The sequence below is a fragment of the Schistocerca gregaria genome, chromosome 1, assembly GCF_023897955.1.
Source record: "Schistocerca gregaria isolate iqSchGreg1 chromosome 1, iqSchGreg1.2, whole genome shotgun sequence".
NCBI classification, from domain to species: domain Eukaryota; kingdom Metazoa; phylum Arthropoda; class Insecta; order Orthoptera; family Acrididae; genus Schistocerca; species Schistocerca gregaria.
The window spans coordinates 702,965,442-703,214,299 of NC_064920.1; the positions used below are offsets into that span (position 1 = coordinate 702,965,442).

The 248,858-nt window shown below is 39.6% G+C and overlaps 2 protein-coding genes across 3 annotated transcripts; one reads left to right on the top strand and one right to left on the bottom strand.

Annotated features, from left to right (window-relative positions):
• Positions 1-51,170: 51,170 nt before the first annotated feature.
• Positions 51,171-156,950, bottom strand: LOC126365706 (nonsense-mediated mRNA decay factor SMG9). Its single transcript, XM_050008168.1, has 9 exons — positions 156,301-156,950; positions 143,344-143,528; positions 126,822-126,880; positions 125,880-126,075; positions 102,301-102,594; positions 87,555-87,702; positions 80,746-80,893; positions 63,316-63,436; positions 51,171-51,570 (listed from the first exon to the last, which is right to left on the bottom strand). The coding sequence occupies exons 1-9, from the start codon at positions 156,358-156,360 to the stop codon at positions 51,492-51,494; spliced, it is 1,290 nt and encodes a 429-aa protein (XP_049864125.1). The 5' UTR covers positions 156,361-156,950; the 3' UTR covers positions 51,171-51,491.
• Positions 156,951-156,954: 4 nt separating this feature from the next.
• Positions 156,955-243,344, top strand: LOC126365722 (33 kDa inner dynein arm light chain, axonemal). Of its 2 annotated transcripts, none has more exons than XM_050008177.1 (6): positions 156,955-157,009; positions 213,803-213,973; positions 221,012-221,144; positions 221,255-221,400; positions 241,121-241,318; positions 242,911-243,344. In XM_050008177.1, the coding sequence occupies exons 1-6, from the start codon at positions 156,995-156,997 to the stop codon at positions 242,950-242,952; spliced, it is 705 nt and encodes a 234-aa protein (XP_049864134.1). In that variant the 5' UTR covers positions 156,955-156,994; the 3' UTR covers positions 242,953-243,344. The 2 variants fall into 2 exon arrangements, with proteins under 2 accessions (XP_049864134.1, XP_049864126.1); XM_050008169.1 differs by lacking the exon at positions 156,955-157,009 and adding an exon at positions 185,756-185,981.
• Positions 243,345-248,858: the final 5,514 nt, after the last annotated feature.

Below are 248,858 nucleotides of genomic sequence, written 5' to 3' on the forward strand. Positions count from 1 at the left end.
CAACTTAAACAAATTAGTAATGGAGCAGGAACAAGACAGACAATTACTGTTGCTCTTAGAATATACTACCAAGGCTCTGCAGTTGTAACACATTCAGATTTGTAACTAGTGCACATCTGTGGTGCTTCTGGTGAAATTCTGCAAATGCATCTGTGGTAGCTTGCATAATCTATCGCACCCAGCAGCTTGTCCGCCACACTTGTAATGGAGCATTTTGTCTGGTTACGGGTAAAAGCCAACTGCAGAAAGTGGACAAGTGCCTTTCTTCCCTGCCAATTCAGTGAGACAGAATGTCACCCCTTTCCAACACAGGGCATTTTCAGCACATGCCCATGGACTTGATTGGGCCACTGTTCAATTCAAATGGATTTGTATCCAACCATATTTCTTTTTCATTCTTTTCTTTGCTTACATATAAGCTACATGTAAACTGAATGAGTTATAGGCACCGCGAAAGATAAACTAAAAGATGTTTTGTGGCAAGGATAATGTTTTGATACATTGTTAAATATCTGTATGAAACAAAATAAGAAATACACTGTTCAATTTATTATTAATTCATGTATCTTAACCCTTTTGTTTCGTTAAGTGGTAGTGTACAGATGTATGCTCGGATCTGTCGTACCAGCATTGTTAAATACGTGTATTTCAACCGTACACTAAAAGTATTATAAAAAGTTATTAGAAAAACTAAATTTATTCACACATTTAAGATGTCAGCTCCTATCTGCTCATCATTTAACTTGCTGCTGAGATCCTGCTTCAGGAGATTTAGAGCTTACAAAAAGAACTTATGCGATATCTGGAGCAATGATCCTGCATCGACATTGTCACAATCTAGACTAAGCACAATGGAATTAATGTGAAGCAGCGTGTAATGCAAATTACGAATATTGACCTTGAATGTATTGATCTTGGAGGCCTGTTGATATTGGTATCAAATGAAGTTCACCCAGGATTGTGCACAGATTCATAAATTACCTTCAAATTTCTTTCAAATGATCTTTCCAATCAGTTTTTCCAGTTATTCAAGCAATTATTAATCAATTTACATCATCACACCACATATCTATTCAATGGCGACCATGACAGTATGGCGCCAAGTGAAATATGAACAGATCTTCCAATTGTTGAAATAAAATTTTTTGAAATAATGGTTCATATTATTGTTACATGAAACTACTGAAACTTTCATTGTATTTGTTACATGTCCACGATTGGGAATCATAAAAACATTGAAGGAGCACACATTAAAATTAAATTCTGCCTACAAACGAGACAAGCCAGGAATGCTGATTTCAGCAGTAAAGGTAGGAAGCTGCTACGCTGTATGCTTATTTGGCTGCACTTGGCTCCGTCTCTCTGGCAGTAGATAATCTCTCTTCCTTCCAATTAATACCCTTTATGGAAATTGCATTTCTTCAGAAAAGATGATAATTTGTACAAAGTCATCATTAGAGGGTAATATAAGTCATTCCGATTCTATAATACTGTATCAGATAATAATCAAGTTCATTAGTGAATATGCAGCTAAAGCTACTTTAATTCGGAACTACCAATACAATCAACATTTCATTTTTGAAAAAAAAAAATCATAATTTTGTTAAAAACTATTTACAATGGAGTCAAAGGAAATGGCCACTTCTAAATGCAATATGCCAAGATGAAACTTCCTGGCAGATTAAAACTGTGTGCTGGACTGAGTCTCGAACTTGGGGCCTTTGCCTTTCACGAGCAAGTGCTCTACCATCTGAGCTATCCAAGCACAACTCACACCTCGTCCTCACAGCTTTACTTCTGCCAGTACCTCGTCTCCTACCTTCCAAACTTTACAGAAGCTCTCCTGTGAACCTTGAAGAACTAGCACTCCTGAAAGAAAGGATATTGTGGAGACATGGCTTAGCCACAGCCTAGGGGATGTTTCCAGAATGAGATTTTCACTCTGCAGCAGAGTGTGCACTGATATGAAACTGTGTGTGGGACTGAGACTCGAACTCAGGACCCTCGCCTTTCACGGGCAAGTGCTCTACCATCTTAGAGTAATGCAGCACATGCGCATTTGGGAGCAAGCTAATCAACAAAACACTTGTACGTGCTCATCAGAGAGGCACAACTGCAAGTGTTGGAGAGTCCAAAACAAACCATCCTGATGAGCTACAGCCCACTTTAGCATTTATAAAGCCTACTGAATAAACAAGGACATAGAAAATTAAGAGATCAGCTATTCTACAATTAGGACTATCTACACAATACACACACACAAAGATAAGCTATGGGATTATATACAGAGGAAAGGGATGCTAAACTATGGGATATTTACTTAAGCTACTCTACTATACACATTATATCTATATATGTAAAATATTTACAAATTTATGTATTGAAAGTGCACACAATAATTATACTTGATGGAAGAGAAAAGTCTCGGTGCAGGTAAACTAGCGAGTAAGGCCGCTGGTCCTGATGGAATACCAGTTCGATTTTACACAGAGTACGCGAAGGAACTTGCCCCCCTTCTTGCAGCGGTGTACCGTAGGTCTCTAGAAGAGCGAAGCGTTCCAAAGGATTGGAAAAGGGCACAGGTCATCCCCGTTTTCAAGAAGGGACGTCAAACAGATGTGCAGAACTATAGACCTATATCTCTAACGTCGATCAGTTGTAGAATTTTGGAACACGTATTATGTTCGAGTATAATGTCTTTTCTGGAGACTAGAAATCTACTCTGTAGGAATCAGCATGGGTTTCGAAAAAGACGGTCGTGTGAAACCCAGCTCTCGCTATTCGTCCACGAGACTCAGAGGGCCTTAGACACGGGTTCACAGGTAGATGCCGTGTTTCTTGACTTCCGCAAGGCGTTTGACACAGTTCCCCACAGTCGTTTAATGAACAAAGTAAGAGCATACGGACTATCAGATCAGTTGTGTGATTGGATTGAGGAGTTCCTAGATAACAGAACGCAGCATGTCATTCTCAATGGAGAGAAGTCTTCCGAAGTAAGAGTGATTTCAGGTGTGCCCCAGGGGAGTGTCATAGGACCGTTGCTATTCACAATATACATAAATGACCTGGTGGATGACATCGGAAGTTCACTGAGGCTTTTTGCAGATGATGCTGTGGTGTATCGAGAGGTTGCAACAATGGAAAATTGTACTGAAATGCAGGAGGATCTGCAGCGAATTGACGCATGGTGCACGGAATGGCAATTGAATCTCAATGTAGACAAGTGTAATGTGATGCGAATACATAGAAAGATAGGTCCCTTATCATTTAGCTACAAAATAGCAGGTCAGCAACTGGAAGTAGTTAATTCCATAAATTATCTGGGAGTACTCATTAGGAGTGATTTAAAATGGAATGATCATATAAAGTTGATCGTCGGTAAAGCAGATGCCAGACTGAGATTCATTGGAAGAATCTTAAGGAAATGCAATCCGACAACAAAGGAAGTAGGTTACAGTACGCTTGTTCGCCCAATGCTTGAATACTGCTCAGCAGTGTGGGATCCGCACCAGGTAGGGTTGATAGAAGAGATAGAGAAGATCCAACGGAGAGCAGCGCGCTTCGTTACAGGATCATTTAGTAATTGCGAAAGCGTTACGGAGATGATAGATAAACTCCAGTGGAAGACTCTGCAGGAGAGACGCTCAGTAGCTCGGTACGGGCTTTTGTTAAAGTTTCGAGAACATACCTTCACCGAAGAGTCAAGCAGTATATTGCTCCCTCCTACGTATATCTCGCGAAGAGACCATGAGGATAAAATCAGAGAGATTAGAGCCCACACAGAAGCATACCGACAATCCTTCTTTCCACGTACAATACGAGACTGGAATAGAAGGGAGAACCGATAGAGGTACTCAGGGTACCCTCCGACACACACCGTCAGGTGGCTTGCGGAGTATGGATGTAGATGTAGATGTACAGTACAAGTGGCAAACTGAATAAGAGGTCACACCACATCTCTAATACACTTTATCGTTCAGATTTATAAAGTGAGTAGAGATGCAAACATGACATTAAATAAGTTTTGTGGTAGCCCAACGGCACACTGAAGTGAATGAATTCACGGTTGAATATATGAAAAAGGTATTAGTAGCCATCAAGCTGCTGTACACTTATCTATGAAGATTTAGTTTTAAGTTAGTATTAAGTTTTTTCTTCCCAAAGTGAAGAAAGATAAATGCTTTAGAATGTTAGGTACCATGTAAGCATAAGGAAGGACAGCACTGCAAGTAAATATTGTTGTAAGTTTATGATAAATATAAATATGGAAGCACGTGAAGAAGAAAACAGTTGCAGTACATCATGTATCACGATACTGAACTAGGGTTGGATTCTACCAAATAATCAAGGGCTCAAAACCTAACTACTGTGAGCATCAGCTACCCATGAAAGCTTCAAACGCATGAATTACATGGAAATTTTTATGCACGTTTGTTACTTATGTAAACATTGTTTTACAATCATTGTATGTAACATATCATATTGATGATACAACTCTTTAAACTTCAGCACATGAAATGGTTACCCTTTATGTAATGAACATAACCAGTAAATATTGAGCTGCAATTTTGAACACTGAATAAGTATTTGATATGATTGGTAGTGTCAGATTTGAGTTGTGTTTATAAACAATAAACTATTTTGTTCTTGGGATCACAGTTAAGTCTATTAATGAGACATAAATGAGCACATAAATGCCTTTCCATGGAATTTTCTCGACCCTGTAGTGTGTAGATCCTTCCTGGAGAATGCTAGAGAGGTGAGGCCATGTGTAGTTACCTGAGTGGCATGGTGTATCTATTGTAGTGACTATTGTTTACTTCTTTGATTCTTTTGAATTGATAAATATGCTCTGACAAGAAGTCATTGTAAATTGAAATGAAATGTACGTCAATTTATGCTATAGACCAAAAGAGACTCTATTAGCCTATTAATGTTATACGAAGCATGTATAGCCAAACGAGAGTAAAATGTGTACTCATATAACTGGAATCAAATAATGTAACAAAAATGAAAACAAAATGACAGGCAATGGCCCTATATATAAAAAGGGGAGAGAATATGTTACACACTATAATGTACATAAGCAACAATAGTGGCGTCAGCAAATGAATAGGACAAGTGTATTTTGTTATTGTATTTGTATTTTATTATGTGTTCAGTATGTGGAAAGGACACTTCATAAACTTTATGTAACGCAATTGTACGAAAGATGCTCAGAAACAAACTGCAAAAACATATGAAACCTGGCTGCAAAGTGTTAAGTGTGTGTGTGTGTGTGTGTGTGTGTGTGTGTGTGTGTGTGTGTGTGTGTTAAAACAATATGTGGGTGTGTGCATAGTAAGCCAAAACTGGCAACACTTCGTGTAACAGGAATTTTCTTTGCTTGACAATGTCGTAAAAGCACCAAGAAACTTACCTTGTTGATTGATGTTGGCTGTACAATTGGTCTTCCCACTAAATATGTGAGAGCAACGAGGTGAAATAAATTCATTGGGCCACTGATATGGAAACCAGATGTCACTGCATCAAAGGTTTCACAAAGAATCATGCTGCTGAACATGAGCTTCAGAAATTTGTGTCAGTGAAAACTACTATAAATGCACAACGGCCTCACACTGAACATGTGAGCACAAACAGTGGTGTTAATAGATCTTGTGCTGCGCTTGCACACTTCACAAGCTAAACACTGTGCAGATGCTGACTGACAACAATGTGACTATGTGGTTACAGCAAGCAGAGAAAACTTGTATATGTATGTGTTAAAAAGGAGCTGACATGCTCATATAAATTGATAACCATTGAGAATAGCCCCAATGACCAAAAATAAAGGCTATGTCCATCTTGGCCAGGATTGTCAACCCCAAAAAAGGAAATAAGTTCAGACACATGACATATGACATCAGTGGACAGTAAGGGGCAATTTTATTGAATCATATTGTTTTTTTTGTTCTTTTCTTTTCTTATATATAAGCTATATGCAAACTTAATGAGTTATAGGCACTGAAAAAGATAAATTAACAAGTTGTTTTGCGGCAATGATAATGTTTTGATACATTGTTAAATGTATGTATGAAACAAAATAAGAAATATGTTCGTTCAGTTTATTAATTCATATATCTTAACCCTTCTGTTTGGATAAGTGGTAGCGTACACTACTAGTGGAATAGATCTACCAATGATCTTCCTGGACATTGAAAAATAGAGTGATAGTGTACGTAGGAGCAAAGTGTGAAAGCCCTGGAGAACAGAGGAGAAGCAAAACTGATTATTTGGAGGATAAGGGAAATGTACCATGGAAGTGTGAGCTGTGTGAAAGTGGGAGGAGAGAGATCAGCTTGGACTGAACAGAAGAGTGGCTTGAGGCAGGGAAGTGCACTTTCACCATTACTCTTCATTGTAGTGATGGAAGATATAATGAGTACAGTATCACAAGTAATTGGTGAAGGAAAGATGAAACCTATGGTGTTTGCAGATGACCTGATGATTTGGGGGAATAAGGAGGATGAAGTACAAGAGCAGCTGGACGTAGGGGAACGAACAGTGCAAGAATATGGGATGAAATTTAGTATAAGTAAGAGTGAGATGATTATCAACAAGAATGAAGAAGAGAGGAACAACTGGAATAACAGTTGGTGGGGAATGATTGAGGAGAGAGGAGAGTTTCAAGTACCTAGGAAGCCTGATACAATAAAATGGAAAAAAATGACAGAGAAATAAATGAGCAGGAGAGAAAAGCAGAAGCATTTCGGAAGAGTGTCGGGAGCCTGATATGAAGCAAGGATGTACCCTAAATCAGTAAAAAGGTTATATACTGGTCATACTATGTACCAATCCTGACATATGCATCTGAAACCTGGGTAATAAAAGGAAGAGAGAAAAGCAAAGTACAAGCCAGTGAGATGAAATTTTTGAGGAACAGTATTGGAGTGACAAAGATAGACAGGTTAATAAATGAGAGGATCAGAGAGTTAATGAACGTGGAATCATTACTGGAGGAGATAGAGAAATCAAGGCTGAGATGGTATGGACATATTAAGCAAATGGAGGAGAAGAGGATACCCAGGAGGATACATGCGATGAAATTGGAAGGTAAGAGACCAAGAGGAAGACCAAGAGACAGATGGCTGAAAGAAGTGAAGAAATGCAATCAGAAGAAAGGAGAAGACTGGACCAAGGTGAAGACAGAGAGATGGTGGCAAGACAGAAGACAATGGAGAGGCTTATGTTCCTAACAGACCCAGCCAGAGGCTGGAAACTATCCAAGATGATGATGAAGTGGTAGTGTACAGACGTACGCTTGGATCGGTCATACCAGCATTGTTAAATAAGTGTATTTCAAGTGTACATTAAAAGTGTTATAAAATGTTATTAAAAAAGCAAAATTTATTCACACATCTAAGATGTCCACTCCTATCTCTTCATCATTTCACTCGCTTCCAAGATCCTGCATCACAAGATTCGGACAGACGAGAAGAACTTAAGTGATATCCGAAGTAGTGATCCTGCATCAACATTGTCACTATCAAGACTAAGCACAATGGAATTAATATGAAGCAGTACGTAATGCAAATTATAAATATTGGCCTTGAATGTATTGAAATTGAAGGCCTGTTGATACTGGCATAAGTTAAAATTCGCCCAGGATTGTGCATAGATTCATAAATTACCTCAAATTTCTTTTAACTATTCTTTCCAATCAATTTTTCTCATTATTCAAGTCATTATTAATCAAGTTACATCATCATGCCATACACCTAGTCAGTTTCCAATATATTTTGTAAACCATCAATGGGATGATGAGGTGGGTGGAACTTGTTCCTTTGAAAGACATGGCAGTGCAGTCTACAGTACTGCCTTTCATCAATATGTGGATTGCTCATTTTGAATGCCAGTTGTCAATAATGACTGACCAGGGGAGGTAGTTTGAATTGCAACTCTTTGCAGCACTGTGTGTCTTGTGCGGAGTGTAACACATCCACTTAACTGCATACCACCCTCAAAGCAATGGGTTGATCAAACAGTGACACTGTATCATGAAGACTGTGTTGATGTTTCACGATTTTCAATGAACTGAAGCACTGGTGTGGGGTCTACTGGGAATCAGGACAGCTTACAAAGATGATATGAAATCTTCTCTCATTGAAATACTGTATGGCAAATGTTTGATGCTGTCTGCAAACTTCCTATTGCCCTCTGTGCTGGTGGCAACCTCAGTGTTACCTTTGGTAAATAAGATCAGAGGCCACATAGCTCACATCCATACATTAACTCCTCAAGCTCACTGTGTACAGCGAGCATGAGGTACTAAGTGGCAGCACTATGATGCTCCAGGATAACCTCATCCTTGCTGCATTCCAACAACATTATTGCAACCTCCTAAAGTACTCCGATGTGGAGAACAAATATTTTCTACCCTGATTCATAGTAAACCATCAATTATATCTGTCCAGCACCTCAAGCCAGCTTGTGTGTTGGGGACTAGGAGCTGACAACCTTTCACCACTACCAGGAGATCCTTCCTCCTCTTCTACAACAATCAATATGGATCTCTGACTGACCATCCTAGCTTCACGGAAGAACTGAATGACCAGCCATCACCTTCTAGTATCACCAACAGAGATTAATCCTGCTCTCTCAACGGCAGATCCCTCTACCCTCGCACCTTTCTGTAAGATTATGTTCAGAGTAGCATTCTCCTTGTGGGGCAGCAGCGCTATCTTTTCCTTGCTCTTGAAAACTGTATTTGTGGTCACCCAGAAAGTGATGGAGAACATACTGACCACAGTTTCCAGTCTACAAGTCCACATTCTTCTTTTGTTCACTGAAAGAAATGTTTCTACTCTCTGTTTACTCAGCACGATCAGGAACTATAATTATAAATACTCGTTTGAGCTCTAACTGATCCAATTATATTCAAGAAAATTTCACATGCACAGTGCAGTAATATTCCTGATAATGATGATGACAGTAATAATAATAATAATAATAATAATAATAATAATAATAATAAACAGCACTATGAGCAGTTCAGAGGCAATCTCTATGATAAGTTCCCGATAAATGGTCTTTTGCCCTGACTTCTAATAATTTAAGTTAATTGCTTGCCACAAAAGTGGAAAGTAATGTCACTACTTGCTTCACACCACACAAACAGTTACTTCTGTGAAATCTAAGCTCCAGGGTGGTGTACAGTACTCTGGAATTCACTTCCTATTTGTGCCAAAAACATGTATTTAGCTGCAGCATAGCTGTGATGCAATCTGAGGCAGCGCATAAGCCAGTGTTTAACTGACATGGGCCGTTTGATGGCTGGGTGCAAAGTAAAGTGAGGTCACACTGCCTGTCAGGCCATATTTATATAGGGGTGCAGCAGGCAACCGAGGAGAACACTTGCCATTATCTGCTCTATGCCCCGGTAGCAACCTCTAAATGGCCGCTTTCTTGGACACACATTATTTTACAACACTGTCATGAATCAATTTAGAATCTTCATAATTTTTTATGAGTGGAGTTAAGCTGGCTTTAATCAAAGACAAAGTTTTAGCCCACCTGCATTTAAACTTTGCCATCTGGAAGTATTAGAACGGAACTGACAATAGAACATGACCTCTGAACTATAACTTTAAGAGACCATGTATTGATGGTTTCAAAGTTTTGAAATTTGTTATATATTTATTATTTAATGGGTTTAATCACATTCTGTAAGCAGAACTTTCTAGCATTGACATAATTGATACTTAATCTACTACAAATAAGGACCATTTTGTTCCAAATTTAGTTTTCAATAAATTACTCAAAAACTGTTAGATGTAGCTTAATGGGGTCACATAGTTAAGGTTTTTATGTTGAACTGCTGCTACGTACCAATTTTTGACTGTCTGGCTTCATTATTTAGCGCCACTTGTTTTTTATTTAAAACAATGTATCTTAACATTTTGAACATTAATATACTGAAGCATATGTTCACAAAGTTTGGAAAAGCTTCTTTAATTTTTAATTTCATCCTTAGAATGTGGTGCAATACTATTATGCTATGCACAGATGTTTTACGGTGACATGGCACTGGTAGTAGTGAACTGGGTTAAGTCCCAGCACACTCTCCCACCTCTGTCTCTCTCAAATGAAATTTTACAGATCATGTACATAAATTACACAGAAACATGAAATAAAAGTGTTGATTATTACAAAATTACTTTTTTATATTCATTTTTAAGACTTTACCTGGAAGAGAAGCACACAAAATTTTCACTTTTGGTATTCACTTATTTAATCACAATCATAGGCACCACTGTGAGCTTCCATACGATACTTTCACTAAATAAATAGAGGTAGGTGTTGGGAAGTCACTTCTCCACTATATTTTATTACAAAAAGGAAAATGAAAGGGGAGGATTCACTGTAGATCATGTTGTTCTCCCTTTCTTTTCCACTATAGCTTGTAGACTGTCTTTCATGAAGCCTCCATGTCCCCGAGAAACAGGTAATGTAGCCTAAGTTTTTGTTCTTACTTACATCTGAGGGAGGACAAAACACATTTTATAATATATTTTCCTTCAGTAATTTAAATAAACAGTTAAGTAGTTACCAGAAAGAATTTCTTAATTCTCTTTTTTGTATTTGGAAAATTGCTATCAACTTTTTTTTCAAAATGATTGTCGACAGTATGTTACTTCATAAAATAATGACATTTTACTTTGTCATTAAGCCTGAATCACAAACTTCGCCATTCTCTTTTTTATGCATAAACCACAGCTATTATTCACTGAAGGTAAATTTATATTCTCAAATAGTCACATTTTGGGCTAGTTTGCAATTGACTTTATTACTTTAGATGTTGCTTTAACTTAGAAAACTGATTAACCTTTGTAAGTTTCAGCTTCATTTGGCTCAGTTATCATATGGATTAGTATGCTAAAAGAAGTCATTTGTTCGACAGCACTTACTTTTCTTTGTTACACCTATAATTAGAAAGCTGTATTTACTATAAAACATCAATACTTTACAATCTTCATTTCTTAACATGTTTGCTTATTTGTATTTTGTTGTCTGTATTTAATTGTTAATTGCCATCTGCCTTAAGCAAGATTACACATTTCTCAAATGTTTTTACAAGATGGGAGGGAATTACTCATCAATTTTTGAACATTTAACCATATATGTTCACCCACTGACTTCATTTCTCCTGTTTCTCCTCCTTTTCATTTATACATATATTTCAATGTTTCTTTTTCCATTTTTGCTTCATCAGCCTACTGACCTCATTATTTCGTATATTTTTGGCGTGATACACCACTTCCATACATCTTCTTTAACTGATACCAATATGCATTTGCTTGCCTCTACAGGCACCATTTTGTTACACTCTTGTACCTTCAGACAACCTTACTGCCAACCAAAAATTATTAATTTATGCAGAATTTATTGTTTCAGATTTTAGGAATTTCCAGTTTCAACAACTTCTCATAATGCCAAGTGGTTTGTGTTTCGTAGTTACTAACCTTTTTTATGGATTTTACTTATTATTTATTTACTTTAGCCATTATTTTTATGATTGGTGTTCAAAAGTTACCCAGTGTTATTTTAACATTTAGAATTTACTATTGCAAACTGCCTCTCACGTTCTTGTGTAAGTCATCATTTAGGTATAGTCATATTTGGCAATCATTCTTATTCACTAAGAAGAGATTACAAACTAAGAGCATACATACAACATAAAGACATATATTTCTTACTTACTATGATAGGACAAAAGAAGGGAATGAAACTTGAAAAGGAAATAAAGCTCCATCCAGCTGGGACCGCACAGTACACAAACTGTGCATCCACGAAAGAATGACAGACTCCCTACAGAAATAGTATAGATAGGACAGAAGAAGGGGATAAAACTCGAAAGGGAAATAAAGTTTCATCAAGCTGGGACTGCACGGTACACCAAATTGTGTATCCGCCAAAGAGTGGCAGACTGCCTACAGAAAGTAGTTACTGTTGCTTTTGAATTTCTTCAGATCTATAATGTTTCGGGTATTCCAAGCAGTATGCTTTTGCATAAGGCTTACTTATTATTCTGAATGGTCCTTGATAAACATGCATAAAATTCTTTCTTAAATGTTCTTAGATTTTTCTTTATTTTTGATTAAGACAAGTTCACCAATGCTAAAACTAGTGGGGGAAGCTTTTCTTTTTCTGTCCAAGGCTCTTTTACATATGTTTGCCCTAGCATGTGCCTTCTTCTCACCTAAAGAGCTCTACGTTAGCGCTGGAAAATCAACCATGCTTAAAAGTATGTTATGGGGTTCCCGATTAAGCATTAGTTCACAAGGAGCAAAGCATGTGGCATCATGTTTAAGATTGTTGATCATTTCTTCAAAGTTTTTGATATGATTGGCCCAAGTTGAAGGCTTCCTGGCACAGTAACTTCTACACAATCTAACTCATGCATAACTCTCTCGCTGATATTCCTCTGCAGAAAATACTCTGAGATCCTTATATGGCGAGTTCCGGCCTTTTCACAACATACCTTAAATTTTTCAGATACAAACTGAGCACCATTATCTGATAGGAGACTCTTAGGGTTGCAAATCTTAACGAAACAGTCCTTTTATAGCTTGTCCCCAGCGTTTGGCATTAGCTCTCTTTATTGGATATAATTTGACATGTTTGCTGAAACTGTCAATCACCACAAAAACATAGGTACATCCTCCTTTAGATGTTGGGAGGAAGCTAAAAAGGATGGCTGCACATAATTTCAGGGGTGCACGTGATTCTACATTGTGCAAATCTCCCTGCACATACCTTCTGACATTCTTACTACTCTATGGTGCATGTTATCGAAAATGACTTTCTCACTTAATCTGGCAATGTATTTCTTGGCCCCATAATGGCCATATCATAGATGCATGAAATCTATCAGCAGATCTGCATGTTGTGAAGGAAAACATATTTTCCATTCTTTTCAATGTAACTTTCTTGTATGGAGTAAAATTGCTTTATGTAAACAACTTTTCTATAATTAATGACTCCTAAATGGCTTTTAACTAACCTCAACTGATCATCATTTTGCTCTCTTCTTTAGATTTTAAATATTTTCTTTGAGGCTCTTTTCTCCTTGAGCTCATGTATGGCCAACATTCTCACTTCGTTGCTATCTGTTAATGGAATTTCTGATTCCCTGCACAGCTCAGCACTTCTTGACAGCCCATCTGCTACCAGAGTGTTCTCCTCTTGAATGTATTTAATTTCAATGTCGTTCTGCTGAAGATATATAGTCCACCTTATTAGTCTTGGATGTCTCAGTTTACAGGTTTTTAAAAATGTAAGTGCCTTGTGATCACTATAGATTATCACTTTGTGCCCTAACAAATAATGCTCAAACTTCTGCATATCAAACATGATGGCCAGTGACTCTAATTCTGAAATTCCATAATTTCGCCCAGCAGGTTGCACTGAACAATTATGCACCTCTTGATTGCCTTCTGTTTCTATCTGAACTACTGCAATCCCAAAACCACTTGCATAAACTGACTTGCAAAAGGGTTTTGAAAAATCTGGATGGTGTAAAAGAAGACTATTCATCAAACAGTTTCTTAATTCTTCAAAAGTGGAATGGAACTCTTTAGTCCAAACCCATGAGGTATTCTTCTTCAACAAGTTGAGTAAACAAGGTGCATTAAACAAGTGATCTTTAACAAAACAGTGATAGAATGCAAATAAACTGAACACTGGCCTGAGTTGCTTTTTATTTCTGAGTGCTTCAAATTTTTCAATGACTGATAATATGGAAGGATCAGATAATATACCTTCTATGCTAATTTGATGGCCCAGGAATTTTATTTTGTTTCTTACACACTCAGCCTTTTCTAATTTTAATTTCATTTTCCACAGCTTCTAGCACCCTGTCTACTAATGAAATGTTCTTCCCTTGTGGGAGTTGCCAATAGTACATCACCTACACAAATAGTTACCTGATTAACAATTCCTGCCCCAATACACAAGCCATTACACACAGGTGCACACAGAAATACTTAATCCAAATGGGATTACTTTATCCAGAATCCACAAGTTATGTCCATAGATGTAAGATACCGAACTCCTCAGAACTTTTATATTAGGTTGCCCATATTCTGGGGACGGTCACTCTTTCTTATTACAATTTCGTTTAACCAGCACACATCCAATACTAATCTAATGTTTCTGTCACACTTGGGCACAACTACAAGAGGATTATTATATTCACTAATAGCTTTCTCAATGACACCCCATGCCAACATACATTGAATTTCTTTCTTAATCACTGGCTTTCTTGAAATATGTACCTGATAATGTTTCTTGAAAAGTACCTGCCCAGCTTTACATTCAAATGGCATTCATACCCTTTAACTTCACCAGGTGTATTCAAGAATATATTATAATGAACGGTTAATACTTCCTTCTTTCTGCTATTTGTTTATCAGAAATTGGACTTGTTGACTGTTCACAGGACTAACCATGAACAATACACGATTAAAAATTCAGTTCACAATTATGTTTATTGGAGTAAACCTGACCTTCTTCCCCCAACCTTTGTCTCTATCTCTTCTAGTTCCCTTGCAGATTAACACCTTGCTCATTATTAGAAAATTCAGTATCTTCCTACAATAATCCTTTATTCCTCATTACCATAATAGGCAGTTCCCAAGCTTCATTATTACTGTATATATAACTTCCTATGAAAGGCTCTTTTCTGATGACCATAGATGTTAAGTCCCATAGTGATCAGAGCCAAAGGCTGTTTTACTATCTGAGAAGCAAGTAAGATTAAAACTAATGTGTTCTGAACAAAGTCAATCCTCCCCTGATATTTTGTCAAGAAATATGTGCCTATTAATATTTCAACACTTTAACTGAGCACAATTAAACAAGGGTGATCTATTATTATGCCATATATACCAATTGGTATCAATGCTTCATGCTGTACTGGTCTAGAAACTTTTCCAGTAGCACTTATTATTCGTAAAACATTTACTTTCATGACAGTCTGTTCACTCTTGTTAGGAACAGAATCAAAAAATGCTTAGGACAAAGCAATTGCTTCACTGTCACTGTCAAGAAGACAATGCACTGCTACACATGATATGTTCGTTTTTATCATAGGGTGAGTTATTCTAGTCTGAACACATTCCTCATAAACATTTTCTAATAAATTCTTTTCAATCTGTTTCCAGCTAAAGTAGTATTATTCAGTTGCAAGTACATTCACACTTAGATTCACAGGGTTATCAATCTCTACATTCTCAGCTGCATTTTCTAGTCTGTCCACCAATTCTAAAGCAAAGTACTTAATGACTTTCTCTACTTCTGTTTGCTGCACATCAGCTAAACTATCATCTACCTCTGAGCAACTGCACCCCTGCCCAACATTGCTACACATAACACTTTTGTCGGCTTTCACAGTTTGTGGTAAGTCAATACAGCTAACAAGTTCCTTGACCTCATTATTATTGCTACCCCCTTCATCCATCAATTCCTCCTCTTCAAAACCTTGCAAAACTGACTTAATTTCCTCTGCCTCAACATTACCCTTCAGATTACCATTATCGTCGAAGATGTAAGTCTTTATTTCATCTTCATCCCTATCAGATTCACACCCTTTAATTTCTTCCTCCCTATTATCATAGCATTTTCTTTCTCTTCCTTGACCCATTTTTCTAAAGCATCCAAAATGCTGTCAGCTATATTATGAGAGAGATTAAACACGTCACTGGTACTGTCTGTTCCTATTTCATCATCCCTGTTATCTGTTTGCATGTACTGACTAACTGTGATTTGTGTTCCTGTTACTGGCAATGTTACTCTTTCTGCCTTGTGAGCACCACTTTCCTCATAGACTGGACTTACTTTCCCCACACATGACCTGTTATATTCATTTGATACAGAATCAGATAGGGTGGTATTTTGCTCTCCATCTTGTCACAACGGCACATATTTACATTTCTGCTTTTATCATAATAATTGTTGTGAAAGCTTGATTGCTGTCTACCCCCTCTTTCTCTACCATGGCCTTGACTATGATAGTTACATCTTGTATTCTGAACCTCCGTACATCTAACATTCATGTTCCCATTATCATTATCTCTGTTGTTTATGTGATGGTTGGAAGACCTGTTACTATTTTGCACCTGCTCCTCAGCAGCAGCAACTCTTTCTGATCACTCTAAGTATTCAATGAATCGATCCACATTCTCTCTAGGTGCATAAATGATTCTCTTCTGCCATTACCAAGGCAGTTTACATTCTAGTCCCGTGATAACCATTTCCAGTTTCATCTTTTCTGTCAAATGTGACAGCTGTGAAACCTGCAGTTTTAAATTCAGACAGAGTCTTGCATCTTATTACATGAGCTGACCACTGTAAAGCATCTCCTGACAAATGACTTCTTATGAAAAAAATTCTCTCTTGTCTGATCATGCATTAGGCAAAATAACCTCAAAATCATCCCAGAACTCTAAAGGGTGAATTTGTTTGCCTGGATCAAAACGTAAAAATTTACAACATCTGATAAAAGCAGCATCAACTGATGCAACATGCTGAACAGCAATATCACAGGAACTATCTGAGATTATTCTATTTTCTGTGTTAGTAATACTAGTATATAGTTCTCCAGCTTGTAATTCTACTGCTTCCACAGTGTTAAAAAATCTTTTATCAACACCTTCACAAAATTTCACACAGTGAGATTTTATTTTCTTAATATCTTTCTGAGAAGCATTTACTTTAGTAGTTACTTCTTCAAATTACTTAGAGCAGAGTTTGGATTCCTTTCCTGTTCTTTCTGACAACCTCCCTTCCAAAAGTTCATCTGCATCTTTGAATTCTTTGTGAACTTTTCCAGTTTTCGTTTTGAAAGTATTACGCAATTTACTTAGTTGTTGTACTACTTTAACTTGCAGATCATGGTGGTTAGCATCAATTTTTTACTTTAAACTAATCAGTTTTGAGGTCATTTCATCCTTTAATGCATTATTATTACACTCAATCTTACTTTTCATTTCTTAATTACTATCCTTCAGTTTTTTATGATGTGGTTCAAGTTTAGCAAATAGTAACTGCATCCATTTTGTGCCTCTACATTACCACTTGGCATCTGCACTGATTTTAAAGGAGTTTCAGACATATTGAGCTCAGTTTCACAATCTGATAACTTTATTAATTCTATCTTTTCCTTCTTGACCTCACTTTCAATTACCTCGTCATCAGAAAATGGTTCTAATTTTGCAGTACCAGTCAAATTGAATTCAATTCAGATTCTACTTTTGACAAATCACACTCCAATTTTCAATTTATTACTTCGACGGGACCATCCTCATTAATTTCAGTTTCTGATTCTGATGATTCATCATCAGAGACTGGTTACATCTTAACTTTCACATTATTCTCATCAATATTTTCCATTTTTAGTAGCCTATTAGCAGCAACTAACAAATACTTTAAATATTCTTGACTTAACTGCTGGACCTTGACGAATAATTCTGGCACTGTGTACCAGCAAATGTGATACAACATGTCACAACATAATGCAGGGAACAGCAGCAACTGGGGCAGTGAGGATAGTGGCGAGTATCGCCTTCTACAGTAGCTTCGGGAGGGAGGGGGGGGGGGGGGGGAGGAGGAGCAGGGAGAGAGAGGCTGCCAGGCACCAGTGAGTGCTGTGAAGGGACAGCCTCTTCTATCACTACTTTTCCTCAGCAGAAGTAGTCAACACCAGAATTTTTTTTTTTTGAATTTTGTACAGGTCAGTATTATGTCAGCTGTTGTTGTTCTTTTTAAATTTTTTATAATTTTGTACACTCTGTGTTATATTTCAAGCTAAAACCTATGAAAAAATTACTTTACTTTTGTTGTTACAATTAGTGTGTACTAGATCTGAATGTACAGTTAAAATATATATATATATTTTTTTAGAGACATTTGAAATTACGAAATATTTGGTACACTTAAAATTCTTAATATTAATTACACAGTTTAGTACTGCTCATTATATTTATTTTTGGATTCATTTATAAAATAATAATAATAATAATAATAATAATAATAATAATAATACACTAATCGAAATTCATTTGTCAAGAAAGATTGTCAACCCTTTGGAATATTGTTATTACCCCAGAGTGAAGTAGTAGTGGGCATGCCTCTGATGTGACTGGACGTTTTAGAGTTTTAGACAAACAATGTAATTTCGGCTTTGTTAATGTGAAAATTCAAAATACAGTGTGATATAGTGAAATGTGAAGCAAATAAACATAAAAAAATTCTGTTAAGATATTCCTCAAATTTATTCAGATCTATTGGACCATGAGAAGCTAAAATATGAAAATTTCAGCTTCAAGAATCAGACCCCTAGACATGAAGAACTGGAGCGAACTACATGAGAAAAGAAGTAAAAAGTTTATCATAAATCTTACTCTTCTAGAATCTCATGAAGAGACTTAACCATAAAGAGAGTTGTGACATAAAAGGGGTTTGGGCATCGTTTGGGATCAATTGACTAATAATGAAGTTTTGTCTGTTGCAGAACGGATGGTGATTCGGTTATTTGCAGTTTATGTATGATTGGGTTTCCAATCATATGAAGCAAGGTGACCAAGGGCTGTCCAATAAAGCAAATCATAGCAACAGTGATGATGTACTACCAATAATGATGGACTGGATTGAATGAAAAATAACTTCACAACTGCAACCAGGGACATCAAAAAGGAAAGATAAGTACAAGCTATTTGTGAAGTTAATTTGTTTGTGGACTTGTGTGCTTGTTAACAAAATGAATAGAGATGAGGGTAGGAGTGGGGTAGAAATGAAAGTTGTAGGACCCAGCCAGGACATGTCCGAGCCGAGTGAAATTGTAGTCAGTAAAGAAAAAGTCAGTGGGAAACATATCACAGATTTGAGAAAAGTTTTTTTTAAATAAAGCAGAACATGGCAGAATCAAAAGTAAATTTTTGAGTGGTCCTAATTATAGGAATAGAGGTGGCAGTTTAAAAGAGTTTTGTAAGAATCAGCTTAAAAAAATTAGCGCAGCTTGACAAACAACCTGGTGAAATGACCTTGATTGATGCACTTAAAAGAATATTACCAGAATATTTCCATTGAGATTTAGTACACGGACCTGATGATTGTCTTGAACAATTTTTTGATATGTTGACAGGCTGGATAGGGCAATAGATAGAAGTATGTACCATAATAATCGGAATGATAGAAATCACAATGGGAGTAATTACAGAAACAGAGATAATGGTAACTTCTATCAGGATCAAAGAGGCAATAGAGAGAGAGATAAATTTTGAACATCAGCAGGATAGGAATAATGGGGATAACCACGGGCATTTTAATAGCAAAAATCATAGAAGTAACTACTCGGGAAATGGCAGTTCCCCTCAATGAAGATCCACAGTTTCGGGGTGAGGAAACAACAAGCACAGGATCCCCAAGTAACACTTACAATTAAACAATAATAACAATGTTAATGATATGGCACATGTATCTGAAACCAATCAGAAGGAATATCAAATTTCTCATTTATGTTTTAATCACAAGTTTTGGAATACTATGTTTAATTATGGTGCTTTAGGTGCTAATTACAAACTATAACATGTGTGTAGTGAGAACTTTGGTGTAGTATGTACTAATTATTTCTTCTCTTGGTCAGAAAACAGTATTATTGATGTGTGTAAATCAAGTGATGACTATATTGGATCTGAACTAGGTGATATATTTGATGTAGACGTAAATGAGATCAGTGAAACAACGAAGTTTGGTAAGTCTGAGGTTGGTGGCTTATTGCAAATGAATGTAGGTGAGGTAAGTGATTTTGATGTTGATGAGATTTATATTGTTAGTGATGTTATTGTTGAAGTAATTTTGGAGGAATATGATGATGATGATGATAATGACAACGATGATGATGAGTATCAGGTATTTCTGGAGTTTAAGAATAAATTAAGTTTCAGAGTTATTTGTGAATGATGTTGACAATACAGGTAAGATAAGTGATATGTGTGATGATGTAAGTGAGAGTCATGGAATATCAGTCCAGTTAAAACAGTTGTTCATTAATGTCATGCAGAGTGGGGATCCAAACAGTAAAGTTGAGTTACCTGTGAGCCTAGAGAATAAAAGTAAAAGCTTTTTGGAGTTTGTTTGGGACCAGATTGATCATAACATAGATAAATGTGCAGTCTGGAATAAGGTAGCTGTGGTTAGTCAGAATTTGTATCCAAATTGGTGGAATGAAGTAATACAGGATCTAAGAAGCAAGTGTAATTTTGACAGTAATGTGTTTGTGTTCCTTCTGTAACAAGTGATGTTAGTTGTGCCATGGAATCTATTCATTGTGTTCAATATTTACTTGACAACATGAGTAACCAAAGTAATGTTATGATACCAGTAAAGCTGATAAAACCCTGTAAAGACAGTGTGGATGTAGCATTTGATGAAACTGAAAGCAATCTTTTGCATGGAGTCTCTGACAACAGAGAAGATGATTCAGATTTTAGATGTCCTTACATTAAAATTAAGACTGATCAGTGGGAAGGTAACTGTCTGATTGATACAGGTAGCCTGATTTGTGGTATATCTGAACAATTTAGAGACAAGATCAAGTGTATAAGAATTTTGTGGAAATGTCCATTGTATGTGTAAAGATAAGAGGAGCTACTGGTAAGCAAAGAAAATTGGGAAAATCTCATATTCTGTTAACCTTTAGTATAGAGGACAAGACCTTTGAACATGGATGCATAATGATTCCTAGTCTGGAAGAAAATATACACTATGCTTGCAGATTCATACAACTATATAATTGTGTTTTGCTTGTCAGGAATGTAGTATTTAAGATGGTGTGATTTCTAAAGTTCTGTCTTATCTATTGACTGAGTTTAAATCTGTGCTTCATTATATTTATAGATTCCTGCAACTATATAATTATGTTTTTTAGTACATTTGTGCTTTAGAATATGATACATATAAGCCATGATACTCAATGAGTAGATCTTTTTACAATTTTGAATGCCATTAAATAGCTAGGAATAAATTTTCATATCTTGTACTTCAAAAATTAGGAAAAAGCATACTAGTATATCTGTTTTAAATCACGTTACTGGTTCATTTTTTCATTGCCTTTAGCTCTGTTTATTAAAGTTTCATATTTGAACACTTTTTAATCCTTTCTGATGTAAATCCTGTATACTTGTTCTCTCCATATAAATAGGCAGAGCACATGCTGTGTGATTGTGAGGGAGGTATTGAACAGCATACTTAGCACACAAAACAATGTTTCGGGATTTGATGTGAAAGCTAGACAGGAAGTTACCTATCCATTGGAGCATGTGATGTGAAATCTACGGAGGAAACTGAAAGATGTGGGTGGATTCACTCCCACACTCCTGTATTGCTGCACCTTTGCTGGTCCAGTCGATGTGCAAGAGATCATAGACGCTAGGTAACATACTCAATCATCTGCCAACTACATCAGTGTGGCAACAGAGATTTACAGATCTTTTGTTAGTCAATAAATTATCCCACATGAAGAATTCATTTAACTATTTGTTTAAAAATGTCTTCACTGCCATGGTCGGTGTTATTCCACACAAATGTATGTTTTTTTCAAGTAGGGGATTAACTTCCCAATACATTATGTATTTTTTTACCACTTTGAAATGAATCTTCTAGGCCTCTATGTAATAATTAGTTTGTATGAACAATGAGCAAATCCATGCGACTGCTACGGTCGCAGGTTCGAATCCTGCCTCGGGCATGGATGTGTGTGATGTCCTTAGGTTAGTTAGGTATAAGTAGTTCTAAGTTCTAGGGGACTAATGACCACAGCAGTTGAGTCCCATAGTGCTCAGAGCCATTTGAACCAATTAGCAAATAGCGTGGAAGACATTTACTAGTGTAGACAGTATAACAAGATGTATACATTTCTGATTTCACACACTGATTTTGGTCCTCAAGCTACTATGTCATCTTTCAAAGCTATTTATGAGTCTGATAACCTATATTTATCCTGAGTACTGCAATATTGTATCTCATCGGAACTTGACTTGTGGGTAAACTCATGCCTAACTCCGTTTTGGGTACTCCTCATCAGCGCAACTGAGTATGTGAACTTAAGGAGAGTGTGCAACTATTGATTAACGCTAAATGCTGCCTGTAATTACTCTTTCCATGTGATTGAATTTGTGGCACCGATGAGGTCAACACCAGCATTGATCTGAGTATCATCTTTGGATGCTAAGCTAATATTATCTTTGCTCTCTTCTGCCATGGCCAGTTCTTTGTAAGTCTTTGATGTGTTTAGGTGAATAAATGTACTACTGCAAAATGGGAGTGTTGTTTGGTGTAACCGACCTGAACATCCTCCTCACTGGTGACCCTGAGTTGCAACGTCTTCCGTTTTCGCTGTTTTACTGTGTCCGCGACCTCTGCGTTGGTTATTTTTGCGTGTATTACATTGATACAGCATTCAAACAATGACTTCAGCCCAGCACCTAACGCTGGATTTTGTGATCGATATGCATCATGTTGCGGGTGATGTACACCTGCCAGGACTGCAACACAATGTCTCTCATTTGACGATTACACCGATTTTGCTGGACGTTTTCGAGCCTGCAACAAAAAGTGAGGTTAGGTGTGTGAATGACTCCGACTATCAAACACCTTTGTTCCCACCACATGTGCCCTCCCTCATCGACTGTGGAGTTACCTCTTATGGATCTCCACGCTGTATGGGACCAATGCCGATTTCTGCAAATGCTTCATTGGACAACCTACCACCATCAGGACAACAGTTTGCCATGCCGCAATCCGTGCAGTACCACGTGGATACCTGCCAAGTGGCTGGAACTGCTTCGTTCACAGGTCAAGCTCCTCAGCATCCGACCATGCCCACACCTGCCTCGATTCAGCATCAGCACATGCCTTGCTACTTCGATACCTCGGCCTGCAACAGGAACAATAACTTGTTATCTGTGCCTGACCTCCACAGTGAACTTTCACACATTCCATCCCACGTTCGACATCATTTTCCACACTGTGCACTGGACAGCCCGCACCTCCGCAGCCTTCCTGCAGCACAGGTGGCCCCAGCTCTGATCATATGTTGAGCTTTCCGCGGACTAACATGCGTTTTCAAACTTTGAACTTTTTCTCACCTGTCGCCCACATGCCGGCTCCAGTTGAGCTTCCGCTACCGTTCTCAGCACATCTCGGTGCCTCATCCACTATGGTCTTCTGCGATGCGTCAATCTGAACACACCCTCAATGTGTTGAGCATCCGCAACCGCAATCAACTCATTATGGTGTCTCACCCGTGTCGGCCTTTTGCGTTGTGACAAATCGCGCTCAACCACAACATGTCACATTCACACTGCTTCCCGAACAGCCGTTATTGCCACATCCCCTGGAGGCACACTCTCCTGGAATACTACAGCAACAACAGCTCGATTCAGGCAGTGCCCCGACGAACTCAACTCAACCCATTCTTCTGACCATTCTACAATGCTTACTGACGCTGCCGCCATTTAATCCCGACAGAACTACAACCTGGTTCAAAATTGTGGACAAGTGTTTGACCATTACAAACTCGATGACTCAACCAGTTTTCTGTGCCTCATCACCCACCTGCATGACCAGGTCCTGACCTGGTCGATACCCCGGACTCATCTACCTGATACACTCTAGCCAGAGAGACAGTTCTACGTCGGTTTGCACGCTCAACTGAGGCAGCAATATGGCACATGCTCCACGTCGAGCAACTAGGTAACGACAAACCTTCCCAGTGCTGGATACAGCTACATGCCCTGGTCAGTGTCAATCTATTCTCTGACACAGCTCTCCTCGCCATCTGGTCAGATAAACTATCTCCTCACATCCGCTTTGCTCTGGCTCAAAGGTCTCCTGAACCTGTCGAGCAAAGTATGATGATTGCTGACAAGCTACACAATGCATTACTGCTCCACTTCGCCAGCCACTGCCTACCTGACAAGTCTCAGGTTTGGACTCATCGCCCTGCATCTGGACGCAGCCGGGGCCGTACTGTGCCGACTGTTCTGCTCGCTCCGGGAAGCCGTAAACAAGCAACTGGGACGTCACCTGCTCCGCCCATGGACACGCCCTCTCCTGCAACCGAACCTGCTTTGGCCACCGAATCTCAGCCACCGCCACTGGCAACGATCTTTCCACAAGAAATGCAATGCTCTACCTGAACTGTTACTTCCACACATGGTTTGATGAGGCGGCATGCAACTGCAGACCACCCTGGTACTTCCCAAACGCCAATTGCAGGGAGGTTCAGGTGCCACCTCCTGTGCACAACATGACACACACCCCCCAGTGCTCCATTCTGTCCAGGAACGACCGGATAATTGTGGATGACTTTACATTAAAGACACATTGTTGGGATACCTTTTTCTAGTGGACACAGGTGGCAATGTTTCACTGCTGCCCACGTCCTTAGTGTCGTCGAACATCCGCCCTCATCATACTTCACTGCAAGGTGTGAATTCAACTAAACTACAATGCTCAGGTTCAACTGCCCATATCGTCTCACTCCCGCAAACTGCAAAATCGAGTGGACTTTTTTAGTGTGTGAAATTGACGAACCTATACTAGGCATTGACTTCTTGCGACACCACAAGCTTTCACCGGACAAGTGCGCGAAACACTGTGTTTCACCATCCGTCCAAGACTCACTTCCCCTGTATTCTGTCAAGCAGCCCCCCCCCCCCCCCCCCCCCCCAACGCCCACCTCATAGCGGAGCGCTTTGTGTGGAGAAATGTCAACAAGGATTGCCAGCAATGGGCACGCTCCTGCATCGCATACCAACGCTGCAAAGTACACAAGCACACTTCACCGCCCGTCGGTGCCTTTCCACTCCCTCCTGGGCATTTCCAGCATATTCATGTTGACATTGTCGGCCCTCTCCCCACCTCTAACAGGTTTCGTTATGTTCTCTCGTCTATCAACCAAACAACTCGCTTGGTCGAGGCTGTCCCCCTCCCCAATATTATGGCAGAAACTGTTGCTCGAGCTTTCGTCGAGTCATGGGTATCGGATTTCGGATGTCCAGCTCTCATCACGACTGACCAGGGCGCTGTTCAACGAGATTTGTAACATAAGCGGCATCTACCTCATCCATACCACAGCATATCACCTGCAAAGTAACGGGCTAGTTGAGTGCTGACACTGCACTTTCAAGGCGTCTCTTCGATATCACGACTCTCTATGGACGGAGGCCGTTCCCCTTGTGCTACTCGGCATTCGTGCAATCTATAAGGAAGACCTCAAAGGCACAATAGCCGAGTTCATATACGGCCAGAACATTGTTCTGCCTGGCGAACTTATGAGCCCTTCCACTTCTCTCCCTCAGTCTGACTTACCTTCCTTCATGGACCGCGCCAGATGCCCCTTCATCAACCTCCATATCCCTCCGCCCACCAGCCATTCCCACCCTAAGGTTCACGTCCCGAAATCTCTGGACAATTACGAATACGTCAGGATCCGAGATGACACTGTCCGTGCTCCCCTCCAATCTCCATATACTGGCCCGTACCAAGTTATGCGGTGCTCAGCCAACACCTATGACATCCAGATAAAAGATTCAGCTGTTACAGTCTCTCTCAACAGACTGAAGCCAGCTCATGTCGAACCTGCTTCTACCCCCCTTCAGGCCATGACCACGCCACTAACTGTCGTGGCTCACGACGCTCCTAGCGCTCCCTCCACATCAGACTTACACAATTGGTTGAGTGACTTCCAGTTCCAATTGTCGAGCTCTTCTCTGGCCTCGCCATCTACTCCAGTCTCATGCACTCCGTCAAGTGATCACATGCTCCCCACGTCGAACTTACCTATGATCACGCCCTCGCCGCCGTGCCCTTCACCGGTCCCTTCGACCTCTCTCCCGTCACCCGCCTCGCCCTGTCGAGGTTTCTCACGCCCCCCCCCCCCCCCCCACCCATATCGAATGTGTCCTCGCTAGAAGTGTTTTTGCCTGTCCCCCGGACATAATCCACAACATTTCAGTAATACTGCATGATGATACACTGTTCGTCGTGTGTTTCCGTTCATCTAGTGCTCATGACACGACCTCCGCCATTCCCTGCCACCTGGTGAAGTGTGTTCCCCTCTTGCCTGATGTCGACCTGGACATGCTTCGTGAGTTCACCACGCCCATAGGAGACATCGTCGTCGTCAATCCATTCCACCCGCAAACCGCCGGCTTATCTGTCGCCGCACAACCAGCACGCCCAGTACGACGCCCAGATCACTTCAACGACTTCCAGGTTTGGTGGCCGAAACTTCCTTCATGACATCTACCAACACAGCTCCCCAACGATGCTGTTGAGCTGACTGTGGTCCAGATGCCGCGGACCACCCCTGCCGACGTTATAGTCACCCCCTCGCCCCCTGTCCTCTGAAGAGTATTCCGTACTGCGGGGGGGAAGGGGGTCTACGTGGCGCCGATGAGGTTGACACCAGCATTGATCAAAGTATCGTCTTTGGACGTTAAGCTAAAATTATCTTTGCTCTTTTCCGCCATGGCCAGTTCTTTGTAAGCCTTTGACGTGTTTAGGTGAATAAATGAACTACTTCAAAATGGGAGTGTTGTTTGGTGTAACCGACCCAAACATCCTCCTCAAATTTATTGATATATGATTATGAACTTTGTTCGTTTTACTGTGTCGAAACATTTCTGCTGGAGGATACCCACTGTGGTTTGTATTCAAGGGTCGGTCCCCACATCCTAAGCTTAGGCTCTAATATGTTTTCATTATTTTCTCCTTTCATGATTCAACATATCCTTAAATACTCTGGTTTATGTAGCTACATTCCTACTCATGATTGAGTATATTCTTCTGACATTGAGAGTATTGCGAGTCGGCTCACTCGTCGTACACTTAGGCTCTGAATTTTTTTCTTCTTTTTTGATGATTTTGAAGGTGTGATGTCATAGATGTAAACTTGCAATTTGTAATAATAGTAATTCACATTGTCTCTACATTTATTTCCATGATTTAGTGTTGTAATGTTGTAGTTTTGACTTTGTATCATTTGTCTTGTGACAGAATATTCCACAGATCTAAAAATCTGAATGCGACCTCCTGACATACTTATAAATTATGGCTTGTATAGTAGACATTTTTCTTATGTTTTCTCCAACATGTTATATATCAGATACTTCTGTACATCTGTTTCTATCTTTTGGCATCATTCTTTTACACCCTTCAGCAAACCTTATAGTATGTCACAAAATATTGTAAACACATTGTCCCCAAATTTTGTGAGGGGGATATTATCGTAAAGGGTTATCTTCCTCTAGCATTACTTTTCGTCAACAGAAGTAGCCAATACCAGAATTTTTTTCAAATGTTGAACAGGTCAGTATTATCGCAGCTGTTTTTTTTTCTAAAAAAAATTCATATGACTTTGTACACGATGTGTTATATTTTAAGCTAAAATCTATGAAAAGAAATTACCTTATTGTCATTGCTACAATTGATATGTACTAGCTCTGAACGTAGAGATAAAATCTTTTTTTTTTTTTAACATTTGAAATTATGAAATATTTGGCAGACTTAAAATTTCTATTATTACGAGTAATTACGCAATTAAGTACTGTTTATTATGTTTATTTTTGGATTCATTTATAAAATAATAATAATAATAATAATAATAATAATAATAATAATAATAAAGTAAAATGAATTCATTTGTCAAGAAAGATTGTCAACCCTTTGGAATATTGTTATTACCACAGAGTGAAGTTGTAGTGGGCATGCCTGTGATGCGATCGGATGTGTTTTTGTATTTTCCACGAACAATGTAATTTCGGCTTTGTTAAGATGAAAATTCAAAAGACAGTGTGACACAGTGAAATGTGATGCAAATAACAAAAAAAAAAAAAAAAAAAAAAAAAAAAAAAAAAAAAAAAAAAAAAAAATCTGTGCAGATATTCCTCAAATTTATTTAGATCAGTTGGACCATGAGAAGCTAAAATGTGAAAATTTCAGCTTCAAGAACCAGACCCTTAGACATGAAGAACTGGAGCCAACTGCATGAGAAAAGAAGATAAGTAAAATTTTTATTGTAAATCTTATCCTCTCAAATCTTATGAAAAGACTTAACCTTAAAGACAGTTGTGACAACAAAGGAGGGAGGGGTAGATTTTAGTGCGCATGGTAGCTTGCAGGTGGCTCGCTGGTCCATCCAACTCTGTGATGACACAACGTCTTCTTCAAACCTCAGCTCCAGTGGCAGCCATGATCAAGTGTCATCATCTTCACTCCTCCAGTCACAATCAAGGTCACTGTGGCTAACACTCACAGCTTAGTTTCCACACTCACACTGGTTTCCGCCTATTTCACTTCTGTATCCTGTTAGTACCTACCAAGTTCCTTGTTTTCTGCTGATCACTTTCACTGCTCAATTCCCCGGCCGATGCACCATATGTGGGGCAGTAATGCCATCTTTTACTTGCTTCTGAAAACTATTTTGTGGTAAGCCAAAAAGCAATGGAGAACATACTGACCATAGCTTCCTGTCTGCAAGTCCACATTCTTCTTTTGTTCACTGAAAGAAATGTTTCTACTCTCTGTTTACTCAGCAGGATCGGGAACTATAATTACAAATACAAGTTTTGAATTCTAACTGATCCAATTATATTGAAGAAAATTTCACATGCACAACACAGTAATATTCCTGATAATAATGATAATGATAATGATAATAATAATAATAATAATAATAATAATAATAATAATAATAACAATAATAATGTCTCTATCATAAACAGCACTATGAGCAGTTCAGGGGTGACCTCTAAAGTTCCCAATGAATGGTCTTTTGCCCTGACTTCTAATAATCTACGTTAATTGCTCGCCACAAAACTGGAAAATAATGTAACTGCTTACCACGCGGTTTTAGTATCATTACAGGCAGCACACAAACAGTTACTTCCACGTAATCTATTTTGTGCCAAAAACACACATTTATCTGCAGCATAACTGTCATTTCATCTGAGGCTGTGTGTAAGGCATTTGACTGATGTGGACTGATCAATAGATGGGTGCGAAGTGAAGTGAAATCACTGCCTCTCAGGTTGTATTTATATAGGAGTGCCATGGATGGCTGAAGAGAACACCAGTCGTCATTCGCTCTATGCTTCAATAGCAACCTCTAAATGGCCACATTCTTGGACACAAATTATTTTATAACACTGTCATGAATAAATTTAGAATATCCATAATTTTTGTATGAATGGAGTTAAGCTGGTTTTAATCAAAGAAAAGTTTTGGCTCGCCTGCATTTAAACTTTGCCATCTAGAATTTTTAGAGTGGACGTGACAGTAGAACATGACCTCTGAACTACAACTTTAAGAGACCTCTTACTGATGGTTATTTACATCATAGTTTTGAAACTTGTATAGCTTTATTATTTAATGGGTTTAATTGCACGCTGTAAGCAGAACTTTCTGGCATTAACATAATTGATACTTAATCTACTACAAATAAGGACATTTTTGCTCCGAATTTAATTTTCATTAAATTACTCAAAAACTGTTAGAGGTAGCTTCATAGAGTCATTTAGTTTTATATCAAACTGATTCTTCATACTAATTTTTAGCTTTCTAGAATTATTATTTAGCACCACTTGATTTTTTTTATTTAAAATGATGTATTTAGGGAAACATATTCATCTGATCACTATGAGATTTAACAATTTGCAGATTAATATATTGAAGCAAATGTTGACAAAGTTTGGAAGGGCTACTTTAATTTTTAATTTTATCCTTAGATTAAGCTGCAATACCGGGAGGCTATGTGCAGACACATTATAGTGATGTGACACTAGTAACAGTGAACTGGGTTAAGTCCCTGCACACTTGCTCACCTCTGTATCTCTCAAATGGTACAGCACTTGGTTCGCCACACCCCCCTATCGTATCCCCTGTGCTCCTCACTGGAAAGAGGGGGTAGTTGTGGGGTTCAGAACTGTGGTGACATAAACCACCGAGATTGCAATGGACATATAAAATTGATACCAAGAACATTTTGTGAGGTTACATCTCTGTCTTTGTTGTATTCTCTCTTTATTGCCTTGCTGTGAACTTGTGTTATTGAAGTGTGTGTCTCTTACTGGATATCAATTCATGTCAATAAAGTGGTGCAATTCATTGCAAGAATAGCTGCTTATTATTCTGCATACTCGCCATATATTTATCAAGTAAATTACTTCTTTATTACTACCAACACAATATAAATACATATAAACATAATATGCAACATGTATATTGCTTACACTGAAAATTTTTCAAAATGCAATAGTTACGAACAGTTTATCATCACTTTCACAACATATGTCGTAACAGCACCTCGAAATAATCATAGTAAATGACCAACTAACATTAACTTCAGTCCCGTTTTACTAATCTGAATCAGATTCAGATTCTTGTGATGCATACACATGGCAAGTAAGAACAGTAGTTGCTACATGTTATTTGCAAATAGCACTGGAACAAAAATGGCAGCAATGCTGTGTGTATCTGGTTTTCCTCTGAGGGCAGTAGTAACATAGTTTTTCTCTTGGTTCACTTGCTCCTTCTGCAGAGGCAGGTTGCGGATATATACAAAACCTTATACCTTCTCCTTCAAGTGGTGTGGTATGCTAGGAATTTATGTACGCTTGGCCATATGTGCTTTTGTAAGCACCATACTCATTTCTGCCTGTGTTGTCAATAGGCCGCATTAGTAGCAACAACACATTCCATGCACCATTGGGTACTTGAATTAGACCAGCATGCTGTTTGCCTACATATACTTCCATTTTTAGTGTGTAAAAACTTCTACCATCACAGAATGCATATACTTTTACATCATATTTTGCTGGCTTATTTGTAGTGTATTGCCTGAATCAGGAACTCCACCGAATTCTTACAGCCTCTTGTCTATTGTTGTAAATGCTCTTACACATCCACAAACTAATCAAATTGTAGTGGGACAAAACTACAGGAGAACATGGAGCAGAAGTCAGAGTCCAGAAATACAATGAGCCTGCAGCCTGATAGCAAATGCCTGTCACTGAACTACATGAACAGCTCCCATGCCGTCAGATCACAAGCACTGAAATCAGGCCACAACACAAAGACATTGGCCACAGCTGGCCATCACTCCTGCTTAATCAGCATCCCTCAGCAGCAGCAAGGCTTCTGTGAAACTGTCCTGGGTGTCAATGCCAGCCTTCAAGTAGCCACTCTGGCTTGGTTGACTTCCGTGTCATTGATGATTACTCCAGACCCCAGTCATTGCCCTGTTCCAAATGGTTCACAGTGGCCCACAAATGCAGCCCTTCTGTGAATTCAGTGCCAGGAGTCAGAATTTAAATGCTGGCCAGCCGGTTACATCACATTCTCTTCTGGCATGGCCACACCTGGCACCTGGAATGTGTCAGGCGGGAACCCTCACTGTGATCTCTGGCACCACCAGACCATGAAGGAGGGACTTCTGTCTGTCTGTCTGTCTGTCTGTCTGTCCGTCCATCCGTCCAGCCTGGGCAGGCAACACAGCACCATCCGCCCGCCGCTGCTTCTCACTGTTGGTCCAGACTTCGACTAAGTGCAGTGCCACTGCAGTGCCACTAAAACAATGCGACCTTCCGTATTAGAGTAGACCTGGTGACTGCACATAACTGTAGCACAGCTGCATCCTGCCATCTCAGCTCACCACACATACCAGAAATGCCAGCTTAGTGCTTTGTCTCCTGAGCAGTGCATTCACAACACCCATCCTACGTCATTCATCTGCAGCTACAACATCAGAACATTATGAGGGAAATCTGAATCACGCCAGAGAATGGAGCACAATCAGAAAAACTTCCAAACTGTATGAATTAGTAAAGAACTAATAAAGAGTTTTTGTATCTTCACCAGGACCTGCCTCTGCTGCTGTTCACATCCCCCATCTTCAACAGTGAACCTAGCCCACATCCAGACAGTTTACAGCTGTCTCACCTTTACATTGGTGTCAGACAAACTGTTGAAGATGGACATGAAGGTGGACAACCTGGAAGACAGCAGTCAGTGCCATGGATCCATAGAAACAGTTCTCTGAAGTGGAAAGGGAAGTCGATAGATGGAAGACAGAGATCTCAAGAACGTGGGACAGCAAGATATGTAAGTATCAACACAAAACTCCCTACATCCTTTTGTGTCATTTTCCCCTACTTTTCTCCATAATGTCAGAGTTAGATACTGCTGTGGTATTCAGTAAGGGATCGAAGGCTGAAACATTAACTCCAGTAATATGCATCCAGCGCAATTTACCTGAGCACTCCACCCTGTGCACTGAGACTCATCCCTTAGTATATTGAGTTTGCCACAAAAAAGGGCATTACACAAGCCAGTGCAAAGAATGTGCCTGGCTGAGATGTGGAAGATCTTCCGTGCCCCGTACCTTTGATGATTTCTTCAGGTTAAGCCAGAAGAGATATACAGCTTGTTGCTGTAAATAAGAAATTGTATAGCGTAAATGTTTTACGATGAGAAAGGATGACAGGAGTAACACTTATACAAGTAATTAGAGATAGGCGTCATGCAAGAGCCAAGATCATGGCTAAGCCAGGAATATTAGGAGATGTAATCTGGAAAATATGATGCCCAAAGAAAACAGTTAGCAGGTACTACTTAGTTCATTGACATAGGTTGAAACTGTTGTACAGTGCCAATCAATTAGAAACAGATTAAAGAGTCGCATAGGTATTGTTTGACTAGGTTTCACTGTCTTCACATCACATTGCATTGTCTCAAAACAGCCAAAGTGCTGAAATACTATTTGGTTGCAAGACACGTCATTGGCCATGGGATCATCAGTTAAACCACTCCTGGTCCTTCAAAAGCAATCTTTGTGATAGCTGTAGAACCAACAGGAATAGCCAACCAAGCAAAAGAAGTGACATAGTGGGACAATCTATCAGATGTTGGAAGAGATGTGCATGTAAAGAAATTAAAAGGATTGTTTATTGTACAACACAGGTGGGGTTGGTATAGAGCCTGTAGCTGGGAAGTTGAGAATTAAGGGCAACACAAGTGAGGCTGATATAGCACCTGTGGATGGGAAAATGTTAGGTTTTTGTACAGCACAGGCAAATCTGTTACGATGCCTGTAGTTTGATCAGTGGTATCAGAGAGCTCTAGAAGCGAGGCCACCGGATTAGCTGTTTTCTCTCAGAATGAGAGGTATTTGTTTGTTGAGCTACTGAGTTTTATTGTGAAGTATTGGAGATTTATTGAAAAAATGAGAAGTTAAAATTTTAAGAATCATTGAGTATTACATACATTTATTGATGTATTGTGTGGAACCCATTTGGATAGATTCCAAAGTCATGATGTCTTGAGACTGCAACTAAAGCAACGTTACCATGAATCCCGTACTGTTGTAAATGAACTTTTCTGAATTGCTGAGTTGTAAGAAATTTGGAGCAAAAGGACCGTGTGCAATAGGTCCAAATCCCTCTGTTTGCGTAGGTCACTTCTCTTCCACCTAGGTTAGATTTCATTATTTGCTAGGTCACAGTGATAAAGAGACAGTATAGCTTAACTGAAAGAGAAGTGTACAGATCATGATGAGTGTGATTTTTTCAATGTTAGCACTGAATAGTGGGTCATATTGTTTGTGTATATTGTGTTATAGTTGAATGTGACATAACTAATAGGCGAATGTGCATATCAGTGGGTGTCACTGCCCTGGGGCTAGCCTTCGGAAAGCCACTCACTCAGTTGACTTGCGCGTCAGATTAGATTAGATTAGATTAGATTAATACTTGTTCCATAGATCATGAATACGACACTTCGTAATGATGTGGAACGTGTCAGGTTAATGAAAGATGTCTGTACAAAATATTAAATTACACAAAATATTGCATGACACTAATGCTTAAGTTGGTTTTTTTTTCCCCTCCCTTCAGCCAATGAGTAGAAAGAGTTGTCATCTAGAAATTCTTTTAATTTATTTTTAAATGTTGGTTGACTATCTGTCAGGCTTTTGATGCTGTTTGGTAGGTGACCAAAGACTTTTGTGGCAGAAAAATTTACCCCCTTCTGTGCCAAAGTCAGATTTAACCCTGCATAGTGAAGATCACCCTTTCTCCTGGTGTTATAGCTATGCACACAGCTATTACTCTTGAACTGGGCTGGATTATTAACAACAAATTTCATAAGTGAATATATATACTGTGAGGTTACTGTGAGGATCCCTAGATCCTTAAATAGATGTCTGCAGGATAACCATGGGTGGACTCCAGCAATTATTCCGATTACACGTTTTTGAGCAATGAATACTTTTCTACTCAACGATGAATTACCCCAGAATATGATACAATACGAAAGCAGTGAATGAAAGTAGGCATAGTAAGCTAATTTACTGAGATTCTTATCACCAAAATTTGCAATAACCCTAATAGCATAAATAGCCGAACTCAGACATTTCAGCAGACCATCAATGTGTTGCTTCCAGTTTAACCTCTCATCAATGGACACACCTAAAAATTTTGAAAATTCTACCTTAGCTACAGACTTCTGTTCAAAGTCTATATTTATTACTGGAGTTGTGCCATTTACTGTACGGAACTGTATATACTGTGTTTTATCAAAATTTAAAGAGAGCCCATTTGCTGAGAACTACTTAATAATTTTGTGAAAAACATCATTTACAATTACATCACTTAGTTCTTGGTTTTTGGATGTTATTACTATACTTGTATCGTCAGCAAAAAGAACTAACTTTGCATCTTCATCAATATGGAATGGTAAGTCATTAATGTACACTCCTGGAAATTGAAATAAGAACACCGTGAATTCATTGTCCCAGGAAGGGGAAACTTTATTGATACATTCCTGGGGTCAGATACATCACATGATCACACTGACAGAACCACAGGCACATAGACACAGGCAACAGAGCATGCACAATGTCAGCACTAGTACAGTGTATATCCACCTTTCGCAGCAATGCAGGCTGCTATTCTCCCATGGAGACGATCGTAGAGATGCTGGATGTAGTCCTGTGGAACGGCTTGCCATGCCATTTCCACCTGGCGCCTCAGTTGGACCAGCGTTCGTGCTGGACGTGCAGACCGCGTGAGATGACGCTTCATCCAGTCCCAAACATACTCAATGGGGGACAGATGCGGAGATCTTGCTGGCCAGGGTAGTTGACTTACACCTTCTAGAGCATGTTGGGTGGCATGAGATACATGCGGACGTGCATTGTCCTGTTGGAACAGCAAGTTCCCTTGCCGGTCTAGGAATGGTAGAACGATGGGTTCGATGACGGTTTGGATGTACCGTGCACTATTCAGTGTCCCCTCGACGATCACCAGAGGTGTACGGCCAGTGTAGGAGATCGCTTCCCACACCATGATGCCGGGTGTTGGCCCTGTGTGCCTCGGTCGTATGCAGTCCTGATTGTGGCGCTCACCTGCACGGCGCCAAACACGCATACGACCATCATTGGCACCAAGGCAGAAGCGACTCTCATCGCTGAAGACAACACGTCTCCATTCGTCCCTCCATTCACGCCTGTTGCGACACCACTGGAGGCGGGCTGCACGATGTTGGGGCGTGAGTGGAAGACGGCCTAACGGTGTGCGGGACCGTAGCCCAGCTTCATGGAGACGGTTGCGAATGGTCCTCGCCGATACCCCAGGAGCAACAGTGTCCCTAATTTGCTGGGAAGAGGCGATGCGGTCCCCTACGGCACTGCGTAGGATCCTACGGTCTTGGCGTGCTTCCTTGTGTCGCTGTGGTCCGGTTCCAGGTCGACGGGCATGTGCACCTTTCGCCGACCACTGGTGACAACATCGATGTACTGTGGAGACCTCGCGCCCCACGTGTTGAGCAATTCAGCGGTACGTCCACCTGGCCTCAATCTTGCCCACTATACGCCCTCGCTCAAAGTCCGTCAACTGCACATACGGTTCACATCCACGCTATCGCAGCATGCTACCAGTGTTAAAGACTGTGATGGAGCTCCATATGCCACGGCAAACTGGCTGACATTGATGGCTGTGTTGCACAAATGCTGCGCAACTAGCGCCATTCGACGGCCAACACCGCGGTTCCTGGTGTGTCCGCTGTGCCGTGCGTGTGATCATTGCTTGTAGAGCCTTCTTGCAGTGTCCGGATCAAGTATGGTGGGTCTGACACACCGGTGTCAATGTGTTCTTTTTTCCATTTCCAGGAGTGTATATCAAGAACAGTAAAGGACCTAAGACCGAACCCTGTGGGACTCCGTACTTGATAGCCCCCCCAGTTTGAGGAATCAGTTGTTGTATTAACATTACATGAACCACTTATTTCAACTTTCTGCATTCTTCCAGTTAAGTATGAATTAAACCATTTGTGCACTGCCCCCCCCCCCCCCCCAAACCATAATGATTTAGCTTATCTAAAAGAATTCCATGATTTACACAGTCAAAGGCCTTTGAGAGATCACAAAAAATACGTCATGAATGGTTACATCAGACCCAGATCATTGCTCTGTTTCAGATGGTTTGCAGTGGCCCACAAATGCAGCCCTCCCACTAATTCAGCAGTGGAAACTACCATTTTAACACTAGCCCAGCCAGGTATTTAACTTTTGGGCATGGCAGAGCCACATCTGGCACTTGCCGTATGTCAGTCAGCTGTGAACACTGCTGCCATTGGACCACGAAAGAGGGACCTCTGCCTATCTGCCCAGCCCAGGTAGGCAACACCACGCAATCTGGCCATCCCTGCTCCTCATTTGTCAGTCGAGACTCAGTTCTGGGCAATGCCATTGCAATGTCTTTGGCACAATGTGACCTTCTGCATTGGAAAACTGGTGGCCACAGATGACCACAGTGCAGCACACCCTGCCACCTCAGCTTGCCTCACATACTAACAGCAGTGCAGTGCTCTGTCCCCCAAGCAGCATGTGCACACTGCCAGCACTTACATCAACATCTGCAGCTACGATACCCGAATATTATGAGGGACCTCTGGGCCCTGCCAGAGAATGGAGCACAATCAGAGGAATGTCTGAACTGTATGAATTAGTAAATAACTAATAAAGAGTTGTTGCATCTTCACCAGGTCCCACCTCTACTGTGTCCACAGCCTCCATCTTCAACAGAGAAACCAGCCCAGACCCAAAGAGCCTACCTCTCTTACCATTACAGAATATTTAATTGGTGCCATATTAACTGTTTCCTTCTTCTGCACCCTTGTAGACTTGTCATCAAATCAAACAGCTTGGAGAAGAGTATCAAACATCTGTTTGCTTGTTGACAGAATAGAGAAGTCAGGTGGAGTCTCATCAGTGGCCCCTGGTTCATCAGTACTGAGACTTTTTTATACTGGCAAGTTATAAAATGCCAGGGAAAGCAGATAATTCTTGAAAAACTCAATGTGGCCAATCTCAAGCAATTCATTAATAAGCTGCTACCATTCTGTCTATTCAGTCAAGTACACTGTCTGTAAAAAAGTAGTTTGCAGCAATCCAAAACTGTTTTAGAACTTTTGTCTTCTCCCTTTGTTCTTGGATCCTGTGTCACAATATTCTGAAAAGTGGTTTTTGCTGGAGAGGCTGAATGCTTGAAGTATGTTGCTTTCCTGTCCCAACTTTGGTGCTTATCACAATTTGCAGAAGCTGGAGCAACTACAGGTGCTGTTTCAGTATCACTTTCAGACTGCTCCGTTGCTGTGTTGATCCCTTCAGGCTGACTGTGCATCAGTTTCTGAAGACATGTCCTCTATGTGGATATTCTAATCTAGCCATATCAAAAGCAGTTCATCTGACATGTCTCCTGTCTCGTAAAATTTTACATATTTTCACATCTAACAGAGCACATCATGTACTCAGTGCATGTAGCTGCTTCATTCAATAGCTAAAACCCAAAAACAACACTTTGTTTAAAAAAAAGCTGTAATATACTTGTAAAATGTAAACTTTCACTGCCAGAAATGTCACACTTAATAAAATGTTCCATGCTATTATGCTGTGGTCAAATGGATTTTGCATTTAAACCCAATGTTTTGTCCCCACCTGTGTGACACATGCTCAAGGGGGATCTTAGCATCTCTGAATGTTCAATTCACATCCTGTCTCATTACCAATAGCAGCTTTTACATAGTGGCATGACATCACATTTTGGATACCCAAGTGCAAATGGCTGTTGTCAGTTGCTGTTGTCCACTGATGCTATCATCCCAGGGTGGAAGACTGGTACATATCTTTTTCAGCACCAGGATCCAAATGTCATTCAGTTTCACGACCCCTTCCTCCCAACTGAAATTCCCGGAGTGTTTCACAGTCTCTGTGGCCTCTCCGTATAGCCTTCATGGTATCTGCTTGTGGCTGCCAGTATTTGAATCCTATCAAAATGAATGTGGTGGTCTCCTGGTTGCAAAGCACATTTCACGACAGCTGATTTGTCAACCTACCCCCTAATGCAATGCCCTTGTGCTCTACTAGTTGCTTTTGTCTCTTCTTTTTGTAGTACCCATATACATCTCCCTGCCACCACATGGAATCCTATAAATCCCTGCTTTTTCCAGCAGTTTGCATGCATCTTTGGCCAATTTTAGGTGATCTTGTATCTTCCGCGTGGGTTTGTAGATTACAGCAGTGTTTGGATTTTTTCTACGCATTCGGTAACATCCTTAACTGAAAGGCAGGAGAAATTTGGATTTCATAGGTGCTTGTGCATCACTACGATTTTTGTGCAGAGACCTTAACACTCTATTTACCTCAGTGGATGAATAACCATTCTTGAGCAATGCATTGGTGAGAATTTCAATTCTGCAGCAGCTCTGGTTCAAAGATGTTCCTTGCTTTATTGCCAATGTGTTTATGATGCCTTGCTTTTGTTGTGGGCAGTGGTTCAAATCCTAGTGCAGGTAATTGTGTACATCGGTTTTCAGTAATCTGTGTTGTCTATTCTACCATCTTCTTTCTTTTAACTGAAATGGAACATACACAGAATACATCCAGGAGAAAAAATAATCCAGTCACACATTACTATCATAAAGGAACAAACTAGAAGAGGAGCATGGCAATGTTTCAGGAAAGCACATGAAATTTCATACATAACAACTCCTGTATCACACTGCTTCAAAGCCAATAGGAGCACATTTTACTTGTGTTTGACTGACAAAAGACCCACAGAGTGCAGTTAGAGATATCAAAGAAAGCTCTGCCATATGAATGCTTCAGCATCTTTAAAATATGTTGAAATGTTTCAATACAATCATGAACATCAAATTTTTTTCTCAGGCATGAGTGATCAGGAGTAAATTTATATTTACTTTTTGTGCATCGGAAATGGACATCTGTTTGCAATTGACATCTGATGCAGTGATGCATCATTCTTAAATTTTTTTTAATAGAAGCTGTGAAATAAATGCTGTAGAGGTATAAAAAAAACTTTCCTGGTCTGGTACAATAAGCTCTTCTGCAAGCAGAATTTTGTGTACTGGAGAACTCTTTGGAAGGTCTCTCTAGCATTTCAAGAACATGAATGCAATAAAATTTCTCTAGGCAACCTCCAAAACCAGGTAATTAAAGTTTCCGAATAGCTTTCTTTGGTGCCTCGATAATAGTTGCATTCTGGGAATAGGTGATTAAATATAATTTTCTTTCATCCATGGAATAAATGACCTTCTTTTAATTTTTCTACTTCTCATACTAAATAGATATTATACCACCTGAAATCAGTGAGTGCAGCAATTCATCTGGAGAGAAGTTTCGGAGTCAGGATCTCTAAGTGTTTGAGTACCTTTCACACCTTCTGTCTATATTTTTCATTCATCATTCAAATCCAGCTTTTGACTGGCACAGATGAAGTTAAAAACAAATTTTTGTTTATTTCTTTTTCTTTTTCATATAGTTTTAGAGACCTATCACTGTACTATAATGGGATAATGCCTCAAAGTAAAGCCCTCATCCTCAAAGCACATTCCTCTGCCAACTTTTTACTATTCTGTGGCATAAGCTTCAAGAATTTCTCTATCAGAGACAGACGAAACTCCACTTTGTTGTCTTGTTACTACTCGGTGGAGAGCATGAGCATTTAAAATGCACATGCTGAGTAAGTGAAAAAGAAAACTTTTTACATAGCTTCACAGTCATCCAAACTGATTTGACTGAACTCAGTAGCACGTCAGCACGGTCAACTGTCCCATACTTGAGTTATAATGACAATACGTTGAGGTTTCTTAATTCTTTCACCAGTACTTCTATCAGTCTTTGCAGTCTAAAACATTTCTGCAGTGTTACAAGTGTCAACGTCCACCCTTCCCTCCTATCACAACACTTTACAGCAAGCATTATATCAGCAGACACAAACTGGGTTTCTCCTTCTTTCAGGTCATCTTGTTGTTTTGGCATGTTGTGCTTGTCCCTGAAAACAGTTATGAAACCAGAGGAACAGGTCTGGGCTTGAATACCAATTGTCAACATAAACAGTGTGTCCTCATTTCAATTACGGGTTCATGGGTGTTGCCACTTTTCCTCAAATTGTGGAAGCCAAATGCAGTGTTTTTCATATGGATGAAATGCACTCTGGAATGCTGTGAAAACTTCACCCACAAAGTTTCTAATTTTGAATAATCTGTCTCCTTCATTGCTGGCAGGGATCTCACTAAAATGAAGTACTCTCAAAATTAAAAGAAAACAGTCTTTGGACATAACTTTACTGAAAACTGGTGTGTTCAAGGCAGTGACCATGGGCCAATAGTACCTAATTTTCAGCTTTCTCACATGAGTCATGAGCAGACTAATAGCAAGGAGCGGAAAGAGTTCCTCTGATCCCATTTCTTTCTAACTTGACACATGAGAATGCTCTGATTCTGGCATATTTGCCACAGTGTATAAATAAAATCTGTTTGTTTCACCTGCAATAGAGTTCATCAGGTTTTTTGTTAAAAATATTAACAAAAGTGGCAGAATACTGGAATTCTGACCTAATCCACGCTTGTGTCCTGGAGCTGAGTCAAGATGCATGCACAAATGGATGAAAATAACTTTTCTTCCGGTCAAATGTGTCACTAAAGCATGGTCTTTCACCAAACAATTAATTCATTCTCACCCTTACAGACTGCAAATTCTGAAGAATTTTCATCTCTTGTACAGACAGAGGGAGGTGTTGCACCTGATGTACTTGGCTGAGGACTGTTTCTTCGAGATTCTGTTGAAGAGTCATCACTATCATACAGTTCATTGTCATTGTCACTTCTTGTTAGAATATGTGTGATTTCCCCCTCTGTACAGCCATGAAAAAGTGTCATTTTCTCAGTCAAAACTGAAGATGAAAAATGACATGCCATAAAATCACAGCAGCACATGCACAAAGGCTAAATGTTGGAAAGTTACCAAGCACTCGAGGTGGCTGCTCTTCCTGGCCATATGTGACTCATGCATTAACGCGTCCAGAGCACACACAGACCCAAGCATTAACCCATCTTCAGACTTCAGGAGCACAAAAGCACCAGCAAGAGGGCGCACACAAACATGATTAGAGCATGCATAATCACATCCAGAGCAGCTGGGACAGGAGCAGTAGTGCATGTTAACATGTCTAGGGAGTCAAAGGGTTAATGGAGAACAAGGAATCAGTAATTGTAGGGCTGTTATAGCATCACTGAATATTACTGTAAATAGAAATGTGAAGATAGGTAAGAAGATATTTCTGCTTACCAGGCTTGAGAAGAAACTGATTTCAGATTATCTAAGCAGGCAAAATGAGATTTTTATCTTCAAGACTGAAAATTATGAGCATAAATGGATGCAATTGAGGAGCCATAGTTTAACAGCCATAACATAAATCTGCTGCAATATCAAAGAGAGCTTCATTGCAAATCCAAACATAGTCAGTGCATCATAGGCAAACAAAAGCAGAAAGAAGTCAATAATAGCATAACAAGAGCTCAAAAAATTTGAAAGTAAAATTCTGTCTACAAACTACAAATCTCTCAGATATTTTGGTCATGTTAAATCAGTAAATAGATAAAAACAGTTAGTGAAGGATTGACAGGTGGCTCTCAACATAAACAACTTCTAAAAAAATTAGAAGCAGTCACATCTATTAAATACCTGTGAGTCTGCAACAGGAACTATTTAAAGTGGAATGACCACATAAAACTAACTGCAGTTAACATAGACTCCAAACTGAGATTCCCTAGAAGAACCCTCAGGAAGTGTAGTACAACCAATCTCATTCAACCAATATCAATATTTAAGTACTGCTTGTCAGTCTGGGATCTTTACCGTATAGGATTAATAGAAGAAATAGAAAACATCTTAAGAAGAACAGCCTGTTTCATTACCAGTTAATCAAAAGCACTATGGAGGAGCTCAGCCAACTCCAGTGGCAGATGCTCAAAAAACTTCATTCTGTAGCATGGCATGGTTTACTGTTAAAATGCAGAGACCATACATATCTTGAAGCCTCAACTGATATATTGTTTCTTCCTACATATATTTTGTGGAAAAACCATTAAGGTAGAATTAGAGAGATTCAGGATCACATGAGGGCTTGCAAACAATCATTCTTTCTGCAGACCACTCAAGACTGAAACAGGGAAAAATTGGAGGGGGGGGGGGGGGGGGATGTGTACTGATGGTGATACACAAAGAACCCTCCACCACACATGATAAGATGGCTTTTGGAATATAAATGTAGATGTAAAATGAGCCGAAAGAAACAGTTATATTCCAGTGTCTCCTCCAAAGGAAAATATTTTGCACTACATATCACCTGAAAAACACACAGTGGACATTGCAACAAATGTGAAGAATGTAAAAGAATTGTTTGGAAAACCAGATTGTTATAATTGCCATTCTCCAAATTAAGCAAACCTACATATCACAGTCATTTTATATGAAAGACCAATGGGACTGTCCTCATCAGAGTGCCAACAAAACAAGACACCCAAATTTTTGCTCTACACCATAGTCTGTGCTGATTTGAAACTTTCCAAAACCGCGTACCAGAGCAGGACTCCAAGCTCGGACCTTTATCTTTCACAGACAAGTGCACTACTGACTGAGGTATCCAGGCAAGACTCACGACCCATCCTAACAGCACACTTGTACCATTACCTCATCTCACACCATCCAAACTTCACAGAAGTTCTACATATCATGCAGGACTAGCACTCCTGGCAGAAAGGATATTGCGCAGATCTGGCTTAGCCACAGCCTATAGGACTGCTCCCAGAATGAATTACACCTCTGTAGTGGAGTGTGTACTGGCAAATTAAAACTGTTTGCCAGACTTGGATCTGGATCTTTTGCCTTTTGTGGAAAAGTGCTCTACTCTTACTTCACTTGCAAATAGAAAATTCATTCTGGAAACAGTCTGCTAGACAGTGGCTAAGCTGTGTTTCTGTAATATCCTTTCTACAGCTCAGTCAACAGAGCACTTGTCTGCGAAAGGCAAAGGTCCCAGGTTGGAGTCCCGGTCTGGCACACAGCTTTAATCTCCAAGGAAGTTCCAAAACCAGCACTGTCACAAACACAGTTTCAGGATGAAAAGTGATAAAAATGGAAGTTCACATGTTCTGCAATATTAAATACTTTTGCCATATATGAGAAGGAAAAGGAGATAACTCATCAAATAGCAGACATGTTGAATAGTCAACAGGCACGCAAAAAATTGAAAGAAAATTTTGCTAGCTTTTGGAATAAATCATTTGTCAAGCTAGAGTACAAATTTGTACTCTAGGTCGAAAAAGGATCTATTCCAAAAGCTAGCAAATTTCCTTTTTCTTTTGTGTGTGCACCTGTCAATGACTCAACTCTTCTGATATTTGGTGAGCTATCTCCTTTCCTCCTAAATCATTTACATTCCAACAGAACTTTCCTACTATACAGTATTATTTTAGCATTGAATAAAAATGGATAATTTGTCACTGAACAGTCAAATTTTAAGGATGTTCACACAACCTACACTATGTATTCATGACTCTTGTCTCCCACTAATGTTGGGCCCTGTTCTTCAGCTGTTCTTTGGCTATGCAGACCAGGCAAATGCTTCCTTAATTTTCACTTCAAATTTGTTGCATCTCTTGAGCTTTCCTTCATTATTCTCAAACAACTGTTGTGCTGTACTGTCCAAGTAAAAGTAGACTATGATGAGATGCATCATGAAATCCCAAAGGTTGTGTTTAGCGACATGGTCAAATTGCTTTAGGCTCTAAACACTGTTAAGTGTCTGATGAGCATCTGACTCGCTGATCTTTTTGTATCCAGTGGTATATTCACAATTCTGGTTGTAGGACGAATGTATTGTTTGCATTAAGATTCTTGCCCATGAAGGTGACTGCTTTCTCTCAGCCCTATTGGAGCCAATGCAGGTTTGCCATCAAGCTCTAACACTTTTCTTTTACAGGATGTTCATAAAGCATGTATCTACTAAGTACATATATTATTGAACTGCTTACTGCAGCAGAGTGCTCCTATTTATATGTATAGAATGATGATAAGTCTCAGAACCCTCTACAAATTACAAATCTTAAATGATAAATAATTGCAAGAGGCAGCAACAGAACTGGTGATCTGCACATGACCAGCCAGTGACTATAATCACTAAACCACCTGAATGCACTCAACATGTGGCAATATTAAAACAGTACAATGTCATTGTATGGAACAAATCCACAATGGACCATAGAAAATCCTTTGAAGTGTCAAATAAAATGCTCCAATACTTACAAGTGCATTTGAGTCTAACATGAGGCTCCTTACTAATATAACTGGGCAACTTTCATCAAATACTGGCTGCTTTTCTGGGATAATGAGCAACTAATCACAACCCTTAACTATCTGATAGCATTTGATGCAATCAAACCAACTACAAATATGACAGCACAAATCTTAGGAGTCAAAACAACACTATTATTTGCCAAAAATTTCTCCACCAACTCAGTAGATAAAATATGTGGCCGAATTGAACTGACGAATTGTTGAAACACCCAAAACACCAAAAATTACACCAACTCAGAATGGTTATGTGAAGGCTTTTCTAGTGACTAAAAATAAAATGGTCAATGACATTAATGAGACAGTCTCAAGGCCATGCTGATGAATTGATTGACACCCTGACTGGGGAAAACCAAAGTGGAACTTTATCTACTAAATCTTTGAATTCTTTGAGTTTGTGCAGCTTAAAATGTCACTGCACTGACTTAAACTGAAGACTGGCTTGCTGGACATTTCATTGAAGAATTTGAACTCACCAAATTTGTGCAAAGAATTAGACTCTGCAACAAAAATCTACAGAATAACATCATTGAGCCCAATATAATGAACAGTAAAGAAAAATAGAAGACAGTATTTATACTGTGAATACCTTTAACCTTTATTGACTTGCCCTTGAGTTTTAAATGACTGTAATTTCCAGTGAAGTTGGTCTACAGTATGACAATCAACACACCACAGGGCTAAACATTCTGATATAGCGGCATCAACTTGAAGGCATCATGCTTTTCACATGGTCAAAATTATGTCAGGTGCTCATGAGTTGGATCTCCTGAAAATTTATTCATTTCCATTCCCAACAACAACACTGTTTTGACTGTGCAGAATGCCGTGGCCTGTAGACACACATACAGCAGAGCACACGTGAGCAGAGCAGTAGTGGTGGGTGTTATGGGCAGGCATTGTAGGGGAAATACCGAGTGCTGGAGGGGAAGCGCTATTCTAAACTGAAGCCCGCACTCACATTTTTTGTAAAAATTAAGTGAGGACCCTTCACCCCCACACTTGCATGGTGACCACTTAAAAAAATCTACTGCCACCTCCCCTTTCATTAATATCTAAAAGGGTTCTACTAAAAAAGTAGTGATTTTTTTTTCCTGGCTTGTTGTTGTTGTTGTAGTTGTTGTGGTCTTCAGTCCTGAGACTGGTTTGATGCAGCTCTCCATGCTACCCTATCCTGTGCAAGCTTCTTCATCTCCCAGTACCTACTACAACCTACATCCTTCTCAATCTGCTTAGTGTATTCATCTCTTGGTCTCCCTCTACAATTTTTACCCTCCACACTGCCCTCCAATACTAAATTGGTGATCCCTTGATGCCTCAGAACATGTCCTACCAAAGGATCCCTTCTTCTGGTCAAGTTGTGCCACAAACTTCTCTTCTCCCCAATCCTATTCAATACTTCATTAGTTATGTGATCTACCCATCTAATCTTCAGCATTCTTCTGTAGCACCACATTCCGAAAGCTTCTATTCTCTTCTTGTCCTAACTATTTATCGTCCATGTTTCACTTCCATACATGGCTACACTCCATACAAATACTTTCAGAAAATACTTCCTGACACTCAAATCTATACTCGATGTCAACAAATTTCTCTTCTTCAGAAACGCTTTCCTTGCCATTGCCAGTCTACATTTTATATCCTCTCTACTTAGACCATCATCAGTTATTTTGCTCCCCAAATAGCAAAACTCATTTACTACTTTAAGTGTCTCATTTCCTAATCTAATTCCCACAGCATCACCCGACTTAATTCGACTACATTCCATTATCCTCGTTTTGCTTTTGTTGATGTTCATCTTATATACTCCTCTCAAGACACTTTCCATTCCATTCAACTGCTCTTCCAAGTCCTTTGCTCTCTCTGACAGAATTACAATGTCATCGGCGAACCTCAAAGTTTTTATTTCTTCTCCATGGATTTTAATACCTACTCTGAACTTTTGTTTCCTTTACTGCTTGCTCAATATACAGATTGAATAACATCGGGTAGAGGCTACAACCCTGTCTCACTCTCTTCCCAACCATTGCTTCCCTTTCATGTCCCTCGACTCTTATAACTGCCATCTGGTTTCTGTACAAATTGTAAATAGCCTTTCGCTCCCTGTATTTTACCCCTGCCACCTTTAGAATTTGAAAGAGAGTATTCCAGTCAACATTGTCAAAAGCTTTCTCTAAGTCTATGAATGCTAGAAATGTAGGTTTGCCTTTCCTTAATCTTTCTTCTAAGATAAGTCGTAAGGTCAGTATTGCCTCACGTGTTCCAGTGTTTCTACGGAATCCAAACTGATATTCCCCGAGGTCGGCTTCTACTAGTTTTTCCATTCGTCTGTAAAGAATTCGTGTTAGTTTTTGCAGCTGTGGCTTATTAAACTGATTGTTCGGTATTTTCACATCTGTCAACACCTGCTTTCTTTGGGATTGGAATTATTATATTCTCCTTGAAGTCTGCGGGTATTTCGCCTGTTTCATACATCTTGTTCACCAGATGGTAGAGTTTTGTCAGGACTGGCTCTCCCAAGGCTCTCAGTAGTTCCAATGGTATGTTGTCTACTCCGGGGGCCTTGTTTCGACTCAGGTCTTTCAGTGCTCTGTCAAACTCTTCACGCAGTATCATATCTCCCATTTCATCTTCATCCACATCCTCTTCCATTTCCATAATATTGTCCTCAAGTACATCGCCCTTGTATAGACCCTCTATATACTCCTTCCACCTTTCTGCTTTCCCTTCTTTGCTTAGAACTGGGTTTCCATTTGAGCTCTTGATGTTCATACAATTGGTTCTCTTATCTCCAAAGGTCTCTTTAATTTTCCTGTAGGCAGTATCTATCTTACCCCTAGTGAGATAAGCCTCTACATCCTTACATTTGTCCTCTAGCCATCCCTGCTTAGCCATTTTGCACTTCCTATCGATCTCATTTTTGAGACGTTTGTATTCCTTTTTGCCTGCTTCATTTACTGCATTTTTATATTTTCTCCTTTCATCAATTAAATTCAATATTTCTTCTGTTATCCAAGGATTTCTACTAGTCTTCATCTTTTTACCTACTTCATCCTCTGCTGCCTTCACTACTTCATCCCTCAAAGCTATCCATTCTTCTTCTACTGTATTTCTCTCCCCCATTCCTGTCAATTTTTCCCTTATGCTCTCCCTGAAACTCTGTACAACCTCTGGTTCTTTCATTTTATCCAGGTGCCATCTCCTTAAATTTCCACCTTTTTGCAGTTTCTTCAGTTTTAATCTACAGGTCATAACCAATAGATTGTGATCAGAGTCCACATCTGCCCCTGGGAATGTCTTAAAATTTAAAACCTGGTTCCTAAATCTCTGTCTTACCATTATATAATCTATGATACCTTTTAGTATCTCCAGGGTTCTTCCATGTATACAACCTTCTTTCATGATTCTTAAACCAAGTATTAGCTATGATTAAGTTGTGCTCTGTGCAAAATTCTACCAGGCGGGTTTCTCTTTCATTTCTTAGCCCCAATCCATATTCACCTATTACGTTTCCTTCTCTCCCTTTTCCTACACTCGAATTCCAGTCACCCATGACTATTAAATTTTCGTCACCCTTCACTATCTGAATAATTTCTTTTATTTCATCATACATTTCTTCAATATCTTCTTCATCTGCAGAGCTAGTTGGCATATAAACTTGTACTACTGTAGTAGGTGTGGGCTTCATATCTATGTTGGCCACAATAATACGTTCACTATGCTGTTTGTAGTAGCTTACCCGCATTCCTATTTTCCTATTCATTATTAAACCTACTCCTGCATTACCCCTATTTAATTTTGTGTTTATAACCCTGTAGTCACCTGACCTGAAGTCTTGTTCCTCCTGCCACCGAACTTCACTAATTCCCACTATATCTAACTTTAACCTATCCATTTCCCTTTTTAAATTTCCTAACCTACATGCCCAATTAAGGGATCTGACCTGAAGTCTTGTTCCTCCTGCCACCGAACTTCACTAATTCCCACTATATCTAACTTTAACCTATCCATTTCCCTTTTTAAATTTTCTAACCTACATGCCCAATTAAGGGATCTGACATTCCACGCTCCGATCCGTAGAACGTCAGTTTTCTTTCTGCTGATCACGACATCCTCTTGAGTAGTCCCCGCCCGGAGATCCGAATGGGAGACTATTTTACCTCTGGAACATTTTACCCAAGAGGACACCATCATCATTTAATCATACAGTAAAGCTGCATGCCCTCGGGAAAAATTACGGCTGTAGTTTCCCCTTGCTTTCAACCGTTCGCAGTACCAGCACAGCAAGGCATTTTGGTTATTGCTACAAGGCCAGATCAGTCAATCATCCAGACTGTTGCCCTTGCAACTACTGAAAGGGTTGCTGCCCCTCTTCAGGAACCACACGTTTGTCTGGCCTCTCAACAGATACCCCTCCGTTGTGGTTGCACCTACGGTACAGCTATCTGTATCGCTGAGGCACGCAAGCCTCCCCACCAACAGCAAGGTCCATGGTTCATGGGGGGAGGCCTGGCTTGTTAACCATTTGTAACTTTCAGAGAAGCATCAGGAATGGCGTATTTTGAGTAAAACTTACAAATTTCTCTGGTTGCCATGTTAAAATTTGCTTCTTTTGCCGAAACACACCAGAGGTTATACAGTCTCACCTCACTAACATGTTCAGCAGACACAATTGAGAGAGAATTCCAAAACAGTGATTTACTAAGTGAGGAACTGAGGAAAAGTAGGGTCATTAGCTTGTGAAAAACCATATCCTTGGTATAAAAGCAAATGTGTAATGTCTTCACTTATGTTTTTCCGAAACCCAGAGCATTTCTCGTTTCACCAGCTACTGACGACCCTTAAAAATTACATTCTTTCGTCAAAAAATTCTGTAGTTATTGGAATAACATGGTAATAATGAAGTTTTACATAATAATGATATGGTAAAATACTCTCCTCTTTGTATGCTATCATTTGCCAAAATCTAATTTTGATATCTGAAGCAGTTTATGAACTATGAGGACTGTTGTGGATTTTCGCTCTGCATGACGTAATAATAAATAGTTGTTCTACATGAAATCAGTTTTCTCAAGATTGGCAAGACAGATAACTCACAGTGGTCTAAAGAAAAATTCAATATGTTAGCTACATTTCATACACAACATATTACGTAACAAGCACCAAACACAAAATTGTAGTGACCTCTATTTTTCACTGTGCGCTTTTCCGAATATCACGTGGTGTCTTACTTCCTGTAAGATATTTCCACCCAGCATACGCATGGAGTATGAAGAAGAGCAGATAGAAGAGGTTGGCAGTCTTAAATTCCTGGGATTACAACTTGATAATAAATTCAGTTGGGAGGAGCACACACTAGAACTGCAAAAATGCCTTAACAAATCTGTATTTGCAATTCGAGTGTTAGCAGACATAGGCGACATAAAAATGAAAAAGCTTGCATACTTTGCCTACTTTCATTCCATAATGTCATATGGTATAATATTTTGGGGTAACTCTTCAAGTCTAACAAAAGTTTTCACAGTCCAAAAGCGTGGAGTAAATTCACGGACGTCCTGTAGAAACCTCTTCAAAGAACTGGGTATACTAACTACTGCCTCTCTGTATATTTACTCCTTGATTAAATTTGTCCTAAATAACATATCTCTTTTTCCAACAAACAGCTCAGATCATACATACAACACCAGGAACAAAAATGATCTGCACAAGGACTTAAAAGCACTTACTTTAGTTCAAAAAGGGATCCACTACTCAGGAACACACATCTTCAATAATTTGCCAGCAAACATAAAAAAATTTAGTTACAAATAAAGATCAATTTAAAAGGAGCCTGAAAGACTTACTAGTGGCCTACTCCTTCTACTCCATTGGCGAATTTTTTAATAGAAACAAATGATGTATTGTATGTATTCATATTATTAGTATTGTAATTGCAGCTTTGGAAAAAAAATGACATGTTCCACATCCACGAGGATCTCCTCAGCACAGATCAATGGAAAAAAAACTAATCTAATCTAATCTTCCATGTAAGTATCACAATAACTATGATCATTAACAAAATGATGGGCACATCATCATGAAACTGACATATAAAGCTATTAGTAAAGCAAAAATTGATTTTTTTTATCCAATAGTTGCTGTAAAATTGTTTGAGAAAAATTTCAGGGAATGTGCCTTGATTCTGTCATCACTAAATGGGCGAAAGTTGGAAAACACTTGTCAGCCTCCCCTTCTGAATAAATGAACGAACTTGGGCAGTGCTTTGGACAAAAAATGGTCACTGTGTATCGGCCGCTGTATCCTGCACAGGCTATAATAGAGTGTAAAAGCAACTGTTGTAGCGAAAATGTAAAGGAGTGACTGTGATGAAGCAAAAATAACTCTTTTATTTAATAACAACCAAAAATACTCTTCTTTACCAGTAACCCTTAACTCTACTCACACAAAACCAGGTACATGCTCCTAGTTAGGTTAATAATAGCTATTTACGTACTACAAAACTGAAAACAAATAGCATAAATAGTGTTGTCATATTGGTAAAAAAATTATTTAATGATCTGTTAACATGACCTGCTGTTAACACAATTACAGCAAGTAACATAAATCACATAAATTCTTCCCGAAATACAGATACTGCCAAGTATATACATGTCCAAACTTCAATAAAATTATATCAAGAATGTCATGGCAAGAGCCTGTAATATTCCAGAAAGAATGAATTCTTTTTTATTACATCCCACATCCTTGATGCATACTGGAACCTACAACAGAAAGAAAAGGAAATTTCAGCATGACAGTTGCTTTTAAAGTAAGTTGCAACATAGATTTTTAACAAAATTTTGCAATGACACATCTAAACAAAGGTGGCAAAAAAAATGTTGTGTGTTGAATATCTTACTGATAGCATCTCACTATGATAAAGCATGCAAGCAGTCATTGAGACACTGGACATGTATCCAGGAGCAGCAAAATTTAAACAACTGTCCATCAACATACTGTAAGTTTTCTGCAGTTTCTCCAAATTAAATCATATTGCAAGAGAACATGTTATCCTTACTGATACTCTTTTAAAACATTTAAGTGTAAATCTGTGCTCTAAGAAAATATTAGGATATTTGAGTTCTTATTTACTTGAGACAAGGATCATACACATAGGATTCTGTAAATTTACAATTTTGGGTAAGGAGAAAGAAAGAATTTATACATATGCACACATACAAAACTGAGATCTAAAAGTCTTTATACCGAGAAATGAGCAACTGGTACAGCATTTTCTTGTGCCTTGAACAACTTCTCCTCAGTGCAAAAATAAAGGCAACATAAACACTGATGTTTCATTGTCTCTGCTTTTCCAAACTTCCACACAGTGGCTCTCACAAGTGTCCTGTTTCACTGGGTTGTCCTTAGATTTGCCAACAACTGCTCATAACCTGTCCAGTGATCTCCGTGTGGTCCAGTGCAAGTTGCGTCTAGCTGGGAATCATTCTGCTGGATTTACTACTGGTTGGAGATGACTTACTTTGGCTGCCAATAGTTTTTCTCGGACTTTCTTGGATGATGTATTTAGTGCAGATACTGTCTGCAAAAATCTCTTCTTAGGCTTCAACCTAGATCTTGATTGAGTATGTCCATGCAATGGTTGAAACTAACATTCTTTGGCTTTTGTCCTTTTGGCATTTGGGGCTACGTCTCAGGGTATGTTAGGAGGAGCAATGCCTGCCATACTGTACAATTTGTCAAAAAGAATTGGTTTCAAGCATCTAGTAATTAGCTTTGCAACTTCATTAAGAGCTATGTCTACTTCTTTCATGTAGGTGGATTAAAACCATAATGGACAGGCAAATTCACCAGCCAAGAAGCAGTGCCACAGCGGAAATGCAGACTGTCTGGCACTGAACATTCCAATTACTACCAACAGGTTTCCAGACGAAGATGTTTCAGGCTATCACCTTATGTTTGGTATTCCGATAGTACTTCCACTAAGTGCGTTATTTGTCTAAGTGCCTTCAGTTGGTTCTTATTATAGGAACCAAAAAAGATTTTCAGAGCTCTTTCTGCCTTCTATTCTGCTTCTTCAAAATCATATGTCAATGCATATATGAAACTCTTGCATGTATTGGATCTTGGATGATCATCTGTGTAAATGCTGAAGACCATGACAGATAACAGAATTCCTTGAGGTACAATTTCTTTGATTCCTCCAAGAGTAGTGTCTCAACACAGAATGTTCAATTGTGCAGTAAAGTACCATTTATTCTACTGAAACTGTAGTTCTAGATCAGACTGTAGATCTTTGAGTAAGGGTGCAGTATTGTCGAAATACTGGACGACAGTGAATGCGTGCATGAAGTGTGGATGGAGCACTGAAACACACACTCTGTTGGTGGATTCAGGGGCTGCTAAGATGCATGCTAGTGCAGTGAGAACTTAGGTTCATTTCCTGAAAATGATAGTTTTGAACTTTTTGACAGATAGACAATTACACCAAAAACATTGAATTTTTCGGTAAAGTTTGTGTTAATTAAACTCAGATTAACAAGCTGCAAACAAAATAACTTTAACCACCAGTAGTTACACAGTGCATAGATACATTAACCAGGCATTATTCTTACCACAATACACTGAAGAACCAAAGAAACTGGTACACTTGCCTAATATCATGTAGGGCCCCCACAAGTATGCAGAAGTGCCGCAACACAACATGGTATGGACTCGACTAATGTCTGAAGTAGTGGAGGAGGGAACTGACACCATGAATCCTGCAGGGCTGTCCATAAATCTGTGAGAGTACAAGGAGGTGGAGATCTCTTCTGAATGGCACATTGCAAGGCATCCCAGATAGCTCAATAATGTTCATGTCTGAGGAGTTCAGTGGCCAGTGGAAGTGTTTAAACTCAGGGGAGCATTCCTGGAGCCACTCTGTAGCAATTCTGGATGTGTGGGGTGACACATTGTCATGCCGGAATTGCCCAAGTCTGTCAGAATGCACAATGGACACGAATGGATGCTGGTGACCCGACAGAATGCTTACTTACATGTCGCCTGTCAGAGTCATATCTAGACGTGTGAGGGGTCCCATGTGCTTCAACAGTACACACCCCACACCATTACAGAGCCTCCACCAGCTACCAGCTTAAACATTTCCCTGCTGATACACAAGGTCCATGGATTCATGAGGTTGTCTCTATTCTCATACACATTTGTCTGCTTCATACAATTTGAATTGAGACTTGTCTGACCAGACAACATGTTTAGAGTCATCAACAGTTCAATGTCGGTGTTGACGAGCGCAGGCAAGGCATAAAGCTTTGTGTCATGCAGTCATCAAGGGTACATGAGTGGGCCTTCAGCTCCAAAAGCCCATACTGATGATGTTTCACTGAATGGTTCACAAATTGACACTTGTTGACTGATGGCCCAGCATTGAAATCTGCAGCAATTTGTGGAAGAGTCACACTGAATGATTCTCTTCAGTCGTCATTGGTCCCTTTCTTGCAGGACCTTTCTCTGGCCACAGCGATGTCAGAGATGTGATGCTTTACTGGATCCCTGATATTCACAGTACACTAATGAAATGGTTGAATGGTTGTATGGGAAAATCCTCACTTGATCACAACCTCGGAGATGCTGTGTCCCGTCGCTCGTGCACCAACTATGCACCACATTCAAATTCACTTAAATCTTGATACCTTACAATTGTATCATCAGTAACTGATCTAACAATTGCGCCAGACATTTGTTGTCTTATATAAGCGTTCCTGACTGCAGCACCGTATTCTGCCTGTTTACATATCTCTGTATTTGAATATGCATACCTGTACCAGTTCTTTTGGTGCTTAATTGTATAACGTAGGTGTCAGATTTTCTTTACAATGTCAAATTTCATGAGTTGTGATCATTGAAATAACATCTACAGCTAATATTTTTGCATTTTTCAATTTATAATCTTGTAACTGTTTTACATGAGTAATTGTCAAATGTGATTGTTTTCAATAGAGGGACTTCATATTTTGAACTAAAATAAAAACTAATATTAGAGGTACTTTGATTTGTGGAGCTAATTTCTGTAGTGTACACCTATTAATAGTATTTAAGCTGAGCAACATTACACACAAAAGCAATAGAGTCGCACTACCTGTTGTTAATTAGAGTTGGACATGAAGTGTCGCCCCCAAAGTTAGTTTTATGCACCTTAGAAAGAAACTTGCACACAAAAGCTAAAGAAAAACAACAATAAGAAGAAATTTTACCATAGGAGGAGAGAGCTTACAAAGTGATGCTAGGCTAGTTCCTTCAGCCGGATGTGGAATGGTTATAAATGACAAGTCACAGGTAGAAAATGTATTTAATAATCATTTCTTAAACATAGTAGAAAGCATAGGGACCAACAGTACAAGAGAAAGATCACAGCTATATATTAAAGAAGTAACGCTCAGAAAATTACATCATACGTATGTCCCACCAACATCTACTTCTGAAATTAAGAGGGTCATACAGTCTCTCAATAATAAAAGCTCTTCTGGTTTTGATGGTGTTTCCAATAGAGTACTAAAGATTTGTTCCCATATAATAAGTCTGGTATTGTATGTAATGCTTCGCTAATGCAAGGCATTTTTCCAGAGAGACTAAAATATACCATTGTTAAACCCCTCTTTAAGAAAGGTGACAAGAGAGACATCAGTAACAACTGACCTATTTCACTGCTGACATTTTCCCAAATTTTTGAGAAGGTGATGTATTCTAGAATAGTATCTTACCTTGGCAACAATAATATCCTCAGCAAATCACAGTTTGGGTTTCAGAAAGGTTGTTCTACTGAGAATGCCATTTACATGTTCACACGCCAGATACTAAAAGCATTAAATAACAAAATAGCACTGGCGGGTATTTTCTGTGACCTATCCAAGGCATTTGATTGTGTGAAATGTAGTATAATCCTAGATAAATTGAAGTTTTATGGGATTGATGGTATAGCCAACCAATGGATCATACCATATCTAACCAAAAGAACGCAGAAAGTTATACTTAGTAGTAATTCAACCAACAGAATCCAGGGACATAATTCTGACTAGGGAGAAATCGCGTATGAGGCTCCCCGAGGCTCAATCTTAGGTCTACTACTGTTTCTCATACAGTATATGTAAATGATCTACCATCAAATGTACAACAAGCAGAATTAGTTCTTTTTGCAGATGACACCAGTATTGTAATCACTCCCAGTATAGAAAGAAACATTCCACATGGGAAAAATATATTAAAAACAAAGATTAAATAACTTACCAAACGGGAAAGCGCTGGTAGATAGACACAAAGAAACAACACAAACACACACACAAAATTTCAAGCTTTCGCAACCAATGGTTGCTTCGTCAGGAAAGAGGGAAGGAGAGGGAAAGGCGAAAGGATGTGGGTTTTAAGGGAGAGGGTAAGGAGTCATTCCAATCCCGAGAGTGGAAAGACTTACCTTATGGGGAAAAATGGACGGGTATACACTCGCACATACACACATATCCATCCACACATATAGAGACACAAGCAGACATATGTGTCTGCACGTCATATATATGGGAATGGAAGAAATGGTGAACAAAGTTCTCAAAAGTATATTGACTGGTTTTCTGCCAATGGTCTCACCCTGAATTTCACACACAGACACATCATATTCAGTTCTGCACCTGTTGGGGTACTGAACCAGTGATAAGTGTAACACATGGTGATGAAATAATACCTAGGGTGGAAATGTCAAAATTCTTAGATGTCCATATTGATGAGAAATTAAATTGGAGAAAACACATTTTGGAACTCCTAAAACAACTTAGTTCAGCCACATTTGCACTTAGAATCATAGCAAATTTTGGGGAGAGAGAAATCAGCTGCTTATCTTCATTCAGTAATGTCATATGGGATAATGTTCTGGGGTGACTCATCTTTAAGAAAGAAGGTGTTCATTGCCAAAAAAAACGTGCTGTGAGAACAATATGTTGTCTTCTCCTGCAATCATTTTGTAGACATCAGTTTAAGGAGTTTAGCATTCTGACTACTGCTTCACAGTATATTTACTCCCTCATGAAGTTTGTTGTAAATAATCCACTACAGTTCAACAGGAACAATAAGGCACATAATTACAACACTAGAAGAAAAAATGGCATTCATTACTCAACATTAAGGTTGTCTTTAGCACGGAAAGTGGTGCACAACACAGCAACAAAAATTTTTGACCCCTCACCCAGTGATATAAAATGTCTAACAGACAGCAACATAAAATTTTAAAATAAATTGAAACAGTTTCTCCTCGACAACTCCTTCTATTCTGCAGAAGAATTTCTGTTTTGCAATGTGTAAAAGTAATGGGTAGGAACTGCTAACTCAATCTGTATATCCTGTTTTCATTTGGGGGATAGGGGGGGGGGGGGGGGGGATAATTATATATTGATGTTTAGAGCACAAATAGATGTACAAATTAATTTGCAATATGAATGTAAAATGACTCGTTCCACATCATGATGATTTATTGTGCAAAATGATCCATGGAACATGACAGTAACTAACTAATTAGTCCTTGCATGGCCATGCAAATGACCTGGGGCCTATAAGGTGCTGAAGTTTGACCAGTTACCACTACCAGCTAATTGACAGTGCAGACAAGCCTGGGTTTGCAAAGGGCATGAAGTGTGACATCACTGGTTTTATGAAACTTTACAATTGCTTGACTCTGAACAGGAGTAAATGACATCAAACTTGAGGCCCACAAAACTGTGCATGCATGAATTGCACATGGAACAAAGAAACATTATGAATCACTAACAAGACAGTGAAAGTCAGTAGCACCATGTTCAACATCTGAGAGAGGAGACCTCTTTGATACTAAGCAGTTCTCTGAGCGAGTTGTGGTTTGGTAATTATTGGCATCAGAAGGCTATCATTTGACTGCACCAGAGTAGTGTTACCAAATGACAGTTTCAAACACTGTCCCATAACTAATTAGCTAGTTACAACTTCCATATGGACTAACCATAAAAGATTGTACCATGTGAAAGATATTACTATTTCACATCATTTAATAACAGGCATCACTGAGTAACAATTGTTTAGTTAGGAGTAAATCAAATTTCAATTAATGAATCAATTAATTACCAGTTGTATACCAAATCCTATACCCAATCAAAAGTCCAAGAACACAATGTAAAAGCTGGTGAGAAAACTGTCAAAATTCAGCTATAACACTTTTTGTAGCAATGATATTTATATTAATTTTATTCAATACTAACCTTTTCCTTACGGCTTAACTTGCTTCGTGTTTGACACATGTATTACATACTTCTCCTTCACCCCCTCTATGTCCGCCTCTTCCTGTCCTTGTCTCTTTTACAGCTTAAATGTATGTTTGTACGGGCCCAAAGTTGTTCAAAAATATGAAACCGTAGGATATAACAGAGTGGAAGAAGGAAAGCAGAGAATCTTTACTGTTCAGGAGTAACAGCATAGGAAGTTAATGTTGTATTAAACACAACGGCACACACGGAACAATATCCTGAATCTGATATGCCCAAGAAAGCTTTTTTATCTACCTAAGAATTAAAGAGCAATTATACAATTTTTACGTGATTCTATAGAAAAAGTAAAGGCATCATCAACACAAGGATTTCACAAAAAAATTCCCAGTTCACTTGCCGCATGAGAATCGGATATAATTCCAAGCTTTCAATGATATCCCCATCATCTTCATCAGGGACTAAAACTGATGGTGGATATCACCAAAAGCTTGTAGTTTTATCTGAATTTGATATGGCAAGTGAACTAGGAAATTTTTATGCAAGGACTCCATCACAAAAAGCTTTCTGGCAACACCAACATCAGACTGAACACCACAGTGCATGATCCTACTGGAGGCAGTACGATGTCGTCTTCCTCCCCTTATCTTGCTAGTTATGTAGGGTTGAACATGGACTCAGTAGCACAACTTAGCATTTTTCAAGTTACCAACTACTGTTAGAAGTGATAAGTGACTGATAGGAATCCTAAGAATGACTGGGGAAGTAATTTTTATGAGCATTAGAAACTGCATTCATTAGGGTTTGCTACAGTCAAGCAGCAATCTGTTTTCAGTAAGGCACAGGATATTACTCATTGAGCAATTAGCTCTATTGTTTACAAATTTGGGTCATCAGCAAATGCATTTTGAGAATCAGCTGGGCTTTTTTGTGGTAGCCCACTGATATCAGAGCAGGCAGTGAACAAACACCAGAACGCCACAGATTTTCAATCAGATTCAACATTGGGTCTTGCATGTAGGCACAGTGTGATAAGCTTCTGCTTCTCATTTTATAGAAATATGTGGATTCATTAGTGACCTATTTCTCAAGCTGTATAATACTCTGACATAACACGGTCCACACTATCAAAGGGTTCTGTCAATCCAAAGAATATATTTATTGTTCTCTACAAGTTATAGTTTAGCTTTTGAAGAGCCTCACATGCCAAAGAATAAACTTCACTTCCAGATGCTCTTTCCCTAATAGCAAACTGTGAGTCTACATGGCAGACTAGTAACACATTGCAGTTTGCCTAAATAAACCTTTGAAAACACAGACTGCAAGGAAAAATGTTTGTAATTGTTTCCACTATCTCTTTCTCTCTTTTTGTAAAGTCGTGCCTGTAATGCAAATAACTCAGGTGCAGAGTAAAGCATCAGTATATGGTTTACTGACCTTCAGTAACCTGTGTGATATTCCATCATACCCATGTGCATCTACTCTTTAATGACTTAATATTTAATCCAGACTACTACTCACCTGTTTACTGTCATGCAACAACAGCTTGTAAATGTTCAGAATACTTGGCTGCACCAATAAATGGAACACACAAGCTGGCAGTGTACTAAGATTACTGAACTGTGTAATTGCATTTCACTTTTGATAACGGTGGTACAGAGTGCCTTTTTATAATTTTTTTACTAACACTACCATAAGTTTGATGATGGCCATGTAAGCTGAAAGCTGGATTAACTAAATAAATTAATCATGTAGAATACAGATAATATCATGCTTTTCATTTACAGAAATGAAGAGACAGGCACTGTGGACAACTTTCAGTTCTTAGGTACAATCCTCTCTTCATATATCATCATATGCCAAGATATAGACAACAGAATACGAAAAGCTTCCAAATTATGTTATGTATTAGGACAGGTGAAATAAAGTCCCTCCATTCTTACATACAAATACAGATTAAATATATCATAGAGCAGATAGGACTGGAATGAAAATGTGCAGAAGGTCCTTCAAGCAAAATTATTACAGTAGTATGTTCACATGAAGAGAATGGCTCTCCACTTGCAATAAAATATTTTTAAAAAGAGATCTAGACAAAGACCCCATAAGGGCTAGATGAAGGAGACTGGCAAGAACGTCAAAACTAAAAATGGCAAAGGGCCTCAAATACATGATCAAGAACCACACTCCTCCCTCCCTCCTGTTAAGGACTGATTACTGTGCCACCTATCTTGATCTGCGTGTAAATTAGGACTTTCTACCAGAATAATTTCAGGCTTATCAGCAGCATTTTATCATTATCTTCATCAAGTATTAGTCTTGTTAAGTCAAAATTGGTCTCTATATCTTTTCTGTAGTTTTCCTCTACTAATATTTTCAAGGGCTTTGTATTTACAACCATACAGTATTTTTCTATGTATATTATTGGTTATCCTTTTAAGATAATTTAACAATTTTATCTGAACGTACTTCAGTTTATTCTAATATGCTCTTTACATCTAACGAGAATTTTATATCTGCATTTCATTTTATTCCAAAGTGGAGTATAGAAAGAAGGTTTCTGATGGATGAAGTCTTTATTATTGTTTTTCTGTCAGGTTCGAATACCCTGCTTTTTAAAGTATTGTAGAGACTACTATGGTTCAATAAAATTTTATCACTGACTCAACAATATAGCCTGATTAAAATTACTTGATAGCTGACATCTGTCACTTGATGCAACAGTGTTGCCACATCGACTGCTGGCTACTGCTCAGTCACGAAAGTCACACACGGCAGGTCACTTCACAAATGCTGTTCATGTGTAACACAGAGCAACGTTGGAAGCAGCCATCATGAGGTAATACAGAAATGAGAGAAGCTTTGATGAAAGCAGATTTTAAGTGACCGATGACTGAACTGCGGCAAACAAACCATATTGTAGCCCTGAATTTAAACTCATGTCCTAACCTAACCACAACCTCGTGATTTGCAATGTATCTGAGAAAGCAGTGGTTAACAATCTGTGGCAGAACTACAATCATGATCTCTTTGTTCACAGTGATTAAAGCTAACCTCTACAAGCAAACTCAAGACAGAAAATTTTCAGTTTTAGCACTGAAAAAGAAACTGTAATTTCTCATTATCATTCACTGGCTACCTGAAACTATCCTTACACTGGCTAAATGAACTGTTGCTCTACCTGATGATGAGCAGTTCTATTTGGTACTTGGTTGTAGATTGTACATGATACTGGCAGATTCCAAACAAAACAATAATGATAGGAACACACAAAGATGGTAAACAAAAAATTAGCATAATCAAAATGGTGCAGCGAAGTAGTAGAAATTAAAAACTTATATTCAAATGGATTAACTGAATAATGTAATAATGAAAGCCTTTTGATTAGATTCAGAAATAAAAAAAATTCGCCAGCTTTCACGAGTTTCAAACCTACGACCTTGTGCACGACAAGTTCATACATTGGAAACGTTATGTTACAATACCACCATGCATCCCTTTGTTACATTATGACACATATTAAGGCAGCAATGATGAATCGTAGCATTCAAAAACTTGCCTTGACATAATGTTGTGTGAAACTCTTCTAATGTAAGCCAATCTCTGTGATTACAATAACTGTATATGTGATGCTGAATCGTGTCTTGTGCGAAAGGATCCAGTAGGATTTGCGTTGTTCTGTGTGTGAAATATGTTAGGACTGTTGATATTTTTATAAACATTGGGAATACAATATATCAATATTTTATAATATATATATATATATATATATATATATATATAAAAACATCGATATATCGATGGAAAAAATATCAACGTACCAGCAAAAAAATGTTGGCTGCACAGTGTACATATACTGCCAGTTTTAGAGTTGTATATTTAATTCTGCTTATCCCTCTTAGAGCAAGAACTGAAAGGAAAACGATTCATGTTCATAACTGATGATAATCACTAAGCTAACAATGGTCTCAACTTCCCTGTTTTATCATTTCTGCAAACGCCACCAAACTAGCAGTTGTGTCAGAACTGCATGCTGAATTTAAATGTTGCAGTTTCTGTTGGTGGCACTCAGTGTCGATAACGTCAGCATTTCCCCTTACATGTCTCTGCCCACCAAAGACCAATCTAGTGATTTAGATTTTTGTTCATCAGTTTCAGCACCTGTTTTTGCAGAATGCTGATGTGAAGAAATACCACAGCAGTTGCATTAAAAAACATGCACTAATTGCTGTGCTACAACACTACCATACTTCATACTAGTTGTGTTAAAATTTTTTTTTAAAGCAAGTGGTGTGCTATTTCTTCACATCGGAAATTTTGTTATTCCATTCACACCGCCACCCCGCAGTTCAATTGGACTACTTCTCTGTGCCATCTATACTTGTTTCACACAGTCAAATAGGGAGACTGGATGTAATGGAAACTCAAAGAGTAATAAGACTCTATCATATACTGAAAGTAAAATTATGTTCTATTAAAATTTCAGAAGAACAATTTCAAATGTTTACTGAAAATTGTGAAAAAAGTATAATATAAAATAAAAATATAGGCACTCAATGTTGCTCTTTCGATACTGATGTGTGTGTGTGTGTGTGTGTGTGTGTGTGTGTGTGTGTGTGTTTTGCTTTTTGGTTATCACATAAGGTGAAATACAAAATTCAAGGGCCAGATCCATGATTTGGAATCCAAACACAACAAGAAAGAAAGCCAGATATGGTGATCAGACCTAGTGTTGTGACAGTTTGGCCATGATGTTGAGCACTCTGATTGGAGGAAACCCGCTCCAACCCATGAAGTGTTGACTATCAAGTGATTTTAATCAGATTATCTCATCATCATCAGAAATTCTTTTAACTGCACTGCGTAAACTAAGGAAAAATTTAGTTGTGGTGCCAATGTCACTGGAACTGTCTAAATCAGTGTCATTTTACCTAGAATTCTTTATTTTGTAAGCAATCATTTGGTACTTGTTGTCTTCTGGGTTGGTGTAACATTAAGGTTCATTCTATAAAATAAGACCAATAAGAGTCTTTATTGTGCTGGCACAATGATCTCATTCAAGCACAGATTCACACTGTAGCTGCAGCTATGAAAGGTTCTTCTTTTGATCACTTAAGCCATAAGCAGTGTATTGAAAATCTACGAAACAATATCTGACGGATGCTCTGGATGTTACAAATCCTACCCTTCACCTATATCCAGTTTATCAACAGATTTATTTTTCTTAAATCTTACCAGTTTTTTTCTGTCAGCGGTGAGTGGGTAAGTGCATTGCGCTCCACGCTCAGTAGTTGACTACGTAGATTATCAATCAAGGTAGTGAGGCCAGGGTGTCCATGATACAGCAAACTTGATTCTGTAGAATTATGCAAAATCAGTTACCAATTATCAACATAGTTCAATGTGTCCTCATAAAAGCAATACAGGCTCAACATTCCACCTAATTCTCACAGTACGACATACCATACAAAACAAAGGTGAAAAATGATTTTCATTTAACTTTTTATGAACAAAGTTAATTAAAATCAATGACTTTTTTTTTATATTAAGTAGATTCTGAACTGTGTAAGGTTTTAGTGAACAGAAGTGAATTTCAGATAACCTGAAGACACATTGTCTCATTTGTTATATCAAAAGGTAGTAATAGATGCATCATGGGTGATTTACGTAGGAAATAGTGATGAGAAAAAGTTACTAAAATTAGATAGTTATTATAATTTAAAATTAGCCTTTAATTAATTAAAAACATTCATTTGATTCTATTTTCAGTCTAAGTCTTCAAAAAGTTTGTGAAGCATTACTCTTTTTAGCACTTTGCATCTAGTATTTTCTATTACTTTTACTATCTTTAGTCTACCCACTTCTGCTACTATCTAAAGTTCTCCGTCTCCAGAACTCTGTGACTTATGTGTTTTCTAATGGAGCTGTCTCTACTCCCTCTCAACTTTCAAAAGACTGTAAATAGTGATATGCAATTTAGTCCTCATCCCCATCCCAATTCCAATTCCTCTTTTTCGGAAAATTATTTATGTATATTAGTGGAAAATGAAAAACGAATACCCTGAAGCGGCAGCTCCACACAAGCAAACTCTTATTCACACATTATACACATAGTACATCATAATCACACTTTTGGCAGATTGCCTATGACCACAATTTCAATCTAAAAAATGCAGTCCAGTAACTGGTCTCAAAAGATACGTCCTAAACTATTATGTCCAGAGTATTTCAGTGTAACTATCCAGCATCAATGGAATGGAAAACTTCCCAGTGACATTTATGTGGCAATGTAATTCTGATCAGGCTTAATCTCTGCAACTCAATCTTGCTGACAGAGGTGCTTACTGTGAGACGTCTGTAATACTCCATCACCTCTGTGTGCATTGTCTTCCAGAGAAACAGCTCCACTGGATCCATGGATGCCCATGTCAACATTCCCCAGAGTATAATAGAGACACTGCCAGCTTGTCTCCATCCCACAGTACAGGGATCACAGAGCTGTTTCCCTGGAAGACAATGGATTTGCGCCTTACCATCTGTATGATAAAGAAAGTATCAGAATTCATCAGACTATGCAACACTCTGCCACTGTGCCAATATCCAGTGCTGGTGGTCACATGTCCATTTCACTCATAGTTTCTTTTGTCGTGGTGTTCACACTGGCACATGCATGGGTCATCGGAAGCAGAGGCCCATCGTTATGAATGTTCTGTACATTGTGTGTTTAGGCACACTTGTATCTTCCGAGCATTGATGTCAGATGCTAGTGCCACCATAGTTTGCTGCCTGTCCTGTTTTACCAGTCTACCTAGCCTATGATGTCAGACATTTGTAATGAGGGGTGTCGGCCCAGTCCCACAACATCTAAATGTGGTTTCAGCTTGGTTTTTGTGACATTTTGAAGATGGTCACCACAGTACTCCTCCAACAACCAACAAGTTGTGCAATTTCCGAAATGCTTGTGACAAGCCTCCAGGCCATCCCAATCTGACCTCAGTCAAACTCAGATAGCTCGCTAAACTGCCCATTCTACATGCGGACAGCACATTCACTGATACGACATGCACTGTGTGTGCGTCTGACTTGCAATCATTCCTTGCAGATGACGCTGCTATCACCTGGGTGGGTTTACCTTGATAGCAGGTTGGCAGTCATAATGTTCTGGCTGATTAGTGTATAAAACTCCAGTCTAAAATATAAAGAGGTATGCACAACCTATATGGAAATCACTTTTATGTCATATTGTGATTGTGAACTGATGAGTCCATTTATAAATTCTTTTTTGTTATTAACCACAAGTATCTTTAGAGAATATATGTATTGGCACTTAAGTATAATAATCTGCAGGTTTCTGCGAGATGTTTGGTTATCAACACTAAAAACAATATCCACATAGCACACTTCTGTAGAAGAAATACTTTTTTGATCTTCGCTAAATTGCCCCAGAAGAATATGACATAGGAAAGTATTCAGTAAATATATACAAAGTATGCTAGCAATTCTGTCTGCAGCTCAACATATTGAGTTCAAAGCAGGCAGACCTGAACTTTTCAGTTAATTTATCCATGTGTGGTGCCATTTCAACTTATTATCCATCTGGATGTCTACAGATGTGTGCCCATTGATTCCTATTTCTGGTATCTGTGAATAATTTTGATTTGTTTAGAAGTGTAATGTAGGTCTTAAGTGTGATAATGAATTGCTGGTAGTCCTTGCCTTCAGGAGGCTGTTGAAACACATATATAAAAAACATACACCAGCCTAGCATTCGGAACTAAGATTTTGTTCCTCAGGGTGGTGGTGGTGGTGGTGGTGGTGGTGGTGGTGTGTGTGTGTGTGTGTGTGTGTGTGTTATGGGCATTCAACAATGAAGTTATTAGCACCCTTACAAACATTAATTGGAACAAATGTCATAATACTAAGCAGAGTAAGTCTTGCGCAAATATACACCCATTCAGGATCATCCATACCTGCACACTAGCTCACATCTATTAAGACAGTGTAAAAGTTGGCAGATATTCAAAAATTGGCAATTGAAGATGAAAGAAGATAAAAGGACAGTTAAATAATTACACAGGGAACATGATCACTTACAAAAGAGCCTGAATGGGACAGCCACCCCAATACCACATTGAAAACCTCTTCCTAAAATTTTAGGAAGCAATTCGAACATTTCACATAACTTCAAAATTCATACCATATTCATTTGTTCATCAGTTAAAACAGGTGACAAATCTGTTGGTAGATGAGCTACTGTTTTCTTACCTGAAAATAAAACACAGTCTACTAGATAATGTAATTGGAGAGATGATAAATCTTCTCACCAAGCGGCGGCAGAACAATACACATATAGAGGTAACGCAGTTTGCAAGCTTTTGAAGCCAGTGCCTCCTTCTTCTAGCAGAAGGGTTGAAGGGAAAAAAGAATGATGAAGAAAAAGGACTGGTGGGATTTAGGAAAATAGGGAGAGTGTGGAAAAGTCACCCTGAACCCTAGGTCGTGGGAGACCTACTGGATGGGATGAAATGGAAAGACTGATTGTTGGGGACAGCACAGGACAAGGCTTGAAAACCTGAGAGCTTAAAGGTGGAAGATAGGGCAATACAGAATACAGAGATTACTTTCAGAACACCGTGCATGAGTTAATAAGAGCTCAAAAGCATTGTATGTGACAGAGGTCGGAAGAGGATGGCAAAAAATAGGCAGGTCAGCAAATGAAAGCTATGGAAGTGAAGAATTGCTGAGACCAAAGAAACTAATGTAATAAGAATTAGGTTAATTAAGAAATTAACATAAATTAAGACCAGGTGCGTGGCAAGAAAATATGACATGTTTTGTTAGTTCATACATGTGGAGTTCTGAGAAACTGGTGTCTTAGAGGGAAGAATCCCAATGGCATGTGTGGTGAAACTGGCACCAAGGTCTCAACTGTCGTGTTGTGGAGCATGCTCTGCAACAGGATAATGTATGTTGCTAGCAAACATGCTCTACCTATGCTCACTCATCCTAAATGATAACCTGATGCTAGTAATGCTGATGTAAAAGGCCAAACAGTGTTTACACAACAGCTGTTATATGGCATGTCATTTCACAGGTGACTCTCCCTTTGATAGTATATGTTTTGCCAATACAGGACTGGTGTAGTTGGTAATAGGAGGGTGCATAGAGCAAGTCTTACAGTGGGGGGCAATCACTAGGTAGGAAGATAGGTGCAGAAGGAGCACAGGGTCTCACAATAATATTGTGGAGACTGGGAGGGCAACAAGAAAATACTCTCCACAACTGGAATGGCCTCAGTTTGTCATGAAAGACTAGACCTGAATTCAGAACGATGAGGCTCTCGTGCACTTGACACAAAATTGAGGAGTTGAATGGTGAGCGGTGGTTCTCCAGCCTCATCACAGAGACTGGGTGTGGAGCTGCTCCTGTAAGCACCTGTGGTCAGTATTATCCCCTATTGGTAGGTATCATCAATGATATTCAGGTACGATGGTCTCTCTGATTGGTATACAATGCACCCATAGTCCAGCCGCAATTGCACGAAAGCCTTATAAAACTGGAGCAGATGCTGTATGCTCCCCAAATCTGTGGCTAAAGCACTTTACTATGTTTAGTGCTTTCTGTACCCTTGTCTTCATGTCCTTTAGGTGTGGTAACCACAACAGTTTGGAATAAAAAAGACGAGTCCAAGAAACTTCACCAAGTCTTTAAAAAGGTAGAATGATGTTCTTCATATGGAAGTCAGATAAATTAAAAATATGATGAGAATAAATAAAATTATAACACACTCATGCGCGCGCGCTCCCTCGCTCACCCCCAAGCATGTGCGCACTCCCACGGTTGCCCTCAAGCGCGCGCGTTCACATGCACGCATGAACACACTCATGCACTTGCGCTCATCACACACGTGGGCACTCGCACGCACGCACGAACCTATGCACACACACAAACACACACACACCTGTGGAAAATGTTGCTGCCAAATCCTCCACTCTCCTCATGTAAGTTGCAACTGACGAGTCACCATTCCAGTGTTGGTGAAGGAACACAACACTGCAAAATAATCCACAAATAAGGATCACTCCACAGTGCTTCTTACCATAGATTTTACTCTGTTTATGGCTATGGCAAGGGGGTTAAACTTAAAACACTTCCTAGTGAACACCATTCTCCTGCTCAAAACTATTCAACGGCATGTTAATAACTTGGTGCCTAAAAATGTGCTTAGATAAGAAGGACTGAATGAATATGGGGAAGTGGGCACAAAAGCCCCATCGATGGAGCTGTATCTCCAAGTAGTGTCATATACCTCACTAATGTGAAATTAATATACCTACAGAATGAGGTTTGTATGGGAAGCTTGCTGGATAGACGTGCCCCTAGCAAGGTTAGGTTGTCAATAGTGGTTTGAGGTCTCCTGAAATCAAACTGAGAGCAGCTATGGAACTGTCTAGTCTCTTAACATCCAGAACAGTTGATGGTTAATCTTTCATTCCAAGGGCTTCCCTACACAGCTTGTGAAGGCAACACTTCAATAACTACAGGACAAGTTCAGTCTTTTCCTGGTTTATGGAGAGGTATCAAAATTGCTCCCCTCAAGAATTGGGACATTGGCCTGTCTCCCACATTGAATTAACCCACTGTAAGAGGATTTCCTGTGACACAGATTTCAAGTTTCACAGCACGTTGTACCATATTTGGTCATCAGCAGGCATATCAGGAGCCTCAGACAGTCCTGATTCCAGCTCCCACATGGAGAATGGGCAGTTATAGGACTCAGTATTGTTAAACCTGAAGTCCAACTCACCCGTCTCCATGGTGGCAAGGAAATGACAGAACTCTGGATCTTGGGTGGCAGTGGCAGTAGTCATCACAAAATGGTTAGCCATTGTCTGGATTATGTCTCCGGATGTTGTTCAGGGTGTGTACACAGGCAAAATAAATAAATAAATTAATAAATCAGTTCCCAGATTTTACCCGGACTTTATGTTTTTTTACACGGAAATGCCCTTTTCCCATGTTAAGTGGTAATATACTTTCGCTCTGATCTGTAAAAAACACAAATCCTTTTAATGGTAAAACTATTATACACCAGCAGAGAACCTTAGGAAATGAAACCCACCAAAGAACAAAACGTTTTGGAAAGATCTTTGATGTGTGGCAAAATGTACACTGCAAATTTTTGTTTTACAGAAGTATAAATACAAATTCCACCAATCACAGCATGGTAATTTCTAAAGTACTGAAATCGAGACTGTGATGCACTTATCGTCAGTCAATCATAGCTCATGTTATGTTATTCATCAGCCAATGTCAGCAGATATTCAGAGCAGAGGACTTGTGATGTAGTCAGCCAATGGTAACATCACGGTCAAGTAGTGGAACAGACAAACAGGAAAAATTAATGGTTTAAATTCATATACATTCAATACAGCTACATGGCAAGCTAACTTTCACCTATAATTCTGGTCATCAAAACTTCTTTGCTGTTTCCTCCAAGGGTGTGGTTAGGCTTGATCCTATGAGGACAGCTCAAATTACAGCAGCTGAATTTTCTGACAAGCCTGATTATAAATTTCACTGCTGTGCATCGAACATTTAGTGGGTTATACGGCTGAAGTAAGTTCTGATGAGCACAGAAAGTCAGTTCCATGTCAAATTTCTGAAGAATTCACCTTGCACTTTTTGTCAAGGATAATTATAGTTTTCATCTTTGTTATTTCATAATTTTCAATTTTTGAAAGAACTAAAATAAATATGAAAAGCTTATCTTGAAGCTTGGTTTTTCAACATGTTAACCTAATGGCATAAATGGCTGGTCTTCTGGGCCCAAATTTTTTCTAAGCAGCTGGTCCGCAAAGTGTTAAATTTTGAATGATGTTACATCACAGTCGTTTACTTTTATAACAGGTCTTGGGAAAATAATGTAATTGATAATTTGAGGAGCATTACTTTTAGAGTAAATTTCCTTTTACACAAGTTGTTTTACGTTACGTGGGAGAATGTGCAATTAATTTCTTATGTCATGGAGCATTTGACCCTCATTCAAAATTTAACACTTTGAGGACCAGCTCCTTAGAAAAAATTTGGGCCCAGAAGACCAGCCATTTATGCCATTAGGTTAACATGTTGAAAACAGGTCAGTATGTTGTTATGAAGTGTTGCATAATCTTCATCCTACAGCCTTTGCCCCATCTTGCTGTCAGCAGACACTTGGATGTGCAGTTTGTTTTGTTGTAAATGGTGTATTTTCTTGCAACTGAAATTTTATTTTGGTGTTATTCTCTCATTTACGTTTCCTTGCTGCAGTGGCAAAGTAAAATCCTTTGTCAAAGTACCAGTTATTACCAGCCAAAATTAGAAAAATTGGATGAAAAAATTCCAAGGTTTTTCCCTGATTTCCTGGAGTTTATAACCCTGACTATTTGAAGGCACCCCTGTTTCAACACTGCTGCAATATGACTGCTTCTGCCAGAAATTTTCCTGATGGCTTCCCATACTTCCATAGAGCAAGTGGAGTGGTTGAGAGTCCACAAATACTTGCCATGACCTTTTACTGCTCACCTTGGTGCAATGAGCTTTGACTCTTGTTAATCAAAAGACTGCAAGGTTTCCTGCCATTGGGCAGCAGAGCTGCATGTTTGACCTGGATTGCTGAGTGGCACTCATTGGTCCACCGTGATACACATTGCCTCCTAAGGTGAGCTGAGGACTCAGTAATTTTCCACTGAGGCAAGTCTGCAAGGGACGGGAACAGAAGAAGAGCCCTATGGCTGAAGATGACCCAGTAGGAATTTTGAAATGAGTAGGATTCTCTGCCTAGAGGATGCACAGCTCCTGAGACACCATGAAGCACTCTAAAACTTGACTCCTGGCACAAGTAAAGTGTGGGCCCCATAATACATTACAAGCACTGGAGTCTTCCAGTTGGAGAAAAGGGCAGGTAAGTTGCTCTATAAGTCTCAGAATATGTAACTATCTGTGGTGGTAAACAGAGAGCAGATTGTAATCCACTGACCCACATGAACTCCACTCCAATGCAGGTCAGTAACCAGGGATGCATGGTTCCTGTAAACCTACACGACAGGTGATGTTCCTGAGCTAGGAGTTTCAGTTCCTCCACATTTATTGGCATGTGTGTATTGGGGGGGGGGGACTTTACCCTGTCTCTCCTGTGAGATGAGGAGTCTGCTACAGTTGGAGCCTCAGTCGTGTGACAAAATGGTTGCCTCAAACAGAATTCATACTCCATTGGCTCTAAAGCCCAATCATAAAAACCATCAAATAAAGTAGGTTCTACATGGTCTGACAGTTTATGACCTGTCTTCTTCTGAAGCTGATGCTTCTTGTTTGGTCCGTTCACCACAGAAGGTGTTATAGCAACAAACATGAGAGGGGTAGTGTCAGTGTTTGTCTGTTTACTGGAGTCTGTCATTTTGAGATGCTGAAAGACCCTCAATGTCGGCAATCATGGCCTTTTCTGATGTTCTGGGATGGAGCCATGGGTTCCAAAATAAGAGCTCTTTTAAAGCAGCACTAACAAACGCATGTAGTAGTACCGACATTAGCAACCTCCTTTTATGTAGAGGCATTGTGTTTATAACATTATTGCATGGAATGATATACAATGTGCTACTTGATGTATATATTCATTCTTGGAATGACATGATATTGATTTAATTGTACAAAAAATGACGATGTCCAAGACTGTAAAGTTAACATGGACAAATAAACATTATTATTACTATTATTTGTATATGCTGATAACAGTCCTCTTTCTCAAGGACATGGTGCACAATGGTGAATCAGGCTCTCAGTTTTATATGAAACTGATTATTTCAAATGTATTCGCTACTTAGTAAGAGGTGTCCTGGCAATCTTTCATGCACATTTAACACAAAGGAACCAGTGTAAACTGTTATGAAGTTTGTTAATATAATGTTTCTGGTAAAGTTTTACACATGACACAGCATTGTTTGGCTGTTTTTGTATGTTGTATTTCCATCTTAGAACTGCTGAAGACAGAATTGTGTTTGTAAATCATATGAAAATAGCTGTGTTTGTAATTGCATCAGTCAAGGGACCTGATGTGTTAGTAAAAAGGCTCTTCCCATGTGTTTGTTCAGAATCTAGAAACTAACTTACGACCTGAAGGTCTTAATGTTCATGTACTTGTTTCCATTTACCTCACCAGAACCATTTGAGTGTGTAAAAACATTAAAATCTGAAGGTGTCGCCCTAGCTTCACCATAAATAGTTACGAACTGTACTCAAAGACTGTAACACAGACAGTTACATTAAGACAAAGACTGAAAACAAAAATTCCCACTGTAGCATTCCACATCAGTTTTATTTATCTGTGGTCATGTAATTTTTAAGCTTTCACTGTTAAATGAGTTAAGTAATCCTATAAAATAAATGAATATGATTGTGAGCTGTTCTGTTTAGTTGACGCAAAAATCTGTCCACTTCTTAATAAATACCAGTAGTTACTTCTAGTTGGGCCTGCTGATGCCTGCCCCATTCTAATCACAAAATACCTCGCTGACCACACAGATGTAATCATATGACTGAGGATTCCACAGCCATATTTCTCTAAATTTGCAAGATTTCATTACTGCCAGGAGCATGTCAAATGTGTACCAAAGTTTCCTACTCTCTATAAGTATTCATGAATGATAATATGACACAGCACAGTTAAGTTGGCAGATATTTTTCTCACTGAGTGCAGACAGTATGTTGTTTGGTGTTAGGAATGAGACAGTTATTTATTTTCTTAGGGCATTCATTTTGATTTAAAGATGAATACTTGTTAGCACTGTAATAAAATGGAATCATAGATCAGGCTTCCAAGGTATTACTTTCCAATGTATTTGACAACCTCTTGAACAACATTAAGTGATAAGTTCAGCTGGTTTAATTGTCATGACATTGCAGATAAATGATAATTTGACAATGCTGCTACTGAGTATATTCAGTGGCTTTGCTTCATGAAGGCTTTTTCAATTACAGTCACTCCATAGTATTGTGACTGCATGTACTAAGCAACCACTAACTAATAGGTCATGTTTAACTGAAACCATACCACACTGTCAACACACTCTCTTCGAATCTTCTGTCACAATTACTGTGACATCTTAGAGAATTACATATTAAAAGTAAATCAAACAATGTAAAATCCAGGATGGAATGTAACAATATTGCGAAAAGAAAAGTTGCACCGTACAGTGGAGATGCTGAGTCACAGATAGGCACCACAAAAAGACTGTCACAAATATTGCTTTCGGCCAGTAAGGCCTTCATCAAAATTAGATGACAAACACACACATACACACTCATGCAAATGCAACTCACACGCACGGCTGCAGTCTCAGGCAACTGAGGTTACACTCCGAGGAGGAACACTAGTGCATGATGGGAGTGGCGACTGGGAGGGGGTGAGGAGGAGGTTGGGTCAGGAGGGAGGGGGGGGGGGATAGTAGGATAGGGGTGTCAAACAGTGACGTGCTATTGGGGACCACTTAGGTACAAGGTGGAAAGAGGGTAGGGCAGCTATGTGCAGTCAGAAGGTTAGATGGAAGGGAGCAGAGAGGGGAGGGGGGGGGGGGGGGGGGATAGCAGAAAAGGAGAGAAGTACAAAGACTGGGTGTGATGGAGGAATGAGGGCTGTGTAGTGCTGGAATGGGAACACAGAAGGGGCTGGATGGTCGTGATCAGGAGGGTTACAGGAACATAGGATATATTGCAAGGAAAGTTCCCACCTGCGCAATTCAGAAAAGCTGGTGTTGGTGGGAAGGATCCATATGGCACAGGCTGTGAAGCAGTCATTGAAATGAAGGATGTATGTTTGGTAGTGTGCTTGTTTCTTGGCCACAGTTTGCGGCCATTCATGCAGACAGATAACTTGTTGGTTGTCTTGCCCACATAGAATGCAGTTTAGCTTGTAGATCACGACTGGTTCCATGTGTAGCCTTGCCATTAATGAGATAGGTAATGTTTGAGACTGTACTGGAGTAGGTAGTGGTAGTGGTAGTGGTAGTGGTGGTGGTGGTGGTGGTGGTGGTGTTGGTGGTGGTGATGGGAGGATGTATGGGACAGGTCTTGCACCTAGGTCTACTACAGGGGTAGGAGCCATGAGGTAAGGGGTTGCGAGCAGGGTTGTGTAAGGATGAGCGTGTAGGTTCAGTGTATGGCGGTGAGAGGGATGAGAAGGACAGTGAGCAGGGCATTTCTCATTTCAGGGCATGACAGGAAGTAGTCGAAATCCTGGTAGAGAATTTAATTCATTTGCTCTAGTCCTGGGTGGTACTGAGTTATGAGGGGAATGCTCTCCTGTGGCTGGACTATGGAACATTGTGAGGTGGTGGGAAACTGGAAAGATTGGAAAGATAAGGCACAGGAGATTTGTTTTTGTACAAGTTTGGGAGCATAATTACGGTCTGTAAAGGCTTCAGTGAGACCCTCGGTATATTTCGAGAAGGATCACTCATCACTGCAGATGTAATGACGATGAGTGGCTAGGCTGTATGAAAGGACTTCTTGGTATGGAATGGGTGGCAGCTGTCAAAGTGGAGGTATTGCTGGTGGTTAGTAGGTCTGATACAGACGGACTTACTGATGTAACCGTCTTTGAGGTGGAGGTCAACATCTAGGAAGGTGGATTGTTGGGTTGAGTAAGACCAGATGGGGCACATGAGGGAGAAGTTGAGGTTCTGGAGGAATCTGGTTAAGGTGTCCTCGCCCTCGATACAAGTTACACAGATGTTATAAATGAATCTGAACCAGGTGAGGGGTTTAGGATTCTGGGTGTTTAGGAAGGGTTCCTCTAGATGGCCCATGAATAGGTTAGCATAGGATGGTGCAATGTGAGTGCCTACAGTCATACCCCAGATTTGTTTGTAGGTAATGCATTCAAAGGATGCGTAATTGTGGGTGAGTATATAGTTGGTAATGACGACTATGAAGGAGGTGATTGGTTTGAAATCTGTCAGGCATTGGGAAAGGTAGTGTTTAATGGTGGTAAAGCCATGGGCATTAGGGATGTTAACACTTTGTCATCCACGTATCTCGTACAAACTGATTCACCTGGTGGCGGCAGCACTAATTCAGATTACTTGGCTTGTCGCCAGCCGTTCTTGATGTTATCAGGAGATTATAAATTGTTAAGTGATACTAATCTCATCGTTAGTTCTCATAAGTTGTCAACCCTCTTCCCCTACTTTTGTGGAATTTCAAAGATATTCATAAGTAAATAAATACAAAAATTCTTTGGTCAAATATCTGTTTATTTCAACTTTTTTGAAAAATAATCAATTACAAATTGCACTTTGAAAAGCCAGTCGGGATTATCCAGTTTATTGTTGTTGTCGGAAAAATGTAAAAATGATAATATTTGACTGAATCGGATGCGGGACATAGTTTTGCGAAATATCGGTGTGTCTATCAACTGATTCATTGACCAATAATCATTGATCCTTGCCTTTTTTACAATTCCCATACGGATAGCATGCCCAAACCATTTTCTAAGTTCGGGTGCCATAACGTCGACAAATTTGGCAATTTATTATTCATTTTCTTCTATTGCAATTTTGACTGTAGTACTTGTTGGTTTCATTGCTAATATATTCAAATAGATTGTTCCTAATATATAGTTCGATGATATCCTCGACGCTCTCTGTATCTTTGGGAAACTTGTTTGGACCTGAAGATCCTTCAGATTTATTATTGGTCCTCAGTAAATCAAAGTCTGACCACTGTGCACTGTCTTCTTTGTCTGATTCAACTGAATTAGTCGGCAACCGAAGAGTTTGCTGAATTCTTCTTGGATATATTTCACTATCTTCCAATGCTTCTGCTTCACTTTCATTTATCAACATCCAATGTCTTGTTCCCAATTGGCCAAGTCGTTCAGAAAGTCAGACAAGACATTCGCGGCTGTGTTTCAGATCTGTTTAGGTTCTGGATTCTGTGTGATGGTGGGAGGAAGTTTTGGAGGGTGAGGTAAATATAGTAGGTCTGTGAGATAGGGTTTGTCAGCTATGGGGGGGGGGGGGGGGGGGCAGGGAGGTGGTTTGGAGGTTGTTGTAGAGCGGATGGATAGTGGTACTCCAAGACGGGAATAGGAAGTGAGAAGGGTGGAGAGATTTTTGAGTTGGCCTTGTAAGTAGAAGTAAAAGTATCTTGACCCTCTCATGGCTCCCAGTACAGTGAGATGAAGTATTTTACTCTATCCTTTCTTGCATTATTTTACAAGGGTCACTCCAAAAGAAATTGACACTATTTTTTAAAAAAAAAATCCGTCTTTTATTCTACATGTATGAAAGTTTTACAGTGTGTAGATACATTCTTTAGGAACAATATGTTCATTTCTCCACATAATTTCCATCCCTCTCAACTGCCTTATGCCATCTTGGAACCAGCGCCTGTATACTTGCGTGGTAAAATTCTGGACCAACCTGTTGGAGCCACTGTTTCACAAGGGAGTCATCATCTTGAAACCTCACAAGGGAGTCATCATCTTGAAACCTTGTTCCATGAAGAGAGTCTTTCAGTTTCCCAAAGAGATGATAATCACATGGAGCAGGGTGAGGACTGTAAGGCGGGTGTTTCAGTGTTGTCCATCCAAGTTTTGTGATCGCTTCCATGGCTTTTTGACTGACATGTAGCCGTGCATTATCATGCAACAGCAAAACATCCTGCTTTTTCCGATGTGGTTGAACACGACTCAGTCAAGCTTGAAGTTTCTTCAGTGTCGTCACATATGCATCAGAATTTATGGTGGTTCCACTTGGCATCATGTCCACAAGCAAGAGTCCTTCGGAATCGAAAAACACCGTAGCCATAACTTTTCCAGTAGAAGGTGTGATTTGAATTTTTTTTCCTTAGGTGAATTTGCATGATGCCACTCCACTGATTGCCTCTTCGTCTCTGGTGAAAGATGATGGAGCCATGTTTCATCACCTGTCACAATTCTTCCAAGAAATTATTCTCCTCCATTCTCGTACTGTTCCAAAAGTTCGCTGCATACCGTTTTTCTCATTTCTTTGTGAACCACTGTCTACATCCTGGGAATCCACCTGGTACAAACCTTTTTTAACACCAACACTTTCAGTATTCTGCAAACACTTCCTTCCCCTATCCCAACATAGCATGACAATTCATTCACTGTCATGCGTCTGTCAGCAGTCACCAATCCATTAACTCTCTGCACATTGTCTGGAGTGTGTGCAGTATGGGGCCTGCCACTGTGAGAACAATCCTCAATATTGCCATGCCCGCTTTCATCGAGCAACCTGCTTGCACACCGACTAACTGTACTGTGATCGACAGCAGCATCTCCATACCCCTTTTTCAACCTCTTGTGGATGTTTTCCACTGTCTCGTTTTCACAGCACAGGATTTCTATGACAGCACATTGCTTCTGACAAACGTCAAGTGTAACAGCCATCTCGAAGACATGCTGTGACGGCACCACTCAAGGGAGCAGGTTGAGCTAAGTTTGAAAACAAGCACGAAGGATGTATCTAAACACTGTAAAACTTTCACACATGCAAAGAATGAAAACTGTATTTTTACAAAAATAGTGTGCATTTCTTTTGGAGTGACCCGACCCTTGTAGCTTAGTTTATTCATGATCCACCAATATGTCATCACCCTTCAGAGCACTGATTGAGTGCCCCAAAATGCATGTGGCTTGAATCTTTCAGGCAGTCAGAACAGTAACAATCTCCCTCTCTCTCTCTCTCTCTCCTCTCTCCTCTCTCTCTCTCTCTCTCTCTCTCCTCTCTCTCTCTCCCTCCCTCTCCCTCTCCCCCCCCCCCCCCCTCTCTCTCTCTCTCTCTTGTAATGAATGTCTACACTATTGTTTATTTCATAGATTTACTTGCACATGGATTATATTTTTCATCAATGGGTAATTCTGCGACAGGATACAGAACTACATTTTATTTCAGCTATTATCTTAAGGTTATGTCCAAATACAGTATAGCGTTTATCACTGTCCTCATCCCACAACATGTTACAATGAATTTTTATTGTTCACTCCATATCTTATTTGGCATAATTCATCTGAGACAGCAGAGACAAATTGTATTATAACATAATATATTTGCAATTTTTGAGGATTAATTTACTTAAATTATTTTACAAATTTTATTCACAAGTTCAATAGTTTTGTGACACGAAAGTGAAAATTTTTCTCCAATGTGAACAACCTAATTTACTAAAGACATTGCATTCTCTATGTGTGGTTTCAATGCTTAAGTACTGAAAAAGGGTCTAGTCCACAGTAAACAAGGCCCCCTTGTGTGACACGGCTCCATGACATTACCTAATACCTGTTACACAAATGTCCTAAACCCTTGCCAGTGGCTGCCACTTGAGCGATTTGGTCTTCACAGGCCATACCGCAATCACTCTGCAATCCTGTCACCTCATCACCGTGACTCATCAAATCACACTACCATTACATGGGGCCTCAAACCTTTGCACATGCAAGAGATAACCAGCATCTTTTAACTCGTTACCAGTTACACCCTCTTTTTGACTAAATTACGGGATTGTTGAATACACTTAATATCCCCAGCAGTAAGCCTCCCTACCTCCTGGTTCTTTTGAATTGTAACTTCATCCTGCCCCAGCCATTCTGTGATCTTTAGATCCCCAATTTGGACAACACATCTCTCCATGAATGAGTCATAATCTTTCGTCAATGTAGTCAGCAGTTCCATGGAATGGGGAAGCTTTATACAAGCTACCATGCAATTGTGGATTACCAGGACTAGTGTATACATAATTTTGAAAAAAATCTCACTGCTGGTTTTGCAGTCTATACCTGGCACACTTTCCCATGGCCTAAATGCCAAAGTCAGCCTGTGTTTAAGGCTAGAAGCAGTTAGTTCTAGTTGGGGCTGCTGACAGGCAACGCTTTTCCAAGATATCTGTAGGTGTGGGAAGTGACTCATGTGCTGTCTGCAGTGACATGGTCATAGCAGGCAGTGAGAGGAGCTTGGTCCTTCTGAACTTGGTTTCCAGGCTGGCAGGATGTGCTTCTTCCTCTTGCTTCTTTCCTACTTTTTAGACTTCAGTCCATCTCAGTACAGCTGCAATGGCTCTTCCAGGTGGTTTGTGGCTTACGTACCTTCCCTAGGATGTGCCCCTTGCATTCTATTTGCTGAATATATAAGTTTTTAACCTGCCAAAATCCATGTTTAATTTTAATAGAATTTGGATGCCTACATCCTTCAGTATGCTATCAACTATTATTACTCAGCTCCCCATGCACTGGTACACTAGCGACAAAAACCGGAGTGTAAAATCTGACTCACAAACAAGGAAACAGCTGTATACATGGCTGTTTCTGGTTATGCTTATTCAATACAGAAGCAGATACCAATGAGTAGAACAATGGTATTTTGATGGGCATCATCATAATAAATATGAAACAGCAACTACTGATTGCTAAACTGGAATATATACTCAACAGCTTTTTGAAAGAACTTAAGAGAAGTGGCCTAGTACAGTGCTGTATGGAACTCTTTACACTACATTCATGTTCCTGATCACAAAAGAGCTTAAGCATGAAAAACAGCGACCTGTGATTTCTCTTTCTTAGAGAAAGGAAATGATTGTGTGGCACTGTCGACTGGGAGGCTCTATCCACAGAAGTTTGGTCGCTGGGTTGCAAGTCTTATTTCAGATGATGCCACATTGGATGACTTGCATGTCAGTGATGATGAGACGATGAGGAGGACAGCATAACACCCAGTCCATAAGCAGAGAAAAATCTCCAACCTGGCCAAGAATCAAATCCGGGCCCACTGCATGATAGCCAAACATGTTACCACCCAGCTAAGCAGACAGACACTTTCTTAGGGGAAAAAACAGTTCATAGATGGGAGCCATTTGGAGTACTTGGAATAAGCTATGAAGGGCAAAATCATTACATCGGGTGTATCAGGACGGACTTCAAAGCTTTGAAAATTCATACAAACTTATTCATATGACTTATAGCCTTAGTCTTGGTGTCATCCTGAAGGAAGATACATCAAGTTTTGATTTATGTGGTACCCTAGTACATAATTTTGTGCCTCAAGTGGTAGCGGCAGTTGCAGCAAAGACGACTGCCTCTAACATGCCCAAGCATGCTCACTGTGTGTTTTGGATTAGTGTGCTCAGGTATGCTGGAAAACCTAATGTTGATGATCAAGAATTGAGAACACAGATCATGCAAGATGTAGAACTCCACACTACCTCTCTGAAGTCCGGGATTTCCTAAATGTTCACTTTCCAGGCCAATAGGGCACCAATTGCAGCCCCCCCCCCCCCCCCCACAGCTACTGGACCAAAACATTTGACTTTTTCTTTTGAGGATTCGTCAATGATACCATGTTTGTTACCACCCTTATCGGCTTCTCTACCAGAGATCAGAGTTAGAATCTGTCTCGCAATTGAACAAGTCATGCCTGACATGCTGCACCGAGTTTGGCAATAGCTCCACTTCAGATGGTAAGTGCACCACATGACTAATGGAAGTCACACTGAAACTTGATATATTCATTATAAAATGACACTAAAACTATTTCTGCAAGTTAAATGACTAAATCAATATGAATTTTCAAAGTTGTAAAGTCTTTTTTGACACAACCTTCATAATTAATGTATTACCTTCTTCATCAAGATCTGGCAGAAGAAACATGTTGATTGGTTCCCCACAGACCTCAGGAGACAGTATATTGATGACACTTCCATTAGCAATACCCAGGCCACTCTGCAATTGTAAATTGGACCTGGCAAAGGTTTGGCTGTATACATCCTGAAACAAAAAACCATGTATATGTAGGTCTTTTATTTTCAATATTCTTTTCTGTTCAGTAGCTCAGTGCTAGAAAACAGAACCAAGATTAGGGGTTCAATCTGAGTCACTCCAGAATTTTCCTATGTCATTTATCACTTCTGTCACCTCTGGTAATGTTTATTAATGTGAAAAATTCCCAGTTGCACAATAGTTTGGAGTTCACATTATATCATATGTCCCTCTACCAATGGCAAAATAAGTCAGTTCAAATGTCAGGTGGAGGCAATGGTATACCATTAGCTAAAGAGCTACACCTAGTAAAGCACTGTGGTGTTCATGCCAACCTTCAGTTTGATGACAGACTTACTTTATACAGAGATGATTCACTCAAACATGAGAGAACAGGTACTATTGACTATTTTATGGATCTAGGCTATTTGTATGTAATTCATTTATTTATGCCTTGAGCTACTATTCTCCCTCTTTTTTTACACTGTCTAAATTACAGTGGGTACAAACAGTCAAATTTCCAAAAGTACTGCACTAATGCCTGGCACTGTAGTTTCTCCTCCCTCCATCTATACTCCCAAATAGTATTTCTGGGAACTCTTTCTAAAATTAAAATAATACATAATATAGCATTTGTAGCACGTGTATTCTGTTATAAAATTACATAATTACCCTTCATTTCCAACATATATCTATCACACATTATTATGTCAAACAGTCAATATAGTGATAAAATTGGTGGAATTTTGTGATATGGTAGAATCCATGGGATCAGCATTGAAAAGTTGTTCTTTTCAATTAACTTTTTTTCTTATCCTCAGTGCAGCTTCAGTAACCTATGCTGCTATTATTATCTACATCACTATATCAGAATGTTAAAAAGTATGTAATAAGTTAAGAAAATAGATAGGCCTGTTCACAACTCAAAGTCTAGTTTGAACATTGCAGCACTTTACTAGGCTTCATCCAAATGGAAGTGGTACCCAAGATGCCACTACTTAGATAGTAAAGTGAATTTACTCCCCCACTTTTCATGGGACATTAGTTGACAAAGGTAAAAAGAAACACAACAGCAGAGCTCCACAAATTTCCTTGTCTTGTGCAACATCAAAATGAAACTGCAATGAAAACTCAATCATTATAAAATGTAAGAGTGTGACATGTGGTGTGCATATAATCAATGTTAGAGACATTGACACTACTCAGTTGTTGGAGAAAGTTGTCCTGAGGTTTATGAAGGATGACTCTTTTGTCATCTGTGGTTGTTCAAATGATGTCATTATCAATGAAGGTTTCCATGCTGTTAATGCCTTAAGAAAAGCTCCACAAAACTGAAACATACAAATACAGTTTTTCGACATGCTCCACAGTATGATGTAATTAAAGCTCCATGTGTTGACAGAGCAGTAATAATCGCAAAGTAAACATTATTCAGGTATCTCCAATACTTTTTCAAATTTTTAGTTGACAGATATACAAAAATTTTGTGGTGGACTTCACGCTAATCATAGTCTTCACCTTAAAAGGCACAGAAAAAAACTTTTCATTAATTCAGGTAACAAGTGCCTCAACAGTAAACGTGTTTTGAACAGATGGCTCATCAAAAGTCAAGAAACTTTTTAGGAAAAGGCAAGCTATCTTGGACAGGTGGCTAATGAGAAAACAGTGTACTGAAACTTTTTACCACTCTTCCACTACATGCAAACAGGCAATTTCAAATAATGGTTGACAAGAAAAAATAATACAAATACCCCTCTCTAGTCACTAATCAAGAGTTTTTTTTAGAACATTAGAAGCCTTTGAGGTAATCTCAAAGAACTTACAATGGATGTCAATGATCAAGAAGATTTTGATTGCACCCATATTCTACGTTTCAATGAGGACCATGTTACTCATGGTCTAAGAAAATTAGCAATGAATACTTCTAACTTGACAACTTCATTCTGTACAAAAACTGAAGAAACAGGTGGTGTTGCTATCTATGCCAGGAACAGTAACAAGTGTAGTGCACTAAGAGCAACATTTCAAAGCGTATGTCATAGACAGCATACACATATTCTTATTTACTGAATGTAATAGTGTATGAGACACTTTCAAGATATTTTAGCCTCTTTTTGAAGCAATTAGACACACTACTTGTGTGCATGTATAGGTGTGACAGGTGTGATGGTTCTTGGGTATTTTGTTGTCAATTTTCTGACACATTCTAGTTGCAGATCAGACTCAGAAAATTTGATGTCCACATTTAACCTTACTTCCACAGCCAAATTGTTTACCATAATGTAACACTGTGGTACACTAATTGACACTGTATATACAGCTAATGTAAGTGTTAGTCAAGTTCTGAAATGTCTTTCTAATCACAATGGACTAAAACTCATTATTAATTATGTAAATATTATGAAGAATCTAACTGAGCCTACTGGAACATAGTATGGAGGATACCTGACGAAACTATCCAAGCCTTTAAATCATATATACAAGATGCATATTGGATGCTTGCATATGATGAGCACAATACCAATTCCAAGTACTATTTCTTCAGTGATTAAATGATATTAATACTTGAATGCACATTTTCTCAAATAGGATGTGTAGGGTACAAACCAAAGAATCCACAAATAAGTCAGGGAAGAATACAAGAATACAGACTTCACATAAAAGAACGTATGATGTGAATACCAGAGCAACAATTTCAGACAATCCAGCATAGCTAAATCACTACAAAAAGTATTGCAAAATACTAAGTCAGGTTATTAATATATCTTAAAGTTTGTATTTAAGCTGAAAAATAAATAACTATCAATAAAATCAAAATTATATATAAGGTAATAAATAGTCAGATTAGTGCTGCCCCTTTAAAAAGAGGTGATGCTGCAAATGTTACAAATTATTGTCCTATCCACCTTCTTGCATCATTATCTAAAGTCCTTGAAGAATAGCTGTATGCCATGATTATGAAACCTCTTGACAGCTTAAACAATACTAGTAAAAACCAATACAAGTTTCAAAAAGATATCTCTACAACTGAAGCCGTAAATTCATTCAAAAATGATGGGCTGGAATGCCTAAACCAGCAGACATTGCCAGTTGGTATATTCTGAGATTTTCCAAAAGCTTCCAACTGTGCTGGTCATAGAATATTTCTTGAGAAAACAAGTCACTTCAGATTCAGCTGACAAGTGGATAACTAACTAAATTCTTACCTGCAGAACAGTCAGCAAACAGTAGTTTAAGATGTAAACAAACTGGTGGAAGGGTATTCTGACTGGGGAATGGTACTTTTTTCAGTCCCACATGGATTTGTCCTTGGTCCCCTACTATTTATCATTTATGTTAACAGCTATCTTTGTCCTCCAACAAAACACATACGTTTGCAATATTTAGCAACAAAATGAGCGTTGTGATTGACAGCAAAATATTCGCTAACTTAAAATACGACGGACAACCAACTGCTTACTAATAATCAGAAGTGGTTTACAGTACATCCACTAGCAATAAACCCATATAAAACTGATTACATCTAGTTCCATTCTGACCATAAAAGCTCCCAGAAGACTGTTATTGATCAGGGACATCAGCAGATACAGTGAGCATATTGTTCAAAATTCTTAGGTGTCCATATAGGTAGCAAACCTTAGCTGAGACATCACATTGTACCTTGCAAGGCCTGGACTCATCAATATTTGTGATCAGGTTAACTTCCAGTGCAGGGATTCCAGTATCTCAAAGCCTGCCTCTTTTCATTAATTCCACCCAATTCCGAGAGATAGTCATAAAGTTTTAATCATCACCACAAAAAATTAGGCTGAGACCATGAAAAATGATGACAGGGTTAGTCATGCTACATGTTCACCGTTCAATGCAGCACATCTTTCGCAATGATGGACTACTTGATGGAGATCTCGGCTGTGGAAATCTATGTCAAGGCTGTTCAGGAAACGTTCTATCGCAAAAATCACCTTGTTGTCATTCTAGAAATGACTGCCACATGAATGATTTCTTCATATTAGGAAAGAGAGAAAAGTTGATGGATGCCAGGTCAAAAGAACATTTGCAGTAAGAGCTAGGGAATTGTTGAGGAGCATAAGCAACCCCTTGGACAGCTTTCAATAACCCTTCATATTGACAGCCTCCCGTAACATCATCAGGAGATTTCAGTAGCATGCTACTGTGATCTTTTGCCCCTTGTGAGCAAAATCTGTTATCATTACATCATGGCACTCACAAAAAATACTCAGAATTGATTTGCCTGATTATGGTTGGGCCTTCATGTTCTTTGCTGCTTGTGAATCCACATGTATCCATCGCTTGTTTTGCTCCTTGTCTTGGTGTCATAGTGATGCACACAGCACTCGTTCATGATGATTAGGTGGTGGCCAAAGCAGTCATTTGGATTGGTGTGACATTTCACTGCTGCTTTGCACCCTCCCAGACATTTTTCACCAGATTTTAGAACTACTAGTGACAGTTTCTTTCATTTTTTATCATCACGGAAAGGTTATCCAGCAAGAAATGATATATGATGCAGACAGAGGTACTAGCTGAAACTTCCTGGCAGATTAAAACTGTGTTGCAGACCGAGACTCAGACCCTTTCATGGGCAAACGCACTCCTGACGCAGCTACCCAAGCACCACTCCTGACTTATCCTCACAGCTTTAAGTTCACCAGTACTTAATCTCCTATCCTCCAGACTTCACAGAAGTTCTCCTGTGAACCTTGCATGACAAGCACTCCTGGAAGAGAGGATATTGCAAAGACATGGCTTAGTCACAGCCTGGGGGATGTTTCCAGAATTAAATTTTCATTCTGCAGGTAGGGAGGTAGGAGACGACGTACTAGAGGAATTAAAACTGTGAGGATGGGTTATAAGTCATGCCTGAGTAGCTCAGTTTGTAGATAACTTGCCCACAAATGTTCTGAGTTTGAGTCTCGATCCAGTAAAAAGTTTTCATCTTCCAAGAAGATGCAGAGTGAAAACTTCGTTCCAGAGATACAAACTGTTGACACTCAGATCTGCATTTTTATCAGAATAATGAATGTTCTGCCTCTGATGGTTATGAATAATTATTCCAATACATGTATGGAATACAGCTAAGCATTATTGTGCATCTGATGAATGTTTTCAAAAACTGCGGCACACAATTCTACGACACATTTGTGTAAATAATATTGGATTTGGGCATACATTTTATAATCATCACTCACTGCCTGCAGATAAAACACAATACTTATGACCTATGTTCCAACACATTGTCACAGCATTGTCTTTTTTGACAACAATGAGTACTTTTACTCCACAGACTTGCTTTTCATTTTACTTATCAAGGGCCACATCAATGTCCCATTCCTCACTAACAACATGATCCAACAATTTGTCACTACATTCAGTCCAGAAAAACAGTGCTGCTGAATGTTTGCCATATAATTAACAAGTCCCATCAAACAGATCATTTAATATTTCCTTCTGTCATAGGTGTGTACACAGTACTACCAAAATGCTCACTCTCACAGACATCATGTGTTTGTGAAATTTCTGATAAGTGGAACACAGAATATTCTCTCAATCTGTCCTACCCAATTCTCACTCACTTTTGATAGCACTTAACATACATTTTTATATACTCAACTAAAAATTCACATCCATTTACGGACTAATAAGCCACTAAATACCTCGTCCCTGTAAATCTCTGATATTTGATGGAAATTTCTGTTTGCCTTGTTCAAACGTGTGTGAAATCTTATGGGACTTAACTGCAAAGTTCGTCAGTCCCTAAGCTTACACACTACTTAACCTAAATTATCCTAAGGACACACACACACACACACACACACACACACACACACACACACACACACACACACCCATGCCCGAGGGAGGACTTGAACCTCTGCCGAGACCTGCTGCACAGTCCATGACTGCAGCGCCTTAGACCGCTCGGTTAATCCCACACGGCCCTGTTTGCCTAGTATTTTACATATTTTTTTGTTCATATTCACATAATCATTACACATTGCTCAAAACTACATGTAAATAGTGTATAGTTCTTGCCGAAACATTCACTTGTGTTTGGCAAATGCCCAAAATGGCAATCCCACTGTAGTCTCTCATGTTTCTTTGGTGGTATTTGCCTCACTGCTCTATTCTTCTTGAATATTTTTGAGATGATTTAGAACAAGGGACGGAATCTCAATCTGTGTGGGAATACTGCCACTGAAATCAATACACTCCATATGACCTACCAAATATAAATTACAAGCATTCATTTGATTGGTGAAATTAAAGAAAAATCTTAGATATTCAGAAAGAATCAAGAACAAAGAGTTCTCAAACTAGACAGTTTTTGAGATACAAAACATTAATTAAAAAGAAACACACACACACACACACACACACACACACACACACACACACAGAGAGAGAGAGAGAGAGAGAGAGAGAGAGAGAGAGAGAGAGAGAGAGAGAAGCAAATATGCTGCTAGTGAAAATTTATTAGCTTGGGTTGAAGAGTAGTGTAATGTAAAATGCTGGTGGTGGTGGTGGTGGTGGTGGTGGTGGTGGCAGTATAATTTTTTCTTGTTGTTCTGACTCATGGTTGACCCATTATTTAAGTACAAACTAAATTCAGAAAGTTTTGTAAGTGGCACATGAATAGATTGATTATTACCTGCATCAGGCTTACATTCCCTGGATTATAATCATCTGGGGATGTTTTCGTATGAACTAGCAAGAGATGAGGATAATATTCTACTAGCTCATCATCAGCATTGAAGACTGTTGTTGAAGGTTTGAGCATCTCTGCTGTCTGTATAAACCTACAAACATAAAAATCAGTAGTGCATTAGAGGTATAAGAAAATACTAACTGAAACATTTAATTTTCATTTACAATGATAAATACACTGCTCTGAAAAATTTAAGGATGAGATGGATAAAGTAACAAACACACTAATTATTTTCTGGAAATAAATGAAAGTGTTCAAGTATGCTGCCAGAAGTCTTCCAGTCATGTATGGATAGCTGGGTGTCACATGGTGTGAGGTGGACGCGTGTCCACGTGTGACTACAGCACCAAATGGGGCTGGTCCCACAACACAAGGCAGAAGAAGGAATGGGAAAAGACAATGGGTGTAAATTAGTGAGAAGTTTTGGTGCACTGGGATAGTGTTCTTAATTACAACATTGCCTGGAGACAACATATGGATGACTTCACATGGGGAAGAATCATAGAAAATTGGTCACAATAAATTCCACGGTATACAGTCACTGTAAAGAAACTTCTAAAGAAACAGAGATTACTGCATAATAGATGTAAAACAAAGTGTACAGCTACAGGTAGAGATATTCTGAATGAAATGCATTTGGCAGCCAAGAAATCAATGCATGAACCTTTGTAGGACTACCATAGCAGAATATTGCAAATGATCTTTCACACAAGCTGAAAAAACTCTGGTCATATGTAAAGGCTGTTAGTGGCACTAAAGTTAGTGTGAAGACACTTACAGACAAGGCAGGAACTGAGATTGAGGGTACCAGAGTAAAAGCAGAAAAACTTAATTCTGTTTCTAAACGTTCCTTTACAAAAGAAAATCCAGGAGAATTGCCCCAGTTTAATCCTCATAGCAGTGATAAGATGACTGAAACAAGTGTTTGTGTCAGTGGCATTGAGCACAGCCAAAATCATTAAAATTGAGCAAAAGCTCCAAGGCCCGACGTAATTCCTATCAGATTCTATACTGCATTTTTGGCCATGATAGCCCCTCTTTTAAATATAAACTGAAGTGACCCAAGGTAAAGAACCACTTATGTGCAGGGTGGGTTGTGGCAATGAATCATGGTGAGGGTGCAGTCATTATCATCTCACAACAAAAAAAAAATCAGAAAGTTAAACATTTCATTAAGATACATGTTAGTACATCTGCAGCACTGTAGTGTGGCAGTGATACCCCCTTTTGCACTTGGCATGGTTTACTCTTGTTGTGCTGCAATTGCCAGCTTTTGGCCAAGAAGCTGACGGTGATGTCTGTGCCCATGAATGCTGATGCCCAGAAGCCCACTAGGCAGCAGGTGCCCTATACAGGGCTAGGTGTGGCTTCTCACAGAAGGTACCAATGGCATGGAAGCCTGCTGGGACTCTTGTATGGGATCACAGCCTCCAGGAGAGGAACTTGCCTCTGCGAGTGAAGAGGCAAGTATAGGAGTGTGGCAGCTGTACCACCATGGACTCAATCTGCTGTCCCCCAGGACAGGAGACTGGCTGCTGCTGAAGTAAGCCTGGAGGCAGCTCACCTACAGAAAGGCATCATGTGTAGGGAGGACGACTTGGTGCTAGAAGCAGCCCGGGAGTGACTGAGGCTCAAACTTGGGATGGCTGTTAGCTCACCCATTGCACTCTGGCACCTAGCATAGTCCTCTCATCATAGTAGCTGCTGCAAGACTGTGGATACCTCTGTGAGGATTGAAGCTTATTTATACTGGCCGTGTCAATGTGCTGCTTCCAGCCACAAACGAAATTACAAATCTGTGGTTTGACAGAGTAAAACTTTCTGGACCCATCCTTTAAGAGCCTGTCCTCTGCATTGACAGGATTACAGTGTTCAGGCTGGCGTGCCCTGCAATGCACAAACAGTCTCATTGCTGCAGGCAGCATGTCAGCACTATGGCGTCTGCTGGCTGCTTATGGCTTCTTCAATTGTTGTGACTGAGCTGCCATTTTCCACAGCAATGCCCAAAAAATTATGATGGCACTACAGATCTGTTGCAGATGCCTTGAACGAAAAACTGTGTCCTCTAGTTCGAAAAAATACAGGTCACGCCCATTTGCTAGAAAGGTAGCAGAATTGATCCACTAAACTACCATCCCACATCCTTGACATCTATTTACTGCGACATCTTAGAACCTATTCTGTGCTCAAACATAATGAGGAATCTGGAACATAATGAGCTCCTTCATGGCAATAATAACTTAGACTTTTCACAGATGATCAGTTCTCTACAATGAAGTACTATCTGAAAGAAGGTGCATAAATATTCAGTCAGATCTTGATAAGATTTCAAAGTGGTGCAAAGATTGGAAACTTGCTTTAAAGGTTCAGAAATGCAAAACTGTCCTCTTCACAAAATGAAAACATAGTATCCTACAACTATAGTATCAATGAGTCACTGCTGAAACTGATCAACTCATACAGACAGCTGGGTGTAACACTTTCTAGGATGCAAAACGGAACAGTAACATAGGCTCAGTCACAGGTATGACAGAATACTACGGAAATGCAAACGATCTACAGATGAGATTGCTTACACACCACTTGTGCGATCCATCCTAGAATACCACTCAAGTACGTGGGATCCATACCAAATTGGACTAGCAGGGGATACTGAATTTATACAAAGGGCAGCAGGAATTGTCACGAAGATCCTGAGGAAACTGAACCGGTAGAGTCTTGAAAATATATGTATACTTTCGCTCTGGTAGGATTGTGAGGACAAGATCAGACTAATTCCAGCACATATGGATACTTCCTGCATTCCATAGGAGAATGGAATAAGAAAAAGCTGGACTAACTGCTACAGTGGGATGTACTCCCTGCCATGCACTTCACAGTGTTTTGTAGAGTACAGAAGTAGCTGTACATGTATGACTTCTTAGCCTTTCCCAGCATAATAAGTCTTGAAAGTCTCCGAGGATTTGGGTTTGCTGCTGGATACTAAAATCAACTTAATTCAATATTTTGGCAATCCAACTGTTCATCATCTTCAGAAAAACGCTGCTGCCACTTCTGAGTTCCGCTGAGAACTGATCAGTTCTCAGTGGGACCCCACAGCAGCAGCAGCAGCAGCAGCAGCAGCAGCAGCATTATCCTGAAGACGATGAACAGTTGGATCACTGAATATTGGATCGAGTTAATTTTAGGATCCGACAGCAAACCTGAAAAGACTTTCAAAAGCTGTGGATGTAGATTTAGTTTCACACAAGGGGCTTTTATTAAATCTGTGCTGATTCTTTGAGATAAGTCTGTTTTTCTCCAGGGACCTCATGGTGTTTGTGCTTGGAATATGTGCTAGGAGCAGCAAACAGTTTGACACCAGAGCTGTTGCTCTGTAATCCTGTGTATCTAATTTTTACTTTTTTTGTAAACATGATTGACCTGAGTTCTTTTTCAGTCACAATGAGTATGGTTTGTCTTACTTAGAACATCATTTATTCTGTTAATATGAGATTGGTGCATAACTTCACTCTGTTTTTAATTTTGCATGATTTTGCTGCTATGATTTTATTTATCAATTGTAGTTCACTGTTGCTATTTGAGTTTACATATTGTCATTTTGTCATCTGGAGATAGTGAGTGGAGTTATGGATGCTAGAAAATGGAGTGCCAAATGGAGAAATCACAATATTTTTACATATCTTTCTGTTGGAGTTCAATAGAGGAGTGACAGCAGTGGAGGCAGCCAGAAACATTTGTGCTGTGTATAAGGTAATGCTACTGGACAGAGCATGGCAAGGAAATGGTTTACTCATTTTGAGGAGGAGCATTTTGACATTAGCAGCTCCATGTTCGGAAGACCTTCAGGGTTTGACAAAGATCATTTAAACACATTAATCCACAATTATCCACATCAGTGTACTTGAGAACTGGCAAATGTGATTAATCCATCATTGTGTGACATCTGCATGCAATGAGAATGGCTCAAAAATTGAGTGCATGGGTGGCACATGCTCTAAGCCAAAATCACAAAAATTTGTGGGTGGTCATATGTGCACCTCTGCTTGTGCATTATTAACTGGCCTGTGAACAATACCGACCACTCCTATCTTGTATCATTACTGGTGATGAGAAACGATGTCATTATGCTAACATAAGGGAAAAAAGACCTGTGAACATCCACAAAAGATAATGTTATGCATCTGGTGAACCAGCAAGGGTGTGTTGTACTATGAAATGTTTCCCCAAGGAGTAACCATCACTGCTGGCATATATTGTCAATAACAGAGACATCTTACAGATGCAATCCAAGAACAATGAGTAGGAAGACTGAATGAAGTGATGCTACTCCATGCTAACACCCGTCTGAATTCGGCTAGACCAATGAAAACCACTATACAGGAGTTCGGTTGGGAAGTCATTCCACACCCAATTTATTCACCTGATCTTACACTCCAAGATTTTCACTTTTTCCGCATTCTATCAAACAATCTTCAAGGAACTTCCTTTCCAGATGAAAATCCACTCCAAATAAGACTTGATGAGTTAGTGCCTCAGAACCACATGATTTCTACAGTCACTGAATCAAAAAGTTACCTCAGTGTTGTAAACAGTGAAAGAGCATACATTATTCATAACTAAAGTCTCTGTCATGTGTATTAAACTTATAGGAAAAAACTATGAAATTACGCACAAACTCGATATAATATTGTATTCGAGTTCCGAGGTTAAGATTAATGTTCTTAGGTGGCACTATAGATTGCTATTGTGGTGAGCAAGAAAGCAGTACGCACAACTGGAATGATGGTTGCTAGGCTGGCAATACCATATGGCACTGAAAGTATGCCAGTGGTATGGGACGACTACGTGAGTCGTGATGGTGAATATAACTTGGTAAGTCTAAATGTTGGGGAGCCATTGAGACTTGTGTGCAGTGCTGCTACCTTTCTTACAAAGTGACAATTATTGAACCATGTGAAAAAAAATGTAAATTAGTTATAAACTACGGTGTGCACATGCTATTCAACATGTAAACATCACTATACATATTCAGATTTAGGTTACGACATGTTCGATATGCCTACCATCATTGGCGATAATTGGTGCAGACAAATAGCGAAATTCTGCATGACCCGCTAAAGTGTCGGAACATCAATGCTGTTGATGACCTCCTGAATGGCTGTTTACAGCTCAGAAGTGGTTTGGAGTTATTGAAGTACACCTTGTCTTTAATATAACCCCACAACATGGAGACGTGTTCATATCCGGAGAATATGGCAGTCAATCGAGGCCCATGCCAGTGGCCTCTGAGTACCCCAGAGTCAGAATGTGGTCCCAGAAGTGCTCCTCCAGGACATCAAACACTTTTCCGCTTTGATGGAGTTGACCTCCATCTTGCACGAACCACATCTTGTCAAAATCAAGCTCACTTTGGATAATGGGGCTGAAATCATCTTCCAAAACCTTCATGTACTGTTTAGTAGTCACCGTGCCATCAAGGAATATCACACCAATTATTCCATGACTGGACACTGCACACCACACAGCCACCCGTTGAGACTGAAGAGACTTCGATCACAAAATGCGAATTCTCAGTCCCCGAAACATGCCAATTTTGCTGTTGACTAACCCATCCAAATGAAAGCGGGCTTCATTGCTAAATCAAACCATATGCATGTACGTAATAATTCCCATCATTCCTCATGGTCAACCATGCAGTTTTTTATTTCATAAAGTTCAATAATTGTCATCCTGTATGTTAAATGTTGCTGGAAACCAATACTGACATAATAATTGTTACATGGAGTCCTAAAGTGATTAAAGCTCTGCTTCCATAATTTTATTATGCAGTAAACTATATTAAGAAGCAAATGATATTTAATATTCTACCAACAATGTACAAATAATTCCTAAGTTATGCAAAGGTTACTAGAGTTTTCTATTGCAAACCAAGCATTTAAGTCAGCAATAGGAGATCTGATATCTGTCTCTCCAGTCCCCCCCCCCCCTTCCCCCCAAATTTCCATTGTCTTTGAGATTAACTGTAACAAACTGCGTAATTTTGTGATATTTTTACAGTGTTTGTTAATAAATGCAGCAAAATGGCATCCCGGAATATTATTTAAAGTAAATTACTGACCTGATTTCTATTCATAGTAACATAAGCAGACTTTGCATCTCTGATTGACTCCAATCCACTATAAGATTTGCTCTGGGATACTACATCTTTAAGAACAATGCGAAGATCATGTGGGAAGAAGTCCTACATGACAATTCACTAAGGTAACCAGGGAAGATTAGCCTCAAAACTTCTGGGTCCAGGTGAATAACGTTGACCAGTTCCACTGGACTTTGTCTCTGTCACCTACTACAGATGCATAGCTAAACTGAGAATTATTTACAGAGGTTTAGCATGATTGGCGGATCCTGCAACACAGCATTAACTTCAGGAATAATTTTCAAAACATCTATCTTTCAGATAGGGGATGTATTTTTAAAATACTAATGCTGAAGATAAGAAATACAAAAAGTGTCACAATACACTGGAAAGTTAGGACTGCACAAGAAGTGAACTTTGAATTAAAAGTGAATGTAACAGGTGGCTTGCAGAGGGCAACACAAAAGTATAATGGCATGTGCCATGGGATATAGTAAGTTCATGTGCAAGGGTTATGAACATTTTGTGGATGAAATATAATGAACAATCATGATGAAGGCAACATGAAGAAGACAGACAGCAGCAGCAGATGTGATGAAGCCGGTCATGCACCCTGAGATAAAAATCACATTTTGTAGAGACATCATGAAAAGTAGTTCAAAGTCACTGATAGAGTCGCATGGGGGGTGCAGATGAGGCACATAATGCAGAGAGCCGGCACGGGCATGGTGCCAAGACATCCTGAACCAGCTACTCCACCCAGAAGGTGCAAAAACTTTCTGAAAGTAAGTCAAGGATAATATTAGTTACAAGAAGGGATTAAATTATTAGAATTAAATAATGTGGCATATGTTCTTACTCAGAAGGCAAAGGGGACACGGGATGAGTGATTTAGAGTAAACTGAGGAGCAGGATGGCGGAAGAAACCGTAGACTCAACAGAAAACATTGCTGAAGCATTTACTCAGATAGTGAGTGATGGAAAGGAAACTAACAAAAAAGAAGGCATAAACAGTAACTCGCAGGAAATGTTACAAGCTCTTATGAGTGAAAAATTGACAAAATAGAATCATCTACTAGGAACACTAACAATAAATTGGAAGATCTGATGAAATAAGAAGGGATAGAAAAGAGAATAATGAAGCAGTTTCTTAGGATACGAGCAGCAAATTAAACAAAATGGCAGCAGTTCTCACAGGGGAAAAATCTTCAAGGGAATACTAACAGTAAAATACATAACATGATTGAAGAGCTTATTAAGAAAACTATCAAAGAATTTAGAGCATTAAATGAAAGTATTTAATGGTTTCATGGAGGAACAAAAATAGTTACTAATGGGTTATCCAATAAAATAAGTGCATGTGATGTCTTTCTAATTAAACTTAGTACAGATAAAAGAAATTTAGAAATTCTTTAAAACCTACTTTCAGTGAGGAGAGAGAAAAATGTGAAAAGAGTCTCTGAAATAAATAATTAGATACACACAGCTAAATCCTCACTATTTGTCAAAATAGATTCACTTCAAACTTTTGTTGATAGCAACACAAAGGAGATTTTTGAGAAGCTAAATGGTATTCAGCAAGAGGTCAGTGATTTTGCTAACAGTGGCACTGATATTAGCCTACTGCTGAAAACACAGAGAAGAAATTAGATTAAAAAATAAGAAGTATGGTCATAGCAAGTAGTAATACTACTGTAATGTTATCAATGGGAACCACTGTTTGAAAGTGTGTACCTTCCACAACTTTGTTGCAAAAAGGAAATTACAGGAACTTTTATTAAACAATTTAATAATTATTACCAGAGAAATGAGATGGCAGGAGGAAGGTAGGGCATTTTATCACTAGGTTGGAAGGTGACACTCTGTCTTGGGGAATGCCAGGAGGCAATACTTGCCACTCCTGGAGCGGGGGAAAAAAAAGAGAAAAAAAGAAAAGAAAGCTAATGATTGAGTAGTACTCAGGATAATGTCTGAAACAGCATTTTTCAGGGAAGAAACTATTCAAATAGTGGGTACATACGTAATGTTGGAGGAAAGAGTAAAGTAGTAGAGATCCAAGTGTTATTCAAAGTAATGAGTTTAGAAACATTGTTGGAGGTTTCTGCCATAGGGGTATCAAATCCATGTGTAGGTTCTTATCATAGGAACAGATCTGCTGTAAAACCACGTAGCTATTACAGATTTTGAAAGAGGTAACATGACCATGACAGTAAGCGGTTCCAGAAATTAGGTAGACTTCTCCTATTCAAAGTTCACACTCATGTAGAACTTTTTGGGCATCATATTCGCCATTGACTGTAGAAATTATGCATTTCACAGCTGCAATTTTGGCCTTTGGGCCATTTTCAAGTGGTACAGCAAAAGAGTTTGCTTCAAAATAAATAATTTCTACACTCAATGGTGAATACAATTTTCAGAGAGGGAGAAGGAGAGGGAGGGAGGGAGGGAGGGAGGGAGGGAGGGAGGGAGGGAGGGAGGGAGGGAGGGAGGGAGAGAGAGAGAGAGAGAGAGAGAGAGTTTGGGGGGGGGGGGGGTCATAACAACATTGAAACTGAAGTAGTGGGTGATGAAATAAGGGCTAAGGTAAGCAAAATGAAAGTAATTAATAAAAGACAAAAAGGAGAATTAGAAAATTTGGTTTTGAATTATTAGAAAATGTTTTCAAATAATCCAAACTTAATGGGAAATATCCCATTCAAATTCAAACTGCACCAATCTTTTAAATTAAAACTTTATCCAAAACCTTTAGACAAAGGAAAGAAAACTCAAAGAATGCTGGACTTGCAAATAACTAAAAGACTGACAAGGCAAAACTGCACACTGTTAGCATTTGCAACAAAAGGGTGACTCAGTAAAGGTAATATCAGATGCTAATGGCATAAATAAGACGAATGGAACCTCAGAATGGCAGGTCAGAAGCTCTTGAAAAGTTAGGACAAAACTTTGAAGGAGTTAGTATATTATCCAGTCCTGACCTAACAACATGTTATTGGCAAATTTGGTTATCAGAAAATTGCTGGTACTGCATAGCTTTTGCTTATGGAGATGGGTACTACCATTTCAGGGTAATGCCTATTGGAAAAACATCTTGGTGTCAGCATTCATCAGGGGGCAGGATTTTATACTGGGGAAAGAGCTGTTGGGTAAAACCACAGTTTATGTAGACAACATTTTAATTGCTTCCAGTGACTGGCAAGAGCATAACAGGATTATGGACACAGTATTGACTGCTTTCCAAAAGGGAAATGTTACTGTCAACCTGGCCAAATCCGAATTTGAAAAAAGTGAGATCCAATTCCTATAAACACACTATTTCAGAAACAGGTGTTACTCAAAGTTATGAGAAACTGGAAGCAATAGGATGATTTCCATAACCAACAAATAGGTTTATGTAATTCTGTAGAAAATTCGTAAATGAACAATTTTTGAATGCAACTGCTTTGCTTAATTTAATGAAACAGAATGCTCTGGGAATATGGATGGAATGTTATAAGAAGAATTTGAAAATATTATGGAAGCCCTGTCTACAGGGAATACATTGTTTCACTCAAAATTGAGTCAAGAATTTTCTCTATCAGTTGACATTTCAGAATTTGGGATCAGAACCCACCTATTCCAATTAATAGAGATGGATGAGAGAACACAATACAGAATGATTAGTTTCATGAGCAGAATATTGACCAAATGTGAGAGAAAGTATATAGTTACTGAGAAGGAAGCATTAGCTATTGTATGAGATTTACAAATATTTCAATATTATCTGATGGTTGGGAAAGTCGTGTAATATATCATAAAGCCTTAGCTTTTGTAAAGAATTGTTAATTGATACATGGTAGGCTTATCAGGTGGGCTATATAGTGTTACAAGAACACCAGTTTTATATACAGTACAGACCAGGCAAAGAAAACATTGTAGCAGATGCATTGCCTCATCTACTGATGAGAATGAGAAAGGGAGTTCAGCTGAGTTCTGAACCAAGAGAAATCCCTTTACTCTACATAAAACAAGTAGAGCATGGAGAGTATATTAAAGAAACTATAATAAACCCCAAAAGTGAACAAGAACAAGACTGAATTAGCAATGATCAATAAAAGTTGTGTATTGTATTATACCTCAAGAGGATGGGCAGTTGGCCGCTGCAGTTTTATTCGGGCCACTACCAACAACCAGAGAAGGTTTTAATTATGTTTCTGTGATCATGGAAGCTTTTTGAATCTTTTGAGAGTCTATCCCTTACAGAGAAGTACTGGGACTAGTCAACTGAGGAAAAAATTACTTATCCACTGTACATACACCTGTTCAACATAAAGGCCATATACACGTAAAATGAATTCTGTTCCAGTCTGGTCAGCTGGTACAGTAACTATTTTGAATTATTTAAAATTGAAAGACTGTCTGGATTGAAAAGTTATTTAATTTCAATCACACTTTTGGGGTATCATCAGACTCTGCAAAAGTAACTGGTTATAAAATCTATCCATCATAGAGTCAAAAAGAATGAGAGGTGGACCTTAAGCACACCAGCAGACACTGGCACAACAGCACAGCCCACAACTGCTCTTAAAAAGGTATAAATGTTGTATCAGCTGTGCAAATCACAATTGATCCATTTAGTAGTTACACAAATGTGACAAATATGATAGCCTAGAAACATGGAAATGGCAAGGCCCCATGACGAGATGGCTGTGTGTGTGTGTGTGTGTGTGTGTGTGTGTGTGTGTGTGTGTGTGTGTGTGTGTGTGTAAGGGGGGTTAGAGGGGGAATGCTTGGGGGAGGATGGGGGGGGGGGGGGGAAATGACTTCCCATGTGAAATTTTATGCGTCTGGCATAAAAAGCACTGGAACCAAGGGCACTGTGGATAATAATTTTGTGTAATAATAATAGGTAGCTACACGGTGTTCATACGAATTACTATCAGGCAATAGCCTGGCAACAGAAAAACATGGATGTAATGTTCATCTGCATGTATAAAGGAAGAAAGGAAAGAAGGAAGATTAAGGTTAAATGTCCTACGACAATGAGGTCATTAGAAACTAAGCTTGTACTGTTTCAAGGATGAGGAAGAAAACTGGTGGTGCACTCTCTTAAAAGAAGCATCTCAAAATTTGACTGGAGTGATTTAGGAAAATCACAGAAAACTTAAATTGAAAACCTAAATCAAGATGGTAGAATGTAGATTGGAGCCATCAATCTTTCCAATGCAAGTCCTACGTGCTAAGCACTGTACCATCTCACTTGTTTCTGCAAGCATAAGACATTATCTAGGTAAAGGGTTTTAATGGATGGATTTGAAATACTGGATATTCTTTGTTATTCTCAATATATTAGTTGTTTATTATACTAAATTATGGTAATGGATATTAGTATGGTGAAAGCATGGCAAACAGCAATTGAATTTTAGCATAACCTGAAGAAAAAGGAAGTTAGTTTGAATTTGATGTATTTTGTAATTTTGGAAGCTTTGGTCATTTTGTAGCAATGCACCAAAAAAATAAATTAATGAAAAGCTCTTGTTCAAGGAAATCTGTGGTGAAAACCCATTTCTCAATTAACATAATTCAAGGAGCAAGCAGCGAGTTTCATTCAAAACTGTTTTTGATGCTTGGGAAACAAAGTTTGCTGCATAGAGACAAATGAAAAAAATATATACACTACCGTATGTAATTCGAAGACCATACTAATTTCAAAATTGGAATTTTGATATTCGAAATCTCAATTGTGAAAAAATGGGGATATGTAAGTTTTCTCCTATTTTGAAAACCTTTTACTTTGTTAGTTAACACTGTATGTGAGCACTACGGTTAAGATGAATTAGTCACTCTCCTAAGCAACAATAGAGATTTTGCTGTGGCAAGTAAGAAAGCAGTTCCCATGACTGGAATGCTGGGTGCTAGGGTCAAAATGCCATAAGGTGTTGAAAATATGCCATAGGGAGACTATGCGACTCGTTAGTGCAAATCTAACTTGGTGAGTCTAAACACTGGGCACCCACCGACATTTAAGTGTGGAGGTGCTACTTTTCTTATATACTGAAGCGCCAAAGAAACTGGTACAAGTATCTGTATTCAAATACAGAGATATGTAAACAGGCAAAATACGGCACTGCAGTCAGCAATGTCTATGTAAAAAAACAAGTGTATGGTGCAATTGTTAGATCGTTACTGCTGCTACAATGCCAGGTTATCAAGATTTAAGTGAACATGGTGTTATAGTCAGTGCATGAGCAATGGGACACAACATCTCAAAGGTAGCAATGAAGTGGGGATCTTCCCATACAACCATTTCACGAGTGTACCGTGAATATCAGGAATCCAGTTAAACATCAAATCTTCAACATTACTGCGACCAGAAAAAGATAGTGCAAGCATGGGACCAGAAACGACTGAAGAGAATTGTTCAAAATGGCAGAAGTGCAACCCTTGCACAAACTGCTGCAGATTTCAATGCTCGGCCGTCAATCAACAAGTGTCTTCATGCGAACCATTCAACAAAACATCATTGGCATGGGCTTTGGAGCCAAAGACCCACTAGTGTAAATTGATAGCTACATGACACAAAGCTTTATGCCTCGCCTGGATCTCTCACCATCATTTGACTGCTGGTGACTGGAAATATGTTGTCTGGTTGGACATGTCTCGTTTCAAATTGTATCAAGCGGATGAATGTGGTCGGGTATGGAGACAACCTCATGAATCCATGAAATCTGCATGTCAGCAGGGGACAGTTCATGCTGGTGGAAGCTCTGTAATGGTGTGGAGCATGTGTAGTTGGTGCGATATGGGATCCCTGATACATCTAGATACGACTCTGACAGGTGACATGTACTATGTATCCTGTCAGATCACCTGCATCCATTCATGTCCATTGTGCTTTCCAACAGGCTTGGACAATTCCAGCAGGACAATGTGACATCCCACATGTTCAGAATTGTTGCAGAGTGCCTCCGGGAACACTATTCTGAGTTTAAACACTTCTGCAGGCCACCAAACTCTCCAGACATTAACATTATTGGGCATATCTAGGATGCACTGCAACATGCTGTTCAGAAAAGATCTCCACCTCCTCATATTCTTATGGATTTATGGACAGCCCTGCAGGATGCATGGTATCATTTCCCTCCAGAACTACTTCACACTTTAGTTGAGTCCCTGCCATGTCATGTTGCGGCACTTTGTGTGCTCATGGCGACCCTACACAATACTAGGCAGGTGTACCAGTTTCTTTGGCTCTTCAATGTATTAAATATTGGTAGCTACAAGATAATATTATTTCTCAATACATGTGGTATTAATATAAATATCATTCGCGAGTCTGTCTGCTGGTGAAACATTGGTACAGAAGTATCCTCAAACATAAATACATTTTTAAACCTGGTATTTAACGTTTCTGCTTTTAATCTACTGTATTCAGTTTAAACATCAGAGGGATCCACAAGAGATTGAAAGGAAGGTTTAAACTGATTCATTGACCTTATATATAATCATGACTTCCTACAGGTTCTGACAGATCTTTCACCAGGATCTGAACGTCAATGTGAAAATTATTGTAAGTGCAGATGACGGAACTTGTGCGTGCAAGATTTATTCTTGTGCATCTGCCACTCAGGACCTTTACTAAGTGGGGAGTAGTGAGAGTAGTTACATATTCTTACATGCACTGTTTTGTTTGCAAAAGACACTCTGCAGCTCAGTGAGTTTTCAATGCAGGTCATTAATGTAATGAATATGAGACTGTATCATCACCTGCAACCACAAAAGAGAAGTCTACTTAAAATTCATACTAACTGCTCAGCTTTCCTTCAGTGCTCAAGGCCATTGTTCTGAAAGGTTGAAGTTTGAAGATTTGGGTCCACTAGTGTTTTTTTCTACACTGATAGTGTGTCACACAATATTGTGTGCAATATCACAGTCATAGCCATTATGAATGCTGTGTTGTGGTGTCAATTTTCTTATGGTGAAATGTGTGATGAGACTGCCTTCTGTCGATTGCAGGTGCAAACAACAACTTCTTTCCAGAAAAGAAATGTTGTTATAGTAACTTTCATAGATGATCAGTTCCAAGAATAAAATGTTATTATAGAGACTGCTACGCTCAAGGAAGACAAAATTTTCTCCATTCCCAACACTTGCTTCTTTGCTGCAGTGTATATGCCGAACAGAGCTTGCTTCCTTCAATCTTTTCACCTATGCTGTTCATGCTCAAGAAAAAGAGAAACACATGGTATACTTTTTCTCTTTCATATGTTTACAACAACATTCTTAGATCTACAAATGCAGGAGGAATTGTCAGACTTTATTGAGGTTTGATGTGGCGGTCTGCTAAACTAAGAATATGTGTAATTTGAAGTAATGTATTCAATATGCTCCTAGAATTGAGGCAAAATCATAAATTTGTTTATTATGCGTTAAACCAAAAGTTTATTTCTACACTTTTATATAAAACCCAGAAAATCTGAGAAAATAAGATACTAAAAAGGGTACAACAAAGAATTAAATGAGCTTATTAAATTTACAAATGGATAGAACATTATTAGAAACATTTTCACAAACCTGACCACAGTTGGATCGAAGAACCAATCTTGAACTAAAATTACAACATGGCAGACAGTCATTAGAAATGCCGTAAGCTGCAACGATTGTGTCTCAACAGCACCCTCAGCCGAAATGAAATCATGTCGTTTTGTAGGATCCTGTGCAGCCAAACGATCTGCTGCTGCTGGTGATAACATTGGTTGTGTGTCAAGAAGAATAAGACGATCTGGTGTAACAAAGACATCCACTCCAAGTGTGCCCTGTCCACCCAATTCTTGCTGCTGAACACGCTGCGCTGCAAATGGTTTTGATCTAAAGTATGGAAAAAAGACAGACAAAATCTATATTCAACACAGTAACAGCACATTGCAGGCACATGTCATCATCTCATATGTTGCTAGGATACCATCATACTATTTTTCAAATAGCCAACCCTGTAGGTATGAATAAACATCCACCTGAACAAGGGAACCCATCCTGCACACTAGAACTTTGTGGGAACTTACTCTCTCTTTGGTTTCAAAGTGTTAACCATTGCCTAGAAGTTCCTTAGACTGAGACATCTTACTATATCTGTATGTTATCACCAGTTGCTGTCAGTCTTCAGCCAGCTACCTAGAACTTCCTCTTAACCTTTATGAACCACCTTACCTGCTTGTCTAAGTGAGGTTAACACAACAAATTAATTGCTTTGACTGACTCAATAGTAAACGCAAAATGGCATAAATATACCATTTCCTTTACAGTTAAGTAATCTATGAATTGCTTTCATGGCCCCTTCCTCAAAACACTGTAACTCCAACAGTGAGGCTCACCTTTATCAAGACTCCTGATGTCTGAATAACACTATCATTAAGAGGTTCACTGAAACTATATAAATCATCATCACACTCCTCTTTCACTATATGGAAACAAAGGAAAACTAGTAAGTGTTGTTAGCAAGGTGTACAAAGTGTATGTCATGACAAATCTGTACTACAAGGACCTCTGTTCAATAGCAAACTGCAATACATACTCTGATTACCAAAATGTACCATTCCATCTATCTTTCGACTATTTGGTAAAAGGAGGTCTTCGGGATCAATATATTGTTTGGAAACATTCATTTGACATTTCATTCTTTTTCATATTTTCTGCAAGATTCTGAAATCCACTTTATGCCCTTGACTTCAAAGAACATTAATTATCCTATAAAATTCCAATTGTTCCTTTTATGAGTAACACGAACAAATTTTAGTATTTTGCATTATTTGGGCATGCCAATTCCACTCCAAAATTATGTTAAAAACAAATAATGATAATATGTCTATATTTTTTTATATACTGAACACTGTTTTCTTCATAAATGTTAATTCATGCTAGCAGTGAAAACATATCACTGATGTTCAGCCTCATGGAGTTTTGATGTCTTTGTTTAGTTTTTCAAGGGATGGTTGTCAGGCAGTTGTGTTGAATCAAGTCCTGTCAATGACATGGACTGGAATTTTACTTTTTGGACTGATTACTGTGAACACTGTGTGTAACATGAATGTCAATTTTTTACACTCCTACAACTATGAAAAGCAACTTCATCGTCTGTGAGACCAGTGTCTATTAAAAGGGACTCTCTTTCCGAAGTTTACAAAAATTTTAAACATGAAGTCAGTTGTTGGAAAAGTTGAATAACACAATGAACATTTTTTTTTAAACTGCAGATTAATATCTTCACTGAAACTATACAAACCAGGGACCCATAAAGAATCGTACCCCAAAATACTTTTTCACAATGAGCTGGGCCACAGATTCTTCAAGTGATTGAGACAAAACTGTTTATGGTTAAGGTAACAACCATTTTGGAATTTTTATTCTACAATGCCATTTCCTATAACATACTGCTATACATTTACATGTCAGATAGTTCTGACAAATAAATTCGAAAACTTTGATTATATTAATTTAATATTTTCTCGTTGACTGGACAGTTGGGATGCGGCTGTTAGAATGTCTTCAGCTAAAATCCAAATCTCTGATTATTTGGCATAGTGTCAGGTGCTTTCTTTAGAGTGATTTCAGAAACATACTCCCATCACATAATATCCTCTAGACTGTGGTCATATGTACTGTGATCACTCATGCCTGAAACATGAGAGAACTTTATTTCATCATTTTATTGAATGACAACAGACTAAGACGTTGTTTCATCCACACAAACTCTTACAGTCACATGTTCTCCACAGACATCAGATTCTGGTTAAATCATGGGGAAAAATATTTATATTTCTGAAAGAGTTAATTAATGTCACAGGCATCACATAACACTGGTTTTCACCACTTTCTACAACAAAAGTGTGGGATAATAGCATTCTATCCTTGGAAAGCTGTCACTTTGTTTTGAAAATACTGCAGTAGGATTCTTTCTTCATATTATAGTGAAATATCCATCATCTATTATGTAGTAATGAAGGCAGGAAACGTTTTTGAGTTGGCAATTGGCTGATGGGTAGTTCCATGTCAGTTCAATGCAGAAAAGTAACATTTTTAGCCTGACCATCTCAGATTTCTCACAAACTTGTTGCATCCAGTGATACAGATAAGAGATGCAGAACTACCAATTTGCAGTGTATATGACAGTTGTGAAGAAAGTTACAGGTCTGCAAAGTTTGGAAATCGTTTAAAATTTACATGTGTCTGTCTCAACATAATTGACTACAATTCTGGTTCTAATCCACATACGGCAATGAAACTTTTGTCATTGAAAAACTGATGAGTAGAGCTTTACATTAATATGCAACATGGTGTATTTCTAAGAATTTTCACAGTCAACATCACAGATCTTAACCTTTGATCTCAAGTACTCAAAACGACCTACCCTCAATTTTTTCGGAAAAAAAGTATTGTATTGCTCCAATGTGCTACTATAAACATGGTAAACATCAAGATGGCACATCAAAGGCATCCTGCCGAAAAATGTATTTTGTCAACTTCAGTACACTATCAAAATCCAAAAGATAGCACAAAAATAAAGAGCACAGGAAAAAAATGTGTTTTTTCCACATTATCAAATTGTTCAGGATAGCAATTTTAAAGTTTGAAACTGAATTTGAGGGATACTAATGGACAAAAGTAATGAATACAAAAGTCATTTGGAATGACACGTAATACACATTAAATTTTACATTAACTGATGTGTTAAATATTTAAATTGTGGTTTTATTGGTATAATATTTAAAGTTATTTCATGCATCACCTAGAAAAAATGTGCTACTTTTATACAGCAGAATAGAAGATACTGCAAGTAAAACTGTTTTTCCATTAAATATTATGGGTCAGATTATTTTGTAATGAAAAACAATGTTTGAAACAATAAAGATACTTCTTGATAAACAGTTTCTTCTTGCTATTTTAATTTCATGTGATAAACTGCTAAAAGAATAAAGTACAATGTCACTTTGTCCCAACGTGCAGTTCTCTGACTAGTGCAAAAAGTTTTATATAAAACAATCTAGTTTCTTGTCTGTAGTACTCCTTTAAAACCTGGCAGTACTGATACTTTTCTTTTGATGCTGCCAGAGAACTCGTAAAGACAAATTACTACTACTATGACTATTATTATTATTATTATTATTATTATTATTATTATTATTATTGTTGTTGTTATTATTTCATCATCAGCAGCAGCAAGCAAAATTATTCTAAAATAATATTTTATTGTACTTTTTATGTTTTACCTCTGTAAGCTGGGAATTGATATTCTCCAGGCTGCTCCTCTTGAAGTCTCTGTTGAACTCCCACCATTGATAAAACCCAAGCTCCATTATTAGTTTCTCAGTACTGAATGACGTGGGGACATTTTTTGTGATAACTATCTCTCTGATGGGCCTTGATAAGAAAAGAACGTTTCCTCAAATATTTCTTCCTCAGAAATCCTATCTTGATTGCCCACCATAACATCCAAAAGCTTAGGTTTACATCAAGCCTCAATCACGATCTCCATCCAGTCCACTGGAATGAGTGGGAGTTAATCAGTCCCATACTATTATCACAACCCACAAGAGTGTCCTCTAATAGTGATGTTACTTTCACTGCCTTCAAAAATTTCAGTTCACTCACAAGACAATTAAGACACCTTGGTACAGTGTAATTTTTGTTCTGTGCTGAACACAAATCACAAAAAACTTCTTAGAGGTTTCACTTCCTTGTGCAATAATTCTGTCACAAAGTGATTTAAAAAGGTTGCATTTGAAACTTGAATACTGAGAGAGTAAACAGACAACTGCCTTTTGTAATAGATGTCATTAGTACTTACATTTGGTAAACATGCATTTTTTTGGTAGTTGATGCAGATTGATTCTGTTTATCAGACTTTTGGCTTTTTAAATGAGCGTCTCTCTTTCTGGTATAAAACGTTTCAGCTTTCACTTTGTGTACTTTCTTGTCAATGGCAACCTTCATAATTTCTTTCAAGATTTGTTTCTCCATGTCATTGTCCAAATTTGAAGATAACATTGCGATCACGACTTTTATCTCAGCATGTCAACCATGTGTTCTTCTGGGAGATAGTTCTTGGTCTTGTCATTGCTTTAATGACTTTATCTACCCTTAAATAAATGCATGTGATCAACAACTGCCGTTCCTACTGTTCCTTTAATTTTCCATGACCTACTTCAATGCTTACCCCTTCCAACATGAACAGACTTATGAAACTTCAAAAACTTCTTAACTGTCATTAACTATCACCTTGCTACTCCACGTACTGCCCTGCAGGCTTTTCTGCATACAGGCTTTGCATGTATGATTTTGTCACCTTTTATTCTTACTCTGCAATTAAAATTACGCTCTTGAAGTGGTGCATCATCTTTATTATTTCTTCGTCACCTACTGTGAAGTAGAAGTATTGTAACGAGGCCACTCATATACAGTGATTGCTCATTCCAGTCTACCATATCACTAAATTTTCGTAGCATGTTTGATCTCTCTTCAGCACATTCTATCACAATACACTTTAACTTACATTGCAGTCTTCTCAAAGTCCATGTGACTGAACCATTAATGTCTTCATGACTGTACTCATTCACCCTTGCACTCACCTTTTCCTAACACTGTTGGAATCTGCAGGTCTCTGTCTTTCAACCTAGATGAAGTACTCATCATTCAATGTAAATAACAAACTGTTGTTGTTGTTGTTGTTGTTGTGGTCTTCAGTCCTGAGACTGGTTTGATGCAGCTCCCCACGCTACTCTATCCTGTGCAAGTTGCTTCATCTCCTAGTACATACTGCAGCTTACATCCTTCTGAATCTCCTTAGTGTATTCATCTCTTGGTCTCCCTCTATGATTTTTACCCTCCACACTGCCCTCTAATACTAAATTGGTGATCCCTTGATGTCTCAGAACATGTCATACCAACCGATCCCTTCTTCTAGTCAAGTCGTGCCACAAACTCCTCTTCTCCCCAATCCTATTCAGTACCTCCTCATTAGTTATGTGATCTACCCATCTAATCTTCAGAATTCTTCTGTAGCATCACATTTCAAAAGCTTCTATTCTCTTCTTGTCCAAAGTAGTTATCGTCCATATTTCACTTCCATACATGGCTACACACCATACAAATACTTTCAGAAAATACTTCCTGACACTTAAATCTATACTCGATATCAAGAAATTTCTTTTCTTCAGAAACGCTTTCCTTGCCATTGCCAGTCTACATTTTATATCCTCTCTACTTCGACCATCATCAGTTATTTTGCTCCCCAAATAGCAAAACTCCATTATTACTTTAAGTGTCTCATTTCCTAATCTAATTCCCTCAGCATCACCCAACTTAATTCAACTACATTCCATTATCCTCATTTTGTTTTTGTTAATAACAAACTATTAAAGATGAAATGAATCACTTATATCTGCATTACTAAACATAGTGTCTCAAACTAAAGATCTCACTAGTACCAATGATGCACAGTAAAGAGACATTCTGTTCCTTGCTTCAATATTTTTTGCCAACCCACTCAGAATTTAAAACTTAATACACAACATTAGACAAAATACATTTATTCAATATAGCAGAGACATTAGCATGTCCTTTCCCTGCACGCCTATCCTAAAATGGGTTATAGAACATGGACTATTCATATCGCCAGACTGACCGATTAACATTATTAAACAAAACAGAATCCTACATCGCAAGGCATACATACCCCATTCTTGGAAAAAAAATGAAAAAATAAATAAATAAATAAAAAAAGGACAACACACTTTCTTTTCCTTTACTCCCTTTACTCTTCAAATATGAAACAAAAATTATTAAAATATATAATTCTTAAGTAATGTTGAACAAAAGAAGTTTTATATTATTGTAGTGATATTATGAACCATTTACACTGTAGCTTCAATGAAAGGGCAATAAAAAGTGGCTACATCTTGTTTCACAAGTCTCCTATTAAATCGTTAATATTCACCAGATTAGTGCAAGGAGAGATTATGTCCTTCCAGAAGGTGTTACTGTATCCAGTCTTGTGGGAACGTCACACCTTTCAGTAACATGAGTGACAGGTTTGGCAGGAGAAACAAATTTTGAAGAGGGTCCATCTAGATGCAAGAAGCAGGCCTGCACTTTATCTGGTTGTTCATAAGTTTGTAAGACATATGCTACCCGTCAGATACAGTCATACATACAGGTAACAAGTCCATTTTTGTCTGTTAACAGCATTTCTCTCTACATAGCAATCACTGATTCCTCTCTGCTCACTAAAGAAGCAGAATATGTCTGACTATACCTTTGTTAATATGTATTATAGAATGAAGCTTATGAGTACATGGACTCAGTACTTGTATCCTTGAAATGTTACTTCAGCTTGGCAATATCTAAGTCACAATGGAAAATGGATGTATAGTCGAAGACACGTGAAAGAGTGCGAGTCTCGCCCGGCACAACGTTTCAATCTGCCAGGAAGTTTCATATCAGCGCAAACTCCACTGCAGAATGAAAATGTCATTCTGGAAACATTCCCCATTCTGTGGCTAAGCCATGTCTCCGCAATATCCTTTCTTTCAGGAGTGCTAGTTCTGCAAGGTTCGCAGGAGAGCTTCTGTAAAGTTTGGAAGGTAGGAGACGAGATACTGGAAGAAGTAAAGCTGTGAGGATGGGGCGTGAGTCGTGCTTGGGTAGCTCAGTTGCTAGAGCACTTGCTCGCGAAAGGCAAAGGGCCCGAGTTCGAGTCTTGGTCCGGCACACGGTTTTAATCTGCCAGGAAGTTTCAACTGTCATGGTGTCAAAATATGGTTTTCATGAGGCCACATGAGCCTGACTAGTGTGGCTGGTCTCTTCATAGCCACTGCACCCACAGCACAATGTCTTGTACCATGTGCCACAGCAAAATAATGCCATTCAAAATCTTCCTGATGGTAGAACAGATTCATGAAATGTTTTCTGTTTTCGTACTGGGCAGTAATTTCATCCGAAATGTGGTAAATGTACTTTGAATTTAGAAAGTGACATTTTAAAAAGCTGATGAAATTGTACTGGAAAGAATACACACATACACTGTATAATGATGAAGGCAATCATATTTCCACATACAACACATGGAGTATTTAATTATTATTCATGTGTGGGTACTAAGCTACAAATGGGTGGCTTGTAACCTGTGAATTATTCCAGTGAAATCACTATACTTCATCCTGAGTGGTGAAGGAGTAATTCTATACAAAATCACAGACAACAAACTATTCATTTATTTTGAGTTCTTCTTTGTGATTTTAAAGATCTGTGACTGCTGCTGAGTGACAAATTAGGGTGATAGGAGCTGCTGTAGACTTAACACAAACACTTCAATGAAATCATCTCTTGATTTTGGCATAGTCTCTGGGACTATCCTGCCTGTAAATAACCGACACTTCCCCATAATTTCGCCAACACAGTTCATATCAACAATTTAAACAGACCATCATCAGTCTTACCAAACTTGTACAATAGAGACATGCACAGGGATGCTTGTAGCAAATGCTACACAGTACTTATGTAACTGTAATATGTGTTCTTCATACTTTATTAGTTCTTTCAGTAAGATCTTTCAACCCATCATCTTAAAACTCTGGTGTGAAGCACACAAAAAGCATTGATCCAATTGGCATAGACAAGAACACGGTACTTTGGCCACAATTCACAAAATTTTGAGAATCCAGTATTTACAACTGGGTATGTATTTTTTAAATATGCGTGCAATTCATTGAACAGTTTTTTTCACATTTCTTACCTGGCTTGAGACTTGGTATCACTAAGAACAATAGACAGATACCTACATATTTATGCCACAATGGACAAAGCACCACTGATATCGCATTAAAAAGAGGAGAAATAAAATGAAGTATTCAACCAATATGGCATGACTCCATCACTCCTATACGAAAGCACATTCCAATGAAGATAAAAATAAATAATGTCATGTCACCGCCAGCAAGAAAGACCCACCAAACCACACAAAGAAAAATAGATAAAGAAAAATTAACAAACCAGCAGGAACAAATAATACAAATAAAAACTTTCATAGAGGAAAGAGGCCTTGAAAACCAACCGACAAAATAGAAGCTCTCCTAAAAAATTCAGTGATACAAACAAGCTCTAAAACAAAGACAGCAAAAAGATGGTTTAATGCTGAATGCTACAGCAAAAGGAACACTGTTCTGAGAATGCTCCACAGATTAAGAAACCAGCACGACGAGGAAACACAGGAACTGTACACAGAAGAGATGAGAATCTACAAAAAACTAACAGAAGAGAAGAAAAAAGAATACACAGAAAGAGAGGCAAAAAGAGATGCGGATGAAGCAGAGAAAGACCCACATATAGCAGCAAGACCAAGAAAACTGGCTCATACAACAAATATAGACATGAAGGAATGGGAACACCATTTCAGTAAGATACTGAACAAATGAGGTATCAAAACACCCCCAAAGAAAAAGAAACAACATCAAACTAAGGAAAAAGACAATGTATGGGAACCTCTAAATGAAGAAGATGTAAAAGACGTAAAAAAGGCACTGAAGAACACGAAAGCAGCAGGACCCAAAAATATGTACAATGAACATATAAAAGATGCAAAAGAGGCCCTCCAACACGTATGGATCAAATTATTCAACAAATGCCTGGAACTTGGAAGAATTCCGACCCAATGGAGACACTCGACAATAAAAGTTCTCTACAAAGGTAGAGGAGACCCAACGGACCCAAACAAGTACAGAGGCATAGCCTTAGAAAATACTTAGTTCAAAATGTTTTCAAAGATAATTACACAAAAAATCAAAGCCTGTGTGGACAGTCATCTCCCAGAACGACAAATGGGCTTCAGATCTGGAAGATCAACACATATGGCAGTCAGGCTTCATCTACACAACATCGATGAAGCACTACGAAAGAAACAAATGTTCTACACGTTGCTCATATACTTTACCAAAGCCTTTCACCTACCGGAAAGAGATCTCATAGTCTGAAAACTGGAAAACACAATGGGAGTAGATAGCATATGGGCAAGAATAATCAAGTCAATCCTCAAATACAACTTAATCAGAATATCAGACAACCTCTCTTTTTCGAACCTCATTCTGCGATCGAACAGAATCTTACAGGGTGACCCAATGAGCCCTTTGCTGTACATTATTGCCACTGAAGAAGTACTGCGAACTGGAGAAAATGAAGAAGATGTACACATATATGCATACGCTGACGACATAGCCATAGGTTCAACAGATATGCAGAAGCTGCAGAAAATCATTGAGAAAATAGACAAGTGGTGCAGTGAACACAAACTACACATAAACATAACAAAGACAGAAATGGTGATTTTTTCAGAAAAGGATGCAAAACACCAAAAATGCAGAAACCAACATCAGAGGACAAAAAATAAAAATCTCATCAGATTTTAAATACCTAGGGGTAACATTGCAACCAACAGCCAAATGCTTCACAAAATCATACAACAGAATGTGCAGCCCAAGCAATAATAGCAATACAGGACATCAAAAACATCCACCTACTCAGTCTAGAAACGGCCATGAAATTATTCAATCCAAAAATCTTGCCAATCCTGGCCTATGGGATTGAGGTTATATGGGACCACCTGACAGAAAAAAATCTAGAAACACCAGAAAAGAGAAAATCGACTTAGCTACAAAGAGTACTAGGTCTCTAAAATATAACAAGTTCTAGACTAGTGTACCTGCTAGCGAGAGAGACATTGCTAATTGAAGACATCAAACTTTGCTATATGATCCCACACACCAGGGCTTCCAGAAATCAACTGAAAATCATGGAGGACAAACGGCAAAAAGTATGGCCGGAGCTCTATGGCACCGAAGCAATGACAAACCATTCACGGACAGCACCAAACTCTGAACTGCAACATGTCATAACTAGATTTTCTATTCATGACTTTCATCATCTAATTTGCAAAAACAAAACTTATCACAACCTAACCACAACATGTGTATGTGAATTGGGTAACGAAGCCTGTGAACAATATCATATAGAACTGTGCAGTGAAAGAGTGAAATCAATAAATGAATATGCAAAAATGTAAATGAGAATGTAAAATGTTAAGCAAAGTAACCGTTTATAGCTATTTGGCTGCAATTTTATTAAATAAAATAATATACCATGTTCTACTATTAACTGTTTTGCTCTTCATACCATGCATCCTGAAGTGGAACATTATTTCACAGTTTTCCTTATACTCCAGCTCTTTGGAAGTAATGTCAAAATTCATATTTTGTCACACTTACATTCTATGTAGCGAAACTTAATTTCATTTTGGCTATGATTTCTCTATCTCCAATTTTCACACACTTTTTTTTTTCAGTCATGCACATAAGTGTGCTCCAACACTCAGGCTACCTTTTTCAATTTTTGATCTGAGTACTTTTTCTCATACTGAAGCCTGTTTCTCTCCAAAGGAGATTCACCATAAAACCGAAGGCTAGTGCTTAAACAATCCAGTGCAGGTCCAAAGCTATTTCATTTTCACTTAACATCTACTCGAGAAGTACCTAGCTGAGGAAACATCTGCAGGGATTGATGGCTTTTGTGATACTTGCTTTCTAAATTTACTGCAATTTTTTTCCACCTGGCATTATATTAGGACACTTTTTTCACCATTCACTCTTGAACGTTCCTTAAATTCCTCTGTAGTCACGCATGAGTTTCTCCTTTAAATGGATTGCAATGGTACAGTTCGGACTTGAAATCCAGTTTTTACAAACTCTTGCTGAATACTACACAGCACACGTACAGTACAGTTTGAGTTAACAAGCCACAGCCACGAAACAAGCTAACAGTATTTTGGTTGAAATAAAAGTATCTCTGATTACCTGTTAACAGCTAGAAATTTTCATCCATTTGTCAGAAACGTAACTACTATTATCTGCAGTTCTAAAAAAAAATGGATACACAGCTGCTTACTGCATTTTGTAACTGTAGTAATGCAGACAAAATAAATTTTTGGTCATGATGCCTTTGGGTGTCATCTTCATATTTACTATGTTTACAGTAGCATATTGGAGCAATGCAGCACATTCCTACAAAAAAAATTGAAGGTGGGGCAGTAAGAGATATTCAAGGTCAAAAGTTAAGGTCAGTGACCACAAATGTGGAAATTCTTAGAAACCACCATTTTGCTTATTAATGTAAAGCTCTAATCATTAACTTTTCAATGACACAAGTTTCATTGCTGTATATTGATTAGAACCAGAATTATAGTCATTTACCTGTATGTTGAGACAGATGCACATCAATTTCACACAATTTCCAAATTTGCAGAATTGCAACTTTCTTCACAATCATCAACTACCTCAACAAATTGGTAGCTTACCATCTCTTATCTGGATCACTGGATGCAACAGATTTGAAAGAAATCTGAGATGGTCAGGTTGAGTACTACTTTAAACTGACAAAGAATCACCTTGATACCAAATCCTGAAATAGTGTCACACTCCTGATAAGGAACCAGGAATGAAGCTTTTACTACAGTTATCATGTGACGTACAAAAGTATCTCAAGAAGAAAAGTATGATCACATTACACCAGCAAGAAGTAGCTCTGAGTTTCAGATTAAAAACTATTTTCGAAAGAAGCTAGTGTTTTACTTTAACTTGTTGTGTACAGAATAAATCAATAAGCCAGCAGACTTACTCAATACATGACTTGCTTTTGGGCCTGCTCAGCAACCTGTAATCCACACTCAACACTTCTTAGGTGCTAAAGAGGTAGCCAGCTGACTTGCTAGTGACACATTCCCATAAGGCAAACCTGACTCAAATGCAATTAGAAGCTGTAAATATTTCAGAAATTAACATAATCTGGATGAAAACCATTAAATTATAACTAAAGTGGGAGCAACATGTTAGTGGACAGTTAAGAGGTTTGCAATGGTTTATACCACATCAGAAGAGGGGGTTAGCAAAGAAAGAGCAAATTAATTCCTTGTGAGCTACACAAGCACAAGTGAGCACCACAATGATGGGAAAGAGGATTTCACAATGAGGCTTAGAAGATCAAAAGGTTTTACCAAGCAAATATCTGAATGCTTTACAAGACACTTCAAATGTTAGATTTTAAATCTTTAGTGAATATTAATTCATACTACAGAACCAGCTGATTGGCCACTGTTAAACTGTGGCAAAGCACAAACGTGATCATGCACTTGCTGAAAAAGCTTAATGACTTCAACAGATGCTTCACTACATGGGCCATTTGAATACTCCTTTCCATCACAAGTTTCTCTGAACAATGTAGGTGAAAGTTGTCTCTCCAGCATATCCTGCACTCTCGCAATTCCCCTAGCCTAAATCTCCGCTAACTTGTTTACCACTACCTTACCTTACCTTTCCCTATCCACCACTTCTTTGCTCTTGTGCCTACACCAATCCTTTCCATCCAGATCATGTACTGCCTTCTCCCACCTTCCACCGCTCCCACCCCCCTCTTCCCCTGTGGCCTCCCCCCCCCCCCCCCTCTCTCTCTCTCTCTCTCTCTCTCTCTCTCTCTCTCTCTCTCTCCATCACCAACTTCCTTTTCTTTCCTACGCTGTACTCCCTCTCTCTGTCCCTCATATGCTCTACTCTCTGAACTGGACTCCTTTCACCTTGTTGTGCAGCAGCCGAGTGATCTGGAGAAAGAGAAAGACATGCCTCACACTACCTTGCTACTGCCTCCTTGCCTCATGTGTCCTTTTCCCACCAACTCTTCACCTCTATCTACCCAGGCAACTACCTTTGATGTTTGGTATCAAACAATCACTCTCTTCCTCCTCATCAGCAGCTTCCCCTCCTTTCCTACCTCCCTCTCCCCCTCTCTATGCCTTATATACTCTTACTCTCTGAACTCCTTTCATGTTGTTGTGTAGCTGCTGAGTCATCTGGGCAAAGACCTGCCTCACCCGTCCTTGCGTCATTTGTCCTTTCCCACCCGCTCGTCACTTCCGTTTACTGAGGTAACAACTTTCGATAATCGACATTCAATAATCAGTCTTGTACATTTAGGTAGCTTGTGTCGTTCTGGGTGTGTGAATGTGTATACTCTTAAGACCAAGAGAGCTAGAAAGTTATATGTTTTCTATTACCTGTTTCTGTGTGCCACACACAAGTCCTCTATCAGTAAGTGGTTGCCTTTCCCTTATTTTACACAACTAATTATGTTAATATTTTACTGAGGTTCCCCATTATAGTGAGACAACTAGTAATTTCATGAATGTGATACATCTAGGACTAGAGTTATTGAACGTGAAAAGTGTATACAAATAATGTAATATAACAATAACACAGTTGGCAAGTTGCTGCCCATTAAACACAACTGATAAATCGTAAAAAAACCAAACAATGGAAAATCCAGGATGGAATATAACAATATTATGAGAGGAAAGTTGCCACTCACCATATAGCAGAGATGCTGAGTCGCATATAAGCACAACAAAAAGACTGTCACAAATAAATAAAGCTTCCGGCCAGTAGGGCCTTTGTAAAAAATAAATGATCCACACACACACACACACACACACACACACAAATAAAATGCAATTCATACATACAAATGCAGTCTCAGACAACTGAAACTGCGAGCAGCAGCACCAGTGCATGATGTGTGTGGCGACTGAGTGGGGGTAAGGAGGAGGCTGGGGCAAAGGAGGAGGGATAGTATGGTAGGGGTGGCGGACACTGTACTGCTGCAGGTTAAACAGAGGGCAGGGGAGAGGTGGGGAGGGGGGAGTTGCAGAAAAGGAGAGAAGTAAAATGACTAGATGTGATGGCGGAATGACGACTGTGTAGTGCTGGAATGGGAACAGGGAAGGCGCTGGATGATTGAGGACAGTAACTAACGATGGTTGAGGCCAAGAGGGTTATGGGAACGTAGGACGTACTGAGGGAAGGTTCTCACCCGCACAATTCAGAAAGGCTGGTGTTAGTGGGAAGGGTCCATATAGCACAGGCTGTGAAGCAGTCATTGAAATGGAGGATGTCATGTTTAGCAGCGTGCTCAGCAACAGGTTGGTCTGCTTGTTTCTTGGCCACAGTTTGTCGGTGGCCATTCATGCAGACAGACGGCTTGTTGGCTGTTATGCCTACATAGAATGCAGCACAGAGGTTGCAGCTTAACTTGTAGATCACATGATTGGTTTCACAGGTAGCCCTGCCTTTGATGAGATACCTCCACTCCTTCCCACACTCCTACCTTATACATCAGAGCCGGCCAAACGCTGCACAGTGTGCAGACATGCGGAAGTGCTGCACATGTGCGCATGTGTGTGACAGCGACATCTGTTATTAGACATGTGTCCTAAATGAACGGCGGCGGCTCCACTTTCCTGTTTATGTGGCACAAGCAAGAGCGCAACATACCCAGTCTCATTTACCCCTGGTAACCGTAACCTTAACAGAGAAGTACTGAGAAATGGCAGGTACTGTGAAAAAATGACTGGGAACTACAATTCTTTTTTGTAGCCGTTGGTGAAAACTCACAGCGTTTGCTATGCCGCCGAATAATAGGTGGCCATTGTAAGTGTTCAATTGAAAGACGCTACAATACATATCACAAAGACTAGTGTAGTGTACTCAAGAGCGAAGAACGGCAAGCAAAATTAAATGTCCTTAAGAAATTGGATGAGACACATCAACTTGATTATCATTTCTCATGACCAGTGGTAAATGTGTTTGGATTTATTCCTTTCATAATTAAAAATTATTGTTTACTAACTGTGCATTAGTGCCTCATTATCAGGAAAGCTGGTCATTAAACCGATTGTTCCAATGTATACTTACATTTAGGTTATTCTTTTTTTTAATGTGTGAAGGGCTACGCTCAGCTGAAGTCGATGAAACGTGACATTCAGCTAATTGTCGGCTATTATACAGATTTCAGATGGAGTTGATGAAAGATGTAGCAATAATGGTATTGAAATAACAGGTGATCATCGAGAGGTCTGCGGTTATCGTTCTGTTCAGAGGTCAGTGAGACAGAAATTATGTAGGTGTAACTGAGGGAACCGAGAATTAGTCATAGGAAACCTTGCATTAGTTTAATGTTATTTGAAATCATGAATAAGGTTCGTTGGAAGTCGCTCAGTGCTCTCTTTCTTAAATACTAGATCAAAAACATTACTCGTATTTACGTGCTGTCGGTCAAGCTGCCGTAATAAAAACCTATGGTTGTTAACTATATTACTTGTCTTAGTGGGTTAAACTGTTAACATAAAAGTAGACGTCTCAATGAGTAGACTGTGACAGTATTTTAAATGTTTAATACGCGAAATACCTTCCCATGGTTGGCTTGCAAGCTGTAGAAAGAGCACTAGAATGCACCGGTACAGAGTATCCCAGCAAGTGGATAAAGTGACATCTGTGGGTAGAAACATGCACTACATGAACGCTGACAGCTGCGGCGTGCACACTGTGACCCGGAAGTTGCACATGTGCAGGAGCACCACATGCGTGGAGAATTTCTGGCCAGCCCTGTTATACATGCTTCCTAAAGTCCATAAACCTAACCACCCAGGACACCCCATTATAGCCGGTTATTGTATCCTACTGAGAGAATCTCCACTCTCATAGATCAACACCTTCAACCTACTACCCGAAACCTACCCTCCCATATAAAAGATACCAGCCATCTCCTCCACTGACTCTCCTCAATTCTTGTTCCTTTACCACATGGTGCCTGCTCGTCACTATTGATGCCACCTCTCTTTACACTAACAATCCTAATGCCCACGGCCTTAATGCTATTGAACACTACCTGTCCCAACGCCCGACAGATCCCAAACCAACAACCTCATTCCTAGTCGCCATGACCAACTATATCCTTACCCACAATTACTTCTCCTCTGAAGGCATTACCTACGAACAAATCTGGTGTACGGCTATGGGCGCCCACATAGCATCATCCTATGACAACCTTTCCATGGGCCATCTAGAGGAATCCTTCCTAAACACCCAGAATCCTAAACCCCTCACCTGGTTCAGATTCATTGATGACATCTTTGCGATCCGGATCAAGGGTGAGGACACCCTATCCACATTCCTCCAGAACCTCAACAACTTCTCTCCAATGTGCTTCACCTGGTCCTACTCAACCCAACATGTCACCTTCTTAGATGTTGACTCCACCTCAAAGATGGCTACATCAATAACACCGTCCATATCAGACCTACTAACCACCAGCAATACCTCCATTTTAACAGATGTCACCCATTCCATACCAGAAGTCCCTCCCATACAGTCTAGCCACCTGTGGTCGTCGCATCTGCAGCGGCTAGCGGTCCCTCTCAAAATATACTGAGGGTCTCACTGAAGCCTTCACCTTGTACAAAAATGAATCTCCCGTGCCTTATCTTTCCAGTCTTCCACCACCTCACAAAGTCCCACCATCCAGCCACAGAGGAGTATTCCCTTCGTAACTCAGAACCACCCAGGACTGAAGAAACTGAATTACATTCTCCACAGGGTTTTGACTACCTCTTGTCATGCCCTGAAAAGAGAAATGTCCTGCCCACTATCCTTCCCACCCCTCCCACAGTGGTATTCCACCGTCCACCGAACCTACACAATATATGCACCCGTCCTTACACAACCCTGCTCTCAACCCCTTACCTCATGGCTCATACCCCTGTACTAGACCTAGATGCAAGGCCTGTCCCACACATCCTCCCACCACCACCTACTCCAGTCCAGTCACAAACATCACCTATCCCATCAAAGGCAGGGGTACTTGTGGAACCAGTCATGTGATGTACAAGCTAAGCTACAATCAGTGTGCTGAATTCTATGTCGGCATGTCTACCAACAAGCTGTCTGCCTGCATGAATGGCCACAGGCAAACTGTGGACAAGAAACAAGTGGACCACTCTTTGCTGAGCACACTGCCATACAAAGCATCTTTCTTTTCTATGAAATCTTAAAAAGCAGTTTAGATGTCTTAAGAACCTAAGTACAATGAAATTATGGCTCACTTAAAACGGATTTTTTATTATGACCATATCAGTGAAAATGTCCTGTTCAAATTTCAGTCTCTGTACATTATTTTTTGTGTTCCGTAGCTCTGGTCACAACTGTACATATCACATTCATAGAACTCAGGGTTGTCTCATTTGCCCACTTTTGCATTCTTGTGCACAACAAACAAATTGAGTGCTTCCACATTCACATGCAGACTTTCATACTGAAGCAGAATAATGCTGGTCCACATGACTAGGCTCTGCATCACTGTTGGCAGGGGAACAACAAATCAAGGCTGTGTGTGTGTGTGTGTGTGTGTGTGTCAGAGAGAGAGAGAGAGAGAGAGAGAGAGAGAGAGAGAGAGAGAGAGGGGGGGGGGGGGGGGGGGGAGTTGGTTTTGGGGTTTGATGGGGGCTAAACATCGAGGTCATCAGTCCCTAGCTCCAAACAGACATACTTGTAACAGACCTATACAGTAAAAGCGTAACCTCTGCACCCAGAGGGAAGGAACACCGAGAGGTACAGAGCTAAAGTGAACACCGCAGTAACGCACAATAGAGGACACTTAAAAGGAGCAGAGGAAATAGTTGACAAGAGTAAAACAGAATACAGTGGTTGATAGATCAGGAAAAAGGTCAACCACTCAACAACAAACGAAGAAAACGTTGATAGAGTACCAACACAACTTGTTACCATAAAAGACACTATTTTAGTATACACGTCGCAATTAAAAGTCGCTGGAGTGGGTGTAGCCTGAGAAATCATGTGAGAGCCCCCACACTAGAGCAAGTGATAAAACCCAGCTGCATGGATAAAACTTAAAACTGCGTCAGCTATAGGGGCATCGTCACCGAAAATTAAAGGAAGTGCAGCTGGTAAATTAAAGGACTGCCGCAAGGGGGCTAAAAGGGGACAGTCCATCAGAAGATGGACAACTGTCAGCCCTGCATCACAGCGACACTTGGGCGGGTTCTCCCGACGAAGAAGATAGCTGTGGGTCAACCGCGTATGTCCAATTCGGAGACAGCAGAAAACAACTGAGTCCCTACGCATGCCCCTCAAAGATGAGTTCCATATGTCCATGGATGACTTAAACTTGCAGAGCTTATTTGGCGTGTTCAAGACAGACCATTCAGAGCTCCAGACATCGCGGACCTTGCAATGTAGGGCTGACCAGAGGTCTCTTTCCATGAGACCAAGCTCCAAGGGTGGCAAAGAGGTGGCCTGCTTCGCCAACCGATTGGTACGTTCGTTTCCTGGAATGCCAATGTGGCCCAGGCTCCACACAAACGTCGCTGAACGACCACACTCGCCGAGAGGAAAAACAGCATCTTGAATACCGCACACCAATGGTTTCTGAGAAAAACACTGGTCAAGTGCTTGCAATCCACTCAGGGAGTCACTGCATACGACAAATGACTCCCCAGGGCAGGAGGAAAGGTGAGCAAGTGCACGATAAAGAGCAACCAGCTCCGCAGTGAAAACACTGCTCCCATAAGGCATGGAATGCTGCTCAACGTAGTCGCCGTGGACGAAAGCAAACCCAGTGCATCCATCGACCACAGAACCATCGGTGTAGACTACATCTGCATCACGAAACAAGGCAAGAAGAGCCAGGAATTGTTGACGAAGACTGGCAGGTGGAATGGAGGACTTGGAGTCGCAGGACAAATCCAAGCAAAGCCACAAGCGAGGGAGAAACCAAGGAGGGGTAGAAGAAGAGGGCCAGAAGGATGGAGGAAGGGAAAAGGACTCTAGTGATGAGAGAAGGAAATGAACGCGGACCCCTATCGGGACACCCGACCTAGGTCGCTGTCGTGGGGAGGGGAGTGCAGAAGATGTAAAAAGGAGCCTGTGCTTTGGGTGGTCGGGTGAGGCATGGATGCAGGCGATGTATGACGCATGCAACTGTTGTCAGCGGAATAGTAGGGGAAGGATTTCAGCTTCTACAAGAAGGCTAGTCACCGGACTAGTGCAGAAGGCACCTGTCGCCAGTCTGATGCCACAATGGAGAATCAGGTCGAGGATCTGTAACATGGAAGGTGCTGCTGAGTCATATACTACGCTCCTGTAGTCGAGAAGACACTGGACTAAGGCCTTATAGAGCTGTAGGAGGGTTGTTCGTGCAGCCCCCCAAACGGTGTGGCTGAGGTAGCGGAGGATGTTGAGGTGCCGCCAGCACCATTGTTTAAGCTCGCAAAGATTAGGTGTCCAAGTGAGCTGAGCATCAAACAGCATGCCAAGGAAGCGATGCATCTCCTCAATACGAAGGAGTTCATTGGCAAGGTAGAGCTCTGGATGGAGGTGGACCGTTCGACGACGACAGAAATACATCACTCGAGTCTTAGATGCTGAGAACTGAAAACCATGGTTGGATGTCCAAAAATGTGCCTTACGGACAGCTCCCTACAGCCGCCGTTCAGCGACATTGATGCTTGGGGAACTGTAATAAAAACAAAAGTCATTGGCATATAGATCGGAACAGACTGATGAGCCCACTGCAGCCGCAAGACCATTAATCACCACCAAAAAGAGGGAAACACTGAGAACCGAGCCCTGCAGGACACCGTTTTCCTGAATATGAGCACAGCTAAAAGATGTGACAACTCTAACACGAAAGGCCGAACAAGGCAGCTAGGTTGGCAAGAGGGACAACTTCATCTGGGGGAAGGTAGAGGGAACAGATGGTAAACCAAGTTTCCTGTAGGGGCAGACAAGTGGCAGGGAAGTGGCACAAAAGTTGTTTCAACCCAGCAAGGTGGTTGAAAAAACCACACCAATTCCACTGAAGGATAATGGTATCCAAACGTGAAGACATGAAAGAATGTGGGTTTGGGGGGGGGGGGGGGGGGGGCGTTGCCACCACTGATTGCGAAGTAGCCTGATCAACTTCCATAGGAGCTGCGGGGCGAGCAACATCTAGCTCCTGAGGGGACGCTAGATGCTCCACATCATCTTCAGGGGCAGTGGTGATCTCCTTTTCTGTCTGTATGTCCTTCTCCTTTTCCTTTTTCTTCTTTTGATAGGGTCCCATTTGTCCTTCGGTTTATCAGGCTGGGTGGGCTTTTCCGACCCAGTGTTATGGACCAAGGAAGACCTGGAAGCCCTACAGCCCTCAGGTGGTGGCTTTTTCAGCCACTGGGTGACATCTGGAGGGTCAGTAACCGTGGAAGGGAGGGCACCAAGCGATCCCTTCCGCGCGAGGGGAGCCGGAGGAGGCGGGCACTTTTCCGGCTCAGAGGTGGGGACTGAAGTCCCCAAAGGAGGAGGGGTTGTTACTCCCAATGCTGATAAAAGGGGAGCAACAGAAGAACGTGTTCTCCCAACTACCTGGGGAGCAGAAATAGACGGCCAGGCTGGAGGGCCCACAAAAAGCGGCTGAGCTAGGTGGCTCGTCACCAGGGATGGCGACATCGAAGCTGCTGCAGCAAATGTCGAGGAAAAGCACACAGGGTGAAGTCGGTCATACTTGCATTTGGCCTCTGTGTAAGTGAGCCTGTCCAAGTTCTTATACTCCATAATCTTCCATTCTTTTTGATAAACCGCACAGTCTGACGGGCAAGGTGAATATTTCTGTCCACAGTTTACACAAACAGGGGGCGGCGAACACGAGACTTTGGTGTGGGAGGCACGTTCAGAATCCCGACAGGTAGGGTTGCTGTCACATCTCGATGACATATGCCTAAACCTCCAGCACTTGAAGCAGCTCATGGGAAGAGGGACGTAAGGCTTAAGATCACATCAATTTATCATCACCTTGACCTTCTCGTGCAGGGTGTCTTCCTCAAAAGCCAAGATGAAGGTGCCAGTGACAACCCCAGTATCTTTAGGTCCCCTGAAGACACGTCGTACAAAGTGGACACTGCGGCATTCCAGATTTGCATGGAGCTCGTCGTCAGACTGCAACAACAGGTCACAATGAAGTACAAGTCCCTGAACCATATTGAGGCTCTTACGAGGCCTAATGGAGACTGCAACATCACCGAGCTTGTCACAAGCAAGCAATGACCGTGACTGTACTGGGGATGCTGTCTGTATTGAGGACTGCTCCAGACCTCATTTTAGACATGCCCTCAACTTCTCCAAACTTGTCCTCTAAGTTTTCCACAAAAAACTGAGGCTTAGTGGTCAGAAATGAGTCCCATTTCTTCAGCTACAAACCAGAAATTGAGGAGAATATGTCTCACCAGGTAATTTAGACTGCAGTTCCTCCCCTGGTGTGGACAGGGAAGGGAACGATTGGAGGTCATACTGTAAAGCATTGAACTTTCCTTTCTTAGAGACTCGTACTTGCGCACTATTCGTATTTCATTTCATGGTGGTCCCAAGAGCAGCTAGGGGAAGGAATGTCCACCCAGACAGAGCAGTCAGAGCCCTGCGTGCCTGGGTAAGCCTAACACAACCGGGGGTGTGACAGGTTCCCCAGAGGTCGCCCACTAGCAACTGTTCTACCTCAACAGCCATGCATCTCCTCGGCGTGCAGCACACCTTGAGATTGAGGTGTTGTTGTTTTTTTTTTTATAGAGGTTTATACCATCCTCACAACCCAGGCAGTTAAGCCAAGAATCCCGGGCTCTGTACAGTACAACGTTCCGCTCAGAGCTTACGGTATTGAGGACTGGTGGCGCTTCCCAGTCCCCAGCTCAGGGACCCAGGGGTTGCCAAGCCCGTACCCAGCAACTAAATGCTGAGCCCCCTGAGAGGGAGGGGGGTGGGAGGAGGAGGAGGAGGAGGAGGAGGAGGAGGAGGAGGAGGAGGGAGAGGGAGAGAGAGAGGGGGGGAGAGGGAGGGAGAGAGAGAGAGAGAGAGAGAGAGAGAGAGAGAGAGAGAGAGAGAGAGAGAGGGAAGGGGGAGCTAATGCAGATGAGGACGTAGAAGATATATCCTTGATGGACAACATCAGCAACACCTCAGCACTACATTGGCAACTACCTGCCTGTTCCATCGGCACTATTGTTCAAGCATACCAGAATACTGATAAATATAGCTGCCATATTGCAGCTACATTGTTGGCAATATTACTAAGGCCACAAATTGCCGAAAAATAAGACCACATAAATGCACCTTTAATGGCTTGACGATGGGTGAGGAGTGGCTGTTAAAGTATGTGCTACATGCACTTAGTATAGTACAAACAGAGTTTTGGAGATCCACTATCTGAAGCAGAAACACTATTTTCATCAACAGCCTGTAAGTTCAAGGACATGTAAGAAAGGATTAATAATGGGTTGTCAGATCACAAAGTTTTAAACCTGGAAACAAGGTATGAAAGCCTAACAAATAAACTTATACAAAGAAAAAGACTGCAAGGTAACATTATCACACAAACATCTTTAGATTAATTTGTTCATATCCATATTAATCCCACAATATAAAAACTATAGTAAATTTCATAAACTGCTGAAAAATTATTGTCCATTATCTACTAATCACTTCTCGCAAATCTAATCAATAAGTGTTTCATTACAATACGATATGTTAGCTGCAGACAAACTACAATTCTTGATGACAGTGCAAAAAAAAAAGTCTATGTTTTTGCACCATAATTGTAGGTTGGGTTGTTTGGGGAAGGAGACCAGACAGCGAGGTCATCGGTCTCATCGGATTAGGGAAGGACGGGGAAGGAAGTCGGCCATGCCCTTTGAAAGGAACCATCCCGACATTTGCCTGGAGATATTTAGGAAAATCACAAACAACCTAAATCAAGATGGCCGGACGCGGGATTGAATCGTCGTCCTCCTGAATGCAAGTCCAGTGTCTAACCACTGCACCACCTCGCTCAGTGCACCATAATTGTGCTTGAAATCTTTATTATTTGTAAATTACAATTATGAAACTCACCACACTATCAGATTTATTTATTTATGATAAGCAGTCTCGTTGTGATCTTACTTAGTTGCTATCAGTGAACTGGAGTTCAAATTTTTGATAGACCTTATACACGTTTCCTTGCAAGATATTTATTTATTTTTTGCACACTATTATATGGTTCCCAGGCTTTTCAGAGCTAAATTAACAATTCTGAGAAAAGGTTATTGGTACTATATTGTAGCATAATGTAAATAAAGTCTCACAGCACATCATGATTAACACATATGAAACTAAATTAACTCTTTAAAAAAAAATTTAAAAAAATCTGTCACCTACTGTCCACCAGCTAACAGTGACATGAGGGTAGATTTACCAACACCCAATGAGCCCACAACACCTACAACTAGGAACTCATTATTGCCCTGGTCCAGTAGATATTCCAGTATGGCATCCTGCAGTACTTGCAAATTATCATCCAATAACTTCACGGACCCTCGCATTTCAGGAGGCTGAGATAAAGTATTGCTTATGTCTGAAACAAAAATAGCTTGGCAAATCAGTGACACTAGACAAACTTGTTACATGAAAAAGTGATGCACTTCTAATTAAAAAACAAAATTTTATTTCTCAAAGTGTTTCAAAGTGTTGTGTTTGTAAAAGAAAAATTACATCATATGCCATAACAGCAGTAGTAAAGTATTTTATAATACTGAAAGTAAATGAAATATACAATGATCACTCACATCCACATTATATGTTGTTCATCAAGGTAAACTGAAACAACAAATTATTTCTAAGAACTAATATCCTAAATCATGAACCACAGCACCTGTCATAATAGTTAAGAGATGAATTATGAGAACTTACAATACTGAGTAAAAGCAAGTAATAAATAAAATAAATATTGAAAATCTAAAATGATTTAAAACTGAAACAAGAAAGTTTGATAAAGCAACAGAAGAACATACTCTCTCACTGTTCTAACTAGGAGCACAAGGAAACACATGGCCATAAAACAGATACAATTTATTGGGGCGCAGACTGACATCCCCAAGAATGTGATGAGAGTAGTTTACATGTCTCAAATATATTTAACAACTGAGGTCCTGGAGGTCTGTGAATGACCATTTTGAGAGCATTTGTAACAATGCTTATGATCATATGAGAGGTTGCTACTGTATCATCAAACATGAAAGCAGGTTTCAAAGGCTTAATTTACAACATTATTCACATAATGTGATTGTAATTTACACAATTCTACCACACAAAAGAACTCACTTTCTCCTGGGGCATGTTTTGCAGCCAGCTGGTACAGCGGTTGAATCTCAGTTTCCTTTCTGCAAAGCATAGAAACAACATAGTCAAGTGCAATCCTTGTAATGAATCAAATGAACAGTTTTATAATTATAAAAGAACAAGTTAGAAAGAGAGTCAAAACTAGAGTATCAAAAATACGATGATGACAAGTGTTCTTTTGAACACACAGTCTTTATTCTCCATTTAAAAATGGTCAGTTAACACAGACAAGTTTACAACTAATACTTGGGATGGAGGGCTGCTGATATGTATAATTCTTAAATTTGAATAAATTTCACTGTGGTCATCTTGATCTGAAACCCTGCTCAACCATTCAACCAGGGATGCAAGCGATATTGCGCACATCTGAGAAGTATCAAAAAAACCTTCTATCCCTCAAGAAAATAGAGGTACATTACACCATGCACCTGCATTTGCATCATACACAGAAAGAGGCATATTTTCTCTCTCTCTCTCCATCTCATCCTCCCAACTCTCTCTATGCATCTCATCCTCCACCTCTCCCTATGCCGATCCCGGCATCCCCCTCTCTGTCCATCACTTCCTCCCCCGTCACTTAGAGTCCCTCTTTTCCTCCCAGTTTTCTCTGTCCACCTTATCCTCCCACCTCTCTCGCTATCCATCTCCTCCCCTCTCACTGCTCAGCTGTAGCTATCTGGATGCCTAGCCCCTGCACGCAGTCAAATACGACCTGTACTAAGCAACTGTCACGCAGACCAGCCTAAATATCAGGGGTAGGAAACACTTTTTCCCATATCTCTGCTCCTGTCAGAGCTACGTTACTCAGCCATCTCACTGTCCACCTCATCCTCCTCTCTCTCTCTCTCTCTCTCACTACCCATTCCCTCCCCCCCCCCCCCCCACTTCCGCCGTGTCCATCCACCTGTGTAGCCCCTAAAAGGCATGGTAATACTACCCACACAACTTGCATCCTTCCCTCCTATATCTGCAAATTTGTTGCGAATGTCTCCACAGAAATGTGGGTAATACAACGGATGTTTCTATTCTCATATTACATGCCCCTCATGTTAGGGACAGAAAAACCATTGTTTGCTCGGACACACACACACACACACACACACACACACACACACACACACACACACACCTTTCGTCCATCGCTTCACTTGCATACATGTTCGACACACATATTTCCCACAAACCCTTCTCAACTTTTTGTCTGTCCATCTAATCCCTCTACCGCTATCTGTCCATCATCTCCTCCCCCCTCCCTCCTTGTCCATTTCCTCCAGCCTCCTCCCCCATTCTCCACCTCTTCCTGCCAACATCTCACTTTCCGTCTCCATCCTCTCCCTATCCACCTCCTCACCCCCCCCCCCCCTCCCTCTATTCATCTCCTCCTGTCCATTCCCACAATCTCCTCCTGCCTGCATTTCCCTATCCGTCTCCACCTCCCTCTTTCTTTATCCATTGCCTCATCCCTCCTTTCCTTATCCGTCTTCTCCTCCTGCTCCTCCCTTCTTTCCATGACCATCTCCTCCTCTCTCTCTGTTTCTCCACTTCCACAATCCCCCTCTCTTCCTATCCATCCCCTCATGCCCCATTGTCTCTGTCCATCCACTCATCTATCCATCTCAGCCTCCCCCCGCCATTCCATCTGCACGTGCAGTGGCCGATATTACTTTCACAACGTGCCTGTCATTCCATGCAGCCTACACGTCTGGGCTATCAAAACTCTTTTTTGCCCATGACATGTAGGATACAATGCTTTTAGGCTGATAAAGCAGACCAATACTACTCTCCCCACAACATGCCTGTTGTGCAAGCCAGCCTATACAGCAGGGACTAATAAACACATTTTTGCCCTATCTCCGGTCCTATGAGAGCTAAGAGGTTATGAAACTCGTAATGCTAATACTCCTAGAATTTGCTGTTTGTGTGTCAAATTTAGTTTACATAGATCCAGAGCTTTGGGAGGAGATCCCCCACACACACATTTCAATGTGCATCACCAAGTCCACAGATGTGCTGTGATCAAAAGCTCCAGCACCTCAAATCAATTTGCCGCCATAAATATTGATCTGTCGATATCAAGAGACATTATAGCCGAAAGAAAAAAGGGAAACGACTAGAAGTTTTCTGATAGATATCTCCCTGGGGACTTTTAAAGTAACAGTTTGTTTAAAATGTTTAGAAAATCATCCATTTCATCAAAAGGATACTTTATTTCTCCCTCCATTAATCAATGAAGAAAATGTTATGCAGCATGTAAATTGTTGGTGCAAGATCAGGTTATGTATCAAATCAAGAAACAGATGAATGCTTTCCTTTGTCTGAAATTTAGAAAGTCTTTCCACAAGGACATTTTAATATGAGGAAACTTTGTTATTTGCAGAAATTACATTCCTCGACAAAGAGACAAAATTGTACATTGTGCCAATGGCGAAAAAAAGAAAGGAAGGAAGGAAAAAAATTGTTCATATTACTGTGTGAGTAGTATAGCTACAGGCAATTAAATTTGGTTTCATTATGATAATATTCCAAGCAGATTACAACATAAGTAGATAAGGATGCATTTTTCCAAATTTGAAAATTCTAGTCTTTGAGGAGAGAATAGAGGCCTTATTCTTCAGTGCAGTAAGTCAACAATTTGTCCACATTATTTTCCTTCAGAAGACCTCCAAATCCTACAGCTCTGTTGTCACCACAGGTGACTGACTTGTTTTCACATAAAGGTACTGCAATCAATAACAATCAACAGAATATATGATTTGGAGTAATTTTTTACAGCCACAAGATGATAATTTATTTTACTCATGCATACAGACATCAGTGGTTGCTAACTGACATTACAATAAATGTAGTCCAGAAAGATGCAATAAAACTCAATAATTTTGACTATTTTAATAAAAACTGTGTAAGAATAAAGTCTGTAAACAATTATGTATGAAATGAGACAAACAATCATATACTCAATGAATGTGAAATTAAAATCTGCATTTGTTAACGCCTAGCGTAAAAAAACTCGTGTAACAACGTATGTATTGTACAAATAACTGAGTCCACTGATGTTGGTGCAACAATACTGAAACACTTCTGAATGTTAAGAAGAATTTTCTTACAAGTGTAAATACATTTACACTGAAGAAACTGCAGTGGGTGACGGTAACATGCTGCCAAACCAGTTTTATTAGGTGGTGGAGGTGGTTGTAGTAGCAGCAGCAGCCACTGTGATAGGGTTAAGTGGCAATGGCATTTGTGCAGGTGGCTAGGGCCTCCCGTCAGGGAGACCAATAGCAAGGTGCCACCCTGCCAACATGTGTGTCAATGAGGACTAAGTGATTATGAAGAGAAGACAACACAACACCCAGTCTCCAAGGGGAAAAATCTCTGACGTGGCCGGGAACTGAACCTGGGCCCTTCACATGGCATTCTTCCACGCTGACCACTCAGCTATGGAGGCGGTCAGCAGTAGCATATCAAATGCACAAATATTTTTGATATTAACAATGTTTCCCAAGCATTATTCAAAATCAGTTTCACAAATACTATTATTTCTTTTATCTGTGAAGTCCAATCCTTGCTTCTTAATGAGCATTTTGAGCAGGAGGTAGGTGGGAATGAGGGAGAGTGGGAGGAGGCAAGAGGGTTCAATATGGTCGTGTTCCTTACAGAGATCTTGTAGTTGAACCATGAAATTATGTAAATACATTATGCAGATAACTGCAACAAGTGCTTTTGCAGATCAGTGACCTACTTGTGACATAATGAATCGCAGACAAAGAAACGGCAAAATTGAAACAACTAGACACTATGAGTAGATGTCTACTAAAAGTCACCAAATGGACCAATGGGCTCAACATTCCCCTATGCCAAATGAATCACCCTCAACAGTGTCTTATGTCCTTATTCTGCACCCTCTAGCAAGTTCAAGTTAAAAGTTACTTAAAAGTCTTCTCAACTAAAATGTGCTTTTGTCACTAACAATAGTCACAGTTATAAAACACCACAGAATAACACAGAAGTTCCTTGGTTCTACCGTGTGCTTTCATTACAACTTCCAAGGCACGATCGACAAGTACTTGTCGGTGCCGTTTGACCACTGTGTCTACAATCTTCTCAAGATAAATCTCGGATCTGCACACACAGACAGGTGACGCGCAGTAGATTGGGTTCCTTTCTCCTACTCACATCTAAAATGTCATGTGTTTGAGATGGTGAACGGCCAAGTGGTTCTAGGATTTATGTGGAAATTCTCGAAATACTACATCCCCCCCCCCCCCATCTGACATGCAACATTTTATACATAATCATTATGTACATAACATCACTCACAACATTTCATATCATAACAATATCCTTTCCTTATACATGTTTCTACATACATCTTTCACTTCGACAACGATCTTTTTTCTCTCTAGAACAATCTTTACCTGAGCGGTCCTTTATTCTGTTATTATTTCACCCTGACATCAAAACCTGAACATTTTTTCATGTTTTTAGTCATCATTTCTAATATTTAAGAATTGTGAGGACTCTTTCCCTATTTCCAATCTAAACTGCAGGTGTTCATGACACTTCAGTATTCTATAATTTCTATCCTTTGTACTATCTTTTCTTTAGTATGTACTACTTTCATTATCTGTTGTAGATTGGAGGAACTCTGAGCAAAATGAAAGTCTTCTTTTTGACAGTTGTGAATTTACATAAAATGTTACAATAATTGTTGTGCCTAGAATTCAAACTTTCCAGAATAATCCCTACAAAATTTTGTGACATTTGTCACAATACTGTCCCTTTCCCCTAGGATCAGTACCTATACCTTGCCTGTGGGTTGACCATATGAGAGCACTTCCTCTTTTCATTTTGGTAGGTAAGCCCCTTTACAAAACATTCCTATATTTTCAGGCCATACTGTCCTATGTCCAAGTAGGTACGCCTCTCCCATGTTGTTGTTGTTGTTGTGGTCTTCAGTCCACAGACTGATTTGATGCAGCTCTCCATGCTACTCTATCCTGTGCAAGCCTCTTCATCTCCCAGTACCTACTGCAACCTACATCCTTCTGAATCTGTTTAGTGTATTCATCTCTTGGTCTTCCTCTACGATTTACACCCTCCACATTGCCCTCCAATACTAAATTGGTGATCCCTGGATGCCTCATAACATGTCTTACCATTCAATCCCTTCTTCTGGTCAAGCTGTGCCACAAACTCCTCTTCTCCCCAATTTTATTCAATACCTCCTCATTAGTTATGTGATCTACCCATTTAATCTTCAGCATTCTTCTGTAGCACCACATTTTGAAAGCTTCTATTCTCTTCTTGTCTAATCTATTTATCGTCAACATTTCACTTCCATACACGCCATACAAATACTTTCAGAAACGACTTCCTGACTCAATGTTAACAAATTTCTCTTCTTCAGAAATGCTTTCCTTGCCATTGCCAGTCTACATTTTATATCCTCTCTACTTCAACCATCATCAGTTATTTTGCTCCCCAAATAGCAAAACTCCTTTACTACTTTAAGCGTCTCATTTCCTAATCTAATTCCCACAGCACCACCTGATTTAATTGGACTACATTCCACTATCCTCGTTTTGCTTTTGTTGATGTTCATCTTATATCCTCCTTTCAAGACACTGTCCATTCCGTTCAGCTGCTCTTCCAGGTCCTTTGCTGTGTCTGACAGAATTACAATGTCATCAGTGAACCTCGAAGTTTTTGATTTTTATCCATGGATTTTAATTCCTACTCCGAATTTTTCTGTTGTTTCCTTTACTGCTTGCTCAATTTACAGATTGAATAACATCACGGATAGGCTACAACCCTGTCTCACTCCCTTCCCAACCACTGCTTCCTTCTCATGCCCCTCGACTCTTTTAACTGCCATCTGGTTTCTGTACAAATTGTAAATAGCCTTTCGCTCCCTGTATTTTACCCCTGCCACCTTTAGAATTTGAAAGAGAGTATTTCAGTCAACACTGTCAAAAGCTTTCTCTAAACCTACAAAGGCTAGAAACGTAGGTTTGCCTTTTCTTAATCTATTTTCTAAGATAAGTTGTAGGGTCAGTATTGCCTCACGTGTTCCAACATTTCTACGGAATCCAAAATGATCTTCCGCAAGGTCAACTTCTACCAGTTTTTCCATTCGTCTGGAAGGAATTTGTGTTAGTATTTTGCAGTTGTGGCTTATTAAACTGATAGTTCAGTAATTTTCACATCTGTCAACACCTGCTTTCTTTGGGATTGGAATTATTATATTCTTCTTGAAGTCTAAGGGTATTTCGCCTGTCTCATACATCTTGCTTACTAGATGGTAAAGTTTTGTTAGGCCTGGCTCTCCCAAGGCTGTCAGTAGTTCTAATGGAATGTTGTACACTCCCGAGGCCTTGTTTCGACTCAGGTCTTTCAGTGCTCTGTCAAACTCTTCACACAGTATCATATCTCCTATTTCATCTTCATCTACATTCTCTTCCACTTCTTTAATATTGTCCTCATCTCCCTTGTATAGACCCCCTATATACTCCTTCCACTTTTCTGCTTTCCCTTCTTTGCTTAGAACTGGGTTTCCATCTGAGCTCTTGATATTCGTGCAAGTGGTTTTCTTCTCTCCAAAGATCTCTTTAATTTTCCTATAGGCAGTTTCTATCTTACCCCTAGTGACATGCACCTCTATATCCTTGTATTTGTCCTCTAGCCATCTCTGCTTAGCCATTTTGCACTTCCTGTCGATCTCATTTTTGAGACGATTGTATTCCTTTTTGCCTGCTTCACTTAATGCATTTTTATATTTTCTCATTTCTATTAGCCCCATATACATAGCAAATGCCGGGTATGCCCCATTATCCTGTCTGAGTAGGCCTCATGGTTCATTACCACAGTGTATGTTCCTATGTATACTATAATTAAGTATTTTCTGGTAAAGTTACAAATCTACTCTATACCTCGCATATACTTCTTAGAACTTTATCTAATCCCTAGAGTCCTCCTCTACTTCTCAACTTCTATACTTCCAGTAGATACCATATCTATATACACTATTCAGTAGATAATATGCTTACTTAGGCAATTCAAGTCCCACTATCCTACAATTCGTCACTTTATCAGAGTATTTATTATACTGACTTTACTTAGATGAGTACCATGACCGATTCCACAGTTGCTTGCATTTTTCTTTTTCTTTCTTTCTTTTTCACCCACGCATCCTTCTTATGCATACTCCGTGCAGAATTGCCCTAGTTTTTAGATACTTATGTATATGCATGCTAGTTTTTTATATATATTTCCCACATTGCAACATGTTTCTAGTCTGTAATTTCAATGTTTGTGTTTAAATGTCTTCTTGTGTGTATGCAGATGTGTGTTCACATAGACTGATTCTTCAGCCGTCTTATCTAAAGATAAGATATATGTTGAAACCACAGAAACCAGGAAGGACTTCAGCGATAGAAGTTAGTGAAAATGGAAATATAGGTCCTCAAATGAAAAGTAAGACAGGAAAAAAAACGTGTGGTTGCTAAGATCGAAAAAGAGAAAGGAGATAGCCCCAAGGACTGGAAACTCTTTCCACCCCCCCCCCCCTCCCCCATTCCCTAGGACCCCTACCTCGCAGGTACTTGAATGATGAATGAGATGCCAGAGGAGGTTCGGTGTTGAATCATTTCCTACAGAATGGGCATTCCTACCTTTACCCTTGAGGTCCCCGAAGGAAATCTTAGCAACCCTATGGTTGGTTGGTTTGTGGGGGTAGAAGGGGCCAGACTACAAAGGACATCGGTTCCTTTTTTCATGACCATGAAACACCCTTAAGGATGAAAATAAGCAACGGAGATGACAAGGGATGACACAAAACAGGAAAGACATAGACAAAGACCAAAAAAGAGGAATTAAAAACACACACAGTGTTACAGTAGTTGGCTGACCATGGGGGAAAAAAAATCTAGCCACCAAGAGAGACACTAGAAACCCCAATCTATAACTGTAGGCCAAAGGCCTGACTCAACACAAAAAAAGTCACAAACTCTCAGATCACCCCCTGTGTGAATAAAACTCAAAACTAAGCCTGCCATGGCAACATCATCTATTAAAAGTGCAGGGAGAGTATCAGGCAGTGCAAAAGTCTGCCTGAGCACAGTTAAAAGCAGACAGTCCAACAAAATGAGGACCACTGCCAATGCTGAACCACAGCAACAGAGAGCTGGATCCTCACGGTGCTAAAAATAACCATGTGTCAGCCAGGTGTGGCCCATGTGTAGCCGGCAGAGGACAAATACCGGTATGCTTTTTGACGACCCAAAGTTTGTTGGGTGAAGGCAGGGTGCACCATTCAGCACCCCAGGTACCAAGGACCTTCTGTTGCAAAACTGACTGGAGATCACATTCTGAAAGGCCAATCTCCAGGGCTGGTGCACAGACAGCCTGATTGGCCAGCCTGTCAACCATTCATTACCCGGGATGCTGACATGACCCGGGGTCCACAAAAAAAAACCATGGAACAGCTGCAATGGGCAAGAGTATGGAGGGACTTCTGGATAGTCATCACCAGAGGAGAGCGAGAAAAACACTGGTCGATAGCTGGTAAACTGTTCAGGGTGTCACTACCGCTCACCTGGGCAGGAGCAGACATACTTGAGGGCGCAAGAGATGGCTACCAGCTCTGCAGTGAAAACACTGCAGCCATCTAGTAATGAGCATTGTCCAGAGCGATCCCCAAGAGTGAAAGCATAACCAACTTGACCAGCAACCATTGAAACGTCGGTATAGACTATGGCGGAGCCGGCGAATGCAGCAAGGATGGAAAGAAAGTGGTGGCGAAGGGCCTCAGAAAGGACTGAATCTTTTGAACCTTGCGCCAAATCCAGCTGAAGACATGGACAAGGCACACACCACAGGGGTATACAGACATGGGCCTGGAAAGGAGGTGGGACAGGGAAAAACTCAAGCCCAGAGGGAAGAGACTGGACGCAAATCACAATCGGACACCCCGACTGGGGCCACCATTCCGGAAGATGGGCGACCAAGTTGGGGAACAGGAGATGGTAATTGGGATGTCTGGGCAAGCTACAAACATGCAAAGCATAAGAGGCCAGCAGTCGTTGGCGCCTGATCCACAAAGAAGAGACACCAGCCTCCACAAGTAGGCTGATGACAGGGCTCGTGAGAATAGCTCCAGTGCTGAGTCGGATGCAATCAAGAAACTGCAACGCAGAAGGCGATGCCAAACAATAAGTCAGACTCCCATAATTGAGACGGGACTGAATCAAAGCGTGATACAGTCGGAGAAGGGTAGACTGATCGGCACCCCAGCTGGTGTGACTCAAGCAACGAAGAACATTAAGATGGCGCCAACACGTTTGTTTAAGCTGCCTAATATGAGGGAGCCAAGTCAACCAGGTAACAAAAAGCAAGCCTAAAAACCAATGCATCTCCACTACGGCAAGAGGCTTGCCCGAGACTCAAGTAGCCAACTCAACCTCTGGCTCACCATGCATTCGAGCAACTTGCACAGAATGTTGGTGAGGCTAATGGGGTGGGAGCCGTCCACCTCCAGTGGGTTCTCGCCAAATTTCAACACTGGCATGACGATGCTTTCCCGCCACTGAGATGGGAACTCGCCCCCAACCAAGATAGGGTTAAAAAGGTCTAGGAGGTCTCGCTGGCAGTCCACCGAGAGCTTAAGCTGATGGGGGTCTGATATCCATAGAGTCGCCTAATCTTGGTCCAAACCTGCAGTGGAGACATACAGATGCCAATGGTGGAGACATACCTTTCCCAGCACACCTGCTTCCATCGGCGAATAAGGTGATGGGCTCGAGCACACTTAAAGATAATAAGGTGGTCCAGGGATGGGTGCCTCTTATGACACTGGAGGGCCCACCTGCAATCTCGAATCGCCTCAGAGATCTCCGGTGACCATCAAGGGACAGTCCTCTGCCAAGGGGACCCGGAAGAGCAGGGGATTGCAGATTCCACCACAGAAACGATGCCGGTGGTTATCGTGTGAACCATTACATCAATGGCGTCATGAGAAAGAGGCGCAATGGAGGCAAACGAGTCCTAGTCAGCCTTATTCAAAACCCACCTGGGGAGGCACCCAGAAGAATGATGCTAAGGCAGTGACAGAAAAATCGGAAAGTGGTCACTACCGCACAAGTCGTTGTGCACCCTCCAATGGACGGATGGTAGAAGGCCAGGGCTGCAGACCAAAAGGTCGATGGCCAAGTACATGCCATGCGCCACACTGAAATGTGTGGAGGCATCATCATTTAAGAGAGAAAGGTCGAGCTGCGCCAATACCTGCTCAATGACAGTGCCTCGGCCCATTGCCACGAATCCACCCCACAAAAGGTTATGGGCATTAAAGTCGCCCAACAATAGAAAAGGTGGTGGCAGCTGGGCCACCAGCGCAGCCAATACATCCTGCAGCATATCACCATCCAGTGGAAGATAAAGGCTAAAGACAGTAACAGCCTATGGCACCCACACCCTAACAGCGACAGCCTCTAAAGGTGTTTGAAGAGGGACACGTTCACTGTAAAGAGAGTGAGGAACGTAAACGCAGACTCCATCAGATAACCTCTCATAAGATACCCGATTCTTATAATAATGCCAATTGCCATGAAGGGCGGGGATTCGCAACACCGGAAACCAAGTTTCCTGGAGAGCAACGCAGAAGAAAGGGTGGAGGCTGAGAAGTTGTTGGAGCTCAGCAAAGTGGTGGAAAAAACTGCTGCAATTCCACTGGAGTTGGGTTGGGGTTGGGTTATTTGGGGCAAGAGACCAAACAGTGAGGTCATTGGTCTCATCGGATTAGGGAAGGACGGGGAAGGAAGTTGGCCGTGCCCTTTTGAAGGAACCATCTCAGCGATTTAGGGGAGTCACGGAAAACCTAAATCAGGACTGCCAGATGCAGGTTTTAACCATCATCCTCCCAAATGCGAGTCTATTGTGCTACCCACTGCGCCACCTCGCTCAGTAATTCCACTGGAGGATGACACTGTTCGCAGCCGAAAAAGGCGTGAAGGGATCAGGGAGGCAGATTACACCGCTGGGTAACCAACCGCCACTGAAGGAGATCCAGAATCTAGGATCAGTGTGTCTGAGGTAGGGCGAGATTGAGGTCGTCGGAGGCACCAAAATCTGCAAATCGTCCTCAGACTCAGAGCTAGTGTGAACAGGGAGCACACAGGCAACCTGAACCTCGCCCGTCTGACCCAGCATGGTCTTCTTCTTCTTCTTCTTCTTCTTCTTCTTCTTCTTCTTCTTCTTCTTCTTCATCTCCTCCTGCTGCTCCTTAGGAGCAACCTGGGAGGGAGACTCAGAAGGAGTGTCAGGAACAGATGAAGAGCGGGAAACTCTTCGGTCCGCCACTCATTGCTCCTTGAGCCACTGACTGATGTCAGCTGTCACGCTGGATGCAGCCTTAGAAGGCAGACTTCCAAGGGACCCTTTCTGTGTGAGAGAAGCCGGAGGAGGCTGGTGTACATCCGGCTCGGGAAGGGGGGGGGGTGAGGATGGGGGGGGGGGGGGTACCAATATCCCCATCAGTTTGGGGGGTTGGTCTCCCAAAGCTGTCGCCACCGGGGGCAACAAAGTTGCAGTCACAGCATACGATGTAGTCATCTGCACAGGTTGAAGTCATTCATATTTCATCTTTGCATCCTGATAGGTGGGCCTGTCCAGAGATTTTACTTCCATGATTCGTCGCTCCTTATGTAGAACAGGGCAGTCAGGTGAGCAGGAGAAGTAGTGCAGCCCACAGTTGAGACAAGTCGAATGTGGTACACATGGAGTGCGCGGGTGCAGAGGACGACCGCAATCCCTGCATGTGGCGATGGAAATACGATGAGAAGACATGTGATCAAACTTCCAACATTTGAAGCACCCCATAGGGGGAGGGGCGTATGGTTTCACATCACAATGGTAAACCATCACCTTGGCCTTTTCTGGCAACGAGTCACCCTCAAAGTCAAATATGAAAGCACCGGTAGCAATCCTGTTATCTTTGGGTCCCCTATGCAAGAACCGGACAAAGTGGACACCTCCTCACTCTAAGTTGACGCATAGCACCTCATCTGATTGCAAAAGGAGGTCACAGTGGAAAATAAGACCCTGGACCAAGTTAAAGCTTTTATGGGGAGTAATTGAGATGGGGATTGCCACATTCGAGCAACGCCCGCAACTGGGCTGGGGAGGCCGGTTGGATCAAATCGCCCTGCTGCACATTTTAGACAGCACCGTGCTTCCTCAAATCTATCTTCAAGGTGGTCTATAAAAACTGTGGCTTCATTGCCTGGAAGGTCACTGCATCAGTCCTGCAGCAAACTAGGCACCAAGGCAAATACGGTTCATGAGACCGAGTCGCCCTACGGCCCTCCCAAGGTGTGGACAGGGAGGGGCACGCTCGAGAATCATAGGTTGCAGTATCCAATTCATTTCGTAAGTGCTCTGAGACTGCTGGAGCCGAGTGACCACTAGCTTGAGTTGATTTAACCCGTTTCGTTGTGGGTCATCCTCTCTGAAGCCACCCACTCCAATCAGGGGCTCTCCCCGCAAGTGCCACCTAACCATAGCAAGGGCAACCTGGTGGGATGGCCATTGCCAGGAGTCCTGGTGCCCCAGAAAGGATGGGCACCTACTCCTTGGCATATGTGGGGAGGTCGCAGCAGTGCAATCCCTGTGTTGTGAGGGGGCTACCACCAAGAGGGTACTGGGCAACCCCACCACAATGGACTGACTACCACACTGGATTTCGGGTGCCAAAATGTCCAGAATTATTGGAGGCGTAAAGGATGGTACGGCGCAAGAGACGAGAAGTAGGCAACCTACAAGACTGAGGGGGTCAAGCCCGCCACATGACAATAAGCAGCATGCAAGATCTCAGTGCATGATGGATAAACAAAGAACACCACGTAAGGCGTTGTTCTCCAAATGGCACGCACTATCAACAGAAATTTAGAAAAAGTGGAGATCAAACCCAAGAGGGGACCATCACAGAAAAGCCGAAATGTTGGAGACTCCTTTTAGTCGCCTCTTACGCCAGGCAAGAATACCGCGGGCCTATTCTTACCCGGATCCGCAGGGGGTAGCAACCCAATGGAAATGGTGTATGGTGTAGAATCAGGCACACTCGTTTGCGAGGGTTTTCTGTCTGTGTGTTTTGTGTTAGTAATGATTTATCTGTTGCTGTAAATCATGCTTTACAATACCCACCCCTTTCAAAATTGATACCGACCATCCCATTTACATCACATCTCGTAAAAAGTATCAAATATTCTATACAAAATATAAAAATCTATATGCTACTGTAAAATAATTATTTAGCTCTTCACATTATATTATATTTTATACACATATAAAATACTCTATTCATTTCACTTCATTTCTATAGATCACTTTCTTCCTTATTCTGTGATCCTCGAAAGTGGTAGTCACATCCAGTTTTCTAGGTAATAAGATTATTCGATAGTTTAAGATTTTAGAAATAGATGACAGAATAGTTTAAGGTTTGAAGGGAATTCGGTGTGGGAAAACTATTTTAGAAGAAACACCAAAAACAACTCAGGATCCAACAATCATCACCCCGCCCGTTAACTCAGAATGTCCCTGGAGGATAAATGCCTCCGCCCGGATCCCATGGACGTAATATTAACTTCACTTGAGCACTTGCAGACCAATACTTCTCTTTAAATTTCTTTTGAAAATTTCCCCAAGAGGAAAAGTTCTCAATATTTATGGTTCCCCATTTGGATGCTTCTCCTAGAAGGTAAACCACAGCAAATTCAAACTTTTTAGAGTCCTCCCAATTTTTTGGCAAAGCTTGGTTAGACCTCTTCAATAAATGTGTTGGGTGCACATCTCCATCAGGTTTGAATTTAGGGAATTCTCTCGATAACCCTGAATTCACTACCCATTGCAAATCATTAACTACTTCACTGGTTAACACAACATTGGACGAAGTTACCCGTTTTTCCACTTTGTCCTGGATAAGTTTAAATTCTTCCTACAAGTCATCTATAACCTTTCGGGCATCTGAAAGTTCAGAAGAAACAATAGGCGACATGTTCTCAGATGTTATTTTCTTGGTGACTTCTCGATCTATAACCCCTCCAAACTACTTATATTTACTATATCAGAGTTTGCTACCTTCTCTTGGAAGCTTCTTTCTACATTATTCACTCGCGTACTTACACCTGTAATTTGAGGTTGGATTATTGGCATTAACTTATCTTGCTTTCCAGAACTCTCTTTTAAAGTATTCAATCCCTAATTTACTGTATTAAACTTAATGTTATATACATTTTCAAACTATCCTAACTTTCCATTAATTTCGGATTCGATCATATTACATTTTTCCCCTACATCAAATTCTAATTTTTTTTGTCAAATTCTGAAACTGATCATTCTGTTTGTGACTAAAGTCAGTGAACAGTTGATTTAATGAATATCCAAGGTATTGGTTAATTCCTTCTCTAAGTGTTAATTTCAAATCCTCTACTTTACAATTTAAGGTGTCAAATTCAGTCCTTAAAGCATCTATCCCTTTGCATAGATTACCAAATTCTTTGCTCTGTGAGTCCACTTTGGTATTTAACAAACTTAGATTTGTTGCTTGACTATTCAAGGTGTCACTCTGGTTATTTAGAATTTCACTCTGAGCATTTAAACTAGAATGTATCAAACCTATTTTTTTCCCTTAGAGTTTCATTCTGAGCATTTGACTGATGACTCTAGTCATCTAACTTAGCATTTAAAGTTTTAATTTGATCATTTAATCGACAATTCAGTAAGCTTAATTGTATACTCTGAGCTTTGATTAGATTTACTAATTCAGACCAGTCATGCCCTTCTTTAGTATTTCTCATAGACATGGCCGGTTCTGACGCCTCTCCAATATGCTGAACATGACCCATGATTTTACAAACTTCAGACCTAGTGAGCATTTAAAAATTAACTCTAAGTGTAATAACTACACTAACGAAGTCCATTAAATGGTTTGTATCACTTCTTTCTATGGTACAAAAGTTTTGTTTTGCGCTCACCCGGCATAGAATTCTTACAGCTTGGAAGAGCGGATATGATGGCAGGTCAGGATCGGTGAAAAGCAGCTGGTGCCGGTGGCATCGGTTGTTGGTTTCCACATCTGCGTCCCCACGATGCAAGTGAGAGCTGTATGCTTCCTACACCAGATCATATTAATCAGAGTGATCTTGGCGTATTTCTTCTTAGAGAAACACACTGGAATCTTCTTCACTATTTCTCAATTCAAATTTTTTCTTGTGAATAATTGGTCATGTTCTGATGTCTCAGAGCAAGTTCTTTATCATGTTTGGTTTGGTTGCTATGACAACATACAACATCCACCTTTCTTGTTTTTGGTCTTAAAATTCCTGTTTTTCAAGTCTTTTTCCACCAGTCACCATGTTCTAACATTTTTGATGACTAAAAGTGTGTGAAGTGTATGTGCAAACTCCCCACTTCTCTTACACCAGTTGACTTACTTGGGAATGCGCAGCTGACCTTCTTCTCTAGATAGCTGGCTCCTGGAATCTCTACAAACTTCTTCTCTGAAGAATGATGCTAGTTACAGGAACCTCAAAGACTCTCTCACCTCTTGCGAAATAATTTGGTACTCTAAGAATACTTTTCAATAATATATATAATAATATATATAATAATTATATAATAATAATAATAATAATAATAATAATAATAATAATATATAATATAATAATATATATAATAATATATTTTTCGCATGTGGAAGTTTCTTTCTATTTTATTTTCAATAACTATTGGTATATTTGAGCTTAATAAGACCAAAATTCACATGTCGCACATAAACATTTAATTTCTTTTAAGTAACTCGTATCGTCTCACATTAGAAACAGATTTAAGTCCATTTAGAAAAGAGTTCGCTTAACAACCATGTCTCTACTACAAACATATCGTAAAATATGTCTTGCCTCCAGCAAGTCCAAGATAAAAGTTACTAAAAATCTTTTTTCATTCAATTGTTTTTTCATCACTAACAATAGTAACAGTTACAAAACAGCACAGAATAACACAGAAGTTCCTTGATGCTGCCATGTGCTTTCATTAAAGCTTCCATGGACCAACCAACAAGTACTTGTCAGTGCCATTCAACCGCCACGTCAACCTTTTGCTCAAGACTGATTTCACACCCACCCACACAGACATGTGACGTGCAGCACATATGGTTCCTTTCTCCCACTCACATCTAAAATATCGTGTGTTCGAGACAGTGGAAGGCCGAGTGATTCTAGAATTCACATCGAAATTATTCTTGAAACACTACACTACTAATGACTTTCTTCCAATGTGAACTTAGGAAATTAAATTAATCATTATAACAGCATATTATTCATTTTGCAAAGTTAAATAAATGTAACAAAAAAAAACCTCAAAGATAAAATAAATAACAAATATTCAAAGCTACATCAGTTACTTCAAACAGGACAATGCTGTATTGGTGACCGTTGTTACAAAAAATTCATACCTTACAGCATTGCTGGAACTGGGTCGCTGGGTAGGAAATGAGCTGCCCTCCCTGTTTCGAAGAATAATTGTCGTTTGATGCTGCTGTTGTGTTGGCTGCTTATTTTTTTCTGGCACAGAGTCCCGATCAGGATTTGCCAATATAATAGGTGATCTTCGTATTCCTGGTCCATATTCACGTTTCTCCTATTACAGGGACAACATTGATTCACAAGAATGCACTAATATTTACAAAGAGAAGACATAATTACACATTAAACAAACATTTTTAATGTACGCTTAAAATGTGGAAAGCATACACAAAGTGATTTCCATCAGATACTTCTACAACATAGCTGATTCTATATGGGGTGCACATGAGGTTTGTTTCATTTTTATACACACATTATTTTTTATTAGGCAGCACTACATCCAGTCCTGATAATGACAGCTGTAAGAGACTCTGAAGTATTAATGTGATACACACGGAACTGCTGTCCACAAATAAGAATTTTTAAATCCTAGAGATCAACCAGTGAGGTACTTGCAGTAAAGTGGCAGAATATGGAGCACAGCTAAACAGCATGGAGCTCATTTAATACTAGATACGGAAGACAGACTAAAACTGATAGAAGTAAGCTTTTTTGGTAAATCTGAGCACATATGAACATAATAGGCTAATGCGAAATGGAAGTGGTATATTGTTTCAAGCTGTAGTGAATGTGTTATGGAGTAGTGGTTAGCGTGCTGTGGATCACCAGTTCAAACCTCATCACCAGTAAATATTTGTTATTTAATTTTTATGATTGCCAGACAGTTCCTGAAATTTCTTATGTCGTAACATTTGCATATGTTGGAATATTCTATGTCTGAATAAAAAGCAGCACTCCCCAACCAGGAATTCTGTTCTGGCTGTAAGTTGATGACTTCTGTGCTAAGTTTGGTACTTTACTGAAGACCCTGCTTTCGGATTTGGACTCCATTGTGGTTATGGTGTGACACTGTTTGGTGGATAACTGGGTACTTCAAAATATCTACATCACTGTATCTCCAATTAGACAATATAAAATCCATAACTGACATGGGCAAGAACTGGAACAGAAGTAGTATATCATTCCATTGTTCATCACATTCAGGAGACCAATGAATTTCAAGCCAACAGTAAGTCAGCTGTGCATCAGGCATCCGCCAATATTTTCCAGAGGGGCTGGTCAGGATGTGATGAAATGATTGACACGATATGACTAAGTAACCAAATACAACAGGCAAATGTGTACTGTTACTTAGGTGGCACAGCCCAGCAATGGCTCGAGAAGAATGAAGAGAAGCTCAATGTTGTTGTTGCTGTTGTTGTGGTCTTCAGTCCTGAGACTGGTTTGATGCAGCTCTCCATGCTACTCTATCCTGTGCAAGCTTCTTCATCTCCCAGTACCGATTGCAACCTACATCTTTCTGAATCTGCTTAGTGTATTCATCTCTTGGTCTCCCTCTACGATTTTTACCCTCCATGCTGCCCTCCAGAACTAAATTGGTTATTCCTTGATGCCTCAGAACATGTCCTACCAACCGATCCCTTCTTCTGGTCAAGTTGTGCCACAAACTCCTCTTCTCCCCAATTTTATTCAATACCTCCTCATTAGTTATGTGATCTACCCATCCAGTCTTCAGCATTATTCTGTAGCACCACATTTTGAAAGATTCTATTCTCTTCTTGTCTAAACTATTTATCGTCCACGTTTCACTTCCATACATGGCTAAACTCCATACAAATACTTTCAGAAACAACTTCCTGACACTTAAATCTATACTCAATGTTAACAAATTTCTCTTCTTCAGAAACGCTTTCCTTGCCATTGCCAGTATACGTTTTGTATACCCTCTCTATTTCGACCATCATCAGTTATTTTGCTCCCCAAATACCAAAACTTCTTTACTACTTTAAGTGTTTCATTTGCTAATCTAATTCCCTCAGCATCACCCGACTTAATTCGACTACATTCCATTATCCTTGTTTTGCTTTTGTTGATGTTCATCTCATACCCTCCTTTCAAGACACTGTCCATTCTGTTCAACTGCTCTTCCAAGTTCTTTGCTGTCTCTGACAGAATTACGTCATTGACGAACCTCAAAGTTTTTATTTCTTCTCCATGGATTTTAATTCCTACTCCGAATTTTTCTGTTGTTTCCATTACTGCTTGCTCAATATACAGATTGAATAACATCGGGGATAGGCCACAACCCTGTCTCACTCCCTTCCCAACCACTGCTTCCCTTTCATGCCCCTCGACTCTTTTAACTGCCATCTAGTTTCTGTACAAATTGTAAATAGCCTTTCACTCCCTGTATTTTACCCCTGCCACCTTTAGAATTTGAAAGAGAGTATTTCAGTCAACACTGTCAAAAGCTTTCTCTACACCTATAAAGGCTAGAAACATAGGTTTGCCTTTTCTTAATCTATTTTCTAAGATAAGTTGTAGGGTCAGTATTGCCTCACGTGTTCCAACATTTCGACGGAATCCAAACTGATCTTCCCTGAGGTGGGCTCCTACCAGCTTTTCCATTCGTCTGTAAAGAATTTGAGTTAGTATTTTACAGCTGTGACTTATTAAACTGATAGTTCGGTAATTTTCACATCTGTCAGCACCTGCTTTCTTTGGGATTTGAATTATTTTATTCTTCTTGAAGTGTGAGGGAATTTCGCCTGTCTCATACATCTTGCTCACCAGATGGTAGAGTTTTGTCAGGACTGGCTCTTCCAAGGCTGTCAGTAGCTCTAATGGAATGTTGTCTACTCCCAGGGCCTTGTTTCGACTTAGGTCTTTCAGTGCTCTGTCAAACTCTTCACACAGTATCATATCTCCCATTTCATCTTCATCTACCTCCTCTTCCAGTGCCATAATATTATCCTCAAAAACATCGCCCCTGTATAGACAATGACAGGGACAAATTCCAGGCTGAAATTAAGGAAATATTTGCTGAAAATCTATAGCAAGTCCATTTAGCAGAAAAACAACTGAAGAATAGGGCCCAACATCATGGTGAAATGACACAGTCTATACAGAATGTTTGGGATGTGTGCAACATTGTGAATCTAAATTTGACAGAACCCAATAAAATCTCATATTTGATGAAAGGAGATGAAGAATAATTGTACTAAGCTCTTCTCATAAAGAATGTCACAACAGCAGAGGAATTCATCGACTGGCACTAGTAAAAGGCAATTCAACAGAAAGAGTCAGAAAAAAGAGGTATGATCGAGTCCCAAAATTGGTCTCTGTTGCAGTCATGGAAGAGCACCATGACCTTGCCTCTCCCATGGACTAAGTAGTAAGAGAAGAGGTAGAGCAGTTTATAGCAGCCAGAAATGTAAGAGCAAGAATATGAGATATGTTGTTGTTGTCTTCAGTCCTGAGACTGGTTTGATGCAGCTCTCCATGCTACTCTATCCTGTGCAAGCTGCTTCATCTCCCAGTACCTACTGCAACCTACATCCTTCTGAATCTGCTTAGTGTACTCATCTCTCGGTGTCCCTCTACGATTTTTACCCTCGACGCTGCCCTCCAATGCTAAATTTGTGATCCCTTGATGCCTCAAAACATGTCCTACCAACCGATCCCTTCTTCTAGTCAAGTTGTGCCACAAACTTCTCTTCTCCCCAATCCTATTCAATACCTCCTCATTAGTTACGTGTCCTATCCACCTTATCTTCAGTATTCTTCTGTAGCACCACATTTCGAAAGCTTCTATTCTCTTCTTGTCCAAACTAGTAATCGTCCATGTTTCACTTCCATACATGGCTACACTCCAAACAAATACTTTCAGAAACGACTTCCTGATACATAAATCTATATTCGATGTTAACAAATTTCTCTTCTTCAGAAACGCTTTCCTTGCCATTGCCAGTCTACATTTTATATCCTCTCTACTTCGACCATCATCAGTTATTTTACTTCCTAAATAGCAAAACTCCTTTACTACTTTAAGTGTCTCATTTCCTAATCGAATTCCCTCAGCATCACCCGATTTAATTTGACTACATTCCATTATCCTCGTTTTGCTTTTGTTAATGTTCATCTTATATCCTCCTTTCAAGACACTGTCCATTCCGTTCAACTGCTCTTCCAAGTCCTTTGCCGTCTCTGACAGAATTACAATGTCATCGGCGAACCTCAAAGTTTTTACTTCGTCTCCATGAATTTTAATACCTACTCCAAATTTTTCTTTTGTTTCCTTTACTGCTTGCTCAATATACAGATTGAATAACATCGGGGAGAGGCTACAACCCTGTCTCACTCCTTTCCCAACCACTGCTTCCCTTTCATGCCCCTCGACTCTTATTACTGCCATCTGGTTTCTGTACAAATTATAAATAGCCTTTCGCTCCCTGTATTTTACCCCTGCCACCTTTAGAATTTGAAAAGGAGTATTCCAGTCAACATTGTCAAAAGCTTTCTCTAAGTCTACAAATGCTAGAAACGTAGGTTTGCCTTTTCTTAATCTTTCTTCTAAGATAAGTCGTAAGGTCAGTATTGCCTCACGTGTTCCAACATTTCGACGGAATCCAAACTGATCCTCCCCGAGGTCTGCATCTACCAGTTTTTCCATTCGTCTGTAAAGAATTCGGGTTAGTATTTTGCAGCCGTGGCTTATTAAACTGATAGTTCGGTAATTTTCACATCTGTCAGCACCTGCTTTCTTTGGGATTGGAATTATTATATTCTTCTTGAAGTCTGAGGGTATTTCGCCTGTCTCATACATCTTGCTCACCAGCTGGTAGAGTTTTGTCATGACTGGCTCTCCCAAGGCCGTCAGTAGTTCTAATGGAATGTTGTCTACTCCGGGGGCCTTGTTTCGACTCAGGTCTTTCAGTGCTCTGTCAAACTCTTCACGCAGTATCGTATCTCCCATTTCGTCTTCATCTACATCCTCTTCTATTTCCATAATATTGTCCTCAAGTACATCGCCCTTGTATAAACCTTCTATATACTCCTTCCACCTTTCTGCCTTCCCTTCTTTGCTTAGAACTGGGCTGCCATCTGAGCTCTTGATATTCATACACGTGGTTCTCTTCTCTCCAAAGGTCTCTTTAATTTTCCTGTAGGCAGTATCTATCTTACCCCTAGTGAGATAAGCTTCTACATCCTTACATTTGTCCTCTAGCCATCCCTGTTTAGCCATTTTGCACTTCCTGTCGATCTCATTTTTGAGACGTTTGTATTCCTTTTTGCCTGCTTCATTTACTGCATTTTTATATTTTCTCCTTTCATCAATTAAATTCAATATTTCTTCTGTTACCCAAGGATTTCTAGCAGCCCTCGTCTTTGTACCTACTTTATCCTCTGCTGCCTTCACTACTACATCCCTCAGAGCTACCCATTCTTCTTCTACTGTATTTCTTTCCCCTATTCCTGTCAATTGTTCCCTTATGCTCTCTCTGAAACTCTGTACAACCTCTGGTTCTTTCAGTTTATCCAGGTCCCATCTCCTTAATTTCTCACATTTTTGCAGTTTCTTCAGTTTTAATCTACAGGTCATAACCAATAGATTGTGGTCAGAGTCCACATCTGCCCCTGGAAATGTCTTACAACTTAAAACCTGGTTCCTAAATCTCTGTCTTACCATTATATAATCTATCTGATACCTTTTAGTATCTCCAGGGTTCTTCCATGTATACAACCTTCTTTCATGATTCTTAAACCAAGTGTTAGCTATGATTAAGTTGTGCTCTGTGCAAAATTCTACTAGGCGGCTTCCTCTTTCATTTCTTAGCCCCAATCCATATTCACCTACTATGTTTCCTTCTCTCCCTTTTCCTACACTCGAATTGCAGTCACCCATTACTATTAAATTTTCGTCTCCCTTCACTATCTGAATATGAGATATATGAGATATAGATGCCATGAATGTTGACCCCATATATCAGTAGGTAATGGAGAATGTCAAAGAAGAGGTGCATCAATCTTCAGCACCAATCTCATCCACCAGTTGAATGTGCTATGAAAAATGGACTCTGCCAACTCAAACTTGTGCTAAGCCACCACATGACAATACAGGTTGTGACCAATGCAAGTAAAACCAATACAATACAACCAACTCCTCTGTCAAATGTAATGCACCATCAAAGAGCAGACCTTTGGAGGACTGAGAATGACATTCCAGTTTGTCTCAATTGCGGATGCCCTGGATATGCTGTTTACTGCTTCACAGAAAGACGACGAATGTTCAACAACTATTATGCCCCAAGACTTCAACCATCACAACCGCTCCATTCACACCAGCCAATTGCCGATGATTATATTCAACCTGTGGGATGAAGCCCATTCTTGTACCCTGGATGAGGTCATGCCCCAATCTGCCATAACTGCACCCTGTTATCATGCAAAAGCATCAGCCACTCACCTAGGTGCTGAATTCAGGAAATCTAAGCAGGAGGTGACGCCACCACAGATGATAATCCACCTTGGACAACAGTTAGTAAGCTATCAGGAAATCTCATTGAAATTATCATCAATGGACATCCACACCATGTGCTAGACGACTCAAAGGCTTTCTTTTTTCTAATGTTGAATGCTTATGTATCACCGGCTACAGAAAACTACGCTCCATGATATGAAAGTAAGTATCATGGTAAATGCATCCAACTGACAGGAACATACATTGCAAGGATAATTATCAGTGACAGAATTTTGTCATTTTAACAGACTGTAGTCATAATGTTGCTCTTGGATGGGACTTCTTGGAGGTGTCACAAGCAGTCATAGACTACGGAATTTCAGAGCTCCACATCGATGAAGCTATTCCAATAAAAATATGTAGCAAAGGTTCCGCTAGGCATTTCTTTACCATTGAGGATGACGTTATCTTGCCATCATCAATGAGGCGAGTTACAGCCATCAATCTAGATACGCAGTTAGACTGTGAAGCTTTTGTTGACTGAAAAGAGGTACTCAGTCTCACAAAAAAAGTCTACATACCACCGATAATCGGAAGTATTGCAAAAGGTTTTTTAGACCCTTGTATCACTAGCTGCCATGACCAGCTAAATCTCATCCCTTAAGGTATGTGACCAGGAACAGATGAAGCAGTCCAGGATGGGCAGCTGAGTGCTATCAATGAAGAATTGTGGTCAGCAACCACTACAGACAACACAGTGAAGAAGCTACTATCAAACTGTCAACTGGCTCTGGCTTCACTGAGGTACACTGTTGGCAATTGTTAGCCAATCTTCCCCAATTTTTGGACAGTTTCTAATTTGGAGTGGGGAAAAGACAGACTAAGTGGCAAAACATAAAACACCAAATCAACATGGGGATCATCCACCAACTAGCCCGATTTTGTATAGGATGTCATTGGCTGAACAACACTGAACTCGAGAGGAAGTAAAGAACATGCTGCAAGCTGACATAACTGAAACTTAAGAGAGGACTTGGTTCTTCTCTGTGGTCCTAATGAATAAGGGCAGAAAATGGCATTTCTGCATTAACTACTGACAGCTGAAGAAAAGCATGAAAACAACATATCTATCAACTACCGTGCAATGAAGACAGCCTAAATAGTTTGAAAGGGTATAAATATTTCTCAACTATCAACATGCAGACAGGCTACTGGCAGAGTGAGGTTGGTGCAGCAGGCCGAGAAAGACTGCCTTCCACAACATCTGAAGGACTCTATGAGTTCAAAGTCACTCCATATGGACTATGTAATGCCCCAAGCCACCTTCAAGTGTACAATGGTCAACTTGCTCCAACATTTTAAATGTATTATTGTCTTTGTTATCTTACCGACACTGTCATTTTTTCCAAGACATCTGAAGAATTTTAAGAACTGAATTATGCAATACATAGCTGTAACAGCATATTTTATTAGAGACAATCTATTTTAGTCTAGGATCAGACCATAATTGGTTCCACTGCACCAAAGAAGAATGTGATGATATGTAAATGCACTTTATACATTTGGTATGGTAGAATACTGACATCCTTTTCAGTAATATAATATATAACTCAGTGCTATGTTAAACAGAAAATGTTCTAGAATTGTCAGTTCTAACAATGAAAATTGTTAATAATGATTATTAAAATATGTATCATATGTGAATACATACCTATGTGGGAGGCATAAAAATATTTTTTTAAAAAAGTAAAAAAATTAATTTAAGTTTTAGTTGACACTGCATGTCATGAAAAATCTCATATAAAGATGTGAAATAAATACTAACAAAGAGATAGGGGGGCTGACCAGTACTTACCTCAGCTCAGTACAGCCGATAGATACACAAAAAACAACTGAAAATTTACGTTCCTAGCTTTTGGAATAAATGTTCCTTCATCAGGGAGGAAGGAGGGGAAAGGAGAGAGGGGAAAGAAAGGGAAGAAGGGAAAGTGGATTTAATTACTTCTTCCCTTTCTTTCCCCTCTCTCCTCCCTGATGAAGGAACATTTATTCCGAAAGCTAGGAATGTAAATTTTCGGTTGTTTTTTGTGTATCTATCGGCTGTACTGAGCTGAGGTAAGTACTGGCCAGCCCCCCTATCTCTTTGACTGCATGTCATGACAATGTTATCTGCATGACTAGTACCTCTATTACTTCCTGAGTTAGTTAGAGGTGTGTATGTCTGTTTTTCCATTATTTTATATAGTAATCACAAAATGCAAATAGATTGTAACTGAATTATTAATGCTGATGTTAATAGATGCATTTTGTGTTTGTTATTATGTGTAACATTAGCACCTGTGTGGTACTGAGAGTTGATCTAATTAGTAACTGGCATATCTTGGCAACGCTTCAAATGCTTTGGTGAATAATCATTTAACTACTCTGTTCAGTACATAAGTATACACACATGAATGTCAATGAGGTTAAATGGATATAATGCACACACACACACACACACACACACACACACACACACACACACACACACACACACACACACAAAGCGTGTGCTCGCGCACCCAAACGCAGCTCTCACACACATGACTGCAGCCTTTGGCAGCTGAAGCCACAACTGAGTTGCATATTTGTGTGTCTGTGTATGTATTTTACATAACAGCTGCATACTGTAACAGTACACACTTTGTTATATGTGTTTTTGTTCCTCTTTGGTACAGGGGATCCTATGATGGTCTGGTCCTAGACTGAATAAATTGTCTCTAATAAGATATACAGTCATGTATTGCATTATGCATCTCTTAACATTCATTAAAGCTGTACATCACCTCCATAAAATACAGCTGAAGAACATCTAAGCAGCCTATCTGAAGAACATGTAATCAGCCTGTCAACAATGCTGAAGTGCGTTTAGATTGCAGGGCTTTGTATGAATCCAAAAAAGTGGCCCTTCACCAGGCAACAAATAAAAATCTTGGGGCACCTAGTTAAGGGCAATGGATTTGGTCTCAATCCAGAGAAAATAAAAGCAGTCATCGATTTTCTGACTCCTTGGTTCATTTGATGTGTGTAAAGCTCTCTCTGGAAGTGCTTGTACTACTGCCGATTCATAACGGGCTTCTGTACCAAGGCATGTCCCTTGCAAGAACTACTGCAGAGAGGCACCAAGTTTTCCTGCAACAAGGTGCAAGGAAGTTCATTCCTTGTCCTTAAGGAGGTACTGACATCTTTCCCAGTTCTAGTACTGTGTAATGAGAATGCCGAGACAGAACTTCACATTGACACTAGCAGGTATGGGATAGGTGCAGTTCTAGTATAAATTTAAGAAAGTGCTGAAATGGTGGTAGTTTATGCTTCCCGAGCACTCTCCAAGTCAGAGATGAACTACGCCACAACCGTAAAAGACTGCCTTGCAGTTGTTTGGGCCATCCACAAGTGCCAGCCATGTCTATTGATGAAACCACTTACTGTTGTGTTGGGCCACCATCCTCTAAGTTGATTGACTAGCCTGAAGATCCATTAGGAGTATGACATCACAGTGGTATACAAAAATGGATGCAAATGACAACAAAGCCACCTGCTTTTCAAGGAAATGTTGGCAGCACAAAGCATCATGTAAGAAACCTCAGTCATTGCTGCATTAAATGATGATGTTGCTGAACAGAGCGAATATCATGCATTGATGAAAACTGTAATGGCCTTGAAGGAGGCTTTTCACGACTGTCCAACATCAGGTCACCAGAGATTCATACAGACTGTAGACAGAACCAGACACAGGTATCACAAGTCAGGTGTATTGTGATCTATCAAGACACTGTGTGAGCTAATGTACGAAATGCCAGTGACAGAGGCATGTGCCACTATTACCAGCGGTGCACCTGATACCAAATCAGACTGCAGCAGTGCCTTTTCACTGGTTTGAAAACTACCTCTTGGGGAGAGTCCGGAAGTTGACAAATGAGAATTGATGGATATAGTCTCCATTCACTAGCTGACCTGCTACAGTGTCACTGAAACTGTGCTTACGGCTGAAGCTCTGGTAGTTGAGATGCTCCTTGCAGAAGACATCACGGAGCACCATGTATGATGATCTCTGATTGTGGCAAAGTTTTTCTATCAAGACTAGTGTCACACATAATTTCATGTTGTGACACCCTCCACAGGATGGCAACTCCCAACCACTCACAGAAGAATGGCCTCCCAGAACACTACAATTAGACTTTGGTAGTTGTGCTTCCAATGTACGTTTACATTAGATGGAGAGAATAGAATACAGTACTGCCCATCGTGGCATTCACATACAACAACAAAGCAAAACACTATAACTTTCATGCTGTTCTTTCTGCTCAATGGTTGTGAAGCCAAAATGACAATGGACACACTGTTTTTGTTTTAAATGGATGCTACTCCGGATGACTCCACAAAACACCTCATCACCAGAAATGAAGAAACAAGACAGCTGGCTTACATACAATGAATTACATATTACACACATCAGATCTACTGCAAACAAATAGGGTTGAACTCTTTGAGGATGTTCACACTGAAACTGGTATCAGTGAAAATGAGGCAGTTGTACAGATAATGATAACATAAAGGACAACTGAAAGAAATATAAATATAAAAAAAATTGTTTGTTCATTCAGCTTGACAAACAGAACTGTCATGTCTCAAGTAAGAACTCATAACATTTACCTTTGGCCACAAGCATGTAGAGTTATGGCTTAAGGTTATAAAATAGTAAGCACTGGAAATGTATTACCTGGGGAGAAAGTCATGACGGGAAGGATGCTACATGGTATACAGTCTTTGCAAAACAATTTTTACAGAAATAATAACTAATGCACAATGCATACAACAAATTTAGAGTTATAGACATGTAAATACTAAAAATGTGAACCCTAGTGAAGCAGAATTTTATCAAAAAACCTCTTATATAATCCATCTAAATTCTTGTCATATATTAAGTAACACAGTTTGTGGCCAGGCACTTGGGTGCAGCAGGAATCAAAATTGAGGAGAGAGTAGCAAATGCTGTAATGCTGAATGTCATTTTCAAATTTTCTTTTACAAAGAATGGTCAGAAGTACTGTAGGCCCTACCAGTTTAATTTTCACAACACTGTGAAGACGAGTGATACAAATAGTGTCCCTGGCACTAAGAAAGAATTGAAACTGATAAAACTGAACAAGGCACCATGTCAAAGTTAAGTCCCTGCCAGGTTCTATATGCAACGGATAACTGAACTAGGCCCTCTCTTAACCATAATATAATGTAGAACACTCATACAAAAGACTGTGTCTGGAGACTGGAAGAAAGCAAAGCTCACACACTTCTGCAAAAAGGGTAGCAGAAGTAACCTGAAAAACTCCAGTATTGGTGACAGTCAGCTAATGTAAAATCTTGCAACACATTATGAACTTACGTACAATATGATGTCTCAAACATAATGACATCCTGCATGCTAACTCAATGACTAAGGATCCCAAAAACACACATATCTTCTCGCAAGGCTTCCTGAGAACCTAAGTGGATCTCAGGTCACCAATGATCAAATTCCTGTTGTTAGAGATAGGAGAACAAGAACAGTTTAGGCTGAAAGCAGATAATAGCACCAGTGGCATGAACATCAGAATCAAAACAACCAGTATGAAGGCAACCATCAGCAGATGTGGTAATGACCAGTACACGAGAGAAGAGCAATACTTCAACCACATTTGGAGGTGTTTCTTGTGTCAAACAGCATTAAGGAATTACTAAGATAAGTGGAGGGGAAGGCATAGATTGAATAGATTCTTTAACATTCCCACACAAAAAAGGTACAAATTTTAAAAAGAAAAAGGGTGAATTAAAAATACTTCTAAATGACATTCGTAAGGAAGTCCAAGTTCTTTGCACCAATAAACAGTGATTGAGGGAAACAGAATCACGCACTCCTACAGGTACGTATTCTGAAATTAGAAGCTGCTTCTGCAGGCAAAACTATACACTTGGTGGAGCATGTGCATTTGTTAGAAAACTAAAACAGATGAAATGCATTGAGAAAGACTGAATACAATCCTTGTGAAATAGCAAAAAAGATAACTATTATTACACATCATCAACAGTTAATTATTCTTCGCTTTAGAAAATATGAAGCTCCTTTTAATGTACTGCCAACCCCTTCAAAACAGCAGAGAAATGCAAGATGATTTCAATGCAAATTTTAGAATTGGCAAGTAGTAAAAGCAATCAACTAATGAACTTTTAATCTCTTACGACATGTCTGTGTTGCAGGACTAGTTGTATTTACTTAATTGCAACATAAAAACACACCGTAACTCATACGATGCCTTTTTATGGGCACCATCTCTTGCATTACCATAAACTACTACGCCGTCAGACGAATTCATCACCGAATTTTTGGATTGTTTCGGTAACCACTGGTGGATTTCAAAAGCGGAGGTCATGAAATTACATCGAAGCATTCGTGGCACTAGTTGCTATAGTTTTACGCCATGCCAAAACAAGATCTAAAGTTATACGGAAACAATGTAAATGCAATGCACGCCAAGATCAGACTAGAAATGTTAATAAACTATATACGTACCTTACTCACAGAAAAATATCGCTTTGGTCTGCCTTCACGTCCTTTCTCAAAATCTGACATACTGAGCCGTCAAGCACAGCTCGCAAGAGCAAATTTACACTGAGCTGGTAAAAGTTGAGGAAACGATGCTTACATATTTATATATGTGACTTATTGATTACATAAAATAACGTGTTGAGGTTATGCTTTCTTCAGAAAGGCAAAAATCCTCTCTTTAAAACGTATTTCTTGGTCAAATTCTCCGCTTCTTTTCTTGCACTTTGTTTACAAACACACCAAAGATAACTATGCACATGGTTGACGTCTGAACTTGCGTCTTGGGGACGCCAAGGAATTGGGTATGCTGATTGGTTGAAGCTCATGACGTCATCAGGGACACAGAACGTGTGTAGCAGTGTCGCCTGGTGGCAAGAGTGTAATGAGCTCTATTGACATTAGCGACGTCGATCACCTGTTGTTTAAGAAGCCATTATATGTAGATTGCCCACAGCTGTCATTTTGGAACGTCAAAGAAGTCCAGATTATTCAATGGGTCTTAACTTACGGGAATTAAATGTAAAAACCTGGTTCGAATGCGAATAATCGATAATGCGGCGACAGACTAACCCGGTTGCAGCTGTGGCAAATGCGGAAAAGCGGACCAAATAAATGTAAAAGTTACATACATATTCCTTGCATTTTCTGCAGTTTATGTATGATATTGTTCATAGTACGTATCAAAATATTCTTTGAATGCTTATTCTTTAACAATTTTACCTTGTTCTTTTAGGTTTTATTGCGACAAGTGCGATGAATATGGTACCTTCAAATATAACGCAAACGTTAATATTAGGCAATGCCATATGTCCGTTTGTCACCACAACAATTATCCCGCACTCTAACTTTACGAGTTACACAACTAACGAAATTATCACACTTCAACTAACCTAGGCCTCAGACAACATAATAGAGAAGTCCATAGAATTCTTTGAAGATGAAAATACTGTATTCTAAAGTGTACCTATTTTATGTAAACCAGTTTACATCGATATACTAGTTTCTGTAGAAATATATGCTCATGAATTTGTCTATTGCTGTAATCAGCTGAACGACAATAAAATTATTATTATTATTATTATAGAGTAGATTTCCAGGGGGGCTCCTGGCAAAGTATGTGTGATGCTTCAATTTTGGTCGTTGTTATGTAAACAAGGAACTATATGTTAGTGTTATGCACGAACTGCGTCTTCCTACACCCTGTCCAGTTTTTCAGAATCTGGATTATGTTCATATGGCATTGTGATAAACAATGCTAAATGAGGCATTAGATCAATTTTCTTTCCGACCTGTGTGCTTCCAGGCATTGCTTAATTATACTAATTAATTTGAAATTGTGTGAAAATATTGTGCTATATTCATATATACTGCCTCATGTGCAACATGTGGTCTGTTCTTGCATTAGAAAATAGTAAATAAACTGATAATTATGTAGCCAGTATGTATATTGTTGTGATCATACAGTCTAATTTCAGCTGCTTCCGTAATTACAGAGACTCAACAGTTAGAAATATGGGCCGGATCCTCATCTCCTTATAGGCTATCTTGCATTTACTCACTAAATAGTTCTCGGAAACTGCTGATTCTGGTTTTTTCATGCTTGAGATGATGATCAACACAGCAATTAGCAGTAGTTTGTATAGGCTGTCCCACATAACTGATACCATACTCACAAGGAATATTATAAATCCCTGGTACACTGAGCCTGAGAGTATGTTTGTCAGGTCACAACCTTTCTTTAATTTTCTTTGGTGACAGAAAGACTCATCTGATTCCTTGCGTGTTTACACTCTAACTTACCCATTGCACCACAGAATGGAAGCCATGCTGTGTCTTTGTCCTGCTGATGTCTCTTGTATTTGTTTATCTGAACACTGGTGCAAGGCTAGTGAATTAAGTCTCATAAATAAAAGCAAGTTTAATTTAGCATCGCATTATTGCCGAAGCGTTTTTTAAAATGGTGGGGAATGCATGTACTCTAGAGTAGGACTGCAGTTCAAAGTGAAAACAGAATTGGACCATCTAAATATAGCAAAACATTTTGAATCATGTGCCACAGAGTTAAAAACTGAGGAGAAGAGTGAAAAACTAGTTGTCATTACAATAAATAGATATCCTCTGGGTGACAAAAACATATTCTTCAAAAAAATAGAAGCAGCATTAAACACTTTTCATAGTAATGAAGTGAAATTATTTTTATGTGGAGATTTTAATATTAACCTGTTAATTGAAATTGATGAAAAAAGACAGCTTTTGGGTATACTCAGCAGCTTCCACATGAAACCACTCTTTACAGATCCCACCAGAATAACAGAACTTCATATTCTCTTTTAGACAATATTTTCACAAATATGGAGAATGGTATCACTGAGCCACTAAACGTAAACTTAGGTCTTTTGGATCACAATACACTATTAACATACATAAATTACTCTATCCCCAAGGCAGTAAAAATATAAGTGGGGATACAAAAGGCACTTCTATACAGAAAAAGTGAATACTTTCATCCAGTTGTTAGCTAATGAAACCTGGGAAGATGTCTTTGCACAAACAACAACCAAGGAATCTTTCAATGCTTTTTCTAGTACATTCATGTCCCTATTTGAGAAGTGTTTCCCAAAAAAGCTCACAAAGATCAATGTCATGCCTAGGAACACAAGCCAGTGGATAACACCTGCTATTAGAGTATCTAGTCAAACACTAAAAAATATCAGTCAACTCAAAAAAGATAACAAAGATGAACACTTCACAGATTATGTTAAGACACAAGAAAATTTACAGGAAGATGATCAAAAAAGCCAAGACAATGCACAATGACAGTGTAATTGCTGGGCCAGCAAACAAATCGAAAGCTATATGGAATGTAGTAAAAAAAGAAATAGGCCCAAGCAAAAATGTTAGAAATCCAGATGACTTCGTTTTAAAAGATGATCAAGGTGTGCTAGTCAGAAATCTTACTTTAGCAAATTACATTCATGACTACTTCATAAATAGTCCAATCAATCTGAGTAAAAATTGTTCTAAGATTAGTAGAACATCAATCCCAGAAGAACAAAGTGTTAATTCATTATTGCTACCTCCCACGAACAAATTGGAAGTTAATCGAATAATAAAAACAATGAAAAATAAAATGTCCTCAGGGATTGACAAGATACCTTGCTCAGTCATGATGAGATGTGCTAGTGTCATATCAGACTCACTCTCACACATCATAAACATATCATTTTCAGAAGGTGTCTTTCCACAATGATTAAAAATTGCAAAAGTAAAACCATTGTATAAAAAGGGCAATATACATGAAGTGGGAAACTATAGACCAATAGCTTTATTATCGATATTTCCAAAAGTAATAGAGACAGTCATGAAAAACAGAATTACAAATTACCTCGAGAAATTCAATCTATTGTCTGTAAACCAACACGGCTCTCACAGAGGAATGAGTACAGAGTAAGCCATCACCCAATTCATTGAAAATATTGTAACGGGGCTAGATAAGAACAACAGTACAATAGGAATAAATTTGGACCTCTCAAAGGCATTTGATCCTGTCCAACATGATATCCTGCTAGACAAATTAGAATATGTCAGTATACGAGGAGTAGCTAGAAAGTGGTTTCAGTCATATTTCCATAATAGGAAACAGGTAGTAGAAATTGCAACAACAAACAGTAAAAACCAAAGTATTGTTTACAGATCGGATATTCAGACTGTGCCAATTGGGCACCCCAGGGGAGTGTTCTAGGACCTCTCCTATTTCTTCTTTACATAAATGATAACAAGATTCCAGTAAATGGTATTCATATAACCCTGTTTGCGGATGACACAAACATTGTAGTAACTGACATAAACTGGGTATTTCACACATCTACATCTACATTCATACTCCACAAGCCACCCAACCATGTGTGGCACAGGGCACTTTACGTGCCACGGTCATTACCTCCCTTTTCTGTTCCAGTCGCGTATGGTTCGCGGGAAGAACAACTGTCTGAAAGCCTCCATGTGCGCTTGAATCTCTCTAATTTTACATGCGTGATCTCCATGGGAGGTATAAGTAGGGGGAAGCAGTATATTCGATACCTCATCCAGAAACGCACCCTCTCAAAACCTGGCGAGCAAGCTACACCGCGATGCAGAGCGTCTCTCTTGCAGAGTCTGCCACTTGAGTTTGCTAAACATCTCTGTAATGCTATCACGGTTACCAAATAACCCTGTGCCAAAACGCGCCGCTCTTCTTTGGATCTTCTCTATCTCCTCCGTCAACCCGATCTGGTATGGATCCCACACTGATGAGCAATACTCAAGTATAGGTTGAACGAGTGTTTTGTAAGCCACCTCCTTTGTTGATGGACTACATTTTCTAAGGACTCTCCTAATGAGTCTCAACCTGGTACCCGCCTTACCAAAAACAATTAATTTTATATGATCATTCCATTTCAAATTGTTCTGCACGCATACTCCCAGATATTTAACAGAAGTAACTGCTACCAGTGTTTGTTCCGCTATCATATAATCATACAATAAAGGATCCTTCTTTCTATGTTTTCGCAATACATTACATTTGTCTATGTTAAAGGTCAGTTGCCACTCCCTACACCAAGTGCCTATCCGCTGCAGATCTTCCTGCATTTCGCTACAATTTTCTAATGCTGCAACTTCTCTGTATACTACAGCATCATCCGCGAAAAGCCGCATGAAACTTCTGACACTATCTACTAGGTCTATTGCTAACATCTGCAACCAGAGTTATAGAATATTTGCAAAATTGGTTTGAAGTGAACAAATTAACCATAAATATCTCTAAAACTAATTATATCCATTACAGGAAAGCAAAGTCACACTCTGATCTAGATCTCAGAATACAAAATAAAGAAATTGTGAGAGTTGCTACCACAAAATTCTTAGGTGTACATATAGACGAAAATTTAGACTGGAAATCCCATATCCTGTATCTCTCGCATAAGTTAAGCTCTGCTTGCTTTGCTTTACGTGTTATTAGCTTTGTATGTAGTACGGAATGTAGCAGAACTGTTGACTTTGCTTATATACATTATGCTATTACCTATGGCCTCACCTTCTGGGGTCATAGTAAGAAAAATCTGAAAACCATCCTCACTCTACAAAAACAAGCTGTTAGAATAATTACCAACAGTTCAAGGCTAACTCCTTCAAAGCAATTATTTAAACAGCTGAATATTCTACCCCTACTGTGCCTCTATATACAGAAAAGTGTAATTAATGTAAAAAGAAATATTAACAATTTCCAATCCAACTCGGATCTACATACTTACAACACAAGAAAGTGCAATGACATTCATATAAAAAGAGTTAACAAGGCTTTGGCACAGAAACAAACAAACATACAAGGAAGCAGATTGTATAACAAATTACTGGTAAAGATAAAAGAAATAAAAAAATTGTCTTCATTTAAAGAAGTAGTATTCAAATTTTTAATGACCAACTGCTATTATAGTGTAAAAGAATACCTGGAATAGCTTCATACTAAACAATTGCATTTATGTACTCTGTGCCAATAGTAATTTTTATCTTACTGTTTCTATGATCTAAATAAATAATATGTACAAAAGTGCTATAACTGTATGTGTTATATCTAAATATCAACTGTGTATTCCATGTAAAAAGTCTTTCTCATACATCGATGTAAATAATCAAAGTTGTACATGCTATTTCAATATGGTCTGATGTTATGTAGTCTACTATGCACATCTGTATTTTGTATAGTATTGTTCCTTCCACATGGGAAAAATATATTAAAAACAAAGATTCCAAGACTTACCAAGCGGGAAAGCGCCGGCAGACAGGCACATGAACAAAACACACAAACACACACACAGAATTACGAGCTTTCGCAACTGGCAGTTGCTTCGTCAGGAAAGAGGGAAGGAGAGGGAAAAATGAAAGGATGTGGGTTTTAAGGGAGAGGGTAAGGAGTCATTCCAATCCCGGGAGCGGAAAGACTTCCCTTAGGGGAAAAAAAGGACAGGTGTACACTCGCGCACACACACACACATATCCATCCGTGTGTCTTGTGTCTGTGTATGTGCGGATGGATATGTGTGTGTGTGTGCGCGAGTGTACACCTGTCCTTTTTTTCCCCTAAGGGAAGTCTTTCCACTCCCGGGATTGGAATGACTCCTTACCCTCTCCCTTAAAACCCACATCCTTTCATTTTTCCCTCTCCTTCCCTCTTTCCTGACGAAGCAACTGCCAGTTGCGAAAGCTCGTAATTCTGTGTGTGTGTTTGTGTGTTTTGTTCATGTGCCTGTCTGCCGGCGCTTTCCCGCTTGGTAAGTCTTTGATTCTTGAAATCCATGCAATGTACATTGTCTCTGGATGAATAAACTACTACTACTACTACTACTACTACTACAAGACTTGGCTGATGATTTCTTCAACAGATTTGACCTAATTTCATGTACAGAATGTTTGTTTGGAGGTAGGGAGGGGGGGGGGGAGGTGGATTGTGAAAGAGCAATGGGAAGGTGAGGAGGTATGGTCAAGGGTATATGTAAAATAAATAGTGAGTAAATGGTGGTGGCAAGGAGGCAGAGGGGTGGTTTTAATAAATACAAATCCAGAAGAGATTATGTCACAGCATAATGACAAGACTAGGGACTACATGTCATAGACACAATCCCAATTTATACAGTTGTGTTCTATCTGAATTAATAGCAAACTTACTTCCAACTGGGTATTTGCATAGATAGCCAATACATAAATTATGTGCCTAATACTGCAAAGAATTCAAACATTATAAACAATATCGTGCTTTGCTGAATATGCAAACACACACAACAATTCAATAATAATCATGAGGATAAAAACATGGTTTGTATTATATATATACATCAAAACAAGTGTAGAAGGAAAAATGCCTTCAGCTGTTTCCAAAATCACAGAGCAGACTAGTATCACAAAGACCATCATACTACACTTAATGACTGCCTATATCAATCATAAGATGATATCCAAATTTACCTATTAGTGTTGACATTAATAACCATCAAAACATATAGAGGGTATTTTCTGGAGTGTAGTTCCACAATCAAACAAAGATATCCTCTCTTCTGCTCTTATTTTGTACACCTCCATGCCCCAACCCTCCTTCCACCGACACTTTAATCTGTGTTCTGCTTAAATCTTTCCTTGATCATGAATGCTCACTTTACCATGTGCAAACCACTCACTCCCCACCCCCCCACCCCCCACCCGGTCCCAATGATCTGTCTCAATGTTGACCCTTTGCCTCAAGTGATGCAAATGTATTATCGACTGCCACTCACCCTATGGTCAGGGCAGACCCACCACATCAGATACACTAGAAGGTGCCTCAGCAGCAGAGCCTATGGTGAAACAAATGATACCTGAGCAGTTCCAAGCAATGCACCAGTTTCTCCGCCACCATTACACCTGAATGCAGCAGCCTGAAGACAGCTGGCCATAGTTAAAAGCACCGTCAGCCAATCATGAACTGCAGCTAGCTCCTATTGTGTCCAACACACACTCTATCCATCCTACCATTTCTAACTTAACAATTAAACTATGAAAACAAACTAAAAAAAGCTAAATATGTGACTTACTACTGTTTGACAGAGGCTGATGGCTTCTCTCCGCTCGAATAACATTATATTGAATATATTGTGTGTTCTTATCGAAGTGCTGGAATAATTTAATGGCCTGTTTATGCACTTGGAAGAAATTTCACCTTCAACTTATTATGTGTATGCGCAATACCTAATAGACTTACAGTAAGCCTCTATTCCCTATATTAATTTTATTAATACCAGAGATTGCTGGTTCTCATTTACATAAGCTGAGATTAATTTGGAAGCCTCTCACCACATCCCCCTTGTACCTTCCCTTCCCTCCGTCCCTTGCCTATACCACCTGTGTTAATACTGTACCTTTGTTCCAATGTGATCTTGCACTCTCAGTTGTGATTATTAGTTTTCCTAAAGGAATAAAAAATCATTTAGCATGATGACTGTTTTTATGGTTTTTCATTTGATTATTGTTCATTGTCTGTCAAAATATGACAAATGACCTCAGTACTTCTACAACCAAGTCAATTAGTGGTATGTTATAACAGCTAATTATATAATGGCAGAATGCTGTGAGTTGAGAGCTCCAAAGTTATGATAGATAACACTTGGCATGATACTCTGAAGTAAAGTTTTGTTCTCTGGTATGTTAACTTATTTGCCTATGAATCTAAGTATGCTTAATGTGTCGTACATATTTTGTGATGTTTCTGGACAGATATTCTGATGATGGGCAATGTCTGAAAGGCATTACTAACTAGTCATCAAAAGTGGCTAAAACATATACTGTTGTTTGCTTAACTTTTCTGTTGATTTACCCATAATTATTTAATCCTTGCACACTATTTCCTTTTGCATTTATTTTAAAAATAAAAGTAACTTCCTATACAGATATAATGGCACATTGTGCTTGGAAATTCAATCTTTATTTTTTGTTTCATGGTCCTGCTAGTGTTTCAGCTTGTATTTATTTTTAATTGAAGTATTAGAATTTGTTTCTGTTTTCAGTGTGTTCACTTAAATTATGAATAATTTAAAAATACTAAAAACATTAATCATATAACCTGCTGAAATACTAAGAAGCACTTCCAGAATTTCTGTAGAATGGGATAACACCATTATTTTGATCACTTTACAGGAAACTATCAAAACAATCATTTTAACTCTTTCACTTTGCAATTTATTACGTATTTGGTGGGATGAATTTGTATAAGGTACATTACTTCTTGAAAAGTTGCTGGCAACCCAAACTTTTTTTTATTGAAAATGTATGTACAAAATTATGCAAGGGTTTATTTAGGCAAATAGTAATATTATTTTAAAAAAAACTGAAAGTTATTTGTTTCTGTACGCTGCAAGATTTTGAAATATTTTCCAATTAATTCACAAAATTTATTTCCTTTATGCAATTTTCAAGTGCATATTTACTTCAATGATATGTACTCTTTACTTTCACTTGCCTCTTTTTTTTCCATCACCTCAGTTAACTAATCTCATTTCTTTCTTTTACAAATGTCTGCCAAGCCATCAGGCGTATCCTATCTAACCCATAACCAGTGTGGTGGGGTAATACGGATGCCAGGGAATTTTATTTATGTTTATATTGAATGCTTGTAAAATATTAGTGCTGTAGGCCTGCATACTTTGCACTCTGAACTGTAAAACCAAGTGGTTGTGTTCAGAGCAGATAAGTTTGGGGCCAGACTGACCCCACCATACTGGTTGTGGGATTTCTCTAGCAAACTGTTTCCTGTTCCTATATGTTGAAACAATTCTATATTCTCGTAAAGAAATGAAAATAAGTGATCAACTCAATGAATGACTACAGTCTATCCTTGACTAACTAGAGCTGCACACACTGATTAACCAGAACCTTTTGATCATTTACCTAATAGCCAATATGTCTATCTTCAGCATGGATAACAGCGACAATGCATTTTTGCACGGCATCAATAAAGCCTTGATAGGTCGCTGGAGGGAGCTGGCACCACATCTGTCTACCCAAATCCCCTAATTCTTGTGAATTGTGGGGAGTGAGCTCTGATGCCACGTTCAAGTTCAATCACATGCCAGTCTGTTTGATGGGCAAAATCTAGTGTTTCTGTATGATCACCCTCTGTGAACGAGTTCTTCAATGCAAAATTTAGGACTTCTGCGTTCCTTTTGCCCTCTTCTGCAGAAAGTAACCAGCTACAACACCAAGTCGAGACTTTATCCGGATTATATAGCAGCCATGACACTAATTCAGAGTTAGGTGGAGAAGAAAAAAATGAAAACGAGGTAGAAAATGAAGAGGCATTGGAAGTGGTCATATTTTTATCTAGCACTTTCCAGGCACTGGTCCTGCATAGGTCACCAAAATTCTTGTTCTGAATGCACCATCTGATCATTCCATGTAATGGGTAATATTTTTGAAGAAATTCTTAGGGCAATGAATGATTTTTTCTTCTTTTTGTGAATCCATCAGAGGTGGGATATATGACTGCAGCTGGCTTCAAATTCTTGTGAAAAACCTTGTACCAAACAGCTGTTTTACTTTTTATCAATCATTTACTATATGCAAGTAGTTTCGGCATCCCATTAATCTTAAGGCTATACATAAACCACCAGATAAATATATCACATAGTTGGTCTGCACAGACTTCTTCAGACTGACATGGACACCTCAGTCATAAGACAACTAGTTATATTTCTTCAATTATATGCATGGCATCCATTCTTTCAGGCAGCCGAAAGAACAGTCACCATGCATACAATTGTATCTATACATAGCCTAGCTTGGCATTGGAGAACTTTCTTCAGTTCAGATGCACTCATACACTCAGAGCCATTTGCAGGAAGATCTCATGGATACGGCGAGTGGGATGGACTGCTGTAGTAAGGGTACTACTGTAGTAGTAGTGACATATGAAATTTTGGGTAGTGAAGCAGTCAGTGCAACTGCTTTGAGAGCAGGAGAGACGGGTTCAAATCTCGATCCTGTAAAAATTTTCTTGTGTCACCATTGATGGAGGTCAACACAGCTAAAAGCATTTAATAAAATTATCATAATACTTTTATGTCAGAGGCACCCACATGGAACTGAATGAGACATTCACAGAATCTAATAAGCTGTTGATACCTGCACAATGCAGACCAACTATGTAGACATGTTTATCTGGTGGTTTGCATACAGCCTTAAGATGGCTGCCATTGGGTCACCAAAACTACATGCATGTAATAATGGATTGATTGTAGAAAAACAGCTGTTTGATACAAGGTTTTTCACAAGAACAAATGAAAAAATTCTGAAAAACCAGACTATTTCTCCAACAGCAAATACCTGATTGGTGATATGTGTCATGTAATTTAAGGCATCTTGAGATTATTATCCTATTCAGCTTTCTTGAAGTAAAAATGTATTTACAATTATGCCTATACAAGTTTATCTTGTTGTCCATCTTTTCTATAACCTTTGCAAGCTTTATAATAAAATTTATATGAAAAGTTTTCTGTACATGTTTACTTATCCTGTAACTACAGCTAATTAATGCATAACATAGTGCTATTGTGGTGGGTTTACTCATATGTTAATTCAGCCGACAGGTTTGGTTCTTAAGGTATCAAGAAAATGTAACATTTCCATATATTATGCACATGTCAGAACCATTTCAGTGTAAATATTTAAATTATGGTGAGCAGTATGTGATTTTCAACATGCTTCACAAGTTTGATTTTAATTGCTTTAACCAAAGATAACTATTTCGAACCTCTTACACAGCCGACTTTTGTAAATTATCCCTTAAATGTCACAAAGTTGCCAGCAGCCATGGCAGACAGATCTGCTGTGGCTGGTGTTGGCCTCACAGCACTTACCATGTTAAGTAATTACAACATTAACTGAATTGTTGGGCAAAAACATTCCATTCAAGGAAGATTCCTCAGACAGACATTAGAATTTTGGCTGCACTTTTGAAACAAGACTTCTAGGTGCATATACTTCATGCTCAAGGTCCCGAAAAGCTGTTAACACACCGACTGCAGTATTGTCACTAAAAGCCACACACCTGATGCCATATGCCTGGTGACAAAACATCAATCACCAAGCACGTCGTAACTGACATGTTAAATATAGAAAATTAGACCAAGAAAGTCAGTAAAATAGATTCTTGGGGACTGTTAATATAAAAATTAATAACTGGTAATGAATAAACAATTCAAGCAAATTTTGCTTTTTGACTTCATTCAGTTGTCAACTGGAAATCATTCTTACTTTACCTGTGAAAAATAGCAAAACCATTTGAAATGACTATGTACATAGTCCAATTAATGTTATAGTTTAGTAGATATTTCAGTTACATTTTGTTAACTATATGCAATAAATGAGTCAAAAGAAACACACAAACAGTGACATTTTCTTTATTAAGTACACTCGGGTTTCCACATCACCCTGAGGTACCGAGTATGATGCGTTACTCATTTTTTTACATGGCGAGTTTCTCCAGTAGGCCTATAAACCATGATACACAAACATACACACACAACTGTAGGACAGTAGTAAGAGTCTTCCGGCCTGAGAGACGCCAGGGAGAGGGAGCCTGATCATCGGCAGGTGCAGAAGGAGGGGGGCGCTCCTTTGGTCAGGGAGGGGGAGCAGGTCCCGAATGGGAGGTCATGAGAACTGCAGGGGATGATGGGGAGGGAAGAGGGGCATGGGCCTGGGGTAAGGAAGAGGTAGGAGGAGGAAATTAAGTAACACAGGCAAAAGTTGAAGATAGTGACACTGGATGGAGTCTCTCATACTTTTGGCGGCACTCAACATAAGACAGGTGATCCAGGGACTTGTATTATTGGATCTTCTTTTCTCTGTTGTAAGCCAGGCAATCCGATGAGTGAGGTGAGTGGCGGTCAGCACAATTGACACACACACAGGTGGCGGAACACAGGAGCTTCCGACTTGGAGTGGGTGGCCACAGTCATCACACAAAGGGGTCCCCCCTTACAGTGGGAAGGCATATGCCAAAAACGCAAGTACCGTAAGCACTACATAGGTGGAGGGACATATGGCTTCAAGTCACATCTATAGCACATAACCTTGACCTTCTCGGGGATGGTATCCCCCTTGATAGCCATAACGAAGACGCCAGTATCAGTGTGGTTGTCTTTGCGACCCTTCTGCACAAATCAAACAAAATGAACGCCACACTGCTCCATATTAGCCTGGAGCTCCTCATCTTTTTGCAGGATGAGGTTCCTACGAAAAATCAGTCCCTGGACCATATTCAGGCGTAATAGACACTGGGACATTGCCAAGACGAACACATGTACGAAGAGCTCCAGATTGGGTGGTATCAACAGGGAGCCCGACTACATCTTACTAAGGGACTCCACTGCACCAAATTTGTCCTCGATATTCTCCACAGAAAACAATGGCTTTTTGGCGATGATTATGTCCCCATCTGTCCTAGTACAGACCAGGTAACGGGGAAAGTGTTTCCTCCCAAGATGGCAAGCCTGGCCCTCCTCCCAGGCTGTAGGCAGGGAAGGGAAAGTTGCCGGGTCATACAAAGGAGCATTCAATGATCATTCACCATTCTGCATCTACTTGATTACTCTGCTATTCACACTAAAGTGCCTGGCAGAGGGTTCAATGAACCACCACTCAAAGAGGCAGCCATTTGAGAATGGCCAGATTTTTATAGCTTGATACGCTTCATGCTCCAACCAGAAGCCCTCCGTATGGGCGCCACCCAGCCACAGCAAGGGCCATCTGGTGCGGCAGCCATTGCCGGAAGCTCTGATGCTCCAAGAAGATAAGCAACCACTCCTCGGCATACATGGGAATGGAACAACTCAGGTATTAGTAGTGTGATCCCTGTGTTGTCAGGGGGCTCAGCCATATGCGTACATAACAGCCCCACTACACAGATGGGCTACACGTGCTGGTGACCTAGCAGGGTGGAAGGGAGCTACAGTGGGGAAGGGAGAGGATAAGGAAGGCGGGGACGAATCCACACCGCAGAAGCTAGGGAGGGAGTTCTTCTCCAAATAACTCACACTAAGAAATTTTGAAGTGGAAGTCATACCTGAATTGGAGACCAAACGCCAAAAAATGATTAAAGAACAGGCAACAGGAACAAAGCTGCATCCAATAGAGGAAACCAGGTGGATAGCCAGGTTGACGTAAATCAGAATAATGAGAGAGGGACAGGAGGGGGATGCGGAGAATGAGTGAGGATAAGTTGGGAGGGCAGAGTGGAGGAAAGCAGCCAGTGAAGGAAGCGCTAGTTGTAATAGCTAGAGGCTCTCTGTGCACCAATAGTGGAACAAAGCGGTTTCTGCCCCACATTCCACTGTTGCCAGATGTATCCAAGATGGCGGCAATGAAATGATCCAAGATGGCAGCCTGTAAACTTGGCAACATCTACATCTACATTCATACTCCTCAAGCAATATATTCGATACCTCATCCAGAAATGCACCCTCTCGAAACCTGGTGAGCAAGCTACACCGCGATGCAGAGCGCCTCTCTTGCAGAGTCTGCCACTTTAGTTTGCTAAACATCTCTGTAACGCTATAATGGTTACCAAATAACCCTGTGCCAAAACGCGCCGCTCTTCTTTGGATCTTCTCTATCTTCTCTGTCAACCCGATCTGGTACGGATCCCACACTGATGAGCAAAACTCAAGTATAGGTCGAACGAGTGTTTTGTAAGCCACCTCCTTTGTTGATGGACTACATTTTCTAAGGACTCTCCCAATGAATCTCAACCTGGCACCCACCTCACCAACAATTAATTTTATATTATCATCCCACTTCAAATCGTTCTGCATGTATACTCCCAGATATTTTACAGAAGTAACTGCTACCAGTGTTTGTTCCGCTATCATATAATCATACAATAAAGGATCCTTCTTTCTATGTATTCACAATACATTACATTTGTCTATGTTAAGGGTCACTTGCCACTCCTTGCACCAAGGGCCTATCCGCTGCAGATCTTCCTGCATTTCGCTACAATTTTCTAATGCTACAACTTCTCTGTATACTACAGCATCATCTGCGAAAAGCCGCATGGAACTTCCGACCAATTGGGTCACATCTACTAACCTAAGTCTACCTCATCCTACAAATTCTCGCCAAGTTTGAATTTTGGAGGACAATTACGTTTTCCCTGCCAAGCTCTGAAAATCGCATCAAATAAAATACACTTGTACTAACCTAAGTCACCTCCTGTCAATTGGCGGGAAAAGGACTGAGGTCTTTATTTCAAGTAGTATGGTCATCACTTTTGCCCCAACAGACATAGTACACATCTTTGAGATGGCAACACCCAGTGCGCTCACCTCTAAGTCCAAACTCCAGCTTACTTAATTCAAATCATTGCCAGCAGAGGAGGCTACCCCTGGCACCACCAATCAGCAGTAGCCCACACGCGTGCCACTGGTCCAGAGGTTGCTCATGTCACAGCCCTCGGTTGGACAGCACCAAAGTAGTTTTGCTGGAGAGTCAAATCTGCCCCGACGTCACAGCCACCGGTCGGTCGGCTGGCGACCCTCCACGAGGCTTGGTGGACAACAATATTCATCTACAGACTTTCTAAAAATCATTTCCTTCATATAGGTAAGAAAAGGGGTTCGCTACGCTTTCAACTACCTAGTTTCAACTACTTTTCAAGGGCCAGACCACCACCGCTTCCTAGGAACCGTCGCCGAGTTTGAATTCTGGCAGTAAAGAAAGGTCACTTGCGCGTTCGCTACCAACCTAAGAAAATTGTGGAAAAGAAAGGACACGTGTACTAACCTCATCCACCTGACCGTCACTTCCTCCTAGGATCCAGCGCCAAGTGTGAATTCTCATAGTAAACAAAGCTCACTTGCGTTTTCGCTACCGACGTAAGAAAATTGCTGCAAACGAAGCTCACCCCCACCACTGACCTAAGTCACCAGACCGCCACCTCTTTCCAGGGGTGGGTGGTAAAAGGACTAGGCTGATGGAGAGAGGAAGGAGTGCACTTTATTTATTTGCGAGCAATTTATTTAGGGAAGCAGTATATCTATTACAGAACACGCGTTCTGACATGCCCCACAGCACACATACCTGCAAACTACTCCTACATAACTAATGTATAAGGCTCTACACACACTCTTGCTAATTGTAAACCATCAAAAATAACAGAATGCACAACCTACATACATGCAAACCACTCATAAATTATGCAATACATTTATGCCCAGATAGCTAAACAAATCCTGAATTCTCAAAATAATAATCAATGTAAAAGACTCTGCTTGCTAATCGTCAACTGTCGAAATCATACACCAGCCTTTATTTAAACAGTTAGAGGCAGCACCACCACCAAGTGTATTCGCCACTGACTTAGTTCATGTCGATGCCACTAGAGGATGCTGTAGTGATGCATGTACTGTAATCTAAGATGGCGCCACCTAGTTGGTTCACCATGAGCTCCAGACCCCAACTGGCTTAGTACATTTCCTCAACTGTCAGAGAACGCCACAGTGACACCAACTGATGACGCAAGTACAGTTATCCATGATGGCAGCAAACGGTGTGTTCTCCACGAGGTCTAATACTACCACCAGCAGAGGACGCTGTCATCCGTTTCCTGTTTCCTGACATAAACCAAGATGGTTTCATATCTCGAAACGAGTCACCTTTCTCGAACCTATCTGCTACAGTAAAAATCCAACATGGTCTTAGTCAGTCACTACACATCTTGCAACAGCTCCCATTTTTACAGCTTTGTGCATGTGATGATGTCATTTTAAGTGGGAACTGAACAGAAGTCAGACAAAGCCATATCCACCACCTTCTGCAGCCCCTCTAGAAACAGAGTGAACTGAGTTACTGTGACAGGACCGTGTTTTTACCATTCGGCGGAAATGCGCGCATTGTGGTGCGTTCCTAAACTGTATACAAGTACTACAGATCCACGTCCATTCAAATGTATAAGCCCAACATGCTATCATCGTTATTCTCTACCCCTCATCAGACAAAAATTAACAACTATAGAAGCTCAGCTAACCTATCTGATATAGAACTCACATAGACGCCATTACACGCGCGATGACGCAAAGCTGCATTGGGGATCCAGCGCAGAGAGAAAGAGAGAGAGAGAGAGAGAGAGAGAGAGAGAGACTTCGCAATGCTTCCCAGAATTGCACAGCGTGCAGCCCTCTAGGCATTCCTAACTGCACACTTCGTCCCTCACTGAATTTACCTGTCAAACTGCTGCTGCCGCTGCTCCCTGTGTGGAAAAAAAAAAAAAACAATTAAACACACATGTATTGATACACTACAGAGGTTGTTTAAAGTTTCATCACCTCTGCTCTAGGAGAATGATCGTATCCCACGTATTATATTGTAAATCGCAAGAAACGCCCCATGTGGTCCTGTTTAGTTGTTTGAAACAACCTTTTCTGACACCCTTTGTACACTGCCAAACATTTCTTTTTTCTGACACGACTTCGAGCCTGCGCACAGGTTCTAAACTGGCATTAAGAAGGTCTGATCCACGGGCTTTCGCAGGAAACTAGACGTTGCACGGTGTAAATCATGTTCTTAGGGCTGATACCATAACATGCCACCCATCGGATCATTTTAAATAAAAGACAGCTACAACATAAGTAAACCGGAAGAGTTTGCTAGCGTTGTGTAGTCTCCAAATTAGAGTTCGAATGTGGTTCACGAGCTCTACATTTACACTCATTTTTCACACTGACGGAATAGCTGATAATTCTACATTCCGTTTCGACTCATTCGTAATTTTGCACACATGTATGCAATCACTGTTCCGGTGCTAACCACCCCAGAAGGTATAGCCCAGCCGCCAAAACTCTCCCTCCAACTCAAACAAGCATTGTCACTCAATCATTATTTCGTAACCAACAGCATGGGATGGAAAAGGCACCACCGATACACTCTAATAATAAGTATCATAGTTGATAGTGTGAACAATTTTAACACTTTTACACTAATTTCGACACCAACCATTGATTTGACAGCATGGCCCCCAGTTTGAGTATCACAGCTAAACCGCCCCTTTTACATCACTTTGCGAGTATGACTGCGAATGTGGATAGATTACTGTGCAATACATCCGTTCGTTGTTAATTCTCGAACACATACATGGTTAAAGTATACGAGACAGCACTCTACATATTTCTATCACCTCGAGCATATTCTTTAATTTACGATCTATCTCTCAGCGTATGGGAGTTACAGACCATTCTCACCATCTTAGGGTAAAAGACCAACCTCACACAGTCCTTAACCAACACAGAGAGAATTAATCTCCAAGAAAACAGAAGCAGAGTGCTACAGTCCAAATCTTGTGAATGATTATAGCCTTCCAAGTCCCAACCGATCCAAGTGCACGATATTTCTCGAGATGTTATTATGTCGAGGAGCTTAGCATTCCTTATCGATGTATAGTAACAGATTTCAAAGAGCCGTAATGTAATAGCATACAGTTAAGAACGACAAGAAAAGACTTTTTTTTTATACATGACAGAGTTCGAGATGAGTTACATTGGACACATTTCACCTAAATCAACGAAGCTATCAACTCTAAATTATTGTTCTAGAGACTAGGATCTGTATTTAGAGCGTATTGGTAAGATTGAGAACATCAACACACACACTCCTAAGACTACAACGTTCTGCACTTTAAACGGCCTATAATGTTAGATGTAATTCCGGCCTATCACACATACACCCTTCTTCATAGTTCCTCTGCACTGAACTATCTTATCGAATGGTAAAACATTTGCTCTTCATGATACAAGCGCAATATAGCTTTGGGGAGACGTATAGTGTCCACTGCTCACATCCGATTACGGTTCAGAAATTATATTACGCCCGCATAAGACCTACATAAAATGATAGTAGCAGGAGATATATCCTACAAGGAAATAGATAAACGCATAGCAGCAGCGTCCGACATGTGAAAATTACAAGTCATTCAGTCACTAACTCTGTAAACAGCGCATCAGTCGAGCAAATGTGTATACAGCGATTGCAGCGCATCACAAGCTCTTACCGCTAAGTTAGTTATGACCCTGAAGTCTCGATTTTACACCCAAGATGCGGCAGGGGCGATCGCATAAAAAAAAAAATGGTTCAAATGGCTCTCAGCACTATGGGACTTAACATCTGAGGTCATTAGTCCTCTAGAACTTAGAACTACTTAAACCTAACTAACCTAAGGACATCACACCCTTCCATGCCTGAGGCAGGATTCGAACCTGCGACCGTAGCGGTCACGTGGTTCCAGACTGAAGCGTCTAGAACCGCTCGGCAACACTGGCCTGCCGATCGCATAAATCAAAGCTCCTTTAGAGGAGTGCGTCAAGTTCCTTCACACATAATATGGAAGTCCTCTGATGATCGAGAGGTTTACCGTTAACGATCGCAAGTAGACAATGCTTTAAAACACATACGGAACACGTAGCTGAATATGAGTAGAATGCTGGCTATGTCATGTGACTGATGCATCCGGAATCATTGGTACCTCAATAGACATACAATATAATCGAGCCTCAATGGGAAAAAATTGACTGCCCCCCTTATTCCCTTCGTTTTGATAGCCATATTTTCCAGGATTCCTCCTGTTGCAGCATACTTGGTCCCATATACAAATTGTTCGGTACGAACAGGAAAATAGCAAAGTACTTCCTCAACTTCACCACATTACGCTCTATATTCGGTCATTATATACCTATTCCATCGTCACTTTTCGCAATTCTATCGATCTGAGGTCAGATCTATACAGGGTGTTACAAAAAGGAACGGCCAAACTTTCAGGAAACATTCCTCACACACAAATAAAGAAAAGATGTTATGTGTACATGTGTCCGGAAACGCTTAATTTCCATGTTAGAGCTCATTTTAGTTTCGTCCACCTACGCTCAATGGAGCACGTTATCATGATTTCATACGGGATACTCTACCTGTGCTGCTAGAACATGTGCCTTTACAAGTACGACACAAAATGTGTTTCATGCACGATGGAGCTCCTGCACATTTCAGTCGAAGTGTTCGTATACTTCTCGACAACAGATTCGGTGACCGATGGATTGGTAGAGGCGGACCAATTTCATGACCTCAACACTCTCCTGACCTCACCCCTCTTGACTTTCATTTATGGGGGCATTTGAAAGCTCTTGTCTATGCAACCCTGGTACCAAATGTAGAGACTCTTCGTGCTCGTATTGTGGACGGCTGTGATACAATGCGCCATTCTCCAGGGCTGCATCAGCGCATCAGGGATTCCATGCGACGGAGAGTGGATGCATGTATCCTCGCTAACGGAGGACATTTTGAACATTTCCTGTAACAAAGTGTTTGAAGTCACACTGGTACATTCTGTTGCTGTGTGTTTCCATTCCATGATTAATGTAAATGAGTTCTAACATGGAAAGTAAGCGTTTCCGGACACATGTCCACACGAGTGTGCTTTCGCGACAATCTTAGATTAGGTAATCTGGCCATGTCGTTGAATAATGGGACTTGCGTGGTCATTTAACTTAGTGAGAGCATTCTTTGTGGGTGTGTATGACACCATGTGGTGGAGCCAGAGTGATCTTTGTCCACCAAGCCACGTGGACGGTCGCCAGCCGACCGACCGGCGGCTCTGGCGTTGGGGCAGATTCCACTCTCCACCAAAACTGCTTTGGTGCTGTCCGACCGAGGGCTGTGACGTGAGCGGCCACTGGAGCAGTGGCGCGCATGCAGGCTACCGCTGACCAGTGGCGCCAGGAGTTGCCTCCTCTGCTGGCAATGATTTGAACTAAGTAAGTTAGAGTCTGGACTTAGTGGGGAGCGCACTGGGTGTTGCCATCTCAAAGATGTGTACTAAGTCGGTTGGAGCATAAGTGATGATCATACTACTTGAAATAAAGGCTTCAGTCCTTTTCCCCCTAATTTACAGGAGGTGACTTAGATTAGTACAAGTGCACTTTATCTGACAAAATTTTCATAGCTTAGCAGTGCAAATATAAGTGACCACTAAAATTCAAACTTGGCAAAAATTAGTAGGATGAGGTAGAATTAGGTTAGTGGATGTGACCCTATTGGTCTATTTCAGACTATTTTTTCTTAGGTGTGACCGATTATCGTATTGGAATTCGAACTTCTGACAAATATTTTTATGGAGGGTTAGGTTAGTGAACGTAGCCCAGTTGGCCTATTTTCTTAGGTGTGATGGATTATCCTATTGGAACTTGAACTTCGGGCTATTTTTTTCTGGAGGGTTAGGTTAGTGAAGGTAGCTCAATCGGCCTTCTTGCTGCCAAAATTCAAACTTCCCACCAAAATCCGCCATCTTGGATGACGTCACAGTGGCGCTCCCTGGTGGTGACAATATCAACTAAGTCAGTTGGAGTCCACACCTCGTGGTGAATACGCTGGGTGTCGCCATCTTGGATTACGTCACAGATGAGAGCGCCCTCTGGTGATGGCCATGTGTACTAAGTCAGTTGGAGTCCTGACCTTGCGGTGAACACACCTGCATGGAATTGCTTAAGTAATGTCTTATGTCTAAGTCCTTTTCCCACGAATCCTTAGGAGGTGGTGGCAGTCTGGTGGCTGAGATTAGTAAAGAGTCTTTCCTTTCGCACTATTTTGTTAGCTTAGTAGACAGATGGGAATTGAATTTTGTTTACCGCAAAAATTAAAAGTTGGTGGCAGTTCGTAGGCAGAGGTGGCGGTCGAGTGACTTAGGTTAGTAGAGGTAGGCCAATTGAGCTATTTTCCTGCGATTTTCTTTGCTTAGTAGAGATAAGAGCGGTGTGGTGCATTAAGCTGTTGGAATTTGAACTTACCGCCATTTTATAGGGGATTGGGGGTTAGGTTAGTGGACGTAGCCCAATAGGTCTATATTCCCGCCATTTTCGTGGTGTGATACATTATCCTGCTGGAAATTGAATTTCCCACCAAATGCCCTATATTCCTGCCAAAATTCAAACTTCCCGCCAAAATCCGCCATCCTGGATGACGACTTGAGCAGTTGCCAAGTGTAGAGGCCGCCATCTTGGATGACGTCATCTTGTATATATCTGGCAACAATGGAATGTGGAGCACATGGAGCCTATAGCTATTACAACCAGTGCTTCCTTCCTTCCCTGCCTGCATTTCCTTCACCCTGCCTTCCCTCCTTCTCCTCGCTTCCTCTCTATTGCCCCCTCCTGTTCCTCTCTCATTATTCTGATTTATGTCAACCTGGCTATCCACCTGGTTTCCTGTATTTGTTGCAATTTTGTTCCTTTTGCCTGTTCTTTAATCATTTTTTGGTGTTTAGGTCTCCACTTCAGGTTTGGCTTCCACTTCAAAATTTCCTGATTTTAGCGTGAGCCATATGGGGACTAGCTCCCTCCCAAGCTTCTACGGTGTGGATTCCTCCCCGCCTTCCTTCTCCTCTCCCTACCCCATTGTAGACCCCTTCCACCCTGCTAGGTCACTAGCATGTGCAGCCAGTCCATGTAGTGGGGCTGTTTATGTAAGCATATGGTTGAGCCCCCTGACAACACAGGGATTACACCACTAATACGTGAGTTGTTCCCTCCCCATGTATGCCAAGGAGTGGTTGCTTATCTTCTTGGAGCATCAGAACTCCTGCCAATGGCTGCCGCATCAGAGAGGTGCTCAAATGATAGACGAACGTGAGTGAACAGTATTTTCGCCAGGTTTTGCTCGTGTTTTGATGGTTGTTGGTCTTTTAGCGAATCATTAAATTAGTTCTAGACTGGCAATGGCAAGGAAAGCGTTTCTGAAGAAGACAAATTTGTTAACATCGAATATAGATTTATGTATCAGGAAGTCGTTTCTGAAAGTATTTGTTTGGATTGTAGCCATGTATGGAAGTGAAACATGGACGATAATTAGTTTGGACAAGAAGAGAATAGAAGCTTTCGAAATGTGGTGCTACAGAAGAATACTGAAGATAAGGTGGATAGATCACGTAACTAACGAGGAAGTATTGAATAGGATTGGGGAGAAGAGAAGTTTGTGGCACAACTTGACCAGAAGAAGGGATCGGTTGGTAGGACATTTTCTGAGGAATCAAGGGATCACCAGTTTAGTATTGGAGGGCAGTGTGGAGGGTAAAAATCATAGAGGGAGACCAAGAGATGAATACACTAAGCAGATTCAGAAGGATGTAGGTTGCAGTAGTTACTGGGAGATGAAGGAGCTTGCACAGGATAGAGTAGCATGGAGAGCTGCATCAAACCAGTCTCAGGACTGAAGACCACAACAACAACAGTAAGCTGTTTTCTCGGATCGCTTGACAACACTTCAAGGAAATCGGATTAATTGAATTTATTACAGTAAGATAAACTGACAATACTTTGCGTATTCACAAAGGTGTGCCGCAAGCAAATGGCGACATGCAAATAATCAATGTCCTTCGGTACATACAATGTCAATTCAAGCAGTACAATACAGTTCATAAGTCATTGCTGTAGCGTTTGTATGAGGGCTCATCTTCCACTCCAGCCACAGCTAGGCGGCGTTGTGCTTATGTTCTCTTCCTGTAGAGGCCGCTCCTGTCTTGGTATCGTCCTAGAGAGGGATTCGTCAGCGTATTATCGGCTGACGTCGTCTCACTGCCATGTCTGCTGTTCCGTTCTTGATCGTCGTGCCGGCTCTTGTCGCTAAGCCGGAACAGACACTGGCGAAACTTCTGCAAATGCTTGTTTGCTTCAGTTACTCGTATTCGCATCCATTCAAGCTCGTGTAGACGAGCCTGCCCCTCGCCTCTCGTCATCACTGTCAATATGTTGGGGATTTGGAAGGCAGAGCTTGCTACCTTCACTCCCTCCACACTCACAGAAACTTGTCGATGACGTTGTGAACAAACTGCACAGCTGTGGTTGTGTGTTGCATGAAGGTTTTGCTTTTTGTTATGGGACAAGTGCATTTAAAGTTTACTTTGCAGTTACCAATCGTAACTGTGCCTTCTAAACGATATATGAATTAAGTACTTTAGACAAACTTAGGGGAGAAAATAGTGATACCCTCGACTTATCCGAAAATGACGTCAAAACGATGTATCACTTGGTGCGACGATGGCAGTCGACAGCTTTGAAGTTGCCATATTGATTCAATTGTACTTCGTTGTTTGTGTATTTTAACTTACATGTCATGGCCGTGTGTCATTTCTGGTAGAGGTGTACTGAAGAAATATCAGAAAGATATCAGTACATGTCAGTTAATAAACCACTGCTGGCACACACCTTCAGAAGATCTTAAGCTGAATAATATTATTGTTGAAAAATGCTTGTGTTTCTGTCGTCTCGTGGTTAGGAACATTGAATTATGGAGTCACAGAAAGTTGGATTGTGTCCTGCTATGTTCCATAATGATAGACATCGTTTTTAATAGTGGGACCACAGGCATGTGGTCTCACAGACCTCAAAATTTATGATCAGTTACGGAATATATAAACATCACATGTGTCCAAAAGTAGCAACACAGAAAGGTATAAGACTAAATTCAAATATTTGTGATTGAAAAAAAAATCAGTTTAATGTAAACGAAAAGCAAATATTAAAATGATACTTATAAATTCCCATTTTATAGTTAAACTTGAATACTAAAATCATTCAACTTACATTTAACATGCCCTTTCTTAATTTATAGCACATTAAAAAATCATATTCAGAAAATAATATAAAAAATTAAAAATCTAATTAGTAAATAAAAAAAACCTAAATGTTAGTATGCCGACAGTTTCCACAAGCTGGCCTAGAACACTCTAAGCATGTTGGCCAACCAAATTGGTAGTAATGGTACAAAGTCTTTCACCTTTTAATTGATGGGCAAGTGCTATATGTCTTTTTGTTAGTTACTGAAATGAAAATATGAAAATGTAAAATATAAATGTGTGCTACTTTCATGAAACAAAAGAATCTTTATCCACTAAAAATATCATTACTTGCAGGTATTTTGTGTAATAGCCTTATAGTCCACTTTATATCCATTGCATATAAGGTTCCATTAAATCTTTCACTAGTGTGAACAAAAAATTTTTCCAGCAAATCCATTCACTGTCCCTGTTAAGTCTACAGCAAATCTGAGCATTTATATTGACTGTGTCTAGTATCCTGGAAAAATTACTTCAGAAATGTTCAAATGTGTGTGAAATCCTATGGGACTCAACTGCTAAGGTCATCAGTCCCTAAGCTTACACACTACTTAACCTAAATTATCCTAAGGACAAACACACACACCCGTGCCCGAGGGAGAACTCGAACCTCCCCAGGGACCAGCCGCACAGTCCATGACTGCAGCGCCCCAGACCGCTCGGCAATCCCGCGCGGCAAAATTTACTTATGGGAGGTATCTGACTAAGTATTGCAGTACTATATGAGGTGCATTTTTCATCTGGGGCGTCTATACCTCCCTTGGTCTTGGTGTAATATGCAACTATTTCCTCTTTTCCTGTTTCCTTACCTATACCTTTGCAGTCATGCATAGATGACACCAATATTGTGGCTCTCCTCTTTTTTCGGATCAATGGAAAGAAGAGTCATCGCTTTAGCAAATCGACGTATTGGCAGCCCTTTTGGTATAGTATTTTTTGTTGTGTTGTCGTTGTTGCATCAACATACACCAATCCATCTCTTAGAGATGTTGCATAAGTGGTTCTGATAAAACCAGTTATCACTGGTTGCACTTACGTTTGCAGTGGTTGGGATAGTCTCCAGACAGACTGAGATGTCTTATTAAACATACACACTGTAGAGATTTTATTCCTAGAATCAGTTAGACATTGCACTTTTATGCCACACGTTCTGAATTTGCACCTACCTCTGAAACCTATAAGTATTTCGTCAACGTACACGTTCTCCCCAGGTATGTAGAACGCTTGACGTCTGAAGAGTTCTGATGTCTGAGCTAATAGCTCAATTTTTTTCTCTCTTCTCTCGTTTTGGTATCGTCACTTACAGAGCTATCAAAATACAGTATAACCTCGTTAGCACGAACTCGCATAAGACGAACTCGCGGTTAACGCGGAAAAAATATGGGTCCCACCAGGAATACATTAGTTCTTATGATGTTTTATCGGTTAACACGAATTTCGGTTCAGGCGAATAACGAACTCTTTTTCAGTTCCTAGCGTAATTAAATTTCGCTGTAACACAAACTTCCGACCTTAGAGTATTCTAAAGCGTATTTTTTTCCGAAATGAATGTAGGAAATGTAGCTATAAAACTAATTATAGTTATTGTTGACTCGTTTTTAACGTATTGTAGGTTGGAGCCGCGATTATCACCTCAACAATGAGCGTATGTTGTACATTGTAAGACATTCAACAATGTGTGCAGCAGTGTTTAGGAACGTACTCAGTGCCAGATTTGACAGGAGTTCTGTTAGTCGTAGCCTTATCGAGTTGGAATACTGAATAAAAACTACAGTTACAACCTGTACCGTAGCACGCGTAAGTGGCAAAGAGGAAACAGACAGTTCTAAATGAACAGGTAAAGCGTAAGATTCTAGATGAAGTGGACCGTGGTACCAAGAAAACAGCAATTGCAGAGCAGTTTGGAATACCTAAATCTACTTTATCTACGATTATTAAGCATCGAGAAAAAATTATTAATGCTGCGGCATCAAGTTCTGGAAACAAATTTAAACGACTTCGTACTGACAAGTATGAAGACATCGAGACGTTACTGCTAGAATGGTTCAATCATACGCGTGCATTTAACATACATTTAACTGGCCCTGTGATTCAGTCAAAGGCAAATGATATTGCTAAAGATATGGGCATAAAAGAGACATTAAGTTTCATCTGTACAAATTTGTGGTGAAGCAAATAAAGTTGATGAAGAAAGTGCGAAAAGCTGGTTGCATGAATTCAACCGAGTGAGGGAAAAGTATGCCTCGTGTGATGTATTTAACATGGATGAAACTGGATTTTTCTACAATCTTTTTCCAAATCACACCCTGGGGATAAAAGGTGATAAGTGTCACAGTGGAGCACGAAGCAAACAACATGTGACTGTTGTACTGTGCTGTAATGCTGACAGCAGTGAGAAGTTTCGTCCCTGGGTTACCGGTAAATCCGAGAAACCACATTGTTTTAAAGACATAAATATGGACACTTTACCTTGCACCTACTCTCACCACAAGAAAGCTTGGATCGATGGCACATCATTTCACAAGTGGCTTCTTCGTTTCAACAGTCGAATGGTTGCTCAATATAGACATGTTCTTCTTATAATGGACAGATGTATTGTCCGTAACTTTCATGATCTGCCCTATCCAACATAAATGTTCAGTTTTTTCCACCCAACGCCACAAGCCGCCTTCAGCCTTTTGACCAAGGCATAATCTCTCTCATAAAGAGAGCTTATCGTAAGCGACTTGTATGAGCTGCAGTTCGTGCTTCAGAAAACAATAGTGCAACCCCAAATTGGAATCTGCTTGACGCAATAAAAGCCATCATAGCAGCCTGGAACTCAGTATCGCCACATCATATAGGGAAGTGCTTTAACAGAGCTTGGAGACATAGCAACACTGAAGATGTCCACGAACTAGAAGATGCCACTTCACATGATGAATGGACAGTTCTGCAGGACGTTGCGAACCCTGGGATTAGTTTCGAAGAATTCATTAGTGTAGACGACGATGTTGCCGTATGTGCTTCTGTGGAATCGGATGTGCCAAAAGCTGTGAACGAGGTGCAAGAAGGGCCATCAGAAGAAAATGAAGAGGAAGAGAATACAGATACCATTCCACCTATCAGTCAGGAGATGTTTACAGCCTTGGACTGTATAGAACGATTCGCTTGAACATCCGCCTGCTGGGTTTACGGACGCTATCATTACAGTTGGTTGTGACATTACAAAATATTATCATTCCCAATGAACGCTAGCGAAGCATGACCAAATTTTTTCCAAGAAAGTAACGTACAAATTTGTGAGTACTTGTAATTTTACCATCACTTTATACAGTAGTGTTATAAGTCTACAATAACGTGATTGATAGTGTAGTATATTACACTTTAGTGTACTGCTGTACATGTATACTTATTAAAATCTGTGTTTTTCACTTAACACGAATTTTTCAACACGAACTCCTGATTTTTCGGTCCCTTCGGATTCGTGTTTACGAAGTTTTACTGTAATAGCAAATCTGTTAACAATTCTTTATTTCACTGAATATTTCTCATCCAGCTGTGTGCACTAGAAACCCAATAAATGTCATCATTTCCAAATAGCCAATATTTCTCATACCGACATCACTGTAATTGGTATCACACAGATCCCCCATTTTTCCTCGTCTTTCATTAGTGTGAAGAACAATATTGCTTATGAAATCATCAGTTATTAGTAATGACCACATTTCGAGAGGTTTTGGTTCATGCCTACTTTCAGCTGAATGCATTATTATGTTACGTTTTGATATTAGAGTTCGCATATTAGCAAACGGTATTTCTATCGACTTGTAACATCTATTTTGACAACAAAAAGCCTTGCCTGTGTTTTGAGATTGTTGAATTTCGGTAATGTTGATATTGTTGTCACTGTTTTGCGTACAGCACGAATCATCTATGTGTGAAACTTCACTCTGTTAAGGTAAGCTGTTGTGCTGGCTACCAATTATATTAGTAAAACAATCACATCACAGTTTTTAATATCGTGCTGCAACCACTACCCGACTATTTCAGCAATTTTCGGATTGTTCAGATAATGAAGGCATGTGGATAGTTCTGATTCTACAGCAACTGAGAATGGAAAGGTGGCGCGCTTCCCAGAAAATCAATTATGCTTGTCTCCAGCTTTCTAGGGGTCTGAGAACCACATGACTATGGTTACGAGATACGCTGATTTTCTTCACTTTTGTATCAGATATTCAGACTTTCTCACTACAGTAATACAAGTATGATTTGCAATATTTGATGTTACATATAAGAGTACGCTCTCTCAGGGACGAATTTCTTCGATTTTGTGATCTCTGCCTCATCAATATATGAAGGATGAAATTGCTGCAAGTGAAACAATCAGTAACGACGTTTGTATTTCTACTTGTCACAAATAATGATCTTTTTGCCAAATATGTCACGACATCCGAGGATGTGGTTAGGCAGGAACTTCGGTCACAGTAATGAAATTTATATTCCCTGCTTGTCACAAATATTTGACTATTTATTTCCGAATACCGTATGTTGCGATTTCAGAGGGTGTGTTTAGTCAGAAATATAGGAGGGCAGCTTAAACTGCTGCGAGTGAAACTAGCATTCGTAACATTCAAATTCTTCCTTGTCACATGTATAGGGCTGTCTGTTTCCGAATGTGTTGTGATTTCTGAGAGTGTGCTTAGGTAGAACCTAAGAGAACAACTTAAATTGCTGTGTGCGGCATATTTAGCTGTTTCTTCTGCGAACATGTTGCAATTTCAGTGTTCACACTAGCCCAAAGGAGAAGCTTGTGTCATTGACTTACTCGAAACGTGCTGCTGGACATCAACACGTCGTTTTCATGTCACTTCCTAAACTAGTAGCCATGATCCCGGACATGGCGCGGATTTTCCCTAGCAGGGATCAACTTATAGTTGGACTGAACAGAACGACATCGGGAATTCCCCGTTATTAATATAGATCAGAGATTCGTAATTTGCAGAGAGCTCATTTGTCTGAAACGTAATAATTTACTGAGGTAGAACAGGGACAAAATCTTGTATACCGTATTCTCCTTTATCCATCCACGTCACTTCTAAAAATATACATCGAAAGAAAATGAGAAAAACCATTGACCTCGTAGAGTTTGAGAATGAATCGATAACAACGAAATTTATCATCAGTCGTCACTGCAAAGCGACTCTGTCTGCATGCCTTTTTTCACCCAACACTTCTGACAAAAAATTTCTCTGAATCTGAGGTCTCGGGAGGATTCGCCGAATGTTCGTTGTCAAGGAAACACGTAAATAGTTATTCATCGTTTGAGTGAGCAATGCATTATTTACTGTAATTTTCCGGAATGGCAGAAAAAGTTGTATCATATCCGACTACACTTGTGAAATACGACAATCCAGTGTTGGTGACTAGGCATCCGGAGAAGAAACCAACATCTGAGGTATAGTTAAATAGAATTGTTATTCTCAAGCAACGCGCACCGCTTGTATCACTGAATCTGACACGCTTGTAAACAGCTATAACTGGCATTAAAAAATATGTGCTGGCGTCAGTTCTGGAACGTTTTTGCGTTATACTGAATCATTTAGTAATCGAAACTGTGTGTTTACCGATTACAAAATATGTGAAAGGGTAAGCGAGTGGTATATTAGAACAGAAGTATCACGTGTTTCAACGATAATCATGAAACAAATAGTAGCTGCTGTATTCCACGTTTGACGAAACCCTTTGTTAATGAAATTGACGAGGAGCTCTCAAGCGTCCAGCGTCTGACGATCGAGCTGAAACCTGAACAATGCACAACATGACAGACGGGTACCGGTAGTGCTAGGCCTATAGCTACTGCTAAGGAAAGTCTTTATTCAAGTTTATCGTGTACATCGCGCTTTTTGTGGATTTCAGAAAGTTACACTAATTAATTCACGGACTGAAAGGGGAAAATTTTCTTTGACTTAAGAACAATCTCCGCTAAATCTCACTCCACCATGCAGTAACGCGTATCTTTAATTCTTGCAAAAGTTTATTTAAAGGAAATCTTATCGGTATACAAACATAGGAAAGCTTTACTACTCCGCATTCAAGACGTTCACATGGGCTGAAACGAGGCCGATCGCTGTATGATTTTCAGCTATTCCTCTGAGAAAGCTAGGATTGAACAAATCGGACAGAAACTATATGGCGGAAATTGTGGAAACATACCTTTGAAAATGGTTATTTTTGTTATAAGCCTCATTTCTTTTAGTCACTGTCACTGTAATCTGTTATTCCGCCACATATGTTCGTACCGATACCACATCTGCTTCCTCTTTAGAAAACCGGTATTAGCAAGTCTCATTGGGCACGGGTATAACATTTTGGATAAATGATAGTGACGGACTGTTCTCTTAAACTATAAACATGAACTATAGACTGTCGTTTATAATGCGTAACAGCAGGGGTTAGTAGGGCCTATATTAAATGTGAGTAAAACTTTTTCTGCAACTGTGCATAGCGTCTATTTACAACTGTTCGACACCATTTGCAAATGGTCTAACCCACGAAGTCTAGCTTCACATTACTAGACGAATGGCAATTTAGAAGTAGCTAAAAACGATTCCAGTTCCTACCCTGTTAACAACTTGGGTAAACTATATTTTTTACAATTTTCTTGAAACAAAGATACACGATTAAGCTGTATATTTCCCCTTCGTGAGAGCTAAGGGGGTGGGGCGTTCCCCCGTGACCCCAGGTATGGACGCACTTGATTGTGAATGGTTATCATCCCGACTTCTCCACAACAGTGGTTTCCAACCTCCTGAGACCATTACCCCGGAATGCAGTCAGCGTTTCCCTCTGCCCCCCCCCCCCCCCCTTTACGCCCATCATCGACGTTCGTGCCCAACTAAACTCTAGAATGAGAAAAAGGATTTTCTTTGAACATTTTTATTTTTGAAATGATAAAAGATGTGATAACCTATTCCATTTTATAATTGTTTTATTAAATAACAAACTAATGAGTCAATGAAACAATTTATACTGTTAATTGCTAACAAACATGTTTTTATGGAATGATGAACAAGTTCTCAGTGTGTCACAAATATCAGCTACAACTCTTCCTCAACAAAGGAAGTTAACTGTCTACATTGAGGCTAGATACTTGTTACACTGCATGCTTCCTCTGCACCACTCCTCTCCCTAGTGACACTTGCTTCATCCACACCCTGCACCAGCATTTGATATTAACAAAGTTAAAATGTGTATGCTATAGGTTACATTCTGTTTGTAAATCACTTGATTGCTGAACTCCTTATTATTCAACTTGCAAAAATTGAAAGTCTTCAGGCTGCCAAAGATTTGTGTCTGAGCATTGCCACTAATAATAATAATTAATGTGTAAACTGTGCAGCAGTGCAGCACAGCTGTTACATGGTTACTGTTGTGTTGTTCTGTCAGTCATTTCACTTAGGCTACTGTTGCAAAGTGAATAATGAAGAAATTTCTGGTCTGTTGTGGAACTACCTATACAACTTTGAGAAGGAATTTTCATGAGATATTCAAGCATATGTGATACATATCTCTCAATTTTTCTTTGTACAAATTACAAAGTTTTCTGCGTATTGAGTGAACTTTCAAAGGAAGATGTTCATACGTTTGTTTTACAAACTATCAATTCCACCACATGTGTTAATGCTAGTATTTGAAACACAATCAATGTGATTATTGGTAAGTGTGGTAATCAGTAAGTCTAATGAAATAGGGACGATAGTAATGATCATTTGAAAATAATTTAGTCTTGTGGCCAAAACTCAATTGAATCTTTTCATTTTTACCTAGCCTATTAGAAAAATTAATTTCACTCCCTAGGGGGCAGTTACCTGGACGTTGGGAGCCACTGTTCTAGAAGTAAAGAAATAACTCAGCCCCATAACAGTCGTGATTTTGCTTATGCATACAGTCTTCTTTGCTATTCTGGTAGAAGTGCGCTCTGAATCTGCTATCAGTGACCAAAAATGCTAAAGTTGTAAGCAGTGCAAACGTACATGGTAGGTAACAAAGGACAGAGTGCATCAAAAGACCTTTATGCTACGGTATCTATAAACATTATGAATGAGATTTTTTGTTATTGTGTTATACCCTGCTTACAGCAAACATGATAGACAGCCTTTAATCTTTGTGAAAGCAAATAAACTAAACACAACATTATTAAAGCAACTATACCTATTGTATGATCCACTTGCGAATATTGCACCAGTAGATTAAATCTGGACTTGCGGTCAGATTGTGATTCAGCTCCTTCTTGCGCCTGAACAGTAACTGTGTCTGGTTTGATAGTTAGCTAAGTAAAATACATAGTTGTAATTTTATGATTGTCAAAAGGCTTTTTTGACAATTGATAGACAGTAACTAATTTTATATATTCAATAAAAAATTTCTGTTTTTGTGAGTGCATTGTCAATATATATAAAACTACAAACATTTCAGTCCCTACTGCAAGCAACAGGGTCACTTGCAACAGGGACTGAAACATCGGTAGTTTCACATATATTGACAATGCGGTCACAAACCCAGAAACAATTTATTGAATGACAATGGCCACAGAAGCATACGTTTATAATTTTATATATTGTTTAAATCATTTTTTTCCCTTTGTGTATGAGAAGAAAGTAGAAGAGCTTGCTTTGATTAGAAAGAGAGGTAAGGCACAGCTTTCATAATATGTTTGAAGGTAGAAAATTTAACATCCTATCATTGATGGAGTCCGTTGAGAGCAGCTAAGGTTGTGCAGCAACAGGATATAAAAACAGCTGCATCCATTCGAAAGCATCACCCAGATGTCTGCCTGAAGTAGTTTAAAGAAACCATGTAAAACTTAAATCATCATTTCTACTGCAAAACATGTTCAAGAATTTGCAGTTCATTTGTTGAATGTTGCTTTATGAGCATTACAAACAGAGACAAAACATATTACCTAGTTCCTAAGAACCTACTTTAAGAGGCTTTTTTTAAACTTAGAAGTCACTGTAAATGCTTTGAATCTGTATGATGCATTTTTTCCCAAATAATTGATAATGACATATTGCTTAGTACTGAACATACACTGTTTTCATTCCTCATATACTTTTTGTGTACTCATGTTTCTCTTCAGATTGCGTCGTAATGAATGTATATGGCAAACTGGGCTGATACTCTATTGCCCCCGCCCCCTTCCACCCCTTGGCACCTGCAGTACGGCATTACACTTCTTTGCCTTCGAGACCAAACAGATTCTTGAGGGACAACATTCCGCATACCCCCCCCCCCCCCCCCCCCCCCAAGCCTCCAGTCAGCCTGAGTTATGTTTAACAGTTGTGCCATTTCTCTCCTGCTCTTTTTCCACAAACTGTTACCTTTCAGCAAGATGTAATTCAACGCAGTTATTTGCTGTCCCTCTAACAGTTATTTTTCTAATTTAAAAAGCTAGTTTTCATTACTAATTTTGTCATGTGATTCTGGTATAGGAATATATAGTGGACTTTAATTCAAATGTTGTTATTACATTGTTGCCAAGGCTATTAATATTCTCAGTTTTAGAGAAAATAGCAGTTAACCATTCCTATTTAATAAAAAAATGTATAAACCATTTCAGTATTTCAAAATTAAAATCAGATGTCATCAGACCACAACTTCTGTTCATTGTGTATGAACAGTCTTCTAATTGGCAACTCAGGTTTCAAAATTTTCTCTATAGAGAAAACAAAGTCTTCTCCTTTTTCCTGGTCTTTTTCCCTTATCTTCATAGGAGTGGCATGTCAGTTTTTGGATTTGTGGTAGAATGTGGTCAGATGCCCTTAGGGAAGTATGGGGAAGGAAATTGGCATTTGCCTTAATTGATTTAGGGAAGCCACAGAAAACCTAAATCAGGATGGCCAGATGAGAATTCAAGTGGGATGTGAGTACCATCTGGTATTCACTTTGCAGATGTGCAAAACCATGTAAAAACCATATTCAGCCTGACCGGCACACTGGCTCTCATCACTAATACATTGGGCAGATTTAGTCCCGCCTCCTCAAATCCAAGAAGTGGTGCACTAATGTACATGCCCTTCCGGGTGGATACAGTAATGAAAGTAACACAGTCATTATTCAGTACAACAGTACATTACTAGGTACTGCTGTACTTGGGGTTATGTCTTCTTGTCTTCCTTTGACTTTTGAACTGATTTATTCAGCCAGTTATTGAGGTACGTACAATGTAGCATAGAATCTGAACTCTGACTTTTCCAATTCAGAAAGAAATGTGTAGAAGTATGTTAGCAAATATGTAGTAGAAGCAACTACAGACTGAAACCAAACTTTTCAATTTGCATTCATCTGAGCATAAGAATAAAGCTAACAGTCTTCATGTTCAAGACATACTTGAAAATGCATATCAGTAGCACTGAATTATAACCTTTTTCAGTTGAAATGATGAATTAAGTTTTACACAGTTTCTTTAAACTACTTCAGGCAGACATCTGGGTGAATAGACTGCAGTCGTTTTCATACCCCATTGTTGCCCAAATCTGAGCTGCCCTCAACTGACTCCAGCATTGATAGGATGTTAAACTTTCTATCTTCAAACGTGTTTGGAAAGCTGTGCCTTACACTCTTTCTAAATGAAGAAACATTGTCAAAAAAACCTTAAGCCTTCTAAGTTTAAAATAGCCAATGATTAGTAGGTTCATAGGACCTAGGTAATAAATTTTCTCTCTGTTTGCAATGATGATAAAGTAACATTCAACAAATGAACTGCAAATTCTTGAACATGTCTAGCAATTTAGATTCTAAACTTTTCTGTGTGTAATACATGCGAAGTTTTGCTTTGATGAAATCTTACTTTTTATTGTGGAATCTTGTAGAGCTGCATAACCTTTTTGATATGTAAGGCTGCCTGTTTTTATTTTCTTTAAAACAAGAATATTAATGGCCATGGTGATAACATAATAAAATGTTGATGTATTCAACCAGTAGTTATTTGATAATTGTTTTCTGTGTTTGCAAAAAGAAGAGCAAAAGTGTAACTTGTTCCTTCGGTTTATTTTTGTGACAGTGCATTGGTATTAATTTCCAATGCACATAATTAACTTCACATATCCAACTGCTTGTGTTTGTCATGTTCATTACTTGCATCACCACTATTTGTGGGCAAGAAGTCTAATTATGAATGTAAGGAGGACACCCTTGAGTTTCTTATTTAATCGCAAAAATATTTTTTCATATCCTTATTGTTTCCTGCTCCATATTTATTCCGATGTTGGCGAACACTTCAACAAAGAAACTGTATGTTAACTTCTATTGTTATCTGTGAGAATGTGACCATTGTTAGGATGTTTCATTGTTTTCTGTTTGGAAGGTGATAGAATAGTACTTGATTGATTACTACAGTCATCACTTATTGCATTAAAATTATGAGTTCAAATATCAAGTCTCACTAAATTGTACGTTTCAAGCCATTATTATCAATCCTCCATCCTGTTCCACTCACATATTGAGCAAGGGAAAAATGTTTTCGATGGTGTTGAGCCACAGTCACGCAATTTTTTTAAAAAAAATTTGAACCCCCATTTGAATGTGTATACCATATTTATCTTCTGTACTGTCTATTTTGGCTTTTGTGCCATTAACAAGTACAATGCTAAAAGTTATTAGACCATTTTTATGTTATATTTGTTAAGGCAGTCCAAAGCAAGTAAACAAAACTGACACGTCTTTAAGATGTGACGGTTAACGCCACAGCTGTGCAATATTTTTTTTTTTAAATGAACTGCCATTTGAGCATGTCTTTCTATATTTATTTTCTGTACTATCTAAATTTTAGCTTTTATGCCATTATCAAGTACAATGCAAAAGTTATTAGACTGTAATTAAGTCATATCTGTTAAGGCAGTTCAGAACAGGTAAGCAAGGCCAACACTTGTCTTTAAGATGTAATTGTCAAGGGGGGATTTTAATAGCACTGGCTTTTTTACCTGTGTTTTAATCACCTTCAATTCTGCCTTACATCTCTTTGGTACGTTAAGAAAGTGTTCATTTGCTTTGCATTTCACTGTCTTGATTTCTGACTTACAAGATTTGTTCAAAACATTACGGAACATTTTTAATTTTGTGACAATAGTGTGCTTGAGTGAAATGCAGTTGGCTTCCCTTGCACAAATCTGTGTTTAACGCATAATTGCTGTTAGTTATTGTTCAGTGCTGTAATGAGTAGAACATTGTGTCACTCACTTTGTGAATTTCAAGGTGGAAGAGTTAGAGGAGCAATGCGTCTGCATTAAATTTTGTATGAATCTCAAGAAATCTTTACAGAGACATACCAAATGAAGCAGGGAACCTATGGTGATGAGTGCTTAACCAGTACTCGGTGTTACAAATGGTTCATGTGATTTAAAAATGGCTGGACAGAAGTCAAAGGTGACCGTCCTTCAGGACACCCTCTTGATATCTACTAATTACACTTATGTCAAGAATATCAATGAAATTGTGTATGCCAATAGAACACTGACTGTCTGAGAGATTATAGAAGACTGTAACATTTCAGTTAGATCATGTCATGAAATCCTGATGCAGCATCTTGGAATGCACCATGTTGCCACCAAGTTTGCCCCACGGCTCATGAATCAAGACCAGAAAGACCTTTGCTTTGCAATCTGTGAAGAGCCCAAAAAATGAAATCACTGTGCTGCCTCATCATCTGTACTCTCCAGATGTGGCCGCTATAAACTTGAAAACCTCATTGAAAGGATTAAGACTTGTAATGATAGACGAGATAAAATAAAATTCACATATGACGCTTTGCACAATATAGCAAGAGGCATACCAGGACTACTTTCAGAAGTGGAAACAACATTGACAGAAATGTATCAATTGTAGATGAGAGTGTTTGAACGAGACCATGCATAATAAGTAAAATAAAAGCATAGAAAAATTTTGTAAACAAAGTACCAGATTTTTTTGAACAGACCTCATATAATGTCTTTTTACTTTTCTGTTCATTTTGTTATAAGCGTTATTCTGTGATAGGATCTATTATAGCACAGGACCATCAGGACTCTTGTATTATTTACTGTAGATGTAGTGTACCAACTTGCAGCCTTTTAGATGCAGAACCGGGTTTCTGTTTTGCAATGAATCTTATAGTGTGTTTGACAGATTTCATCAAAGGTTTCCATTAGACCATTTAAGAATGTAGTTATTTACTTGTTTGCTTTCATCTTTTGCAGGAAATGTTTATTCAGGTTTATTAAGTTTAATCTGTGTTTTAGCTGAGCTAATTTGTGAAGATTAGGAGTTCAGATTAATGTTCCATTTATTTTGTTATTTACAGGTAGTTGCAGGCCTTTATGCTTTCAGAGAGATAGTTTAATAGTACACCAATGTTTTTTTTGTTTTTTTGTTGTTTTTTTTTAAGAAAAAAAAAGAAAACCAGCAACAACAACAAACAGAACATCTTGAATGACTGGAGGTAGGATGTTCATATATGCAGACTATGCAAAGTAGTATGTTGTGCAGAAATGATTAGCATTTCGGTCACCTCAGTTCAGCATGTGTCTTGGCGTCTAACAGGCACAGGATCTGCCACGGGCCCTGATAAGTTGTTCCATACTTCGTGATGGTATTGATGCATACAAGGCACGAATGGCATCCTGTGGTATAGCCATCCATAGTGCATTCATCTCGTTCCAAAGTTCATCGGTGGTGATGGGTGCTGGGTTACAGCACTGCATCCATTATTCCACCATATCCCCCACATTTTTGATTTGCAGCAAGTTTGGTGATCTGGCGAGCCAGGGCAAAAGGATGACATCCTGTGACACCAAGAAGGCATGTGTACATGCAGCAGCAAGTGGTTGTGTACTGTCTTGCTAAAAAATGATGTCTGGAGTGTTGTGCAGAAAGGGTATGCTCACACAATGTCATTCATCTACATTTACATACATAACTCTGCAAGCCACCATATGGTGTATGGCAGAGGGTACCATGTGCCACAACTAGTTGTTCCCTTACCTGTTCCACTTGCAGATAAAGAAAGGGAAAAATGACTGTTATATGCCTCTGTATGAGCCCTAATTTCTTGTATCTGATCTCTGTGGTCCCTATGTGAAATGTATGTAGGCAGCAATAGAATCGTTCTGCATTCAGCTTCAAGTGCTGGTTCTCTAAACTTTCTCAGTATTTTTCTCAGAAATGAATGTCTTCTTCCCTTCAGGGATTCCCATTTGAGCCACCGGTGCATATCTGTAACACTTGAATGCTGATTGAACTTACCAGTAACAAATCTAGCAGCTCGCCTCTGAATTGCTTCGATGCCTACTTTCAGTCTGACCTGGTACAGATTCCAAACACTCAAGTAGTACTCAAGAATAGGTTGCACTAGTAACCTATATAGGGTCTCTTTTACATATGAACAGCACTTTCCTACAACTGTCCCAATAAACCGAAGTCGGCCATTCACCTTCCGTACCACAATCCTCACATGCTCATTCCACTTCATATCACTTCTCAGCATTATGTCCAGATATTTAAATGATGTTACTATGTTAAGCAGGAAACTATTAATACTCTATCCTAACATTACAGATTTTTTTTTTACACTCATGACCATTGTCTTACAGTTTTCTACATTAAGAGCCAGCTACCATTAGTCACACCAATGAGTAGTTTTGAATAAGTCATTTTGTATCAACTTCCAGTCACTTATCTTCAGCACCTTCCTGTACACCACAGCATCATCAGTGAACAACCACAGACTGATGCCTGCCCTGTCTGTCAGATCATTTGCAAATATATAGAAAATAGCAACGGTCCTATCACACTTCCCTGGGCACCCCTGATGTTACCACTGTCTCCAATGAACAGTTGCCATCAAGGACAACATACTGGGTTCTGTGACTTAAGAAGTCTTCGAGCCAGTCCCATATCAGGGAGCCTATTATGTATGCATGTACCTTCATTAACAAGTAAGTCATACTGACCACAGTGCCCTGATTTGTGTTTTTACCCAATAGTATCCCACACCATAAAGCCTAGAGTTGGCACTGTATGTCTTGTGTGAATGCAGTCACTGCAATGCCCCTCCCTTGTCTGCAGTGGGGGAAAAAAAAAAAAAAAAAAAAAAAAAAAAAAAAAAAAAAAAAAAAAAAAAAAAAACAGAGCCTGGATTTGTTCAGAAACACTATGTGCTACCATTCCTGTCCCCAGTGATGTTTTTGCACATTCATCAAAGGTAGGTGGAGAAGTTGACATTGGGCACATAAACGATGCCGTAATAAATGGTGACACACTGTCAACCCTGATAATGTATGATGTGTCACACTGTTGGGCCAGAGCTGAGGAGGACACAGATCTGTCCTACAATGCCATTCAGATGGGTTGTTGATCCTCTCAGGATGTTATGGGTGGCACAACTTGACCCATCTTGCCATGTCCTACGACCTCCCATGAACCATTCTGCACACACCTTTGTGCTGCTGAAACACTTCATCCCTCATGAGCAGCAATTTCCCGGATTGATGCATCACATTCTCTCATGGCAATAATGTGTCCTCTTTAAACTCACTGATTTGACCGTACAGTTCACACTTATGTCTGCGAGGCACCCTGCACATCTTCTCAAGTCACACTGAGACATTACCTTTGGTTTATAGGGACGAGAGCCACAGGCACTTTTACCAGTAGGTGGTGTTGCACCATGATATCGAAGTTGTCCTTGAACCCGCAGGCCGACATGGTTCAAATGCTGATCATTTCTGCAGAACATATAATGTACATGTGTACATGTCCTGTGAATACTAGCCATTCAAGGTGTTCTGTTTTTTCTGAACATGAATGTGTTTGATTGCCCTCTGTTTAAATGAAGTCTGACAGCATGTTATCCAACCATTCTGTTAATCTAGTGGGCTTATAATTTAACTATTAAAACTTGAAAATTAACATATTTAGTGTTCTTGAGAAACAATTTTATCAGTTTCTTCTGAGTTTCTATCTGTGTAGTTAGGGGGAGGATATAGAGACACAGCCGTTATTTCTAGTTTTGACAACAGTACTGCTGCTGCCTCAAAGTGTGCTTCTATGTATAGATCATTTACATCTATACTTTCCAAATACCTGAGCATTTTAAGGTGCCTGCTCCTAGGACAAGAGGAGTTTCGCCTAATGGATCAGTTACAAGGGTTGGTGTTCTGGTCAGGCTTGATCTGATTTTAGACAGTTTTCTACATACACCTAGGTAAATAGTCAGCTGGTTCCCATGTCCTACCTCTGATGTATGATGCACAGACACCAGTGCACATGTCAGAAAAACAGGAGAGAAAGTCATGGAGGACCACTGATCCACAGGAAGCGATAGGGGAGAGCTGAGGCAACAACAGGATGTCTGTGGTAGCTGCCCAGGGTTCTGTGGTCAGTGTGTCACATTCGCACCAGAAGGCGGTGGAAGATGGGGACTGCGGAGAGGATGCTTGTGTTCGAGGCCAAAGATTGTTGTGGAGATGGCGCTTGAGTCTGTTCTGATGTAAATTTTTGCCCGTTGGTGGACACTACCGTTGATGGCATCCAAGCCTCATCATTCCCATAAGAGCATGCCCACAGTGCCATGCCAGCGGTGTAATGCTGGGAAGGATGAGAGTGAGGTTCCCACGGCGACGGTGTCAGCAGATGAAGCAAGGTCTGAGGCTGGAGCTCCACATGGCTCTGATTGTTAATTGGTGTGGTCCAATAAGTCTCGAAAATAAAATAAGGGCTTCCATAGTGGTGGATGATTTGATAGCCTTCTTCATCTGCTGGTTAAAAGTGCGGACCAGACATTTAGCTCCACCATTAGAGGAAGTGTGGAGCAGAGAGCGACAGATGTGTTGGATACTATTGGCAACATAGAAGTTCTTGATGGACAAGGCTGTGAATTGTGGGCTACTATCAGAGACCAATGTGTGATGCAAACCTTTAGTGGCTAAAATTTGAGATAAGACAGTAAGGGTAGCCTCTGTTGTTTAGGATGCCATGTCTACAACATAGGGGAACTTGGAATAAGCATCCATAATGAGTAACCACACAGAACCCCTGGATGGGCCTGCAGAATTGAGATGGATGCAATCCCAAGGGAGGCAAGGAGTAGGCCAGGGGGCAAAGGACTAAGAGGGTGCTACCTGGAGCTGGGCACATGCTGCACAACTATAGACCATCTTTTCGATATTGCCATTAATCCAGGGCCAGTGCACCTGGTGGTGTGCTGCTGTCTTTATGCGGGTCTTCATAGTGGAGCAAATTCAATACCTGACAATACAGTTCTGCCGGAATAACCACTCAATGTGCCTCCACCTCAGTATCCAAAGATATCCACAACTGAGAGTCTGTCATAAATCTGTTTCTGAAGATGGAGCTCTGTCATCAACCAACGAGTGAGACAATGGGGCCAGTCATGGATCTGTCACAGGGTGAGATTCTGGCACTTTGCAGTGGCAACAGACGTGGCTGTAAGGGGAAAGCTGTACAATGTATGTTGCCTTTTGGCATTAGTGTGCAAACAGAGCACCTCTTCTTGGATGAAATCAGAGTCTGGACCAGCCAGTAGATGGGACAATGTGTCCTCATTAGAATGCTGGACTGTCGTATTTTACCGGATAGTATAATTGTAGGGATTGAGGAATAATGTCCATTCTGGGAGGTTGAAATGCACCCCAAATAATGCCGCCAATGGCTGTGATCCATAATTAGAGAAAACTGCATCCCAAAAAGGTAGACACGAAATTTCTTTACTGCGAATACTGTTGCCAAGACCTTTTCGATCTGGGAATAGTTGCATTGTGCCAGGGTTAGGGTTTTGGATGCGTATGCCATAGGCCGTTGGTAACCATCCCCATTCCTGAGTGCCAAGACCACTCCAATACCATAGGCAGATGCACTGTCTGCCACAACCGATGAGCAATCAGTAGAATAGGGTGTGAGACAGGGTGCGAGTGTCTGCATGGTTTTCAGTTTGACAAAAGCCTGGTTGCAGGCGGGGGTCCAGGTGTAAGAGACACCCTTTTTATGTAACTGATTGAGATGTTGTGCAACAAGGGCCACCAGGGCAAGAATTTAGCATAATAGGTGAGCTTGTCCCAAATGCTTAGATTACATTAGATTAGATTTACTTTCATTCCAATTGATCCATAGTGAGGAGGTCCTCTAGGATGTAGAACATGTCAGGTAAGTTTGTTGGGCAAGGTAAAGAAGTGATGGTGGCAATGTCCTGATTAGTAGGCCAAATTCCCTCTTAAAGAGCCAATGCACCAAATACTCCATTCATGGCCAAAAAAATGTGCACTTCTCCATAGAGTCATGAACAGGGTACAGAGGTTTTCCAAATGCTCCTGGCAGTAGGATCCTGTGACAATAAGGTCATCCAAGTAATTGACACAAGCTGGAATATGCTGTATTAGCTGCTCCAAAAATCGCTGGAATATTGCAGGAGCTCAGGAAGTGTCAAAGGGTAGTTGCTTGTAATACAACCCAAACAGTGTGTTAAGGACAACAATGTTCTGAGATGTCTCACCTAAGGGTAGCAGGAAGTATGTATCAGTGAAGTCAATCTTGCAAAAATATTCTCCTCCAGCCAGTTTGGTGAGGAGGTCTTGCCATGGGATAGAATAGGCTTCTACCTGTGACTGAGCATTGATGGTCGCCTTGAAATCCCCATGCAAGCAAAGAGAGACCCATTCAGCTTCCGAATGATGATTAGAGACATGGCCTGTGCACTAAATTTGACAGGTTCGACAGTCTCAGCTGCCTGCAGATGAATGAGTTCCTGCTTCACAGCAGCCCATAAGCCCACTGGAAGGTCTGGCATGGTAAAAATGAGGTGTAGCATCCAGCCAAAGGCTGATGTGCACTATAAAGTCTGAAGTACACCCCAAATCCGATTCAAAGAGAGGTGAAAATGCTGTGCACAGGTCAACCAGTTCCTGGAAAGAGACCACAGTGGAAATCACCTTGACTTCATCTGAGATAGAAAATCCAAATGCCATGAAGACACCAAGGTCAAAAATGTTGATAGCTGACAGAAGGTTGATGGCAAAGAATGTCAAAAGCTGAGTAACATATTTGAAGTTCACACAATGAGAGCTGCCTGTGAAGAGGAATTGCAATGTCTCCATAGGCCACCATATTGCATGAGAGCAGGGACAAGTCAGTTGAACCCAGTTGGTCATAATTTGCCTGATTGATCAAGGAGATGGTGGCCCCAGTGTCCACCTGAAAACGGACATCCTGCTGAGACATGTGAAGCATGAGAAACAATTTCTGCATGAAGGGGTCATGCTGGGGGACTGCTTTTTGCAGTATGTGTACAGTGTCCTGATGTGGTCGTACCACCGGGTGGGGGTGTGTGCGCCTCCTTTCCTCAGGGTGTACACGGCTCCCAGCAATGTGGGTAGTCTGCTCAGGAGCGAGAGGAAAAACACTGCAGGCACGAATGGAGCTGCTCCCGTAGCCACTGTTGAGGGCCAACTGGAGGCTAAGAAGTCATTGCGACATCAAACAAAGACGAAAGACAACATTGCTGCAAGATGGTGGTCATCCTCTTTTTACGACACTGGGGTGGTGCACTTGGTGATATGAGAACTGCAGCCACTTGTGGCTTTGCCATGAGTTGTTCGTAAGCCACCTGTGCACTTTCACATGATTGAGTGACGAGCAAGATGTCCTCTAGCGATGGGTTATCCAGTTTTAACACCGCCATGTGAATCTCTGAGTCAGGCACCAGCTGATGGCATAGGAAACCTTACACCCTTGATTCACGCAAGTAAAATCACATTTTTGACTGAGTCCTTGCAAGTCAGTGACCCACAAGTGGTATTACCGTCCTGGCTGTTTATGATAATGATGAAATTCTAGGCTGGAGGCAACCACATAGTACTGATATTAATAATAATTAGTCAGCAAAATGCGTACTGATAGTAAAAATAATTAGTCAGTAGAATATGTATCTCCTGAAAGGAGAGGGTGGCATGTCAGAGAGAAGCGCCAATTTTCAGAGGAGAAAAAAAGTGTCCGGAGATGACCAAGACACAAAGAGTGATTGCTGCGGTGAATCATCCAGAACGTAAAACATTGTGAAATGTTGCTACAGTTGATGCAAACATGTGTCCCAGTTCTCCATAGCATCACTGAAAGGAGGAAACAATGGTGGACAGAATGTGGTGTCAAGTGTTGAGGGCACTGGTCTCTGGGGCACAGCAGCCTCTTGCACACAAAGTTTGTCTGCCAAGGCTGGCCGAGGTGGCCAAGCGGTTCCAGGCACTACAGTCTAGAACCGCGCGACTGCTACAGTTGCAAGTTCGAACCCTGCCTCGGGCATGGATGTGTGTGATGTCCTTAGGTTAGTTAGGTTTAAGTAGTTCTAAGTTCTAGGGAATTGATGACCTTATAAGTTAAGTTCCATAGTGCTCAGAGCCATTTGAACCATTTTTGTCTGCCAAGAGTTGAAGTGGTTTTTGTAACAAGTTCATCTGTATCTGTTGCTGGTGCATCAGCTGTTGCTGTTGCTTGAGCGGGCTAACCAAATTGCTTCCATGCTTTGAAACAACTTCCTTTTTTCTTGTCACTAATTACTATATCAGCGAGTAGCCATATACCAGTGCACATATAAAAACAGGAGAGAAATGATGATGATGCAAGGTGGAAAGACAGTCTGCAGATGAGACTCAAAACCCACACCAGAGTCAAGCAACAGGGCTGACCGAACAGCATACACAACACAACAGAAGCAAGTCAGTAGCAGCCTATGCAACAATGAAGTGCCAAGAAATTTCATCACAGTGCTGCCAACAGGTGAGGTATGAGCCACAGTCAAAATCAAGACCAAAGAGGAAAACCAATATCAAAGCAAAGTTGTCAATGTGTAGTCAGAAGGACAGTGGAGATAGTAACGAATGCTATCAGACAAAGTACTTGACTGACTGAACGGTCGAGGTGCCACAGTATTTATGCTGTGAGGGACACTACTGGCCATGTATTCACATGCTGAGACAGTGGTGCACTCACTAGGTGAGTGCAGCACTGTGGTGCACAGCTCTCTGTCATCCATCAAGGTCCATTTGCTCCAGTAGGCATTCACCGCTCAAGTAGCCCGATACCAGACAAAACCTTTGTAACAACATCACGTATGACCAAGCCATTAAGCTAGATGCAGAGATGCAGACATGAGGGATACATGGGATTCCAGCCCCAGCAGGAACTGATATTAGCTATAAAATGTACTCGATAGTATTGGGCCCATCACAATAATGTCTGCATGTAGAGGGCAATGTCCCAACTGTATGACTCACTGACTCATCATTGCTCAGCTCAAACTAGTGAGGACAGAATTTTGAAATGTACAGCACAACGGGTGTCGATCTTACACTGTAGGCATTGTTGAAGAAGGTATTTTTTGAAATTCCACCTCTTAGACAACGAAATAGGGGATGAAAGATTTTTAAAAAATCTGTCGCTGTCACTGTTAAGGAAATTTTGAAACTAGAACTACGAAAATTGGCCTTTGCTTTATCAGTCAGAAATAAGGAAATATGTTTTTGAGCGTTTTGAGAAATGTTACCTACTCAACCCCTAAGTGGGTGAAGTCAGGGATGGAATATTTTATGAAAATATTTCATCATGAAAATAATGTTAAATCTATGAAAATTTGAATTTGGCTTCTTGGATAGAAGTAAAAAAAATCATGTTTCACTATTTTTTGAAAATTCAACGCCTAAGGGGGTGAAATAGGGGAGGAAAGCTTTTATGGAAATATTTTATAATTCAAGCATTATGGAAACTAAATCTATGAAAATTTGTGTTTGGTTTCTCTGTTACAAATTTAAAAAATACTCATTTCATTGTTTTTGGAAATTCAACCCATAAGGGTTTGAAATGGGGTATGAAATGTTTTATAAAGATATTCCATTATGTATTTAAAAAATACTCATTTCATTGTTTTTGGAAATTCAGCCCATAAGGGTGTGAAATGGGGTATGATATGTTTTATAAAGATATTCCATTATGTAAGCATTGTTAAAATTAGATCTTTGAAAACTCTTATTTGGATTTTTAGTTTAAAATGACAAAAATTTGTGTTTCATTGTCTTTGGAAATTCAGCCCCTATGGGGATGGAATAGGGTGAGACTGATTCACTGACTCATCATCATTCAGCCCAATCCACTAGGGATAGATATTGGAAATTTGATGAGGATGTGGATCGTATAATGTAGGCATTGTTTAAGAAAGGATTTTTCAAAATTCCACTCCTAATGAGATGAAATAGGGGATGAAAATATTTTTGAAAATACATCACTATTAATATAATTTTGAAGCAAGAGCAATAGAAATTGCTATTTGGTTTCTCACTCAGAAATAAAAACAGTGTGTTTCAGCATTTTTGGAAATTCAACCTTTAAGGAGGTGAAATGGGATGAAAATTTTTAAGAAAATATTTGGTTATATTTAAAAAAAATATAAAAGCTAAATCTTTAAAAATTGGTATTTCACTTCTTGGTTAGATAAAAAGAAATGTGTGTTACAGGATGAAAGTTTCTAGGGAAATATCTCTACCAGAAAGAAAAAGCCATGGTTAACAAAAACCTTGGATTTCAACTACCAGAATTGCTTTCTGGTTATAAGTACATTCAGAAAAGACCCTGCTTGTATGGCCTTATTGGCATGAAAAGTTTAGGTGTTATGATTGTGAACAACATAAAAATTTGATTAAAGAAAAACAATATATACAACCTCTGCAAAATAGGAGAAGCACCATACCAGTCTCAATACAGCACTGGTTGGATAAGGGGCATCGGATTGGAAGGAATATTATAACTTAATTGCAACTTTTTGTTAATAAGTACAAATACATCACAATGTTTTAGATTTGTTCTACAGTGACTTGTTGCTCATTCATATTCATTTGGTACACTTAATTTTAGTTCATCGGTGGACATCCAGTGGTCATTAACCATAAGCAGATTACATTTAAGATTTTCTAACCTGTATTGGAGTTCCAGTATTGGGTATTGTATATTTAAACTGGGGCCCTAGAAATTATGCAGTGGCACTGTCCTGCCGTAACCCTCAGTAGTTCACAACCCCACAACAGGCCACAGCAGTACACCCACCCTACCACTGCCCCACACCAAACCCACGGTTATTGTGTGGCTTGGCCCCAAGTGGACCCCCATGTGAACGTCTAATACCAGAGAAGTATAACCCCAAATGTTGGCGTGGTAGAGTAATTATGGTGTACACTTACATGGAGACTGTTTGCACAGCAATCACTGACATAGAGTAACTGAGGCGGAATAAGGGGAACCAACCCACATTCACCGAGGTAGATGGAAAATGGCCTTAAAAACCATCCACAGGCTGGCTGGCACACTGGACCTCAACACTAATCCGCTGGGTGGATTCGTACAAGGGGCCGGCATACCTTCCTGCATGGGAAGCAGTGCATTAGACCACGTGGCTAGCCGGGCGGGCTGGAGTTCTAGTAGCTTATTTTCTAATTATGCTACATAAATACGGCCAATGGCCTTGCCACAGTGGTAACATAACTTCCCGTTAGATAGCCAAAGTTAAGTGTTGTGGAGCATGGATGGCCCTTGGACGAGTGCTGTTGGCAGTGGAGTGAACTCCAATTGAGGAGTTACTTGACTGAGAAGTAATGGCTCTGGTCATGGAAGTTGAAAATGGCTGGGAGAATAGTGTGCTAAGTACATGTGCCTCCATATCTGCATCCAGTGACACCTACTGTCTGAAGATGATGTAGTGGTCATTCGGTACTATTAGGCCTTCTGAGGCTTGTTCATATGGAAGAATAAGAGGTGCATAAATATGCAAGAACATCAAGTCTTTCTCACTGCAAGTTGAATTTCATGGGGATACTTCCTGGTTTTCAGGATTATAGAGTGTACTTGAATGTTCTAATTTCTGTAGACCTAAATGAATTTCCTTTGCACTCAGCACTGTATCAGATGTGAACCATCTCAATGGTAAGATGGTCCCTTTCTTTATATTTCCTGGCAATCAAATTTATTATATGGCAGTGGTGTCACAGGTTATGAATGTTGTTCCTTTATGAGGTTCTTCATGCAACTGTGTAGATGTAATGTGGTTTGTTTTTTGCCTCTACAATTAAGATGGAGGCAATGTGTTGCTTGGCAGTCCATGTTTAGGCTTCTTAAATCTAAAAGTATTGTATTTTTGTATTTTCCACCGATTCATTCCAAGTCACTATTAAATTTAGTAATTTTCTTTTATTGATATTTTCCACAAATTCATTCCAACTCACTATTAAATTTAGTAATTTCTTTATCGATACTTGATCTACAGTTACAAAGATTATTTTGTTTAGATACATTAAGAAAAATTACACTGGTATAGTTCAGGTCACAAAAGTATTTTTTTAAAACATTTCTACTGCTGTTTTTCTGTTGTTACTGTAGATACCATATGCTCCGCCGGAAAGCACCTAATAGTCTTAAATACATATTCCTGTTGACTGCTGAGCAATATTTTCTGTAATAATACTACTCTAGAAAACTTGTCATTCACACTTTTGTTTAAATTAACTGGGATTCTTCTTCTGTGACTTCCATCACTGTCATTTCAGTAGACTATAACGTCATCATTGAGTAACTGTGTGATAAATTGTTTATGTGTATCTAGAACATTAGAGGTCCTACTATGCTTCCATGGGACATGCCTGATGTTACTTTCATTTCTGTGGTATGTTTGCTGTCCTACAGTCAAATATTCGTTGAGCCAGTGATGTATATTACAATCCATACAGCTGAATCTTTGTTAGTAGTAACTACTGCGATTTTGGGTCAAACGTCTTTTGGAAATTGAAGAAGACAGAATCTACCTCTTCACCTGTATCAGTTGTGTGCAAAATGTCATGTATGAATAAAGGAAGCTGTGTAGTACGAGTGGTATTTCTGTGTTGATTCTTTGAGAGGAACTAGTTTTCCTCCAAAAATCTCATAATTTTTTAGCGTAAAACATAGTTGTGTCCACACACAACAACTTTGCATCATCACCATTACATGTTCTCTGTCTCTGTGCCATGCCATGTACTCTAGCCATTACTTACAGTGGCAGCTGTTAATGCAGCGGTGGGTGCCACATTGGCTTACTCTTTTTGATAGCGACTCATCCTAGAAAATTTATAAGTGCAGAGGACCTTCACTATCACTTATTAATGTGATAGTTGTCATGTTTGTCTTATGCTACCCATAATTAACCCTGTAGGGGCTACATAAGCTCACTGTACCTAAACTAACATGAAAATCAATACTAATTGCTGTATGTGCATTCTGAAGTGTCCAGTACTGACATACACAGTAGAAAGGTGCTATTGGCTGAAGTACCACATAGTACACTGCAATGAAGACCAGTGTAGGCAGTTACAAGCTGTGAGAGAGCACGAAGCCTCATCCATTTTAGTTGCTTCCATCTCTGATTCAATTAGCAATAGCCTAGTTGATCAGTTTCAGGCAACAAAGAAGAGGGTATTTCAGTATTTGGAGATAACCTGCTGTCATGCGGCAAAACTGGAATCTTGGACAAACAATTACTGCAAATGACCAATCTGTGTTTGACAGGAGGTATGAAAACTTATGATATGTACTTGCCTGCATGCCTGAAAGAGCAGACATCCTTGGCAATCCAGAGCTGTACAAAATACTTCACAATTTATTTGTTCACTATGAATTACATGACATCAGCTCTATTAAGTATAGATCTACTATCCAGCAGTGACATATGAAAATTTTTACCATACTCAGACTCAAACCTGAATTTCATGCACATCACTAGTGATATCCTAAATCTTCAATTCAGAAGTGTTATTTTATGTTACTCAAGGAGCGAAGAATGCTCAGCTGTTCGGTGAACTAAGGAGAGCAATACAGGAGACAGAATAGCTGTTGATACTATCACAAACAGTTAAGTGGGTGTTGCAGAAGCAAAGTGAATCTGTTGAGATCTTTGTAGATAGAATATGAAAAATTAATATTAATACATACCTTCTGACAAATAGTGATGAAACAAATAATGTCATCGTGCTGGAAGTGGATCAGAGGGTGCTATACTCATTTCTGTGAGGACTGTCACCTGAAGCATCAAGAAAGATGCACAATAGTTTCCAAAGGACTTGGCTGAAGCCATAGGCATAGTGATGGCTTTGAAGAAAATAGAGTGGTAAAGAGACTGTGATAGGAGAAATCTGATGTGAACTGCTATTGTTGTAAATGTTCAGGCCACACTCAAAGAGACTGTCATTAGTCACATTGTGAAGATTGTGGAAGTGAATGGTTTTGTGCAATGCCGTCCCAAATGATTCAGACTGCCACAGTAGCTTGTAAGGTACAGTTACCCCATGGAGAGACAGAAGGGGAAGGATGCCCACCTGGTATCCCCTCACTGCAACCCTATTTCCACGAAGAGGGTCCACTCGGGATATATGCTTATATGATCCAATAGTGGCTGTCATGAACTGGTACAGACAGAGGCTACCTAAGAATGCATAATGGTTGGAGCTGCAAAGTAGCAACATATTTGTAAATAGTATGATTTTTGATATTTCAAGGCCAACTTTCCACTTTCCTGCTACCACAAGCAGGAGCCACAATTTCAAACATAACATACACTTTCCTAAAGTGGCCTAACAAATCTTTAGGCATGCTACCTGCTCAGAACTCAATTTTCCTAAATAGTACCGTAGAACTGAACCTCCTTAACTCCCTGGATGAGTTAATAGCTGTGCAGAAGGGCGTATTAATGTAGAGCAAATGCTTCAGCACATGCAAAAATATACCAGTAATTATCACCACAAAATATAAATAACATCAGCTCCAGCTATGTGATATGTGTCATTGTGCACAGTCAGCTCTGAGAAGTACTTCACACCAGTCACTCACTTGATGTGAGTGATCTTGCATAACTACTGCTAGATGCTGCCTCCACTAGCTGTGGGTCTATGGGCTGCACTAGTCCTGATACAATGTGTGCTGAACTGTTGCCTTCCAGCTGCCAACTTCTGGATGACTTCATCTGATTTCAGAGCACCTACCAGGGAGTCCGTGGTTCACAGTCTGTGCTCAGGCAACCCCCTTTGCACCTGACTTACTGCCGAGCCACTGCTCGCCCTGCATTCATGCACTGTGCTACCACACACTTCACCTGATGCATTTCCCTTATTTATTTTACTTATTTTGGTGGACATTAAAGTTCACACTTACATTGTAATCAGTTTTTTTTCATTTTGACAACATATAGAATATTTTATAAGGAAATTGGCATCATAATTAAAAAAAGTTTTACTTGTCTCACAATGGTGATCTCAGTATCAAGGCTTCTTCCTTTGTGTCATTGTAACCTATAAAAATATTTGGTCCTGGGTTCATCTCAATGACAGAAACTAAAACATTATGTTCCTGTTGTCCACATCCTTTTATTGATACTTGCTTGAAATGTGACTATTGAAAACATTGTAATAAATACTTCTTAAAAAATACATCACAGAACTGGTTTCCACCATACAAAGAATATAGTAATCTGAAAAAGCTCTACCACACTAAACAATCTGATGCCATGTAACAACCACTTGAAACTGTCTAACCCTGTCTAATGCTGTCGGACTGTCTGGTCATAAGTGGAGAGCATGTGTACCAAACTCTAAAAAGGTACGTCCCACTCTTTCTATTATGAATTAAGCTCCCAGTACCTTCTAGAACAGGAGATAGTCCAAGTTAGTATTAACATAACTTGTAATTGAAATTGTGTGTCGGTTTTAGCTTATATTTTGTCTTCTGTAAATAATTATTTAAGGGAAGATTTATAGGCCTAATGATTAATGACAAAGGTTGCAAATTTTGGCAATACGAGAAATATAATCTTATTTTATTTTATAGATTTGATTTCTTTATTGATAGTAAAATTAATGACATTATAAATGCTTAAAGATAACATTGAAAAATACACATTTAAAATCGTGACTACTAATTTTTATGGTGTAAGATAATATATTGAAATACAAGTAGAAAGATATATTCACGGAAAAATTGTATTTGACGTTTAAGAAACTTTATAACCTTTCACAGATAAGAAATAAATAATTTGTGTAATAAGGTCAACTAAATCTGGCAAACATTTAAATGATATCGAACATTTCATTACTTGAGCAGAAGTTCCGACAGGCTAGATTCATTTTAACCAGTGAGCTGCAGATGCTGCATTCTACCTGGAGGTCTAGTTTGCATCCATGCCTCCTCCACTGGGCCCACCACAGGCTATTAGCTGGACATACATTTGCACCATAACAGTATAACTGGATTACTTAAGAATTTGCTGCTCCAGTGTGCCTGTCACCTGTCTCGCCTGATGCCTACTGAGGAGCTTATTTGGGCTGTACCTCATAGTTTGCCTCTCTGGCTTGGCAATTCTGTGTCCTGGCTGGCTCCTGCTGCCATGTGCTGAGCTAAGCAAGCACCACCATCCTTGAAACTTCCTGACAAATTAAAACTGTGTGCTGGACTGAGACTCGAACTCGAGACCTTTGCCTTTCGTGGGCAAGTGCTCTACCAACTGATCTACCCAAGCACGACTCTTCACAGCTTCAGTTCTGCCAGTACCTCGTCTCCTACCTTCCAGACTTCACAGAAGCTCTTCTGTGAACCTTGCAGAACTGGCGCTCCTGGAGGAAAGATTGCAGAGACATGGTTTAGCCAAAGCCTGGGGGATGTTTCAAGAATGAGATTTTCACTCTCCAGTGGAGTGTGCGTTGATATGAAACTTCTGACAGATTTAAAATGTATGCCAGGTTGAGACTCGAAATCAGGACCTTTGCCTTTCACGGGCAAGTGCTCTGCCAACTGAGCTACCCAACCACGACTCACGACCGATCTTCACAGCTTCAGTTCTGCCAGTACCTCATCTCCTACAGGCTGTGGCTAAGCAATGTTTCTGCAATATCCTTTCTTCCAGGAGTGCTAGGTCTGCAAAGTTCGTAGAAGAGCTTCTGTGAAGTTTGGAAGGTAGCAGATGAGGTACTGGCAGAACTGAAGCTGTGAAGACAGGTTGTGAGTCATGCTTGGGTAACTCAGTTGGTAGAGCACTTGCCCGCAAAAGACAAAGGTCCCGAATTCGAGTCTCGGTCTGGCACACAGTTTTAATCTGTCAGGAAGTTACATATCAGCACACACTCTGCTGCAGAGTGAAAAATCACATTCTGGCCCACCATCCTTGACTAGGCCATGCCACTGGACGCTGACTGCAACAAGGCAGCACTTTCAGCTGCTGTTTGAATGCTTATCAATAAACATATTGTTGTTTCTCGATGTCTGTATGAATCCATAATGACCCAATATCAGGTTCTACATACCTGCTGCCTTGGCAAACATTCCTCCATCATCTTTCCAACCTGCAGTGAGGCCAGTAACCTGTTGAACCACCATGAGCCACTACTTAGAGTTGGGGAGCTTAGAAACAGCTTTAATCACATCTGTGAGAGTGACAGTATCCAATGGAGACTACATTCCATATGGAGCTCAGCACCAAGCAGATCTGTAGCACATTTATCTGTTGGGTTAATTGTATACCTCAGTTTGCTTACTGAATTCATAAAGTAATCTTTTAACCCATTTGCTGCTTCAGACATCCTCTTTGGATTCTGTGCTGATGCGGCTATTGCTATCACTGTAATGCTTGCCCAATTCTGGTGCCTGTGCTGAGAGACAGCTTCATGGCCAATATGAAATAATTATAATCCGATTTTTAAAAACCATTAGGTGAAAAAATTGGTTTTTGCACATCTTAGAGTCTAATGTCTTCACCCAATAAATTACTGAATTTCTTTTCATTATCCCTCATACTTACTGTGCTGCATCAAATTAAGTAAAACACTGTACAAAATTTTTAAGGGTTCACTGAGGTAAAAGTGCATTACATAAACTTTGCACGTGGTTGATTTTACTTCATACATGGCTGTGAATGGAATGTAGATAAGATACTGAAATTTTATTTACTGTTGAGAGCAGAAGGATATTTAATTTCACTCTCAAGTTATGGGATCTTACATCCAAAGGACTGCAGGAAAATGATGCGGCCATTCACGTCCTTGCACATTACGAATCATGTGGTCATAACAGACATCATATTTCAAGTATTTCAATATATCAAAACAAGGTTTTTTGCAAATGATAACATGCAGTGAAGCTCATATATTGTATGAAAAATACTCAAAACCTATTTATTCAGTGAGACAAGGAAGTAATACATCTGTGGCAGTGAGAGGTCAGTGGCTCAGGATGCATTCAGATGTCCATAGTACTGTAGGAAAATCCAAGTGGCATGCATATACACATCCACAACACCTGGGGAACAGCATAGCAGGATGTGTATACATGCCTAGAGCAGCAAAATGTGTGTGTGTTTGCGTGTGTGTGTGTGTGTGTGTGTGTGTGTGTGTGTGTGTGTGTGTGTGTGTGTGTGGGCGCACATACATCCATGTGTGCAAGAACGAGAAAGCAATGGTATGTTGTTAGACACAATGAAAAAAATTAAAATGAAAAACACACAAATACCTTACGTAAGTCTTTCCATTCCCGGGATTAGAATGACTCCTTACCTTCTCCCTTAAAACCCACATCCTTTTGTCTTTCCCTCTCCTTCCCTCTTTCCTGATGAAGCAACCTTGGGTAGAAAAAGTTTGAAATTTGTGTGTGTATTTGTGTGTTTTTCATTGAGTCTATCAACATACCATCGCTTTTTCGTTTGGTAAGTTAACAGCATCTTTGTTTTATATATTTTCACACATTGAATGTTCAGTATATCCTCTCTTCCCGTTACCCACCAGGCCTCAACCTCCGCTAATTTCAAGTTGTCGCCGCTCATACCCCACCTGTCATTCAACAACATCTTTGCCTCTGTACCTCCACCTCGACTGACATCTCTGCCCCAAACTCTTTGCCTTTACAAATGTCTGCTTGTGTCTGTGTACGTGCGGATGGATATGTGTGTGTGTGTGTGTGTGTGTGTGTGAATGTATACCTGTCCTTTTTCCCCCTAAGGTAAGTCTTTCCGCTCCTGGGATTGGAATGTCTCCTTACCCTCTCACTTAAAACCCACATCCTTTCGTCTTTCCTGTTGAAGCAACCATTGGTTGCAAAAGCTTGAATTTTGTGTGTGTATATATATATATATATATATATATATATATATATATATATAGAAACTTCCACATGGGAAAAACATATCAAAAACAAAGATTCCAAGACCCACCAAGCGGGAAAGCGCCGGTAGATAGGCACAATGACCAAAACACACAAACACACACACAGAACTTCGAGCCCCCGCAACCGGCGGCCGCTTCGTCAGGAAAGAAGCGGCCGCCGGTTGCGGGGGCTCGAAGTTCTGTGTGTGTGTTTGTGTGTTTTGGTCGTTGTGCCTATCTACCGGCGCTTTCCCGCTTGGTGGGTCTTGGAATATATATATACAGTGTGTTAAATGACCGGTATATTTGAAACAGCAATAAAAACGAAACGAACAGAGATAGAAATACACCGTTTGTTGCAATATGCTCGGGACAACAGTACATTTTCCGGCGGACAAACTTATGAAATTACAGTAGTTACAATTTTCAACAACATATGGCGCTGCAAGTGATGTGAAAGATATAGAAGACAACGAAGTCTGTGGGTGCGCCATTCTGTACGTCGTCTTTCTGCTGTAAGCGTGCGCTGTTCACGACGTGCAAGTGTGCTGTGGACAACATGGTTTATTCCTTAGAACAGAGGATTTTTCTGGTGTTGGAATTCCACCGCCTAGAACACAGTGTTGTTGCAACAAGACAAAGTTTTCAACGGTGGTTTAATGTAACCAAAGGACCGAAAAGCGATATAATAAAAGATCTGTTTGAAAAATTTCAACGGACTGGGAACGTGACAGATGAACGCGCTGGAAAGGTGGGGCGACCGCGTATGGCAACCACACAGGGCAACGCGCAGCTAGTGCAGCAGGTGATCCAACAGCGGCCTCGGGTTTCCGTTCGCTGTGTTGCAGCTGCGGTCCAAATGACGCCAACGTCCACGATCGTCTCATGCACCAGAGTTTACACCTCTATCCATACAAAATTCAAACGCGGCAACCCCTCAGCTCTGCTACCATTACTGCACGAGAGACATTCGCTAACGATATAGTGCACAGGATTGATGACAGCGATATGCATGTGGGCAGCATTTGGTTTACTGACGAAGCTTATTTTTACCTGGACGGCTTCGTCATTAAACAGAACTGGCGCATATGGGGAACCGAAAAGCCCCATGTTGCAGTCCCATCGTCCCTGCATCCTCAAAAAGTACTGGTCTGGGCCGCCATTTCTTCCAAAGGAAGATCCGAAACGATTACTGCATCACGCTATTTGGACATTCTTCGTGAATTTGCGGCGGTACAAATTGCCTTAGACGACACTGCAAACACCTCGTGGTTTATGCAAGATGGTGCCCGGCCACATCGCACGGCCGACGTCTTTAATTTCCTGAATGAATATTTCGATGATTGTGTGATTGCTTTGGGCTATCTGAAACATACAGGAGGCGGCGTGGATTGGCCTCCCTATTCGCCAGACATGAACCCCTGTGACTTCTTTCTCTGGGGACACTTGAAAGACCAGGTGCACTGCCAGAATCCAGAAACAATTGAACAGCTGAAGCAGTACATCTCATCTGCATGTGAAGCCATTCCGCCAGACATGTTGTCAAAGGTTTTGGGTAATTTCATTCAGAGACTATGCCATATTATTGCTACACATGGTGGATATGTGGAAAATATCGTACTATAGAGTTTCCCAGACCGCAGCGCCATCTGTTGTTGGCAATTGTAACTACTGTAATTTCGAAAGTTTGTCTGCCTGAAAATGAACTGTTGTCCCAAGCATATTGCAACAAACGGTGTATTTCTATCGCTGCTCGTTTATTTTGTATTGCTGTTTCAAATATACCGATCATTTTTGAAACACCCTGTATATATATATTCCATGAGTCAGTCAGCTGCAAGTAAGTGGTTAGCAAATAAAAATTATGTAAGTTAAAGTCATGAACTCTGATTGTTAGCTGACTGAATATTCACCTATATCAGTGACAAGCAAATACACATTTTTACAACACAAATAGACGGTACGCACAGTACTGATCCACATGATGAAAATGGAGCTCTGTGTAACTCTGTAATATCTGCAATGAAACAATTTTTTTTTTTTTCAGGCATGGGAAGGAAAGTCTGCATCTGGCATTCTGTCACCTACACAGCCTGCGGGAAGAGCAAAGTCAGCTGTAGCACAGAGCGCTCAAAGTGTTAAGGAAACAGAAGAAATACTTAATGCCATACTACCTCCTCGGGAATGTGAGGAGAATGGCCAGCTTTGGAGACAGCAGGTTTGTTTCTGTAGCCAAATATGTTAATCTTTACATTTGTAATCAACAGTTTACAATATTCAGCACAAAAATTGCTTTCCTTCTTAAGTGACCCGTATTTCCAAACTGTAAAGAGCTTGTTAATTAGTACACATCTTTACATGTCTTTTAACTCAATGTTAACAAAGTATTACATGAACAGTTACTTAACCTAATTAATGTTCTGATCAGAAATATTGGTTTGATGGAGATGTATTCCAGTACCTTGCAATGAACATTAGAATTTGTAAATGAAAAACATGCATAAGCAATATTTTCCTTTGTTGTATTTGTTTATCTTTCTCATTTCTATGTATAGACTGACGGTATATGACATGTAATATTAATTGTGTTATAGAATAAGCAACTAGAGTAATTACTGTACGTTTATACAGGGTGAGCTTTAATAAAACCAACAAATTGCAGGGATGAATTCCTGCCTGGAAATGGAAGAAAAAAGGTCCTATGAACATGTGTCTGGAAATGTATTGTTGCCACAGTAGATGGCACTGATGAATGAAAGATTCTCTGACGACATGCCATGTATTCCTTGTATTTTGCAGGCTGTGTGACTGACACAGAATACTGTAAGCAACAGAATAGTTTGTCGGTAAAGAGGACTGATGACAGAAATCCTGTAGAGGGAAATATGCTGCTGATGATGCTTGCACTCATTGCTGGTGATAGGGATAGTAGTGTTTGTCATGCAAGATACACATAATCATACTTTGGCTTACCCCATGTTGGTGGGCCACTTGCCTAGAGTTTGTTCTAGGGTTGATCTCAATATCCTGTCAAACCTGGTGCTTCAAATCTTGTGTACACACAGTTCGCTGCCTCCCTTCACATTCACCTGTCTGAAAGGACCCATGATCACAAACACGAAAAAAGGGATTGAAATGTTGTGTGATTGGTTGGTGTCTGTGAGGGTACTTGTTTGGGTATAGCTGTACTTCCTCTTGACCATTTGCACCTGCTTGACCATACACAAACACCATCTCAGCTTGTTCCCAACATGAATACTACACCACTCTGCTGCTTGAAGTATGCTGAGTCAATCACACAGTCTGCAACACACGAGGATCACACGATATGTGATCAGAGGAACTTCCATTCATCAGCACCATCTATCGTGATGACAAATTTCCAGACACATGTTCATTTGACCTTTTCTCCTTGCTTTCCAGCCAGGAATCCATCCTTGCAGTCTGTCAGTTTTATTAATGTTCACCCTGTGTAAAGTACATTGTAAAACTTAAGTGTCCTGGTAAAAAAAAATTAATAAAATTATATATGCAGGATGTATGTCCTCTCTAACTCTGGCACCTGCAAGAAGCATGGTAATGCTTATGTCACAAAGAAATGGTTCAGACAAGGTTTGTTTGTTTTCAATAAGCCCTATCGACTTATGTTACCAAAAGTCATTTGAATGGTATATTCTAAAGTATACAATGGTCTCAAAGATTTTTAGAATAAGATTTTTTAGAATAAAATTTTTTAAGAAGAATAGAATAAGATTATAGTAATTTAATGCACCAGAATAGCATATCTGATGAGGCAAATTCATTGATATAACTATCTTGAAGGTCTGCCAATGCAATTGTGTTTGATATGGATTTTTTTAGCCATTTGAATGATGTGTTAATACGTATTTATGTCACTGTTCATGGAAAATAGAGGCAAGTGATAACATTGTGTTTATGCCCTTCACACTGCAGAGTGGAGTAAATTTCCAAGTGGTGAAATATTCAAACAGCTATAGAAACAGCACAAAAATTCCCACATTCAGTGTAATTTTATTCTGTGATTTCTTGTCATATTTGCCAAAAGGTTATTTTACTTAATCTTTATTGTCAAGAAGCTCTGCTATTTTGATGGGAAAAAGCTGCCATCCCATAGTTTTTGTGGATTTCAGAGTTTTCAAGTACAGGTTTAATTCATATGAAGAAGTAAAATTGTTATGTATGAGGCGGAACTATGGGCCTCATTGAAAAAGCGTGACCCAGCTGAATCATGCAATTTGACTCTTAGTCTGATCACGAGGTGTGGCCATTGCATGCGTTGATCACATAGGCTAATGTGAGGATCAATGAACTATACGTGACAGGATGTATCTGGAACATCTTAGGTGATTAGAAAGTTAGTAGGCAGGAATACAATTAAATGCTTAGCTTTAATTCAGTATCAGTGGTGAACGTCGATCTTGACTTTGTACAATAATATTTACAAGTGCAGTTATAGACCGAACTGTGAATACTTCTTTACAATTCTGATTGCTTCACACATATAGATCAATTGTCATTGCATAAACTATGTGGTGCCTGGCTAAGTCGTAGCTACTGACATAGCTGAAGGCTATGCTAACTAGCATCTCTCCAATTGAGATCTCTGAAGCTGTAACCAGTGAACCATTCCTATTGAAGTCGGCTGTAGAACTGGGCAGTGCGCTAGCTTGTCTCGTAAGACCACCTGAGTGGTGGCACTCGGTTTGCTAGCATTGACAGTGGCGACTCGCAGGTCCAATGTGTACTGATGGACCGTGGCTGATTTGAAGCCTACAAGCTAGCCAGTGTGGTGCCTTGCAGTGACACCACAAAAATACTGAGAAAACAACCATTTTTGTAGTTCAAATAACAGCAGATTTAACTTGCGCAACATATATGTGATTTTACTTGAGTCATGCCTCCATGTACCAATAATATGTTGTAAGAATAATAATAGCAATAACAATAACCTGTTTTGAAGTGGACATCAATGATAGAAGGATAAAAAAAACACTGTAATTCAATTATTAATTGAGAATGGCTGTATGTCGTAAATACTGCTCGTGTAAATATGGATTCCATAACACTGTAATTCAATTATTAATTGAGAATGGCTGTATGTCGTAAATACTGCTCGTGTAAATATGGATTCCATGAGATACCAAAAGTATTGGGGAAGCATCCTCATCCATGATCACTGAATTACCACGCACATTATCATTGCCAAAGAAAGAGGGCTGCCTGTGTGCAGGAACCACTCTTTCATAAGTCTTGGTGAACCATGTGGCATAAGACTATGATCTGGAAACACGGCGGCACCCAGGGCTCATAAAAGTATTTGATGTGGCTATCAGGTTTGGCATCTGGTAAGGAAGACCAAAACACAGAACTCTCAAAAACCTTGTCCTGAGGTGCCTCAGTAATGAGATTACAACCAGTTGCAGGGGCATAACTGGTCCATTTCCCTCTTCGAGAACAAACTGGACAGTACTGTACGATTAGTGAGCTTCAAATGAATGGCTTCTATGTCACATTTTTTAAAAAAAGTTAATGACATTCTGAATCACTGGTGTCCTGACTTTCCACTTCTAGATTCTACTGAATGTTCTCAAGCAGACTTCTTATAAAGAAGAAATGATTGTTAACTCATCTAAGTATCTTCATTAACGAATCAGCTTTTCAATTTCTTTCATAAGGAATTTTGTCACTCTTTGTATATCTAGTCTCTATGTTTCTCCCATTTTGATTCCTACAATACTTTGTGTCTTCCAAATATATGTGTTGAAATCCCTTCCCAAAATTATTATAGCTTCCCAACTTATCATTATTTTTACTTCCAGAGTCCAAATTCTTCCCCTAAAACACTTTACAAATTTTATCTTTATCATTAGTTTCAGTTATAAATCTAGCCATAAAACCTTGTAAAATATCAGTTTGTAATCGTGACAAATCTGGAATGGATGAGATGTAACCACACCTTGATATTCATTCAGAGGGCTCTCTTAAAAGAGAGAAGTACACATATTCACAGTATTACAGTTCCCTGTTGAACCATTTCTAATTATATTTTAGTTTAGCTCTTGTGAATGTGCAAAGAAGAGCAGCAACATTGGTCCAGGAAAATTTTGAGTACTGAAGTAGTTTTACTGGTGTCATTAGTAGCCTAATGTGGGACTAACAGTGATTAGAATGAAGATTCATAGATTCGTGAATTTCAGTATTACTTTTAACTGCATTGATTGACATAAAATAAAGTTCAATGTAATGGTACAGAGAAGTTTCCAGAAGTTTGATCATTCATATAATACAAATGTGCTTCACTCCTTCATAGTTATACATAGGAGCCTTAAGTCCTTATTTTAGACACTTACAGTAATGCAGAAGAAGGCTGAAAATGTCTGAGTTAATGGTGAACAGAATTAATGAGATTAGTGGCATATACTCATCATCTAATCTGATTGTTCATGTGTGTAACAACTGTTGTATGAGGAATAAGTGCAACATCAGTTCATTTGGTCATGGCGAGTTCATTGTTGTCCCACATATGGGACATGCCATCTCAAGGCCAAGCAGGCACTAGACTTTTCATGTTTCAAAATGTTAAGGTTGACAACAAGTGAGCAGGCATTCTATCTAGATCTACATCTTCAGTGCAGGGTACAAAATGTATCTCATCTAATTCATACCTATGCTCATGGCATACCTCATGACACAGAGATTAGCATGAGTGCAGGAATGCAGAATGTTTACCTGGACTGATGGATCATGTATACATTGGTACACCCTATTGCCAAAGAACAAGCCATTAAAAATTCTTGGTGTGGTGAATCCCTTGTATCAAGGAAATATAACACCCCATTTTCCCCATATCATGTTTGAAGGACATTACAAGTAAGAGGGTATTTTCCCCTCATATCACTTGATACAAATGATATGTAGCACATCTAGGACAGCACCTAGTTAGAAGCATGCATATTGGGCCCAAATTCAACACTTCATCGTGAAATGTGGGTGGCAGTTTAGTGTTCATGGATGGGAATGCCTCTCCAGTTCCTTTGGCACCTCAAGGAATCTATTCCATGTTAAGTTGCCAGTGTCATCAAGAAAAAATGGTTTGTAATCAGATACATGCCTTTCCTCAGTCAATTGTGAAGTAATAATAATATTTGTAGTAATAATAGTGTAAGAAGTGTTCAAATTAAAAGGTATGAAATGTCATAACAACCAAACCTGTTGAAATCTGCATACTCCACTGTGGGATAATGTAGTGAGATATCTAGAGACATGAATGTAGTGTCCGGAGTGGTAGTGAAAATGCACAGGCATATGACATAGGAGAGAAGCAGGCAAGTGTGTCTTCTGTCTATTTGATGTAGCAGTGCATGTGAGAATCTCATGGTGTTCACATTGGAAAATTCGATGATTGAGGAGCAGAAAGGTGTTATCAAATTTCCAACTAGTCAGTGAGAAAGTGGAATGGCCATTTTTGTGGAGGCCAGGAGTGTTTGAGTGATGACTAAGACAAGGACAGGCAAAGATGGTAATCATGGCCAACCTTATTTTGACAAGGTGAACAACCTCGTGAGAAGCGATTGGCGGGTCATAATGTAAATGTTGGCAGTGATGGTAGGGCCAGTGTTGGAACTGTATGGACAGTTGTACATGACAGGTTGGGTTACTGAAGGTACACATCCAATAGGTTCTGAAGAAGCTCAGTGAACCACAAAAGGAAATGTGCATGAGGTTAACATTGCAACACCTTTTCTGGTATGATGAAACCCCCCTTTTCTGGAATGGATTATCACCAGTGACAAGAGCGGGTGACTTCACTTCGAGCCAGAGACAAAGTGGGACAGTATGCAATTGAAGCAAACGTCATCACCCCACCACAAAAAATTGAAAGCTGTGCTCTCAGTAGACAAGGTGATACTCACCATCATTTTCAACATCCAAGGTCTTCTATTAGTTGAATTCCTTAAGCATGGAAAAACCATTAATAGTGATGTGTATTATGAGACACTCCATAGCCTACACAAGTCGATCAATAGTAAATGGCCTGGGCTGCTCAAGAAGGGAACAGTTCTACTCCATGATAAAGCACATCCATGTGTGTCCAATGTCACACAGTATATAATGGCCAAGTTCAAGTGTGGGGCGCTTTAGCATCTGCCCTACTGCCTGGAAATGCTACACTGTGACTTCCATGTGTTTCTTCCACTACAAAAACATCTCAGAGGGAAGCACTTCAATTCGAACCACGAACTGAAAGAAACAATGGGGGACTGGCTCTAGTCATAGCCACAGGAATTCTGGGAACAGGGACTCCTTCATCTTATGAGTCTGTGTTATAGTTATGCTCAGGCCTCCGGTGAATACTTTTGAACAGTGCCTTCAATTAGTAGTATTGTTTCATACAGTTTGAATCGAACACCCCTCATATTAACTTGTCTTTCAGGTGGACCTCAACAGTAGATAGGTTTAAAAGAAACTGAGATTCAGTTGTTAATTGAAAATGGCTGTACTTGGCAAGTAAATATTCTTGTACTGAGCTTTACACTTCTTCTTTTGTATTTTTTGTTTACTTCTAATGTATTTAATTTTTTGGGTCAGGTGACTGTTTAGTAGCCATTTTATGAGAACCATCCCATCTCATTCTGCATCAGTAAGCAAATTAGGGACTGGACAAGAAGAAACAACATGCTGCATCAGCAAAACATGTAATAACTTAAGATTTAGTTATTGAATGTTCGACAGATATGTCATGTAAGTTTACTTCAGTAGTATCAACAGAAGCCAGAAATTTTATTTCTTATATTACTTCTCTGGAGTTATCTGCAGACAACAGTGCGTTGTAGCTGTTGTATCAATTGCTGTGTTAGAGAAACTGCAACAAAAATTAAGGTGAACCATGAACAGTAATCTTTACTGAGCAATAGAATGTGATTGAAATTTAGCATTTCCTGTCATATTAAATACGGTTGCTGAAGACAGGCACTAATCTTAGAATCCTTGACCTGATCAGATAGTAATCTTGCCATCAACCATGAAATAAGGTGCTTAATATACTATGTAGCTTAAGTAGTTAATAGCTTATCTTTGTCACATGATCCCAGTATGAATACTGAACGTTTCTTGTGCTGTCAGAATAAGTCACAAGACACAGTTATTTCCCTATTTTGCCAGTCACTAAGTGTTTTGTCAAGAGTTTGGATGTGAATAACTTGTAATGAGATTTTAGTGTCAAACAACTCTGCAGGTCTCAAGCACACCAGCAACTCGCCTTGATGTTATAAACTTACAAGAACAGCTGGATATGTTATTACAACAGCGGCAGGCTCGTGAATCAGGAATATGTCCTGTTCGGCGAGAACTGTATTCACAGTGTTTTGGTATGTATACGAAATCAGACCTGTTTCCACAAATGTCTTAGAAATACAGGCATTGTTAAGCTTCATTGAAATTTAAATTATGTATTAACTGAAACACTACCATTGTCCAGATGAACTGATTCGACAAGTAACTATCAATTGTGCAGAACGTGGTCTGCTTCTGTTACGAGTGCGAGATGACATAAACATGACCATTGCTGCATACCAAACTCTCTATGAAAGTAGCATTGCCTTTGGCATGAGAAAAGCCTTGATGGTGAGTTTATATGTTCACAGGAGTGAAAGCTATACATAATAATGGAAATAATTTATTATAGAGAAACCAGTGCATATTTTCATGTCAGTAATTACCTACAGTAGGAGATATGTCTTTGCAGTTTAGCGTCAAGATTAAGTAAAAAGAAAACTATATCTCACTACAAAAGAGTGGTTGTTATATTCAGAAAACTCTATATAGAATATAACTAAACTAATATCTACACATAAAAAATATGGATGAGAGTCTTTATATAATACTGCATTCTTTGCACCAATAAGTTAATGTAATCTTACGTTTAGCCATCTGCACATTGAATAAATTAAACTTGTGTATAGAAGATACAGAAACTGAGAGTGGAATAAATTTACTATGCATGTCTGAACATCATATAATCACAGATATGGAAAAGGTAGATATAGATGGATATAAGCATTCAGCACATGTAAGTAGAGACACTATGGAGAGAGGAAGAGTTGCCATATATGTTAAAATTATCATAGTGTTAAAAAATTATAAACTAAAAAAAAGTGTAAAGCAATGTACAGAACCATGTGTGTGAGCTTAAACTAAATAATGATACTTCTATAATTGTAGCTGTGTATAGGTCCCCATTGGGAAATTTTCAGCTACTCTTGAAAAATTGGATTCTTCATTGTGCTGTCAGTCAGACAGAAGGAAGCAAATTATTGTCTGTGGGGATTTCAATGGAGGTTTTCTGAAGGAGTTTGATAGAAAGCTTGACCTTGAAGTATTACTTGGTTCTTTCTATTTGATTGGGTTGTTAGGAGGAAGAGACCAAACAGTGAGGTCATCGGTCTCATTGGATTAGGGAAGGATGGAGAAGGAAGTCGGCCATGTAATTTCAAAGGAACCATCCCGGCATTTGCCTTGAGCGATTTAGGGAAATCACAGCAAACCTAAATCAGGATGGCCGGTCGTGCGATTGAACCGTCATCCTCCTGAATGCGAGTCCAAGGTGCTAACCACTGCGCCACCTCGCTCATTTTCAATTTGACGTCAGTAATTGATTATCCTACTCAGGTAGTACAGGAAAGCAGCACACCGATAGGTAATGTTTTTATAGACCTTGATAAATTAAATCAAATTAAAACTTGTCTTGTTAAAAATGGTCTGTCATATCATATGACATAGCTCCATACAGTAATGAAAACAGCCCTCGATTTAACAATTGAAAATTTTAGGGAAAGCTTGAAACAGTTATACTGGGGTGAGGTGTACGAAAAACCTGATGCTAATTTAAAATTTAACCTATTTTCATGATACCTTTGTGAGTGTATTTGAAAAAGTGTCTCCCTAAGAAAACAGTGAGACATAATTACAACAAACCATCTAAAATTCCATGGCTTGCTAAAGGGATAAAAATATCTTGTAAACAGAAAAGGGAAATGTATCTTATAGCTAGGAAGAGTAATAATCCAGGAACAAGCAAACATTATAAAACTACTGCACCGTATTAAGAAAAGTTATTGAAAACTACAGGAATAGGTACACTATGTCTGAGATTAGCACATCTGACCATAAAATGAAAAAAAAAATTAGAATATTGTCAACAGGCAACCAGGGCAACTGAGAGCACAATAAACTCTATTTCTATCAAGCGGATGGATATGTGTGTATGTGCGAGTGTACACCTGTCCTTTTTTCCCCCTAAGGGAAGTCTTTCCGCTCCCGGGATTGGAATGACTCCTTACCCTCTCCCTTAAAACCCACATCCTTTCGTCTTTCCCTCTCCTTCCCTCTTTCCTGAAGAAGCAACCGTTGGTTGCGAAAGCTAGAAATTCTGTGTGTGTGTTTGTGTGTTTTATTTATTGTGCCTATCTACTGGCGCTTTCCGCTTGGTAAGCCTTGGAATCTTTGTTTTTAATATATTTTTCCCATGTGGAAGTTTCTTTCTATAGAAAATAGGGTTCATTCATTCGAAAATGCAAGGCTGTATATGGAAGAGGCAATAACTATGACCGAGCGAGGTGGTGCAGAAGTTAGCACACTGGACTCACATTTGGGGGGACGACAGTTCAATCCCGTGTCTGGCCATCCTGATTTAGGTTTTCCATGATTTCCCTAAATTGCTGCAGGCAAATGCCAGGATGGTTCCTTTGACAGGGCACGTTCTACTTCCTTCCCTAATCCAATGAGACTGATGACCTTGCTGTTTGATCTCTTCCCCAAAATCAACTCAACTCAAATTAATAACTATGCAATTTGATAAAACTGAAACTCAACCCCTCTCTCCTGCAGAAATTAGGAAAATAATAAGTTCCCTCAAAAGTAAAAGCTCACATGGAATTGATGGTATTTCCAATAGAGTACTAAAAGCTTGTCCCCAACATATAAGTAGGATTCTCAGCCACAATGTAGAATTCCCTCCCTAGGCCCGACAAGACACCTCCTGAGACGCGGCAAGGCAGGAGTAGGCAAAATGCAACAGGGAATAACAATATTAATGTGCTAATAGTAAACTGCAGGAGCGTCTATAGAAAGGTCCCAGAACTGCTCTCATTAATAAACAGTCACAACGCCCATATAGTACTAGGGACAGAAAGTTGGCTGAAACCACATGTAAACAGTAATGAAATCCTAAACTCAGGTTGGAATGTATACCGCAGAGACAGGCTGGACAGTGAAGGGGGAGGCGTGTTTATAGCGATAAGAAGTGCAATAGTTTCGAAGGAAATTGACAGAGATTCGAATTGTGAAGTGATTTGGGTGAAGGTTACGGTTAAAGCAGGCTCAGACATGGTAATTGGATGTCTCTATAGGCCCCCGGTCTCAGCAGTTGTTGTGGCTCGGCACCTGAACAATAACTTGGAAAATATTTCGAGTAGATTTTCCCACCATGTTATAGTTCTGGGTGGAGATTTTAATTTGCCGGATATAGACTGGGAGACTCAAACGTTCATAACGGGTGGCAGGGACAAAGAATCCAGTGAAATATTTTTAAGTGCTTTATCTGAAAACTACCTTGAGCAGTTAAACAGAGAACCGACTCGTGGCGATAACATATTAGACTTTCTGGTGACAAACAGACCCGAACTATTTGAATCAGTTAATGCAGAACAGGGAATCAGCGATCATAAAGCGGTTACTGCATCGATGATTTCAGCCTTAAATGGAAATATTAACAAAGGTAGGAAGATTTTTCTGTTTAGCAAAAGTGACAAAAAGCAGATTACAGAGTACCTGATGGCTCAACACAAAAGTTTTGTCTCAAGTACAGATAGTGTTGAGGATCAGTGGACAAAGTTCAAAACCATCGTACAATATGCGTTGGATGAGTATGTGCCAAGCAAGATCGTAAGAGATGGAAAAGAGCCACCGTGGTACAACAACCGAGTTAGAAAACTGCTGCGGAAGCAAAGGGAACTTCACAGCAAACATAAACATAGCCAAAGCCTTGCAGACAAACAAAAATTATGCAAAGCGAAATGTAGTGTGAGGAGGGCTATGCGAGAGGCTTTCAATGAATTCGAAAGTGAAGTTCTATGTACTGACTTGGCAGAAAATCCTAAGAAATTTTGGTCCTATGTCAAAGCGGTAGGTGGATCAAAACAAAATGTCCAGACACTCTGTGACCAAAATGGTACTGTAACAGAGGATGACAGACTGAAGGCCGAAATACTAAATGTCTTCTTCCAAAGCTGTTTCACAGAGGAAGACTGCACTGTGCTTCCTTCTCTAGATTGTTGCACAGCTGACAAAATGGTAGATATCGAAATAGATGACATAAGGATAGAGAAACAATTAAAATCGCTCAAAAGAGGAAAGGCCGCTGGTCCTGATGGGATACCAGTTCGATTTTACACAGAGTACGCGAAGGAACTTGCCCCCCTTCTTGCAGCGTTGTACCATAGGTCTCTAGAAGAGCAAAGCATTCCAACGGATTGGAAAAGGGCACAGGTCATCCCCATTTTCAAGAAGGGACGTCGAACAGATATGCAGAACTATAGACCTATATCTCTAACGTCGATCAGTTGTAGAATTTTGGAACACGTATTATGTTCGAGTATAATGTCTTTTCTGGAGACTAGAAATCTACTCTGTAGGAATCAGCATGGGTTTCGAAAAAGACGGTCGTGTGAAACCCAGCTCGCGCTATTCGTCCACGAGACTCAGAGGGCCTTAGACATGGGTTCACAGGTAGATGCCGTGTTTCTTGACTTCCGCAAGGCGTTTGACACAGTTCACCACAGTCGTTTAATGAACAAAGTAAGAGCATACGGACTACCAGATCAATTGTGTGTTGGACTGAGGAGTTCCTAGATAACAGAACGCAGCATGTCATTCTCAATGGAGAGAAGTCTTCCAAAGTAAGAGTGATTTCAGGTGTGCCGCAGGGGAGTGTCATAGGACCGTTGCTATTCACAATATACATAAATGACCTGGTGGATGACATCGGAAGTTCACTGAGGCTTTTTGCAGGTGATGCTGTGGTGTATCGAGAGGATGCAACAATGGAAAATTGTACTGAAATGCAGGAGGATCTGCAGCGAGTTGACGCATGGTGCACGGAATGGCAATTGAATCTCGATGTAGACAAGTGTAATGTGATGCGAATACATAGAAACATAGGTCCCTTATCATTTAGCTACAAAATAGCAGGTCAGCAACTGGAAGCAGTTAATTCCATAAATTATCTGGGAGTACGCATTAGGAGTGATTTAAAATGGAATGATCATATAAAGTTGATCGTCGGTAAAGCAGATGCCAGACTGAGATTCATTGGAAGAATCCTAAGGAAATGCAATCCGACAACAAAGGAAGTAGGTTACAGTGTGCTTGTTCGCCCACTGCTCAGCAGTGTGGGATCCGCACCAGATAGGGTTGATAGAAGAGATAGAGAAGATCCAACGGAGAGCAGCGCGCTTCGTTACAGGATCATTTAGTAATCGCGAAAGCGTTACGGAGATGATAGATAAACTCCAGTGGAGGACTCTGCAGGAGAGACGCTCAGTAGCTCGGTACAGGCTTTTGTTAAAGTTCCGAGAACATACCTTCACCGAAGAGTCAAGCAGTGTATTGCTCCCTCCTACGTATATCTCGTGAAGAGACCATGAGGATAAAATCAGAGAGATTAGAGCCCACACAGAAGCATACCGACAATCCTTCTTTCCACATACAATACGAGACTGGAATAGACGGGAGAACTGATAGAGGTACTCAGGGTACCCTCCGCCACACACCGTCAGGTGGCTTGCGGAGTATGGATGTAGATGTAGATGTAGTAGCTTACTGAAACAGTGCATTTTTCCAGATAGATTGAAATGTGCTATTGTTAAACCATTGCTTAAAAATGGGATAGGTCTGATGCTAGTAACTACCCCCCAATCTCACTTCTAACAGCTTTATGCAAAATTTTTGAAAAAGTGGTTTATTCAAAAGTAGCTTCATGTATTTGTAAAAATGAAGTACTAATGAAATGTCTAGTTGGTTTTCAGAAGAGACTTTTGAGCAGAAAATGGTATATATGCTTTCACTGATCAAATATTAAATGCTCTGGATAAGCAAACATCACCCGTTGGGATATTTTGTAATCTCTCAAAGGCTTTTGAATGTGTGACTTACAAAATTCTTCTAGATAAGGTTAAGTATTGTGGTATGAGTGGGATAATGCACAAAGGGCTTAATTCTTATTGAACTGGAAGAATGCAGATAGTCTGCAAAAATCAGCAGAGTTCTGTAATTGCAGAAGTATCAAGAATGGTTTTCCATAGGGTTCAGTCTTTGGTCCTTTATTGTTCTTAATTTTTATTACCTACTTGCCACTCTTTATTCATAAAGATACAAAGCTAGTTCTTTTTGCCAATGATACAAGTATGGTAATCACATCCAACAAACAAGAATCAGCTGAGGAAATTGTAAATTACACCATTCAGAAAATTATTGGGTGGTTCTGTGCAATGGACTCTCACTAAATTTTGAGAAAAACACAGTATATACAATTATGTACAGTGAATGGCATAACACCATTGATAAATATAGACTTTGAACAGAAGTCTTTTGCTAAGGCAGAATATTCAAAATTTATGTGTGTGTGCATTGATGAGAAACAATATGGGAAGAAAAACATTGACAATATGCTGAAACGTTTGAGTTTAGCTACTTATACTGCTAGTGTTATTAGAAATTTTAACAATAAAAAAAGTAAATTAGCTTACTATTCTTGTTTTTGTTCTCTACCTTTGTATCCTATTTTGGGATAATTCAATGTTAAGGAAAGAAGTGTTCATTGCACAAAAACATGTAATCAGTATGATAGCTGGATCCCAGCAAAGATCAGCTTGCACACATTTATTTAAAGAGCTAAGGATGTTCATGGTAGCTCCACAAAATATATATATATATATTCAGTTATGAAATTTGTTATTAATAACCCATCCCAATTCAAAAATAATAGCAAAATGCATAGCTACACCACTAGAAGGAAGGATGATCTTCACTATTCTGGGTTAAATCTGACTTTGACACAGAAAGGGATGAATTATGCTGCCATAAATATCTTTGGTCATGTGCTAATATTGTGTGAGGAATACCTATGTCACACAGATATGTTCCACATCATTACAAAATGTCCAATTCATGCTCTGTGGCTCAAGTATTAATGTAATGTAATGTAGTCTAACACATACAGTTGTTATAATCCTCCTGATTTTTTACTACAAATTTGGCAGCAGCATTTATTTATTTATTGTATCCATAGACAAAATACATTTTATAGATCTTGGATAATCATATTTCAAGCACTGATAAGTACACAGTTTTTACTAAGCATTTAGTAAGTTATGATCTTTTTATAATGAAATTCTAGACTTATTTTGTAGTAGACTGCAGTTTTTGTTTATATCATTTGTGCTATTTGTAACTGTAAATGTAAGCGACAGCTATTTTAGATTCGGTAATTGCAGTGCACTTTGTTTTACTGTAAGACTGTTTGACTGTGAAACTCATAAAATCATTTATATAATAGTAACAGTTTTCTCTCAAATAAATTTTTACAGATTTTTTTGAAAATATTTTGTGTTTCTTGTCATGGTTGTGTTATTTCTTGTTCTTTTGAGTATCGAGAGCATGCTTGAGTTTTGTCCAACACAGAACTTTTATGAGGGTATGCAGAGTAGTGTTAGGATCTTTAAATGCTGGCCACTTGATTCTACAGAGTCCACCAGAAAAATGTGTACACACTTTAAGGAACGAAAAGTATTATTTATGTGCTTATTTTATATTTAATAATTGATTACATATATTGTAGAACCTTCAGTTTAGCACATGGTTACTTTAAATGTTCAAAATGTTTGCTGTTGAGTGGCTATACATATAACAGAATGATGAGTGTCGCCGCAACTACATCAGTAAGTGTTACAGTGGTGATCACTGCACTTGTCGCTGTAATCTCCTGGCGAAGTTCCTCCAGCATGTATGGCTTACATTGATAGACATTATCTTTCACAGTTCCCCACAAGTAAAAGTCCATCGGTGTTACATCTGGTGACCATGGAGGGAACTCAATGGGCCCTCTTCATCCAATCCATTGCCCCCAGAAACTGTCATCCAGTAAAGCTCATACGGCTAGGTGCTATTGTGGTGGTGCCCCATCCTATTGGTAGAAGACCTCTTATCAGCTACATAAAGTGCATGTATACCTGGCAAAATTGATGTGCATAACATTTCCAGGTACACTTCTCCAGTGACAGTAGCATCAAAGAAAATGGGTCCTACTAAGCCCCTAGATGATAATCCACACCACATATGAACCCCTGGTAGATTGACTACTTTATCCACATAAACATGTGGATTTTCTGCCCAATACACACTGTTATGTCAATTCATGGTTCCATTAAGTTTAAATTGTGCCTTGTTACTCCACACTACCTTTTTCACAAATTGTTTGTCATCAGTTACCATTTGCTGATACCATTCACAAAATTGCATTCGGCAATCAGGATCATCATCATTAATTGTGTGCAGTAATTGTGGAATGTAAACTTTTCACTTTGCAGCTTTCAGAATTCTTTGTGCACTTGTACTGCTAACTCTCGCTTCATGTGCACATTGCTTAGCAGACTTCTGTGGAGAATTAACACACATTTCCGATGAGAGTCAACGAAGCAGGACTTGTAGCTGTACGCTGTCTTCCTGATCTTCCTTTGTGACTATAACAAATTGTTACATGCAATTCACACTTGTCAATGACTCGTCTAATTGTTAGGCGGGTTGGCGGTTCTGTTTCAAACTCTGGCCTCCTCTGACGTTTTCATTCCTTGAATGTCAAGCGTCCTCCAGAAATCTTGTTTTCGCAATACTAACTCAGTACTAACATCTGTTGAGCCAAAGACCACACTACAACACACTCGTAACACAAATCGAACGACAATATCGATATCTCGATATATAACGTTGGCTATCATCCTTATCACTCTTTTTTCTAACTTGAAAATTCTATTAATGTTTGTTTTGAGGAACCTCCCTATCAAACTATGTCATAACTTAATGCTGAATGGGTTAGTGAGCAGTTTATCATCTTCATAATATTTGTGTTTTTTTTGATAACTGAGTCTGAGCAGTACATATAGGTATGAGCTGATTTTCCCTCCTATATAACCAATGTGTTTATCTCAGTTTACATTATCATTGATTGTTGTTCCAAGGAATTTTGTGTATCTGGAGTTTTCTGTTATGCACTGATCAGTGCAAATATTGATGTCTTCACTACAAAGTTTTTTTAGTTTGAAATTTACACAGAGTATTTTAGTGATATTGTTACACAAATTTAATTCACTAAAGCTTTGAATAGCATTATTTATTTCTAAGTTAGCTTTTATTCCTAAATTTTCTATGTCTTTATCCATGAACAGTATAGTTGCAACATATGCATAAATAAATATTTTACCACAATTAATAATGTTTTGAAGTGATCTCTATGCATAAAAGGCAATATTCTGACTGAGTTATGACTCATCATTGCCCAGCCTAATCCACTTAGGATAGAAACTTGCAATTAGCAGAAGGTATGGATCGTATACTGTACGTGTCATTTAAGAAAGGTTTTTTTTTTTTGACATTCCAACCATATGGAGGTGAAGTAGGTGTTGAAGGATTTTTTTGAGAAGTGTGGCTTTCAAGGCTATTTTGGAGGTAGACCTATGAAAATGGATATTTGGTTTCTTAGTCAGAAATAAAGAAATATATGTGTTTCAGAATTTTTGGAAATTTAACGCTATTGGAGTGAAATAAAATGTTGAAAATATTGCATTGTTAAGAATTATTAATATATTTTTCAAGCTACACCCTTGAACATTAGTATTTGAGTTATCAGTTACAAATAAAAAAACATGTGTTTCAGTATTTTTGGAAATTTAACCTCTAAGGGAGTAAAATAGGGGATGAGATTTTTTATGAAAATTTTTTATTATGAAAGTATTTTTTAAGCTAAATCTATGACAATTTAAATTTGGCTCCTTAGTTATAAATAAAAAAAATCCTTTCACTGCTTTTGTAAATTCAGTGCCTATGGGGATGAAACAGGGGATAAAAGTTTTTATGAAAATATTTCATTATGCAAGCATTTTTGAAGCTAAATCTAAAGAAAATTGTATTTGGCTTCTCTGTTAGAAATAAAACATACATATTTTACTGTTTTTGGAAATTCAAACCCTAAGGGGGTGAAATAGAAGGTGAAATGTTTTATGAAATACACTCCTGGAAATTGAAATAAGAACACCGTGAATTCATTGTCCCAGGAAGGGGAAACTTTATTGTCACATTCCTGGGGTCAGATACATCACATGATCACACTGACAGAACCACAGGCACATAGACACAGGCAACAGAGCATGCACAATGTCGGCACTAGTACAGTGTATATCCACCTTTCACAGCAATGCAGGCTGCTATTCTCCCATGGAGACGATCGTAGAGATGCTGGATGTAGTCCTGTGGAATGACTTGCCATGCCATTTCTACCTGGTGCCTCAGTTGGACCAGTGTTCGTGCTGGGCGTGCAGACCGCGTGAGACGACGCTTCATCCAGTCACAAACATGCTCAATGGGGGACAGATTCGGAGATCTTGCTGGCCAGGGTAGTTGACTTATACCTTCTAGAGCACGTTGGGTGGCACGGGATACATGCAGACGTGCATTGTCCTGTTGGAACAGCAGGTTCCCTTGCCGGTCTAGGAATGGTAGAACGATGGGTTCGATGATGGTTTGGATGTACCGTGCACTATTCAGTGTCCCCTCGACGATCACCAGAGGTGTACGGCCAGTGTAGAAGATCGCTCCCCACACCATGACGGTGTTGGCCCTGTGTGCCTCGGTCGTATGCAGTCCTGATTGTGGCACTCACCTGCACGGCGCCAAACACGCATACAACCATCATTGGCACCAAGGCAGAAGCGACTCTCATCGCTGAAGACGACACGTCTCCATTCGTCCCTCCATTCACACCTGTCGCGACACCACTGGAGGCGGGCTGCACGATGTTGGGGCGTGAGCGGAAGACCGCCTAACGGTGTGCGGGACCGTAGACCAGCTTCATGGAGACGGTTGCGAATGGTCCTCGCCGATACCCCAGGAGCAACAGTGTCCCTAATTTGCTGGGAAGTGGTGGTGCGGTCCCCTACGGCACTGCGTAGGATCCTACGGTCTTGGCGTGCATCCGTGCGTCGCTGCGTTCCGGTCCCAGGTCGTCGGGCACGTGCACCTTCTGCCGACCACTGGCGACAACATCGATGTACTGTGGAGACCTCACGCCCCACGTGTTGAGCAATTCGGCGGTACATCCACCTGGCCTCCCGCATGCCCACTATACGCCCTCGCTCAAAGTCCGTCAACTGCACATACGGTTCACGTCCACGCTGTCGCGGCATGCTACCAGTGTTAAAGACTGCGATGGAGCTCCGTATGCCACGGCAAACTGGCTGACACTGATGGCGGCGGTGCACAAATGCTGCACAGCTAGCGCCATTCGACGGCCAACACCGCGGTTCCTGGTGTGTCCGCTGTGCCGTGCGTGTGATCATTGATGGAACAGCCCTCTCGCAGTGTCCGGAGCAAGTATGGTGGGTCTGACACACCGGTGTCAATGTGTTCTGTTTTCCATTTCCAGGAGTGTATTTCATTGTGAAATCAGTTTTAAAGCTATCTTTGAAAACTGTTATCTGACTTCTCAGAGATGAAAAAATATGTGTCTCTGTTTTTGGAAATTCAACCCCTAAGGGGTGAAGTAAAGTCAGACTGATTCGTTGACTCATTATCACCCAGCCCAAACTGCTAAGAATAGAAATTACATGTTTGGAGGGTGTGGATGTTATGTATAGGCGTTATTTAAGAAGGGATTGTCCAAAATTGTACTCCTAGAGGGATTCCTAATGGAATGAAAGCCTTTTTGAAAGTATGTCACTGTTAGGGAATTTTTTTAACTAGAACTATGAAAACTGTTATTTGCTTTCACACTCAGAAAATTTAAAAAAATGTGTTTCGGTATTTATGGAAATTCAATGACTAAGGGGTTAAAATAGTGGATGAAGGGTTTTTTGAAAATAATTAATTACTAAAGAACTACTTAAGGATTTTTAAGGCTACATCTTTGACAGTTGGCATTTGACTTCTCAGATAGAAATTTAAAAAAATGAATGTTTCAGTGTTTCTCAGCTGCTAAAGGAGAGCAATAGAGGATGAAAATTTTAAGAAAATTACGTTAAATTAAAAAAAAATTCTAGTAAAATTTATGAAAATTGGAAATCACTTCTCAGTTAGATATAAATAAATATTTGTAAGGGGTTGGAATCTGCTATCAAAATATCTTCACAAGAATGCAAAAGGCACGATTAACAAAAACCTTGGACTCCAGCGGCCAGAATTGCTTTTTGGTCAAAAGTACATTCGGAAAAGACCATGCTCGTATGGCATTAATTTATGTGAAAAGCTTAGGAGGTGTTGCAATTTGTGAACAACATAAAAATTTGGTTAAATAAAAACAAATAGAAAAAAATCTTTGTAGGTCATACATTCTATATGAGCGAAGAGCAAACTAGTGGACACTAACCTAGTTTGTGTATAAAATGAAAAGCAATGTACCAAATTACCCCTTTGAAACAGAGAAGTTTATAGTTCATGCTTCAGATGTTATTTTCCCTTCTGTCATTCTTGTGATTTCTGTATATTGTTTTCTCTTTCTTTGTCAGGTGTGATAGGATCCAGTCCACTGCAGTCCCTCTTGTACCACATACTCCTAATTCCCCTACTAAAGTTTTGTGCTGTACATAGTCACATGCCTTCATTAAATCCATAAATACTCCTACATATTTACTTCTATGGTCTAAGTTGGTTATGACATTCTTGATGAGATTGATGCCAGTATCTGTGGAGCATTTGCCTTTCTGGTAGCCAAACTGGTTAGTGAGAAGTGCAGTGAGTCTCTTTGCATAAGCTCATTCAAATATTTTTGATATAACTGGTAGAAGAGCTATAGACCTACAGTTTTCTGGTTTGTATTTGTTTCCCTTTTTATGTATTGGTTCTATCAATGCTGTCTTGAAGCAACCTGGAAAAATTCATTCCTAGAATGATGTGTTCATTAGTTGTGTAAGAGGTTTCTTGAGTTCCTGTCAGATAGCCTTAAGCCACACTGCTGAATGTGATAGGCTCCTCCTAAATTTATGTCACCTGATGCAGACTGTATTCTTTCTAACTAGAGTACAGGAGAACAGTAGCACAACTTTTGATGTACAGGGTGTTTCAAAATGAACATACTGATCATAAGGCGTTGTAGCATTTATTACGTTCAACTTACAATTGTAAATAATACACCAAATGAAAGAGCAACTCAGACAGTTTTGTTTGTATACTTGTGCGCAATGGGAAGAGTATGAAATGACAGAGTGACTGAAAAATGTGTTGAATGAATGTGAGTCTTTCATGCTTAACCCCAAGAAATATTCCTGGGGGAGTTTACGGGCCTTTTTTTTTTAGTGAATCAACTGTAACTGACATTTCTTATCTTGATGTGCTACAGCTATGGCACATGCCTCAATGGGAAGAAGCTGAACAACACAACTCTACTTGGGAGCAAGATGGTGCACCGCCTCACTGGCATAACTCAGTATGCGACTGGTTAAATGACATTGAATCCGACCGATGGATTGGGCACAAGAAGCCGGTTGACACAGCATTTTATGCATGACCTCCATGTTCAAATTTGTAATTTGGTACACTGCCATGCTTCAAATGTATTCTATAATGTATTGACAGAAGTTTATTTTATTATTCTGTATGTACTAGTACATCTTGTATGACGAAGCCAATATCATTGTAAAATGATCTACGGTGAATAAAATTCTTGATTCACACAAGATCTGACGCAACAGTGTTATTGCACACAGCTACTCCTACTACTTCCATTGAGCAATGTTTCGGAACAACTCACCTATCGACTTGATGTGTGATCTGTGTTTACACTGAATAATTGTACGAAAAACTGTTTCTGTGTTTCTTCCATTTGGTGTATTATTTATAATTATAAGGTGAATATCGTATGTGCTACAAAGCCTTGAAACCCTCATATTCATTTTGAAATACTTTGTGATTACAAATCATTTATAAGTGTTAATCCAGTGGGAGCAGAGGCTTTTTGGAACCTCATTAACCCTTTAGTGAGCCATGGTAAACATGCTTCCCACTAGAATGAACTCACTCCTAGTCCCGTGGGATTCACAGTTCCCACCTCTGTATGGTGCTACCACCTAGTGAGCAGTATATGGCACTACTTCCAATTAGAAGTAACCGCCATTTTTGTTGTACCTTCGCGCAGAGGCATTGTATAGCTGAGTGTTGCTCTGTAGAGGGAGCCTTTCAGTGCTGTTTGCATGACATTTTGTGATGTTTTCCTCAAAGCTATAGCATAAGGTAAATAATTTTGATTTTCACTGTGGTTTCTTATTATTTGGTGTTCCCTGTTTGTTGTAAAATGTGTTTTACTTACATTACTTGTGGACTTTCCCACCGCCTCTTTGGTAGCCCATTGTTTTACGCCTCTAGAACGAATATTTCTATATTTTACCACATTTATTTGACATTTTTCACGTAGTGGGTTTCAAAAACAATGCACAGATCATTATGTTACTAAAGAATGTCAAGTTAACCTTACCAAACCAAGTGCTTGCTTGTGTTGAATCTCTCATAGTATTTTTTACACTCTCCAGTTCTCTATTTCGTGGTATTGCTTTCCTTTCAGATGTCTCATTTCCTAGACCTCAACAATCTCAAACATGTTGACGAAATTTACAATATATTATTTTCATTACCTGATGAATGTGATTCAGAAACTGAAGGAGAGGACGGTGCTGCAGATGAACTGAATGTTCTAGATAACACCGTCTCCAGTGCTTCAAGGCATGTTTCTGTGGAACAAGACATTTATGGTGATGAACATGACACTGAATCATTCGTGCTTCCGGCTGTTGCCACTAGTGATACGTTGGACAGTGAAAGTGAAGAAGATTGGAACGGTGACTGTTCTTACTTCAACAATGTAAAGAACAACTTTTTAATACGAATGGATGGAAAACCAAAATTTCTCTGTAATGCCAATGATCGGGAGCTCACTTATTTTTCTAAGTTCTTTGATGATGATGTATTCACTCTCATTGTAAATGAAATGAACTTGTATGCAAAACAAAATCGTGGTAGTAGATATCCGTCAAAAACCTGGGTGGACACAACTACTCAAGAAATGAGAGCTTATATAGGCTGTGTTATTGTAATGAGAATTTATAAACTTTCTGCTCTCTCTAACGTCTGGAGTTCAGATTCTATACTAAAAGTAGAGCCAATTGCTAATGTAATGACAAGTAAAAGATTTAAAAAGATTGTAGAGAATGTTCACTGTAATAACAATGAACTGCAAAGCCAAGAAATCACCCAGAATATGATAAATGCATAAATTATGGCCATTGATTGAAAAGCTTTTGCAGAGCTGTAAGAATAATTGTGAGCCCTCATCATTTATGTCAGTGGATGAATCAATGATTTCTTTCAGAGGACAATCATCTATGAAACAGAGATGAAACAGTATATGTCAATAAAGCCGGTGAAACGAGGCTACAAAGTGTGGTGCTTGTCAGATTCACTCACTGGATATATAATTGACTTTCATGTTTACACAGGGAAGTATAGGAAGATAGTGACTTGATGTTGGGTGAAAGGGTGTGTAGTAGATCTAACAAAGGAAATAAATAATAAAAATAATGTAGTTGCATTTGACAGATTCTTCACCACCATGAAATTGGTGTCAACACTTTTGAAGAAGTGTGTTTGTGGATGTGCAACAGTGAAGACCAACAGGAAAGATTTACCCAAATTTATGAAGGAAAACATAAAATTGGAATGAGGAGAATTCCAGTGTGAAACAAAAGGAGCCATTTCTGCAGTAAAATGAATGAATAACTGTCCAGTCACTTTCCTTTCCTCAATGCGTGACCCAAGAGAAATAGCCACAGTGTAAAGGAAAAACAAGTATGGTACTAGTAAAGAGATTTCTTGTCCTGAAGTTGTGGCAGAATACAACAAAATAATGGGTGGTGTCGATAAGTTTGTTTAATTACGAGAAAGGTATGCTATTGGCAGACATTCTGTAAAATGGTGGCACAGAATATTTTATTTCCTGGTGGATGTTGCTGTAGTGAACAGTTTTATCCTGTGAAAAATAAGTAAAAGAGAAAGTGGACAGCATGATCAGCTCACATACAAGATCCATCTAGTCAGACAGTTGATCACTGGCTTCTCATCACGAAAAAAGGCATGGACAGAAACCTGTCTTTCTGGCAAAAAGGGGTAAAGTACCAGAAGATGTTCGTCATATGGCTGTAGGGGAGCATCAACCCATTTTAGGAGAAACCTACTGAAGGTGCCGTCACTGTAGTACCAAAGCTGTGGAAAAGAGCACTCACTGTGTTTGTACGTATTGTCAAATAGCACTTTGCATAGACCCATGTTTCAGAAAATTTCATGGCAAGAAATTGTGACGAATCATTGTAACAAGAAAAGTAAATTTATCAAATAAATATGACATATATTGAAAAAGTTGTTTTGTCATTTAACTCCAAGGAAGGGCAGTGGGAAGAATACTTCCCACCTTGTTGTGTGATCTCACTTTCACAGTTGGAGAAAATTTGATATTCTGTATGATAAATATACCTATCTGTTAACTACCATCTGCTCTCCATTCATTAAAAAAAAATTGCTCAATGATTTTGCCCATGAAAGGGTTAAAGGATAAGAGTGGCAGGATATTTATAGTGCTGATAACATAGAAAATGAATGTAATGCTTTCCTCGGTGTATTTCTGTTGCTCTCTGAAAATTACTTTCAATTAGAACTCAGAACTTAAAGAGCAGACACTAAATGCTCCACACATACACAGACACACAATTATGACATATTTCAACACTTTGTGGTCCTTTTTATCATCATTTTCATTAAGCACACTCTCTTGACTTGAGGTTCAGATAAAACTGTCAGTGTACCTCTGATTATGAAGTACTGCCTACTACTGCTACTAGTACTACATACAAACATTATGTAGACACTAAATTATATTGCAAACCCTGGAGCAGTGAAGAGTAACAAAGGCATGCTTTGTGCATTGGGCCCATATGGAAATGAATTACATGATAAATTGGTGAGCCAGCTGTTCATGTATACAGTATGGGCCTACAGATATAAACAAAACTAGTTTACCACAACATCAACAGACATCAGAAGTATCAATTTCAAAATTGATGACAGTATGCTTTGGGCCCTTATCGTTCACGATACCTTATGCAAGTGTTACAACATACATCACTGGGGCACATCCAAAGTTATTTCTATATCTGTCAGTGACTCTCCATTGGAGATAACTTGCTGCATCCTCCCTACCAAGAAATCCTTAATCCAGTCACAAATTTTGCTTGATACCCCATACAATTGTACTTTCGATAGTAGGCATCATATATATGGTACTGATTCAAATGATTATCAGAAATCAAGGGATACTGCATCTCTCTGACTGCCTTGATCCAAAGCATTCAGTATGTCATGCGAGAAAAATGCAACTTGGATTTCACATCACTGATGTGTGTGGAATCCATGCTGGTGGCATGGATGATATTATTCTGATAGAGATTCCTCATTGTTTTTGAGTTCAGAATATGTTCTAAGATTCTACAACAAATAGATGTCACGTATACTGGATGGTAGTTTTGTGGACCAGTTCTATTACTACTTTGTAAATGGGTGTGACCTATGCTGTCTTCCAGTTACTGGGAATAATTTCTTGTTCAAGGGATCTGTGACAGATTATAAGTAAAACAGGGACTAACTCAGCTCCAAATTCTGCATAGAATCTGATAGAGATTCTATTTGGCCCTGTAGCTTTGCTCAGATTTAATGCTTTCAGGTGTTTCTCAATGTCAGTGCACACTTATTTTTCTCATCTTTTCAATGGTACAAGTATTAAATTGGGGCGATTCTCCTGGTCTTTCCTTTGTAATGGGACACTTAAAAATGGAGTTAAGAATTTCAGCTTTTGCTTTGCTACCCTCAATGTCAGTTCCTTTATCATCCTTGAGTGATTGCATGTTAACTTTGGTGCCACTAACAGCTTTTACATTTGACCAGAATTTCTTAAGTTTTGTGAAAGATCATTTGGCAATATTCTGCTATGGTAGTCACTGAAGGCTTCACAAATTGTTCTCTTGACAGCCAAATGCATTTTCTTTTGCATCTCGCTATCTATAATCCTATGTGTTGATTATACCTACTGTGCAGCTGTTTCTGTTTCTTTAGAAGTTTCTTTACAGTGGAGAGTCTGTCCCATTATGAACTGTTCTATTGGAAACATGTCTACCCACTGCATGATCAACTATTCTTTTGAACTTGATCCATAGTTCCTCTATATGCTCCTGTCCTGTGCTAAAAGTTTCAAGTTCGTCATTGAGATATAACACTACTGCTTTTTTTAATCTAGCTTATTGAACATGTATATTTTTCTAGTTGTTTTAGTTGTCCTTTGTGCTGTGGTAATGATGGTTGCCACTATGCCTCATGGTCTGTGATACCAGTTTTGATGTGAACATCATCATAAAGTAGCCCCTGGACTGAAATGGATAAGAAGGACATTAGATAGGCTTTTTTGTAGCCTAATCCTTGGTAAGTGGCAGTATAAGAAACTGAAGCAGAGAAAGACAATAATAATAATAATAAGCACTATATCAAAACAGATATGATCCAGTTTGTAGTTGGAAGTTCACAGTTATGTATAACAATAATGGGAATTCCTGAATGGAGCAATATGTAAAATAAAGGATAGGCAACCATTCACCTACAGCAGATCATTGTGAGGAGCACAGTAACAGAAAATAGCACACACAATAGCTTTCAAGCACTAGGTCTTTTTTCCAGCAGTAGCTCACACATTCATACACATATAAACACTGAAGCGCACACTGTTTTCATTTGGGTGTCTCCATGTTTTGTGTGCACTTGATGCATAAACATTGTCCTTTAGCATGTGATGCGAAGACCAAAGTTCTTTAGTCTGGCTACTTCATGTGTGAAAGCTGCTGGAAGCAATTAAGTGAAACCTTCGATGTATGATGTGTTGCTCCATCTTGTTGGAAGAAACTGTATTCTTTTTCATTACCAGTTAATGATGTTTAAAATTCTTTGAATATTTTGAGGTAAAGTTATGTATGGCAGTCCAGTTGGAACACATTGGTCCCACTGTACAATTATTGGAAATGACACACTAAACACTAATTTTCTCATCATGAAGTGGGTGGTCTAATATCCCGTGAGGATTCCTCACCTCCCTATAGCTGGTATTCTATGAATTAATATGGCTTGATAAATGAAACCATACCTCATCTGATGTGAAATATGACATCAGGTCTATATGTCCACCAACAATGTTTTTGAGAAGTCAGTTGTAATAATTAATTCATTTCAGTTTGTCTGTCTGCTTCAGTTCTGTCACTGTTCTAACACGGTATAACTTCAATTTTAATTCAGGAAAATTTTTATGACACTATGTATTTAACACCAGATGGCTGGGATAACTTGTGTACAAATTTTTTTTTTTGGACTGGCAGTAATTTGCCTTTCAGTATCAGCAATAGCCAGCAGATTTCTAATAAAAGGTCACCTATTTCATTTTGTATTTGAAACTGAAATTGTTATACACTATTTTGTAACTAAATTATGTATGCTACTCTTCGCTGGGATAGTGTTATTCAGAAATTTTTCTGTAAACACTTGACATTTTTTCTTCATACAGTCAAGAATGAATATAGGCTTCAACTTAGCTGTTCTCTCCTCAATTGAATAAGACATTTTATGCTAGCACAACTGTAGTCACCATTCTGCACTCCAGTGAAATGTATACTCCACCTACTTGTAACCATCTGAGGAATGGCAGCAACAGTCAGTACTTAGTGGCAGATGCATCTTGTAGGCATGTTAGTTGTGTGAGAGTCTTCCATACACAGTGTCCGGTAGTTATTTCATTATAGATTTGGTTTTATGTTGCTCACTTTGAGTAAAGTAATGTGACAGTCTGTGTTAATGTGCTGTATGTGTGAAAAATTTTCTAAACTCTAAAAGTGACAACCAAAGCACACTTGATGGCCCGTAAGAATGAGGTATTCATGTTACTTATCAACAGGCAGAACAAAGTAAAGGTGATCTTGAAGAGTTGGTTCAGACACTGAAATCAGAAAAAAGAGAGTTGGAAAAGCAAGTTATTGAACTCAGGCAAAAGGCAGAACAAGTAGAACGAAGGTCAAAGGAAATGCAACAGGCTGAAGAGAAGAAACACACTGAAGAAGTTGAATTTCTGAGAAAGACAAATCAACAGCTAAAGGTAAGTTATTTAAGCAAAAATGTGATCTTTGTTCATAGTGTGCATGATGTTTTTTCAGTTTCATTCAGTATTCTGATACTAGAAAGCATTATTATGTTACATAGTTCATTTATTTTTTGGTAGCACAGTCATTTTGCTAACAAAGTTATAAAGTGTCAAGAATTTGGGTTATCACCTCTCTACCATTGTATTTTGATAAAATATTTAAGCATAATTAATTGCTTAATTGTGGCCATACTCAAATAATCTATCATTACAGAATGATTTTACTATATCTCCTTAGAATTTACTCCCAGTTGCTTTGACGCCTCTTTCTCTTCAACCGAATGTTTTCTAATATAAGAAAGAAAGAAAAGGGGGGGGAAAGAAAGAACATAGAAAAAGCAAGCACTTAAGGCCATGTGAGCTTCATTACAAGAACAATGTCATTAATACTGTAAATCAGTATCTGCCATTTCTACATTTCTAAAGTTCCTGTCTTGCTCTCCTTTTTTCCATATTATGCATTTTAAGTTGATATATATATATATATATATATATATATATATATATATATATATATATATATATATATATATATATATATATATATATATATACCACAAACTGGTTTGATATTGCAAATATGTATCAGTTTCAGATATCCAATGGCTATAAATGTTATACAAAACAATAGGTAGCAAAATGAATTATTTCTGGCCAGAAAAAGAGTGTTCACAAAAATACTGCAACTTTATACTACAGTTAAGAGATCTTGCCTCAGTTACCTTTCGAGGCACTTCTTGACTCAAAATATTCTTCCTGCAAAACTGATATACACAGTGCTTACTCGTAGACACAAGTGTGGAGATGAGCAAATAATATGTAATTATATATGGAATTCATTTCCAGCGGCATTAAAAAAAAATTATGAGAAACTAGTCTACAATAGAATACAGACCCCCTAGTCTGAGAAGAACCACTTAACAGGTTCTGTGTTTGGGTTTTACATAGGAGTCTTAACAAAGTTAGTCTAATGTAAAGATATTGCATGATTAAACAAGGAATTATTTTCATCCACATTTAGAATATTCATTTTTTGAAGAGCATGAAATAAGGATTTCCTTAGGTTTGATAACAATTGTCTGTGTGGATTATTATACAGCAGTATTCAAAGAACTGTAACTGATGCCCAAACAACAGTGAACTGACATGTATTGAGACTAGAAAATAGTGTATTGATAATGGTTAGGCACTAACCAAAAATCGGGATTTTGGGGGAAAAAAAGAAAACCACGCAACTACCACATTCCTAATAGAAGGAAACCTGCTGTGTGGATTTTATTTTGCCAATTGAGGAGTGGAATATTGTTCACATTTAAGAGTTTGAGATGAACATTCATGTGTCTTTTTCTAAATGACACCTTCTCTTTACATCAATAAATCAGCTTTATATCTTCCTTAACTTGATTTCTGCATTCTATTTTGTAGTGCTTATATAAGCTGATTTTTTTTGGAAATTCGTGTTAATGTTCATTGTTCCACATATTATGTTAAGAGTTTGCCTTAAAACATTTTTCCTTTGTAGTAATACAAATATTTCTCCTTTACAGGCTCAATTGGAATCAGCCATTGCGCCAAAGAGAAAACGATAATCTTTTAAAAGCTGATAAATTTTATTTTTAATACAAAGCTTTTGTTGTTTTGTACATTAAATGACAAATACTTGGTGGTAAAAACTTTTTTATATGGAGAAACTGTTACTTCAGCTCCAATTTCTGTACATGTATTCATGCCAAAGCAAGTTCTTTCAAGAGAAGAGATCGTAATAAAAAGAAAAATGAACATTTTTTTTAAAAAAAAGTAATGAGAATACAAGGATTATTATTAATTTCCATCTCACCTACAGCAGTGTACGTCATTGTCCTGCAGGTTTACAATGATTGCCTTTGTAGCATTCTGTTAGGCAACTGGTTGTAGTGAACTTTCTCCTGAAAATGATTTGTCTTAAGAAAACACATAAATAAACTGGCTATTCAGAAAAACATGACTGCATTTTTGCACTTACCTAAGCTGTATACTAGATGTAAGTAGACATTTTGTAGTTGGAATTGAATTGTGAGTAACTGTTTCATCACATGTATGTGAGATTGTACATGTGCAGAAGTATAACAGGTCACTCCGGGTAGCACAAAAGCAGTCCTTGTAAAAGGAAATGTCACAAATTACTCCATTTCTTATAGTCTCATACTTTAATATGTTGCGTCATAGCAGAAGCCAAATTGTGTGGTATATTGTATTGTCTTTTTTAATTATTCTATCATTTTTGGGGAGGCTTGCATGCCTTAGCGATACAGATGGCCGTACCGTAGGTGCAACCACAACAGAGGGGTATCTGTTGAGAGGCCAGACAAACGTGTGGTTCCTGAAGAGGGGCAGCAGCCTTTTCAGTAGTTGCAGGGGCAACAATCTGGATGACTGACTGATCTGGCCTTGCAACACTAACCAAAATAGCCTTGCTGTGCTGGTACTGCGAATGGCTGAAAGCAAGGGGAAACAACAGCCGTAATTTTTCTTGAGGGCATGCAGCTTTACTGTATGGTTAAATGATGATGGCGTCCTCTTGAGTAAAATATTCCAGAGGTAAAATAGTCCACCAATCGGATCTCCATGTGCGGACTACTCAAAAGGACATCGTTATCAGGAGAAAGAAAACTGATTGTCTACAGATCGAAGTGTGGAATGTCAGTTCCCTTAATCGGGCAGGTAGATAAGAAAATTTAAAAAGGGAAATGGATAGGTTAAAGTTAGATATAGTGGGAATTAGTGAAGTTCAGTGGCAGGAGGAACAAGACTTTTGGTCAGGTGAATACAGGGTTATAAATATAAAATCAAGTAGGGGTAATGCAGGAGTAGGTTTAATAATGAATAAAAAGAATAGGAGTGCGGGAAAGCTACTACAAACAACATAGTGAATGCATTATTGTGGCCAAGATAGACACAAAGCCCACGCCTACTACAGTAGTACAAGTTTATATGCCAACTAGCTCTGCAGACGATGAAGAAATTGATGAAATGTATGATGAGAAAAAAGAAAGTATTCAGGTAGTGAAGGGAGACGAAAATTTAATAGTCATGGGTGACTGGAATTCGAGAGTAGGAAAAGGTAGAGAAGGAAACATAGTAGGTGAATATGGATTGGGGAGTATGAAATGAAAGAGGAAGCTGCCTGGTAGAATTTTGCACAGAGCATAACTTAATCTTAGCTAACACTAGGTTCAAGAATCATAAAAGAAGGTTGTATACATGGATGAATCCTGGGGATACTAGAAGGTATCAGATAGATTATATAATGGTAAGACACAGATTTAGGAACCAGGTTTTAAATTGTAAGACAGTTCCAGGGGCAGATGTGGACTCTGACCACAATATATTGGTTATGAAGTGTAGATCAAAACTGAAGAAACTGCAAAAAGGTGGGAATTTAAGGAGATGGGACCTGGATAAACTGACTAAACCAGAGGTTGTACAGAGTTTCAGGGAGAGCATAAGGGAACAATTGACACAAATGGGGGAAAGAAATACAGTAGAAGAAGAATGGTTAGCTCTGAGGCATGAAGTAGTGAAGGCAGCAGAGGATCAAGTAGGTAGAAAGACGAGGGCTAGTAGAAATCCTTGGGTAACAAAAGAAATATTGAATTTAATTGATCAAAGGACAAAATATAAAAATGCAGTGAATGAAGCAGGCAAAAAGGAATACAAACATCTCAATAATGAGATCGACAGGAAGTGCAAAATGGCTAAGCAGACATGGCTGGTGGTAAGACAGATACTGACTACAGGAAAATTAAAGAGACCTATGGAGAAAAGAGAGCCACTTGTATGAATATCAAGAGCTCAGATGGAAACCCAGTTCTAAGCAAAGAAGGGAAAGCAGAAAAGTGGTAGGAGTATATCGAGGGTCTATACAAGGGCGATGTACTTGAGGACAATATTATGGAAATGGAAGGGGATGTAGATGAAGATGAAATGGGAGATAGGATACTGTGTGAGGAGTTTGACAGAGCACTGAAAGACCTGAGTCGAAACAAGGCCCCCGGAGTGAACAACATTCCATTGGAACTACTGACGGCCTTGGGAGAGCCAGTCCTGACAAAACTTTACCATCTGGTGAGCAAGATGTATGAAACAGGTGAAATACCCTCAGACTTCAAGAAGAATATATTAATTCCAATCCCAAAGAGAGCAGGTGTTGACAGATGTGAAAATTACCGAACTATCAGTTTAATAAGTCACAGCTGCAAAATACTGACTCGAATTCTTTGCAGACAAATGGAACAACTGGTAGAAGCCGACCTTGGGGAAGATCAGTTTGGATTCTATAGAAATATTGGAACACGTGAGACAATACTGACCTTACAACTTATCTTAGAAGAAGGATTAAGCAAAGACAAACCTACATTTCTAGCATTTGTAGACTTAAAGAAAGCTTTTGACAATGTTGACTGGAATAGTCTCTTCCAAATTCTAAATGTGGCAGGGGTAAAATACAGGGAGCGAAAGGCTGTTTACAATTTGTACAGAAACCAGATGGCAGTTATAAGAGTCGAGGGGCATGAAAAAGAAGCAGTGGTTGGGAATTGAGTGAGAGAGGGTTGCAGCCTCTCCCCGATGTTATTCAATCTGTATATTGAGCAAGCAGTAAAGGAAACAAAAGAAACATTTGGAGTAGGTATTAAAATCCATGGAGAAGAAATAAAAACTTTGAGGTTCGCCGATAACATTGTAATTCTGTCAGAGACAGCAAAGGACTTGGAAGAGCAGTTGAATGGAATGGACAGTGTCTTGAAAGGAGGATATAAGATGAACATCAACAAAAGCAAAACGAGGATAAGTCGAATTAAGTCGGGTGACTTAGAGGGAATTAGATTAAGAAATGAGACACTTAAAGTAGTAAATGAGTTTTGCTACTTGGGGAACAAAATAACTGATGATTGTCGAAGTAGAGAGGGTATAAAATGTAGACTGACAATGGCAAGGAAAGCGTTTCTGAAGAAGAGAAATTTGTTAACATCGAGTATAGCTTTAAGTGTCAGGAAGTCATTTCTGAAAGTATTTGTATGGAGTGTAGTCATGTATGGAAGTGAAACATGGACGATAAATAGTTTGGACAAGAAGAGAATAGAAGCTTTCGAAATGTGGTACTACAGAAGAATGCTGAAGATTAGATGGGTAGATCACATAACTAATGAGGAGGTACTGAATAGAATTGGGGAGAAGAGGAGTTTGTGACACAACTTGACAAGAAGAAGGGACCAGTTCGTAGGACATGTTCTGAGGCATCAAAGGATCACAAATTTAGCATTGGAGGGCAGCGTGGAGGGTAAAAATCATAGAGGGAGACCAAGAGATGAATACACTAAGCAGATTCAGAAGGATATAGGTCACAGTAAGTACTGGGAAATGAAGAAGCTTGCACAAGATAGAGTAGCATGGAGAGCTGCATCAAACCAGTCTCAGGACTGAAGACCACAACAACAACATCATCTGTTGTACAAATGTGCAATATGATGTTGGGCAAGACAATTTGCGTTATTATGAACAGTTTGCCATGATTAATATTCTGTGAACTGCTGCAGTCCCAGATCTACGGTATTTCCAAACTGGGGCAAAAATCTGATAGCAGCGGCCCCTATCCTTCAAGCATTTGAGATGGGACATCAAAAATTAAAAGGTATTGATTTTTCAAAAAGATGTTCATTTTGTAGTGCACGTCTTTCTGAAGAGTTTGATTTATGAAACATGAATGTTTGAGGAAATGTAAGACTTTTTATTTGGTTTTAAGTTTGCCAAAGTGCAGTGGCACACCATGCCTCTTCACACAGCATTCTTCTGTTGCATGACACTGTATTTTCCTCTGTGGAATTCAAATGTGTATATTTTGTAATGGAAGCCATAAAACTTGTATTCAAAACAGTAGAAATCAAAATTTCCTCTGGTGCCTCTCCTGCTCCCAGACTGCCGGTTTGACATTCTAGCCTCTTACTGACACACACACACACACACACACACACACACACACACACACACACACAATTAATACTGGGTGGGATTATTTGTGACTGGGAGAATAAGACCTCTTCATAAAATTTGCAGTCTTCCTTGCATATTAGCTAATAACTTTCTCTTTCATGTGATATAAAGTAAAATATAGAAACATAAATCCATAAAGATGAGACAAGCAAGATAATGCCCATTTCGCATTCCGTCCCAGCATTTTTTTCTCTCTAATCTTTCTACAGCTTTACACGGCATGCGTTCTTTTGTGTGAAAGATTCTATTATCTCATCAAATGTTTTGCTACACCAAAAATGAAAATGTCATTGTCTAAAACTGAAAAAGCTGTTAATATGAATAGTACCCAAGACTGGTGTCATTTCTCAGTTTGATTGCCTATTTTGTCATTGCCTGCTACATAAAATGCAATAAGCCTTTCTAATATTGCAGCAATTGTAACACATGTCAAATAAGCGAGACTCTTTTGGAACAGATGATCATTTTTTTTGTATATAACATGACAGAATATCAAATTCCTATTATGCCTACTACAAACAAAAAGTTTTATGTTAGGAAATAGTTTCACATTTCATTCATTTACTCCAGTTTCTCAAGCATGAGATCAAAAAGTAGCAGTATGAAATTTTTATAAAAATTTGGAATCGTCATACTCTTCCATATAATTTGTACGATGTCTCTGTTTCTTCTCCTTCGTCATTCCAACAACCAACCTTGTCATCACTCACCCTGTAACTATTCTTGCTATTTTCAAAACTTATTCTCCAGTTAACTTAACTAATCCTGCTAGAATGACTGATTCCATTATCCTGCTTTTTTTGGCCAGTTAGATGTTATTACATGTTTGTACTATATGTTTTCCATGCTGTTTCAAGAGTAGAATTTAAACAGCTACTAACAGGGGACTGTACAACAGCCCTTGCTAGTGTAGCAATCTGGCAAAAAATTTGTCATAATTTCATTTTCTTGGATACACTGAGAAGATAATATGTGATCTTTCTTACCTCTTATTCCTGTTAGCCATTTATTTCCACTCCGGTAATCTGAATCTATGGATTTCACTAATAATTATACCAAAGCTGATCATATGCACACCAAGCCAACCACATAAACAACAGCGATTGGCATTCACCTATTCGCGTTTATTTGGCTTAGCTCATATAGCTCCATCCTCTTTTGTCTGCGGGAAAGTTTTTCATTTCTAGATATAATGAGGATTCTCCTAGCAGAGACATCATCTACACTAAACACGCATTCAAAAATCAACCTAGCATTCATTCAGAAATAAACTTAGAACACAGCCAAAAATGTTCAAAAACCAACAGCAGTGCATTTCAAAATCATATGAATAATTGATATACCAACATGCACTGCATGCTAGGTGCTTTGTGAAATAAGGCTTTTTTTCTTCAGGAATATAAATTTGGTGCCCCCTGAAATTGCTGCCCAGGGCAGATACCCCGGTTTGCAGCCTTCCCCCCTCCCC

Excerpts from the sequence above, each read along its gene's own strand:
- LOC126365706 (XM_050008168.1), bottom strand. The coding sequence starts at position 156,360 with ATGTCAGATTTTGAGAAAGGACGTGAAGGCAGACCAAAGCGATATTTT. Across the intron at positions 126,076-126,821 it reads AAAACATGCCCCAGGAGAAA|ACATAAGCAATACTTTATCT; the intron begins GTGAGTTCTTTT and ends TTTTTGTTTCAG. Across the intron at positions 80,894-87,554 it reads GGAATGTAAGCCTGATGCAG|GATGTATACAGCCAAACCTT; the intron begins GTAATAATCAAT and ends TTTTTGTTTCAG.
- LOC126365722 (XM_050008169.1), top strand. The coding sequence starts at position 185,886 with ATGGCAGAAAAAGTTGTATCATATCCGACTACACTTGTGAAATACGAC. Across the intron at positions 213,974-221,011 it reads GCCAGCTTTGGAGACAGCAG|GTCTCAAGCACACCAGCAAC; the intron begins GTTTGTTTCTGT and ends ACAACTCTGCAG. Across the intron at positions 221,401-241,120 it reads GCATGAGAAAAGCCTTGATG|GCAGAACAAAGTAAAGGTGA; the intron begins GTGAGTTTATAT and ends ACTTATCAACAG.